This window comes from Ursus arctos, unplaced genomic scaffold (assembly GCF_023065955.2).
Source record: "Ursus arctos isolate Adak ecotype North America unplaced genomic scaffold, UrsArc2.0 scaffold_14, whole genome shotgun sequence".
Taxonomy (NCBI): domain Eukaryota; kingdom Metazoa; phylum Chordata; class Mammalia; order Carnivora; family Ursidae; genus Ursus; species Ursus arctos.
Genome location: NW_026622808.1, coordinates 65,766,905 through 66,017,876, shown reverse-complemented (window position 1 = coordinate 66,017,876; position 250,972 = coordinate 65,766,905). Strand labels below are relative to the sequence as shown.

The following is a 250,972-nucleotide window of genomic DNA, read 5'->3' as shown; positions in this document are numbered from 1 at the left end:
CCCAAAACATATTTTTAAAAACATAAATAGGATCATCTCACTCACCTCCTTTAACCCTTTCAATGGTTTCCCATTGTTTTTTTTTTAAATACTCTTTTTAAATTTTTTCAACGTTGGGATGTAACAGTCTGAAATATACAAAACACATACATGCCTCTGTGAATTTTTAACATGTGTATAAAATCATCACCAGATCAAGATGAAGAACATTATCCATACCCCAGAAAGCTCACTTATGCCCCTTCTCAGTCAATACCTCCCAAAGGTAACTGCTTGTTCTCACCTGTCACCACAAATTAGTTTCTATTGTTCTTGACCTTGATATAAATGATACCATTCAATATGTACTCTTTTGTCTGTCTTCTTTTGGCCACCATTAGGTCTATGAGATATATCCGTGTTGTTGTATATAGCTGTATGTTAATCTTTCTTTCACTTTGATGTAAAAATATTAAATCTTACAATGAATGAGCATGGTATAAACTTCCAGTTACTTAAAACTTGAAATTCTCTCAGAAATTTAGGAAGTATATTGGAAAATTAGTGTTTTCAGTATATAGGTCTTCAAAGACTTTTATCAGATTTATTCTTAGGTATCTAGATGAGTTTTTTTATGCTATTTTAAATGATTTTTTTAAAATGTCCTAATCATTTGTTGCTTGCCATATGCTAAATTTCGTATATTAATTCTAGTGTGTTCACTGTTTGGGATTTTCTACACACACAATCATGCCATCAGCAAAGAATGACAGTTTCCAAACTTTATATCTTGTATTTCTTTTTCTTGCCTTTCTTGCCAGGGCACTTTTGAGAACCTTCAGTGTAACCTTAAATAGAAGTGGTAATAGTGGAGGGCCTTGTCTTGTTCCTGAATTCTGGGAAAGTTTTTAGTATTCACCCTTTAGTAGCCCAAGGGTTTTTGAAGCCATTTTCAAATTAAGGAAGTTCTTTCTCTTTCAAGTTTTCTAAGCTTTTTTTTTTTTTTTTTAATCATGAATGTGCTTTTTTTTTAAAATCAAGTTCTTCCCCCCCATCTATTGAGAAAACCGTATTGTTTTATCCTGTCTTCTGTGTAAATTGTATTAATTTTGTAATGTTAAACCAACCTTGAATTCCTCAGACATACCCCACTTGGCATATTATTCTTTCTATAAATCATCAGATTTTATTTGTTAATATTGTGTTTAGGAGTTCTGCAACCTTTTTTTGAGAGATAAAATTGATCTGTAATGTTCCTTTCTAGTAATGTCCCTGTCAGGTTTTAGTATTTGAGATATGCATAAAATGAATTCTCTATCTCCCTCTTTTCTCATCTCTGGAAAAGTCTGTGTAATATATGTATGAATTTTCTCCTTAAATATTTGGAAGAATTTACCACTGAAGCCATCTCAGCCTGCAGTTTACTTATAAGAAGATATTTGATTAAAAATTTAATTGATGTATTACATATAGGACTCCAGATTTTCTCTTAGTGAGGTAGGTTTGGAAAACTTCTCCACACGCCCCCAGACAAATTAGTCCAGTTCATCTAAATTGTTGAATTTATTGTCATGGAGTTGTTAAAATCTTTTTTTTTAAAAAATGTCCATTAGATCTGTAAAAATGTCTCTTTTTCACGATTGATATTAATATTAATGTTTTCTCTCTTTTTAAAAAGTCAGATTAGGCGTTTATCAATTTTATTAAGCTTCTCAATAAACAACCTTTTGACCTGTTCATTTTCACTATTGTACATGCGTCTTCTATTTCACTGATTTCTGTTTATATCTTTACTATTTTCTTTTTCTGTGTTCTTTGCATTCAAATCCCTCATTTTCTACCTTCTTGAGATGAAAGTTTAGATTACAAATTTTCAGAAGTTCTTCTTTTTTATGTATTTAAAGCTATAATATTTTCTCTAAGCAACTTTTAGTTGTATTCCACCAGTTTTTATGTCATATTTTCCTTATCATTTGGTTCAAAATATTTTCTCATTCTCACTGTTATTTATTCTTTGACCCATAAGTTATTTAGAAGTGTGTTGCTTAATTTCTAAACTATTGAGGATTTTCTAGTTATCTTTTTCTTCTTGATTCATTTTCATTTCTAGTATAATCCCACTGTGGAATTGTCTATTCTTCTTTTAGTTCGGTCAACATTTGATTTATGTATTTTGAAGCTATGTGTTTAGGTTCAAACAAATGTAAGATTGCTATATTTTCTGTTTTGCCAACACATATGACTAAGAAATGTCCCCCGTTGTGCTAGTCACACATGTGAATCAGGACAGTGCTACATCAGTACATGTAAAACACATGTATAAAAGGTGTTTCTAAGAATGCTAGTAGTTTGTTGCATCAGGGTAGTGTTTTCAATGAGAATGTGTTGACCACACTGTAATGCATGCAACACACTGTGTAAAGACAATAAAAGATGTTCCTGAGAGTGCTAATTTAAAAAGGAAAAGTCTAGCAATTCTTGTCTTAAAGTGTACTTTGATATTAACATAATCATATCAACTTTCTTTCAGACAGTTTTTGTGTGTTATATCTTTTTCCATACTTTTATTTTCAACTTACTGGGTATTTTTATATCTTCACTGTATTTCTTATAAATGGCATATGGTTAATTTTCAAGTTGGATAATGTTTGTTTTTGAATTATTTAGTCCACTTACATTATATGTAATATAGTTATATTTAAATCCATCATCTTGTTATTAATTTTCCATTTATATCATCTGTTATTTGTTCTTTATTTTTCCTTTCTTGGATTGCTTTGAATTCCATTATTCTACATTTTCTTCATTGGTTACACACTTTCAAGTATACATTTTAAAAATTATTCTTTTAGGGGTGCCTGGCTGGCTCAGTTGGTAGAGCATGTGACTTTTGATCTTGGGGTGGTTTGAGCCCCATACTGGGTATGCAGTTTACTTAAATAAAAAATGAACTTAAAAAATTATTCTTTTAGTGATTACTCTGGGCATTACAATATGCATCTAAGACTTATTAGAGTCTACTTTAAATTAGCACTATTACCAGTTCCTAAACAATGCAAACAGCTTAACTGCATTTACTCTCCTCCCCACTTTCATGCTACTCTTGTCATATGTTTTACTTCTGCACATGTTTGAACCCAACAACATACTGTAATAAATGTTTTAAAATCTGGTATTCTTAAAAAATAAAATAAAATAAAATAAAATAAAATAAAATAAAATAAAATAAAATAAAATAAAATTTGGTATTCTTCATTCCTTTCAACCATTTCATGTTTCCATTTAGGATCATTTTTTTTTTTCCAGCAAGAAGAACTCTTTTAGTATTTCTTTTACTGAAGATCTCCCAAGAATTAATTTTCTTAGCTTTTATTATTTGAGAAAATATTCTCTACTCTTTAAAATATACTTTTTTTTTAAGTTTTTTTTTTTAATTTATTTATGAGATAGAGACAGCCAGCGAGAGAGGGAACACAAGCAGGGGGAGTGGGAGAGGAAGAAGCAGGCTCACATCAGAGGAGCCTGATGTGGGGCTCGATCCCATAACGCCGGGATCACGCCCTGAGCTGAAGGCAGACGCTTAACCGCTGTGCCACCCAGGTGCCCCTAAAATATACTTTTAAGATAGTTTTAGATCTACAGAAAGTTGTGAAAATAGTATAGACTTCCCATATACTTCACAACCAGTTTCTCCTTTTAATAGTATCTTAGTATATATGTCATCATGAATGAAACCATATTAATACATTATTAACTAAAGTCCACAGTTTATTCAAATGTCCTTACTTTATACCTTTTTCTATTCCAGGATCTCATCCAGGATGCTACATTGCACCTAGTAATAATGTTTCCTTAGGCTCCTCTTGGCTGTGACAATTTCTGAAGTTCTCCTAGTGTTTGATGACCATGACAGTTTTGAAGAGTTCTGGTAAGACATTTTGTAAAATATCCCTCCATTGGGATTTGTCTGATACTTTTCTCGTGATTAGACTGGAATTACAGGTTTTGGGATGAGGAAGCTGGACCTAAAATGCCATTTTCGACATATCATATAAAGGGTACGTACTGGGATGCCTGGGTGGTGCAGTCGGTTAAGCATCTGACTCTTGATTTTAGCTCGGGTCATGATCTCAGGGTCCTGGGTTGGAGCCCTGCATCAGGTTCTGTGCTCAGCATGGAGTCTGCTTGAGATTCTCTCTCTCCCTCTCTCTCTGCCTCTCCCACTCGCGCTGTCTCTCTCTCGCAAACAAATAAAATCTTAAAAAAAAAAATAAAGGGTACTACAATCAAGATAACATCACTATTGATGGTAACCTTGGTCACCTGGATGAGGTTGTGTTTGTCAGGTTTTTGCACTGTAAAATTTCCTTGTTTCCATACTGTCCTCTCTCAGAGGAAGTCACTATACACGGCCCACATTTAAGGAGTGGGGAGTTATGCTCCACCTCCCCGACAGTGGGGTATCGCCATAAGTTATGTGGAGTTTTTCTGCATGGGAGATTTGTCTGTTGCTGCCCTATTTATTTAGTAATTTATGTATATCAATATGGACTCATGAATATTATCTTCTACTTTGGCTTATAACCTAATACTAATTTATTTACTTTATTGTTCAAATTGTTCTGTCTCTGGCCACTGGGAGTTTTTTCATTTGGCTCCTGAAAATACTCCCTTAATTGAGTTTTATTCTTTTTTGAGGACTTCAGCACTATCTGGGACTATAAGATGTTCCAGGCTCATTTTGTATATCACCTACTTCAATCCTAGAATCAGCCATTGCTTCAAGGGAGCCAAGTTACTTCTTTTGGAGAGTGTTATTCAAAACCAAGATCCAGGTACTGGGTATATTCATTGCTACTGGTATGTCATTGCTTATCAGCCATCTCAGCTGACAAAGCAAACAAATATATATGTGTGTGTGTGTACTAATTCATGTATCTATTTTGTTTTTGAAGGGTATTTTTCCTGGATATATAGCTCTGGAATGATACTTTCTCCCCTAAACACTAAAATGTCATTTCCTGGGCACCTGGGTGGCTCAGCTGGTTAAGCATCTGCCTTTAGCTCGGGTCATGATCCCAGAGTCCTGGGATCGAGTCCTGCATCAGGCTCCCTGCTCCATGGGGAACTTGCTTCTCTCTCTGCCTCTGCCTCTCTTTCTCTCTCTCTCTCTCATGAATGAATGAATAAATAAATCTTTAAAAAATAATAAAATAAAATGTCATTTCCTTGTCTTCTGGCTTCCTTTTTTTCTGTTATAAGGCATTCATCGATCTTATATTTACATCCCTGAAGATAAATGTTCCTTTTCTCTGAATACTTTTCAGAGGTTTTATGAAGTTCTAGAACAGCATATAAGAACAAACAGGGAATGGAGAGAATTTGACTTTCAGAATTGTCACGTTATATTATTTAAAATGCCCAGTTGTCAACAAAAATTACAAAACATTCAAAGAAAGAAGAAAATATGGAAATCAACAGAAATTATCCCTGAAGAAGCCCAGATCTTGGATTTCCTTAACAAAGATTTAAAAGTCAGCTATTTTAAATATATTCAAGGAACTAAAAAGGAACCATGTCTAAAGAACTACAGGAAAGTATGAGAATGATTTCTCATCAAATAGAGAATATCAATAAGACGCAGCTAATGAATCATCGAGCTTTGCATCAAAAACCAGGGATGTACTGTATGGTGACTAACATAATATAATAAAAAAAAAAAAGAAAGAAAGAAAAAGAAAATATCAGTAAGAAGATAGAAAGTATAAAAAAAAAGAACCAAGTAGAAATTCTGAAGTTGAAAAGTACAACAACTGAAACAGAAATTTACTAGAGGAGCTTAATAGTAAATTTGAGCAAACAGAAAAAGAATCAGCAGTGAACCTGAAATATGAGTCAATTGAGATAATCTAGTCTGAGGAACATAATAAAGAGTAAATAAAAATGAACAGATTCAATGGGTATAAAGTTTCAGTTATACAAGATGAGTAAGTTTTAGATATCTGCAGTGCAACATAGTGCTAATAGTTAACAAAACTCTATCGTACACTTAAATTTTTTTAAGATAGTACATCTCATGGTAAGTGTTCTTGCCACAAAACAATACAACAGCCAAAAAACAAAAAGGCACAAGAAAACTTTTGGCAGTGATGGCTATAACTATTACTTTGATTGTGGTGATGGTATTATGTGTGTATACATATGTCCAAACTCATCAAATTGTATATATTAAATGTGTGCACTGTTTGTATTTCAACCATACCTCAATAAAGCTGCTAAGAAAAACAAAACAAGAAAAAACAAAACAAAACAAAACAAAAACAAAAACAGAGCCTCGAAGAGCTCTGGGACATTCAAGCATACCAACATATGGAAGTCCCAAAAAGAGGAGAGAGAGAAAGAAGCATGGAGACTATTTAAAGAAATAATGGCAAGAAAACTTTCCCCATTTGATGAAAAATATTAATCTACACATCCAAGAAGCTAAACAACCTCCAAATAGAACAAACTCAAAGAGATCCATATGTAGATACATCATAATAAAAATGATGAAAGACAAAGAATTTTGAAAGTAGCAAAAGAGAAGTAGCTTATGATGTACAGGGATTCTCAATAAGATTAACAGCTGATTTCTCATCAGAAAGCATAGAAGCCATATGGCATGGAAAGACATAGTAAAAGATCTGAAGGAGAAAGATTATCAACAAAGAATTCTATATCCAGCAAAACTATCCTTCAAAAATGAAAGAGAACATAAGAACTTCCCAGATAAACAAAATTGCAAGAATTCCTCCCTTGAAAACATGCTCTACAAGAAATATAAGAGGAGTCCTTCAGGCTGAAGTAAAAAGGCACTACACAGTAACTTGAATTCACATGAAGAAATAAAGAGAACAAGTAAAGGTAACTACATAGATAAATATAAAAGGCAACATAAATGCATTTTTTTTGTAACTTAAAAAAAAATCCTATCTGGTTTGAAAGACATCTCCATTAAGAATTATAAATCTGTATTGATGGGCACACATATATAAAGATATAACTTGTATGACAACAAAGGATAGGGAAGGGAATGGCACGATATAGAAGCAACGTTTTTGTATGCTACTGAAATTAAATTGGTATTAACCTAACCTATACTGTTATAATTTGTTAATTGTAATTTCCAGGGAAACCACTGAGATTTAATAAATTTCAAAATATTGAGTAAAAGAAATAACAAGGGAAATAAAATGGTACACTAGGAAAAAATATATATATTTCACACAAAAGATAGCAGTAATGGAGGAAAAGAGGAACAAAAAGACATAAGACATATTGAACACAAACAACAAACATAAATCTTATCTCATCAGTAACTACATTAAATGTAAATGGATTAAAGTCTTTAATTAAAAGGCAGGAGTTGGCAGAATGAAAGATAACAACTATGATCTGACTACATGCTGTTTACAAGAAACTTACTTTATAGGAATAAAAGTACACTGAAAGTGAAAGGATGGTGAAGGTATTCAATACAAACAGTTACCAAAAGAGAAATGGAGTGACTAGACTAATATCAGATAGAATAGATGTATGACAAAATTTTTACTAGAAACAAAGCTTTTAGAATGATAAAAATGTCAATCCATTAATATAACAATTATAAATATATATGCACCCAAAACAGAAGCAGTAAAACCTCACAGAACAGAGGGAAAAATAGATCAACAATATTTGAGGACTTCAATGTTCCATCTTCAATAATGGATAGAAAACCTATACAGAAGATAAATAGAATATAGGAATAATGCTATAAACCAACCAGACCTAACAAATATCTATCAAACTTCCAACCTGACAAAAACAGAATATACATTCTTTTGAAGTGCACAAGGAAAAATCTCCAGGATAGGCCATATATTAGGCTATAAAACAAGTCTCAATAAATGTGAAAGGACTGAAATCATACAAAGTATTGTCTCAGATGGACATGAAATAAAATTACAAATCATAATTATAGAAGAAAATTTGGAAAATTCACAAATACGTAGAAACTGAACAACACACTCTGAAATAACCAATGGTTCAAATAAGAAATTACATGGGGAATTTTAAAAAATTTTGGGATGAATAAAAATAAAAATGCAACACACCAAAACATAGAGCATGCATTGAAAGCAGTGCTTAGAGGGAAGTTTATAGCTGCAAATTACTACGTTAAAAAGAAAACATGAAAAGATGCTCAACATCACTTATCATCAGGGAAATGCAAATCAAAACTACAATGAGATATTACCTCACAACTGTCAGAATGGCTAAAACCAACAACACAAGGAACAACAGGTGTTAGCGAGGATGTGGAGAAAGGGGAACACTCTTGCACTGTTGGTGGGAATGCAAACTGGTGCAGCCACTCTGGAAAACAGTATGGACATTCCTCAAAAAGTTAAAAGTAGAGCTACCCTATGATCCAGCAATTGCATTACTAGGTATTTACCCAAAGAACACAAAAGTACTAATTCAATGTGATATGTGCACGATGACATTTATAGCAGCATTATCTACAATAGCCTAATTATGAAACATCCCAAGGGTCCATCAGTTGATGAATGGGTAAAGAAGATGTGGTGTATATATACAATGAAATATTACTCAGCCATAAAAAAGAATGAAATCTTGCCATGTGCAAGAAGGTGGATGGAGCTAGACAGTATTATGCTAAGCAAAATAAGTCAGAAAAAGACAAATACCGTAAGATTTCACTCCTATGTGGAATTTAAGAAACAAGACAAATGAGCAAAGGGGAGAAAGAGAGAGAAACCAAAAAGAAACTCATTTTTTAAAAAGATTTTATTTATTGAAAGAGACTCTTAACTACAGAAAACAAACTGATGGTTATTAGAAGGGAGGTGGGTGATGAGATGATTTAAATAAGTGATGGGGATTAAGGAGTGTAATTGTAATAAGCGCTGGTGGTGTATGGAAGTGTTGAATCACTATACTGTATACCTGAAACTAAGATTGCACACTATATTAACTACTTGGAATTTAACTAAAAACTTAAAAAAAAAATCTTAGGTCAGTAATGTAATCTTATACTGTAAGACACTAGAAGAGGAAACTAAACATAAAACAAGCAGAAGTAAGAGAATAATAAAGATCTGTGTGTAAAGAAATGAAATAGAGTATAAAGACACAATAGTGAAAACTAATAAAACAAAAAGTTGGTTCTTTGAAAAAAATCAACAAAATTGACAAACTAGTTAGAATGACAAAGAAAAAAATAGAGAAGACTCAAATTATTAATATCAGGCATGAAAAAGGGGATATTACTACCAACCTTACAAAAATAAGTTATAAGCTAATATTATGAGCATTTGTATATCAACAAATTAGATAACTTGGATGAAATGGACAAATTTCTAGAGAGACACAAACTAGTGAAACTGATTCAAGAAGAAATAGCAAGGAGTGCCTGGGTGGCTCAGTCAGTTAAATATCTGGCTCTTGATTTTGTCACAGGTTGTGATCTCAGAGTCATGAGGTTGAGCCCTGTATCAGGCTCTGTGCTGGGCATGGAGTCTACTTGGGATTCTCTCTCTCCCTCCTCCTTCTCCTGCTGCTCATGAGCGCTTTCTCTCTCTCTTAAATGAAATAAGATAAATGTGAAAGATGAACATTAAAAAAAAAAAGAAATGGAAAATATGAATAGACCCTTAACAAGTAAAGAGATCGAATTAGTAATCAAAAAACTTCCCACAAAGAAAAGCCCAGAACCAATAGCTTCACTGATGAATTTTACTGAACGTTTATTTTATTTATTTATTTGAGAGAGAGTGACAGTGAGAGCTGACTGAGCCACCGAGGCGCCCCTGTACTGAACATTTAAATAAGAATTAACACTAAAGTTTTACAAATTCTTGCAACAACAAAAACAAACAAACAAACAAACAAACAAACAAACAACAATAAAAACAGAAGAAATGCTTCCCAACTCATTCTTTGGGGCCAGTACTACCTTGGTACCAATCCAGACAGAGAAAACTATAGATCAATATACTTTAATAATAAAAACATAAAAATCCTCAACAAAATAATAGCAAACCAAATCCAGCAGCATATAAAAATGATTATACACCATGACCATGTGAGACTTATCCCAGGAACACAAAATTGGTTCAAGATACAAAAATCTATCAATGTAGGGGCACCTAGATGGCTCAGCAGTTAAGAGTCTGCCTTCAGCCCAGGTCATAATCCCCGGGTCCTGGGATCAAGTCCTGCATTGGGTTCCCTGCTTCTTCCTCTCCCTCTGCCTGCCACTCCTCCTGCTTGTGCTCTCTCTGTTAAATAAATAAATAAATAAATAAATAAATAAATAAATAAATAAAAATCTTTAAAAAATATATCAATGTAATTCATCAAGTAAATAGAATAAGCAAAAATTAAAATCATATGGTCATTTCAATAGATGTAGGAAGAGCATTTGAAAAAATCTAATACCTTTTCATGACAAAAACACTCAAAAAACTAGGAAAAGAAGAACTTCCTCAACGTGGTAAGATCATCTACCAGAAACTCACAGTTAACATTGGACTTAATGGTTAAAGACTGGAAGTTTTCATTCTAAGATCAGGAACAGGGTAAGCATATTCTTTCTTCTCACTTCTATACAACACTGTACTAGAGTTTCCAGCTACAGCAAGTAGTCAAGAAAAAGAAATAAAAGTTTTTCAGATTGGAAAGTAAGAAGTCAAAGTATACTTATTTGCAGATGACATGATCTTGTATATAGGAAATCTTAAGGAATCCACACACACACACAAAAAAAACATTAAAGAAAGAAATGAGTTCAGCGAGGTTGCAGGAAACAAGATCAATACACAAAAATCAATTGTATTTCTATACACTGGCAATGAATAACCTGAAGAAGAAATTAAGAAAACAGTTCCAATCTACAGTAACATTGAAAAGAATAAAATACTTAGGAATAAACTTAACAAGGGAGTGTGAGATTTGGACACTGAAAAGTAAGAAAAAAAATCATCAAAAGAAATTAAAGAATACCTGAATAAATAAACTAACTGGAAGATCTGCAGTTGTTAAGATGGTAGTACTCCCCAGTTGATGGTACAAATTCAATGCAATTCCATCAAATTTCCCACTAGCTTCTTAGCATGAATTGAGAAGTTGACCATAACATTTATATGCATTTATATGGAAATGCAAGGGACCCAAACAAGCTCTTGAAAAAGAAGAATAAATTTGGAGGACTCACACATCCCAATTTAGAAACTTACTAGAAAGCTACATTATTCAACACTGTGGTACAGGTGTAGAGATAGACAGAGAGATTAATGAAATAGATTTGAGATTCCAGAAATAAATGCTCACATTGTGGTCAATTAATTTTTGTGTTTTTCTCCCTGTTTTATTGATGTATAACTGACAAAAGTGTAAGGTATTTAAAGTGTACATGATGGTACTTTGATATACGTATACATTGTGAAAGGATTTCCATCATCTATTTAATTAACACATCTCTCACCTCACATGTTTAACTTTTCTGTCTGTGTGTGAGAACATTTTAGTTCTATTCTGTTAGGAAATATCAGGTATATAGTACATTGTTATCGACTATAATCACCATGTTTTACATTACATCCCCAGACCTTATTCATCTTTTAGCTGAAAGTTTGTACCCTTTTACCAACCTCTCCCTATCTCCCCCATCCATCCTCCTCACTGCAATCACAACCATCATCTCTACTCTTTGTTTCTATGAGTTTGACTTTCTTTCTTTCCTCTTTCTTTCTTTTTCTTTCTTTCTTTTTTTTAGATTTCACATATAAGTGATAACATGCAGTATTTGTCTTTTTCTGTCTGGTTTATTTCACTTAGCATAATGCCTTCAAGGTCCATCCATGTTGTTACAAGTGGCAAAATGTCCTTCTTTCTCTTTCTCAGGGCTGAATAATATTCCATTGTATATCTATACACCACATCTTCTGTATCCATTTCTCTGTTGATTGACACTTAAGATGTTTTAATAACTTGGCTATAGTAAATAATGCTGCAATTAATATGGCAGTGGAGATAACACTTAAAAATATTTTATTTATTTATTTGAGAGAGAGCAGAGTGAGAGAGAGAGAGAACACACCAGCCGGGTGGGGGGGGGAGGGGGCAGAGGGAGAGGCAGAAGCAGGCTCCCTGCTAAGCAGGAAGCCTGATGCAAGGCTTGATCCCAGGACCCTGGGACCATGACCCAAGCCAAAGGCAGACACTTAACTGACTGAGCCACCCAGACACCCTAGAAGATAACACTTTGGGATTCTCTCCTCTCCCTCTGCCCCACACCCCACCACGCTCTCTTCCTCTCTCTAAGAATAAATAAATAAAAATTTTTTAAAAATGTGGTCTATACATTACAATGCACTATTATAAAAAAACAGATACATGCTACAACATAGATGAACTTTGAAAACTTGATGCTAAGTGAAAGAAGTCAGATACAAAAGACCACATATTGTATGATTCCATTTATGTGAAATGTCCAGAGAGACAGATCCATAGACAGAAAGCAGACTAATGGCTGCCAGGAGCTGTGAGGAGCGGTGGATAGAGAATGACTGCAAATAGGCAGAAGCTTTCTTTTTTGGGGTGATGCAAATGTTCTAAACTTAGATTGGATACAAATCACTGAACTGTAGACTTTAAATAGGTGAGTTTTGTGATGTGTATATTTATTTATTATTATTTTAAAAAAGATTTTATTTATTTATTCGACAGAGATAGCGACAGCCAGTGAGAGAGGGAACACAAGCAGGGGGAGTGGGAGAGGAAGAAGCAGGCTCATAGCGTAGGAGCCTGATGCGGGGCTCGATCCCATAACGCCAGGATCACACCCTGAGCTGAAGGCAGACGCTTAACCGCTGTGCCACCCAGGCGCCCCTGTGATGTGTATATTTAATCTCCATTTTTAGAAGTAGTGAGAAATACCAAAGCTAGGCAAAGGGATCCAAGAAATCCTTCAAGAATTTCTTGAAGAAAGCCAGAACAAAGAAAACAGAAAAAATACTCAAAATTACAATTTATGAAAAATTTCCTGAAATAAAAATGATGTGAAACTACATATTCAAAGAACACATCACAACCCTGAGTAAATCAATGCCAAATAACCAACATCAAGATATATTGTAATAAAAATATTGATCTTAAAAAGAAAGAAAAAATTGGGGCACCTGGGTGGCTCAGTCGGTTAAGAGTCTGCCTTCAGGGGCACCTGGGTGGCTCAGTCGGTTAAGCAACTGCCTTCGGCTCAGGTCATGATCCCAGGGTCCTGGGATTGAGCCCTGCATCGGGCTGCCTGCTTGTCGGGAAGCCTGCTTCTCCCTCTCCCACTCCCCCTTCTTGTGTTCCTTCTCTCGCTCTCTGTCAAATAAATAAATAAAATCTTAAAAAAAAAAAATCTGCCTTCAGCTAGGGTCGTGATCTCAGGGTTCTGGGATGGAGCCCAGTGTCGGGCTCCCTTGCTCAGTGGGGAGTCTGCTTCTGCCTCTCCCTCTGCTGCTCCCCCAACTTGTGCCCTCTCTCTCTCTCAAAAAAAAAATAAATAAAATTGTAAAAAAGAAAAAAAAGAAAGAAAAAATCATCTGGCCATATTGGCAAAAAAGAACACATGGAGGGGTGCTTGGGTGGCTCGGTTGGTTGGGTGTCTGCTTTTGGCTCAGGTCATGGTCCTGGGGTCCTGGGATGGAGCCCCGCATCGGGGGGGGGGGGGGTCCCTGCTCAGCAGGGAGTCTACTTCTCTCTCTCTCTCTGCCCTCCCCCCTACTCATGTGCTCTCTCTCTCTCTCCTTAAAGTAAATAAAATCTTAAAAAAAAAAAGAACACATGATTTACGAGAGAAAGATTAGTTTGTCATCAGGCTTCCGGACAGCAGTGCTTTATGCCAGAAGAAATGGAATGACACATTAAAGAAAATGGCAGCCAAGGATTCTATATCCAGCAAAACTGGCCAAGTATAAAGAACAGAGAGAAATTGTTACCAACATGCAAAAACTCAGGAAATATTCTTCCTATAAGCCCTAAGGAATCTTCTAGAGGGTGAACTTCAGATAACTATAATTACTAGAGAGTGAGGAAAAGACAAGTAGTGACCATTAAATATCAGTTTGTGTGTAGAGCTAAGTCTCAGTGAGGATTGAAGGAGATTATTATTTACAATGGCAGATGCTCTGACAACGAAGATATAGAACAACCCTTTAAATAAAGAAGGTGAGGAGAGTATATGCAAAAATAATGTTTAACTCTATTTAGTAATCATAATCGGAGGTGGGGTATTGCTATTCTTATCCTGAGATTGTTGTATGTGTAAAGCGGGGTTAAGCAAATGACTAATTATGGAACATTCTAATTCCATACCCCCTGTATCCTTGAGAATGAAAATTTTCAGTGTGGAAGAAAAGAGATGCAAATGTAATATAGAAGAGGATAAGTAAAAACCCTGTAGTCCTGAATTTGAATTAGAAATAGCAGTCTGAACTCATGAAGTATTTTATCTTCATGTGTGCACTTGCTTTATCCCGCTCTGCTCACTGAAAAGGTGGAGAAATAACCAATAAACATCCTTAGTGAGAAGACTGTACTCTTGAAATACCATTTCCCACTGAAAGAAAGGAATCAGGGCTTCTTGGAGAAATGGCCGATCCCAAGTCTGGGTTTTGGAAAGGTCTGAGATGAACCTGGAACAGCTCGATGGACTAGATGGCAAGGAAATCATCAGTGACTAGTAGGTTCATGTGGAAAGGACTCAGGAGCCATTTGAAGAGGCCAAAACGGGACAATCTGAGCTTTGACAAGAATTAAAACCACATTGGGTTGAAAGCCAGCTAATATGTTCACATCTAGGAGTTCATTAAGTGATATTAGAGTAAAACAGATATGAAACCAACAGGGCACTTTCTGAGTACGTCAGAGATGTCCTCATTATCTTGAAATGTGAATAAGGATTCAGGCACCTATCCAATCCTTCCAGTCTGCCTGTGCTGCTGTGTAAGTAAGGAACAGCTGAGGGGAAGCATCTTCTCATGCTATTATTCCATCTAATGTATGAAAACAACACGATGGGCTTAGAATAGCATCACTGTACCACTGCTGGTGAATGAATGGATCTCTGAGCACTGAGAATAATGGGGACCAACATAAAAAAAGAGTGAAGACCAGATGTGATGTGATGAGAGAACACATTACCACCCACAGTCTTGACAAGAGGATCAGACTTCAGTCTCTGGAACGAGCTGGGAATTTGAAGGATCTACAGAAGCCACAGCAGTGCGTTGAACTGAACCCCCGAGTAAGCAGTCGGCAACAGACCGTGGGAGACGCTACAGGTCCAGTGATCTGGATGCTTCACAGATATATGATAACAAAAATCAAAGGAAGGAAGGAAAAGCAACCAAAACTTAAAATACAGAACACAAACGTTTAAGTGGGTAAGACTCAACCATGGTATTTACGGATGCACACTGGATGCTGAAACCAAAATGAAGCACAAGGAGTCATTACTATAAAAGTGGGGGTGGGGGTCACTTTTGGAGGAAGAGCGGGGATGGACACGGCAGGGGCCTCTGAGACGGCTGGAAAAGTTCTAGTTCTTGACCTGAGTGGTACTTACAAGGGTTCACAGTAAAATAAGTCCTTAAACTATACATTTGTTTTGTGTTTTCATCTGTATCTATGTTTTATTTTTACCAAAAGATTTTTAGAAATAGAGAAAATAAGGTAAAAAAGGATTTAAGATGCCTGTGTTTAAGAGTTTTTGAATTTATTTTAAAGTAATCCCTCCACCCAACGTGGGGCTCACACTCAACCCTGAGATCAAGGGTCACATGCTCTACTGAAGGAGCCAGCCAGGTGCCCCAAGATGCCTGTGTTTTTTGAGAAAGGGAATGCTAGTATATTAAAAACCTTTATCAAGGCATGATGCCTCAGTTCCTTTTCATAAGATTAAAAATTCCTCATGAAGATGAATATATTCTCAGTTGAAAATAGAGGCACCTGGGTGGCTCAGTTGGGGGCACCTGGGTGGCTCAGTTGGTTAAGTATCTGCCTTTGGCTCAGGTCATGATCCCAGGGTCTTGCTCGGCAAGGAGCCTGCTTCTCCCTCTCCTCCCTGCTCATGTTCTCTCTGTCTCTCTCTCTCAGATAAATAAAAAAATATTAAAAAAAATTTTAAAATTAAAAGAAAAGAAAGTAACTTGGGTCACTCAATCAATCAAAAAATAGCTGCATGGTTTATGTATTAATAATGAACCACCACAGACCTTGGTCACCCGAGCTGGGCATCTAGCTATAGCCTGTCTGCCTTCACTGTAACAAGAGAAGATGGTTGAAATGATTTCTAAGGTTTTTTCTAGTTCTGTGAGTCTGATGATTATTTTCATATTATTAATACTTAATATGCACTTTTCTGCATTTCAGCGTACTGTAATCTATTTAAACGCATGCTATGAAACACTTTTCTAAAGCAACTATACCCATCATGATACCCACAGGTCTTCCCTTTACCATTGCTTTTCTCTGGAACTATAGGCATCGACAGGGAATTGGTTAAATAACGTATGGTGCAGGGTGCCTGGCTGGCTCAGTCAGAAGAGCACGTGACTCTTGATCTCGGGGTTGTGAGTTCAAACCCCATGTTGGGTGTAGAGATTACTTAAAAAAAAAAAAAGTGTAGTGCAACCAAACTATGGATTCCTATGCAGGAAGGATGAGCTGGACCTATAGTCTTAATACTGTAGATAAATTTCCAAGATGAGAGAAATACACACATTTCAAAACAGTACTGTTATCGCAACACTAGGATTTAAACAATTATGTGGAAATACTCATTTACCTTACTATTCGTTTTCTCAGGGAACATGGTGAGTGGAAAAATGTGATGGAGGAACAGGGAACATTACTTTTTCTTCCCCTTTTTTTTGCGGTTTCTCAAAATTACTTTAAAATTGAATAATCATACAGTGCATGTAGTAAAATGTCCAGCTCGATGAATTTTTGCAAACTGAATACTTAATACAACCAACCCTTTGATAATGAATCAGAGCAGCTCCAGGCTACAGAAACTCCCTCTTGCCCTCTCCTAGCCAGTACCCGTCCCGCTCCCACTATCCTTATTTCTAACTGCTGTTAATTTTTTATGAGCAAGATTACTTCTACGATATAAAACATCAAAAGAAAACAGCCTCCAAGGATATCACATATTTATCCAACAGCATAATAACCTGTTCTAGAAACACAGAAATAAATGTGGGTCCCTAATTTCAAGAAGCTCATAGACTAATGACTGATGAAATATCAGAGCCCTAGTAGAAACACGATTCCATTTCTGCCGGTGCAAGGGAATGCTCAAGGAAGCAAAGGACGGCTTCACAGAAAAGTAGGATGGGAGTAGGAGCGGTGTGTTGACAGTTGCAAACATACGAGGCTGGAAAGAAACTTCGCAAGTGAGCGAAAATGAAAACTAGCTCTTTAAGACACCAGTTTTTGGGGCGGTCTGGTTACTGGTTAATCCCACTTGGTTTGGCTTCTGAAGCCGTCAATCAGAATGACATCACTGTGGTTCAGGTTACTGGGGAGGCGTACGCTTGCTAGCCAGGTGATGAGGAAAAGGAAGTCTTGGGAAACCTGTCCTGGTTGCCCAGGACAGGAAAGCCATGCAGCGTCCAGAGGCTGGAAAGCCTTTAATTAAATTCAACCACTGTAAGAAATACATCTACAGTTTCAGCATGCCCCAATGCTGCCCCCTCTGCGGCCAGGTCACGGGCTCAAGGAAGCTGGAGGAAGCACCCGTTAGCATCTCCGATCCATTTACCAACGGGCATCAAGAAAAATGTTCATTCCTCCTCAGACCAACTCAAGGGACATTTCTTAGGTACAGTGTTTTTTGAGTGTTATATTAAGTGATTCTGTAAACTTTTCCTTCTGTGTTGTAGTCACTAAAATTTTTTCTTTAAAGATTTGAGAGAGAGAGTGCGTGCGGGGGGGTTGGGTGGGGGGTGGAGGGGCAGAGGGATAAGAAAAGGAAGAGAGAATTTCCAGCAGACTCCCTACGGAATGCAGAGCCTGTTGCGGGGGGGCAGGTCAGGGGGACAACGCAGCCCAAGGAGATCCCGTGAGCCTGAGATCATGACCTGAGCCGAAACCAAGAGTTGAACACTTAACCAATCAAGCTATCCAGGTGCCCCGGAAACTTTCTTTTTCTAACATGTACTATACAGTGTGAGGTTTGGTGGAAAATCTTGCCAGTGTTTTGGCATTAAATCCTAAAACGTAGGCCTATTCATTTCATAAAGATAGATGGTGTATGTACTTTCCTAGAGTGATAAGTGCAAGACTATATGAAGAATAAGGGAAGGTCAAACCTGCTTATACAATCTTAAAAGAGGAAAACTCATAGCTTGAAGCTTTTTCTTTGCTCATAGATTTGGTGCTAAGGGGCTAACTGGGAAAATGACCCAGTATCTACTTTAATCAAAATAATTTCTTTACTGCGCATTAGTCTGTAATTTTTGACAAACAGGTACAACATACGAAGCCTGAAGAAAGGCCACATACAGACTATTCCGCAATAAAGATGAATTAAATTGAAGACCAGAGGTGGTCTACCGCAGTGGTGGATACCACCTGACTTTAAGAAAGATTTCAGAAATCAAAAGAAAGGACTGTGCCTGCTTAGTGTCCCTGTGGAGTTTACAAATGGAATTAGAATCAGCCCAGCAGGAGCCAGGTGTGAGAGCATGGACACAGACGTTACAGAATGAGCACCACTGCGACCTGATGCTGAGACCCCCGGCCTCCTGGAAATCTACCCTCTCGACTCCCATGTGCCCTCGAGAGCACTGGTTTGGCATAAGACAGTTGGAGTGGTGTCTTCACTTCCCTGCTTACTGACTGCCTTGATTTCCTTCCCGTCTTATGTGGGTGAAATGAACCGAAGTGTGCAGAGCGCTGCACGCCTGCCCCTTCCCGGAGGCTGCAGGGTGCAGAGAGAACAGTGTGGGCTGTGTTGCCACAAAGCCCCCAATTCCTATCCCAGTTCAGACCAGCTCCAGACCCTCCAGTCTCTGCTCCTCATCCGCGAATTGAGGGTCCTGCTGACCTGGCAGGGTGGTGAGGTTCAGTGATAAGGCAGGTCCACCTGCTCAGGCACCCGTCCCCATGTTGAGCCAACATACTCCTTTCCATCTTATTCTTTTTTTTTTTTTTAAGATTTTATTTATTTATTTGACAGAGATAGAGACAGCCAGCGAGAGAGGGAACACAAGCAGGGGGGAGTGGGAGAGGAAGAAGCAGGCTCATAGCAGAGGAGCCTGATGTGGGGCTCGATCCCACAATGCCGGGATCACGCCCTGAGCCGAAGGCAGACGCTTAACCGCTGTGCCACCCAGGCGCCCCTCCATCTTATTCTTATACTCGGTTCAGAATGTAACGGGCAGAACCTTCTTTTCCCTTACCTGAATCATGAAGCCCAAAATGTTTCATAAGATCCCCTCACTCATGCTAACTTGGGAGGATTAACTGGCTGGATCCCAAAAGCTTTTGAATAAAGTGACTAAAACTCAGAACTTGTTCGCCATAACATTGGTTCATTCAACAAATACCTTACTGAGCAGTTCTGTGTGAGAAACCCTAGGGATGTCACTGTGAAGGAGCCACAGCCCTGCTCTCTAGAACATGACAGGCTTTCAGGTTGGCCCCTAATAAGCATTTATTTATTCTATGACGTGGTAGCAATACTGATGGGCCTAGCCTTGTTTGGCATCAGCAGAAGGGAGGTGGTGATGTTGAAACAGGTTACATGCTTTGGCATCTTCCCATCCCCACAGACCAGGATCTGCAGAAACCTAAGTAGTCCCTTGCCCACCAGACCTTCTACCGCCAATTTCCAAACTGTTCCTTTCCCTCTCATCCAATTTCCAAAACCTCAGGACTGACTTCCACAACTCACCTTGAGACAATTTCACCTACTTTGTAAAAGAGAACCCACAATAACCCAAAGGAATCACTGAGTTTCTTATCAAAGTAGGTTAAGATCTCTCAGGGCTGCCACATATGGTTGTGCAGGGTGTGGACTGCACAAAGCTGCCTCGCCAAGGTGTTTTGGGTCCTGAAACTTAGTCTGCACTATACTTAACTAAGTCAAAAGCTCTGCGCAGAGCTGTATCTGCAGGAAGGAGTACCTTTTCTAAATTTATACACAGGTGTTGTATGGGAGAGGAATGGCCCTGCCACTATGACATGCTTCTGTAACATTCTATATTTCTTTCCCCCTAAGAGCACTTAACTATTAAAAACTTGTTAAACTAAAAAGTCTTCTCTGGAAGCGAGCAAACTCCAAGACGGCATAGACCTCGTCAGTCTTATTTCCTGTTGTGCCACTAGCCCTTCACTTCAAATGACAGGCCCACAGTTCCCACCCAGTAAACATCCATGCAGGACTGAGAAACCACTGAAGGATGGGGGAGGGAAGGAACAGCTGGGACTTGGGCAGGAGACAAAGTGCCATGACACGCTTGGGCAGCGATCTCAGGGTAGATGACATGGTAAGTGCAGCGCTACAGTCAGACTGGTACTGTTTTACCCAGCTTCATTCTCAGCTTTGAACCCATGGGGTCTCAAAACACTCAGAGTGGCTGCAAGAAGATGACCTGGGGGATCACTCTGAAGGTGGGGCAGCTGTTTGTGTTCTTGGTCATTTTAAAGCCTGGAACTGCTTGCTTTCCCGAGGAACCTGCGGTCTCATGAAGGAACCTTATCATTTAACAATCACCTCTGATTTATTCAACACCTGTATGTGGCAGACACTCAACAGGCATTTTATTCTTACAACCAGCTTGCTGGGAGGTTTGTGATATTCCCATTTCACAGACGAGGAAACTGAGATCAGAGAAAGTGACTTGCTCATGTCCCAGGGCTAGTGAGTGAATGGCCTGGGATTGTACACAAAGATTAAATCATATGGAGTCACAGATTTAATGAACACTCTCAGGTAGAGAGTAATTTCAGGAAACAAGGGCTGTCCAGAAGTGGGTGTGACCGTGGGCTACAAAGACCAAAAGACGCTGTCTCAGTTGTGATGGTAGAGGTCCACTGAGATGCACCCGGGATCCTTTCCCCAGTCGGCCTGATGAACAGGCCGTAGCCTCACCTATCAGGAGGAAAGAATGAGGAGCTCCTTCAACAACCGACCTCCAAGTGCGCCCCTCTGCTGGACAGCCAGGAGTTAAGCTGACTTTATGCTCCAGCAGGGCTGGCCTTCCAGCACACTACCTTCAGTAATGGGTGGTGGGCTAGAAAATCCAGGTGGGGGGCCAGGGGAGTATTTTCTACCTCGAATGTACTCTTGGCTCAACCAGTTTTGAAACAGTGCTTCCAGGGCGCCTGGGTGGCTCAGTTGTTAAGCGTCTGCCTTTGGCTCAGGTCGTGATCCCGGGGTCCTGGGATGGAGCCCCACATCGGGCACCCTGCTCGGCGGGAAGCCTGGTCCCACTCTCCCTGCTTGTGTTCCCTCTCTCGCTGCCTCTCTGTCGAATAAATAAATGAAATCTTAAAAAAAGAAAACAGTGCTCCCACTCACCTGGCCACTGATGGCAAGTTCCGGCACTAGCCAAGATCGCTCTCCTACTTTAAATACCGACTCTTCGTTTCTTTCAGGGAGTACGATGGAAGGTCCGATCTTCATGTCGGAATAACCAACACAAATGGTGAGTGCATGGTCACTGTTTTTTTTTTTTTTTAAGCTGAAAAACTCCCCACAATACCTAGTTAGGGGACAGTGGTATTTCCAGAGAAGTGATGACAACATTTAGGGAATTCCTCTTTTCCCTGGGTTCTCCTACTGCACTATGAGGTGTGTGATGCTACCCACCAAGAAGAGAAATGCTTGACTTTACAGCAGCTTAGTACTGACAACACTAAATATTTGAAAGCTCTTTGTTGTTCTGTCAGCCAAGAGTATCGCAAGCCTGTTTTGTTAGTTTTTTAAGAGAGGAAGAAACAGATGCGTGCAGAGGTTGAAGTGCCCATCATTTCTTCTTGTGTTGGAAGTGGAATCTGGGCCCAGCCCACTGCTACTGGGTCCTCACACTCCAGGATCTCCAGGGTCCAGGAAGGGGTCTCAGGGATAAATCAGGGGATAGAGCCCCTGAGCATGTGGTGGGGCCCACTGTTGTTCACTTTAAAAAAGAGGGGGGGTACATTTAAACAAAGCAGTTCCTTTGGCCAGAGTTAGTGTTGAGGGCACAGCCTGGAAGCACCGAAACCAGAACATCTGGTCTGCAGGCAAAGGGGCTGGCACCCCAGCCACAGGGAGGTCTGGGCCTGGGGATGGCGAGTGAGGCCAGGCAGGGGAGGCTGTGATCACAGGCCTCACAGGTGAAGTCTGAATGCAGCCTTTCTGTACCTGCTCCAGGCAGGAGAAACACACCCATGAACAGAAATCCAGGACTGGACTCCCGTTTACTCACATGAGCCATCAAACTTACGACCCATTGTCTCAGTGGAAATTTAGTGCTGATTTAAGGAAACCAGATAGACCCCACTTGTACATAGAAAACTTCAGCAAGATTATTTGGAGATGATTATGGCTCTACTGTTGTCTCCGTGTGCTGGGGGCAACTTCCCAGAGCCGAAGAGCGGGTGGGGCAAGAACTTGGTTTCCCTGAAAGAAATGATGTGCTGAGGGCAGGAGAGGCAGGGGCTCCGACACCCCCATCCTCCCTGCCTCTAGGGCAGGCTCTAGATCTGTTCGGTGGGTGACTGCCTCCGCAGCTTGATCCTGGAGGGGATTCTCGTGGTCTCCTGCTCTCGGACAGGCAAAAGAGAGTGCGATCTGGCTAACTTCCCGTACTGACCGCGGTGGCTGTTGCCGTTTCCTGCTGACCCCTTCTCCCAGAGGTGCTTCCCTTTGGCCTCCGCGTGACTCCAGCTTCGGTTGCAGGAATTGTGTATAATTACACCACGTGTGGCGTGCAGCGAGATGAAGCAGGGTGGGAGCAGAGTGTGAGTATCCCGTTACTGCAGCCTGGCATGTTTGGACTGATGGATCAGTGGGACAAGTACCTGGAAGACTTCTCTGCCACGGAGGCCTGGCTGCCGCAGAGGTACGGGGTGGCGGGGACCGCCCGCTGCCTGGCCCTCCTTCCCCACGCAGGCGTGGCCGCAGCTCAGAGGGCTCTTGAGCTGCGTTGAGTCCATGTTGAGCCTGTACTGAGGCAGTAGTATCTGCAACAAAGCTTCCGCAGGGATTGAATGGCTTTGGGTTTCCTGCAGAGCTGAGCCCACCTACGTTTACACAACAGAATCACCGGATCTTAAGAACCCAAAGGACCACAACTTAGTACTCCAGTTATTTGATTAGACATTTTTACATACTTAACATTTAACTTGTATAGCAAAAGCCATATTATAGTCCCTTAAAATTTTAAAAAGTTTAAAATGTAAAACTACCTAAAACTTTTTTTGGATTTATAGTGACTTTGAAATTTATTTCTCAATTTCTTGCTCCCTCAACACTTGGATATATAGCACACTTGTGGACCTAATTGTTTTGAGGCTTCCCTTAAAATAAGTGTGGACATAGAAATGGAACTCCATTTCTAAAATGTCAGTTCCCCAAGCTGGCGGTTTTGTACAACTTAAGTCAGCACTCTGAACATCTAGGTGAGTCCACTCCTGTCTTACTTAAGTTGCAAGCAGAAATAGCCCAAGCTGCTGAGCGTCCCTCAGAACTGCACTCTGGGAGCTCAGTCGTCCAGGGGGTCAGCAGACCCAGTGTGCAGGGAGCCCCATTTCAACCCTGCAGGCTCTCGGCAGCTGCACGGCCTGTGCCTGAGCCGCTTTTAAACCCCAGCCTTCCCCTCTCAACGTCCTTGTTTTGTAAGGTACGAAGAAGACCATCACAACTGCTACAGCTACACCCTCACATTCATTAACTGCGTTCTGACCGCAGAAGGCAAGGAGCAACTGGGCAAAAGGGAGTTCACGGAGAAGTATGTGGTTCCAAGGACGAGGAAGGCCTCCAAGTACATCACGCTCTACCGGGCGATAGAGGAGCGCGGCTTCTACGTGACCGACCGCCCTGATGAAGAGACAAACCCTCCTGAAGGGAGCGGTTCGTGCTGAGTGCGCTAAGAGCACACGGACGGCACCCTTAGCAGGTATGAAGGATTTCTACGTGTGTTCATCTGTGGTTAATAACAATGTGTTATGGCTTTCTTTTTAGCACACTTCTACTTACTGCAGTATAAATGTTTACGAAATTAATAAAAATTGCCCTGGGTTTTAAAAATTGTATGCATTACAACGAAATTATTCTCGTAATGGTTAGGTGTTGAAAGTGAGGTTCCATGTTATAGCATAAAGTGGCAGCATCTTTTATTTGTAGAACAATGAAACTTATTCCTATAATTAAAAGCTGAACAAATTCACTTCTCCATGTGAACCCAGAAAGGGGATTTGTAGGAAGGTGAGCAAGACACAATTTATGAAGTAAATTCTCCTGATTGTTTTTATTTAAAAAGCACATGGCAACCTTTGACAGTCAGTAATAGTCTGCAAGGAAACAAGCAAGGGTTTCTAAGTTAGGAAATAGGCTCCACTTCTCAATTAGCCTTTCTGAACCTATATGCAAAGTGGAGGGCAAATTCCTCAAGTCCTCTGTTTCCCTCTCATATTACTTGACCTGACGTGAGGAGACTGGGGTGTTGCGTTGACCAAGGCAAAGTACATCCCCTGTCTACTGTATTTATTTTTTAAACTTTATCTATTTAAAATAATCTCTACACCCAACATGGGGCTCAAACTCACAACCCTGAGATCAAGAGTTGCATGTGCTTCTGACTGAGCCAACTGGGCGCCCTTCCTGTCTACTTTAAATGCAAAATTCAGGAAAGACACAATGAAAGGTTGACTTCTTTCTTTAATACCTTCAGGGGAGGAAGGGGACAACTGGGATGAGTAATTATAAAGAAATGAGGTGATTTTTAACAATCACATCAGAATTTGTATACCCAAAAGATCACTGAGCTTTAAATAGCCAAGGAGCAAAACATTTCAGCATTCCTCTCTGGAAACTGCTTCCAGACTTCTCTGTTTTTGACCAAATGTGATATACTACCACACCTAATCTTACTCCCCAGCTAGGGCACCAAATAAATGATGCCCCATTTCCAAAAACCAAATCCATCTTCAAGGAACCAATAATTCACTCATAATAAAGATATTTAGAAAACTTGTTATAGATTCCTCCAAAAGGGCATCTGGGTAATGTTTCAGCACTTGGAAGTTTCAGTGGGAAAAAAACGCACGGCACACCATTTGCATCTATAAGTTCTGGTACTTTTAAGAAAAACAAAACTTCTCACCCAGAATATGACACCACTTTAAACAGAATCATGACTACTATTCTGTGGTGTTCAGGAAGTCATAAAGACTGCACCGGGTAAAGATGGAAGAAGTGCTGAGTGGGAAATATTCCAATTTGTCCCTATTCTCTTAACACACTATTTTAGGACTCTACTTCTCTGGTCTAATTGTTTACCAATTACTGATCATCAGAGCAGGTGCATTTAATGAGTATCATTAAGGATTCCACACCTGCATAAACTTAATCTTTCTCCCCTTTTAATCCTTAAGACCACCTTGTGAGGTAGGTCCTAACAATATGCCTGTTTTACAGATGAAAAGGGAAACTGAGGAAATGACTTGCCCAAAGTCACACAGCAGGAAAATCAGAGATCAGCCCTAGGTTTGCCTGCAAAGTCTGTGCACTTACCTCCTTGGGCCACCCGGCAACCTGAAGGCAACCTGGTACCTGGGATGTGCGGCAACTGGGTCACCGATTTGCCATCATTAGAGAAGATAAAGGAGAAAATAAAGATTTTGCTTTCATTGACATTCAAATATGGAAAGGAAATAAACATGTCCTACAACAATTCGGATAAGAATGGTTAATGCCGGGGCGCCTGGGTGGCGCAGCGGTTACGCGTCTGCCTTCGGCTCAGGGCGTGATCCCGGTGTTCTGGGATCGAGCCTCACATCAGGTTTCCCCACTAAGAGCCTGCTTCTTCCTCTCCCACTCCCTGTGCTTGTGCTCCCTCTCTCACTGGCTGTCTCTCTCTGTCAAATAAATAAATAAAATCTTAAAAATAAAAAAAAGAATGGTTAGTGCTAGAAATACCAGGTTCATGCTTTCTCTTAGTGCTTCTCCCCTTAATTTTCAAACAAGGCTTTCATGGTCCCCAGCCCGTTTAGGGGCTGCTCTGAAACCTGGGGGTGACCACAGCAGCAGGCAGCCTATTTCTTCTTTCACTTCAGGACGCCACAATTCCCTCTCCTAAAAATCACAGTACGACCCTACAAGCTTCACCCAACAGATGGCAATGTTGCTCAGTTCTGCAGAATTAATAACTGAGACTCCTTCCATTAGGTTTCTTTTATCGTACCAGCTAAACGCTAACTGAAGGACCAGGAGACTCAGCACTGGCACCAACTCTGCTTCCCAGAAGAGTTCTCCCTGGAACCCCCCACAATGCGCCTCATCTCATCCCCGAGTGCTGCCCTGCCACACAGCTAGTCCTCACCAACACCCACACAACGACCGACCGCTGGGTTCCTTCTCACAGCAAGGTCCTAAAGGTTGCCTTAGTGTTACTGATTCGAAAGTCTAAAATGATCCACCCAAAGGCATCTTCCCAAAGCCTTTAGAGCCTTCGTGAATTACCCCTATCACCAGGAAAACCCAATAAACATGCTTTAAAACGCGCGCGCGCACACACACACACACACAATGGTCGTATCTGGCTCCCTTTGCACAGGAGGTGCTTACTACAACTCTCCCCATCTCCAGAACTGTCTTCGCTACTTTACCTCAAACTATTTTTCTGTCACTTCCCTCTCCAACACTGTGTCACCTACTAGGGCATAAAAATTGGCTGTGCATTTCCTAGAGAAAGCAATTATGGCACTGCTTACACTTTTGGTTTCTCTGAAAGGGAATGTGCCAGACCCTTTCATTGGTCATTTCATTTAGTTTGCAAAACACACTCAGCAGGTAGTAATTATCCCCATGTCACAGGTGAGCAAACTAGGGTTCAGAAGCAAGAGTTCCAAGGTCACCACCATCTCCCTAGTGTAGACTAGGAATTTGGACCCAGGTTTTTCTGATGCCACTTTTTTTACTCTATCAGAATGTGCCATTTGAAAGTTAGGAAGAAGAGGGGCATCTGGGTGGTGGAGTCAGTGAAGCATCTGACTCTTGATTTGGCTCAGGTCCTGATCTCAGGGTTGTGGGATTGAGCCCCGTGTCAGGCTCTGTGCTCACCAGGGAGTCTGCTTGAGATTCTCTCTCAATCCCCACTTTCTCTAAAATAATCTTTATTATTTTTTTAAAGATTTTATTTATTTGACAGAGAGAGACAGCCAGTGAGAGAGGGAACACAGGCAGGGAATGGGAGAGGAAGAAGCAGGCTCCCAGCGGAGGAGCCTGATGTGGGGCTCGATCCCAGGACTCCAGAATCACGCCCTGAGCCGAAGGCAGACGCTTAACAGCTGAGCCACCCAGGCGCCCCTCTAAAATAATCTGAAAAAAAAAAAAAAAAAAAAAGGAAGAATATCTACCTGTGTAATATTTCTGAAAATGTAAAGATTCTAAAAAATCTTAAATGCTTGCAAACTTTCACTTAAAAAAAAATAGTGAGGGGCGCCTAGGTGGCTCAGCCGTTAAGCATCTGCCTTTGGCTCAGGTCACGATCCCAGCGTCCTGGGATGGAGCCCCACATCAGATTCCCTGCTCAGCGGGAAGCCTGCTTCTCCGTCTCACTCCCCTTGCTTGTGTTCCCTCTCTCACTGGCTGTCAAATAAATAAATAAAATCTTAAAAAAAACAGTGAATTACTTTGAAATACAAAATACTACCTCTTAGTTTAAGTTTCACAGATATGTGTTCATATTATGTATTCCTAAGGCATCCCTGCATTTCACAAAATGGCAGAAAGATGAAGTTTTTTTCAGCTTACATATAAGAAAGCAAAGATTTACGATAAATTGAGGGGCTTATTTTTATTTTTTAAAGATTTTTTTATTTTAGAGAGAGACACACACAGTGACAGCAAAAGTGAGGGGAAGGGCAGAGGCAGAGAAACTTAAGCAGACTCCCTGCTGAGCGCAGAGCCCAACATGGGGCTTGACCCACTACCCATGAGATCACAACCTGAGCTGAAATCAAGAGTTGGACAATTAACCAACTGAGCCACCCAGGTACCCCAAATTGAGGGGTTTAAATATCTCAATTTTAGAAATGGACCTCCATTAGTTTTAAGGAAGTTAACATTCATGGTTTAATTACTGGAGTTTGTAAACAGTTTTTAAAAATTCAATTCAGTTGGTACAATCATAAATGGAAGGTGGGTGGTGGGAGAAGACACCTTATTTCTTTTTAACCCATGTACTCCCTGACAAGGGGAAAACTAAGTTAAAAATCACATTCAGATAAATAGTAACTTAAAAAGCAACGAAAATGCTTTAATGATAAGGGGGAAAAAAAGACAAAATTTTATTCCACAAGTAACAGTGACTTTTCAGACTTGCACACTATGTTCAAAAAGGAAGAGAAATCTAACCAACTCCACCCTGGTAAACCTGCCTAAATCCATGCCCCATTCACATTGGTTTAATCCCTGCCAAGCATAATGTTATGAATCAATTACTTTCTGGAACGGCATCTCCTTACAGGAGAACTTAGGACAGTAGAGGCACAGATGTCGCTATTTCCCCTCAGTTCAGGAATGAGGTCAGAAAATATCAGCCTCTAAAATGGAAGCTAAGAGAATCAACAAAAAATAATCAACTACACAGATAACTGCTTTAACAAATGGTAGGTATGGTGGTTCTTACAACAGGAGTGCTTTCGCCCCCCAAAATGAATCTGAGTGGCTGGAAGGGACTGAAAGTCATGTGTGCTGTATTTCTGATTTCACATGCTTTTCTAGGTTGGTGTCACTTTAGCTGTGGAGATCTTGTAAAGGCATGAAACCCAGGACCGAGAGCTCTTGGGTCAAGTCCTCCACTTGCACTTTGTGGCGGTGGGGTGTGGTGGCCACCTCTCTGAGACTCGAACCTTCGTCCTAGGGAGGGTCCCACCATTTGAACTCAAAAATCTGTTGTGGGAGAAGAACACAAGTGTCTGCCCCACCTTAACGCCCACTACCTGAATATGTGCTATAACAATTTTGCAAAAAAATGGTATACAATATTGGCTATCAAAAAACAAAACAAAAAAATGAGCGAGTCTGCAGCAAAATCACTCAAGTTGTGTGGACCACACAGCATGTGCTGGTCTTAGCTGATTGCACAACGCTTGTGCTGTTTTGATGTGTGATGTACGGTCACAACATTTCCCCCGCTTTATTAAGTAAAAATGTCTCCTATGGAAGTGGAAAAGCCCACGAAGAAAGTAGGTGAGTTTTAAAGGTCTACGAAATTCCCTTAGGAAAAAAAAAAAAAAAAGAGATAACGTATAGAGAAAGGTGATCCTATAAAAGATAGAATCTTGGCCAAACATGTGTCCCCCCTTATTTGTATACGGTTTTTTGCATTGGGTTTTTTGCAAAAAGCGTTGGTTCCACAAAGTTTCGTGGTGTTCTTGAGTGTGGCATGCTTTCACAAAGCCAGTGAAATTCTCGTATGGAGGGTGCGCGGCCGGTCAGCGCGATGCCCCTGAGCACATGCCGCTACACTGGGCAGCTCAGAGCCTTGGGAGAGCTGGAAAGTGATGGAGCAGAGGAGGATTTGGTGAAGAATTAGTTTTAAAGCAAGCCTGGAAGGTTCGAGATTTGAGAACCACGTAAACACACTCTGAAGAGAGCAGCTGAAGCAACTTCTGTTCTCAGTGAGGCGGCAGCAACTCCCCCAGTGAAGCGCAGCCACTCCTGAATGTGGTTTTATCACAGAGCAAATTTCCAACCTTGCCGAACCTGAGCTTTTAAAAAAAACACATACCGTCTGTTACATTTATTCAGAAAGTAAGAAAAAAGTTCCACGAATCCTGCTTTTAGCCAGTAACTGTGAGGCTTTGCTGGTACATGATTCCAGAACCCCAGGGCCCTCGGGTAATGCTGAAGAGCGCACGGCCTGCTACATGACGTTCAGACTGTACGTGAAGAAGGAAAATCGCTCCTATAAGGCTTGTCTAAAGATGATGCTTTTGGACATCCTTCTAGAGCTTTCAGTTAGAAATAATACCTGTGCGGTCTTGTGGCTTTTCTACATCTTTCCCGTAGCCGTTACATGAAAGGAGTCCCCACAACCTTGAAGGCACATCAGCTGATGATAAGATGTGACGTGGAGTGCTCACAGGAGGATAGTACTTTGATGAAGGATTCACGGAAGAGTTTTTACCATAAAGGCACATGAAATATCACCACCAATGACAAATGAAACAGGGAAAAAATGGCTCCTGAAATTTCTGCTGACTTTCAGGGTTTTGAGAAAGTGATGCTTCAAAGCCAAGTCTTTTACTTTGCTAAGCAGCCTGGAGAAAGCAAAGCCAGTAATACAAATGTTGAGCTATTAGCATCACTAATGAAGAGCAAAAGGACTTACTACTAAGAAGCTATTTCAAACTGATGGTCATTACTGGTCTGAGGCAGGGGCAAAAGAGGACGAGCTTACAATGTAGACCGTGCAGATACGATGATTCTGTTGTGAGAGAGCAGGAACATGTCATGAACAGAAGCACCGTGTGCACACACACAACTACAAGCAGAATCGCGGGCTGCCCGGAGCTCCAGGACCACGTGTCAAAGGAACGCACAAAGATACCCGTCTTAGTCATCTCGCAGCTTCCGGCTCTTACCGTCCACTTGTGGGGTATGTAGTGCCAAGGAGACGACTGCCTGCCAGTGTCATGAATTTGGACACTGGATCAATCTGACGTGTTTCCCTGACTGGCTTCCCCTCTGCGCATCTACCCCTCCACCCCTGCCGCCCCGCAAACCTTCACTGGTATGTAACCAGCTTCAAAAAAGGCTCGGTTGATTGTGTTTTACCAAACGCTAATTGCATTCATTCTGTACCTCCATACATTATTTCCCAGCATTTTTAAATTTTATAACAAGTTCACTGAAGACGCAATTTTTTTTTTTCTAATAGTGTACAATACTGCTGTGTACTATACACAAACATGTCCATCAGTGAGTTCACTGAGAGTTAAAGATTAGGTTTTAAAGGCTTTATGACACGGAAATCCTTGACAAAACAGATTTTTAAGCGTTTGAGTAGTTGGTTCAAGTTCTTAGATAAGGTGAGACACATTATTTGTTCCATTTAACATAACGGAACATAGAGGTTTACAATTCCCAAATCTCCTCTCTCTCCAGCACTCTCAGAAAGCAACTGGAGGTGAGTAACAAGAGACGCGTGCATACTGTACTGGGAATATCAATGTAAACTACTGTCATTCTCGGGTAAAATCAGACAGTAACAGAATTCCCCTGTTGCTGGAAGAGTCCTCGTGGGACTTATCTAGTCTGACCTGCTTACTGAATGGGGGAGGACACAAGCCCACAGACGAGCAGCTCAGCATCAGTCAGGAGTCAGTAATTGACCCAAGGACAGAATGTGAAGGCCAGGATGGGGCTCTTTTTGCTCCCCTTTATAGTTTTATCTTGTAAAATACTAACTGCTTTTTGGTGCCGGGACTGTTATGCCCTTTAAAACTTCTCGATAATCGGGCGGTTATAATAAGAGGACTCTACCTCACACTGAACTTGGCTTACTGCAGGAGACTCACAGTATGTGTTGGTAAATCAGAATTCTGAGGCTGAATTGTTAAAGTTCGTCTTGGTCACTCCTCTCTCGTGAAGAAACCCAACGGCTTAGAATCACCTCCTGTAACCAATGAAAATAAAAAGGTGACTAAAAATTTCAAAGACGGAAATGAAAGAACATGCTAGGAGTGTGAGAGCACAGCAACATTTCACAAAGAACTGCCTATATAATGATGACACCTGTTCCCATTCCTCGTCATGAAACACCTGGGGGAAAGGTGAAGGCAGCAATGCACACCTTCCATGCAAATACTATCTACCATAATCACACCAAGACCTTAAAAGCTGAACTTGCCTTGGGAGTGGTATCCCACTAGCACATTTTGGGAATGGGGTGCCAGTGTGAAAGCTAGCACTTCACATTAGAACCAGCTCCAAGGTGGCGCTGGTATATCTGGGCCCGTGCTGAGGAGGGGAAGTGGGTCTGGGCTGGCCCTCGATGAACAGCTAACCTAGCGGGCACGAGCAGGACCAACTGCACGGATGAGGCACGGGGCCTGGGGAGGCTGCCTGGTGAGGCTGCAGGGGCCACAGCAGTGCAAACCAGGAGGAAGGGTGCAAGGTTAGAGATAAAGAAAATCAACCACGTGCTGGATGTGGGGGAGGAGTCACAGGGCACGGGGCAGAAATAGTAACTAATATTGGGAGACAGGATGGCAGCCCTGCCAGAGAAACACCTGCCAGGACTCAGAAGCCAGAACCCCAGAAGCCAGACAAGATCGAGGTGGGGGAGTGAGTTAGCAGCACCACTTTGGTTTCTGGGAATGAGATCTGGGAGAGGCCTGGCCAGGAGGTCCCAGGCCGTCTGAGAGAGCAGTGTCAGCTGAGTGGTGGGGATGGAAGCCAGATGACATGGCAGATAAAGCAGCAGCAGGAATTACAGGGGAGTGAGAGCGGGCTCAGCAGGGAGAGGGCCTGACGGGGCTTCCTGTTATAAAGGCAAGATGGTTTTCATTTCTTTTCTTGGGACCACATGTTCCAGAAGACACAATATGGTGGACAGAATCTTTGGGATGCCATGAGTTTGTCTCTGAGATGACCTACCTGAACTTTAATTTGTTTCATACATTCTGGTGACTCCATCTCTTGGTCAGTCATGGTAGAGGGTTTAATCAAATAGCACAGCATCAGTTCCTATTGAGAAATGAAGAAAACTTCCACATCCCACACAATAATAATAATATAAATTTGGGTGCAGGAAATGCAGGCAGTCTCCATTTCCTCCCACTGTGTATTCTTGGAAACTCACAAAGCACATTGGTTTCCTCCTAGGAACGTGACTGGGCCCAAGATCTAGACTAAGGACCTGCCATTTAGTCATTGTTGACATGGCAAGAAAATGCAAATAAAGCAAATATACGGATTATAAACACAACATTTAAAATATTAAGTATATGCTACAAGTTCCATAAAATGGGTATAAAAATACTAGAAACATTATGGACTCCCTATTTCTAAAAGAGCTACTTTTTATAGGCCACGCATAAGCAACTTAACCTGTACTCAAGGCAGTTGCCACCTGGCTTCTACTGGACCCTCTGGTGCCCCCCTCCCACTGTGCCTCCAGCAGCACTGATGCAGAGTCAGAGGGGGGTTCACAATCCGTGTTCAGTTAGCAAACTGTTCAGTAACAGAGAACACACAAAGCTTTCATCCTTAGTAGTCCTGGTGTAAGATGAAATTTCCCTCCTATCCTGATGGCAGCAGAATGCAGCAGAACACAAGCCAGGCAGTCAGACGACTGACTCTGGGTTTGAATCCCAATTCTGCATATAAGCTGCATGATCTTGGGTTTGTCACTCAACATCTCTGACTCTGATTCCTCACCCTTAGGGATGAGGATAACAACAGGGTGGTGAGAAAACATGAACACTGCTTAGCCATAAATATTAATATCCTTCCTCTCTCCTCAAGAGATCTGCTAGCTCTGAAAAGAAATTTATCAATGTTTTGACTCCCTTGTGAATGTGTGTGAATTTTGAGCATGTGCTGATGGCACCCTGGGAAGGAAGGCAAGGCCCACCTACATCAATCACTACAGGAAACTCTGAAGCTCAGTTCTTGGAGCTCAGCACCAGTGGGTGATAGCAGGGAATGTGAGAGGACGTCAGCTTTTAGCCCCATCTTTGAGAACCTCACTGGAAGTGTGAAGTTCCTACAGATGACTTTTATGATTCTATTACATTTAAGAAAAAAAAAACAACTAACCATTTAAGTGACACGTGAATGCCAAAGTTGATGTTACCTTGGAGACGTTAACTGAAACTCTGCTCAAGGCAGCCAGTGACCTCCAACTGAAAGGTCTGCGAAGAGAGCCCTCAAAATGGTCATCAACTAATTCGACAATGACGGAGTAACTGGAAGACACATAGAGGGCATTGTGAAAATAAAGAGCATGAAATCAACCTCCTTAAAAAGAATAATGCTTGTTCTACCAAGAACAAAGATACAGAAAATAAAACATACATCGTCTAATCCTAAATGCTCCTGAAACATTATTAGGGAAAATATTAACGAAAAACACTTACTTTACATTACAAACTTTAGGCTCATCTCAACACTGACTAGGAGAGAACGGAAATATTTCTTCCAAAAAGAAAACCATGAATTCACTCAACTGTTTAGATACTAACACTCACTGATATTAAGATGAACAATTACTGCATAGATTAACTCAATGCGTAACACTACAACACATCTATCATAACCTATTTATTATTTTACATATAGTGCAACAATGTTAGCGTATAAGGCACAGATTTAGAGCATCTATTCCTCATAGGTCAAGAGAAACATGACTGTAATAGTTTCTGTGACACTGAAAATTACACTGGAGGTCAGAAATTTCCTCCTGTCGCTTTAAGCCATTAACTTATTTAAAAATCACTCCAAACCTTGCATGGTAAAATGGAGGGCCTTTTCGATACAACACTGCAAAGAAAAAGAAAGAAAATGTATAACCACTTGAAAGCATAATCTTACTACTGACATTTTCTCTTCTCCAAAGAGACATAAATACCCAATTATCTGTATATGGGTAATCTGCAATATGCCCTGTGGTCTATTTTTAAAACCCAAATTGTTTTCTTCCCCTGGAACAAAATGCAATTAGTAAAGCAAATCTGTGGCCAGGATCCTAACAATTTTATCTCACCCTCACCCCATAAATGAAATCCAAATTCAAATACAAGTGATTTTGGTCTTGCCTCTTGTCTTACACTCTTCCAGAGGGAGAATGTGAAATTATGTCAAACATGTGAAGTACACATAATGTGGGATACTTTGTTATTAATTTCAAATCGAAGCAATTCAGTGTCTGAGCTACTCCAGCCAGGTATAAGCTGCCTTGAGTCTTGGTGCTAGAGATGAGTAAGGATCATCACTATTTTTAAGAAATTCAGTCAGGTGGGGAAAATAGTCACATAACCACACAGGCCATTTGGAGATCAGTCTGCCCTACTAATTCAATCTGTGAAGGTCAAAAGCCAGTGCCCACAAGAGCCTGGGGCAAGGGCTCTGCCCCTCGGACTCTGCAACTGCATAGGGAACCCTTCAGAGGCACAACGTCTGTGGCAGGGAGTGGCTGTTTATCAAACAGCCCTTTCTTTCCAGGCACGTGGCTAGATGATGTCTCTTAGTCTCCAAGCAGACAGGCTGGCCCAAAAAACCCTGCCATGTACAGAGTCTGCACTTATTCCTTTTTGAAGATGACCTTGAAAGCCATGTGGTGAAGACCAGAAAGCCACAAGGAAGAAGCCTGGGCTCCTGAAGCACTTTTGGGAGTTGATCTGCTCACCATTCAGAGATACCAGTTTTCAGATTTCACACGAAAAATTAACTTCTTGTTGTTAAGCCTCTGAGATTTGGGGTTTATATGTAACTACAGCTGTAAAGAATTACCTTTACTAATACACAATTACATCTGTAAGCTTGTGGCTGTCCCCAGTGCAAAATCAATGCAGAAAAGCTTTTTATCCTTTGAAGAACTGATAGAATTTTCCTTTTTGGCCATACCTGTACTGTAGCTCTAGGCTCAGCAAGCTCAGAAAAACCTGATAGCATGAGTAGTAACCCTGTAGGCCCATGGACAATATAGCACCCCCTCACCTAGACTACATTCTCTAGCGTTACGTTTCCTTTTTATTATACTTCCTATTTAAATTATATTTAAAGGATTTGGCAAGTCAGCTCAAATTCACTGCATAAGGGCACAAATTTAAATAAATACCCCAACATACAATCCTCAACTTTTTGAGATGTGGTGTAGTGGAAGGAAACCACCTACTGGAATGAACTTGAATTCAGGAGTTTTGTTTCCTGCCCGGTTTCTACCACTCACGGTTGTGTGACTTCAAGCAAGTTACTAACATCCCTGAGCCTCATTTTCCAAAATTACAAAATGAAGAACGAGGGGGAAATTGAGATCTTTTCTAGCACTCCAATACCATTATTTATGATCAGGCAAACATCTGTAATGTGCATCTGGAACACCGGAACATTACACAGCTGGAAAGCAGCTTCCAACCACAAGTCGGGTCATTTCAGATGACTGATGATGGTGGTATAGCTCAGAAGTTAAAAGCATGAACATGGAATCAGACCCAAGTTCAAGTCTTCTCAGGGTCAAGACCACATGAAGACGCCTTGTGTTTCAATCTCCTTATACTGAAATCTGGGGGTAGTAATTGAAGATACAGGTGTTGGCACAGTGGGTGGCATAAAGTGAGGGTTCAGAATGTTACCTAGGATAGTAATCCTAATGATGACAGTGTATTCAGAGTGAAAGATAAAATCGTTTTACAAAAATGCCTCTCAAGCAGAAAGATAGAAACTTCTGAAGTCTTAAGAAATCCCGGGTATTCAAAAATAAAGTCTGAAAGAACGGGGTAAAGAAGAGAAAGCTCCTTCTTATAAATGAAAGCCAGATATGGCATGTGGAAGGAATGACAGAATTAGAAAAGGATTAGGGCAATAATTAATTTGGGCAACTGTTATAATTATTGGAGACACGGATATGCCCAGTCTCATCCTACATATTACTTGTTAATTACAAAAGGAAATATGCATTTTTACAACAGACATCTGATAATGGTCACTTTAGCCAAGTAATCAAACTTAGTATCATCAACAGTGGGACAGCCTGATGTTAAGTACCTCCTGATGGGGCATAATACACACAACACCTATGCACGCAAAAGAATGTCCACGAGGGAACAATTAAACATATCTAGAACGTGGAATATCCTCTAGGACTCTTCAAAAATTCAATATCATGAAAAACAAACAAGGTAGAGAAACTGTTACAGATAAAAAAAGCTAAACAGGCTGTGGTGGGGTGAATGGAGCCCCCAAAAGATACATCCATGTCCTAATCCCTGGAATCTGTGAGGGTGGCCTTCTTTGAAAAAGGCTCTTTGCAGAGACTGGAGTGATGTAACCATAATGCAAGGGACACCCGGTGCCACTAGCAGCTGAAGAGGCAAGAGATTGATGTCCCCTACCACCCAGCAGACTTCCGGCCTCCAGGGCTGTGAAGAGCAGTGAGAGAATGAATTTCTGCTGTTTTAAGCCCTCCAGTTTGTGGTAATTTCTTATGGCAGCCCTAGCAAAATAAAAGAGAAACCTACAACACCAGATAGGATACATGGTGACTAGAGCCTGTATTAAAACAACAACAAAATCCCCATAGCTGCAGAAGACATTGTGGGGACAAGAGGGAAATTTCAATTTTCTGGTATTTTGATGATATTGAAAGTTCTGACTTCTCTCAGGTATGGCATGGTATTATAGTTACGGAGGAGAATGTCTCTATTCTTATGAGTTGCATGCAGCAATACCATGCATCGTGTATGCAGATGTGGAAAATCTTAACAAAAATATTTAAAAAGCTTGTCTAGAAAAATAAGCCAAGAGAGTGGTTTAGGAAAGAACCAAGACGTGGGAAGAAGGCACAGCTCTTTGCGATGAGTACAGAGGAGCTGTTTCGATGCCTCTCCCTGGAGGCAGAACCAGTTACCAGCCTCTGAGCTGGGCGCCGTGAATAGGGAGGGCTCCTTCAGGCTCTGGGAACCCTGTACTCCGCTGGCTTCTAATGGCTCCCATCACTCCACTTGTCTTGCGACTTCTACTTCGCAGGCTGCTGTGAAATTACATGACCAAACTCAGTCAACGCGACTCCAAAACTGGAGTGTGTGGGAAGGCGGCTAAGGAGTAACTGGATCTCAGGTCACATCGACCAGTAGCAGCACACGTCAGAAAAAAATATACACCTGGAGTTGGTTTTCAGCTTTCTGGCTGGCGACAGCAGTTTGGTGTGGTGGAAGTACACAGACCTTGGACCCAGACAGAGCGAACCTCCATACTTAGCTGCTGTGGGACCCTCGGCAACTTCCCTGACCTTTCTAAACCATAATTTCCTCAGCGTCTTATAAAAGGAGGTGAATGCCATATGTCTCACAGGAGTATTAAGACCAAATAAGATGAGGGAAGAAAAGCACCAAGGCAAGGCGCCGGCTCACAGTAAGAGCCAGAGGCTGGGGGAGCTTTTGGGTGGGGAATGTAAGGAAAGGCTCCCACTTGGTTTCTAATCTGGTTTTCACCAGTGGGTGATCAAGGTCAAGTAGCTCGGCAGCTGCACTCAATTTGAGATCCATATCATTTTTTCCGAGTACTGCTCCTGGATGAAAAGTGATTCATAAGATTTATTCAAGGGAAGAGTTTCCCTGATAAGATGTGAATTTCATAATGGCCCTTTGTCATGGGTCATTACCTCTATAAGCAGAAACAATGGTTAAGGGGATGTCCTGGGCTTAACCTGTGTTGACAGTTCTAGGGTATGTGTGATTAGATCACCGACCCTCAAAATTAAAATAATATTACTGTTAAAAAGCAGCAAGCACCAAGCAGCTGTGCCCAGAGAAGAGGAAAAGTTTAAGAAGCTGTTCCTCTTTTTTTTTTTTTTAAGATTTTATTTTTAAGTAATCTCTACACCTGATGTGGGGTTTCAACTTACAACCCTGAGATCAAGAGGTGCATGCTCCACAGACTAAGCCAGCCAGGCGCCCCAGGAAGCTGTTCCTCTTATCCCAGGCTAGCACTGCTTGTGAACCCCTGCTAAAGCAGGAAATGTGAAGACACTCCTCATGTTGCTGCTGGGTCAGAGACCTGCTCTCACATTAATTATACAAGCAGCTAGAAGTACATGATATGACCCAGCTGTGGCAAAGGCCTCCAGAGAGTTGGGAAAGAACAGTTGTTTTATTTCTTAAAAAAAAAAAAAAAACTGTCTGTTCTTTCAACCATCCCTATAAGGAGGTTTATCTTAAAAAAGACTCTTCATCCACAAATGTGGCTTAGCACTGAAAATACGTGAGATGAGGTATGCTTAGAAGGCACTCAACAAAGGCCCCTTTCCCCTGCAATTTTTAATTCCTTTTTTGTAAAGAAGACCGTGTTATCCGTGTTATATGATGAGCAAAAGGATACTCAGAGAGATGAAGTAACTTGCCTGAGGTCACACAGTAAAGAGGTAGAGCTGGCTGTGAACCCAAAGAGCTCTCTTCACTAGCTCCACGCCACCTCTGAAAGTATCCCTGCAGCCTTATCGACTGGAAAATTCTAACTCAAGTTTCACCCATACAACGAGAAAGTTGAAGACCTGCCAACCGTTTGCACCAAACGGCTATTCTTACAGGAGTATGAAAAGGAGAACAGGGTGGGAAGCCAATGAAGGAAAATGAAACAGGCACATAAGTTATTAAACACTGTGAACTGCGGCCAACACAATTATGTGGAAACCTAGCAAACTAATCTCAAGCTAATCCTGACCATTTGTGTGCTAACCCCGAGTTAGCATATCTGTACCTGAAATCCAGGCATAGAAGAAACAAAAGAAACCATTTATCTCAGAGGGATAGGAAATCCTTAACCTTTATTTTGGACTGCTGACACCCTCCCCATTTGAGAATTTAATGAAAGGTGTGGACTCCTGACCCAGAAAAACACACCAATCTACAAACACAGTATTTTATGCTGGGGTCTCCTAAAGACTCTCCTATGATTTCAGGTTAAGCACAATTTCAGAGCATTCAAAGATTTAAAAGATTGAATTGGCTTTGTGTATTAAAAAAAAGGCTCAAAACACATGAAACAAGCATATGACACAGTTCACAAGACCTCAAGGGCCATGACTTCTCAAATATCTTGACATTTTTGTTTGAGCCTCAGAATTCTGAAAACATCCAGGAAGCACTCTCACTTAGCAGATGTCTGAGGGACTTAGCAGTGACACGGAGTGCTGGGAGGGACCCCAGGATCTACGTCCACTCATCCGGGCCTGTGGCTTTGAGAGCTGCTTACATAATGACAACTCCAAATTTATATCTGAAGGCTCTCCTGTGCTCTAGAATCATCTCTCTTCATAATATCTCCACTGGACATACTTAATACGTCCGAAATACAGGAATGCAGGCATTATACCTGATTCCTCTTAATTGAAATTCCGACATCCATTCTGTCTTCAGGGCTAGTTGGGCTCAGCTTTCCTAACTAAGTCTGTCTGCTTCATTTTTGTCCCTGTCCCACCCTGCAGTCTATTACTAACAGAGCAGACAGAGGGTCCTGCTCATTTTAAGTCACTTCTTTGTTCAAAATCTCCCAAGACTTCCAATCACCAGAATAACAACCAGGCCCTACATGCTCTGCGTCAGGCTGACTTGCAGACATCAACTCATGTCACTCTCCCCCCTGGGATCTCCAAGTTCTAAACACACTATCTAAATGCTGTTCCTGAAACTTCCCTGCCTCAGGGCCTTTGTACTTGCTGTTCACTTTGTGCCTACTATGTTCTTCACTCTTCCCTGGGATCTCTAAGTTCTAGACATCCTGTCTTTATGTTGTTCCTGAGACTGACTGAGTTCATCCCTGCCTCAGGGCCTTTGCACTTGCTGTTCACTTTGTGCCTACCATGTTCTTCCCCAGATTCCCAAGTGACCTGGTTCCCTCGCTGTGGTCACATTTTTGTTTGTGGTCACATTTTTCAGAGTCTTTTCCTAACTAACTTTCTTTACTCCCTATCCCTTTTTTCTGTTTTTTCTTAGTATTTAATAGTCCCTGAAATTACATTATATATTTACTTATTTGCTGATTCATCTCCCCAGCCAGAAACACAAGCAGCTCCATCAAGGCAGCTTTGTGTTTGTCTCATTCACCTCTGTATTCCTGGCACCTAAGACGACCTGGCCCACAGGAGTCTCTCAGTAATTCTCTGTTGAATGAAGTGCCCATCTGGTCCAGAATCCTTACTTATTAAGATAAGAACAGGCAGTTTCTAAGAGCGTGGGCTCCAGAATTCAAAGTCCAGCTCTGTTAAGTTGCTGGCCCTGGAAACTATTAGGGGCAAATGACCCATTCTCTCACAACTGCAATCTCCCCATCAGAAAAAGATTAGAATAGTAAGAGTATCCATTGTATAGGACTGCTTTAGGAATTAAATGAGATAATGAATTTTAAAATGCTTGACACACAGTAAGTGCTCAACAAAGGATGGCTGGGATTATTACAATTATATGATTATTCTCATTTGCCAGATGAGACAATTGAGGCCTAGAGGGTAAGGGACTGCCTTATATCACACAATCACATGGCTAATGAGAGGAGGGGAGTGGGGGCTGTAAACTCTTTTCTCAGATTACAGAGCAGAGGAGAGGAAAATTTGAATACTTGGGGTACAGGCTTCTATTTCCAGGCTTTCCCCTTAGACTTCCTTTTCACTCCTGGACAAACCCTCCACCCCAACCCAAATAATCTAAGCCAAAATGAAGACATTATCTTAGAAAAAAATCAGCAACAGCACACATTACCAATTCAGTTTTCACCCTGGGATCTGCTGCAAATGCTGGTTGAGAACCAGCGTTCTACTGAGTCAAGAATTACTTACGTAAATCTGTCCCATACTTAAGTCCCACTTTGGGCACCCAGCCCTTGCTCCGGAAGTAATGGTATGCCATGTACGTAGTCCTGAATGTGGGCTGAACTACAGGGAAAGCTTTCCAGAGCTTCATGACTGTTAAAGGCTCCTAATGTTGGTGAAAGGAAAAAAGGGCATTATTATGTATGTATTCGCTCATCATTCAGCCAGCGAACTGACATCTATACCAGGTGTGGAGCTGAAGCAGTAAACACACACAGCGCCCGTGACAGAAGACTTAACAGAGGATCTAGGCCTGTCCTGTCCAGTGTGGCAGCACCAGACATGGGCCAGAAGGGAGATGTGCCTCAAGTGGAAAATACACACTGAATTTCAAAGACTTGGTAAGAAAACAAGACTGGTATGTTGAGTTAAAGAAACTCTGTAAATAATATGACTTTTTGTCTTTTAAACCCTTTCACGTGGCTACCAGAAAATTTAAAATGACGCACGTGGCTCCTGTCTGAGGCTTATATTCACTTCTATCAGACAGTGCTGCTCTGGGAAAGGCTGCCCTGCAACAGCAACGTCTGAGATGAGGAGGAAGTAGCCAAATGGAAGGGAACGGCGTGGGGCGGGGGGGTGGGGAACCTAAGGCTGCACAAGAACATTCTGGGCACAGGAACAAGCGTGTGCTGGGTGCTCGAGTGTGACAAGTCCACCAGAGCCGGAGGGCAGCATGTTCCAAACATTTCACAGACCCAAGCAAGTAGCTACTATGTCAGGCCACATTCAGAAAAACCAAAACATAATTTTGTGAAAGCTTAAAAAAAGGATGCCCCATTTAGTCTTTGAAACTAGAGAATTTATCTCATGGCACAAATGAATTCTCCAGCTGCTTCAAAGAGAATTTTGTTTCTAAAGGAGGATATGAAGAGATGGTGAATGGCTTGGTTCAGAGAACGTTCAATTCTCCGGTTGGTTGAGGGCTCAGTCAATGAGACTTTCTCAGTTTGTCTCAGCCTGAGATTTTAAATCCATAAATATGAGCTAGAGTTTTTTTCTTCTTTTTAAAAAATTGTTCCTAAGGTAGAAACTCCATATATGTGTGGCCTTTAAATCCCAAAGCAAGGAAACACTCAGCCCCCCTGTAATAAGCAACAGTCTTGTAGGGAAGGCTGAACTTCCAATATGGAGAGCCCATCATGTTCCAGAGGCTGAGGATTCTACATAGCAGTGGAATATTCTCGTGAATTTCAGCTAAGGCCCAGGAGAGGAGGCAAGGTGGGCTAAGAATGGCCACCATTTGGGAGAATGAGTCACCCATCAGCCAATACCTATTTTCAAACCAATGGAATACTCTTGAAAAGAATTTATATAATTAGAATTAGATGAATGATAAAATTATGTACTCCCAAGAACAGAACAAAATATGCTTTCTCTGTTCTATTTATTGTTCTGCTTACCTTTCTCTTTTTAATTCACTTGAATTATTTTAAATAGGTATTATATTCACATGGTCCAAATTCACAAAGCATAAAAACGTACAGTGAAGTCTCCCTTTCTACGTGTGTGCCCAGCCCCCCAAGGCCTCTACCAGAAGGTAAGCAACGGTATCAGCTTCTCATGGGCCTTTCTTCTAAGGGAGGCAGGCTACAGTACAGAATCACAGGCTTTGGAGAAATCTTCACATAGCTTCAAGTATTAATTCTAACCAGACTAGCCGTGTGACCTCTGGTGAGTTACCTAATTCCTCTGAACCTGTTACCTTATTTGTAGAATTCTTACCAGGCAGAGGCAAGGATTGGAAGTACCACCTGTAAGGTACCCAACATATAGCCTTTAACGAAGTAGGCACTGAACACTGGCAGTTTTAATTTTTAGTACAGTTTGGACACCTATTTCCTGATCATTATCTAAGATATTGCTCTTCTTCTAGTCTCTGGAAATGAAATTCAATCTGAAAGAGTCAAAGCTGGCTTCTGCCTTAATAATCCCAATTCAGGGGGTACCTGGGTGGCTGAGTTGGTGAAGCATGTCACTCTTGATTTTGGCTCAGGTCATGATCTCAGGGTGGTGAGATCGAACCCCACATCAGGCTCCACACTCAGCATGGAGTCTGCTTGGGATTCTCTCTCCCCTTTCCCTCTCCCCTACCACCCTCCCCCCCGGCTCGCACATGCTCTCAAATAAATAAATACATACATACATACGTACAATTTTACCTCCCCTCCAAAAAAAGAAAGAAAGAAAAAAATCCCAATTCAGGGCCCAAAGCCTAAACTTAGAGAAAAAATTCAATTCCAATTTTGTTCAGTGAAAGCAGGTGCATTTGTATTACAGCAATACGAAAATTACTACAGCCCGCTTTTAACACAAGGAAAAGTGTAAGTGGATTTTATTTAAATATAACATCTTACCTTCTTATAGTAAATACTCAGACATCCCAGAGCATAGACCAGGAAAAACGCCTAAGAACAGAGCAAGCAGGAAATGTTCATTAGAAACTGTCCCACATTCTCGAGAAATTATTTTACAAATTGATTTCTCTTTGCCTTAAGTACAAATTAATGTCCTTAAATCATCTTCAAAATGGTCACATATTTTTAATATAAATGGTTCATGTAAATTTCAAGGATTAAAAAAAATCTAAGAAAATATGAGTCATAAACTGATTAAAAATCAGTAAAAAACAGGGGCGCCTGGGTGGCACAGCGGTTAAGCGTCTGCCTTCAGCTCAGGGCGTGATCCCGGCGTTATGGGATCGAGTCCCACATCAGGCTCCTCTGCTGGGAGCCTGCTTCTTCCTCTCCCACTCCCCCTGCTTGTGTTCCCTCTCTCGCTGGCTGTCTCTATCTCTGTCAAATAAATAAATAAATAAAAATCTTAAAAAAAAAAAAAAAAAAAAAATCAGTAAAAAACAAAGCATTTGTATATTTTCCATGTATTTTTCCCTTTAAAAAAACGACATAGCTAAACTGAAAAAATGATGTAAATAACTGTAATAGAAACCTTTCCTCATCAGATTTTCCTCTGTAAAATTAAATAACCATATTAAGCTGAGAAAAAAATTTACAGAAAGAAATATATAGAAATTTGTGAAAAGTGGGCAGTGTAGATTTGGCTTGCATAACAAAACATGAGTTTCTCAGTCACCCTTGCTGTAATGTGATTTCCTATTAAGTAATCCCTATCTTCCCATGAACTTCAATTATACAGTAATATGTTTTACTTGGATGGGGAGGCAGGAGGAAAAGCAAAGAAAGTCAGCTGTAGTTGAGTAAAATCACACTTACATGGAAATAAAAATGGCCTTTAAAAAAAAAAGATTTTATTTATTTATTTGACAGAGAGAGAGAGAGGGAGAGAGAGAGAGAGAGAGAGAAGGTACAAGCAGGGGGAGCGGCAGGCAGAGGGAAGAGGCTCCTTAGCAGGGAGCCTGATGCAGGGCTCGATGCCAGGACCCTGGGGCCACAACCTGAGCCAAAGGCAGATGCTTAACTAACGGAGCCACCCAAGAGCCCCAACAGCTTTTTGTTTAAGTTTATTTATTTATTTTAATAATCTCTACACTCAACACGGGGGGTTCCATCTCTCAACGCCGAAAACAAGTGTCACATACTTTACACCAACTAAGCCAGCCAGGCGCCCCAATTGCTTTCTGATAAAAAGACAACGCCAAACGCTGATACCACCAAACAGGCCCTGCTTTTAACTCTACTTGTAGAGGGGGATAGGATCTATGTTTACACCTGAACAGACTTATATGCAAGATTGGTATGTCACAGTGACTAAATGGTCGCTATCAGTAAAACCGGGGTACTTTCTTTAGAAATAGGAGGATGGAAGATTATAACCAAACGAAAACCATTCTGCTGCTGCCGTCACATGGCACAGATGAGGGCCCTCATATGTAGGGTGGCGACAGAGATGCAGTCCCCCGCCCTGAGCCTGTACATTTCCGTTCAACAGCACCGGCGCTTACATAGCTTGCTTCCTCACTGCCCCAGCACACAGAGGAACAAACCAGAAGAGGATTTAAGAGAGCACAGGCTATGGAAGTGTAGGGGGTTTCAACCAGAGATGAGGTTTGTTGCGGAAACACCTCTGTGATCCCCAGGAATTGCCTGAATCCACCCACTGTCATTTTCTCCTGGCTAACTGATGGCAAGTCTCTTTACAGCAGTGGTTCTCAAAAGTGTGGTCTGGGGATCCTAGAGTCCTGGAGACCCCTTTCAGGAGGTCTCCAGGTCAAAACTACTTCATGATAATAACACATTATTTGCGTTGTTCCTGCTCATTCTCTCCAGAAGCTCCAAGACATGTGGTATCACAACAGACTGAATACAGCAGCAGATGTGGGCATCCAGCTGACTTCTATAAAGCCAGACCTTAAGGTGACTGCCATTCTTCTCACTGAATTTGTTCTGTTTTGAAAGAATATAGTTATTTTTCATAACATTTTATTTATGTTAACGTATAATGGATTTATCATCATTATCTTAAAATGAATGAAAGAGCAAATATTTAAATTTTTGTTTTAATTTACAATTTGGTAAACAGTGACAGATATAATCCACATAAAGATGTTCTTGGGGTCTTCGAGAATTTTTAAAATAGTAAAGTGGCTTGAGAACTACCACTTCAGTTTCACTCAGATCTAAACCCAGAGCTTCTCTGAAGATTCAGGTGACCCCGCTTCTCTGAGTCCCAGACACCTCTCCCTGCCGGGACTTCTCAAAGGCCCTTTTGCTCTGTGCATTCTCCACAGCAGCCATCTCTTTCCCATGTGAAGCTCACGCGGCTCCCATGACTAAATCCCTCCAGATGGCTTTACGGCACTTCGCTTCCCTGCCTCCAGTCCCTGTGAGAACTGACCACACTCTTTCTGGCCACGTTGGCTCCATGTCTGCCCCTGGACACACTAAGTGCTACTCCAGTATCTGGCACACTCTGCCCCAGACTCAAACGTCACTTCTTGGAGAGGTCTTCCCCTCCACCCTCGTTAAGCAACCCCCATCCTGATGATCTTCAGAACACTTTTGTCTGAAAACATCTTTCTTACATGCGTCTCTCCAACTCGAATGTAAACTCCGTGAGAGCAGAAACTCTGCCTGCTGTTCCCCTGGCCTGGGATGGAGTCTAGCACATGGTGTTTGCTCAGCGCTTATGCTGAGAATCGACCCTGAGTTTAGGACAAAGCCAGGGTCACCAAGAGCAGGTCTCTGCAGGCCTGGCTCTCCAGCTCCTTTCTCCTCACGTGGATGCTATATGCCTCACGGTCCCTTGCAGCTACTGGTGACAGACTTCCCAGGTGTCCTACAATCTTATTTTGACCTTTTGTCTTCCTGTGGCACACTACTCACTAACGCAGAGCACCAGTGTTTCTCAGATGCACACAGATGGTGGCCAGAAGGTGCCACGGAGGAGATGAACTTGGGTCCTCAAAGTGCTTCCCCTTTAGACTTCTCCCAGCTGTCACTTCTTGGTTGAGAATGGGGCGACAGGAGGATGAACTCTGGGATGGCAGAGCTGGGCTGAAATCTTCATTAACAGCTAGGCCCTTGGAAGTGTCACTTAAGCTCTCCTACCTCGTCTACAAAATGGGGATGAAGATGCCTCATTAAAGATATAATGAGATTAAGTCTCATAAAAATTTTAAAGGCTATGCAAAGTACCTAACTGCTCAATTCATTTTCGTTTCCTCTCCTTTTAAAAAACCATTTAGATACTGTAGCCTGGAAAAGTTCAATCATCTCCTTGCCAAGCAACGGACTCCTGCTTGGTGTCTTTTAGAATTTAAGTTCTTCAGAAACTTTCCATTATCAGTAAACAAATGTTTCTCTAAGAACTGATGAAACCAATGCCTCATTAATATTTCCTGGCCTAAAATAAATGGCTTTTATGAATGTACACAAACTGCTCACAGGCACTTATTACAGATGGAGTGGATCTTAATTCAACCGAGCTGGCTTTACTTAGAATTAAATCATCAGAAGACTGGGGAAGTCTGGAGAGGTAGGTGATTATGTCCCTTGAGATCTCATTATAAGTTTTTACTGTAAAAGCAAAGTGGAGGGAAGAGTTTAATGATGGTTTTAATGTCATCACTAAATCTAGTTAGGTCCCAAACCATTCTAATGGAAAAACAGTTCTCAGTAACAGATCTCTAAGAGACAGATCTTTAAGTCAGCTGTGGTATTATCATTCCCAAGCCCCAGAGAGAACGGCTCTGAGTCACCACAGAAGGGCTGCCCGTGTTCCTGACGGACATTTATGGAAACACATTAAACTGTACAAGTGGTGTACCATACACGGGTGATTCATTCAGAGGAAATCTGCCAAAACAGCCCTGAGAGGCAGAGCTAGGTTTAATTACACACTCCCTGAAAACTGCGACACCTCTCTGGAATGTCCTCAGGAACCGAAGAGCTTCCAAGAATGCAGAGCAACCTCATCTACCTCCCATTACTCTTGTCTTTCTTCAGGGAGTGTTTGGGAGAGAGAGAAGCAGACAGCGACACCTTAAACCTTTTTTTGTCGGTAAAAAGCATCTCATGGAACACAACTACTGAACAGTGAGGCTGACACCTAATGTTCTCTCTCTGCCTATGGCTGCCGCCTCCCAGAGCTGAGATACTGGCCGGCTCCTCCTGGCCTCAGCCCTCCAGCCCACCCTCCTACTGATGCCAGTTGCAGTACCTGCCCTTCCCTGACGTAGCCGCCCGCAGTGCACCAGTGCCGCCAGGTAGATACCTGTAGACGTGCCCTCCACGATCTAGCCCTCCTGTGTTGCCATGCAGGGCTGAGCTGCAGGAAAGAGCCTATGTTGTCCAGTGTCCAACTGGCAATCCCCTATTTATCTTTTAACATCCACAGATACAACCAACTCTGTGAAGTCTTTCCAGCTAGCTCACGTCCCTTTGGACCCCACCGGTTTCTGTGCAAATTCCACACATTGTATGCATCCATTTAACAAATAATTATTAAGCACCTAACAGATGTCAGACACTGGGTACAAGGATACAAGAGGAGCAACACTGGCACAATCCACAGACCACATGGAATGTAATTATTTCTGGGCTATCTTTAGGCCAGAGCCATATTCTGTTTATTTCTGTATTGTTAGTACTTAGCCCAGTGCCTGGCACAGAGTAAGTACTCAGTGAACATTTTTGGAAAATATTGATTACAAAAGAAAAGGTTCCAACTAGCTACTTAATAGCTTCTACAAGTAATTTAATAATGATGATAACAAAAAGAGCAGGCACTAACACTTACTGTTTCCTTTGTATCAGGCACTGTGCTGAGCCCATTACATGGGGTAGTTAATTCCCAGAACATCTTATGAACAAGGTGTTGTGTAACCCTCACTATACAGAGAAGAAATCAAGGCCCAGAGAGCTCAAGCACCTAGAGAAGGGGTATCTATAGTGTTGTCCAGCATCGCTTCCTATGATGATGACGGTCTACACCTGTGCTGTCCAATACGGTCACCACTATCCACCTGCGGCTGCTGAGTGTTTGAAATTTAGCTTGTACAACTGAGAAACAGAATCCCGAATTTTGCTCAATTTTAGTTAGTTTAAATTAAATAGTCACACGTGGCTAGTGGTTACTGTCTTTGACAATAGACTCAGCTATCTCATTTATAAAACGAGGAGATGTAGTAACTAATTCCAAACATCCTTTCCTGGTCTGTTCTTTGTACGTTTGGCCTCACTGCAAGGAAGGAAGTACAGACAAGGAAGTCCAGAGAACACGGAAACACAACTACTACTCTGTGGACTCGCCCATGAAGTCACCAATGTGGCTGCACTCAACAGGCACTTCCTGAGACCCACACCTACACCGGGAACCGTGCTAGACACTGCAGGGGCTATCCAAGACAAGCAGGAGCGTTCCCGGAGAGGAAGCACACGACGCTGAGGAAGGAGTGCGATTCTCCAGGGAAGAAAGGACATTTCTGTGTACAGTTGTCCACTATAAACAGAAGCAAAGAAGGAGGGACTGAAAGCATGAACACAGGTACAGGAACTCTAAATCAGAGGGAAAATTTATGATGCAGTTTTTAGAAAGTCACTTTTAGCTAACTTTTAGGAATGTAGCTATTATATTCAAAGAACATGTATTAGTAATTCTGCAGAAAGAAATACCTAGAATCCATTTATGTAATTAGCAGCCATGACATGACTTGAAGCACGCATCATAGCTTACTAAAAGCTGGTGAAACTTCACGAATATACTAAAAACCACGAACTGTATACTTTAAATGGGTGAATAGTATGGTATATAAACTGTATCTCATGATACAGGAAGGCCCCCCGAAATCTTAGGCTTGATGAAATGAAGGCCAAGGAGTGACATTTAGGCAGGCCTACTTTGGAAGCTGCCTATGGTCATTTCAACACCGACCTGTAATGTTCAGTTACTGCCTACTCAGTTACTGAATCACACACAGAACTGCACTTACAAGTGGACCGCATTACAGGCTGCCTGGGCCCTGAGACCAAGAGCTGAAAAGGTAACATGCAGGAAACATACCTCTTCTAGGCTAAGTTGCAAATACTCCAAGATCCTATATGGATTTCTCCTGCATACTAATCTCTTTTTTGATGCCAACTGAAAAGAAATAAAATACATACAGAAGAAATGGAAACACTACATATTACATAGAGCAGATTGCATTTTAAAACACTTTTCTTACAAATTTCACAAATTCACATTTATTAAATACTGTTAAAAATATATTTTTTATTATTATGTGGAAAAAGAAGTTTTAGGTTTTTACTATTAACATTTTGATTTATTTCCTATGTTCCCCATGAATTTTTCCCACAGTTGTGATCCTTTTGTTGGTTGAATTTACGTATTTCTTTCACCTCGCAAGTGTGGGCTTAGCTTCTTTATCAGGTTTCATAAACCCCATTCCAAAGGCTAGATAAGATTTCTTCAAGCAGGTGTTTCACAAACTATTTGGCCATTGGATTTGCTCATTTTTAGCTAGTACAGGTAATTCTAGGGCAACTGTCTGACGGCATCCCTCCGTGGAGCGGCTCTTGATCTTCCCAGCGCTTCTCCTGTGCGGGCTGACCTCCGTACCCGGGACTGCCTGCACTACAGCGACACCCAACACTATGTGTAATTACCACAGCACTGCTGTTTCTCCCACCCAAGGGAAAGAATATTATTACACATGCTTTAATTTACACATTTTTTTAAAGTTAGGTTATTCACGAACTTTGAGGTTTTCGTAGAAATAGCCCTCACAGCTACTAAGTCACCAGGGCTGGGACCCAGTGCCCGTTGGTTCCCCCAGAGCATCTCACCACCTCTCACGTACCCTGGGCACTTAATATGGGCCTACTACCAGTTCTCAGTAAGGGACATCCTGGTTAGCCCACATCTGCTATGGGCCAGAAACAGATGGCTCTGGAGGAAGTGAGTGATTTTCTTCTTCAGTTGATCCTTGAACAACACAGGGGTTAGGGGTGCTGACTTCTTGCCAAAGAAAATCCATGTATAACTTCTGACTCCCCCAAAACTTAACTACTAGTAGTCTACTGTTCACTGGAAGCCTTACCAACAACATGAACAGCTGATTATCGCATAGTCTATATTAGTATTAGATGCTATATTCTTACAATAAAGTAAACTAGAGAAAAAATGTTATTAAGAAAATGATATGGCAGGGGCGCCTGGGTGGCACAGCGGTTAAGCATCTGCCTTCGGCTCAGGGCGTGATCCCGGCGTTATGGGATCGAGCCCCACATCAGGCTCCTCCACTGTGAGCCTGCTTCTTCCTCTCCCACTCCCCCTGCTTGTGTTCCCTCTCTCGCTGGCTGTCTCTATCTCTGTCGAATAAATAAATAAAATCTTTAAAAAAAAAAAAAAAAAAAAAAAGAAAATGATATGGCAGAGAAAACACACGTACAGTATTGTACTGTATTTATCAAAAAAAAAAAAAAAAAAAAAAACCCAAACAAAAAAACCCCCCAAAAAACCAAAAAACCCGAACACCAATCTGTGTATAAGTGGATCCGTGCAGTCTGAATCCCTGTTGTTCAAGGGTCGGCTATACTTACCTCTTCACTTGGGGCACATTCCTTCTCACTCACATCACACGCATCTTCCTCCACCAGCACGTACTCATCACCAGGCCCCCTCTCTCTGGCACAGAGGAGACCTGCTTGCTGGCTCCTGGCCCCAGGCTGAGTGTCAGGCAGGGGGAGGAGAACATCTGCTTTGCCACAAGGAACTCGGGGCAGGGGGCGGTGCTGGAGGGTGGCAACCTCTACCACAGGTTCATCCAAGCCGTTTGGAGGGAGCGGCTCAGGCCCAGCGCCCTGCTGCAAGTGGTCTGATGGCTTGCTGGGACCCTCCGTGTCAACTGACTTTCCTGCGTCTCCATTCATCACAGAAAGTTCCTCTCTATCTGCGGCACTTTCCATTTTGGAAACCATTTCAGAGTTCAGCTCATCATGCCATTGAACTTCTTCATTCCTTCTTACACCAGGATGCTCGAGTGGTTTTGTGTAATCCCGGAGGATTCTCTGCACTGTACCCTCCTCCTGCCCCTGTCTTCGCATGAGCTCTGCGGCCCATTCTACACTATGCTGATACCTGCAAGATGGAAATCCTGTCAGTAACACTTGAATTTCAACACTCAAAACACAACAGAGCATGCAGAAAAGACGGGGAGGTAGTATGCCAAAGCGTTTATAGCAGTTTTTCTCAGCAGTGGGCTATACATCAATGTTTTCTTTATATTTTGTGTTTTCTGTTTTTCAATTAAGTATGTGTTACTTTTGTTTTTATTATTAGAGCTTCATTTAATTTTCTTATTTTGAAAAAAAACTTGAGCCCAGTTTGACAAAGCATGAATATTTATGTAATATAAAACTGGTGGACCAAATGACTGAAGTAAGTACAAAGAGAATATGGCCATCTTCTGTCAGGATTTCTTTTACATTAGTCTCAATTTTGGATATCACAACATTTTCAGAAAAATATCCCGCTCATAGTATACACAGCCTTTGCTCTGTATTGGAATGCAAAACGAGAATTTCAATAAATATTTTTCACGGCACCTACTAAGGTCTCCACTGCACATGGCTAGAAAGGATTACGTGCTGTACATATGGCCAAGCATCCTAGCAGAAGGGCCCTTTTTCTCATAATAATTTTTGAAGTACAGTTTGATGAGGAATACCTGCTTCGTTCTTCAAATGTAAAGGCAACCCCTGAACACTTCCCAAGTTACAAAAAAGTCACAGGTAAGACAACGGGGTTCTGCCCCAGTGAGATGTCATGACCTGATGACGCCGCTGGGATGCGTCCATGCAGGTCAGGATGCCATATGGAAATTTCATCAGTGGGAGAGCTAAAGGCAATGCAAAACTCAAGCACTTTTGCATCTACCTACAACTGTTGGCCTGGAAAGCACCTAAGATGGCAGTTTGTGGGAAGACAGAGGTAATTTTACTCATCACTTTGAGTATTTTGCTTTGTGTGTGGATGACTGAATACGTCATAGTTCATCAACTATGACATCTCACACGTTATCGAACAAGGAAGCCGGCCTCTGCTATATTTAAGATTTGTGGCTGCTTAACCCTGATTCCTCAGAAGACTCTTCAAGCTGTCCACATCCCGTCTATTCTATAGAGGGATGAGTACGCCTTCCTATATATTGGGAACTGTATCTTAGATTTTTAAAAAAATTGTATTTATTTATTTATTTTAAAGATTTTATTTATTTGAGGGAGGGAGAGAGAGACAGCGAGACAGAGAGCATGAACAGGGGGTAGAGGGAGAAGCAGGCTCCTCACTGAGCAGGGAGCCTGATATGGGGCTCGATCCCAGGACCCTAGGATCATGACCTGAGCTGAAGGCAGACGCTTAACAGACTGAGCCCCCCAGGTGCCCCTGTATCTTGGATTTAAAGTGCAAAACCTGGCAAGGCTACTCTCACACCTAAGAAGCAGGGTAGACACCATGATTGTACACATGAACATCAGCCTGACTCTTTGACTTGTAACTATGTGACAAAGACAGTTACTTCTTTGTGCCTGTTCTGCCACCCGTAAGTTGGGATAATGGCACTACTACTGCACAAAGGGGTTATGTATTACTTTTAATAATCAGAATAAAAAATGTAGTTGCTCATACAACAGCAGGGTGTCTTCTCTGGCCACTGTTGCATACGGTTGAAAGAACTTTTGTTTGAGAGATCTAAAAAGAATCTTTGCTCTTCACACCACCTACAGCACTGGCTTTATAGGCTTCATGGATCTACGTATCTCCTTTAGTTGAACGCAAATTTTTGTGTCAATATATCTTTCTGGGGAATGGATCCCCAACTTTCATCAAATTCTTTCACTCAAAATATGTGAAAGAACCAACCACTGAATGAAAGGTTCAACAATTGCCCCTTTGAGCAGAAGACCTGGAACTGAGAGAGAGAAAGAGCACACATAGGCCACTGCTCTGCTCTCTGCAATAGGGTGGTCAAGGCAGACAGGAATTCAAACTCTCATTCCATCGTGTTTCTTGTACTAGCTACATGACCCCCATGAGGCTCAGTTCCTCATCTGTAAACCAGGAGTAACCGTACTGACATCATGGAGCTGTTGCAAGGATACAAGGAGACAAGAGGTGGACAATGCTCGGCACACAGTAAGTACTCTATAAATATTTGTTACTATAGGATTGTGGGCTTTTTAGGGGGAGACTTAGAAATAAAATCATTTTGTCTCATACATATTATGTAACAAAATACAAATAGCATTTTTAATGAATGGAAGTGTACACCTTTATTAACTGCTCTCTGAGAGCAAGGCCAGTCATGTGGGGACAAGTGCGGCACCAGATCTGGGTTCTGGAGTTGGCTCTTTCGTGTGACTCTGAGCTAAGCCACTTAGCATCCCTACACCTTTTTGCTCTTCTGCAAAAGGCCAGAATCACACCTGCATTCCTGCCTCATAATGACCTCAAATGTTCATTTTATGGAAGCTCAAATGAGACAGTGGCCACAAAAGCATGTGGAAAAAAGCCTCTGAGCAAGACTGGTGATGAAAACAGCCAGATACACAAGTGACTAAGACATATGGCATATGAGTCACAGAGCAGGCGTCCTCTCATTGGCTAACAATGCATTAAAAAGCCAAGTCCTGCTGCGATTAACCGCAGACACTGCTGGAGAAGCAGCAGGAAGAGAAAAGTGAAAAGTAAAAGTCAGGAAACATAAGGGAGAGAGTGGCAGGGGGAAAAGGTGGCAGCTATGATTAGAAGCAGCAATGAGACTGGTGAAAAGCAGACCCATCTCAGCGCCACCAGACTACAGAACGGTGTAGCATCTGAATACGCCTCTGCTTCTTCTGTCTCTATGCCCTCGAACACACCTCTTCTGCTGCCATGGTGAACACCCCTCTCCCCCACCTACTGATTAACGCCTACCTATCATTGGAAGTTCACAGCAAAGCAGTTTTGAGTCAGTCTGCTTAGGTCCAAGTACTGCCCTTATGCAAGTTACATAACCTCCTCTGGTTGCGTTTCCTCACCTGTCAGATAATAACAGGCGCTACCTCTAGGGGTGATGTGAGGGCTTTAGGATAGTCCACAAATGTGTTATCCGCACAGGACCTTGTCCATGGAATATGCCCAAGAAACGCCAGCATGTGCAACCACGTTATTGTTCTCACTATGTGTCAGTTCCTTGGAGGCTCTGGAGCTGAACCGGTTCGTCTGATATAATGAGATGGAAATGACTATGCCTACCTCAAAGGCTTCTTGAGAAGATGAACTGAGATGGTCAGGTAAAGCATCCGGACTGGTAACTGGCACTGTTGGAGCAACCAGTACCTGTTAGCTATGACGGTGATCGCAGTAATATCTCCCTATAATATTTATTACAGAAGAGTGCAATTGTTTGTTTACTTCTCTTCCTCTCCCACTAGACTGTAAATCCCTCGAGAACAGGGACAAAATCCTGTCCCCCTCTTGTATCTGCAGCACCTACCCAATGCCTGATGCACAGGCACCTGCAGTAAATGCTGGCTGAATAAAGGACTACAAATGAGGGGAGAGCAGCCCCCCGTCACGGCTGGCCCTTCAAGGACACAACCTATAAACTTCAGTCCCCTAGGGCATCATCCAAGGGTCCGGACACTCACATCCAGAGAGAATTACATGGAAGGTTCTCCTCACCCAAGGACAACTATTGTTGGAAAACAGCCAATCAGAGTGAATTCCCTTGAGAAAGGGATCAGAGTTTCAGAGGGAATAGTAAAGAAACAATTCTAACAAGCACTTAAGCTGGAAAATTAACCTAAAAATATAAAAATGAGCCCATTTATTTTATTTTTTTATGTTAGTCACCATACAGTACATCCCTGGTTTCTGATGTAAAGTTCGATGATTCATTAGTTGTGTATAACACCCAGTGCACCACGCAATACGTGCCCTCCTTACTACCCATCACCAGCCTATCCCATTCCCCCACCTCCCTCCCCTCTGAAGCCCTCAGTTTGTTTCCCAGAGTCCATAGTCTCTCATGGTTCTTTTAATATAACAATTTAGATTGTGATTTCAATTATCATGGCCAAATAATTAATCAAATATTGATGGGGGCATAATTTTCTGACAGAACTGTCAGATATGGTTAAGTCCTAACCCCTGGCACTTGTGAATGTGAACTTCTCTGGAAACAGGGTCTTTGCAGATGTAACCAAGTTAAGAAGAAGTCATAATGACTGGTTTCCTTATAGGAAGAGGAGGGAAATTTGGATAGAGACACAGACATACACAAGGGAGACCTCCATGTGATAATGGAGGAAGAGCCTAGAGAGGTGCATCTATAAGCCAAGGAATGTCAAAGATTGCTGGCTACCACCAGAGGCCCAGACCAGGCATGCAAGATGGACGGATCCTCCTCCAGAGCCTTCTGAGGGAGCACAGCACTGCTGACACCTTGATTTTGGACTTCTGGTCTCCAGAAGTATGAGACTAAATCTCTGCTCTTTTAAGCTACAGTAGCCTGAGGGAACTAATACAAGGATCAATAAAATGCTTGCAGTGTTATTACTGTAGAACTTACAAAGAGATAACCTCAGGCAGGTGACAATCTCCCCCATCCAGAACCTCACATACTCAAACTGGCTTGACACCATGTCATACCCACTGCCAGCCCGATCAGGATGCAGTTCTGAGGGGCAGGCTTCTGCTTTGTTTCTGAGTCCTAGTGCTGACTGCAGCTTTACTGCAGCTACTCCTGCGATGGGGGCTCTGCCAGGTTCTCAGCAGGTCCCTCCCACAGACTAGAACCTACCCCCAAACCCAGCCTGTAGGTATAGCCAGAGCAGCCACTGAGATCTCCCTGGTGTCACTGCCCCCAGCCACTCCTCTGGCCATGGGGTGACCGAGCACGTAACTGAATAGCAGCTGTCAGATTCTGCCAGTATGTGCTAGAAGCAAGATGAAAAACCATCCGGGGCTTCAATATTTTTAGAATGTGTACAGAAGAGTTGCAACTTGAGCTGCCCCTCAGGGCATCCTGCTCTCCGGGAACTAACAGTCTAACTCCAGGTGTATGATGGACAGCACAGCGAGGGGCGCCAAGGCAGACCGTGTGGGAGCCCGAAGAACAACCCCAGCCAACGGAGGGTGGTGGTGATGAGAAAACCTCCAGGAAAGTGACGTGTAAGCTGGATCATGAGATGAGCAGTGACAGCCAGGCAGTGTGCGTGCTTGGGGGGTCAGGGAGGAAAGTTCCGGGAAATGGGAAAAGCATGAAGAAAAGCCAGAGGAAGGAACTGTGATAGTGTGAGGGGATGAGGAAGAGCCTCTGTGGAAGCCTTTCTTTCATCCTGCAAGTGTAAACGAGGAAAGAGACAGGGCAGGAGGCCAGTTATAGACCTAAGTGTAAGCATCTTAGCACTTAAAGACATACACATTAGAGGGTAATTGTTCATATTTTGGAAGGAATTCAAGTGGCAAAAGGTTTGACCTAGGATTATTTAAAAAAAATAAACTTAGTGCATTGCAAATACGATTTGATCCACATTAAGGTCAGACGTAATTTTCAAGGACACATCTACTACCCTTGCCCCCCGCCCAAAAAAGCATGACCTACCACATTGGAAAAGGTTATCTACAAACAGATCTGATTTAAGCCACAATTCTGGCCAAGGCCACCATGACTTACTTTTTTGACGTGATTACAGGCATGTCTGTCTTCATATCTGTAACAACAAAAAAGTTCTGTTCAGACAAATTTTCCTTAATGGAAAAAAACCACTGAAAATCCAGAAAAGACAAAGAGAATTTCAAGAATCACAAAACCACACATCTAGAAGGCTGACTAATCCTGCCCAGCCAGCAATGGTGTGCTTTACATGCCATCATTCCCTGAACCCACCCCCTGAACCCATCGGAAAGCGATGCTGACGGATCACAGTGCTCTTGCTGTGCCCAGATGTGACCCTGAAATACTCAACTCAACACTGCAGCTCGGCAGCAATGGCATGCAAGAGGAAACCCATCCGCACCCTCTGAACTTTTGGATGAGAATATTCGATGCCCTGAAGTTTTGCACTTTACCCCTATTTTCCCGTGCTCCATAAGGCGTCTTCAGTCAAAGCGCCCCACATGTACCTACAGAAAGGGTTGCTGAGATGCATTTCGTGGCAGTGTTGGTTCTGGGTGTGGACCTGGGAGTTCTGGGCTCTAGTTCTAGCTGTGGGCATCCGGCTGGTTGGGCCTTTCTACCTACAATGTTATTTGTTGATCACCTGATGCTATGGGTTTTAGTCCTCATCTGCCCTCACTCTGCCTTTGGGCAAGTTATTTTTCCTTACCCAAACTCAGCCTTCTCTCCAGAGCATCAGAGGCTTGGAACAGATGATCATCAGCTTTAAAAACCCTAGTTCACAGACTCCTACCTCCTTAGGAATTTGTCGAGTTTTACTGACAGCCATCCATGTGCCAAGCACTAGAGATGCAGAAGTAATAAAGCAAATCCCCTCCTGAGATACTCACAGTCTAGTTGGGGAGACAGACCAGAAATGATTGATTCTAACCCAAGGTGATATACGATCAAATAAAGGATTATAAAAGGACTAGCTCACTTTGCCTGAAAGGCTTAGTGAAAAACACCGAGGAGGAGGAGGAGTAACTGAGCTGGGCTCTGAAGAACGAATAAGAGTTCACCAGGCAGACCAGGGGGGAAACAGGCAGGGGAAGCCATGCAGAGGCTGAGAGAGAGAGTAAATGCACGCAGGTTCATGGAATGGCAAGCAGCCCAAGGTGGTTCTAGGCCAACAACTAGAAGACAGTGCATAGAGAGGCTGGAAGATGAGGCTGAAGCCAGAATTTGAAGAACCCCCTAAAATGGACATTTGAGATTTACTTCTTTAAAGCAGTCCACAAGCTTAATTTCTGTTTCCTTGGCATAAATTCATTTCCCTCAAATTTCTATTACTGTCTAAAATCTAGTTACCACACAGATCAGGAAAAGACTCTCAATTGTTAAGATCATTATACTATTTGAAAACTTTTCTATGTTTCTGGACAAATATCAGTAACTGCTGAAGCTGGAATGGTGGGGGTCATTATGCTATTTTCCCCCCACTTTTCTCTCTTTTTGAAACACTCATTATGAAAAAATTTTCAGACATACAAAAGTAAAGAGAATAGTATAATAAATTCCCATGTTGCCACCCCTTGGCTTTAACAATTAATTCATGGCCAATCTTCCTTCATTCGTTCTTCTGTTCACTCCCCCCCCCCCCAGATTATTTTGGAAAAGATCCCTCACATTCTATCATAGCATCTCTAAGTAGCTCATTATGTATTTCTATATAATGACTTAAAAAAAAGAAAACATAAAAAATGACTTGTATAAAAAAGGGGGGGAGCCTCGCTGGCTCAGTTGGTAGAGCACGTGATTCTTAATCTTGCGGCTGTGAGTTCTAGTCCCACATTCGGTGTAGAGCTTACTTAAAAACAAAACCATGGGGAGCCTGGGTGGCACAGCGGTTAAGCGTCTGCCTTCGGCTCAGGGAGTGATCCCAGCGTTATGGGATTGAGCCCCACATCAGGCTCCTCTGGTATGAGCCTGCTTCTTCCTCTCCCACTCCCCCTGCTTGTGTTCCCTCTCTAGCTGGCTGTCTCTATCCTGTCGAATAAATAAATAAAATCTTAAAAAAAAAAAAAAAAAACACCAAAAAACCAAAAACCAAAAAAAAAAAAAAGAACAAAAAAATTGCAATACCATTATTACTTTTAAAAATTAATGTTAATTCCTTAGCCTCATCCAAAATCTATGGGTTGCCTCAATTTTTAAAAGTTGGATTCAAAATCCACAAGGCCCATACATTACGACTGACTGAAACATCTGAAGTTGATTCTAATATATGTTACCCGCCATGATTTTCTTCCCTGTAATTCACTTACTGAGCAATGGGTCTTCTGTCCTATACAGCTTCCCCCTGGTCTGGCCTCGGATGATCACATCCCTACTGTGCTGTAAACATGGTGCGCATCAAAGGAGCATGTCAGTGCTGTCCTCGAACTGCTCGCGAACGGTCCAAGAAGGGCCTGCACCAACTTTTAAGCAACCGTCTCACTCAGCACACGGCTTAGTTCAGCTCACCTTGTTTTCACAGCCAGATTTGCACAGAAAGAGAAGCCGTAGGTAAACAGCTAACTAACACGGGATCTATTTCCATTCTGGTACAAAGGACTTATCTTGTGATACTTCAGTACTTTGAGCAGCACAGGCTTAATACATTCTTTGACCCTGTTTCCTGTAAATTGGTGGAACTAGAGGCTTGATCAGATTCAGGCTCAATATTTTGGGCAGCCTACTTCATGGGTGGTGCTGTGTGTTTCCCTTAAAAGACAAAAAATGTGTTGTCTGTTTGTCCATCATCAACACCACTGGTGATCAGTGTTTTACTAGAGGATGCAAAACGGTGATATTCTAACCCTATTATTCCTTGTTTATTAGTGGGAACCTTCTATATAGAGAAACCCCTCACTACTCAGTGACCGTGAGAACCAGTTCATGTTTACCAATTTCCAAAATGGTGAATCCTCCACAGGTGAACCATGAATTTCTTCTGCATGTATCAGTACGTACCAGCATAAATTAAAAGATTCAAGCATTTTGGGGGATATTATTACCACTGACTGAATTTTAAAACAAATTGTAGTATTAGTCCTTTTTTGTTTTTTTGAGAGAGAGAGAGAGGGAGAGAGAGATCTTAAGCAGGCTCCATGCTCAGCACGGAGCCTGATGTGGGGCTCCATCCAGGACCCTGAGATCATGACCTGAACCGAAATCAAGACCTGGACGCTTAACCGACTGAGCCACCCAGGCGCCTCTAGTATTATTCTCATTGATGCTCAAATGTTTCCCTCTTTGGCCTGGGAAGCCTCTTTTGAAACAAGCCTAGCAGTTTTTGATAAGCTTCCTTGCTTTCTGGTATAGATGTTTCATGTGAAAATCCTGGCTCTCAACCTTACCAACATAATTAATCATTTGCTTTTTCACACCCTATACATACAACAGTCAGTTGTACCAATGCTATTATCTGTAAAATAACTGCTGAAAGCAATGTGAAGATTATTTTGCCACTCTTCCTTTCTTTAGAGTATAGGGCAGGCTGATTGCACTGATGGCCCCAATTCTTCAGGTCTTCCACCTGCCAAACACCTTGACTCTAGACCAGTTGGAATAATAGCAAACATGCTGTGAGCAGAGGCCCAAAAAGCACTGACACACTGGGGCTTGCCCATGACCCTCCACCATAACCACGAGAACATATCTGGGCTAGCCCGCCAAAGGATGACACACATGGTGTCGTCCCCCGCCCCTCATCCCAATTGAGACCATCCTACAGCTGACAGCCAACCATAGACAACCAGACACTAGTGAGTCCAGCTAGATCCATTACCGGACTAGAGCCATTAGAGCAGCCAGCTGATCTCCATGAACTAACCAGATGGATGAGTACATCTGGCCACGATCAGCACACCTACCTAGCAAACCTGCAGACTTGGGAGCAATCTGGATGCTGCTGAAAGCCACTGGTTAAACAACACTGTGCCAAGAGATAACGGACACAGAATGTATCCTATTAGGACTGAACCTCAAGTTACCATGTTTTACAGTCACTAGAAGAGTTTCCCTCTGTGGCTATACCACCAACTTGATATACAGGTTCCACTTTTTTTTAAAATTACTTTTTTAAAATTTAACTTTGTTTTGTAATCATAAATACATTTACAAGGTTCTAAAGTCAAATCTATAAAGTCTCACCTCTTTCTCTATCCTGTTCCATCCCTCCCCCATAGGCATTAAAAAGACTTTATGATTTATCCTTCCTTGAATTTCAAAAATATATTTATATCCCCCCACGTTCAGATAAACCACGGCGCACTACACAGACTCCCCCTTACTGTGCTGTCTTCGCTTAGGAATACATCCCAGGGATCCCTCATTCTGAGCTCTGCAACATGGTACTTCATTATATGAAGGCAGGACAGTGTAATCGACTAGCCCCCTCCTAATGGACCTTTGGGTTGTTCCTAGTCTTTTAATCTAAGAAACAATGTTGCAATGATTAGCCTTGTGCGATTTCTTTTCCTATTTTTGTCAGTGTATCTTTCAACTAAATTCCTTGAAATGAAATTGCTGGGTTAAAAGTAAATGCTTATACTGGATATCCATGGGCAAAACACTGAAACTGGACCCCTACTTTATATCACACACAAAAATTAACTCAAAGTGGATCAGAGACCTAAATTTAAGAGGTGAAACTGTAAAACTCTTAGAAGAAAACACGGGAAAATCTGCATCAGCTTGGATTTGGCAATGGTTTCCTAAATGACACCAAAACTATAGGTAATGAAAGAAAAAAAACAGGTAAACTGGACTTCATTAATATTAAAAACTTGTACCACTTCACACTCACTAAGATGGCTATCATAAAAAACAAACAAAAAACCCCCAAACCAGAAAACAGCAAGTGGAGAAATTGGAAACTTTGCGCTCTGCTGGTAGGAATGTAATAATACAGGGCTGGTGTTGTGGAAAACAGTTTGGCATTTACTAAAAAGATTAAAACAGAATTATCATTAAGATTCAGCAAGTCCACTCCTAGGTATATACCCAAGAGAAATGAAAATTTATGTCCACACAAACACTTGCATGTGAATATTCACAGCAGCACTATTCGTAACAGCCCCAAAGTGGGAACAACCCAAATGTCCATATTTGGATGAATGGATAAACAAAACATGGTATATCCATAAAATGGGATATTATTCAGATGAAGTTTTGATACATGCTGCAATACGGATGAACCTTGAAAACACCCTAAGTGGAAGATGCAAAAGGCTTCACAATGTATGATTCCACTTAGGTGAAATATTTAGAATGGGCAACCTCACAGACACAGCAAACATATTAAGGTGACCAGGGGTTAGGGGGAGAGGAGGATTGGAGGGGAAAAAAGGCAAACGTATATATAATTTTATTAGACACTGCTAAATTCCCCTCTGTGACAGCTGTACCACCTGCATTCCCACCAGCAATGCATGAAGAGTGTTTCTCTGGGCCTCCCCAAGGAGAATATTGTCAACTTTTGGATTTTTGCTAATCTGACTGCTAAATTGGTATCTTACTGCAGGTTTAATTTGTATTTTTTCTTACAAAAAATCCTAATTATGTTTTCATCTGCTGGCATTGGTTCTGTAATCACCATGAGACTTCCTTAGACAAACCCACTCAGGTAAAAGATTTTTAAGTTAAAGAAGGCAAGTTAAGCAATAAGAACTACACACATTAATGTTTTAACAAATTCATTAATGTTATGGTTACTGTTGTAAATTCTAATCCCAGAAATAAAAAATATAAAACTCATTTTGCATACAGGTGAAGAGTACTTACCTACTAGTACCTTCCGAGTGCGTAGTACCCTGCTAGTCAGTTTAACAACAGAAAAACATGAATAACAATTTTGGTAAGTCCAGAAATTAGATAAAACATATTTTCACCAACCATCAGAATCCTTTCACCTTGATGAGAATTATTCTAGTTGCTGGTTTTAGCAGTAAAATTGCCACTGTGCATGTTATGTCTTCTCCAGAGAATTTTCCTATGTAATAGTCTGAAGTGTAAGATCAAAGATGAAAGAAAATAATTTGCCCAAAGAACTGAATGATGTACAAATTTACCTTTCCACTTAGCAACGAGCTTAGGATCTGAAATTGTGAAGTTTGGACGGCTTCTAGACAGGATACCTTTTCCAAAATAACCCTTTCGGGAAAAAAGAAAACAAAGTTAGTTCATGTTTAGTTACCAATTTTTTTAGCTGGGGGAAAACAACTATTTGAATTAATAAGAGATTCATTCTGTTTTTCTTAGCTTTACATTTTCCCTCTGATTACCTAATGATTACTAAGGAAGATCTTTTTTTTTTTTTTTTAAGATTTTATTTATTTATGTGACAGAGAGACAGCCAGCGAGAGAGGGAACACAAGCAGGGGGAGTGGGAGAGGACGAAGCAGGCTCCCAGCGGAGGAGCCCGATGTGGGACTCAATCCCAGAACGCCGGGATCACGCCCTGAGCCGAAGGCAGAGGCTTAACGACTGCGCTACCCAGGCGCCCCTACTAAGGAAGATCTTAGCACTTACATCTGATTGTTTGAGGAGTTCTAGTAAGTTTTCAGTACACCTCATGTGTCTTATACCTAATGATTTCAGTCTGGGTTTGGTAAAACTCAAGGCAACAGAATAGGCAGAGGCAGGGCCTGGCCTAGACTCCCATCTCACCAGGATCAATGGCCACCTGCTGTATCCCACTTTGAGAAGCTGGCTACAACATATTTATTTTATATGAAATGTTTGGAAAGGCCCATTTTAGAGAGGAAGTAGATCAGCGGGTGACATGGGCTGGGAGCAGGAGCAGGGATTAAGTGCAATGGCACAAGGGAACTTTTTGTGGTGATGGGAATGCTCCACAACTGGACTGTGATGGTGGTTGCACAACTCTATGAATTTACTACGATCATGAATTGCACATTTACAATGGGTGAATTTTATGAGACTAAATTATACCTCAATAAAGCTATTTAAAAAAATGCCCCCAGCTGGGGCACCTGGCTGGCTCAGTTGGTACAGCATGTGACTCTTGATCTCAGGGTTGTGAGTTCGAGCCCCACACTGGGAGCAGAGATTACTTTAAAAAAATAAAAATGCCTCCAGTAATGAACTGGCTATGGAGTAAAGTAAAACGTAAAGTAAAATAAAGTAGAGTAAAATAAAACAAAATAAAATAAAATAGCAAGCAAGCTATCAATCTCAACCTGAACCTATCATTGGTGGAAAACAGCAAAAACCAGAACTTGTCCTGATCTAAGAAGAGGTCCCCAAAGAGAAGAGACCACAGATAAGGAGCCAGAGTACATGCTGAAGCCTCATCTGTCCAGGAGCCAGAACAATATGCCACCCTGGGTTTACCTCTGGAGATGGAATGGCAGTGGGGAATTTTTACTTTTCACCCATTACATTTCTGTAAATTGCTTGACATTTTTATGAACATGCATGTCTTTTATAACTGAAAGACAAGAAAGGCCAATGCACGAACCCGACTTTATTGTTGAACCCGACTTTATTGTTGAAACGGGGGTTTCAGGGTGGGGGAGTCTTCCTCATTAACATATGGCCTCAGGGCACCTGATTCAAATTGTGCAGCTCCTCTCCTACACTGGACTGAATGGCAAGGAAAGAATATGGGTCAATTAAGGTTTGCTTTTGGGAGTGGATGGGGGGAAGCAAAAAGGATAGCTGGCTCGGGACTGTCAGAGGTAGCCATACCAAAGCCATCAGCACTTACTTACTTTCCCATAGAGCTGCTCCATATCTTCTGCGTTCCTCACAATTACATTGTTGTTTATCATCTCTGCTGTGAATACCTTGAAGTCTTGCTTAGGCCCACAGTCCTGACCAAAAGGGATGGGCAGCGGAGACTCATAACTCTCATACACTCTTCTTTTCCGCTTTGGGGCACGGAAAACTGCTTCTGCCATTTCTCGAGGGGAGCTGTTTTTTAAAAGAGTATAATACAGAGAAAGAAACAGCCAATCCGTCACTATGTTGATCAAAAATGGGGGTGCATTTATCTTTAGGCTCAGAAAATGTCATCGTCTGTGGGAAAAATAAAACATTTAGAAGCAGCGAAGTAAAAGAGGGAGTAATGAGAACATTTTGTACAAGCACTACAAATCCCAATCACCTAAAATATCTCAATTCCCACAATCATGCCCAAGAAGTCAGTGGCAATATTTCTAACTATAGTGGACAAGACTGAGGCCTAGCGGCATGTCCAAAGTCATAATGCCATGCAAAAGTCTACTGATAGCAAACACGACAGGATTCCTGTTTATTAGGATTATTCCCATTCTTTTGCTCAGACAACAGACATTTATTGAGTACCTACCAGGGCCACCTGATAATCAAAGGTGCTGGCAATATAAAGCCAAAAGAGACACTGTCCTCAAAGAATTAAATCCAGTCAGTATTTTTTTTTTTCCCTAAAGAAGGACCTTAAAATACATTCTAAATCTTAGGTCAATCATCTCCGAATTTCTCAGGTAAGTCAGTAAATAATAACAACAAACGACAGAAACAGCTCAGGGTCTGTTATGTACCACCAAACGCGAGTGGCGAAGAGCAGGAACTCCAAAGCCAGAGCACCAGGGCTGAACTGGCTTTACCATGTCCTGTGTGATCTCGGGCAAAAGCTGCTTAATCTCTCCGTGCTTTGGTTTCCTCATCCGCAAAGTAAGGATAAAAACAGACTCTATCAAGGACCTAGAAGAGTAGCTGGTCCATAACGAGCATCATGTGTGTTCTTTGCTTTATTGTTATGGGGAGAGCACTACCAACTCTGGTTTACAGCTGAGGAAAACAGGTTCAGGTCAGAGAGATTTTGTAAAATGCCCCTTTGGACGATCCCAGGTCTGTTGAATTCCAGAGCCTACACTCCTCTCACTGGGGTTCTGCTGCAAGCACAGGCAGCATCTGTCCCCCTTTGTCTGAAGGTCTACTATTTCTCAAGGTCAGGAGCTAAAGGGTTCCGTAAAATTATGGAATTACTTAGTGTGCACTCAGCACCCTGGGGAAGTAAAGGAAGCCAAAGTCAGTACCTCTCCCTTCCAGGCCTTAGACTCAATCTGAGGAGACAAAACAAGCCCATAACACACAAGAAAGCAAACTGAAGGTAACACAACAGGCTGCAATTCCATAATGGCTAAAGGAAGGAAATGAAGTTGAGTGCACTGTGTGATAAAGAAACAGAGCCACAGCAGATACATCTAACTTAGGAAAACTCAACCACATGCAAGGGGGGAAAATGTAAACAGCGCCAGAGGCTGGGCCAGGCACTGCACTCTCCCAACAGACGCCCTGGAATGAGAGGGGAGACATGAACCTGCTGCTCCCTTCGTCCTGGGCCCAGCTTGATCGAAGCGGAGAGCAGATCTGGTGCGTGAAATACAGTGGAGCCCTAGCACACGTTTCACTTACATGGATCCAGAGAAAGAAGTAAGACTGCTTATTAAAATGCCTCCCGCACTTCATACCAGCATCCACTGGGCAATGGATGCAACCAAGCCAGAAAGAGCCAGTGACAGTGGCCAAAACTATGGAAGGTAAGTGGTTTTATGGGTTCGTGACCATTAAAAAGAAACTGAACGCCTTGTCCAGTGTGTGATGATACCTTTATCCGCCCTCTCAAAGAAACTGAGGAATTAGATGAGGACAAAGGAAAACTCAGACCAAGGAAGAGTTACAGAAATTGATAAATCAATTACAAAGAGAACAATGAAAAATAAGAATCGGCAAGTTGAACCTTCATAGAACAGACCAAGTATGCTAAGCAGCAAAACACTAGAATAATTGAATTTTTAAGTAAGATACCTCAATGGAACTACATACTGAGCATGACTCATATGTGTATAAAATGTGTATATGTATAAATGTATAAAATGTGTATATGTATAAATGTATAAAATGTGTGTATAAATATATGTATACACACATATACACACATTGCTGTAAAGCATTCATAACAAAACTTTGTATGTTGCATGTTAATGGACAATTAAGAGATTTTCTTCCAAGAGCATTTTAATTAAATTTTCACTTGCCAACTTATCCCTCAATCCAAGCCAATGATTGCATTTAGTATTCAACAGAAGAAACAGTAATTTATTCTAAAACTTAAACAATGCTGTGTCGGCTTTTTTGAGACAGGATGTTGGAATCTAGTGAGAAACTTTCTAGGCATTTCCAGGAACAAGTCGGGCTTTTATGAGATTTTTCACTTTTATAACTTAACTTCTGGTTAGTATTTAACTTGTATATGGCTTCTACATTAGGAATTTTTTAAAAAAGAGAAAACATTAAATGGCTAACTTTAAGAACTCCCAATTAAATTCCCTTGAACAAGTGACAATGAAATTTTATTTTAATATGGCTGGTTTGGAATTTTCCCTCAGATTGCTGCTATACTCTTAAAAAAAAAAAAAAAAAGCAAGAATGAGCTAGGATACTTGATGGCGAGAACTCTGTATTCCAACCCACGTGTGTGTGACAGAAAGGTTCCTGCCACAAAACATTCCGTTTTCCACAAAATCTCAAAGTCTGTGATCTGGTGTTACCTCTGCCCATGCGGCAGAACAAGGTTCAAGAATCTGGCTCATAGGCCTCCTAGATATACAAACCTGCCATTATTACCACGTGACCTTGCACAACCCACTTAAGCTCTCTGAGCCGTTTCTTCATCTTCAAATTGAACAGGACTGGAAAACAGTTTGGAAGTCACTCAAATGTTAAACACAGAATAACCATATGATCCAACAATTCCACTCCTTGGTATAGATACAAGAAAACTAAAAACATGTTCACACAAAAATCTGTACCCAAATGTTTACAGCAATGATTCACAATAGCCAAAAAAAAAAAAAAAAAAAGGTGGCAACAACCCAAATGTCCATCAACAGATGAATAGATCAACAAAATGTGGTGTATCCATATATAATGGATTATCAGCAATAAAGGAACGAAGTGCTGATACATGCTACAGTGTGTATGAAGCTGGAAAGCATTACGTTAAGTGAAAGCAGTCACAAAAGACCACATATTGTATTAGACCATTAATATGAAATGTCCACAATAGCAAATCCATAGAGGCACAAAGTGGATTAGTGATCACCAGGCGCTGAGGGAAGGGAGAAATGGGAAGCGACTGCTAACAGGTACGGATTTGAGGGTGATGAAAATGTTTTAAAACTGGACTGCAGTGGTGGTGATGGCTGCCTAACTGTGAATATACTAAAAATCACTGAATTTTGCATTTTACAAGGGTGAGTTTTATGGGATCTGGTCTCTCAATAAAGCTGTTATTTAAAAAATTTAATAGGACAAACCAAATGATATCTAGTTTCATGGTTTTGGGAAGGAGTTGTTTTGTGCTGAACTTGAAAGGCGAAGCAGGGGATAAAGGACTGAATTCACTATTCTCCATATCTGCAATAGGAACTTAAGACATGTTTCTTTAGTGCCATGATAGGAGAACATTAATGTAAGATGTGGCATATGAATACAATTAGTAGAGGTAATAATCATCCGTAGGTAGGACACACTAGGCACAGACTGTGCCATATACTACACACATGGGTGCTACTATCCTCTTTCACAGACAAGGAAACCGAGGCTTAGAGAGGGCCAGTCATTTGCCCAAAGCCCCATGCATGGAAACATAGCATTGTAAGACTGGCCTAAAAGAGGACCCATGTCTGAAGCACACACATATGTATAGGAATGAATGGGCTGGTTGTCAAGGGGTTTGGAATGTGAAGGCTGGTTTAGACTTGGAGTCAATGCAGACACTTAAGCAGGGAACTGAAAAGAGATTAATTAACCTGGGGTGGTATACAATAGTGGCTCTCAAGCTTGGCTGCCCTTAGAATCACCTGGGGAAGTCTTAAAGCTCCTAATGCTCAGAACTTACCTGCAATTACATCAGAAATTCTGGAGCAGGACCCAGGTGATTTCAACATGTAGTCAAAGTTGCCAACTAGTGTTACAGGATAGCCTATTCAAACTCACTTAATCCCAACAGCCCCCCTAAGTACTATTACTATTCCCATCGTTCAGAGCAGGGAGGGGACTCAGAGGGGCTGAGTGCTATGCACCTGTAAGGGACTGTTGCTTTCCCTTTCCCAAACCAGGGCATACTGGACTCCAGACACAAGGAGTGTTAAGCATATTTACTTTACTATCAAAAGCAGGTCTTGTTCCTTATTCTTCCCTTGAGCAGACAAGCTAACACTGTTTAGGTATTCAGTAAATGTTTATTCCAAACAAAACAAAGCAAAACAAAAATGGGGGAGGTAGCTCCATTTAATTTTCCAAACCCCTGGAAACGCCTTGCCAAACAAACCTGGTTAAAACTTCCCACCCAGTAAAGCTCACCTTCTCCCAACATTAAAAAATGTTTGAAGCTCCAATAGTGTACCTCCTGGGCTAAGGGAGACAAGGATGAAAGGGACAAACAACCCAGCCCTTGGAGAGCTTTCAAGTTAGAACCTGAGACGAAGCCACATAAACAAACGATAACCCTTTGAAGGCTGTTGTGAGGATTAAGTGGGTAACTGTGTGAAGGCGAAGGAGCCTCGTACTGGCCTGTCACGTGCAAAATGCTGGCCAGACGGGGACTGCAACTGCAGTAAAGACTGCACAAAGTCAGAAAGTGTTAAGGGCCCACCAAATTCATAACTCCCTGTCTTAATTCATCCCCCTGCGAATTTCCTTGAGTGCCCGCCACCCCGCAAAAACCGCACTAACGGCTGAGGCTGCCCTCGGGCAGAGACTGTGTCCTATACACCTTGACGTCCCCAGCCCCCAGCACTGAACTGTTCTTCGGAAAAGAACGAAGGGAAGTGCAAAGGGCTCCAGGTGCTCGGAGAACGGGAGAGGCGCTAATTCCGGCGGAACCAGGAAGCCTGGCTCCCTGGCCCGGCCCACTCTGGGGTGGCTGTGCAACCCAGGGAAAGTCTCTATACCCTTTCCGTTCCCTCTCCCGAGAGCTTTCGGAGAAGGCGACGTCTCCTCTCGCACCAGAACCCCCACCAAGAGCCGCGGCCACCACGCTCAGAGCCACCACACGCCGCTAGCCGCCCGCCCCGAAGCCTTACCTTCCTCAGCCTCAAGCGCTCGTCGTTACTCCGGCAACGCCGGCCGGAGGGCGGTTACCGCCGCCGTCAAGCAGTGCGGCCGCAAAGCCGGGCGAATGCGCAGCCGCAGACCCTGAGGGAGCGCGTGCTGGGTCTTTGCGGAGAGCGCCTGCGCAGAGCCTGAAGGCGCGTTTTCGGTACCTGTTCCTCGCCTTTCGCCGGGTGTAAGCGAGGTCTCTTTCCTGCCCTCCTCGGGATTATACGGACAGCCTCCCGCACAGATGCCACTTTCGTTTAATCCTCACAACAGTCTCGTCAAATTCATTTTACATGAGATCTTAAGTTACTCGTCCGATGTCACATAGCTGGGAGGTAGTGGAAACGAGACTCTAACTTAGGCATGAAGACTTAGAGCCTGTCCTGAGGCGGGGGTTGGGGTGGGAGAGTTGAAGCGACCAGATTTTATTGTATGACCTCGCCCTGAAAAAAACGGGTCTGTAAGCTTAGCCCTGATGCTGACCTCAGCTTTCTCAGTGTAGATGTATATAAGCTGGAGCATGCCCAGAACCTGTAAGGAAGCGCCCTCTCGCAGACACCTGACTAAAAGCCACTGTGTGCACTGGCTGTCCTGTGCAGTGTGAAGGACCACAGCCAGGAGTCAGAGTTGCATTTGAATCCCTGCCGCCCCCCTCACTGGCTGGGTGGTCGGGAGTGACTTAACCTTTTCGAGCCTCAGTGTCCTCTACGGAAAAGTGGATCGTTAGAATTATGCCAGATGAGCAAAACAAAAAAGTGTGGGGAAGTGTGAAAGTTATTCCTGACCTGGTTATTTTAAAGGAGGTCTAGTAGGGAGTCCCATATATACTTTTCCAAATACGAATCCCAGGGTTCCCAGAACGCATACCACACATGCTGGGCAGGTGGGGGAAGGTGGGTGACAGGGAAGGGTGGCAAATAAAGCCAGAGAGATTCATGGGGCTAGGTGTGATGGGCTTCGAAATCCGAGCCTTTCCCAAATTTCTCTTGTCTCCAGGACTTCACACACACTTGCCTTGGCCTGGAACATCCTTCTCTTCTCTGTTTGTGGCTGTAATTCCTGGTCCCCCCTTGGGCCTCAGCTCATATATCTCTTCCTCCAGGAGACTTCCTCTTGCCTCCCTAGGCCGGCTTGGGTGACTTTCCTCTGTGCTTCTGCAATGGTCTGGTACACCCTGTGTTGTCCCTGTTTCCTGGTCCTTCTTAACCAGAGGGCTTCAGTGGATGGTCTGCCTGCACAGGCCTTAACTGCTCAGCTTTGAGTTCAGACTTTGATTTAGATAAATCAAATTTAGAACAGCTTCCTGGTTAGAGTGTTGCAAAAAAGAGAGAACTTCAGCAAGGTTCACAGAGTAGTGGTAACAGGATGAACGGGGGCAGGGAAGAGAGAGTGGGCCCAAGGCTGTAATATTATACCAGAACATGCCAATTTAGGAAATACTGGTTTCAGAATGAGAGGGTTTTAACAATGAAGGGGAACCCAGAGGTTGTCCAATTCAATTTCCTTATCTAATAGATAAGAAAAAAGGTTCAGAGGCACTGTGCATTGCCAGAGGTAGCAGAGCAAGTCTGAAGTGGGGCCGAGATGACAGCCAGAGCTCCTGAACCTCTCCGCCTGGTACTCTGCATTCAAGAGCTTGAGATTCATCCATAATGAGATCTCGGGTGGCATCACTGGGAGCCCTGTCCCCACAGAGGGTCCAGAGTGAAAGCTACCGGATAAGATATTCTTCCCCCAAGATTTCCTCAATCTGTTTTTTTTAAACCTTTTGTTATGGTCATTTTCAAACACAAAAGTAGAAAGAATATTCTAATAAATCATTACTTCCACGATCTTCAACCATTGCTATCTTGTTTCTTTTATACTCTCTCTCTCTTTCTATATATATACACCTTTATTCCACTGCTGGAATATTTTAAAGGAATCCTAGACATCGTTTAATTTCACTAACAATATTTCAGTATGTATTTCTAACAGATAAATTTTATTGCATATTATACATTTTCATGTGCATATGCATAGCTGATGTTTATATATACATGCATATGAAATGATATGTAGTTGATTCTCATTGTTCACAGTAGTCCTACAGAGTCACCATGAACACTGAATCAGTGAATACTGAACCACTGCTCATGGGGAAATACAGCGTTAGGTTCTTGCCAGACTCTGCCACAATATTTTTATCAACTGATCAGTACATAACCTTACTTTCTGTTTAAAGACACTAACAGCGCTGGAACTCATGCCTGAACGAAGCTTATCTAACAGGTATTTTCTCTGTAAGTCACATCACAGCCTGTTTGGCTTAGGAACACTAGACAACACTTCAGCACTCTGCTTGGTGTCCATTTTAAGCAGTGACATCAACAGAAAGCACAAAAATGAGAAAAATTGGTACTAAGGAAATTGCCAAAAGCAAACTTGTTTACAGTATGAGAGCGGGGACTTCAGCTGGGAACTTGCATACTGGGAGACTTGAATTTTTCTCCACTCTATGCATGTGCGTGTCCGCGAATGACTAAGTGCTGTGAATATTGATTTTGGCATGACAAATAAATGTGAGCCAGTAGGTGCATTTGCAAACACAGAATCTGCCAATGTGTGTGTGTGTGTGTGTATATCCCCAATACCATTAGCACATCTAACAAAATGAACAATAATCCTTAACATCATTTGTGAAATGTTACACAGAACCCCCAGCTAATATTTGGGATATAAATTTGCTGATCTGAAATTCGAGTTCCATTACGTGTCCTATATGTAATCGGACCAATCTCATGATGATTTATTGGGTGTTTATACGTGCTGGCCATTTTGCATCCAGTTGTATTTAATTCTCACCACAGCCCTGTGAGGTAGGTGCTCTCACCTCTATTTCACGGTTGAGGTTCCCTCTCTCTTTCAACTTCTCAGAGCTGGGAAGTATGGAGCCCAGATAAGGATCCAGATCCACGGGGCTGCAGGGCTTGCGGTCATTTAAATCAATCATGTTAGGTAAGGGAGGGCAGTGCATTGACAAAACACAGCTTTAAATATGGAAATACAAAAATAACTAACAGCGAGTGTTGGCGTCAGGTCAGGACGGGTTGAAGGGCCCGCAGGTCTTCCGGAAAGAAGTGGCCTTTGAGCTGAGCCTGGAAGGAGGTTTAGCTTCGGGAGAGTGGCCAGGAGGAGGGAGACAGTGGGCTGGGGCACAGGGCAGGCCCGTGTACCAGGCAGGTGGGGGTTTTGAGGTTCTGGCGGGGAGGAGCTGGGCGGGGCCGGGCAGGAGGTCGCCGCCAACGATAAGGTCCGATAGGCAGGGCGGGGCCCGATTGCGCCGGCGCGCGAATTCCAGGCTTGGCATTTGGACTTTACCCCGCAGACAATGGGGAGCCACCGGCGTTTCTGAGCAGGGCAGGGCGGCCCCAGCTGTCGCCCCATTGTTTTTCCCAGACAGGGCCGAACTCTGCAGTATTTCAGCGAGCCCACTAGATGGAGATATTTTAGCAAATTTAAAGCGCCCAGCCTTTCCTGGACACCAATTTCCAGGGAGAAAAACAAACATGGGGACCCCGCAAAACCTCCGTGTATTGACTCCGCAGCATCCGCAAGGTAAACCGCAAGGGCTGTGAAACAAAAATCAAACCAGGGACAGTGCAGCTCTGAAGTCCTGCCAGTCCTGCCAGTGAGACGGGACCTCAGGTCATCGCACAGCTTTGAAGGAGAAAGGGTCCTGGAGGAACAGGAGAGGGCACAGTATAACTAGGGCCCTCCACTTACTATCTAGCCTTTAAGGCTCACACCATTCCTTTGAGGCAGGCGTTATGCCATTTTACAGGCAACGAAACTGAGATGCTGAGAGGTACATTTGCCCAATTACTGAGGGAGCAGACGCCAGGCCAGGCCCAGGGATAGAGTTGACAGCATATGGTAACGTGAGTTGGGCCAGCCTCTGAGGCATTGCTTTGCTGGGCCCGGGATCCCCTGTGCAAAGGGTTGGGCATTGCCTTTTGATTCTTCTTCAGTTGCTAGAAAAATCTGTAACAAGAAGGATGAGAGCTACCAGGATCCTACCGTTTGCACTATTCCAGCTGCTTTTTAGAGATAGTTTCACTTAATTCTCTCACAACAACCCACTGAGTTAGGGATTATCACACACCCATTTTATAGGTAAGAAAACAGATTCAGAGAGGTGAAATGACTTGTCCAAGGTCATGCAGGGAAGAAGCACCCATGGGGGGAAGTGGATCCCAGGTATGGCCACGTCTGTTCTGTTCTTAGTAGTTAAGCACATTCGACATCTGGGGAAATTCCTTAGAGAATCTGGGGCACAGATGTTCAAAGAGACACATACAGAGATTTCTTTTTTAAATCGAGGTTTGTAATTTATCATGGTTGGTAATTTTTAAAAAGTGGGGGGAAATAACCTAAATGATCATCCCTAGAGGAAAAGACACATAAAATGTGGTATAAAAGGTTCCTATGGAAGAACACTATGCAGCAGCAGTTCAAAGGAGCGAGCTACCTCTTATGTACATAACAACGTGGGTAGATTTCAAAAACATGCTTGGCAATAAAAGACAAGCTGCAGAGCAATATGAATTACTTAAATTAAAACACACCCCAAACAATATCAAATACTGAATGTACATATAGGTACACTGAACTGTTTTAAAAAACAGGGAGGGGGAATCTGGGTGGCTCAGTTGGTTAAGCGTCTGACTTTGGCTCAGGTCATGATCTTGGGGTCTGGGGATTGAGTCCCATGCATCCCAGGCTCTGGGATCACCAGGAAGTCTGCTTGTCCCTCTTGACCTCCCTCTGCCCCTTGGTCCCCCCTCCCCGCTCCTGTTCTTTCTCTCTCAAATAAAGAAATAAAATCTTTAAAATAACAGAGAGGATGGGCACCAAATTCATTAGTTATCTGTGGGACTTGGGTAGTAAATAAAGGGACATTAGTTTGTTTTGTTTCTTAAAAAACAAAACAAAACTAGGAGCAAATATGGGGGTGGGGATATAGGTGATTTTTAAATTATTTGTTGTATTTCTTCATTGATTTGAATATTTGCACAGAAAGATAATTCAGGTAAACAAATAAATACGAAGATAGAAAACCACAAAACCAAAGTAATTGTCCTATTTAGCATCAATAAGTTGATGATGGCAGTTGCCAGTACTCTGGGTCTGAGAGGAACCTGGGAGAAGGGGATCAGAGGAAGTGGCAGACAGGTTCTGACCCTAGGGTGAACAGGCCCACGCTCTGTGATGAGAATGTGGCTGGTGGGGTCCAAGGCACTAGCACTTTCAGCATAAGAGCCCATCCCGGCATCCTGCACGTGGCCCCAGCATGCTGTGACTGCCGTCCCTGCCAGGGAGAAGCTAGCGCTGCATGAGGTGGTGGGGACCACACCAGGACGACCGAGAGGAGCAGGAGAGGGTGCAGGGGCCTTGGCTGGAAACGGCCACACCCTCTGGCTCCTCTCCCTCCTTCCCTTCCCTTTGGTTATTTTCTGTGACCTCAAGGTTACAGACCATTTCTTAATGTGTGTCCTTGAGGGGGTCACACCCGCTTTGCTCACCAGGTGCTCCCACCACTAATGAAGGGTGATGCTCGCTTTGCCCATCTTCTGGGGCTGAGGTGACAGGCACGTAGAGTTAGGAGGGCGAACGTTCTTTGCAAACTATCAATCACTACAAACAAATAGAATTCTTCTTTTTCCTCTTCCTTTACATTTGCATATTCCACAAAATAATATGAGATATAGAGAGAGCCTAGCACTTTCCTTGCATTGGCTCATTTATTGCTCTTAACATGCCTCTTAGTGAACACTTCTATTCTCGCCTTTTGAAGATGAAGAAAGTAAGTCAGAGGGGTTAAGTAATTTATCCAAGGTAACCCAGCTAAGAAGTGACAAAGGTAGGATTTAAATCCAGGTCTACCTGACTGCGGGGCCACTGTGCTGTATTGATACAATATGTTTAATGGTCTCATAAAAGGTCTCTTATTCTAGAAAGGAGGTACAGAGAATATTTGGTGGTTTTCTTCTTTTTCATAAAATTCTTCTTTGCTCCAAGTTGCTGTTGTCTTGAGTGTGACCCCTTACAGATACCCACCTCTGAGCTCAGGATCATAATTTCCTTGGTGGCTGGTGGCTGAAAAACTCTCTACTCTGCTCACAGGAGACAGGGCAGAAGAGGCCCGCCATGGCCCAAACCTGGCTTTCCTGCTCTCCTGGGTATGTCAGCCTCAGATGTCAAAGGCCTGAATTCCAGGCAAACCAGGAATAATGCCCCAGTCATCAAATTTGAAACCAAAATTCAGCAAAGACATCTATTTGCTGCCAGAAAGCAAATCGCTTTTTCTTTTCTTTCTCATTTTTTTTTGCCCAAACAAAACATCCTCTTATGAAATATGTCCAATTTGCAATATTTACTTTCCCTTTATTTAATAACAGGAAAGGGTTTGCAGGACTTTTGTTGATTTTTGCATTTCTTATTAAAATTCTTAAGGGGGTTTTGGGGGAACTTAATCAGCAAAAAAGGAGGAGGAAAAAAAAATCTCATCTGCATTCCACAGGCCTTATTAATGGAGGAAACTTGCTGTTTGTTTAAGAGCATTTTCTGATGGGAGAAGGCAAATCATCACGTGTTCCACAGCCTTCCTGTGAATCTTTTGCTTGACTGTGCTTCCTTCTCAGCTGTCTCCAGAGCTCTGAATCCCTTGTTTCAAGCTTTCTGCCCAAGAAGATGGAGCTGGGGTTTATGCCCCACTGCCACGCTGGGAGGGAAGCTAACACTCATTGAACATCCCCAGCTCAGTTGTCTGCACCCACAGTCTCACTTCACCTCAAATCAGCCCTCCTGGCAGCCCTTAGTTGGCAGATGAGGAAACTGAGGCTAAGAAGGATTGAGTCTCTTGTCCAATCTCCCTTTTCTTGTAGCTTACATTCCTTGGGAGTAAAAGGAAAGGACCTCCAGTATTCATGCAGTCCTACATCCAACTGAGCCCTCACAGCAACCCTCTGGGATAGCTGGACAATCGCCAACTTTCAAAGCTCAGAGAGGTGAAGTGATTTGCGAAAGGTCACACAGCTGGAGGGCTGCAGAGCTGAGATTTGAGCTGTGCTCTGCCAGACTTTCACGTGCATGTTTATTTCACTTAACCACACCACTTCTTTGGGGCCAAGGCAGCATAATGTTTCTTGTAATGAAATACAATGCTCCCCCAAAGTTAAAACTCCCTCCCCTTGAGAGGCCTTAGTCCTGCCTTCCTTGGTTCCAGAACTAGATTGCATGTGACTTTAAGGACTTTGTTTTTATATTTTCATTCTACCAGAAATATTTATATACATTATATATTATGTTACATATAATATATACATTGTATATCATACAATGTATATATTACATACATTATATAATTGTGTTTATTTCTAGAATAGTGCCTGTACAGAGGTAGTCTTAATAAAAAACTTGTAGATAGATAGTCAAGTTCTAGTGCACTCCCTTCTGCAGAGAAGGGAAGTGAGGACTAGAGAGAAGAAGGAATTTGCCCAAGGCCCCACAGGGTAGGAACCAGAGCTGGGACCTCCTGATTCGCTCCACATGGTCTACAACAGAGCACAAGTGAGTCTACAACAGAGACCTTCTCGTTCATCCAGCCCTACGATGTGGGGCACCGTGCTGGAGGGTAGGACACCCAGATAAACCAAACACAGTGTTTGATGGCGGGTCCTCATGGTCTAGCAAGGGAGGATGCTTGGAAAAGTTACACTCTCATAAATGTGGTAAGTGCCACGATTAAAGTTTCAGGAAGGACGGGGGGCTCAGGAAAGACTCTAGGGTGGAGTGGACATTTGTGCTGGGTCTTAGAAAACAAGGAGGAGTTGGCCAAGTTGGGGAGGGCATCCCAGGCAGAAGGCCCTGCCCAAGCAGAAGCCTGGAGGTGTGAACACACGTGGCATGTTCAGGAACCATCCAGCAGTCTGCTGGGGAAAAGCAGCAAGCCTGGAAGGGAAAGCTGGGGCCAGGCCGTGAAGGACTTTGAATGCCATCCTTGGGAATTGGGAGTTTATCCCACGTGTGGGATAGGGGTGAAGGAGGGGAGTAGCTCTGTCAGATTTGTTTTAGGAGGGTCACTCTGGAGGCCTGGGGTCGAGGAGGGTAAAGAGGGCTGAGGGCCACCAGGAAGGAAACCCAGGCCTTGCCCACCTAAAATCCTCTGTCTCCTTCTGCCTTCAGACAACATCTCTCCTGTCCTTCCTGCTTCAGGCACCCTCCAGACCACACACCCAGCTGAAGCTCCTCTTTCTAGTTCCTCGAGTTCTTATTCTTTGGACCATGCTGGTCACATCTTCCCTTCCACTCTTGAGTCCTCGATAGCAGTGGATCTTAACCTTAGGGAAGTCAGAGACCCCCGGGAGAGTCTAAGGAAGGGCTTGAAAAAGGCACGAGCCTGTAACTGTTCCGCATGTGGAAGGTGCAGACGCCTGAAGCTGCTTTCACCTACGAAGGGGGTCAATTCCAAGGCAAGGGGGGGCAGACACCCCAAAAGCCATCAGCTACAATGTGTAAATCCCCAGGAAATGGGAAGGTGGTCCAAGGAGGCAAAGGGATTAGGGATGAAGATTGCCTTGAGTGTTCAAGCATACGACCAAGGAGGGGTCCTGGGCCAGAGGAAGCCCTAAATGAATGTCGGGATGTCACTAAAGAAAGAAACGCCCATCTGCAGAAGAGCTGGGCAGCCAGGGAGGCCGAGGGAAGAGAAAGAGGGAGGACAGCCATGGTCAAGGATTCTGTGGACCCCAGTGGTAGGTCTAGCTTGCCCTGATGCCTTAAATCCTGGAGTCCCATAACCAACCCCTCCCTTTTTCTCATTCTGTGCTCACCAAGCATCTTCTGATTAGAATTTGGCATCCTGAGGAGTGTGCCTACAGGGAGCTGGTGTGTTGGCTGGAGGACACGTGTATCCGGTCCCCTCGGCAGTTACATTTCTCGTTGTAAATTAGTAAATTGGGAACAGACAATTCACAGAAGAAGCAATACAAATGACTAATAAGCACATGAAAAAAATGTTCATCCTCACCAGTATTCAAAGAAATGTAAATTCAAACCAAAACCGAGATTGTTTTCTACCCATTAAATTAGAAAGGATTTCTTTTTTTAAGTAAATACATATTGCTGGGAAAGAGGTGGTGCAAGGGGCGCCCTCGTGTGCTACCTGCTCGGACGGGCAAGTCTTCTTCCCATTGTGTCTGTTCTCTAAACTCCCGTGGAACAGATCCATAAAATCTCATCTGCCTGGAAGGAACGGCCGGAGGGGGTCTCTTCATGATCTGCTCACCACATGTTTACCGAGCACCTATTATGCGCCAGGCTTATGAGGCACTGTGTTGGGGAGGGGCCACATAGAAATCTTAACCCCAGTGCCAAATGATCTCAAGTCAAAAGAGAGGCTGGAGGCCAGTCCCCGGGGTGGGCTGGAAAAGGAGGAGATGGAAGGAAGGGAAGGTGAGAGGAAGAGGAATCGGCTAACCTTCACTTCTCCCCCCTCCCACCATCCAATTCTCTCTGAAGTTCCAGGTCAGCCTGAGGCTCTTGATAGAACACCAGGCATGTCCTAGAGCCAAGCGTTTCAACCTGTGTCCATTCCCAGAGATTGATTTGATTGGTCTGGGATGGGCCTAGCCACAGTCTTCTAAAAAGTATCTCAGGGATTTCGAATGTGCAGCCCTGGTTGAGAACCACTGAGAGAAGGGAAATTGGGAAACGCACCCAAGTCCTGGTTAGGAGGGCAGTTTTTAGGGCCTGCTTCAAGGGCCAGCCACTGACGGCCGGGTCATGTCCAGAAAGGCGCTTCCTCTCTGAGCCTTGGTTCTCTTCTCTGTGAAACCAAGAGCAACTGTCTGCTGCGTGTTGCCATGAGGATGAAAGGAGGCAGTGCCTGTGAAGTGCTTGCCCCGGTCACTGAGATTCATGGTCATGATCATTAGTGATCAGCCAAATACCAGCAGAGGCTGAGATCTAGCAGGAACAAGGACACAGGGCTCCCAAGTTTTCTGAAAACTGCACAGTTGGGAAACTTTCCACTGAAACAGCTCTGACCATCCACTTGGTTTTGTCCCATGATTTGGGAGACGATCCCCACAGCTTTACTTGAGCTCCAGGATTTCTCCTTCCAGCTGCCGGTGCAGTGGGGAAACGAGGCGCCATTCTAGCCCAAGAATCATACCGTAGGAAGGATGGAGCTCAGCAGTGTCAGGACTGAGCTCACTTTACAAAGCCAAGTTTGCCGGCCCCACTTCTATGAAGATAGCAATTAAGAGCCCGGGGCTGGCAGACCTAATTCTGCCACCACATACTAGCTGTGTTACCTTGGGTGAATGACTTCACCTCCCTTTGCCTCAGTTTCCTCTCTAACTTGGGGGTAATTCTGGTCTTTGCCCCAACTGGCTATGAGGGAGGATGAAATGGGTTAATGCGGGTAAAGCTCTGAGGCCAGGATCTGGTGTATGTTAAGGCCTCGATGAATGGCTGCCATATGGGCCTCTCCCCAGCCAGGAACGGCCCTTCTCACAACAGTCTGATTCCCTTGTGGCCCTTACCCCACCCCCCCCACATGGGGCTTGGGGGTATAATTGCTTATGTGTGTGTCTTATCGCGGGCCTGGCCTGATTCACCCCCTTCCTTCGGTTCCATGGTTCACCATTACATTGAGCTACTGCTCAGGGAACATGTGTGGAACTGAACTAAACTCTCTGCTTTCCCAGATAAGAAAACAGAGGCTAACGGGGGTGGGAATGGGGGGAGGCTGGGGTAGAGAGATCACGCACCGGGTGCAGGGTCCTGAGGCTCGGCTCATTGGGGAAGGATTCTCAAAGGGGCACATTTGGGCTGAGGGCTTGGGACCTTCCACAACCTTATTGGGCAGTGAACTTGAATGGGGGAGCAGTGGAGAAAAAGGTGACCGCAGACAGCCCCTGGGGACCCTCACCAAGAGGTCGTGAGGCTTTGCAGGTGGCCAGCGAGCCCGGGCCAGCAAGTGGAGGGGGAGGGGCCGAACAAGTAAAATTCACACTGTTACGGGTAGGGTGACTCATTTGTGCCAACAAGCTGGTGAGACATAGAGAAACTTCGGGTACAGGAAGATCAGATGGGATAACGAATTTGAAAGTTCTTTGAAAATGGTACATCAATCTAAGAGCAGGGGCTCTGGCTTCAAATAGACCTGAATTCAAAGCCTGCGTTCTAGAACTTACTTGTGACCTTGGGGCAAGTGGCTTGACCCCTTGGAGCTTCAGTTTGCTTATCCGAAAGGAGGGAGTAGGAGAAGCAGCTACCTCAGTGGGTTGCTCTGAGGATCCAGTGACCGAAGGAGGATAATGCCTGGCACAGAGCCTGGCATGTGGCCATCCATGGTAGCCACAGTGATCGTGAGAAAGAAGTTGGGACCTCGGCCTGGGGTGTCCTTCCTCACAATGTCTTCCTATCCAGTTCCTATGCATCTTCCGGCCTTGCTGATTCCCTGAGACAGAAAGGCCCTATCCCTTCTGTACACACTCACGACTTTTTATCGAAGCCTTCCTCACAGCACTTCTCAGAGTGGGCCCTGCATTCACTGCTATTTAATGAGCATGCCTGATGAGCCCCGGTGGCTCGGGTCTTCCTCGTCCCTGCCCACTGTGCCAGCACAGAGCCTCCACCCTGTCCAGGGAGGTGTCTCTGAGCAGTGGGATGGCCAGCAAGCCAAGAGAGCAGCTGGGAGGCAACTGTCCCAGCCCTGATACCAGAACAGAGTATGTCATTTGCACTAATGAAGTACAGAGAAGAAAGGAATTTGTAAATACAGTTTTTAACAATTCTACAGACTTCTTTTGATTGATATGATTGAATTCATATTTTTTAAAAATGTATACAGTTTCCTGTTTGTTTTGTTTTTAGGCCCTGATACAGATGAAATGAATGAAAACTTCCCATTTAACCCACCTGCATAAGTGGTTGATAAGTCCACTTGGAATATTTGTTAATGAGTCAGACAGGGAAAGTTTGGCCCAGTTGTAGAAAACCCTATCGCTGGGCATCAGCAAAGGCCGAAAGAGATAAAAAGAAAAAGTCTCTACTCTCTGAGATTGGAGAATTCAAGAGCTGGCACTTACGTGTCCCTCATGGGACACGCCCCCCCCCCCCCCCCCCCCAGCCGCAGGTTGCTCACCTGTACGATGGGGGAAGCAGAGCTTAGCTCGCAAGGACGTGGAGAGGTTTGAAGATCACGTGCACGGAGCCTGGCTCAGTACCTGGCAGGTGGTGCGTCCATACCCACGGCTGGATCCAATCTGCAGGTCTAATTACGGGACTCCTCACTCAATGATGCCGGCTACTCTTACTCTTACGACTTGGCAATGACATGAACTTATTTTTTGGGCTTCTTACCTGACAGTTAAGAAGAGTTGTACATAAGAAAATGAACTGTATCTATCACTAAGAGTGAGCCCAGCCCAATACCTCTTAACTGGACAAACCTTTCAAAATCCAGATTTTGATCTTGAGTCTTGTTACATGGGTGTAGCACGGAAGAAGCAGGGGGAGGTCAAAGAAGAATCGGGCAGGGCAGGATGGGTCTCCAGGAGCTAAATGCCTGGCTGCCAGGGTTTTCTTTGGTAAGAAAGTTCAGGGATTACTTCAACCAGGCAACTGAACCTATGCTTTGTCCATTACTGATGACCCTGAAAACCACCCAACCAAGAAATAAAACCATTTATCTTCTCAATATTCACTGAGCTGAGAAGACTTCTCTTCCTTCCTTCCTTCCTTCCTTCCTTCCTTCCTTCCTTCCTTCCTTCCTTCCTCCACTCACCCTCCCTTCCTCCCTCACATCCTCTCCATCAATGCGAAGTCGCCTATCTGCCTGGTAATTTCCCCATCTAACTCTTCAGGACAGAAACACCTGTGGTGTTTCTCTGCCCTTCGTCCTGCCGGTCACCCGGTAAATACCCTGTGCCTTTGTGTCCCTGATCTGCAGCCAGCGTGGCCGGGCCCAGTTCACGGGGCTGGATAGCCTGGCTCTGGCTGCCTGACCCTCGGGCCAGCCCCGGGTCCTCCCCCTCCCTGCCTTCTCCAGATGCAGGTGCCGTAGCAGCAGGTAACACTTCAGGCCCTTCTGGCTCAGCCACTGTAACCTCAAGGAGGCCACCTGCGGGTCTGGGGCCCGACCCACTGGGGTTCCATTCCCCGCTGCGCCACTTTACTGCTGGGTGGCCTTCAGCAAGGTGTACAATCACCGGTGGCTCCACAGGGGGCTAATGCTGGACGCCCCCTTTAGGGTAAGGATTAAAGATGTTACATACTGAAGAATTCTACTTGTGCAAGCACATAGTAAGCGCTTCATAAATGCTTTCTACTATTGCTATTGCGCAAAAGAGGGAGCAACGGCACATCAGACCCATCTCACACTGACAGTGGGGCCCTGTCCCTGGGTTCACTCTCTGCCCATTCATAAATGCACCAGCCCTATTTGCCAGCATTCTGCATCTCATGATGTAACACTAGTGAAAGGGCGAGGTACAGTGGCTTCTAGAGGAGCTCAGTCTAGGTCAGGGCCATGTCCCTCCTGCCCTGGGTATCCAAAGGTCTCCCGACCTGGTGCAGGGAGGGACACATCAAGCCAAACAGATCGTGTAACTGGTAAATTCTGTGCACCTAGCAGAGGACTGGAGGGCACAGGCCCAGCCCACAGGCAAAGAGATCCAATGAGGTTTTCAATGCCACCAGCCCAACAAGATCCCACGGCTGGATCCAATCTGCAGGTCTAATTATGGGACTCCTCACACTGCACAAGTGCTTGCTTTGGGCTTGAGCCATGGGCCTCTCGCCACGTGTATGTATGAGTGCACGGAACAGCTTTATAGAGACATAATTCTCATACCATGCAATTTGCCCTTTTAAAGCGTACGATTGTTTTTCTCCCCTACTACGTTCGCAGAGTGGTACAACCATCACCACAGTCGATTTTAGAACGTCTTCAGCATCCCAAAACCAAATGCCCTACCCATTAGTAGTTGTTCCTCTTTTCTTCCTTCGTCTAACCCCTGGCAACCACTACTCTACTGTCTGTCTCTATGGATTTGCCTATCCTGGACATGTCATGGAAATGAAATCATACACTATGTGGTCTTCTGTCACTCCCTTCTTGACTTGGCATTATGTTTTCAAGGTTGATCCACGTCATAATGTCTATCAGTATGTCATTCCTTTTTTTTACGGCCAAATAATATTCCATCATATGGACAGACCACATTTTGTTGATCCATTTATCTGCTGATGGACTATTCCGTGGTTTCCACTTTTTGGCTTATGTGAATAACGCTCCTCTGAACATTCATGTTCAGGTGTTTGAGTAGATATATGTTCTAATTTCACTTTTAAAAGTACCTAGGGGCACCTGGGTGGCTCTGTCAGTTGAGTGACCAACTCTTGATTTTGGCTTGGGTCGTGATCTCAGGGTCCTAAGATGGAGCCCTGCATTCGGCAAGGCCTGAATTGGGCTCCGTGCTCAGTGCAGAATCTGCTTGAGGTTCTCTCTCTCCCTCTCCCTCTCCCTCTGCCCCTCCCCCCACTCACACGGGCTTTCTTTCTCTTGCTCTCTCTCAATAAAGAAATAAAACCTTAAAAAAAAAAGGAAGTACCTAGGAGTGGATGACTGGCTCATAGGCTAAAGTGTATATTTAACCTTATAATAAGTGCTGTACCGCATTCTTTTGCGTGTCCATCAGAAGCACAGAGAGTTCTAGTTGCTCCACAGCCTCACCAACATTTGCTAAGGTCAGTCTTTTTAATTTCAGTCATTCTGATGGAGGAACAGGGGTGTCTCGTAGTTTTAATTTGCATCTCCCTGTCCTCGCTCTGAACCGCTGCAGTTAGCTGCCTGGCCCAGCATGTTCTCCCTTGAGGTGAACAAAGACAAGTAGGTGTTGGTAGTAGAAAATCAGGCGAAGGAAAGAAAGAGTGTTTGGGTGGGCAGGAGAGGAGCCGGACAGGGGCAGAGCAGAGAGCTGCCTTAGCAGTTTGCAGGTTGGCTGTCTTTGTTTTTCCGGCACATTGGAATCTCCTGGCTCCTGGTCTTTGATTTCCTTTAATTAGCCTTCCCTAGTGACAGCGACAGGTCAAGATTTGTAGGAAGTGCTCCAGACGACTCTGCCTGACAGACCCACATCCCTGGGCGTTCATGCCTTAGGGCTGAAATGCATCCTATTTCTCATCCTCTGAGCTGACTTAGGGGCTGGCAAAGCGGTCGTACTTCTGGTGGGTTGACTTTTCATTCCCTGCTTTACCTCCAACACAAAGGAAGTGTATTATTTACAAAATATCACCTAGAAAATATCTCCCTGGAAAGAATTAAACAGTTACACATTAAACCCTTTTAAAAAGGCAGGCACGCATTAGCTGCCATTAGGACACCAGCACTGCAGACCTGTTTGGCGTCTATTTGGTAGAAAAACAAGCTACTAAAGCTTCCAGGCAAAGTTGGCTCGCCCGAAGGACTTTGGGTTGTAAATCTGACCCTCAGAGATTCCTTAAACAGCAATAGCCATGCTGGGGAGGGAAATTTCCTAAATGTGGTGAGGAAATTTTAAGAGTTTGGGACAAAGTACTCAGAAATCAATTCCTCCTGAGCAGGAAACAGATCTATGAAAAAAATAAATGGTAGGATGGTGTGATAGCTATTATGACAGAGAGACGGACAGGGCACAGAAAGCAACTGTTTGGAAGATGGTTTAGGGCTATCTGACAGAAAAGGGGACATTGAAGTAGTTGGGCTTTGAAGGATGAATAGAAGTTCGTTAGAAGCTAACAGAAGGAACAAGCTACCGGTGAGAAGAGCATGCATAAGGCACTAAGATGTGAAACCACGCAGGTTCAGGAAACTGTGGGTCCTTAAGTGGGTCTAGAGCATAGGGTGTATAAGAGAAATGGTGGGAGGGAAGCTGCTGAGCTCAGTGGAGGCCAGATCCCAGAGAACCTCGAGGGCCAAAATAAGGAGCTTGGTCAGAGTATGTTCTTGAGAGAGCACCCTGGTTACCATGAGGGGGAATGGATGGAGAGAGCAGGGTTAGGTACGATTTCACCAGGGCCTCAGTGCCAGGTGTGGCCCAAGGATGTGTGATGGGCCAACGCCATGCTGTGTACCTGGGATTGGAAGTCAGCTGGCAGCACTCCCAGGGGAGGCTACGGTTGACCAGGGCCTGAAGGAGGGTACGAATCCTTCCCAGTGGTCACCCAACTCATTCTCCACAACCAGAGAGGGCTGTGGACCCTCCTCCCCCTCGGGGCAGATCCTGGACACCATGGGATTCTTATTCTAGGACGGGAAGATGACCAGGACTCAGCCGGGACTGGAACAACCCAAATGCTCCAGGCTCCATCTCCTTGGTACTCAAGCCCCTCATGACCTAGTGTCCTAAACCTGGCTGACAACCCAGCTCCCCTCCCAGCTATGTCGCACCCTGGGAGTCGGGCAGGTCAGGACTGGTCAGAGCCTTTGCTTTCCCAGAGTTGGAAATCGAGGTACACATGAGGCCTGGGCTTGCCAAGGCTCCCAGGATTAAGAAAGGGTCAGGTCAAGACTCGGAAGAGGGTCCTCAGGTTCCCAAGTCACTTTTCCAGGCTGCTTCTCACAGAGGGTCACGAAAATGAACACTGTGCCGTGAAGTAAACATAAATTTTCTTACTTTCATTCTCATGACCATTCCCATTTTGCGGATGAGGAACCAAGGTCCACACGAGTAACAGAACTGGCCATCTGATGTCTCAAAGACGCACCAGGCTGTCTTCTCAGATCTGAAAACAGACTTGCATCAAAAGGTCTTTCCACACTGGCAGCTGTCAAGCCTGCTTTGCTAAGCAAGGACCGATGAAGACACAGGCCTCTGGAGACCGTAGTGTTTTCTGCATTGGCATATGGCAAGTGACTTGCAAAATACCACGGCGCTAAGAGACGTTTTTTGCCACAGAGCTCTTGTGACAAGGTGAAGAGGCCATGATGCTCTGGGACTCGTGCTTCTTTTTAAACATAACCATTTTTCTCTTTCTGTCACATAATTCAGATCCCAGGCCAGCGTCAGAGCAGGCAGTTGCCCTCCGCCCCCCACGGCACCCACTTCCTCCGGGGCCCAGGAGAGAGTGGGCCTGCTATCTCCCAGGCTGCTGCTCTCCGAGCCGGCCCCAGGTACCAGGAGTTTGTTTTATGGATGGGTCTGTCGTGAGTCAGTATGATAATGTTTCCTGTGAGAACTTTATTTCCCTGCATTGTTTGCAAAGTCTGTGTGTGTGTCTGAGCACGTACTCCTAATCTCGGCGGAGTCTGCGCCTTGGTTATAAGACACCCCTGAGGGTGGGGGTAGGGGCCCAAGGAGACCAGACGTGGGTTGTCCCCGGCCCCTCTGGTGGCAGGGAGAGGTGGGGGGTGACTCACACGCTTAGGTCTCGCCTGCAGCCTGTGATGGGCCGGCTTCTCTGCTGAAAGCCACTTCAATCAGTCATCTCTCGCTGGCACTCAATGTGGGCCCAGGCCACGCTGGCGGCACCCACCCGTGGCCGTCTGGGACGCTTCTGAATTAGGGCAGCAGACGACCCTCTCACTTAGCTTTTAGCTCCTTGGTTTGCAGGTGGGGAAACCCAGGGAAGTTACGTGGTGTGTCTAAGCTGAACCGACCACTGGGGAGGACCATGGTACAGCAGTCAAGCCGGGTCTTTGGAGTTCCCTGGTCCTAGGTTCAAATCCCAACTCCGTCACTTGTCACCGGGCAGGTCACTTCCTCAATCTCCGTCGCTTCGACTGACAAATGGTGTTAATCACGCTCAGCTTGCAGACCAGCTGCAAGCATTAAATCAGAGAACAGATACAGAGCAGGTGCCACAGAAGGAGTTTGGAGAGCACTCTTTCTTTCCCCATTTCCTTAGCAATACCAGCCTGAGCTGGTGGCTGTCGCAAGGGCTACACAGCAGGTGCCTCCGCGGAAGGCAGCAAGGGGGCATCAAGCCACCTTGCTCACAACAGTTCTCTTCAGACCACTTAGTCAAAGCCACTGGACTCCCGAGCTTTCCAGAACAGACAGGATATGGCCCTGCTGCTAAGAGATGGCTATCAGTAGTAGTGAGTAGCTTAGCCAAGAGTTTTAGTAGAAGAAAAAAGAAGAAGAAACTCTAAGTTGTCCCAGCTCTCCTTCACATCTTCGCCCACTGCCCGCTGGCTTCTCTGACCCTGCCTGCCATGGCATTCAGGGGCAGCCCCACATTTGCAGTTCTGTGCTTACCTGCCTTGGTGGCATATCTATTAATTCTTTCAACTCTCACTTTCATCTTTTGCTGTTATGGAACTTTCTGGTGGATATTTTTTTCCTAAAGATTTTATTTTTAAGTAATCTCTACACCTAACATGGGGCTCAAACTCACAACCCCAAGATCAAGAGTCACGCACTCTACCTACTGAGCCAGCCACGTGTTCTGGAGATTGGTTGTTTTAATCTGCCCAGCATTTACCTCTTCTTCTTCTAGAATCAGAACCCGGGTTTGGTTTTGAGTCCCTCCCCTAAGCCTCACTAAACAGTCTTTATAGACTGTCGATACAACTATTTTTTTTTAAAGATTTTATTTGTTTATTTGACAGAGATAGAGACAGCCAGGGAGAGAGGGAACACAAGCAGGGGGCGTGGGAGAGGAAGAAGCAGGCTCCTAGCGGAGGAGCCTGATGTGGGGCTCGATCCCATAGCGCCGGGATCACGCCCTGAGCTGAAGGCAGACGCTTAACCGCTGTGCCACCCAGGCGCCCCCGATACAACTATTTTTGGCTAAAGGAGGACATGTGATCCCACCCAAGCTAATCAGATGCTCTTTTCCTGGGTTCTGACTCTCAAGGGGGGTTACACAAGGACTGAAGACAGTTCCAGTTGCTTCATCCCACAGAGGTTTCCTAAAGAGATGAGCCAGGTCTGCTGCCTGGACCCGTGGAACTACTTTTGACCCGTCCTTTCCATGGTGTGATCTGCGGGCTCTCATCCCCATACCTTCCCAGTTGGTTTTGTTTGCCCTGAAGTTATGGTTGTAACTTACAATGGACACATCCTCAGTAACACACAGTGTGCATACAGTAGCCCCCTTATCCATGGGGGATATGTTCCAAGACCCTCAGTAGATTCCTGAAACCACAGATGGTACTAAACCCTACACACGCTGTGTTTTTTTTCCTAAGCATACATACCTATGAGAAAGTTTAATTTATAAATTAGGCACAGTAAGACATTAACAACAACAATAATAAAACAGAACAATTACAACAATATACTGTAATTAAAGTTATGTGACGGTGTCTCTCAAAATGCCTTACTGTACTGTGCTCACCCTTGTTCTTGTGATGACGTGAGATGATAAAATGCCCACGTGACAAGACGAAGGGGGAATGACGTAGGCCCTGTGACCTCGGGCCAGGCCACTTCTGATCTGATGGTATGTCAGAAGAAGCATCACCTGCTTCAGGGGCACCGTGGGTAACTGAAGTCATGGAAGAAGAAACCGCAGGTAAGGGGGAGGGGACGACTGTATATATACCCTGATATCTGGCCTTCCCATTTTGTCTCACGAGCAGGGACTGAGTCGTTTACTCATTCACTCATTTATTTATTCAACAAACCACGGCCAGATTCCTACTTTGTACGAGGTCTGTGACAGGAACTGGGTGTTTGGAAAGGAAAACACAGTTCCTGCCTCCAAGCAGCCTGAAGTCTGGTCCACCCTTGTGAAAACGTACAAGTTACTCCGCAGTCTGTCATTCATGGAATGATGCTCGCTGGGCACCTCCGGCGAGCCTGGTGCTGTGCTGGGGCTGGGCTGACGGCGTAGAGGATGAAATCCCTGTCCGCACATCACCAGAGCAATCCGCACGAAGCAGGTGCTAAAAATGAACCCAGGGTTCCAGAAGGTCAGAGTCTGAGGCCATCCAGAATCCACACAGTTCTGCCGGTTTTTGAACAATCCTGTGGGGTACTGGGGACTAAGTATTGTGGTTTCATAAAATATTCTAGTTTTTTACAGCTTTATTGAGGTGTAATTTACATACCATAAAATTCACCCATTGTAAGTGTACAATTCAAGGCTTTTTAGAGAATCTATGGTGTTGTGCAACCCTCACCACAGGTCAGTTTTAGAAGGTTCCCGTCACCCTGTGGTTCTCTCGTGCCTGTCTGCAGTCGACCCCTGCTTGAAGCATTCTATTTTTTAGAAAGGCTAAAGGAAAATTTGAGAACCAGTCATCTATTCTAACCCGCTTTCTCTACCGATGGGGAAGCTGAGGCCCAGAGACGAGAAAGGGCCCTGCTGAGGACATGCGGTGAGGCAGCAGCCCTGCTGAGATTCAACTCCAGAGCCGCCTGACTTCAAAGCTGGGTTCTTCTCACTTATGGGAGGCGGTGCCAATAGTGGTTAGGGATCCCAGAACCGTGCAGTGTGAGCTCAAATCCTGGCCCCCCCATTTATCTGCTGTGTGACCACGGGCAAGTTGCTCAACCACTCTGGGCCTCAGTTTCTTCACTGGCTCGTGTGCAGAAGGACAGTACCTACCCGAGAGGGCCGGTGTGTGGATTCCACGAGATCACATATATGAAAGCGTTTAGCACAGTGCAGGACGCCGAGTAAGTTCATGGGGAAAGTTGGCTGATAATGATCATTTCACCACATCGCTGTCTCCCAGTTTCCCCTCAGAAATTTGGAAGTGAAAAACACAGTGATGAAACAAAACCAGTCCAGGCCCCAAATGGCACTGCATGTACAGAGGCAGCTTTCTAAGAACGTGGTGCAACACCCCACCCTGGGGCATCATCGCCCGGCTTGGCCGATGGAGCAACTGCCGGGGGCGTTGCTCAAGCTGCCCGGGACCCAGCCGGGAGCCGCGGCGGTTGCTGTTCCTTCCTCCCCGGTTTCAGCATTGCCCAACAGGCCCACAACAGACACATTTCATCAGCGTCCAGGGAGCCTGGCTCCCTTCCCACTCCCACCCTGAGGGGCCAGATGTGTGATTCTGGCAGCCGGTCAGGAGGGGCCAGGCTCCGCCCCCTGGCCCGCCCCCGCCGCTGCCCAGCAGTGCAGGAGGCCTCGGAGCCGCGCGCAGACGGGGCAGGGCACCCAGGAAGGAAGGGGACTCAGCGCTGCATGCTTTGTGTCTGTTATCTCTGTCAGCCTGAGAAGGAAGCTATTAATATCATACCCCGTGACAGCTGAGGAAACCGAACTTCAGAGAAGGGGGGTGGGGGTGTTCGCCCAGGTAGGGAGCTCCCAAAACACATTCCGTCCCAGGAGAGGTGGGATGCGATCCGGGTAACGCTGCTTCTATGAAGCAGGGTGGGGTTTTGTTTTGTTTTTGTTTTTAGCACACACACATTAGACATACTTGAGACACGGTGGAAAGAGCTCTGCCTTTGAGACTAAGCATGTCTGACTTCGGGCAAGTTGCTTAACTTGAGATTTCATTTGGGGGAAAACACTGCCTCGTTTGCTAGGTTGCCATGGTGATTAGAGAGCCTGTCTGTAGAAAGCACCTAGCATGGTTTACTGAGCTGCTCCTGGGGGCAGGGTGTGAAGGACACATAGCTAAAACAACATCCCCAGCCCTACGACGTTCCAGTGTATGTGACAGGAGACAACATCCTATGGTAATCTAAGTTCCATTTTGGGGGGAGGATTTTATTTATTTACTTATTTTAGAGAGAGAGCGAGCAAGAGAGTGTGCACACACAAGTGGGGGGAGGAACAGAAAGGGAGGGCGAAGGAGGGAAAGAGTCTCAAGCAGACCACACACTGAGCACTGAGCGTGGAGCCGAGGCAGGGCTCGATCCCAGGACCCTGACATCACCACCCTGGCCGAAACCAAGAGTTGGATGCTTAACTGACTGAGCCACCCAGGTGCCCATGTAAGTTCCATTTTGATGAAGATTAGAATAAAAGAGCCATGGCAGAAACTGAGGAGGGAGCCAGGAAGGGTTCTGGCTTTGAATGGTGAATGGACTGTTGACAGCTAGAGAAGGCTGGAAATCAGGATGTGGGAAAGGGAGGTGGGAGGTGAAGCTGGAAAAGCCCGCTGAAGTCAGACGGTAAGGATCTTGAACAGTGGAGCTTTTAAACTTTATCATGTAGGTCATAGGGAGCCATTCAAGGTGTTTGAGCAAGGGCATGACTGGGCCAGGGACCCTGATCCGTTGGCTGCTGCACTAAGGTTGACAGGCAAGGGCCCTTCCCTGGGCTCCCTGACTGAATGAGTGTGTGAACGCTGACGGCCTGCCATGTGGGAGGCACCTGCTGACTTCAGAAATGACTTAAATATGCGGACCACTTTAACAAGGTAGTAACTCAGCCACCAGAGAGCAGGTGAGAACTTGGTGAGCAGGGAGCACTGCTGAAACCCGACATTAACGAGAGGTGCCAGCGCCCAGCAAAGAAAGAAGTACCACAGGACAGTCAGGGAAACAGTGGAGCTCGCCAGTTGGGCCATTTGTTTAGGGGCACATAGCTCCACAGCAGCTGCTCTGTTGGCGTTCATAATGATGACACTGGCAGGGAGAGCAAGTCACCATCGGTCGGGACACCCTGTTTGCCAAAGCAGGGAATCGCTCATTTTATCACTACCATAAAAAATAAGGATGAGTATGCACATAAAATAAGGTGATAGAAACGGTTCCTCCCTCTGGGTCCTTCTTGGCTATCCGGGACAGCCTGCACCATGCTCCAGCGAAGCCAGGCCAACTGGGAGAAGCCACAGCTGGGGCTGGGGCACCGAAGACCACTCTTTTGCCGTTGGGGTCACTGGGTTAGCCATCATCCATCCGCCTATCACCCACTTTTATTTCCAGACACTCCAAGAACCCCCTCCTCTTTATGCCTGGTCTTGGGCCACCTTGCACAGATGTTTTGCCATGAACCAGGAAAGTGGCCACCAGCCTTGGGCTTCCATATGCTCCAGATGACGCTGAGGCTTCTGCTGGGTTTCCAGATTGTTCCATGGGAGCCACAAATACCAGGTTTACCCCTAAGGTTGGGCTGACACTTGCTACTCTGGCTCTACAAACCCATCCTAGGAGCCTCTATGTTGCACTGGTGGCAATAAGGTTTGGGGACAGATGTCCTCTGTCCAACTTCATAACTCTCAGTCAAGAGCCACTCCTGCTTAGCCCCCAGCCACTTCCTCCAGGGTACCCCCAAGGGCAGATGCAGACCCCAACCTTGCGGTGCTCAAAGACCAGCCACATCTGGCTACACAGCAGTGGCCCGAGTCGCCCCATCCAGGGTGATGATCCATGAACCTGAAGCCTTAGGGGTTCGAAAGAGAGTGAGGCCACTGAGGGCTGGGATGACCAGGAAAGGGAATTGAGAAGGAGAAGAAGAGCTTGAGCAGCGGAGAAAATAAGATGAAGAGAGGGAACAGAAAAGATGACAAAAACCCGCACTTGCATTTTTGTTAAGTGTAGGTGTATGCTTTGGGCAGGATAACTTGTTGGCACATGAATTTCAGACTTGCCCTTGCGAATGTAAGAGACTCAAGGAAGAAAGAGGTAAAGCATCTCCATTCCTCCGCATCAGCTTTCTCGCCAAGAATTTACCAGCCTTTTCCCCCCTAAAGCCAGTGCTCCCAGAATTGACGACATTGGATGGTTCTGGATGGAGAGGGGTTCAAGGGTCAGAGGGAACAGAAGTGGGAAGGAAAGGGCTGTGTCCACTGAGACTTGGGCGGGGGGGGTGGGGGCAGGAGGTAGCTGAGCCACTGATGGGTGTGCCAGCAGGGAGGCCATGGGGGCAGATGCTGGAGCTGTGACCCCGGGGACCCTGGCTTGATCTGCAGGGATGGAGTCGCCTGCGTCTGAGAGGCCAGGGAGGATCGCAGAAGCAGCCACAAGAGACTGAGGACTAGAGGCCCTTCCTCCACTTGCCAGTTGCCCCACCCTAAAAACATACTTATTCGATTTAGAAAGAAAATATATTTACTTTTACACTCAAATACTGTGGAAGAATTTCATACCTCGTTCTATAGGCACCGAAAAATGGATTGAGAGGAAATCACCACTGAATATCGACATTGGTGGTCATGTTCACTTTTGTCTTTGTGCCATTCACAGTTTGTCCGTGATGAACAGGAATTAGTTTTGTCATAATGCTGTTTTTAAGACAATGAAGCAGGCTTCCAAACAGCATTTTGGTAAAAAAAAAAAAAAAAAAAAAAAAAGTACGTAAATGTCCGTGCGTGTGTATTTCTACTTAGACCAGAAGCTTGGGCAACGGTAATGGCCCTTGTCCACTTGTCTCTCAGTGGTCAGGTTGCAGCTGATTCTTAGTTTCACATTTTTCATTTTGAAATGAATATTTGAAATAAGTAGGGAATTTCATTCTCTATTGACTATTTTTCCTATAATAAAATGAACTGTATAGTAAAGAGAAAGAAATGAAGTATTTTCTAAAGGGGAGGTAGGAGGCCTGCCCACCCCCTCCACCCACCTTGGGGCAAATGAGAAGGACATTGGGGTGGGGGGGCTGATGTGGAGGTGGCTGAGTTGAGGCCAGTCCCCATGGGAGCCTGTGTTGAGCAATGAGGCTGGGCTGGGCAGGGAGGGGGGGAGGGACTGGATTCCAAAGGCTGCCCATCAATCCCTTGTCCGTGCCCACAGTAGCATTTGCATCAGACTTTGGTAAAAGTGACCTTATCTACCCCTGCAAAGTATACCCCCCTCCTGCGTGGCAGGCATCTGTCAGGTCCAAGTTGTGCTGGGCCCTGCAAGACAGAGATGAATGTGATAGATTTGGTGGAAGGAGCATGAGCTCTGAGTACCAGTCTCACCTCTGAGGCTGTGCAGCCTTCAGCAAGTTCCTTACCCGCTCTGGGCTTCAGCTCATTTCTCTGTAAGGATAAGGATAATGCCACCTCCCCCGAAGGGGGCTGTCCCTGAACGGGGTTCCCAGGCCCCTGTGGAACTCAAGGTCCTGGCTCTGGGGTCTCTGATCCCCTGTCTGTCCTTTAGGACAGCAGCCCAAATTGATGAAAAACCACCCAGTGAGTTGACGACTATTTCCTGAGTGCTTCCAAGGCGCTCCAGAGGCATCGGCTCCTTGACCTGAGCAATTTGCCACGGACATTTCCACTGCGTGCTAGGTTCCGGAAAACAGAGACTCACATGGGCCAAGGGATTTGCCCCGAAGCCACAGAACATGAAGTGGCAGATCAGGACTTGGATGCAGGTCTGGTCAGGTGCCTAAAGCTCCAGCTTTAACCCCTGGGTGACCCTGCAAATGCAGACACTCGCAGCAACAGGGATCCTGCGGTGAACACACAGAAATGGCCTCGCACCCGGCCATGAGCCTTGGTGCAGAGAGCCCGGCCTTAGAACGCAGGTGGCAGACTGGGCTGGGGGTCGGAGAGTCATACGGTCCTGGGCTCAAATTCTGACACGGGCGCTTAATAACTCTGTGACTTTGGGTGCCGTTTACCCTATCTGGGCCTCAGTTTCCTGATCTGTAAGAGGGATGGAAGTGATGATGCTTCCCCCAGCCCAGGAATGCTGTGAAAATATGAAATAATGTATAGCTAGTGCCCTGGCCTGTGGCTGCCACTCAATAGATACCCAAAAAAACCTTGTTGTGTTTGTATCTATGGAGCCCAGCATTGTTTATCGGGGCTTCTGACTGGCAAACCCTTGACCCAAACCGTTGCACAACACCGGTCCTGATCATATGAGCCTTTGCACCAGAGCTCAGTCCCCTGAGTCCCCATGGCCTTATCCTAAGATGCTGAGCCCCGTGCGTGTGGCAATAACCGTCTCACATGGCGGCCACCCTTCCTGCAATGAGTGTGGAGGCAGCCAAAAGCCCCGTGGTGTCACCACTGTGTGCTCCATCCCAGAGCGGACACTCTGCTTGGGGATTGCTAAACATGGCCCTGTGTCCCTGGCACCATTCAGGGAGTTCATGCCAGGGCTGGAGGGGGCTAGAGATAGACACGGTCCCCAGTGCCCACTGTTGGTAGGGGCATAGATGTCCGACTCCACCATCTCTTCCATTTGCCCACCTTCTACCCTGCAAGACCATGGACTTAAAGGTCAGAGAGACTGGGGTTCAAATCTAGGCTCCACCGCTTCTTAGCTATGTGACTGTATATAGCACACTTTCCTTCCCTGACCCCATCTGTAAAATGGGATTTATCATTCCTACGGTTCCGGGTTGCCATAAAGATTAAAGGACGTGATGGGTGTCAAGGTCCCAGCAGAAGGCCTGGCCCCAAATGGCTGTTGAGTATGTCTACTGGTGACCTTAGATAACCCCCTTTTCTCTCTGGACTTCAGTTTCTTCACATCAGACATGAGACCTGATGGCCTCTTGGGGCCTTTCTAGCTCTCACAATCTTCAGGCTTGTCCCCGACTGGAACAAGAGTCATGGATGGTGTTCGCCATCGGGCAGGAAACAGAGGGCAGAATCAGCCCAATGTCACTTAGCCATTCAGCTAGAGGCTCAAGGCAAGCTGCAGAGAGTGGGAGCTTCCTGCCCCAAACTTCCAAGCAACAAGGAACTTCCCTTGCAGGGTCCGAATAGGGACTCAGCTGGCTCTCTGCCTGCCATTAAGGTGTCTGGACACTCCCCTGGGCCACTCTTAGCCTTCTGAGCCTATTCAGTTCATGGTTCTCTTGAGCACTAGCTTGTGCTGGCCTCTCCTTATTCAATCTCTATTTTAACTTTCTAAAAAGAATGTAAGCTCTTCAGTCAAGGGGCAGGCCTTGCACAGGGCTAAGGCAGAGTCAACACTCACCAATCACTAACCGAGTTATCTGTATATGTCAGGCTCTGTGCTAACATTGGGGTGGTTACCAGCCTCCAAGATGCCCCCCAATGATTCCAGCCTCCTAGTATCCACACCTTTGGTAGTTCCCTCCCACAGTGAATAGAGCTGAGTTGTATGACCAATAGGGTCTTGTAGAAATGACAAAATTGACTTCCAAGCCTAAGTCATAAAAGGGCAGTGTGGATTCCACATTTCACCAGCTGTCTTGTTGTGAAGACACTCAAGTGGGGGCTGGAGGGCTTACTTGGCAAGGAACTGAGGCCTCCTGCCAATATCATGTGAGTGGGCCATCTTGGAAGCAGATCCCACAGCCCCAATCAAGCCCTCAGATGATGCAGGTCCGGCCGACATCTAATGCAACCTTATGAGACACTCTGGCCCAAAACCTGCCAGCTAAGTGGCCTCCAAATTTCTGACCCACAGACACTGTGTGAGATAATCAATGATTATTATCGTTCGGGGCCATCAGGATTTTGGCACAATCTGTTATACAGCTGTAGATAACTGATACACTCAAAAGTATAAAATGATATATCAGTATAATCAACCACTCATTCCCTCTTCTGAGGGACTCTGACTTACTCACAGCCCTAGTGCCTGAAACATGGTCTGTTGTCCTGCATAGCCATTTTCCCAACCATGGTTTACTGACCATCTCTTTCAGGAACACGCAGGATGCTTGCCTATAGTGCAGATTGCTGGGCTCCACACAAGACCTATTTGGCAGATGCGTGTGCCTCTGGTGTCATACCACGTGGCAGGCCCATCTGATGTCACCCACAGCTGCGGTGATGGGTCTGTGCGTGCTCAGCTCCCCTTGAGCTGTCAAGTGTCCCACGCCCGGTATGTGCGGCACATCTTTTCACATCCTGCCCAGGACTTTCTCCAAGCTTGTGGGAGCCCACATAGAAAGAGAGTCAGGATGCCCCTGGGGGAAATCCTTCACCAGTGGGGGTGGGAACTGTCCTTCTGGCACATACTCTTGGCGTATTTATTTACTGAGAGAGCAGTGACCTCAGCAAAGCACACCTATGTTGACTTTTCCTCCTTCCCTGTCTTGTTCTCCTCATTCTCTCACTACTGCTTCCTGCAGTCACCTCCCCGAGACACCATCTGCACCCATGGTCCTGTCTTGGGCTCAGATGAACACATTTTAAGACATACTGAATCAGTCTCTGAAGTGGGTCCCAGGCAACTGCATTAATGAAAGCTCTCTGGATGATTCTCCAGCACCCTCCACGTTGAGAACGCTCTTTGAAGTAGAGTTTCCCAGTGTGGGGACCAAGTGCGCTGCTTCCGAGAGTTGCTGGGTTGTCAGATGTGCTGGACACCTTCCATCTGCCCGTCCAGTTCCATGCCCACCTTTGTCCTAGATACTTTGCCCCCGAATGTTTGGCATCAACAGGCATCCTCACTCTCTGGTTCCTGGCCAGCTTCAGTCGAGGGGACACACGCAGGAGCCCGGAGGGGAAAGAGAGAAGGTTTGGGAGTTTATTCCCCTGGTTCCCTCCCTGTGGTGTCCCCATGAGCTGGCTACCTCTTTGGACCAAGGTCACTGCTTCCTTCAAGCTATCTTCTTCCCACGGCTTGCTTTCTCTCCAGGTTCTGGTTACTGCTCTTTGTCACTGTGCCTAGCCCCATGTTCTGCACTATCCCTGTGGTTTCTTTACACTCTGCCTACTCCTTTGTAAATAATAATCCCTTTATTAAACTCTCTTCAAATTACCCAATCTGAGTGTGCCTGCTATTTCCTGTTGGGATCCTGACACAGTTCTGCTTGCACCACGCCTTGTTGTGGTGGAATAAATCACGTTTCCCTCACGGAACTATGGTGGTTGCAAGGTGTTTGCTCCTCCAGAATCCATTTCCTTTTCCCTGACCTTTGTTTGGGAATGTTCTCACCTCCCAGCTGCTTCTGGGATGGGTGGGACACAGGGATAAGCTCACTGGCTTTATGTACCCCCCTGGACACAGTGGTTGGTTAGGTGGTATGTCATGTGACTTGGGCTGGTCCAATCAGGCTGAAGTTCTGGTGGGGGCTCCCTGAAAAGATCAGCAGATCCTGATTGGGGGAGGAGGGGTTGCCTGACCACGCTGGACTTTCTGGGGGTGTCAGCTTCACCTTGGGCAGAGGTGCAGTTGAGAAATTGGCTCCTTTCTCTACCAGCTTAAAAACTGTGTGCTCTTGGGCAAATTACTTAGCGATTCTGTGCTTCAGTTGCCTCTTAAAAGGGGGTATGAGAATTTAACAAGTGCCTCAGTGGATTCTTTTAAGACCAAACCAGAGACTTCATGAAAATAAAATAGATAAAAATAGAGAGGGAGACAAACCATAATAGACTCTTCACTACAGGGAACAAACTGAGGGTTGTTGGAGGGAGGGGGGTGGAGGGATGGGGTAACTGGGTGATGGGCATTAAGGAGGGCACTGGATGTAATGAGCACTGGGTGTTCTATGCAACTGATGAATCACTAAATTCTACCCTGAAATTAATAATACGCTATATGTTAACTAATTTGAATTTAAATAAAGCCAAAAAAAAATTCATGTAAAGAACCTGGAACAGAGATTTTATTAAAGCAGCTTTTAGGCTTTACCTAGAGGCCTCTTCTTTCCTAGGACTTCTTTCCTGGGATAGTCAGTGGAGCTGGAGAGAGTTAAGTGACAACCTGCTGCTTGTGCTCAGAAGTGCCCCTTTCCCCACTGAAGACTTTGTTAGCCAATCAGCCTTCTCCACACCAATTCACAGGCTTCTCTTGCTCACAGGGACTGGCTTTCTGTGGCTCCCTTCCGCTGGCTCACTTGACGTGCCCAGGAATGTCTGAATCACCCCTTCCCTGTACCCACATAAATTATAACCCAGACCTGATTCTCCCGTATTTCCAATGGACAGAGATCTCTGAGAAGAAAGGGAGCTGGATCCTGGGAGGCATCCTGCCAGAAAGTGGCTTTAATAGCTGGCGTTTGCTGGCTGAAGAGGGGGAGCTCCATGCTGCCCGCTGCTGCCCTTCTGGTCTAATCTGTCCTCCAAAGCCTTTGTGAGTCCTTGCTGCAGAGATGGCCCCAGCACCCTTTGCAAACAACCATCTGGTCACAGCCAGGCCTGGAACATCAGGGAAGCAGGACAAGGAGAGGTGAAGGACCTTGCTTAGCACAGCTATTCCTCTGGTGTCCGAACCTCATCAGAGCTGCATTTCTTGGGATTAAACACTGCTTTGTTCAGATTTCCCTTTTAAAAATGTAAATACTGGAAAAAGGAAAGGCCTTTAGGATCTGATTCTGCCTCATTTCCCATTCTTCTTTCCTAGGAGCCATGTCCCATCCCCCGTGGACAACTTAGTGTTTCCAGAACCAGGCCAGGCTCTATTATATCTGTGTACCTTTACCTCTACCTTTCCTTTCCCTGGAACACTTCCACACTTTCTCCACCTGATGGACTCCTTTGGATTCTTAAGATTCAGCTTAGTTGTTGCCCCCTCCATCCTTCGTGCCAAGTTAGGGGCTCTGCACTGCGTTCCTGTGGTACCCTGAACCATATTCTGCCATTGCCCATATCACTCTGACAGGTCACTGTTGGTTTACTTGTCTGCCTCCCTCGCTAGACAGTTCCTCGGATGCAGGGCCCAGGGCTGGGTCACTCCCAGCATCCTCGGCACCCAAGGTCTAGTATATAGTAGGTGCTCAGGGTGTTTTCACTGGCTGTATGAACGGGTAAATGCCCCTATCCTAACTGGCTACTGTCATTACTAACCAGGTGTTTTAGTTTGGGCTTCCCCACTAGCAGACCCTAAGCAAGGATCTGAGTATAAGCTGTTTATTGGGGAGGTGAGGAGAACGCCATCAGGAACCTGGAAAAGAAGTCAACCAGATGAAGTGTGTTTATAAACTGGATCCTAACCCCACTGGGCATCTCTGGCAATATAGACTGTATCTGACCTGGGGAGTGAGGGTGCTGGGCGTTTGCCCCCCACTCCTATCAGTCCTTGACTGGGGCTGCTCTTGGAGAACATTAAGACCGTGGCAAATCCTATCAGGCATCAAGCAGCGCAGAGGCTGGCGGCTGGGGCCGACCTCTTGCACTGAAGCTGGAAGGGCGAGGGGGAGCATGGACTCCTGCCCTTGTATTCTGCAACCTCCACACTCCCCCTTCCCATCCAAGGACTACACACTCCTTGAGGGCAGTGACCGCCCATTCATCTTTATGTTCCCAGCATTCAGCAACAGTGCCTGGCTCAGAGAAGATGCTTCGTGAGTACTGAATGAATGAATGAATGAATGAGTGAGTGAATGAGTGAGTGAAAACAGTGGCTATCAGTTTAGCAGCTTTCTTCTTCCCTGGCAGGAGAAATTGGGGGTCTGGAGGTCCCTGGGAGCCCAGAGAGAATGTAGATGGGTTCAGGAGGAATGGAGGGGGTCAGTCACTGGGAAGGGGGAAGACTGCCCCACAGCTTTGAGGCTGGCCGGCCAGGTGGCCATGAAGAAAGGCTCATTTCATGTATTTTATGGGGTGGGGAGGCTCCCCAGGCTCAGGGCTTGCTGCTGTGGGAATCAGTTTCCGCCCTGGGCCTGTGGGCTTGCGTGACTCCAGGAATGCTGGGCCCAGGGCGTGGAGGCAAGCAAACGCCATTAGCCGTATCAGTGATCTCCCGGCGCAGATATGGAAGTTTGAGGAGGCCCAGCCGGCTCTGCCCAACTGTAAAGAGACCTGATTGAGGCAGGTCATAGGGAGGTGGCGGTGATTAAGGGGGGTTGAGTCTTGTGGACTTCCTGCCCAGCAGGTAGTGGTGACCGGGGGAGTGAGAGGATGGGATATTAGTCATAGTGTAAACCCTCTCTGAGCTCATAAAACCCGGGCAGAGAGCTGGTTCAGGAACCTCCAATGGCTGCAGGGAGAAAAGCCTATTCCCTCCGGTGGTATTGTAGTGCGCCGGGCTTATCTTCCTAGTCTGGGACAGAAGCGTCTGGCTTCGGTCTTGGGTGCACCTGCCCTGAGGCCTGACTCAGGGAGCCAGGTGCAGAGAACAGCTCTGTTAAGGTACCAGTAATTCAGTGGCCCCTATGAATTTCTAGTTCACAGTGTTTGCGAAGCACTTTCTCCTCTCCCTGCCTCAACTATCCTCCAAACAGCCTTGCTATGTCTGTAAAACGGTTATAACCTCCACTTCATTGGTGAGAAAACTGAGGTCCCAAGGTTCCAGGCCTGAGAAACATGGGAGTGGAAAGGAAGAATACCCAGGGAGTCAGACTGGGGGACTGAATTTCAATGAGAGCAAGTCTAGCTTTTGGCTCTGGCTGCGGCCCAGGGACGCGGGCTGGGGTGAGGCAAGGGAAGGGGGTTGTGTTTCCTAGGCTGGGAGCTGGAGGCAGGCACCTACTGGGAGAAAAGAATCTAAGAGTGAAAGGACTCTGGCCCTGGGCCCTGCCATCTGTCTGGGCCACTGCTTCCTGATAATAAAACTCTCTCTAACAGCAAAGACAGGAGCTCCGGGGAGGTTTCTGCTGAGTTATGGGACAGAATAAAGTCCTACGAAGGAGTCAGAACAAGATACACGTCTTGAATTGTATGTGTGTGTCTGTGTGTGTAGAGATGGGACTGAAACACCCACAGGGGCCCCATTTATGCAGGTCTCTAAGCCCAATTCCTGGAGGTGATAATGAAACGGAGAGAATATTCATCTCTCATGGTCACTGTGTGGAGAAATGAGATGACATATGTCCTTGCCCGTGGGAGGCTCTGAAGAACTGGGAGTTAAATGGAATCCTATTTCTCCAACAGCCCCTAGCATGTCGAAGGCACTCCTCAACATTTAGGGAGCCAATGGATAAAAAGAAAACAGGGAAAGTGAAACCTCCTTTTGACCTCACTGGGAAAACAGGGCTTAGAGAGTCAACACAAATCTTTGGAATATTCGTTGGTCTTCTCTTTGACTGTCTCTGTCCTGTGACTGTCCTCACCCTCTTGCACTGCCCCCACTGTGCCCCTCCAGCCCACCTCACCTCTCAGCTGCAGACACCTGTCTACCTAACAGCTAACCAGACCCCCACCTGAATGTCCACTGGGTTCCTACCCTTAGTATTTCTAAAACACAACCTGTTATCCTTCCCTCGGATAAGCCCCCATCTCAATGAAGAGCATGTCCCTGTCCTGCCATGTCATCCAGATCAAACCCTGAGAATCACCCTGGAGTGCTCCCCTACCCTCCCCCCCGACATCAAGCAGGTCCTGGACTATTCCTCACCACTGTCCACCTCCTCCAACCCCATTGCTCATACCAGCTTCACTTCTTGTCCACATGACAGCCAGAGCCTCCTAGAGGTCCTCCCACCTCCCCATCAAGTCTCATCTCTTTGATGGCTGACAGAGTGAATATATCTGATTTGCCACTTCCCTGCTTAAAATCTTGCATGGCTCTCTACCCCCCCTAGGATAAAATCCAAACCTCCTCATCCATTAGTATAGGCCCCAGCCTAATTTGATTCCATTCTGTTCCAGCCATTTCTCCCTCCACCCCCCAGCACCCTTCTGTTCCAGCCACAACAAAATACCCACCCTGCCTAACACGCCATGTGGCTTTGCCCACGAGCCCCTTGCCTGGACAACCCTTCCCTGTCTGTCTGGTCAATCCTTACAAATCTTCTCAGTCCATCTCAAATGTCACCTCCTCCATGAAGCCTTCCCTTACCCCCATCCAGAGTTAAATCTTCCCTGCACTTCCATGGCAACAGAAACCAGAGAGCTCACATTCTCTGGGAAATTTATGATAACCTATTTTGACATTGGATCGCTAGGGCAATTTTTGGTTGGAAGAGCATGGCTGTCCCATGTAGCCCTGACATGCACAGTCCTCTGTCCCAGTGTTTATCACAGCATGAAGATGACGATGAATTCACATTTGCTAAGTCACAGTGCTGCATGCTTTCAAACTTGATCTCTTTTTCCTTCACAGCAACTTTATGATGTAAGTATGACCTTGCCCAGTTATAAAAGAGGAATTACAAAACCTTTCTAGTTCAAGGTCATACTTGCCCAAGGTCATACCCCCAAGAAGTGGCAGAGAAGGGGCTTGGAGCCCACCTGCCTGCCTCCGAAACTTCTGCTTCCTTCCACTTGTCAGGTGGTGTTGACGTTGCCAGCTTAGATGCCTGGCTCTAGGATAAAGTGAGCTCCTAGATGACTCGAGTCACACCAGGCATATCTGAGTGTCCCCAGAGTTGGGGACAGAGAATGTCTGTGAACATTTGCTGATATTGAGCTCAAACCCCTTCCTCCTCATCCCTCCCAGGCTGACCACTAGTGACTTTTTTCCCTTTTCAGGCTCTATTTTGGCCAGATTTCCTTTCTCTCAACCATGCAGGGAGCAGGGTCATGGGACTCCAAGTCTGATTATCAGCTATAAGGTGTTGGGCAAGTACATTCTTTTCCTAAAGGATACTGGGGCCTGCTCTCCGCAGAGTAGGGTACATGGTCCATTCTTAGGGATACTTAAGGCCGTGGAAAACATATTGCACCCTTCCGTGGAGAGCCTTTTTCTCCTTTAATTTTTCAGGTAAGCAGAAATAAATTAAGTAATTTAACTTCTAAGCAATATTTTAAACATTAATTCAAAATAAAAAAACTTGGCATAAACTACAAAGTTTATGTTAACTTTTAGGATAAAACTTACATGGGGTAGCTTTAGGCTACATGCCTCACGTCTCCAGGGAATATGATGGAAAGATGTGGGAAGTACCCAGTAAAATCGTGTGGGTTCCCAGCTACCAGGGCCCACCCTCGCTAGGGGTATAAAGAGATGCTGATTGCATCAACACTCCCTTCTTCTTGCTCTGGTCCTTTCGGTCTTCTCCTACAGCTGGTTTAATACAATGGAAAGAACTATGTCTCTGGAGCTAGACAGACCCGACTTTGAATCCTAGAGTGGACAGTTACTGCTCTGGGAACTCAGACTTAAAATTCTCTGTTTCCTTTCAGTGTCATGGGCTTAATGATACCTCCTACCCATGCCGGATATACTGCTTGCCCTGCGGATTTGCCCTCCGCCCATCCCTACCCTGCTCTGTGCCCCGTGAGCCTGAATCGTATGGATGGTATCAACTGGTTCTTTTGTTCCCTGGCTTTCGGTAGGATCTGGCCAATGGGAGACTCAGGCGGAAGGATGGGAAGAGAGAGAGGAAGGGTATTTATCCCCCAGTTTGTTCTCTGCCATCTGGAGGACAGCAGCGAGAATGTTCCTCACTTCCTTGGGCCACAGCTCTTGCCACTTGGCTACAGCTCTCTTGGGTTCCAAACACCTTTCCCTCCCCTGGCCTCAGGGCCCTGGCTAGCCAGGGGGTTGGGGGGGGCAGGTCTCACCACCCTGCAATGGTTTCCTTTAACCCTCCCAAGGTTTATAAATAGTGCCCCCCCCAGCCTGCACTAAGCGCTCCCCAGGGGTCCCCTCCTGAGTATGCCATTGTTTTCTGTGGGACCCTGACCCATAAAGCACCTCACTGGGGTTGGGGAGGATTAAATAAACGGCTGCGAAGCAGTTTATAAGTAAAGCTTGTACTCGGTGTTTGAGAGGCACAATGGCTGTCACTGGGGACCGACTGGAGAGACCGGGGAGGGCAGAGGCAGCCCTGGTTAGAATCTTGCCAGAAGGAGGCAACTCCTAAAAACGTCCTCCTTCAGCAACAGCCGCTCCCTCTCCCGGAGCCCTGGGAGGCCTGGCCGGGGACAGGCTTTTTCAGGGCACGGTTCCCGCTGCTGTGGCAGCAGCGGCAGCATCGTCGGTAACACGCCGGGCTCCTGGGAGGCCCTCCTGGCTGCCTCGCATCTGGCAGGCTCCAGCGGCCAGGGAGCCCCCGCGGAGCCGCCAGCCCGCTGACTCAGCACAACGCCCCTCTCTCAGCAGCTCGGCTTGGGTGGGAACCGACCGGCCATCCGGCGGCCCCTCCCCTCCCCTTGGAGGCAGCACCCCCTCTGGCTGGAGCAGCTCCAGGCCTCTAACGAGTGCTGGCTGTTGTCTTGTCCAGCCCCGGCCGCGCTGAGGGAGAACACGCTCGGGCAGCAGAGAACACGGTTGGTCAGCCAGAGGACTCTGTCTCCCTTCCAGCCTCCCCCCTGGAGGCGTCCAAGGACTTGGGGTGTCAGAGCTGGAAGGACAGGACAGAGCCCCTGACAGTGTAGATGAGGAAACTGAGGCCCAAGAAAGCAATTTCCGAGGGGCCACCGCACACCGCCAGGCCAACACTGGACGATTTCTCACAGGCTGGAGTCTCACGGTGTCCTCTGTGGTTGAGGACGTCGCTCACCAACGCACGGCCCCAGGCCGGAACAAGTACCTAGCAGATTGTGTGAGGTTGTCTTAGAGGATTTTAATTATTGAGGGGCTCATGGGACCTCTAGTCCTCACAACAATCCTACAAGGTAGGAATTGGGATCATCACAAACTAGGTGAAGAAGCTGAGGCCCAGAGACAGGAAGCGGCTTGCCTGACGCTGCACAGCTAGTTTGCGGCAGAGCCAAAATCCAAGCTGAAGTCTTCTATGCCATAAGCAGGCAACACTGTCTTGGCATCTAGCAGGGTGCAGTAGAAAAGAACCCTCGGTAGGGTGGGCCTCAGCAAGCCAGAAGTCTAGCCTCAGCTTTGCCTCTGCCTTTTATTTGCGTAAACGTGGGCTAGCTCCTGTACCTCATTGCGGCTCACTTTCTTATCTGTGAATATTGGTGAGCTGGCCGGCCCTGCTTCCTTTCTTTGATAGTCTATAAGACATGCCAGGTAGGTGCTATTATTCCCATTTTACAGATAGAGAAACTGAGACCCATTCCTTTATTCATAATGACTATATTAGATGTAATTTGCTAAAGGACTTCTTTCTATACGCCAGGTTCTTTGTCCCCAGAGAGGGAGGTGACTTGCTTAAGGCCACACATCAAGAAGTGGCAGAGCCAAGCCTCAAGCTGACAGTGGATACTTTTAACATACACTTCATGGCCTCCAGGATTAGGCAAAAGTGGCCACAGGATCACAGTTTTCTAACTCTTGCAGAAAGCCACTTGGATCCTCCTTGAGCACAGCCCATGGCACTAAATAGATCCCAGGAATGCTATTCTCCTGGGAACTTTTGGCCTGGAACATATTTACAAAACTCTAGAGGGGATGGAAATATCCCAACCCACTCCCTACAGACTCAAATTAGCAATTTTCTTATTCTTTATAACCCCTCTGGAAATGCAAACTATGTAATATTGGTCTAAAATTAGGAGCATAAGTCACAAGAGAAAAGTCCCACTACTTTGGAGAAAATGTTTTCTTAGCCTCATCCTGGCATTTTTTCTAAATCAGAACACAGCAGTTGTCTTTCAAATAACGATTTTCTCCTAGTGTGTATGGACTGGAAGCAAAATACTTTTGAGAGAACATGTTTTTTACTGTAGTGCCAAATATTGAAATCCAACCCCTTTACCTGGCTTCCAGTCTATTCAGGTATGGCCTAGAATACTTGAACAGGAAGAAGAGCCTGTTCTATGAGCCCAGGATGCCTTCTTGAAGGAAGGGCACTTTATAGTAACAACGGCCATAATGTTATCTGTCACCAACACAATTGACAGTAAAGATGTGCCAAGGAGCTGTGTGAAGTGTTTTATAGCCACTATTACGGTTAATCCTCACGATAACCTATAAGATGGGTATTATTGTCCCATTTTACAAATGAGGATAATTAAGGTCTCGAGAGGTTAAGAGATTGGCCAAAAGTCATATGGTTATAGGACAAGTAGTGGTAGAGATAGAATTTTAACCCAAAGCTGTGTATCTCTGAAGCCCAAACTAAGATATTGTCTTCCATAACAGGATGCTATGGGCCAGACACAGTCCTGAGTGACTCACACAACCACCTTTCGATCGTCACGATAATCCCTCTAAGAACTTCGCCCCATCCTTTCTCCTTGTTCCCCAGTACAGAGACTCGCACTAGCTTCAAGTTTGTCATGCACTTCGAGATTCTCTTGTTAAACTGCTGATCCTACTAGCGGCTGTGTCAGGGCTGGTAAGAGTACGTGTGAAATATAACACCTTTGAATAAATTAATCCTAGTACACGCCTAGGGCCTTGGGCATATTACTTAACTTCTCTGATCCTCAGGCTTCTCGTCTGTTATTTGAATGGGTTAGCTCCTTTGAGCTCAAATTTTCTAGAGTTCTATGACAAACGCAGGGCTTGTCTGGAAATGAGTGTAGGGCGTGAAAGTTTTGTTACATGGGCGTAGGAGTGACTTTGCCATCAAGGCAGAGGAACGTTGTGGGTTAGGGGGAGTGAGGCCCCGGCTCCTAGGAGCAGTAGGGAATGGACAGCAAGGAGGAAGGGGGCAGGGTCCTTCAGCTGGCCAGAAGACTGAGCCAAAAGATTGTCACCTGACTGAAAAGGACACGGTGAGTCAGAACCGCTTAGGTGCAGGAACAAGCATGTGGTATGTGTGACCCTGGGAGCAGAGCTAGTCCTACCAGATGGAAATCACCAAGGGGCTTGGAAGGGAGAGAGTTCCCCATCCCTTCAGGTAGCCGTTCAGGGGTTGGACAGCCTTTGGAAGCCCTGTAGAGGGTATCTGACCTGTAGAGAGCTGACTTCCCAACATCCAAACTTGCTCATGTCCCTCTTCTGCCTGGCCCCATCCCCTGGACTCCAACTGCTTATGAATACAGTCCAAGGTAGCTCCTTACCATGGAGGATGAGGCTTGTTACCATCTGACGCTGACTTGGCCACATTCACTTCTCACTACCGCAGCTATGGTAGCCATGCCTAACTGCTTGCTGTTTTCTGAACACAAAATGTACTTTTACACTTCCGAGTCCACTCACAACCCCCGTGAATCCTCTTTCACACCTCTAGGCGATTCATCCCTTTGGCTGAACTATAATTACACACCGACTTTGTCAACAGACCATGAGCCCCTTGAGGGCAGGGCCTAGTCACGCTCCTCTTCATATGGTGGCGTGGGGACTGGAGTATGAGCCGAGTACAGACTAACAAATGAGGTGGGATTAGATGACATCTAATGGGCTCCATGCTAAGATCCTGCTATTTTAGTTCATTCCAATAAGCATTAAAACGGTGGGCTTACCATGTACAGTCACATGGTGAGGGGTGATACACAGATAATAACAGTGTGAATAATGGGAACAGAGACAACAGGAGCCAGGGCCAGGAAGCAGGATGTGGAGAGGAGAGAGAAAAATAGGGAGGCGGCTACCTAGAGAAGAACAGGCGTCTTGGTCTGTCTCTTAGCCTCAAGCTGTTCCAGTGAGTGGGTGGGAAAGAGGAAAGAGAAAGCAATGGGGATGATCCTGCTGGCAACGAATTTTGGTTCTTTCGGGATTTAGAACTGAAATTGGCTTTCTCTAGAAGCCTCCACCCCTGCTCCCCAGTGGGTATTTTTAAGGGAATAGGTATCTGGGGGCCAATTTCCACCCCCCTCTCAGCCTTGGCCCGCTGTATCAGCACCGCACCGTGAGCAGCAGACCTGCCCACAATAAGGGTTTGCCTACAGTAGCCTCCAGGGAGATGAGGAAAAGTCACTGGAATCCAGTAGCAAGTAAGTAGGCCTACCACAGAAGCCTCATCCCTTTCCCTTCAGTGGCATTGATGTGGCCGTCCCCCTGGCTTCTGCCCCCTGGGTTATCAATCCGAATTTGCAGTGCGGTACCAGCTGGTGCTTCCCAACTCTTTGAGCTCCTACTGAAGACCGCCATCCTCTTGCTCCTCGGCCAGATTTTAGAAGAGAAGTCAGAAACTCAGATCAGCCCAGTTTTTGATGGTGGTTAGAGAACAATGGGGTGTGCAGATGTGGCCTCGCCCATGGGTACCCCGCAGTTCCTGTGCTCCATGGGCAGCAGAGAGTTGGGCTGGCAGGGGCCGGGCAGTAGGGGGAGCTAGGCCAGATTCAAGGGCAGTGCTGGGGGTAGGGCTCTCCTGGGAGCCTTGAAACCCCCTCCCCTCCCTTTTTTGGACTCTTGACCAAAGTTACTTTTCTTCCTATTTTTATTAACACAAATCCCTAAGTGTGTTTATGTCCGGAGAATGTACTATGAATAACTGATGATACATTTGTTGATTAACTTGTGAATCATCCTGAGGGGAAAGGGAGACCGGAGAAAAGAGCAGGAGCTTTGGAGGCTGTAGAAGATGTGTCGTAAAATATTTAGCAAATGATAGTCCAAACCACAGGGAAGAAGTCAGAGAGATGGGAACTTGCAAGCTGCCAGGGCTTAAAAGCTATTTAATGCTAACCATCAGTGCCAAAGAGCTGAGAGCGTCTCCCTTCCTCCCCGCATTGGCAGCCACAGCTCCGGGAATGTGGAAAGGGTTTGGACCGGCTGCGCGGTGCTGGTGGGAACAGAGAGCAGGCAGCGTGCTGAAAGACTTTTTGTTTGAGAAATCTTGTAAACAAGGGATCTCCTCTGAGGTGGAATCCTCACCTCGTCTACTGCTCACACATTTTTTTTTTCTTCTTTAAGATCTGCCGGATGATAAACTCTCCACGTGGAACAGTAGTGGAGCCTCTAGTCAGTCATGGGGATGTTTCAGAATATCCTGATGTTTGGCATCAAGGGAAAAATAACCATGTGATGGACTGAGTGTGTTATTCTTCTTCCTGGTGTTTTGATAACACTTTGACAACGACTTCAGTCGCTGGTCCTAAAATGCTGAGGTTGTATCTAAAGTTTTGAGCTAGAAAGTCGTGACTCCTAAAGGGTTAAGGATCTTACATTTTTAGGGCTGTGGTCAAGACTCGGGTCTGTAACTGACTCTTTGGAGATGTTTATTTTTGGGTAAAGGATGAAAAGGTCTTTCCTGAGATTTTGGCCTGAAAGCCTCAAATGTGAAGTGAGGTTCTCCTAAGTATCAGTGCCTGGTTATAAGGAAAGATAAACTAAGGGAGAAGCAGCAGGGAAATAATTTAGGTCAGTGGACATCACCATCCTGGAGGAGAAAGAGCGCAGGAGAGTTTGTTTATAAGGTACCCTTCAAAGTCCAAGTATCGTGAGTTCATGGGTCAGCAATGCTAGTGAATTTGGTGGCTTTGATCAATGAACCTATTAATGTGCCAAGAAGGTCTCCGTTTTTAGGGAACATACAATCTTCATGCTGGGGAGCCATGATGATACAGACAATTAGCCTTTGAGGTTAGAAAAGCAAAAGATCTCTGGGCAAGGTGGTTCCAAGGACGACGATTGGAATAATTCTAGCAAAACTGGTCCATGTACATCAGCACCAGAATGTGGCTCTTCTCCCTCATTCATGTTTGGTTTTGGTTCCCCTTGCTGCTGTTCCTCCTATTTTTCTTTCCTGGAATGTCTTTTCTCTCACTCTCTACCTATCCTAAATCCAGCACATCCTCGGAGGTCCGCTTCAGTGAATTTAGAGTCAAGCTCGACTATTCCAATCTTCATCTATCCTCACTTCCTTTGAATCTTTACAGTACTTAGAGCCATGTATTGGGCACATGATTTTTTTTTTTAAGACTTTATTTGAGAGAGAGAGAGAGAGAGAGAGAGAGAGAGAAAGAGCATGAGCAAGGAGGGGAGAGAGAAGCAGGCTTCCCAGTGAGTCAGGGCCCAACGTGGGACTCCATCTCAGGACCCTGGGATCATGACCTGAGCCGAAGGTAGACACTTAACCTACTGAGTCACCCAGGCGCCCCTATTGGGCACATGATTATACTAAGTATTATACTCTGTTTTTAAGAAAGATGACTCTTTTCCCCTCAATTCAACTATAGCTTCTTTCTGGCAGGTGCCAAATCTTCCACACCTCTGTTACCCACAGCTTCTAGCAGTGCCTGCCACCGGGTACATTGCACACATGTGCGCCTTGGTACCCGGTCGGTAGGCTGTTCGTGGTGAGTGAAAATCCTAGCCGGCTGGCTGGGGTTAGGGGAAGAAGACTGGATTCTTGGCAGGCCTAGGGCTGTGCCCCAGATTTGCACATCCAGGGTGAGAAACACATGCTCTGAGAAGTTTTTTGTCGCGAGGTTTCCCTTCTTTTCTTAGTTGTGGTTGTTTAGGCAGATGGAGGGTTCAGAAACATTGTGAATGGAGTGAAAATTAATTTACTGAGAATGAAAGTTGATCAGCAGTTCCATTCACATTTTTAAAAATGTGTAAGAAAGAAAGAAGAAAATAGCATGCCTGGGTGGCTCTGTTGGTTGAGGCACAGAGTCTGCTGCTCTCCCTTGCCATCTGCCCCTCCCCCCACTCATGCTCGTGCTCTCTCTCTCTCTCTCAAATAAATAAGTCTTAAAAAAAAAGAAGGAAAGAAGAAAAGTGAAGGAAGGAAGGAAGGAGGGAAGGAAGGAAGGACGGACATAAAAGGAGATAAGCCTGGTGGTGGGGTTAGGGTAGGGGACGCATAAGACTCAGGCTTCAAATACAACCAGCAATTTCATAATGTGGTAATTTTTAATATTAAAAGTAAATTGTAAATGTATCTTTATAAACAATATGCATAAAATAGATCTATTATTCTAAAACCTTTTCTTTTTAAAATGCTTTTTCACAGTAAATTTTTTAGGTGTCAGATTTCCCGTCAAAATAATAGTGCAATTGGAAGAAGGAACACGTTGTCAGTGAATTCGGACTTCTCTGCTAATACAAGTCCTTGTATATCTCTTGTAGGAGCGGGTGAAGACTCATGTCCGTCTCTGTTTTCTTTATGACTTGCAATAGCTGCACATGTTCTGTTACAATCTGTCTGAGGTCTGTCATTTTCTGGAGCAGCTTGGCAAAGAGCTGAGAGGACTCGGGGTGGTTCAGCTTGAGCTGGAGCTCCAAGGCTTGCAGCAGGTTGTCCTGGATGTCCTCAATGGGCTTCACGTTCAGCAAACCTGGGCGGTCTGGGGGAGAAGAACGGGAAGTTCAGTGACAGAATCCTCTGGCCCCATATCTGAGGCATTTTCAGCCAAACTAAAGTACTCACCCATCTTCTTGTTGGCTTGTTTTGCTCTGGTTCTAAACTAAGGTGGAGAGTGAGGGTAAGTAGACAGTGGGCAAGAAGCGCGCGTGGGAGGGAGGGTGAACTGAGAACAAGACTATCCGGGCTCTTTCCAGAGGCATCGTTCCTGGCTGGGGCTAAATCTGCCTGATCGGTTGACATAACACAATTCTCTCCCCAGACAGAGGACTCTTGTGCCGGTATGCTTCTGCTCACTCCGGAATCTCATTTCCCACTGCTGCCCCTTCTTCATGAGTCTATGTTTTATAACCTCTACTTAATTTCTCATTACAGCTCCCGTACGCTTTTAAAACCAGCATTGTCTTCTTTTTCCCTTAACATGGCATATACGTTTTCCATGAGACAAGACATAGTTTTTAAATACTGGTACGTTTGGAAGGCTAGAGCCTTAGATTTTAACAGAGGTTTCTTCTGAGTGGTGAGGTAATTTTCAGTTTCTTCTTTATACTTTCCTTATTTGAATTTTTAAATAGTGAACTTCAATTGCCTTTAAACTTTCCTTCATGCAGATCTTGTAAGATGCATCCCTAAATACTTTATAGTGTCCTTTACTTCTTTATTTTTTTGCTTTATAATATTCTATAGTATTCATTATCTTTTCTAATCTATCCCTGATGGTGCTTACAAAGATTTTATTCATTTTAATCTATTGAATATATTCCAATTTCCTAAACTCTTGTCAATTCAAATAGTTTTTATCATGGATTTATTTTCCTATTTTGGATAGACTATTATATCTGCAAATAATGATAGTTTCATTTATTTCTTCTTTTCCAGCGTTTACACTTCTCATTTCTTTTTCTTGCCATAGTGTATTGGCCAATACCTCTAATATGGTATTAAATAATAGCAGTGGTAGGAGGTCGTCTTGTTTTCTTCCTAACCATGACAAAAATGCTTCTAATGGCTTACCACAAGTCTGATGTTTACTATAGATTATGGTGGATACATTTCACTCCTGGTTTTCCAAGAGTTACGAGGTTTTTAATTTGTTTTAGTCGGGAATGCTGTGGCATTTCATCAAATGCTTTACACTTTTTCTAAAGAGATGACCAAATGGCTTTATTTTAATCTAGTCAATTATATAAATAGATTTCCTTATATCATTGTACTCATTTGCTCCTGTTTTATTCAGGGTTTTAAAATTTGTGAGATTGGTCCAGAGTTGTCTTTTTTGTGCCATCCTTTGTCGGTTTTGGTAATAAATGTTAACTAGCCTTCTAATCTGAGTTGAGAAATTTTCCTTCTGTTTCTAGGTAGTAATGATCTGTTCCTTGATGGCTTCTTGGAATTCATTGGCAGAACCATCTGATCCTGATGGTAAATCTTTGGCTACCTTTAATTTTTCTTCTATATCTTTTCATCTCTTTAGTAAAGAGCTTAGTCAAGATTTAGTAAAGACTACTACTTATAAAAGTAAAACTTTATAATTCATATTAGAATAATATTGTATATAATATTCTCCCAGAATCCGAAATTTCATTTTTATTTATAAATGCATGCTTTTTATTTTGTATATTCTCTCATTTAAAAATCTGATTTGCTAAAGGCTTTTTTTTTCTTTTTAAAGAAACACAACTTTTGGTTTTATTCATCAACTCTTTTTAAAAATTCTATTTTGTTTTCAATTTAACTAATTTATTCTTTTACCTTCCTTTAGTTCTATTTTTCCCTCTTTTCCTAGCTTCTTGAATTGAATGCTTAATTCATTCAGTTTTAGTATTTCTTGTTTTCTGATAGATGCATTTAAAATTCTGAAATTTCCTCTGAGTGTCACTTTGGTTTCACCCTGCAGACTTAGGTAAATAGTATGTTCATAGCTCTTTCTTAAATAGTCTGTCTTACTATTTTGATTTCATTTTTAATCTAAGAGTTATATAGAAGCATGTTTTAAAATTTCCAAGTGGAAAGTTTGGGTGTTTGTTTTTGTTTACTAACTTTAAGTTTTATTTTTTAATTTCTCAGTTTGTTGCACTGTGATTAGAACATAAGGCTTCCTCATTAAAGCTCACCAGAAAGGGGCAGGGGTTTTGTACACCATTCAGGACACTCACCTGATACCTTGTGCTGATTCCAAATTTTAGCTCTTGAAGGCTGTTCACCCTTGTTTTCTAATTTTATCTCTTCTCCCCTTCCCTGTAAACTAAAGCACTGTATAAGGGCTTTTACTTACCTTTTATTTAACAAAAATTTTAAGGATTTTATTTGAGAGAGAGAGAGAGAAATAGAGAGAGAGCAAGCACACACACAAGCAGAGGAGCAGCTGGGGGAGAGGGAGAAGCAGCTCCCTGCTCAGCAGGGACTCAATGTGGGGCTTTGTCACAGGACTCTGGGATCATGACCTGAGCTAAAGGCAGACGCTTAACCGACTGAGCCACACAGGCACACCTAATTTTTTTTTTTTTTAATGATTTTAAGTAATCTCTACACCCAACGTGGGGCTTGAACTCATGACCCCAAGATCAAGAGTCATAAGCTCTACCGACCGAGATAGCCAGGTGCCTCTACTTAACTTTTAGTACCTTTCATCCTCTAGCCTCACTTTGTGAAACCATCCTTTTGTTCCAGCCATATTAAACTATTACATACTAAGTCCCTCAAACATCCTGTTCTCTGTCATGACTGTGCTTAGGCAGATTCTGTTCCTCCCTCCTGAAACAGTATTCCTTTCCCTTCACCCATCTTACAGACTTCAACCTGTTCTTCAAAATACAGTCTGTGTCACTCTGTTCTGGGAACCCTCCTTGACATTATCTCTTCCTCTCCCCTGTTCTCCCAACCCCCTTTCTCTGGACCCTGTAGCACCCTATAAACACTTCAATCTCCACCATACTAGTAAATTACATTTATTGAATGGTTATCATTTTCCAAAGAATGAGCTAAAGGCCTTATACCCAACAGATCATTTGATCTTCACAATAACTCCATGAGGTCAGTGTTCTAAGGAGGGAAAAATGAAGATTTAGAGAAAGGCATTAAATCTTGCCCAAGATCTGCCACTTCATAGTAAATGGCAGAACTGAAATTTGAATCTAAGTCTGTTTAATTTCAAATGCTGTATTACAAGTATATTGTATTTATAAATCGTATTTTAAGTACTGATTTTCTTCTTTATGTCCCCTACGAGGTCATGAGGTATCAGAGGGCACACGACATCTCTGAGGATCTGGTGGAAACACAGAAAGTACTCAGTTGGCTGAGTTAATGAGCAAAAAGTTTGTTCTGGCTAAGAGTCCTGGATTGAAAAGTACAATTCTCCTGGTTGGTGAACAAGCCTAAAGGCAGGACCACTACACAATGAAGAAGTCTCCTGTAAACAGTGTTTTCCTGTATCTAACAAACTCTAGTAACCTTTATTCATTGAGGTGAGGTACAGGAGAGAAATGCTAACAGGGTCTCACAGTGGGATTTTCAGAACTCTAAACATTCTCTTAAATTAGGTTTCTTTTCACTTTTTTTTTTCCTTTTTAATACAGAGGGAAACTTTGGTTGATTTCTTTTTTCTAACTCCTACTTATTCCATTGACTGGAATAAGTAGAGCCCCCTCTCCCGCCCCCCCCCCCCCACATTTAACTTTGGAGCCATCAGCAAAAATCTCAGATTCTAAGAATGAAACAAATGATGTAGTCCTGGCCTAGAGAATCATGCCCCTGGAGGGCCTGCGCCTTTCTCACAATTGCCATGCAATCATGAAAACCCTGATGCTTTAGCCCCTGACAGATCCTGGACTGGTGCCTTCGGCTTAATGCTTGCTGATCCTCTCCCTGACGAGTGTTCCAGAGTGCAACTGCCCGCAGCTATGCACATGCATGTGCATCTGAAGTGGCAGCATTTTGTGTGAGGGCAGGTGTTGAATGTGGCTCCTCCATGGGCTGGGACCCCACACCCTTGTGTAGAACTTCTGCTCACTCGGGCACTGGCTCCTTAGAACCCTATCTCCTTCCTTCCTCTTGGGCAGCACCAGTCAAAACTTCTGCTGAAGAGACTACATTAATCTAGTAGGTTTCATTTATCATGACAGCTCAAACAACCCAACCCTAAAATGCAGTTGATCGGGCTTGCTGGAAACACTTGGCTTCAGTGCAGTATAACGGGACTGGCTCCTCGAGGAGTGGAGAAGGATCTGGTTTGGATTTTCAAATCCCTCTTTGGCAAGTTATTTTTTTTATGATGTGACAGATGGAGTTTGGCTGAACGGCTGAAATTTTGTGGCCACTGATTTATATTTTCTCCAGTGACAAGTTAGGTCATTTACAGATCTGTCCCCGTCCCCTTTACGGGGCCTCGGTCAAGGCAAAATGGACCACAGTTGAGTGGAGTAAGTAGTGTATTTTAACCAGCTCTGTGACTGGGCCTCAATTTTCTATTCTGTAAATACATAATTCACATAATTAAACTGGGGAAATACACTCAAAATGCAATTAGAAAAGTATATTAACAGGCTTACACTTCAAATTTAAAACACTTGGCTTCCTTAAAAAACTAAAAAGCTTCCCTTGGTCTTAAAGCAATCCCTAGAATCAAAGGCAAAAGGGGTTTGTCAGGGTTGCTCCCCGCCTTCTACCCTGCTGGAAAGTCTTTCCTCTCCCCTCTCCTCTTTCTCCTTCCACACACATTCAAACCCTTGCTGAGCTAAGCTGGACACCACAAATTTGTCATAGCAATCTGTGGAAGCACCCAGAGCCATCCTGGGTCCTCACCCTTCCCTCTCAGTTCCCCAGTGCCTGCTAAGATACTGTTTTTAGAAGGCCCGTCTGAGATCTTCCTGCACCTTGCTGAGGGTCAGAGTTGAGGTCTTGAATTGGATCAGGGTCAAAGGACCCTATTTACTGGCCTAGGCTGCCTAGAAGGCCCTTTTGGGAAAGTGAGTGTTGACTCACATACTCCAGAACACAACACTCGAGGAAGCTGGAGTCAATTACTGGTTCCTTACTCCCAGGCTGCAAAGAATTGGGAAAGCAACCTTTCCGGTCCCCACTCACACAGTGCTGGAACTGATTATAGAAGGCTGCTGATTATGAGCAAACCTACAAAACTCCCATCGTATCCAGATCCGGCTCCGTTATGGGGAGAGATATCTGATGAAGATTTCGATTCTCTTGACCCTCCTGGGATCTGCCCACCTGGGCCAGGCATTTCCTGAGCACAGATTTTCTCAGGAGGCATCTGGGGGAATCAGAGGGCCCCAGTGGAGTCTCCTGGAAGAAAGGCAGAAACCCCAAAGTGGATAGTTTTGTCTCTATTCTAGTAGTTGCTCTTAAGGTTTTTCCAATCTTTGCCTATTGGCTTTATGATACAGACTAATCTGAAAAGGTTTGTATCCAGGGGATTTAGGGAAAAAAAAAAAGTCTGATAGCTGGGCAGCTGTAAATTGATCCACAGACAATGAAAGACCTTAGTTCATGTGCCTGGTGAAAACCAAGGGGAGGGAGGGCTTCCTTTTACACTTCTCTCCAATTTCCTTTATTCCATTCCTCCCAAGTTCACAGATGTGCTAAAAAGAGCAGTGGATTTGGAAACTGAAGACTTGAGTCCTGTCTCTCTTCCACTTAGTTTCTTTGTGACTTTCGACAAGTCCTCTAATCTTTCTGGGTTTTAATTTTTTAAGACAATGGTACTTCTTTCATAAGGTCGTGGTGAAAATGAGCTAGGTAAAGGAATGCTGTAAGATATTAATATTCTCTCGGTTTGTTCAAATAAAGGCAGTTTCCACCAGGACGGGGTCAGGAGTGCAGGCTGGGGTGGGCTGGCACATCACAGCAGGGAAGGGAAGATTCCTGTACTGATCCTGGTAAGAGCACAGACTCAGGAGCACAAGAAACTAATTCCTGATGCAGGCTCATGTTTGAGGGGTTGGGCACGTTCTCATTCTTGTGGTTGAATGCATAAACACAAGACAGTCTAACAGCAATAATAAAACAAGGAAGCCACGGGCCCCCAATTCACTTCTTCCTTGAAGTGATGGTGTTCAGGGTTCTGCAGCACTTTTCTGATCAAGCAGAATCACGGTGAGCATTAGGCAAAACTGTGAATTCAGCCAACTTTATCTTTGGTAAACCACGGTATGGCCTGTAGCAATTCCCTCCCACATTCCTGCCTTTGGGGAAAAAATAATATAAGAAAGTTTCACATGTGTTCTTCTTCTCATAGTTAAATTTCAATTGGAGCTGGATGGAGTGCAGTGATTCTCAACTTTGGCTACACACTGAAATCACATGGGGAGATTAAAACCCCGCAAACGAATACCTGGGTCCCCTCTCTAGAGATTGATTGATGTGGTCTGGGGTATGAACGTCAAGGTTTTTAAAAGCTCCCAGGTGATTCTAATGGACACCCAAGAGTAAGCTTTATTGGCTTAGTGAGAAGCAGTTGGAATCCCAGCCTTAAAAGTTATTTGCTGGGTAACCTTGAGCAAGTTCCTTAACCTTTCTGTGCCTAGGTTTCTTCATTTAAAAAATGGAGGCATAAAAGTAACACCACTCATAGTATTGTTGGGAGGATTAAGTGAGCTAATAGATGGGAGTGCTAGAGCGGTGTCTGACACATAGTAAGGCAGCTACTTCTATTTATAATTCTTTTTTTTTTAAGATTTTTAAAATTTATTTATTCGACAGAGACAGAGACAGCCAGTGAGAGAGGGAACACAAGCAGGGGGAGTGGGAGAGGAAGAAGCAGGCTCACAGCAGAGGAGCCTGATGTGGGGCTCGATCCCATAACGCCGGGATCACGCCCTGAGCCGAAGGCAGACGCTTAACCGCTGTGCCACCCAGGCGCCCCTCTATTTATAATTCTAATAGCACTCGCCTCTTTTTCCTTCCTATCTTTCTTCTCTCATTTCTGTGATTTTCCTGGGTTCTCTATCTTTCCTGTTCTTTCTCCCTTATTTGCTCCTTCTCAGCCATCTCTCCACTCCCCCTTCCAGATGTTTTTCCCTTTCCACTCCTGGGCCTGCACCTTGCTGGAGAGTTGGTATTAGGGATCCTAGCAGGGCAAGCCTAAATTAATCAGAAGGCTGCATGATGGATGATTTTAGGAGAACTGCGATTGATGGTGGCTATCTGGACAAGGGGACAAGAGAACCAGGTCTTGTAAACGTGTTACCAAACAGATAATGATCTTCTGTAACAAGCACATTCTGCCGTCAACCCACATGTAGTCGGCAGAGTCCTTCACTCTGGCGTGGGTTAACATTCTAACGTTTCCCTTATGAATGCTTTTTCTACGTCCAAATGACAACCGCTCCTTACAATAACACATAGGATGTGGTCAGAATAGGGAAAGGGGTGACCACCACAATGAAACCAACCCAGGTAGTATTTTCTTTTATCTGCCCATCAAGTAAACCATTCCACACCAACTTCGCTCATCTCAAACACCCACCTACCACCCCCAAAAGCCACCTCCCCAACTACAACAGTGGATACAACGATATCCAGTAATGAGGTGAGTAGCACTTTCTTCTTTTCTGTCTGCAAAGCTCTTTGCATTGCTCAGTGGTACCTCAATGGAGTGAAATGAGCTTGGGCTCGGTCTTATTTCCAGGTCTTTCAGAATGGAAATTTCACTCCAGCTCTCCATCCTGCCCTTGGGAAGTCCTTGCCTTTCCTGTCTCCTTTCATCCTGGGAGGTTAAGGTCCCCTTGTTGTTCTAAAGGTTGCTCAGCGGAGGCTCAGCCACGTGGTTTGCTGAGGGTTCTCTGTGTCAGCCAAGGAGAGCAGTGTGCTCTCTCTTGAGCTGAGGGATACAGATAAATTTCTGCTCCTTCTATGTCTAACACTGGCTCTGAGCAGGACTGGAAATGGGGGAGGTAGAGAAGGTTGGAGAGGAAAGCAAATGATTTCTTCTTTCTCAACAAGCCTGACACACTCCTCCCCTCATCCAATCACTCTTCCTTACTTCCTCAACCTCTAGGAATGCCAATAACCAAACATAAAAGGTAGCCAAGTATTTGTTCTCTGCAACTCTCCCTCAGTGTCTTCCTTTCCAATGTCTTTGAGAAGCACCTGAGATCTCAAAACATAGGTGTGATCTTTAATCTCCAAATGTGACCTCTCAACACATAATGTCCCAAAACTTTATCAGAACCTTGGGAGTGTGGAAACTCACCACACTCCTGCTATTCTCTATCTCCTTGAGGGGCCAGGGGCTGAGAGTTCTCCCCTCAGCTTGTCAGGCTTCTCCCCCTTCCTCCAGTATCTCTTTCCCTTGTCCCCCCCCCCCCCCAATCCACAACTAATCCCCTTAAAGTGATAGCTGATAAACGGATTAGTTGCTATCTCCCTAGGGGTATTTCTATTGTAATAAGGGATTTGAAGCATGACTATTGGTGGAACTGCAAGCTGTCTGACTGGCAAGATTGCGTAGAGCTGCTTCAAATTCTATCATACAGGGCAAAAGGGAAAATTAGCATTTATTGTGTGCTTAACATGTCCCAGGCATTGTGCCAGAGGCTTCATATAATGTTATTTCATTTACTTACAATACTGATAAGGAAATTAGGGCCCAGGGAGGTAAATAATTGAGTAAAATCACACATCTAGTAAATGGTGGAGGGGGGTGGGGTCTGAACTCAGGGCTGTCCCTGTAATTCCAAAGCTTTCCAATGCCGCCATCCCACCTCTTCTGGTTTTCTTCTTTGTGAATATGGCAAGACCCTTGTAAGGTGCTTTCCCTGGGAGTGCATGGCTCCTTCACAACCTGTGTTGGCCTCTCTGTGATGAGTGACTCGAACCCGTCCCGAGTTTCATTCTTCCTCACTCGCAGATGATCTGTCTGAACGTCTTGGTGGATTGTGCCAGTCTGGAAGGCTGCCTGGGGTCACCCAGAGTTTAAACACACATTGTGAGAACCCAGAATGATAAAGTGCTCCAAAAAGCGGCCCACTGACTGACTGACTGAACCTTTTCCAAGACTGCTGGTGTGCTGATAGGAATGACTCAGCAGTTTGGCTTTCAATCCCATGTCTGTCTCTGAGGTCAAACACAATCGTGCGCTCACTCTCTGAGATGATCCCGGCGTACCGGGCCCACAGTGAGGAAGAGATTTTACTTCTGAAGCAGTCACAGAGAAAGATGCTTCTATGTTCTACAAACAACAAAAGCCTGTGTGTGTGTGTGTGTATTTTAAGTTTCTCAGATGATTCTAGTATGTTTCATCTTCTCCCTATCCCCCCAACCCCCACCAGCCATCTGGTTTTTAGAATTTGCGTGCCAGTTGAGAACTCATAGACCTCATCTTTGTCTAAACCAAGTCCACAAAGTTATGAAAAGAGTGAACTAATGGGACGTTTCTAGATAACACTAATTGAGTCATCATTCAAAGCCATCCTGGCCACCTGACAAGGGTTTTCCCACTGGTCGCAGCAGCATGGTGGGGAGAGCAGAGGAGAAGAGTGTCATATGCTATGCAGACACAGTGTAGGTGCCCATTACAGATTTTTCAGTTAATAAATGAATGTATTACTCTCTGACTCCGTCGTGGCCCACATGGGGGACAGGAACCATGTAATAACACTCTTCCACTGTCCTGCTCAGAGCTTAGTCAGACAAGAAATCAGATGTCCTTGTTTATTCTCAGTATCAAGAGAAAGAAGTTAGAAAAACAACTTTTACCACTTAGGCACCAGCTTGAATCTTGTCCAAAAAATCTGTATGGATAAGAGAGCTGCATATTTCACTCGCAGAGGAGAGTAGAAGAAAGTAGGCCTACTGGTGTTCATGGTGTTTCTAATATCTACGTTTTCAGCTATTCTGGGCTGTGTCTCCCCCCAGTCAACGAGTAAGGATGATGCTACCAGAGAAGATGTGGGGGCCGCTGGGTCCTGCAGAGTCAGAGGCCTCCTTAAGCTGGGGTTTCCTCAAGAAAAGTGTAAGCGACTCGGGCACCTGCACTTGGTCTTCTGTTCTAGAGAAGTGCTACGTTGTTCATTCTAACTTGAAGACACAGTTCTGCAGACAACGGAAGGACTATGCATGAGCTGGAAATAGCCGCAAGGCTCTGGAGGGCCTTGAGGGATGGGGAAGAGAGATGGAACGCTTGAACTCAGAGTCCTCAAACTCTGTGCCCGAGAGCTGGCATGAGGTATTCGCCGCTATAGCTGAATGAGTGTTGGTTTGATTGTTTCTGACAGGCAGGAAGAAATGAAGTTGCTGGTTGATATTTTAACAATTTTAAATTTCTCTCGTAAATTTCTTCTGCAACCACTTACGTCTAACAGAACCTGGTGTATGATGGTATCTGATGCAGTACAAATGTATTCACTTCGTTACTTAGCTTACCAATTGTTGTGGCGAGTGCCACACACGAGTGCCACCGTTCCTGAGGGCCATGCTACCTGAACAGGTTTAAGAACGGAGCACCAGTCTTCGGTGTCATACTGGGCTCCGTTCCTTCTCACAGCAATTTTCAAACCTAGGGTGTCATTTTGTTCGGTTAAAACAGTGTCTCGAGAAGGCCTTTGGATGTTGGTAAGTAATATCTAGACTACCACCTGAAAATTCTTGACTGATAACATTTGGAGGCAAAATGAAATAGGTAGTTTTTGATAACTGCCAGAGACCTCCAGGACCAAGGTAATTACTGGGATGCTTCCACATTCCAACACACAGTAGGGCATCAGTTTTAAGGTCAGAGAGACCTGGGTCTGAATCTAGGCCTCACCAATTAGCGGCTCTGTGAGCTGGGACAAGTTGCTTAAATCTTAGAGCTCTAAGCTTCTATTTTCTCCATTTGTGAAACAGGGATAACAACAGACTTTGCAGAGCTGCAGGAAAGGTTAAGCGAATATTATGCACATATATAAAGTGCCCAGTATACACTCTGGCATACAGTGAAGTATTCGATAAATGGTTGCTAGTATTATTATTAATATTTGACTATTATGCGTTCAACATGCATTTATTAAGTACATATTCTGGACTGGATGCTGTGCTTTGATTCTCTTCTGTAGAATCTTTATCTGTATACACAGAGTCACGACCAGGGGTAAGAAACAGAAGCCCCAGGTTATTGACCTGATGAACTAGGACTTGCCCAATTGTCTTAAGAGCATCAACTCTTCCTGGATCTGCAAATATACAGCTATGAGAACAATTCTCCTTTCTTGTGCCCCTTGCCCACTCAACAACAGAAACACACATGATCACTCCAAGAACAGCTGTCCAAAGTCGCTTCACAGAGAAAGAACATGGCTGGGATTGCTGGAAAATGAAGGAGCTGCTGTAGAGGTGGTTTGCATAACCAAGCCAGACTCAAGAGGGTAAACGAGGAGGCTGATGACTTGCCATCTGTGGCCATTGTATCAATATTTACAGCTTCTCTGTCATTAAGATGGCGATGGCAATCTGCCTCAAAAAATATATTGTAAAACCCAGTGAATTTCCTCCCCCATATCTTGGAAGTTTGGGAAGAACTGTAATGGATTCCAAACTGTTTTGAATTAACAAAAAGAGCTTTTTCCTGTTGCAGAGTTCCAGCTGGAACCTTCCTATGCTTTTCTTCACTGAGCAGCAAATGCGCAAGGGGGCAAAGAGTCCAATGGAGTGTCCTGGGGCTTGTCAGTTTTACTGAGCTTTACACTTGGCTTTGGTTGCTGGGTAGTTTTGGGAGGTCGCTAGTGTGCCTGGCATGAAGCTGTGGCGCCAGTTGCAAACCTGCCCTTGCTGGAGGCAGTTTTATTACTCTTGACGCCACCCATCCTGGAGGGAGCAAGGGAAGCTATTACTTGTCACGACTACTGAGGAAGCTCTACCTCCGAATTACAGGCCCATACCTTAGGGGTATCGTGAAGGGAGCACAGGCTGTGGCCACCAACACAAGTGTGAGGACGGTGACCATGAACCATGAGCCAGGTGGCAGGGGACAGGGTGTGTGGCAGAGAGGGCACTCTGAAGCGACAGGACACCTGGGTTTCAGCCCCAGTTCCACTGCTCACTAGTTGTTAGATCTCAGACAAATTGCTTAAGTCTATGAAGCTCACGTTTCCTTCTATGAAATGAGAATAAAAATACAGGAGAATTGTCAGGATCTAGTACGAGAGTGTAGATGGAATGCTCTTAAAAAGGTACAGAGTGCTGTCTGTTGTCTGATTCTGGACTGTTGTTCTTTGTAGATCCATTTTTTTCTTGCCTCAAGCTCAGGGGAAAAAAGAGAGAGGAGAAAAACTCGAGAAGAACTAGGTCATCTTTCTCAGCTAGCTTGGTTTGAGAGCTGAGTAAACAGCAAGGATGCTAAGCGCCAGGCCAATCTCCATCCCAAATCTCACTGTATCAGCAGTTTCTAGGGTTGAAGCTGAATGACAGCGATCTTACTATAGCAACTCCAGTTTCCTCAGCAAATACTTAGTTGGGTCAAATCAGGTACTTTCACCCCTTCCCCCCCAAAATCCCCTTTAGGTCTTCTGGGGACGCCTTGCCCTTAATCTCCCCAATTCCTTACCACCCCACTCTTACAAGGGGCCCATCTCCCCATCCTTCCTTCAGTCTAGGGTCACGATACCTTCACCAGAACGAAGCCCTTCTGTGATTCTAAGGCTAGCTCAGAATGAGGTCAATGGGACCCCCGCCGAAAGCTCTTTTTCTGAAATCACTAAAGCTATCTATAGACTTCAACGTACACTGTGCAAAAGAAGATGATCACTCTTTGTTAAGATTGGGTAGGATCAGAAATTTGTTCACTGTATCAAAGCCTCTTGCTCACATGAATGATTTCCCTTTCTAGAAAACCCAGGATAGGAAAAAAATTAAAAGTCATTGAGAAATTATATGTCGTACTCTAATAAACCACAATCTGGGATACTGACCTCACCATGAACAGATGACTGGGATTCTGATCTTACTGGAGTCTACTCTTTGGACTGGAAAAGACTTGAGCAGTTCTTTCTCTGGCCTATACCCAACTGGCTTCTCTGAGTAAAGAAGAGAATCAAATTTCTGTGTGTTAAGCAAACATGGGGTCCAGTTTATTCATTCTTATCTACTGCCTGTAGTTGGACTTCATCTACAAAAGCAAACGTTGATCAGGGAAGGATTTGCCTTTTGTGATATGGGAACTGGTCAATGGTTAATTCTATTTTTTTAAGGAAGTCTGAAATTATTCACAGGGTTTTCTTCTCATTATAACCACAGGTATAAAACTTTGATAATCTATGGCTGGCTGCTACCCTCAGATTTCTTTCACTGTTGTGAGGATCAGTAAGATCTGGATATTGGCTACTGTTAAAGCGGTCTGTATGAGACCAAAAGGAACTCATTTCTACAGCATCTATATTTAAAATGTACCGTTTTTAATTTTTATAATTAAAAACCAAAGCCTGCAATATCTGTTAAATTGAATCAAACTATGCACTATTATTTTTTGACCAATTAATGAAAAGTTTAAAGCCTAATAAATCGTTGGTTTTTATATAATCTTGCTTGTGATTTATAGGCTGTAATGGCTTTTTTCCTAGATGAAAACACCCAGTTGTCTCACGTGCCCTCAAACAGCATTGCTCACTGGCGCCTGGGTGGCTCAGTCAGTTAAGCGGCCAACTCCTGATTTCAGCTTAGGTTATGATCTCAGGGTCCTGGGATAGAGCCCCACATAGGGCTCTGTGCTCAGTGGGGAGGCTGTTTGAGGATTCTCTCTCTCCCTCTGCCCCTCCCCCTGCTTGCACATGCTCTCTCTGTAAAATAAATAAATAAATCTTAAATACAAAACAAAACAAAACAAAAAAAACCCAAAACAAAAAACCAACATTGCTCGAGTTCAAAAAGTCCAGAGTTATCACGACTGTTTCTTGTGTTAACCTTCCCTGGCTAGCAATTAATCTTCTCTGAATAGCTTATTTCAAGTGCCTCCCTTAGTATATCTATGGTGGGAATACAAACTGGTATAAATGTTGTGGAGAACAATCTGGCAATGATGTAACAAAAGACTTAAAAATATTTATAGCCATCTACCCAGCAATTCCACTTCTGGTAATTCTGAATGAGAAAATAATTTGGAATTTGAACAGAAATTTACACTTAAATATGTTCATTAAAACACAAATTTAGAACACATTTTCAATAATTTCCTTAAAAATTTTTCTGTATTCTCCTCTAGAGGTTTTTTGTAATAAGTCAGCAACCATAAATAAGGAGATAATTCAGTATGTAACGGTCCTTTAAAAAAATGAATATTTTACAGTCATTAAAATGGTAGTGTGTATACAGAGATATGTTAGCACGTGCATAGAGACTATTCAGAAGGAGAAATAGGACTTCATTAACCTTATTTTATTCTGAGGACAGAGATCTTTAATTTTTTACCTACACTTTTCTGTACTCTTTGAATTATGAAATGACCATGTATTACTTTTATTTTCAAAAATTAATGAAAAATATTAACAACGAATATGTAATGACATGGGGAAAATGATTAAGTGAGAAAAGGAATATAAACACAGAATCTAGAGTATGCTCGGGAAAAATCTTAGAAATACATCAAATGTTAATAATTCTATTTCTATTCTTTATTCAAGAATGTGCCTCAAAATATTAGCTAAGCAATAACAACTTGTTTTCTCATCTGGTTTTTCAAAATTTAAGCCTTTTCTCCTAATGAACCTCAAATAAACTAGAACCTCATTCTTCTTTGCTGAATTAATCACGGATCCCAGAGGATCAAGGGTTGATCTGTTTAAGTAGATTCAATCAAGATATTAAAACATGCTGGACAGGTTTTGTTACATTAAACCTAACCCCCAAAACGTCATTTTTAAATGAGTTACAACATGACGCTGCCCCAGAGGCTGCAGCATTAACCCGTGTGCCCAAGCGTCAACTACTGCACCCAGGTCACCTCAAGGGCAGGACTGCTGCAGACTCTGGAGCCAGACTGCCTGAGTTCATCATCCTGGCTCCCCATCTGTGTTCGCTGGGTAGCCCCGGGCAAGTGACTGAACCTTTCAGTGCTCTGGTTTCCTCGTCTGCAAAATGGTGCTGACCTCACTGGGCTGGAGAATTAAGTGAACGTGTACTATGTGCTTAGAATACCGCCTACGACACAATAGGTACTTAAGTGTTTGCCATCATTATTATTATTACTAATACATGATACGCACCTGATTTAAGAACCATTCTGCTCTCAAGTAATTGGACAACAAAGGACAGAGTGCACCGTGTTCTTTACGATATCTTGTAGAGTTAGACACCGCTTACATCTAGAGGACCACCATCCCTCCCCACGTCCGCTTTGCCAACAGAGGATATTCTGTCGAATACACACAGAAAGCTCACCTGAAGTCCATTTTAGCAATGAAAACTCATTGCTTAAAAACAATTCTTATAAAGAGAGACGACAGTAAAACTTTCTTCTACATAAGCCAGAAAAGTGTGGAGAAGCCAATGAAAGTAGCATTTAGTTTAAACGTGGCTTTTAGAGTCGGTTAGTTAGACCATGTGCCTGCAAGGCCAAAAATACAATGAACTGCTCAATAACTCAATTGATTTCTCTGCTCTGTGCTCTTTGGTTCAGACTGTGTTCTTAATCATAGCCAACCACCTCCCAAAGGTAATTTAAGGGAAGCCCATCAAAGAAATCTACCTGAGAGAATAGGCAGAAGTCAGTAGATAAATATTCCTTGATTCCTGCTATTAGGAAAGCAATTCAAAGTAATATCTTCCTGCTGGTAGGGCAGGAACTTTCTCTATGCTTTTTCTATGGCAAGTGAACACTGACTTAAGCAAAGTTGTACATGTCATTACTTAAATGAAATGAAGATTAGATTGGCCTGAAAGGAAGGGAAAGAAAGTTAGAAGGGAAGGCAAAAGATAGGGAAAAAGAAAATTAAAAAAAAAAAAAAAAAAGGAGAAGAGGGCATTTGTTTTTCATGTTTGGATTTGGCTGGAAAAAATATTATGACGGATAAAAGAAAAAAAGCCTGGGTTGCCCACAGCCTTCCAACAGCAAATCTATGATATTCTTTCCTGGGATTTTACCTGTGTAGTGATGTTCTCCTGGCATCACGCCACTCGAATTTTCTATAGGAAAGTGCATTAAGTACAGAGAAAAGGACTAACATGAAGAAAAGTCAAAATTCTTCCAGCCATCTCACCACCATCCCACCCTCTTTCACAGAAGATCAGAAGATGGATCTTACCTCCACTGAGAATAATGACGGCTATAAATATTGCCAAGTCGCTGTCATCTAATTCCAGTGCATTGAACTTCACAGCAAACTCAAACTTGGGCTCCATAAAGTCACCAAAGGGCTTTCTCAGGCTCTTTAGAAACTCCCTTGTCATGAATCCTTGGCCCTCTGATATGAGAACCCCATCTTTATTCATCAAGGAGGCCAGCATCGTGTAAATGATCTCATGGACACCATATTTTAGGAGAGTTACTTGGTCATTCAAGTCAAGGTTTACAAAGCCAGGGATACTTTTGGCATACTCTGTGATCTCCTGCACAGCTTCCACTGAGCGGAACTGACACCCCTGAAAGATGCGAATGGCCACCTCTTTGCTCTGCTCCTGCAAGGGGGTGATGTGTTTGAACTTGATTTTATCTTCTCCCATCATTAAGGAATTCATGTCATAGATAACAAATGGCTGCAAAAAAAAAAGGGGGGGGGGAAAGAGGCTGAGTTGGAGATTTCTAATTCAGGGTGAATGAATACCATTCCAGATTACACACATTTGCTTTGCTAACTGAAATCTTGAAGGTCAAAAATATGTAATGAGAAAATACTCTGATCTCCTGATTATTCCTTCTAATTGTCTTCTGGGACCAAACATATTTTACCAAGCTTGGTCCTCTTTTCTTTCAACTTCTACTGCAGCACTTTACCTACGACTGGCTAATAGTTCCAGTTTGGGTTGTCTGGAGAGTCTTTGTTGCTGACTTGTAAAATCATACAAAATCTGTTGTTTATCTTGGCTTTTAAGAGAATGTGTTTTTAACCTTCTTTCAAAAAAAAAATCATTTTGAACACACCCACTCAAACATAAAGTAATCTTGCAGTTTTAGATTAAATCTACTCAGATCTCAAATGAAACACAGTGTGCATGTAAAATATACTTAACTATAAAAAAATCAGTTTGAAAGCAGACGAGAAATATTGAGCCAAGAAAATGTCTATTTCTTTTCTTAATGCTCTGGAAGCAATCTGTTTCAGAAAAAGCCAGATGTTGAAAGCCTGTGGGTAAGCACTGCATAAAGTGGCAAAATTAAAAAAGGGTTTTGAACTTATTTTTCAAATATCTGTCCTTAAGGGTCAAATAATCAATAGAACACATGCATCAGTTACTCAAATCTGCAATAGGTTGCCTTCAAAAGTAAGTTGTTAGTCATTAAGTGATCTCTCTCTTTCGTTTCTTTGTATAGAACTGACCAAAGGGTTGCGGTCATTGTGAAATTCTCCAGGCTACTCTGATTGAGAAGGGGCAGCATTTTTTTTTAATAATAATATTTTTTTTATTATATTATGTTACTCACCATACAGTACATCCCTGGTTTTTTTTTTTTTTAAATGATTTTTTATTATATTGTGTTAGTCACCATACAGTACATCCCCAGATTCCGACATCCCTGGTTTTTGATGTAAAGTTCGATGATTCATTAGTTGCATATAACACCCAGTGCACCATGCAATACGTGCCCTCCTTACTACCCATCACCAGCCTATCCCATTCCCCCACCCCCTCCCCTCTGAAGCCCTCAGTTTGTTTCTCAGAGTCCATAGCATTTTATATACAGTGGATATACTGAACTATAGAAGTTAACCCCCTGCTCCTATTCAAATAAGTGTATACCCCAAAGCACTGGAATAAGAGTTGAAGCCATCTGCACTCTAGCTGTGGCTCTATGGTTAAGTATGTGACTTTAGGAAAGTCATTTATGTTTCCTAGGCTCAAATTTCTCAACTGAGGGGAATGGACTACATTGGATGTTTCCATCTCTTCCCTCGAAGATATTCTAGTTGCATTTCTCAGAAGCTGTGTATGCATGTGTGTGTGGTGTACATGTGGGTATGTGTGGGCAGAGATGCTGAGAATTCCCTCCCGCTGGGCAAGAGGAAGCAGCATAATGAGTGGCAGCAGTAAGCACCTTCGAGACCCACTGGTTTGGAGATTCTAACTGTGAATCCCTATGCAAGTCTATGATTTTCACCAACCTAGTAAGTCTAGTCTACACTGAAGAAATAACACTAATACTAAGGACTCTTAGATGTTGAGTAGATTTCCAAACCTGCATGTTATTTCAACACCATTCACTGGAATTATTCCAGAAATTCTTACTTTTTCTAACCAAAAAGTTCACTTCAATTGTATTGGTTAGCCAACCCCAAAGGAGGGCAGATGTGGGGACCCAAGAGTAAGTTTGCTTGGTGGCTCTGATGAATTCTTCATGTAAATTAGGAACAAATAATGCTTACTATGTTTTTTGGACATTCTGCTTGTTTTCTTCTTTTTTTCTACTTTAGGATTGGTATTATTAACGAGAGAGGGAAAAAAAGAGCAGATAATCAGTCACATCAGTTAAAATGTGCTGAGTTTCCCCAGAATGTCAGATTCTAATCATGAGAAAGACTTGCTTTTATAGAACCTACAGAAAATGTGGTTTCTATCCTCTAGGAGTTCTACAGCATAACTTCTGTCAATGAAACACTGGCTGTCTTTACTGCCATGAGAATCTGATGGTATCGATACCATAGAGGTAGCTGTACAGACCTAAGTACAAAAGCATGACTATAAATCATCACCTCTTCACATATGGAAAGACTGCACCCAGAGCTGCCCACTTCAACTCCTGGACAAGCTCCTGCTCAACCATTTGGCTTGTTGGCACAGAACGTATGCATGAAATTCTTTCACCTCCATGTAAGCAATTTATCTGGAACTATGCCCTGATAAATCACCCTGTGACTCTTCCCCTTGACTTCCCCTGTCCCCTCATATAAAGCCCCAGGTTCCTGTTTTTGAAACTCTGTGATAGTTGAACATAGGGCACAAAATCCTGCTAATTTTCTCTCCCAATTTAACAACAATGTGACTTTAACCCCTTGGCAATCGATGTTGGTCAGGATTTCCTGGCAGTAAACACTCAAGGACAGAGAAAGGAATCAGCAGCCCCCACCATCATGCCAAACCATTCCAGTTTTTTTTTTTTTTTTTTTTTTTAAATCCCTTCAGCATTTTTGAAAAAGTGGTTAACTGGTAAAGAATTCTGGGTATTGACATGCAAATAAATACCAAGTGGATTTTTTTCTTTTTCCAAGATTATGCTGTTTTCCTTGCATTTTTAAAAGTCTGCTTAGGTACTTTTCAGCCTGGGTGTAAATCTGTCAATCTGCAAAAGTGATGACCAGACACGATCTGCCTGGAGATCTGCCTTTCTTTGCCACCAATTCACCGATTCTTAGGTTGCCAACACTCAACTCACGCATTTCGCACTGGGACCTTCTTCCCCTGAAACAGGGAAAAAGATAGTGATTTGCCTGATTTACAGAATGCTGACCTGTTAAAACCAAGTGGAATTTGGCCTGTGCGATTTACCTTCGATAATTAACTTAATGGTAAAATATTCTACAGAAAATGAACTTCACTTCCACATTGCTGTATTTTCTACAAATCAAAGGGAAGCCTTCCATGTTCTATGAGCTTGTATGGTCTCATCTGACGATCTGCCATTATGAGGGCAGCCACACCATCCTCAAATTTGGTCTTAATGATTTTACACTTCTAGTTTGGAGCTAACGATGTATTTATCTTCAGACACTGTATCAAACAAGCCTTTCTTCTTAACAGGAAAGAACATTTAAATACATCTGGCACTCTCCAGGGATAAATCCGGGTTTTGCAGGCCTGAAATGCACACAATCATTGGGTACACCTATGACGATTGCTGGGTTCAATAGTACAACTTATGAGAGCAAAACCACTCAGACCCTTCCCAGAGCACTGGAAGGGGCTCCGTGCAAGGGAGGAGCCCTGACACTTAAGCTTCATTCACTTCATGGAGAGTCTGCCTCTGGCTATTATGATACTTGTACTTCTCATATGCTGGACAGACCAGAAAAAGGTGAGACTGACATGAAGAAAATTGCACTTCAACACAATGTTTTTCTTGGGAAGCAAAAACAGTCTCTGTAAGAGGAAATTAGTTTTCTTTGGAGAGATACATCAAATGTAATTAATTTTGATATATTTTGATTTTCAAAAATGGCTCCACATATCAAAGCCAGGATGGGATTAAAGGTACCGTTTTATACAGATTATTAAGTTTAGTTACAGGCCTCTTGCATGCCTCTAATGTATAACACAATGATGGGGGGGGGAAGCTGGCTTAATAATGAAAACACAGTAGAGTAATAAAAGTTGACTTTTTTGACTGGAGAAACAGAACAACAGTGTTCCTTAGTAATCCATAACACCAGCATTTTAATATATAAGTTATGAAAGGGATTATGCACGCTTTAAGTTTGCTGCTCTTTTTGAATAATAAAATAACAAGCTAAAGGAGATAAATGGGAAAGTCAACTAATAAAGCACAGATTGTCCCGATGATTGTTTCAATTTGGGACTGGAATTAGCGTAACAGACAACTCTGCCCCCTCATGGGCCATCCCTTGGTAACCCCGTCACCGTTAAAATGGGCCTGAAAAAACTGTGTGCCTCCTCTCACAGAGCTCTCCTGATATCCTTAGTTTTCATGACAGATTAGAGCAAAGGCTCAAGGAAGAGAAACTGAATTCTCCAGGCCTATCTTCTTCATTTTGTTTCCTTCTTCCTTTTTTCTACTTCTGACTGGCTTTCATCCTTGTAGAGATACATGGTTCTCCCGGATTCACTGTAGCGGGTGACTGGTAATCAAAATGCACTGGTTAGGTTTCTTCAACTTCTGTTTTTGCCCATTTCTATTTTCTTCTTGCTGAGAACCACGGGATTTATAGAACCAAAGGGGTCTTCAAAAATCATCTACACCATCATTCTCTGATGAGGTATGAATACACTGAGCGGAGCCAAGAGACTTTCCAAAGTCAAGTAACAATTTACAGCAAACCCTGAACTGGAGGCTAGATCTCCTGGCTCATGACTAGTTCTCTTCCCTTCCCATTGCTTTCTACATGACTTCCCCACTTTGCCTTCTTTCAATAAAATGACTGTCCTGGGAGAAATTTCAGCTTTTAAACTGAAGTTCTTCCATGGTGGGGTCTTGGAGGCAGTGCCTTTTGAGCTATTATTTCCTAGAAGTGCTAGTTAAGTGCTGGATGTGAAGTGAAGCTCGAACAATCTCTCAAATGTAATTCTGTTCTCCCGCATGGTTTAGAGATTTAAGACAAATAAAAACTTAATGGGAAGAATTATTCACACTCTAATGAACTAGCACATAACCACAGCCCTAAAAAAACCATCTATTGCCAGCCAAAGTGTTACTCAGGTACTGGTCAACCAAATCTAATCATTACAACCACCGCAAAAAAATCCACATGCTTTTCTTCATTCTACCTTTTTAATTTATTGTCTGAAAGAACACTACTGGTTCAGATCTGCTATATCTTTGGCTATTCCAGATAGTCCTGGCAATAAAGGAATTTATTTTATTCACATTAATATCTGGATTAATGATCCCAGGAGCCCAGCCATCCAAACAAATCAGCATTACTAGCTTGCTCTTTCTTTATACTGGGGCTCCTAAGTCTCTCTTCTCTGACGGTTTGTCTGGTATCTTTCTTCTCAAGGGGAGCAAATTCCAAGTCACTCAGGTTTTTCCATAGATGAAGGGGAAAGAAACCACACTTTGTTCAGCTCTAAGTGTAGGACAGGAAAGAACAGATACCTTTCCAATAGCTTTGAGAGGGACTAGGTTTGACGGTCACTGTAAATTTTAGAATGGGAACATTTGAATGTGTACCGAACTGTTTTCACAAAAGTTTACGTTTCCATGTTGGTTTTATTATTTGGTAGTTTCATATTTCACATGCTATTTAGAAAAACCATTTTTACGATGGCACCAGTTTGCTCTCGTAATTATAGAAACAGCGATTCCACATGTACCCATCAGAAGCGATGTGATGCTTTGGGACCCAAAGTCCAACACAGCACAATTAACAAGTTTTACTCCTTATTTACAGGTAGAGTGCAGCCAGGGCCTCACATCGCTCAGATATGGGATGAAAAGTTGGCAGGCGCACCAAGGGTTTTTCTATTTATTGTTTTATGACAAACCGTGGCACTGAGAATGGTTTTTGAAAACCACTCTCTGTTTATTTTCATCAACAAACGTGGGATCATGTGATAGTGATACCCCCAGTGTGTTCATCACATCAGGGTAATAGTCAAACATCGGGAACTTCCAAAGTCCATTCAGTTCTCAAATTGTCATCATCAAACACAGCACCCTGGTGCCAGATTCATGGTTTTCAGAGTTCAGCAGGATCTCTTAAAGAAGGTGCTGGGCTGCTACAACCCACGGAAAGGGAAAGAGATGGTGGGGCAGAGTCAGTGCCGCTCCCCTTTGAGGGTGGCTGAAAGGCTTGCTGCTAGTGAACCCTCTTCTCCGGTTCACTCTATCCAGTGATTCCATATCCCATCTAGCCCTGAGCCTAAAACTCCCAAGCATTATTCTTTCAGGCAAGGCAGTGAAAAGTAGGAGCATCATATCCTGGAGAGATGATGTCAAAGCTAAAAAGACAGGAGGGAAGCAGAAGCATTTATCTGCTCATTTATCTGTTTTGAAAGGTGCAAGTGGCACCCGGAAATAAGATACAGGAGACGGAAGTTTAGTTGAGAAAGGAGAAGCCCTGCTTGGCCTGGAGGCAAATGATGGTACAGGTCCCGAGAGGAGAGATTAGCAGGTATCCCCAAATGAGACAGCATCAGCAATGGTTAAATGGAGCCGTAAGATAAATGTAAAGAATGGCCTCTTCAATAAAGTCGTTTCCTTTTCCAAAGATCTTGGGTAACTGGCCATCCATCCTTTATGCTGAGCAGCCTCCCCCCAGGCTTGGCCTAACCAACACGATGACATCAATCTCAAGCAGGGTCCATAATGAGACCCACGCTGTCCTACTGCACCAGCCATGGCCACTTTTCCATATCCCCCACCCTCTCGAGAGTCCATACTTCAGCACGACCTGGCCTATCAATGCAAATCTTAACTTTCATAAGTCTTGGCCAAGAGATAACATAACACCCCTGAGAGAGATGCTATCAAATAAATAACATGACCATGTCCGATAAAGAACAAATCTCTAGTCTCATTGGAAATCACATTTTGGATTTTGTTTTTTCCTTCTCCCGTATTCTCTCTGAACTATTTCTTTCCACTAGTGCTTAATTTGATTTTGCAAGATAAGGAGAAAAGAGAGAGCCAAACAATTCTATTTCGGTTTTTGTGTAATCAGGGAATGGATTATTTTAATTTGGCCCAGTCTCTCTTTCCTTTCCAGACCCTAACAAGAGGCAATTCTGCCTCTATCCAGACCATTAATGATGTCCAGGTTGGTGAGCAAATATTGGGTTAGTTAGAGGCTCTCTGTTCAAAGTCCAGAATTTCAAAGGGGCATAGGCAACAGTTTTTAATTCAATTAAACCAATACATTCTGAGTAACTATTACGGGCAAAGCACCGTCTTAGTTACTGTAGGGGAAAACATGACAAGCATTTGGCCTCTGAACTTGAGAAGCCTATAATCAAGCATTTTGCAGCCCTTTCTCTTAAAATACCTTAATACCTATTTATCCCATAAAGAGCCTACAATTATCTTATTTTTAACTCAAAGATTTTGAGCCAAATTGCCAATTGGCGTGAGGTTTTAGAGTGATTTACAGTGGACTGGGCTCTCTGCCCTTCAATGACACATAAGAGAATATACCGGTCACTGGTAGTGTACATTTAAATTCTTGACTACTGGGGAAAAAAATTTTTTTTAATGCCTTCCTCCTATCTTCCAGGTACTATTAAATTGATAGGATTTCCAGCACGGATTGCGGGTCTGGATCGGGAGATAAAGAGAAGGTGAGAAAGCAGTTCCTGGAAACTAAATGGCCCAAAGCAAAACTGTGGAGTAAACAGTTTGCATTCGGACTCTTTCCCTGTGATCGTTCCCTTCCCAGATCTGGGCCTCCCAGCCTCCAGGTCCCTATCCCACACTGGCTCTCAGCAAGCTGGGGCAATCTGCCTTCAGCTCTTAACCCCTTTTAGCCAGGCCAGTAGCGGTCCTTTTCTTTCTCTCCCTCCAAATAAACATGGTTGATTTTTCCATATTCACATCAGCTACACAGAGGTCTTTGCTTGCTTTTGTTTTGCTGTGCCGCGATTTTTTGGGGGCATTTAATGAATACACAGACTCAGCTTTACTAGGACCCAGATTAGGACCTGTAGGACTAGGACCTGTAGTCCTGCCCCTATGGAAGATAGTTGTCCTAGATGCTAAAATTTGGGAAGAAGAAAAGAGCAAAAGACAAAAATTTCCTGGCTGTGAATATATTAGGATAGCAGAACAAGGTAGAAGATTCCTGCCATTCTAAAAATCGGTAAAAATAAATCATAACGCAGCATGTTTTCCCAGGGTGACGCTTTCCTAGTGCATCTGTCCACCTGGCTCATTGCAAGCCAACGGGAAGACGAGCTTCCAGGAGGGAGTATCACGCTCAGAATACACTTGAGGTAGAAGTTAGTAGGCATGCATCACAGGTTTCTTCTGCATGCTAACTGTGTGATCTCAGGGCAAAATGTTTAACCCCCTGTACATTAGTCTCCTCATCTTTAAAAACAGGATAATAACAGCAGTTGTCAGATGGCTGTGTGTCTTGAACATAATGGAAATGTAAGATTTTTTGAAATTGTGAAGAATTGGATACGTGTAGAATGCTGTTCAGGTATCAGTGACCTCTTGGCAGTCAGAAAACTCATTGTCCTTCATGGCATTTGGCTCTTTACACAGCAATATCTCAGTTTTCTTTTTCTCTTAGTTGACACTACTCTAATGGTTTATAGCTAAAAGGAAAAAAAAATCACATCTTGAGATCATCGTCAAAATACATTAAAGGCTAATGATATTTTCCCTCAAATATATAATGGAGTGGGAACAAAGCTACACATATCTATAAAGTAATTGCATGCCTCTCCTGGAGGTGTTCATTTGAAAATAAATGATAGCACTAAAGGACTTGCAAGGGCTGGGACAGTGTCTTCTGAATGTGTTCTGTGCTTCTTTCAACCCTAGGAACATGCTACACAGAGTACCATCAAGGTCAGACCTCTGCCTGTGAAAACAGGGACACAGATGTGACCCAGGTCACACTGCAAGCAGACCGCAGAACTGAAACTCGAATTCAGGTGTAGTTGTGTCTTGTTTTAATGGGATTTCTTGTTGCTTTCTCAGCTTTCTATCCAGAAAGCGTTCTGCTTTGGAACATCTGACTTAGTAGCAATTATAATCTATTCTGGGTTTTCTAAACTGTCATCAATGAGCCTGCAGATGTTTGAGAATCTACAGGAGTAGCCCACGCAGCTTAGAGCCTCACAGAAGATAAAATTCACATACGTAATAAAAGGACAGAGCCTCCAGTTGCCCAGGAGCCATCAATAGAGCTGCAAGGAAAGAAAGGTAATGTACTGTCTAGATGTATTTTTAGGCCCCATGTGGAACTTCATAAGTAACTCCAGCAGTTCTCCTGAACTGTAAAATAATGGGACCGGATACCTTTTCCAAAGCTAGGTCAGGACCCTCTCGGAGACAAGCAGGGCTGCTGCATGTAGTTGTGGTCAATTATCCTGAGGTCAAGAAAAGAGGTGGATCCCGAAGGAAGGCAGCAGGAAGGGGGGGCCTTTAGACTATTCTCACAGAATTTATTAGGAGAACTTGAAGGACTTATGACCTTTTCAAAATAAGATTTACTTATCCTATCTGAAAACATTTCCTTTCTGTGTTTCAGTCTGCAACATGTAACAGCTGAACACAACTCTGCAGGTGTGTGTAACAGGGTGAATGATTTCCCCGCAGACAAAACAACAACAACAACAACAACAAACCCAGCCACCCCAAATGAAGACAGCAGAAGAGAACTAACTGATTTGTCCGTTGTCTTTCCTGTCAAGATCGCCCTCGCCTTTGCTTTGGTCAGCGGGAAGGACTTTATGTATGAGTCATACAAATGTTTTGCCAGGGCCCGGAGATCAGCCGACTCTGGGTTCAGCTGGTCGATATCGCTGGAGATCTCCGCCAACAGCTTCTCCTTCTCGGCCTGCGGCATCCGCCCAAACCTGATGGCTACAGAGGGAGAGAAATGACAAGGACACATCACTGAATCACTGCCACTGTCTCCCAGGCCTAGGACCCACACAGTAAAAGCCCCTCCTCCCCTCCACCAAGCTCAAGGCCTGATTTTTCTACTCCATCTTCACTCATGTTTTTTGTCACGACAATAACGCAGGCTGTCAGTAAAAATTAAATGGTTCACTTCTTTAATTGAAAAATATTAATGCATGATCTTGCCGGGAAGGTGAAAGAATCTAAGAGCTCAGCAAAGAGAGAAAAGTGTATTTACTAACAGGTAAAATAGGTGAGGGCCAGCTTCTACTCATCCCTCAAGACCCAATTCAAGTGTCACCTGATTTGGGAGGCTTTCCTTGACTTCTTCAAGCAGAATTTATTATTCATTTGCCTGTACTCCAACAGCCCTTGGTACTTTCTTCAATGACAGCAATTTCAAACTGTAATTTTTCTTTTACATGTCTATTAATCTCACTACAGAACAATATCCTGAAGGCCAGGGACAACGTCTTATTCATTTTTCCATCCCCAGCACCTGACGTAAGGTCAGGACATAAAAGGATCAACATATTTCACAAATTAAAGGAAGGAACTGTGCAGAATTCAAAGTTGTACAGATAGAGGCTTGTTCTAAGTCTGTATGATCTATTTTGTCCCTGTTATAAAGAAGTATGGATGGTGCTTTCTTTCATGTTATTAGACCAGAGAGTACTTTTACATTTAGTAGAGAGAAGCCATAGTCGTTCCCCTGACTCTCCAGGATTACCACTTAATGATGTTTGTCAAAAAGACCATTTCCTTACTTAACATTTGGCTTCCTGTGGGGTGAGGAAGTGTAAAGAAGAAGAAAACTAAAGAAAGAAAGGCAAAGTGGAACATTTAAGAGAAGGCCTAGGTTGGGGGAAAACCATCTGTTTGTACCTCTTTTGACTAAGAGGTTCTTCCCCCTCCTCATACCAATGTGACCTGCAAAATATTTTGTTTCTTTCCCTTTTAGAGATTTATTAATTTACTTAAGAAAGAGAGAGTGCGTGTGCACAAGTGTGAGTGCAGGGAGGAGGGGCAGAGAGGGAGAGAGGGAAACTAAGTAGACTCCCCCCTGAGCACGGAGCCTGATGCAGGGCTCCATCTCATGACCCTGAGATCACAACCTGAGCCGAAACCAAGAGTAGGACACTTAACCAACTATGATACCCAGGCGTACAAAATACGATTTTGAATAATGCCACTTCTGGGCCATGCTTTGGACTATCTGTATTTTCCCATAATAAGGACCACAGTCAATACTACCCTGTGTGTAGCTCGACTCTTACCCTCCCCATGTGGTAGCACAGTGGTGTGTTTTTATGTCTCCTTCACTACACCGTAGCTCCTTGAGGGCGGAGTCCATCATACTCATTTATATCTCTAGCATTTGGTGCTCCATCAATGGTTGCTGAATGCAGAATGAATAAATGGATGGTTTCTTGCTATATGTAATATATAATGCTAAAGGTAGCATTCTACCATCAGACACTAAAGCACATAAACACATTTCCATCTGAGTATTTGGTGAATTCCATTTTCATTTGGCTAGAGGAGAGACTGCTGTGCACGCCTGAGCCCCAACTTCATAAATACATTTCACATGACCCTAAATAAGCCTTATCACTAACTAATACAACTATTGCGTTTGTGGGGGCCTCCTAGAGACCTCTGAGTTAGAGGGGAAGAGAATCTCAGTTAAGATGCCTTTAAGTTAAATTAGCCTATATCCATTTGGTAAATATATCTTCTGCCCATGACCTCTTCAAATGGAAATCTTTAAACAATTACCATTTTTTGGTCAAAAATCTTGTCTCTCTACTCACTCTTCCCCATTCTCTTAGGCATAGGCAATGAATGGTTGCTCACATTCTTATCTCAGTCCCCCACCCCTCTGCCCCAGATTTGTTTAGGTCCCTCAGGATATGATCTCATTACTCATTGTATTCTCTTTCACAGCACTGATCACAGTAACTATCTACAGTGTTCTCTTGTCTCCCTTATGTAATCTGCACGAAGGCAGGAATCTCGCTCAGGATCCTATCCTCAGCACTTAGTATAACGTCCAGCACATGTTAAATCTTTTGTATAATACATGTTGAAATAAAACAGAAAACAACAACAACCACCACCACCTGAGAACCAGATAGCAGATGCCTTTCGAAATCCTTCTCTGTGAAGCTGGTCCAATCATTTGTTTCCCTGTACTGTGTTTATTTCCTGTGCTTCAGCAGTTCTCGGTTGAGAAGTAAGGAGGAGACGGGAGGCAGGGCACATTAGAATTACTTGATAACTTCTAAAATTATGTATCTTCCGTAGGAAATGTTGATATGCCATCCCTACTCCCAAGAGGAGTGTATCAAAAACCTGGGGTTTGGGACAGTTTAGGAAACCTTCCTAAACGATGGGCTCCTGTTGCATGAATATATTAGCTCGGGTAGGACTGTACTTCTATATTGTCATTTTGCTAGAATCTATGAGTACCAGGTTTTCTCCTTATGACCCTGGGTGCAACAAAATACACATGGTAGGTATACAATAAATGCTTGGTGAATTAAACTCCAAAGTATCAGGTTAATAACAGAAAATGAGACTGTATATACCCGGGGAAGTTTGGGAAAGTGATCATAAAAAAAAGTATTATGAATTTGGCATATTGAAGGGAATTATGGCATCTTGAAGGGAGAAGAAATTGTGGTGTAAAGACTGGAGACCACCAACATTCTATACCAAAACAGAGTGGCTAGAATCACCACAATCTATTGCTTTTTATTCAACAGAGTGCACAGTACCATCTCTTCACTCAGTGAGTCATTATTGAATGTCTACTGTGTGCCCAACATTGCTCTAGGCTCTGGTTACATTTTTACAGGTAATAAAGTATAAATATACACTCAAGTTTTTATGTCTAGAAAGCACTTCTTTCCTAAAAGGTAATCCAAAAAGTTAATTTAAAATAAACAGCCAAAGAGGAGTGGGAGGTACAGATTTCCAGTTATGGAATGAGTAAGCCACAGGGATGAAAGGTACCATGTAGAGAATATAGCTAATGGTATAGTAACAGCGTTGCATGGTGACAGATGGTAGCTACACTGTGGTGAGCATAGCATGACGTACAGAGACACTGAATCACCATGTTGTGCACCCGAAACTAATGTAATGCTGTGTGTCAACAATATTTCAATTAAAAGAATAATAAAATAAAATTTCTGTTAGGAAAAAACCCAGCCAAACATAGACACTTATTACGTTTGCTAGTCTTGTTTTTCCGTAACCCAATAAAAAATAGCTGAAAATGACTTCTAAAAATCATTTTAGAATTAGGACATATTAAAGTGAAAGCCTTCTGCTACAATCTAAATGTGAATTTTTATAAGTCAAAGTTCCCCCCAAAGGTTAAATCTTATGAACAAATTTTCTGTATCATTAAATGCTCCTGCTGCCTGTTAGATTCAATTAACTATCAGTGAAACTAATCATTTGGTGAGTTTAGCATTTTCAACAAAGGGATTAAAAAAATACATCCCATTTGGTGAAACTAAATTTCCATAAAACATACAGAAATCTGAAGTTGTAGAGAAAATGCCATTTTTTATTTGTATGCATTTTTTAAGGGAGAAAATGCTGATTTTATTTTGTTGCTTTTGAGTCTCGTGTCATAATACCTACCTACCGTATGTGAAATGATGAGATAAAGCACAGAAAGTGTTCAGCAGTGTCTGGCTCATAGTAATGCTTAATAAATGCAGCTTTTATTACTTGCGGATGAAGGAGTCTAGGGCAACCATGGTGGCATGGATACTGTGGACAGCAGACCAGGATGGTAGCCATGGCACACAGACCTAGATTCATTCCCACAGATAAAGAACAAATCCTGAAAACCTAATCTGTCTATCTCTGTAAATCTCTACCTCTCTGTCTTTTTTTTTTTTTTAAGATTTTATTTATTTATTCGACAGAGATAGAGACAGCCAGTGAGAGAGGGAACACAAGCAGGGCGAGTGGGAGAGGAAGAAGCAGGCTCATAGCGGAGGAGCCCGATGTGGGGCTCGATCCCAGAATGCCGGGATCACGCCCTGAGCCGAAGGCAGACGCTCAACCGCTGTGCCACCCAGGCGCCCCTCTACCTCTCTGTCTTTAACTTGTTTAAGGAATGGTGTACTAATTCTTGAACCTCAGTTTCCACCCATTGGGTGGAGAATCTAAGAACAAAGAAGAGGAGTAATTCTCCCTTTGGAAATTGCTGTTTCTGGTAAGACTGAAGTTAGAGCTTAGAAAAAGAAGACGAAAGTGCTAGATTGGGGACCAGAAATATAAAGGCTGAGTGTGCCTGTATATACACAAGAATATTTTCCCACATCTTCTACTGCTGCTTAAAACACAGAGGAACGTGCTCCATGTGTTACTATGAGTCACGGAGAGAGAACTTTTGGCCTCTCCGGATGGCAATGAAATTAACAGTGCACTTCAAGTAGTCAGGAAGTCTACTTTCTAGTTTCAGCTCAGTGAAAAACTAGATAGAAGTGGCTTGACTTCTACGGTCTTCAACTACTCTATCTATAAAACGAAGGACTTGGAAAAGAAGACTTCTAAAGTGTCTTTCGTTTAGCTCTAAATTTAGCTATGAAATTCTACAAATCTCGATGATGCATAGTTTTGCAGAACACACAATACTTCTTTTTTTTTTTTTTAAAGAAATATTTGTCTAGTCTCTGAGGCCCTGAAGAAAAAAAGACACACGTTTTCTGTTCTATAGATCTAGCAGCTGACATGCAGAGCAACTTCCAAAACACTGTCATTCGGGGTCCTATATCGGATAATTAATCACCTACAGAGAATTCGTATATCTTGGTTTAAAAAAAACTGTCAGTATCAAAATCAGTTATGTAGCCTTCAGGAAGAATAAGTTTGGTAGAGACTCAATTTCTGGTGAAAATACGTTAGCTTACCTTTATATAACACACTTTTACTGAACTGAAGGCAATTCACTATTAGCTTATGACAGATTCAATACTGTGTATTTAGTACTGATTTACTGGATACACAGACGCCAAGCACATGCAGATTTAGATGCCCTGTTCTTTGGATCTGGGTACAGTGCTAAGAAACAATATTTCTTAATGACAATAATGTGTTTTTTTAAACACCTACCTAATTGTAGGAGCATTTACAGACAAATGCTTCTTAAGTATAAAGATGAATTAAAGCAATTTTTGAAATTAGAAATTAACAGGAAACAGAAGAATGACTTGAGTCTTACTAAAAGTATTTTTGTCTTTCAACATATAGAGGATGACTTTGCAATCATACTAGACTTTTGACAACTGGTAAGGCTATGTTTCGTGGTCAATTTTAACATGTTTATTTTGCAAAAGCTTTATCATGTAAATAAGACATGTAACACTATTGGTTTTAATAAGGCTGGAGCCAATAAGTTATGTTTTTCTACCTCTCTTTCTCAAGAAAAAAACTTGTGCATTTCGAGGTTTTGCAGGATTTGAGAATCTAATAACTATCATTTTCTAGCTCTGCTACATAAAATAAGGAGTGGCCTTAGCACCAATATTATTCAGGGGTAACGTCTTCAAACTATTTGCAGAGGACATTTAAACATTTGTCTAGGTTTCTTCCAAAGCAGAGATGGGCAAAACACCTCTCCCTCACATGACTCAATCTCCGGTTCCCCAAAGTCTTGCCTGGTATCATTTAATTCATTCACAAAACACCTGTTTGATGCAAGACACTGTGCTAGATAGACCGGACTGGGGGACACAGGATGAAAAGCCATATCTAGTAGGGGAGAGCTTACATCACACGGATTATTCTCTCTCATGCACCTCTCTTCACCAGCTCCTTTCCTTCCCCTGAAGCAGAGGTAGAAGATTCTGACCCTAGTTATAACCTCCTCCTTGGGCCATCTTCCCTCCACCACTGAAGTCACTGAAAGAGGAGTCTTCCTTCTCTGCCCGTGTTTGTCACTATTTACATCCCAGCCTACTGCAATCTTGTCTACACCTCATTTAAATTTCTACAACTTTGCTCTTAAAAGTCCCTAATGTTTTTTTCTGACAGCCAGATCTAGGGGCCTCTTTGGAGTTCTCATTTCTGCTTGGGTTCTCCAGCATTCTACCAGCTTTTGCTACTGTTGACCTTCTCCACCCTCTCACTTTAAATTTGTTCTCATCGTGGTTTCTGCTTTTCTGGTTCTCCTATCTTTCTGCCTATTTTCCAGACCTTCGTAATGGCCCCTCTTCCTTCCCTTCTATTTTGTTGTTCCCACTTCAATCTTCTCTCCAACTCACAAAATGTCCTAATGACTGCTGCCCTCTCCTTCCTGAGATTTGGACCTGAGTTTTCTCTTGTTCCTATATTCCTTTATATGTGGATGCTAGATATCCCGTAAGACCCTCAAATGCAACTTTAGAAAAGAACTTTTGATTTTCCCCTCTAAACTATCTCCTCTTCCTGTTTCCCTTTCTTGGTTAATTCACCCCATCATCCAACCAGACACCCTGAACAAATTTTGACAACCTCTCTTTCCCTCAGACACTTGTATTCATTGGTCACGCTCTGATATTTTTTTCAATTTCATTTCTCCTCACTCACCCTTCCCACTGTCTTAATGCATAATATTGCATTTGTCCTCTGTTGAATTTCCCTATTTCTCTCTCCATCCTTTTTTCAGCTGTCAGTAGTTTAGTCTTTGGTAATATCGATCTGATCACTCCTTGCTTTAGAAAGCAGAGTGTGGTTTCACAGGAAAGGTATAAAACACACAGAAGAGGAAGAGGGGGAATTAGAAAGTCTTATGGAAGAAGGCGTTTCAACTGGGCCTTGAATGCCAAGTAGGATTGTGACAGGGAACAAAAAGACATAATAAACAGAGACCCAGAGTTATTCCACCATAGAGCGCTGTGCAGGAACAGCAAAGTACACAGTTTACCTGACGTGTAAGTTGAAAAGGGCAGCAGTGGGAAAAGGAGGTGGAGGCTAGCCTGTAGGCAACCACGAATGCTATGCAGGTCTGAGCACACAGCTGCCATGTGTTGGGATTTTTTTACTTGGTGAAATTTTCTGAAAATTAACATTTGGGTAATTTTCCTTTATATTACAAAGAAGACTAAAGAAAAAAATCTATCACGCTGAAGTTTAAACTTATTTGCCATTCATGCTTTTCTTTTTTACAGGGAAGGAGAGAACTGCCTTAGAAAATGCTGAGTGCCACAAATATCTGTGAAACCCTTTTTCTGGATTTTTATGAAGCTGCTGAGAAATTACTTTTAAAGTTGTCAGCTTTTTTTTTAATAACAGGAAAAAAACCCATGATTTATATAATAGAATGTCCTGATCAGTAAAACTAAGATTTCACTAATTTTTATATTTATGAAAAGTGTCATTTTCATTCAAATCTCAGTGACATAGGGAAAACCTAGCTAAGTGACTCATAAGTAACATAAGTCAATTCTTCTCTACTTCATATTTTTTAAAATGAACAGCCTGCACTTACAATTTTATTACTTAGTTCATACATGAAAAGCAGCTCCAAAAATGAAATATTCAATAGTCAGAATTCTTAATGAATAAATTATCAAAAATAAAGAAGACACATTTAAAAAATATGATTCATGTCAGGGATCTTGACAACAGGACTTTAAAACAAAAATTATACTAAGAAAAAAATATAAAAGTGTGTGTGAGGGCCCATATGACTGAAGAAATGACATTAATCTACGAGGGTATTTTTATCAGGCGTCTGTAGATACCAGCTCCACTAATTCAAAATGAACAAGTAGCAGGTGATGCCGCGACCACCTGGTAAGTCACATGCACCTCTGAGTAGCCCAGGAAGCTGGGTCTTGGTTTCTGCTTTACTTTCATTTGGAGCTTTCCTGGAAAGGTGTCTGGCAGGATATTGAACTGACGGTGCTTAGCATGACTCAGGAAGACAGGGGAGTGATCGCGGGATTGACCCGTGGTCTAGAAACGATGGTATGTCAAATGACCAAGACAACTGCAACACGTGTTTATCCTGACCACTACAGAAAAACAAAAAATACGATCCCAAAGCACATCAGTCCGACACTTGCTTGCTTTTCTACTCAATGCTGAAAACAGATCTCTGAGAAACAACTGGGTTCCCAGGTGTAAGAATTCTGCAATCTTTCTGTCCTACAATGTTTAGGCTACATGTCACGATCAAGACGAAAGTTCCATCTGAAGAGGGAACAATATGCCGTTAACCGAACATACCACTTATACTTTCTTTAGCCCAGACTGCTTCGGATTTGTACTCTGAGGCTATATCAAATGTGACTATCAAATGTACTGCCTTAAATTGCTGAGCAATTGTTCAGAACGTCCAGAAGACCTGATTCAGGCATATGAATTATATGTTATGGCACCAAAACACACAGGTGCAAACTTTGAAATTCAGGCAGTTGAGAGATGCCAGATACCTATGTGAGAAAACGGTGACAATGTCTACAAAATATGGTCCAGTTTGTTGAAAAGTGAAAAACTCAGCGAGGTAGGTTGTTTGAGTTATGTAGAATCATAGAACTTTCAAAGTTGAAAGATCTAGCAATCCTTGTTTCCGTGATTTTTCAACAATGTTCCCCAGGGCCCTGAGGGTTCCTTGAAGGTTACCTAGAAGCCTCCTTTAAGGCTGGGAGTGGGTGGCTAATGCATCTGGATGAAACAGAGATCAAAGAGCAGAAACAGCAGTAACAGAGAATGGAGTAAATTTACTTTGGGAGAATGGTCATCTCTTCTTGTGTGTATGGAAAGCATCGAGGTGCTGATTTTGGTATAACACTAGAAGGTTCTTGATAGGCTGGGTGGGTTATTACAGTGAGGTCCTTTCACATAAAACATTAATAAATTAACAAAATAGTTTTAAATAGTTACTACAACCTCCTAGGAAACTTTGTATTTGGTAATGTTTCCTTTCCCAGGATAACAGGCAAAACTACTCAAAACCTCGTTGCTGAGTTTCCCTTCGTGTGCACAGATCAAATGGATCTTTTCTGTGCAGCAAACACATTCTCATAAAAACCTCTTAGAAGGGATTTTCTCAGTCACAGTTGCAAACTTGTAAATGTTGAACTTCATAAGTCTTTGATGCCAGAACATTTAATTCCTTTTTTTTTTTTATCTTTCCAAGAGGAACTAACTGAACACTCCCTATCAAGATTGCTCTTCTCTCTAAATAGAATAAATTAATTGTCGTATGAAGTCAAATGATGACTTTATTATTAAGTTAATGGGCTTTGATTTTTCTGGGAAGAGAAAATTATACCGTCAATACTACATAGATTGTTTATTTGCCTATAAACAATAAGCAAAGCAAAAGGAGACGTGTTTTATGTGAATGTGTGCAAGCAAGAGTAAATATATGGTATGTGAAGTGACAAATTTTTAAAGGGCAAAAAATAAATACCGTTAAAAACAGAAATGGCATGCTTTTCTAGGCAGTCTTAGTAATAATGATTTCAACGTCAAGATTTCTTCATAAAGATAAAATAAGTTTATTGCAACTTGATTGCATCATCTAAAATACAACCCTTGACTCGAAAATGTGCCCTTATGTTTTATGAAGTCTGAAATAGAAAGGGAATTGATGGCATCAAACCAGTAAATTATTTTGCAATCAATGACTGTAGCTGTATACTGTTACACAGCAGATGTAATCAACCATGAGGGAAGTCAGACCCAAATCTCCATCCTGCCCAGTATAGCTGATAGATCTCTTCATAATACACTCTTGCCTTTAGAGGAAATGACCCATATTAATTATAAAATTATAATTTTCTGAACTATTTTTAAAGAGTTGGATATCAACCAATTAGCGATTCTCAAATATTTTGAAGATGTCCACTGTGAAAACCAAACATCTGCATGATGGAATAAAACTTTAATTTTCATAGATGCTTTGGAGTCCTAACATATGAAGATTGACTTCAAACATTATTTTCTTACCAGATCAGTTTTGACACAGGTGAAGGCAAAATAAAGAAAACAAATAGAATATCTAGTGAACTGAGACTTCAGATTTTATTTGATCACTTTGGCATTTTATATTTCTTGAGCTCATAATGAGTTTTCAAAGAACTAATACTTGACAAATATAATACTGTCAAGTTACTATCGAATTGTTTTTGTGACTTTGTTAACACCAGTCTGAGCTAAATGGAAATCAAGAACTATTTCTTCAAATAGGCCTGTCTTCCATGACTTTACTGAGTTAGTGCTACAGTTCATGAAAACAAGGGTCTTTTTGGGTCATCTACATTCTCTTAAGTTGACACTCCTTGATTTTACATACGGGTTTTAAAAACAAACTTCTATTCTCTTATGTTTCTACAGAAACTTAAAATTCTTTGCTTTATCCACGATGCTCCTTGATGTCAAGGATACTGTTACACCTGTAATCATCTTTGCACAGTAAAGAGGGGAAAAAAAGGATATATTCTAAATTCTGATATGCCACTTAAATTTCCATACCCAGAAACCTGCAGAATTTTCTTACATTTAAAGTAGAAAGGAACTACTGATACACAAAAGCATAATTCTTTCTAATGCTATTAAAGCAACATAAAAAACTAATCACAAGCATTACATTCACTTTAAAATACGAGTTAATTCTATCATTGCTCATATTTTCAAGTCTTTTCTCCCACCATGGCAGATGCCCAACACAGAGAGAAGGATTCTACACTAAAAACCTAGACTCTGACCAAAATGAGAAATACTTTATCAGCATATACTATTCTGAAATCTGACATTTTGTGGGAAACTGTACGCATTTTCAGCAATGGCCCTAGAGGCTCCTGACCTGGAAGCCATAATGAGAACAGTAAAGTACGCGTGCTAACTGTTCACTTACCATTGTGAGACATCCCCACAGCAAGGCATTTCTGAAACCGACAGTACTGACATTTATTTCTACTTTTTTTATGGATCCGACAGTTAAGGTCACACCTATCATAAATGAGCTTCAATCTGATTGTCCTCCGGAAGAACCCCTGCAAAAGAATATGGAAAAAAGAAGCAAATTTTAGGTCTTAATGACACATGGAAGCAGCAACATTTGGCTAAAGGTACACTGGCCTAGGTATCAGAAAAGGTAGGCTCTGTCACTGCTGACTTCAGACAAGTCACCGAACTGCCAGTTTTCTTTGCTCTAAGATAAAGAACCAGAAGAGCTCCAGTGTCCTTCTTCAGCCCTGAAACAGTGACCACAGCCAACTGATGTCATTCACCGTATCTTGGCTCTACACTTGGAGCTCAGCACGCTCTGAGAAGTGCTCTGGATTTAATGTGATGCAAATAAAACACCATGTAATCAGTTCAGTCTCTCTGCAAATCATTCCAACAGCATGCCCCAGCCTTTATTATTGTGCTAAGCCATTTGGCAAAGTTATAATCACTTCATTCTAAAACATGATCAGGGCCAATAAAAATCCACATGTGGATAATTTTTTAGAATTCTCTATGTTGCATAATTTCCTACAGAATTGGTTTCATTTACTTATGTAGTTGAAAGAGTGCTCCATAACTGTCGTAGCTTACAAAAAAAAAAAAGATAATAGGAAAGAACAGAAGAAGTAATATATAAATCCTCAGACAATGGACTGCCATCTCAAAATAGCAAATAGGTCGATGTGAGGCTAATTGAATTCTGCTGTATTTATACTTTATTGAAAGACCTGAAAGAAATTTTAATTGGAAATGTTTGCTAACTCCATTTTTTTTTTCATTGTCAGGGTGTTCTTACTCATTTCTACTGTGTTTATCTCCATGAAACTCAATTCTTAACTCTTTCAAATGCTTCTGGCCCTGTTGGGTACAGAAATCCCTGAACTAGTACTGGTTCTGCCACTGACAGGCGTTTTCATTTTCTCCAGATTTGTACTTTGAATTCTAGACAAGTATTTCTACTGCTTACTTGACACGTCACTTGGAAATCTAACCGCTACCTCAAACCCAGCACGTCCAACACTGAAACTCTGGATCTTACACTGCAAACTCACCTTACTGGCAGCTTTCACCATCTCAGGTGGTACAACCACCCTCTGAGTCTCTCAAGCCAAACTTTTTTTTTTTTTTCAAGCCAGCCTCTTTGAAGTGACTCCTGACTTCTTTCTCTCACGTGGAAAGCTCTTCTTCTAAATATACACCTGCTTATTCTCCTCACGGCCTTCACGTCTTGCCAACATCTCAACTTCTCAATGAGGCTTATACACCCTATTTAATACTGTGGCCCGTCCTTGCCTCCGCTTCTCCTCTGGAGCTCCTGGTCTCCTTCACTCTGCTCTAGTTTTCCCTTTCCTTTTCTTTCTTTTCTTTTTTCTTTTCTTTACAATAACGCTTAGGACTTTCTAATATATCATATAATTTACTTATTTTAAGTGTTTATTTTCTGCCCCTCCCCCACTGCCCAATTAAAATTGTGAGCTCTATGGGGAGCCACTGGATATGACCCAATATCAACAGTAGCCTTCTATTAAAATCTATTGAATGAAGATGTACATCACTTAACTTCCTTTCTGGGCCATCTCTGATATTTTTCTATCCTAAGTCATGACTGAGATATCACAAGGCCACTGGTATACTCTCTTCCTTTTCTGTTATCTTATTAAATGTAATATTAATTACAGACATGTAGAAAATACATGTAATTATAAAACACAGTAAGATAATTATCACACATGAGCCCACCGCCAAGATTTAAAATCATGACTGGAATACTTATGTATTCTTCCCCTATCCAGCTCCTGTCCTCTGTGTCCCCTTGACGAAGTAATCATTATTCTCAATTTTGTGTTTATTGTTTTCACGACTTTTAAGAAAATACAGTTTAATCACACCGTATGTGAAAACTGAATAATACACTGATCAGTTACGTTTGTTTGGGGGCTTTATATAGTATTTTGGGATTTTTATTTTTTTAAATTTAGTATTAGGTTTCTAAAATTTACCTACTTTCTTGTGAAAAGCTAGGATTTATTCATTTTCACAATTTCATAATATTCTATTGTATGACTATTCCACAATTTATTGATATCTTCTCACATTGATGGATGTTTAAATTATTGCCAACATTTTGCTATTATGAACAGTGCTTTGATATATATTCCTGTAAATGTTTTATGATGCCCCACGTACAAGAGTTACCCAGGAGTGGGGTTTTTTGGATTGTACAATAAGTGAATGTGAAATTTTACAAGATCAAGGCAAACGGTATTCCAGAGTGATTTTATCAATTTATATTCCCTCTAAGATTGGTATTGTCAGACTTCTTAATTTCTGTCAATGTAGTGTGTGTAAATAGAATCTAAGTGTGATCTTAATTTGTATTTTCCTGATTTTTTATTTCCTAGTTTCCAACTGGATTGTCCCTTCCTTAAAACTGAGTTTTAGCAATTCTTTATATATTCTAGGCATTAATCTGCTGTCTGTTACAGGTGTTGCAAACATCTTCTGCTCTCTGTGGTTTACTATCCTTGAAATTTACTATTTCAGTCTCTCGGGGTTTTTTTTTGAACCTGTAAACAGTTTCGTTTCTCTCTCACTGTTGAAAGATTACAGAGAACTCTGTTATCTTCCATCTCACTTCGGATCCCATGATCTCTGCGCTTCCACTGTTGCTGTGGAGAGGTCTACCGTCAGTTGACTTTGAAGTGTTTTTTTCTTTTCTCTTCGGTTGCTTTTATACACTCTCTCAGTTTTCGGTATTCTGCAGTTTTAGGGCAGTGTGTCTCGGAATGGTTTTCTTTTCATTGATTCTCTTGGGCATGTTTTCTGCATCATGGTTTCACTTGTTCATCAGTTCTGACACGAATTAGAGAAGCGTTAGACCTTATTCTAGCCTTCCATGTTTCTGAACTTCTCCTTTACATTTTCCATCTTTCTGTCATCAATTACTCACTAACACTGGTTGCAAAAGTAAACATCAGAACAACGGTCAAATAAGATCACAAAAGCTACATAATAACAGTGAGAAAAAAAGGGAAACATCTCTCACCAAAAGTTCATCAGTGAGAACAGTTCTGTACATTACTCTTGTATTGATTCGTGAAGAAAACATACTTTTCTAATATTCAAAGATCCTACGAATCCTTCAAGAACTAAGAGGCTTCAAATTCTAGCAGATTCTGGACAGGACATATTCGTAAGGCACTGTAATTCTCAATCTCAATAATTTCCTTACATTTACGTGCCAGTTCAGTAGTCCTTTCTTCTGCTATGTCCAATAGCTATTTAACCCTTTCCCTGAATTTTTATTTCAATAATTATATTTTTCACTTTTTAAGTTTCACTTCACTAAATAAATTGATTTATTTTCAAATATGCCTGGTCATTCCTGATCATCTATTGTTGCTTGTTCATTGCTGTGATTCTGCCCTCCTTCTTGAAACAGTTCATACACGGCTGTTCTATATTCTCTATCAGGCAATCCCAATTATCTGCTTTCCTTGTATGGGGTGGAGGGGCGTAAATCTGTTTTTGTTTATTTTTGGTAGATGTCATTCAAGTTGATTGACTTCTTAATGTGTTTACTGACTGATATTTTATGTTGAACTCATATATTGACCTTAAACTGTGGGAATCCTACAGGATCTAAATTGGGAATTCTTTCTTCCAAAAAGAATTTCCAAAAAGATGCTTCTGTTGGAAGCCAGAGGTGCCAGTGACTTGTGACTATTTCAAATTCCCTTGAGAAAGCAGGCTCAATTCAAAAGCCCTAAACTCAGCTCCCCCTCATTGATGGCCCTGGATACTGTTCTAGGCATTGGTCTCTGGGGCAATCCTGCACCTCAGTACTCCTATAGGCATCTACCATGAGAGAAACTTTGCCTCAGTAAGTGTGCCTGCAGCCCACAGGTCAAGACCTAGAGTTTTTTGTTTGTTTGTGTTGCTATTGTTGCTCGTTTGGGAGAAGTTTTCCTTACCCTTGTGAGGTCAGCAGTATCTCAAAGATTAGGTCGTATAAAGGATCTGTTGGAACTTGAAGCCTCCTTAATTCTCAAAGAGTTCTGAAGACCTCTGAATATTATAAAAAGTTATTTTATTTCACTTACTAATAGAAGGCTAATGTGCAGAACTATTCTCACTGATAAACGTTGGTGGGAAATTTTGTTTGGATTTTTGCCATTGTGACCATATATGTTTTATGATATTCCTTGACTACTTTTTAAAATTTTCACTTCTAAAAACTCATCTCCATGGTGGAAAATGCTGCTTGGCTAGCTGAGAATGGGGCAGGTCCCAGAGTAGTCAGTTATTTGGCATGGCTGGATAGGAAGGTTTTTTGATGAGAGAATTATGTTATTTAAGTTTAACCCTTACAATGCAAAGTTTTGTTTTGACTCATACAATATCTTTCAGTGTTCCACATTATTTTTTTATGATGATTCAGGGTCTTTCAATGTTAAAGGAAAATAATTCTGAGTATTATTTATGTACTGTATATGTACATAAAATCATAAACTGAATGTATACACACTTCAGCATACAGCTTTGAAGTTGCTTTTACTTTTCTTTTTCAAAACACTTAGTTCATAATAGCCAACTGTATTCTCATCCTTTGATTATTTCAAGAAACCTAGCGAGGAAGATATAAGGCTATTAGAGTGCTTTTCTGTACAGTTATTTATTGATTTGAAGAATGAAGCAGGCTTCCCTGAGGTTTCTTCATATTGCTGATCAAGAAAACACTCTTTGACAACACTCTTATTTATTATTTTAGAGTCTATAAAACTGTGTGCAATTTCAATAGCTTAGTCTTCTGATTACCACAAAGTCTGTGAACTGGTGTGATGGAAATGCATGAATCCCCACTGCAGAAATTTTTTTGGTATAGATTTATTCCGAGGTCTTCGTATTTGTCTGTGAGAAGGTGATGGCTGCTTTTTTGCTTTTGTCTTATAAAAATTTTTCTCCAACTTCTCCTTAATTGCTTTACTTTTAACAAAACTTTTAACTTAGGTGCAATGAGACCCAAGTTAATTTTACGGTGAGATTAAAAGCCCTGTGCTGGTCCTGTGTTTGGCTTTCCTGTGAAGTGGTATGGCCCAGAGAAGCTCAGTCAATGAGCTCCCATGGCAGGTAGAACATACTAAAAACCCTTCCTGAGTTAGGGCCCTACATAGGAGCACCAAAACAGATTACACTGTATGATATAGTAGACTGTACTTACTTTTATCTGTAGGTAAGTCTGTGGTTCTAAAATGATCTTTCACTAAAGATACAAAAATAGGATGAAACCTACTAGAAAATGAGTTAAGTGTCCAATTTGTAAGCAAGAAATGACAGCTTTGCAAGCTCTAAGGTGTATGTATTATTCAGTAGCCAAAGGTTATATTCTACCTAAGTCTGAAATATTAATAACCCAAGAATCTGTCGCTATTCCACTTTAATCCAAGCCTAATCTTTTTATTCCTGTTTGATTTTTGGCAAGGATCACTACTAGAAACCTGTTCCATGGGCACTGTAAAACTGTTTCAGAAGACCTACTAACAGCTATCATAAGCAATACTACAACTATTCTTTTCAATCCATAAATTAGTCTGCAGGTTGATGGTTAACTAGTATTTTAATTATGGGCATATCCTACATTCTACTAAATGGCAGACGTTAAACTGCCGAAGAACCCTTTAGAAAATACATGAGGCAAACACTTGTTAATTTCACTTTCCTGGCTTTTTATTGAGTACTGTCGATAAGCTAAGAAGATACCTTTGATTGCTGGTAGCCACTGGTCTAAATGGGCTGCATTCAGACTGTGGCGACAATTTTGTTTAGTTCCAAAGTAGCAAACCCTCAATCCCTTATAATAGCAGTTCTCAAACTTTCTGGTCTCAGGACCCTTTCAGTCTCTTAAAAATTATTGAGAACCCCATGAACTTTGGTTTATGTGGGCTATATCTACTGATACTTATCAGACTAGAAATTAAAACTGAGAAATTGTTATGTACAAGAACCTAACAGGCAAACAGTCCATTAACCACCAGAGCTATGTTACCATTCCATGTCATGTAGTTTCTGGAACACTCCACATACACTTCTGAGACAATGAGAGTGAAAATGGTAAATGACAACCAAATATTATTATAAAAATAGTTTCAACATCACGGGTGCCTTGGAAAGGTCTTAGGGACCCCTAGAGGCTTCTAGACCACATTTTGAGAACTGCTGACTTATACTTGGAGAAGCCAAATTATATTATTCGACTAACATTTTTCTTATTCTTATCTTTAAAATGAGTAGATGTCTATTTCCCCTTCCAAGGTTAGTATAACGTTCCTTGCATTTTAGTCTTGGAAGTCTGTAATCCAGGGTATTCTTCAGATCCGATTAAATATTTACTCTCCATGTCTGCCTCAGGACCCTTTCTGTTCCTAACTTGATGGCATTTGGACTTTGTCCTTCCTCTTTTCTCCTTCTTGCTATCTTCTTCACTCCCTTTTATTTTCTAAGTTTCTGTGCCCTCCAGAACTTAGCGTTTATTACTATACTATAATCAGCTATTGTCTTTCAGTTTTTAGCTCTTATCACTAATGTTAACTCCCCACAAATATCTGCCTCACAGAATCATGGAAGAACTATTTGCTTAAATGTTCTAGTTTTCTAAGTGCTTCACCAGCCCATAAAAAACAATAATGTATTATGGAAACTTAACCGATCACAGTTCTGCTTATCAACATAAATTACCAAGATGACCAAACGGAATGGTTTCTTCAGGTATTTCTCAGAATTTGGCAACAATTTACTCCAAAATTATATAAATCTAACACAATAAAATGGCATGTTCTCACTACTCATTGGAATCTTAAATAACTGGCTATACATAATGATTTGGAGATCACAGATATTTGAGTTTTTTTTTTATTATATCATGTTAGTCACCATACAGTATATCCCTAGTTTTTGATGTACAGTTCCATGACACAGATATTTTAGTTTGGTTTTAATCACACAGTGAATAGGTTTTAGTGTTTTAAATGAAAGCGTCTCTTGCCAATGGTATTTCAGAAACTCATTCTGGAATTTGAGACCTTATAAAGGAATTAGACCTTGGATACTGCTAATCCAACCAAGTTGTTCTATGCATGAGGTGACAGAGGGCTAAAGTGTTTATGTGATTGGCTAGTAAGTCTGGGCAAATGACTAGGTGACTACTAGCTTGTGTCTTTTCACTTTATTAGGTTGCCTTTAATAATAAACTATTTGAATTGAAGAGATTCTAGAGATCGTCTAATTCAACCCCATCATTTTATAGATGCAAAAACTAAGGCAGGATATTGTTTAAAAATGATATATGCTAAAGCATCTTGCACAATATCTGGTACATAGTAGAAATTCAATAAATATTTATTTCAGACCCTAGATGTTCTAACACCTACCTAACTGGTGTTGTATATCTTTATTCTGAATAAAAAGCCCAACTGAGGATCGATTCCGATCTTTTCTAAGCAGTGTTTATTTTATAAGGTAAATATTTATGAACAATTTATTCTTAGCCCTGGAGTATATAATAAATACTACCGATTCACTGAGTATATTAAAATTAATTATTTTAAAAGACTACCTATTAAAATCTGAGTAGATTTAAAATTTCTTAATAATTGGGCAGAATATTACTAAATGTTTGAGCTTTCCAAAATACACTTTTCACAAAGAATGGTGGAAAAATAACATCTCCCTTCCGGAATAAGAAATAAGAAAACACAGAGCACTGGCTTAGGAATCATAAGATACATGTTCTGGTCCTAGTTCTGCCACTTACTGATGGATGACCATGGTGAGTTTCACTAATTCAGAATCTCTACATCTTGATGGCCACTTGACCATCGCGAAGTTCAACCTCCCAGGGCTGTCCTGGGCATCAGATGAAGGTATCCATCTGTCTAATATGTCAAGCCTCACACATACAAAATATCATATGCAATAGTGAGGAAAAAACCCAAAACACCCAAACTAGAGGATTCAGAAAACATGAGTTCTGAGCCAGCTCATCCCTGTCTTGCCATGACACACTGAGTAAATTCCCCCCCTCCCCCTTTTTTAACCTGCAAGGTGCAAGCAATGAACGAGATCAGTAGCTCAAGGAGCAATTTGGAGAAAGGGAAGTGAGGCAATGCAGCTCTGCGTTTACCAATTCTCTTAGGTTTTCAAATAAATCATTTGAAGAACGGGTTTTACCAAATCAAACAAACAAAAAGTTTTATCTCAAATCCTTGCTTTGTGTTCACAACAAGAATTGAAAGAACAAGTGAATTTTCAGCAAATTTTTTGAAAAAAAAAACAAAAAACAACTCTCTCTCTTTTTTTTTTTTTTACCTTGCATCCTTCACAAGCATGAACGCCATAGTGGAACCCGGAAGCTTTATCTCCACAGACTCGGCATTCAATTGCCATGAGGGAGTTGGAAGGCTCTTCATGAGGCTTATTGTACAGCTGAGTCTTTTCCGAATAATAAGGTGGGGATGCAGGCTCCACTTTGATTGCACCTGTGTACAGAAAAATGTGAGCAGGTAATTATCGCACGAAAGACTACTACAAAGGCTCTGTGGCAAGTCACCATAGTCTACCTTACTGCCATATGTTTATTATTTATGTGTAGAAGCATTACCGAACATGAAAAAAAACACAGGAAAAAGTAGGCTTTATAACCACAGGCAAGTCACAACACTTCTGAGCCTCACCTGTAAAAATGAGTGAGGGAAGGGAATTAAGTCTGTGGTTCTAGGACCCTTCAATACTAAAGCTCTGACAGACACCACATAGTATCTGAGACAATTAAGGTTATTTTGGTACATAATGTGCTATATTTGGCATTCATCACAATATTAAGCTATACATTTGTATTTAAATACCACATTTTATAAGTATTTTTAAACCACTCTTGGAAAAGAAACACAGAAGGAACACCGCTGTGAAAAGGTAATGTCATGCCCAGCTTGAAGGCACATGAAAAATAAGAGACCAGGTTTGCACCAGTGTTGAGTCAGAAAAGGTGGTTTGTAAAATAATCTTCAATAGAGAGTGAGAGAACCCATGGAGAGTAAGTACTACCCTTCTTTCTGTTGGTTAGGATCAGGCCTATTAAATTTCCATTTTAGGCTGTAGCCGAAAACCACACAAATATAACCAAGTATAATATTTATCTCAAAAAAAAAAAACTAGAAATACAGGAAGTTCTTACTTATTGTCAAGTAATGGTTGCCAATTACATGGTGGTGGCTTTGGAAAACCAGCATATCAGCACAAAGATAAAAATCAAGGAAATAGCATCATAGAAATTTATTTTATCTTGAAAAGCGCCGTTTTGGTTTGTCTTGAGTCTGATGTTTTTGATGTGCATTTACTTAATGGCAGGAAGATTTATCAATAGACTACAATGGCAAAATTTAAATGTGTGCAGAAAAACAGGTTTCAGTGTAAGCTGCTCAAATGGCAGAATTAGGAAAAATGGACCACAACTTTGCAATTTGGTGATGAGAAATTATGTAAGGTAGCAAACTATTACTTAGTAACTTAAAAGCACCAAAAGAATTCAGAGTTTGGGTGACGGACTCTTACTTAGCCTGAGATGACCCTGGCAATGCAGCCATACTGGAAAATGCTCCTAAGAAGGAAAGAAACAAGAAACAGGGAAAGGAAGAGGGAAGAGAGGAGGGGAAAAAAAGGAAAGAATGACCTGGGGTATTTACACACTACCATCCTTTTTGGGATGTCATAAATACATAATGTTTCAAAGATAAATGGATGAGTAAATGAATGGTAAGTATCTTTTTTATAGAGTTCTAGTCTCTGGAGCATTTATTCCAGTGTTATTGAGAGGTTAGTCCGATTCTAGTCTTAGTTTGAAAAGTGAAAATAACTATCATACTTTGGTACTCTTGGAGCTTCAGGTCATACTTGTAATCAGCAACCATTGGGTCCGCTCTGGCAAATGGAATGTCTTCATAGTGTGGAGTGGAAATGCTGGAGAAATCCACGGTGGTGAAGGGCTTGATGTCAAAAGAATGGGAGTGGTCATCCATTACAGAGAGATCCACGGAGCTGATTCCAAAGTTGGTGGGCCAAAATGGCATCTCGGTGTCAACCATGGTAATTTCTGAAATGGAAAAAAAAAAAAGAAAAGCTGGGGAATTAGTTCTGGAAAGCAGAGCAATCTTCTAAAGATACACAGGAAGGGACCTGAAAGGGTCTTTGGTACTGTGCTCTCATCTAGATTACCACTATGAGAGAGGAAAAAACAACCACCTTCGTGCTGTCCAGGGTGCCTTACTAAAGGAAGGAAGCCACCCCTTACCTGGATATCATAGCAGAGAATCCTACAATAGCATCGATGTGGTCAGTGTACCCACGAGAAAGTCCTACAAACAGCCCTGCTCTCATGATCTCCTAAAGAAGATCATCAAATCAAGTCTGGTAACGATTTTTAAAGAACATAAAGTTCTGGGGCAATTTTACTTCCTTGGAATTAAAGATGCTAAATTTTTTTTTTAGGATAAAAATTTTGCTCCCCCATTTGTGTTTATAATGGTTTTGTGTGACAGAAAATTTGGCACATTAAATTTAGGTACAAATATATTCTTTAACTGCATTATAAGAATGATTTTATTCTTCAGGTAATACAAAAATGAATCTTTTTAAGAAGGGGAGATCCCTCTAGGAAAACTTACTCAAATATTTATCTTTTCTGTGCATACAGTTTTCCTTAAAGGGGAGAATGTGTTCTCCATATCGAGAATGGAAAGGTTAGAGATCGTGGAAACATAGCTCATTATGAACGAGAGAATGTTGAAATGACAATCTAGCACAGCATTAATTTTCAACCACCCTCAAACCAAAACCACAACAAAACAAAAATGGAAACAAGAAAACATATAAAAGACAAAGGTAAAAACACTTATATGGATTCTAAGGCCACAAAATAACTCATTTCAGGCATTGCCTGCTTAGGATGATACATGCCACGTGTATTTTGCAGAATATGATTTGCGGTCATAGTAAGTGAAATAAAACCCTGAGAGATTTTAGTTCTCACTATTTAATGTGGATGCGTGAGCCGCCAGAGGGTGGGGACCTTAAACCTTAGGAACCTACGTGGGTACTGATTGATGGAGATATTCAGACATTTGAACCCACGCAGTGCCTCACGGGTCCTTGGTTCTCCTGAAGCCAGTTCACTCTTCAAAATGGTACCAAAAGAGCAGTCACTGAGTACTTTAAGTGGTAACTCTTGGGTCAAAAACACTAGTGAAGGGCTGTGTGAATTTGGGACTGCTGACATGGGAGACAAAGAGATGAGCTGCTCATTAAACTCTAGCGGCTCCTGAGATCATAGGCTGATGTATCTTATTCCTAGTCATTTCCCCATCACCTAGCAATGGGCTTGGCTCATAGTATGTGTTCCCATGAAATACCGAATGAATTGATGCAGAGGCTCTGAAAGTTGAGAACAGGCAGGAAGGGGGGAAACAAACTAGTATTTATTGAAGTACCTCCCACACACCAGACATGTTCTCTTATTCCACGTAACCCAAGATCTTTTTTTTTTTTTAATATTTTTTAAATTATATTATGTTAGTCACCATACAGTACATCCCTGGTTTTTTGGTTTTTTTTTTTTAAAGATTTTATTTATTTATTTGACAGAGATAGAGACAGCCAGCGAGAGAGGGAACACAAGCAGGGGGAGTGGGAGAGGAAGAAGCAGGCTCATAGCGGAAGAGCCTGATGTGGGGCTCGATCCCACAACACCGGGATCACGCCCTGAGCCGAAGGCAGACGCTTAACCGCTGTGCCACCCAGGCGCCCCCATCCCTGGTTTTTGATGTGAAGTTCCATGATTCATTAGTTGTGTGTAACACCCAGTGCACCATGCAATATGTGCCCTCCTTACTATCCATCACCAGCCTATCCCATTCCCCCACCCCCCTCCCCTCTGAAGCCCTCAGTTTGTTTCTCAGAGTCCACAGTCTCTCATGCTTCATTCCCCCTTCTGATTACACCCCCTTTCTTTATCCCTTTCTTCTCCTACCGATCTTCCTAGTTCTTATGTTCCATAGATGAGAGAAACCATATGATAATTGTCTTTCTCTGCTTGACTTATTTCACTTAGCATTATCTCCTCCAGTGCTGTCCATGTTGCAGCAAATGTTGAGAAATCGTTCTTTTTGATAGTTGAATAATATTCCATTGTATATATGGACCACAACTTCTAATCCAGTCATCTGTTGAAGGGCATCTCGGTTCCTTCCACGATTTAGCTATTGTGGACAGAGCTGCTATGAACGTTGGGGTGCATATGGCCCTTCTCTTCACTACGTCTGTATCTTTGGGGTAAATACCCAGTAGTGCAATGGCTGGATCATAGGGTAGCACAATTTTTAACTTTTTAAGGGACCTCCACACTGTTTTCCAGAGTGGCTGTACCAACTTGCATTCCCACCAACAACGTAGGAGGGATCCCCTTTCTCCACATCCTCTCCAACAATTGTTGTTTCTTGTGTTGTCAATTTTTGCCATTCTAACTGGCGTAAGGTGGTATCTTAGTGTGGTTTTGATTTGAATTTCCCTGATCACGTAACCCAAGATCTTATCCCCCACTTTATAGATAAGCCAGGACCGGAGAGGTAAAGTGACTTGCCCAGTGTCCAATAGCTGGTCAATAGAGGATTCACACTCAAGATTGACCCAGGACCCTATCCATTCTGTATATATTCTCTTTATTCCCTCATTGATGAAACAGTTTTATGGAGAAAGGGCTACTCTCCTAGGGGTATCTGTCAGTGGGCCTCTTGTTTTTTCCCAGCAAGCAGAGAGCTAAGGAATTTACTCTCAAAGGCATGAGGTTAAAAATTCCAGTTGTGGTCTTCATAAGGAAAACAAAGTGCCTTGAAAACACAAATAAGGAGACTGTCCTATGAATGTGCTTCAGGGCTTCCAAGGGGACTCATTAAAGGCACCGTTTGGGTTCACATGTCTGAATATCTACACAAATAAGTACCCAAACAACCTTAAGTTATCTGAGTCACAGTATAAACACGACACACAAGAAGAAGAAGAATGTGTACTGGTGATAGCTTAAAGGTCAGGCTGGGTCTCAATGACACCCAGAAAAACATCTGTGCTCTTAACGACGGGGCACCCATCAAACTATGCCCTTCGCTTCACAATTCATCTAAACTAACTCACCCAGGTCCCTCCACATACTCTGTCCATCTCCTCAGCATGCTTATTATACATTTCTCTATCTACTTTGCTTGGTATAAATTAATTATCTGCATATCAAAATATACCTCTTATGTTTTAATTGCAACATCCACAAAAGTGGGTTTATCAACTATTTCTTATTATGCCTGTTGCAAAGTTCATCTGCAAACAAAATAAAGCTTGCTGAGTTAAAAGTAGTGGATAAGCCTCCATATGAATACTGGGAAATGAAAATAAGCATGCAAAAAATATCTGTGTTGCAAGAAAAACTGGTTGCTCATCATTTTGCTGGTTTAATTTTGTTTTGTTTCACTTTTAATATATGACTTCAGTGATTCCCTGTCAACCAAAGCCATGCTTCTTAACACAGGAATCATACCCTGAGGGATCATTTACTTTATTGCAAAGTTTTGGGGAAATTTTTAATGTTAAAATAACCATTTGTGTGTAAACGAACAGGATAAAAAAAATCATGTGATTTTAAAGATATAATATGGAACTCCCTAAAAAATGGATACCTGTGGTAAATTTTATAGCCAAAAGAATGCCATTTAAAAAAAACAGACTCTATTTTCATTTATTTTTAAAGATTTTATTTTTTTAAAGTAATCTCTGCACCCAATGTGGAGCTCAAACTTACAACCCCGAGATCAAGAGTCACATGCTCTACTGACTGAGCCAGCCAGGCATCCCTAGACTTTATTTTTATTTTTTTAAAGTAGGCTCCACACCCAGCATGGAGCCCAATGTGGAACTTGAACTCATGACACTGAGATCAAGACCAGAGATGAGATCAAGAGTCAGATTCTTTACCAACTGAGCCACCCAGGCGCCCCCTAGACTTTATTTTCAAAAGCAGTTTTAGGTTTCCTTAAAAGTTGAGCAGAAAGTACAGAGTTCCCATATATCCTTTTCCTGTCCTCCCTTTTCCTGACCCCTGAAACACACACAACTTCCCCTATTATTAACTTGAATTTCCCCTATTATTAACACTTGCATTAACATGCTATGTTTGCTATAAAACTGATGAACCAGTATTGATACATTATTATCCCCAGTTTGCATTCCAGTTCATTCTTGGTGTTGTACATTCTGTGGTTTTGACAAATGCATAATGTCCATGTATCCACCATTACAGAATCATACAGAATAGCTTTACTGCCCTAAACATCCCCTGCGCTCCACTTACACATCCCTCCCTCTTCCCCCACAGAATGCTATGTTTTTGCTGTCCTCTTCTTTTAAGGGCATATGAGTTGAAAAGCAGGAGAAACCCTGACCTTCTTATATTATATAGATATAAACAAAATGTTTTACCATGGCTTTCAAGGCCCTCCCTGACACAGTCCTAACTTACTTTCTCAGTCTTATTTTCCACTAGTGATCACAGACCCCACTCCCATTCTTGGCATACCCTGTGGTCAGGCATATCATACTATTTGCCCAGGTTAAATATGCTCTGCATTTTCTAGTCTGCTTATCTTTGTTCATGCCAAGGCTGTTCTGTCTTGTTCCCATCCCTCATCGCTGCGTGTCACAATCCCTCTGTCTTTCCCACAGCGGGACATCCCACAGTATCCAAATGCTACTTTCTCCAGGAAACCTTCCATGAAGTCTCCAGCTTAAAAACACTCCCCATTCTTTGCATCCCCACAGCTCTTTGTACCTCTCTTTTACCATTGACAGAATTATTTGGATAAATATCTCTGCTATCAGATTTCAAGTTCTAAATGGACGGTGTCTTGGTATTCTGTTTTCCCTTTAGTCCTTATGCATAGTTGTTGTTTACTAAATGTTTACCAACTGAACGATCATTCGTTTTTATGTGAAAATGTAAAAAAAAAAAAAAAAAAATAGGGGCGCCTGCTGGCTTAGTCGGTGGAGCATGTGATTCTTGATCTCAGGGTTGTGAGTTCAAGCCCCACATTGGGTGTAGAGATTACTTAAAAAGTAAATAAAAATTAAAATAGTGGTGCCTGGTGGCTCAGTTGGTTAAGTGTCCAGCTCTTTGTTTCGGCTCAGGTCGTGATCTCAGGATCGTGGGATCGAGGCCCGCGTTGGGCTCTGCGCTGGGTGTGAAGCCCGCTCAAGGTTCTCTGTCTTCTCTCTCCCTCTCTCTCTGCCCTTCCCCCCTACTCATGCTTGCTCTCTCTCTCTAAAATAAATAAATCTTTTTAAAAAATTAAAATAAAAAAGAAAACATGTAGAAAATGTTTACAAAAATAAAAGGGAAAAATAAAGATACTTTCTCAAGGTTTAGTTTTGCTAAGACTTATACTCCCCTAGAAAAGATGATAATCTTCAGTATTACAAATAAAATACAATTTAAACTGTAACTCCTCCCTTTAACTAAGTGTATTCAGTTTTTCTCTTGATAATTTGAGGAGCAAGATTAGGGTCTTATAAAGCTCCCCCCCCACATAGAAAAGACAATGTAAGAAAGAAAAACAGCTTGCCTCTTCATCTCTAAGAAAACATATTACTCAAATACACATTTTCCTTTCCCCCTCTCCCTTCTCCCTGTTCTTTTTATTCTGGGACATCTTGACCTAAACAATATGACTCCATGAGCCATAGTTACTGGGAGGCACAGTGGTTCCCTAGACATTTTACTTTATTTTGACTCAGAGATGGGTCCAGGGAGCCTGCTTCTAATTTTGTCTCTAGAAAACATAAGCTACTGTTTCTGCCAAGCTGTAAGTCGAGGTGTTTTTTGTTACTCCGTGTAATTACCCATGAAAGAACAAATGAACAAAATATTTGCATGAACAACAGTCCTTCTGAGGGATAAATAACACTGTCTTAACTTTCCAGCTGGGTGACAGGAATGGGTTGCATCGGGGTTTATCCATCAATTTCAGAACCTTAAGTGTGTTTCAAGCAAAAGTCTTTAGGCAGACACTGAACAAGGACGTGAATTGGTGCCATTTATCTTAGACCTTCAAACTTGGCTTTACACTGTATTATAGTCAATGAGTAGACTTTGCATAATACTCTGAAATATAATGTATTTCAAACAAAAATATAACCAATATCAGGCCAAAACAAAGTAACCTCTCTAACTGGAAATGCAGCATTATTTGGGAATATGGAAGTGGGCCAGGAAAGATGGTAATGTATAAAATCAAGCCCCAGAACTACATGGTTTACCTTTGGGGTCCAATATATTGGTCCAGTATAATTGCTGTCCCTTAAGAAAAGGAGGATTTCTACTACAATTTCTGGGGAAATGCTGCATCACCTTACTACATTATTAGCTAATTACACTAGCTAATATTAATAGAACCCTAAATCTTTGCTAAGTATTGTGCCAAAAACAACACTTGGGCCATCTCATTTACACCTCACAACAATGTTATGAGGTAGGTGCACTTATAATTCTCCTTAGAGAACAGGAAACTGAGGCACAGACATGGAAGTAGGTAACTTGCCTAAGAACACAGTTACTAAGGAACAGAGCTGGACTGTGAACCCAGGTGGTCAAAAACTCCATAACCTGCACACTTAGCTTTCTAAGCTTTTTTCCTTGACTTTCTAAATTGGTTAGAAAAAGCAAATGTCGGGGCACCTGGGTGGCTCAGCCGTTGGGCGTCTCCCTTCGGCTCAGGGTGTGATCCCCGCATTCTGGGATCAAGCCCCACATCAGGCTCCTCCGCTGGGAGCCTGCTTCTTCCTCTCCCACTCCCCCTGCTTGTGTTCCCTCTCTCGCTGGCTGTCTCTCTCTCTGTCAGATGAATAAATAGAATCTAAAAAAAAAAAAGAAAGAAAGAAAGAAAGAAAGAGAAAAAGCAAATGTCTTCCTGATCGTCTCGTTCTATCCTAAACAACAATTAATCTCAACAAACCTTCAGTGAACACCTAGGATATGCCAGGTACGGGGAGCTGGGAACACACTATGAAGACTGAGTAATTATCATATAAAAGCTTCACTGGAGAAAGGTATTCAGCTGTGCAGCAAGGGAGGTGCCAGAAAAAAGCCTTTCATGGATTCTCTAAAACTTAAGGAAGTGGCCTTAAAGATTTTTTCAATCTCTTCTAATTTGTCTCAGTTTAACGTCACAGTACTCATCAATACGGTCCTAGGTTATTTATCCAGCCCCTCCTACTGATTCATGCAAATCGTTTTGCAGTGTAAATTGACCTGGGAATTTTCTAATTGAAGTCCTCTCCCATGATGGTGGCTGATATCCAGAGACAAAAATCATCCTGAAATAGAAGAGTGGCAAAGGCCTTTTTGAAAAGTCCCTCATTTGACAGATGAAGGGAATGAGAGAAATGATTTGCCCATGAACACGGTCAGGGGCTGACCAAAGGAGAATCCAGGTTTTCTGTCTCCTACCCTAGCATTCTCTGCACCCCATTAGGAAGATGTTACTGTATGTAAATATGTTGAAAATGGGACTTTTAACCTATGCCAATTTTCATAGATCTAGATTTTGGGGGGTCTTGATATATAGGAATGACATCATATTTATGAAGGAAAGAAGTCTCATGCAAGTACCCATTTACTGGATGGAAAACTAGCATAAAATCACCTGTAACAGAATTTGTTTCTAACAAAAATTAATAAAATCTGAATTCACCAAAAGTTTTGGGAATAGTCTAATAAAGTGAGCACAGATCATTTTACATAATAAATACAGGCATACATAATTTATTTGTTTATTTTTTGTGGTTCTGAACATTCACAGTGAAGATTCACAGTGAGCCAGTTATTATGCCAGATGGCCTGGGTTTGAATCTTGACCTAGTGCTTGCCAGTTTTGTGATCTCTTTACACCTAATTAGCCCATTTGTAAAATAATACTGCCTACCTCAGAGAGGTGTTGTGAAGATTAAATTAGATAATATATATAAAGCACCTAACATAGGGCCACTTAGTAAGTTTGCAATAAATATAATTATTGGCAGCAGTAGTACTTCTTATACATATCAGTAACCAGAGTATTAGAATCATGTAAAAGGTGGGCTAACAGCCTCCAACGCTACCACTAGGGGACAGGAAGAGGAAGAAACACCAGCAAAGTCCTATTGTTCAAACAGGACTACGCCTTGAACAGATGTCCTGTTTTAAAGACCTCTGGAAAAGGAGTCCACAGCTTCTCCTGGTTACTCATTCCAATGCTTAATTGCTCTTTCGTAGCCAGGAAAGTCTAGGTCTTATCTGGCTTTTCTCCAACTGTGTTATACATATGTTAATGATGTTCCTTTTAAAATAATTAAAAAGAAAAAAATTTGGTGAACAAATAAATTTAGGAAATGCTAGGTCAAACAAGGTTAAATAGGCTTATGCAGAACTTCTTAAGGCTCATATGCTAATAGTTCATGAGAATGTACAAAGGAGAGGGAAGGCAAAATCTGCAACATTTGCAGAGTTTCACATTTGACAGAATAGTTGGGGAAGTGATGGTCTAACCTATGTTGGAGTTTGTTACTTTCCCCCCCATTTTCTAAACATACTTATTAGCTACCATCTTCTATTTGCCCATTACCACTTGCACTTGAAAAGTGCTATTAAGCTGTCCCTCAGGTTTTCCTTAATTTTAGAGTGGCCAAGGGCAAAGATTTACATTGGTTAAAACAACAAGACCCAAGAAAGAAAGGATTTCTTAAACCGTGCAGAAGGAATCACTATAAAGACTAACGCTCTTTTTATAGAGACCCTCCGAAAATCCTCCAGACCGGGTGGGGGGTGGGGGTGGGCAAGCCCATATAAAGGATAAGAACCAGAATGGCAGCGAACAGCTTAACAGCAACACCAGAAGCCAGAAAATCAATACAGCAAGGTCTTCAAAATTCAAAGAAAAAATTATTATTTCCAACTTGGGATTTTAGACTCAGCCAAACAAATCTTCACTCAAGAGTACGAGCAGAAAGGCATTTCAGAAATAGAGGACCTCAAAACAAAGTCACCCCACCCCAGGTACTCTTTCTGAGAGGTCCACACCAGAACAAAAGGAAAACATAGGATCGAGGACACAAAGGACCTAAAAACAGAAGGGGTAAAAGGAAGACCCAGGACAACAGATCCTGAGCAGCCTGGATAGAATAAAATGGGAAGATGAAGAAGGCCATATGAGATTACCCAACAAATCAGAGTGCCTGGTATATATGACCGCTAAGTGACAGTTTTTATTACTGTCAGAGAGTTGGAGAAAGAACAAGTGACAGTTCTGGAAAAGGAACAATAAAATTGAACAACTTCTTCTTTTTTTTTTTTTTTAAGATTAATTTATTTATTTGAGAGAGAGAAAGAGGGAGAGAGCATGAGCTGGGGGAAGGGCAGAAGGAGAGGGACACGAGGGCCTCCACTGAGCAGGGAGCCCAGTGCGGGGCTCGATCCCAGGACCCTGAGATCATGACTTGAGCCAAAGGCAGATGCTCAACCAACTGAGCCACCCAGGTGTCCTGAACAATTTCTAAGTTAAAAAAAAAAAACCCTCCAGAAAAATAAACAGCTATTAAGGATGGGAAACAGAACAGTAGTATACTGCGTGGCTCAACTGGAAGCAGTACTTTCAGAGTGAATACGGTGCAAACGCGGACAACTGAGTTCACTGAAAACTACAAATACATGTGAAGATGGCAGGAAGGACAAGTGTGTGTTTTGGGAAAATGGGTGTGGTGGTGAAGAGCTAACTTCTTATCTCGCACTGTAGGAAGTCCATGGGGAATGAATACAACTTTTAAAATAGCAGCACACCACATGTTATTTTAAAGATGTAGATGTAAATTATAGGAGAAATGTTTAAAGGAATTAAAAATGACTGTTTCTGAGGAATAGGAACTGGGGACTGAGGGTTGGTGTTCTTCATGAAAAGCTTTATCCTGACTTTTAAAACTAGGTAGAAGTCTTACTTTCGTAAAAGTAAAAATTAAGCTAAGTATCTTTTTGTTGTAGTGCTTTCCCATGATTTCACTGAACAGAGGGAATAAATATATTCCTTGCATGTTTCTCAGTCCTCTTAAAAGGAATTATCATGCAATAAAAAACCTGGAAAAGTAGAGAAAATTTTAAGGGAGTTTCAAGTAAAATAAAGGAAAATCAGAAAATATTTTTAATGCTTATCAACAGTTGGTTGTCCTTTTGGCTCAAGCATTTAAAAAAAATTCTATCAATTCATTTCTTTTCCTTCACTGGTATCACGGATTTTGATCAGGAAAGCAGGAAAAAGACTCTGGATCTCATTAGCAGAAGTACAACTTAATAATAGATAAAAATTTTGAAGTACTTACATGACAGAGATTATACCTTAAAACCATTACATGTGTAATTTATAATTTATTAATGTATATATGTATAATTTATAAATGTATACATACATGTAATTTACATCTATGAATAGTCCTATGGGTTATATACAATTATTATCACCACTCAATGGATTGAAAACATTAGACAGAAAGGGGTTAAGTGCAGGGAGCCTGGGTGGCTCATTTGGTTAAGCATCTGACTCTTGGTTTCAGCTCAGGTCATGATCTCAGGATCCTGGGATTGAGACCCACCTTAAGCCCCACATTGGGCTCCCTGCTCAGCACAGAGACTGTTTAACCCCTTTCTCTTTCCTTCTGCTCATACTCTCTTTCTCAAATAAAATAAAAATCTTAAAATAAAATCTTAAAACTTAAAGAGGTTAAGTGCCTTGCCTGATGTCATACAGGTAACAGGTATTGGGATTTGAATCCTGTTGTGATTTCTCAGAATAGAGAATCTCTTACTCTGGACACCATGAATTAAGAAAAGGATTAGAAATGGATTCTTTGCTGTGTCGTTTGTTTCTTCAATGCAAAAAAATATATTTTCATTCTGTTGTCTTCTTAGACTATATCAAAACCCAAATCCAATGCTTCTGTGGTTTGGTTCCCTGCTGATACTCCCACTGATAACTCTGGCGGAGGCTGAAGCATTCCAATATGGAACCATATATGTACTTTTCCTTATAATGAGCCAGAAGGTCTCATAACAAATTTTCAAATTCAGATCAACAAAGGGCCTATCATCAGCTTTTAGAGAAGGCCATGTGTACTTATGTTTTTCAAAAGTTCATTTTCTCTTGCGTAGGTCACATCTTGTTTGGATAGCTTGCTTAATCCAGTCCTGAGATGTCAGGAGACAGGAAAGATTACAGGATCATGCCCTCATCCACAGCCATCATTTCTGCTTCCTGAGCTGGAGATTCATGTCTTCTTTTTCACCATGGTCAAACTGACTCAAGCTTGGTTCTTTTGCTGAAACTACCTTCACGTGTTTCTAAAGGCAAACTTATTAGTAATTGAGTCAACACTAAACCTAAGTCTGTTGAACAGCTAATTACTCTGGTTTAATTGAAATTCCTACTTTACCAAGCATATACTGGCAGCAAGTGAAGAATGGTGTGGAGGTCAGAAAAAAGAAATTGGAATGTTCTCCCCAGCTAGCTCAGCACATTTTGGTTTTCGCTTTGCAGTGAGAGGGTAATGAAAATGGGAGATAGGAGACGGAGTGGAAAAGAAAAAAATAAGGGAATGATCCAGGAGTTTGTAACTATTCAGAAAGGAGGGGCCACCAAAGAGATGTCAGAGCACTCTTTCTCTTTGCTTTGTCCACCTCTCAAACACTGTCAAGGGCCCTCTTGCAACCAGGAAAAGATAAGGGTGGTAGTAGTTTTAAATAATGCTTTACTACTGAAGCACCTCGAATAGCTTGAAATTATCACAGAATGGAAAAGGACTGTCCTACTCAGAATTGTTTAGTCCGGCAAAATGATGCGGTACACTACACTCCTGTGTACTCTTGTGTTTAATTTACTGTGCCAAGCACTCCTAATGGGAAGACAATGGTCTTAAGCTAAACAAACATGAGAACAAAAGTGTCAAAACAGATGTAGCCAGATTGCCAGTGACTATGGGCTGATTTGCAGATTTTCACTAGGTATACCATATATTATCTCAAAAAATATTACAATGGGGTAATGTGGTATTAAAATATCCATAGAAAACATTTTTCATGTTTCAATACTCCTCCTGAGCTATTACAGCATTATCAAAAATATTCTATATAAAAACATTTGACACAATTCAAAATATTCATGATTTAAAAAAATATCTTAACTAGGAAGAAAAGGGAACTTCAATAATCTGGTAAAGCACATCCATAAAAAAAAAACAAACAAACAAAAACCTAAAGGAGCCATCATACTTGATGGTGAAATATTTAAAGCTTTCCTTTGAGATCAGGAATGAGATAAGCATACAAGCTATCACTGCTTCTATTCAACAGTGTACTGGAAATCCTATCCAGTGCAACAGAGATGAAAAAAACAAGGATTAGAAAAGAAAACATACAACTAACAATACTCATAAATGACATGATTGTATGTGTGTGTATATACATATATATATCCCATTTCAATTAATAAGAGAATTTAGCAAAGTTGCTGGATATAAGGTCAATCAATATTCAAAAATGAACTGTATTTTTAGAAGCCAGCAACAAACAGAAAATGACATTTTAAAATGAATTTTATAATAGCATCAAAAATATCAAATACCTAGGCGGGAAAAATCTAGCAAAATATGTGTAAGACTGCTATAATGAAAACTCAAAAATATTATTTTTAAAAAAGTATTTAAATAAATGAAGGGATACACTATGTTCATGGACTGGAATACTCAATATTGTAAAACTGTCAATTCTCTCCGTATTTATCTATAGATTCAGAAAAATTCCAATCAAAATACTAGCATTTTTGTGTGGAAAGTGACACTCTGAGTCTAAAATTTATATGGAAATTCAAAGAGCCAAGAATAGCCAAGGCAATCTTGAAGAGAAAAACAGCACTGGAGGATTCTACTACCAGATATTAAACCCAACTATAAAACTACAGTAATTAAGACAATACATCAATTAGTGCAAAGAGACAGACCAATGCAACAGGAGAGCAAGTCCAGAATCAATCCCACAAGAATACGGTTACTTGGTTTACGACCAAGTGTCACTGTAGTGTAGTGGGGAAAGGATGACCCTGTCAGTGTATGAAGTAGATCAACTATATATCCAAATGGAAAAAAGTGAATCAACCTCTACCTTAAAACATACACAAAAATCAGTTCCATGTGGACTGAAGATCTAAATGTGAAATAGGAAACAAAAGAGTTTTTAAAATAAAAATTAGGATAACGCTTCATCAACCTCAGAGTAGGCAAAGATTTCTTCATAAAACACTTCATGAAAAGCACTGATTAGATAACCTGGACAATAGTTAATATTAGAACTGATTATTAAGTAAATGAAAAAGCAATACACAGTATGGGAGAAGATACCTGCAATATATACATTTAACAAAGTATGATTTATTTTTATTTATTTATTTTTTTGACAAGTTCTGCGTTAGAACTCAGTATCTAAACTCATTATCTAAACTCATAAAAATGGGCAAAGGAACAGGCGCTTCACAAAAAAGAATAGCCAAATGGGTAATCAGTATATTTTTAAATTGCTTAAACCCTTTAGTTATCAGAGAAAGAGAAATAAAAACTATAATGTGATACCACCATAAACCCACTAGCACGGCTAAAATGAAAAAGAAAATGTCGAGTACCAGTAAAGATGTGGACCAAGTAGAACATTCAGACACTGCTGGGTGTAAATGGTACAGCTGTGCTGAAAACTGTCCGCTAGGGTCTCTTAAACCTGAACACATGCTATAGCCCATGTGTATGTCTAACAGAAATGTGTACTCTTGTTCACTGAAAGACCTATATGAGAATGTTCCTAGTTGTACTATTTGCAATAATGAAAAATACCTGAATGCCCATCAACAGTAGGATAGATATATTGTGATATATTCACAAAATGAAATGCACTAAAGGAATGAAATGCAATTATACTCAATAATGTGATTAACAAAAAAATGCTGAGCAAAAGAATCCAGACACGAAAGAGTAAACAATGTATGATTCTCTTCATATAAAATCCCAAAACAGGCAAACTAGTCCATCGGTTAGAAATTAGAAGAGTCAGAGGGCCTCCAGAGGGCTGGAACTATTTTGTTTCCTCATCTGAGTGCGAATTACACATTTGCTCGTTTGTGAAAATGATTTACATACCTTTCTCTATGTATTTTATACTTCAATAAAAAATGTAAACAGGGGTTCTGGGAGTGGAATTTGATAGAAGGAATCATGCAGACCAACCACGTAAGCCAACAAAAACACTTTTTTTTTTTTTTTAGATTTTATTTATTTATTCGACAGAGATAGAGACAGCCAGCGAGAGAGGGAACACAAGCAGGGGGAGTGGGAGAGGAAGAAGCAGGCTCATAGCGGAGGAGCCCGATGTGGGGCTCGATCCCATAACGCCGGGATCACGCCCTGAGCCGAAGGCAGACGCTTAACCGCTGTGCCACCCAGGCGCCCCCAACAAAAACTTTTTTATTTGTGTTAAAAAGATTGTTATGGAATTTCTAGTGTATTTAAGAATTTTTCTATTCAGAAGTTATAAAATGGCACTAAAATTAGTCTCAAACTATTTTTCTAACTGGCTTCATTGTATAATAAAAGCTAAACACATCTTCAATTAAGGTCCTCAAGTCAGTGTAAACAGGGAAGGAAAAAATTAAAAGGGTGCACATTTTATCCTAAAGAGTATTAAAAATTATGTTTTTGTTTTAGATATGCTTGGCTTATATGTAAGGCCTATTCTGCTTTACAAGAGCCCTGTATTTTTTTTTAAATGCAGGAAATCTTTTCCCAAATACTAATGCCTACATCTGGAGTCCTATGTTTGCGAAGTTAACACGATCAGCTGAGCTGTCTTTTGAAACATTCCATTTAAATGAAAGAAAGTCTGTGGCTTAAACCCAAGTCACCAACTTTATGGTAATTATTTAACTCTTCTTCTATCAACAATCTATTTCATCAACTTTTTGTCTTAGAAGAGTTATCATCATATTTTACTACAGTATATCCTTTCCCAAAGCACCTCCTTGTTTTACTTTTCTTTGGTATTTTCCTTTCTCAGTATCTTAATCTCAGTACATGCTCGATCAGTAATATAAAACCCAAACCATCTCAAATCAAGATAACCAACTGCCTAATACTATGTGCCAGGTATTTTTCAGGCCTCACAAGAAATACACTATAATGTAGTTCTTGACCTTGAGAAGCTTACCAAGGTGAAAGATCTTTGATAACAGAAGGTAGTATAGAGGCCAAACTAGTGATAGAAACAACAAGTGCTCTTGAAATACAGAGGAGAAAAAGGCCAACATGTTCTGAAATAATCTGGGATAACTACATCGTAGAGAAGGGTTTTGAATTTGGAGGACCTTGTGGGACGATTAGGATTTGGATTATTATTGATAAAGATATTCCAAGGAAAAGATATTTGTCTCTACTATCCAGCGTGACCCTTATATTACCTGAGTTACCTTAGGCCTTAATGAGTATGATATCAAAATGATTAAATTTTGTGTTAGGACATATGCTTGCAAACTGGATTGCTTTCTTGGTCAATTGGGTCATCTGTTTGGGTCAATTGTTTGTATCTTGTTATTGGCTAAAGATGTGGTTATATCAGTGGCAAGGAGATTTCTTTGCAAATGCAGAGATTTCTATGTAAATCTGGCCATACTTACATCAAACTGACACATTAGGTTCTTTTCAGCATCATATTTTAGTCAATTAAGCAAACTTACCTAAACGGTCTATATAATAGGTCTAAATTTTTGAAACTAAACTAAAGTCAGGGTTTTAGGTAAAGTTTAAGACAAAAGTAAAGTAATATCCAACAATCTTACATTTAAAATATTTAATTGGCAACGCCAAGTAATGAATGTTTTACTTTTTCCAAAAGAAGGGACTTAATTCAACGAAGTAAGTTGAGCCATGGTGCCCACATGTCTAGAATCTGTGAAGAATATTAGAACTGCTGTTCTGTTCCTGAGTTTTGCCATTGGCTCTTTGCCAAAACAAGAAATTGAACCTGGGTTTCTTTCTTCTGGAACTATGATTAATAATATGTATCTATCAGATAATACCTAAGTATTCTGGGGAAAAATGCTAAGGAAAAGATTGTAAGCAAATAAGAAGTAAGTCTGACTCAGGGCGCCTGGGTGGCTCAGTCGTTGAGTGTCTGCCTTTGGCTCAGGGCGTGATCCCAGAGTCCTGGGATCGAGCCCCACATCAGGCTCCTCTGCTGAGAGCCTGCTTCTTCCTCCCCCATACCTCCTGCTTGTGTTCCCTCTCTCGCTGGCTGTCTCTCTCTCTCCGTCAAATAAATAAATAAATAAAATATTAAAAAAAAAAAAAGAAGTAAGTCTGACTTAATTAATTATAGTAATAGAAAACTTTTGATAGCATGGATAAAGAAAATCTATATTGCCCCAAAGTTGTAACTTCCATTTTAGGGGTGAGAAGAAAAAACAAACATTTGTTGGGCACCTTTTACATATCAGGCCCTGTGCTAAGTGTTTCATACATTGGATATTGGTAACTTAATCAAATAAGTTGCTTTTCTTAGCACTGCAAGCAAGTAAGTCTCTTAAAAGTTCAAATGAGTACTGGAAGTATCAAAAGGTAGGCAGACTTACAAAAGAAGCCAGGCATTTGGATAATTCACAAACTGTGATATTCAAATTAATATTCAAGTAATATTCAACTAATGATAATTCAAACCAGTGGAGGGATATGATGCAAATAATTGTACAAGAAGTCATTCAAAATAGATTTGTACCTGGTTTTTAACATTTATGATTGTTGGCTTGTTTATATCAGCATGGGTTTTAGAGTAATGTTAGCATGTACACTAAACTTCTGTTTTTACTTATCGAACATATTTCTAGTGCCTGACCTCAGGAGCTGGCGAGGTATAGCAGCAGGTCAGCTTGGTATTAATACGTCAACAGTAAGAGCTTATTAGATACCCAATATATGTTAGATACTTGTGGAATAAAGAAGAGAATAAAACATGGGTCTTGGGGCACCTGGGCGGCTCAGTTGGTTAAGTGTCTGCCCTCGGCTCAGGTCGTGATCCCGGGGTCCTGAGATCGAGCCCCATGTCAGGCTCCCTGCTCAGCGGAGAGCCTGTTTCTCCCTCTCTCTGCCTGCCGCTCTGCCTACTTGTGCTCTCTATCTATCTCTCTGTCAAATAAATAAAATCTTTAAAAAAAGATAAAACATCGGTCTTATCCTCAACAACTATAATTTCGATTAGGGGAATATATGAAACAGAAAATAGTATCAGGCAGTCTCCAACTAAGGGCTAAACAGTGTGATACAGACCAACACAGAAAAGAGGATGTTATTCTTTCATTTTAACAAGTATTAGTAAACCGGCCATTTACCAAATATGTCCTAGGCATTTGGGATATACCAGTGCGTGAGCACACTAGACAAAGACCTCTGCCTTTATGGGGTTAATATGTTAGTGTGAGAAAGTGGACAATAAATACAATAGATGAGTAAATTATACATTATGTTAGAAGATGATGAATACTTTAGAAATAAAACTATGGTGCAGGAGGAGGGAAAGGGCGGTGGGGAGGACAGATAATTCAACAACAGCAGGGGTAGAGGCAGTCCTTACTAGAAGTGAGATCTGAGCCAAGATTAGAAGGAGCTGACAAGAAGATGTCAGAGGACGAGGGTTCAAGGAAGGAGCAAGAACTAGAGAAAATGCACTAAGGCAGGAGCATGTCTGGAATGTGGGAGGAACAGCAAGGAGGACGGTGTGGCTGGAGCCGACTGAGGAAAGGGCAGAGAGGTGGACCGGATGGGGTGGGAGGTCTGGGGCAGACAGGGCTTCCATCCTAAGTGAAGTGAGGAGCTGCTGTAGGGTTGTGAGCTGAGTGACAGATCTGACTTACATTTTAACGTGATCCCTCTGAATGATGGGCTGAGACAAGGCATTTGGGAGGTGAGGGCAGAGGCAGGACAACCTTTCAAAGAGTGGGACAGCAATCCAGGCAAGAGACAGTGTCTTGGATTAGGGTGCTAACAGTGGAGTGGGGAGAGGAGATATATTCTGAACATACTCTCAGTTTAGAGTTACAAGTAATAGTAATGTATTAAGAGGAGGTCTCGTGTCATGGTGCTTACTTGAACCTGACCTTGAAGGACAGGGAGGATTTGAAAAGGTGGAAGAATTAGGAAAGGCATTCCAGGACGCGGTAGGCTTAGAGGCAAGAGGGAGTCTGGCTTATTCTTGGGACAACGTGATTAGTCCAAGTAGAAAAGGCAGATCATTCTCTGGGGTGTGAAGGGAAATAAAATACACAAAGTGGAAACAGATTATACAGAGCTTTGAAAGTAGGCAGATGTGTTCAGACATCACAACGTTCACTGTGGTGCACTACTTGTATGCAGTAGGTGCTCAATCCATATCAGAAGTCTGATAGGCTTTGAGGACCACATATCTGGCAGATTGGACTGGACGGCTGAAAGTTTCTCATTTAGAAAGTCAACTAAAACGCTGTACAGGAATCCCAGCATGAGGTAATAAGGGATGATATACATGTAGGTAATTGACAGTTGACTGTTCTAAATTTACTTTATAATGCAAACCATTCACCACTTGTGGGCACTTCAATCTTGCATCGGCAAATCTCTTACCTGATAAAAATTATATGGGTCTAAAAAACCGTGTATTCAAATAACCACATGATCTTAATTCTGAGGCTATTGGAGTTGGACGGCAGTTGCTATTAGATGCATATGTAATTCCTGCGTCTCTAAATTAGTTACAGGTGCAGAACTGCATCTACAAAAAAGGTGATCTAGTAGAGGTTTATAGAAACTTAGTTCCATCTAAATGAGTCTGATTCACTATCACATACATTTCTGCAAATACTCAACACTAGGAGATGGACATAGGGCATTCGCTGGACAACTTTCTTATGCCGAATTTAAAGATGTCTTAAAGAAGCTAAAATAACAGCACCCATGTCAGTTCTGTTGATTTAATACAATGAAGACATTTACTCTGCTCAGATTTCCTCTGATACAAAGAATATGTGCTTTATAAGAGCTATGATGATTTTAGACTTTCCTAAGGGTTACCTTATTCAAGTTATTGGTGAGAATGTTGACAGAGATAGTAACCTATGACAAACTATCAGAGCTATAAAAATTGTTTTCCATTTGACAACCTATGTTTTACACTGCAATGAACAGTTTAAATGGATAATTGCTGTCAGGTAGCTTTCAAGAGAAGTTGTATTCCTTAGAGATGCCAGGGGAAAAATAAATAAAAAATTTTTTAAAATGCTGTGTTTCCTCGTAAGCATCTAATATACATGACATTTGTTTTTGGTGTTTCCTATAATTCATAATTTGGGGGGAAGTACAAGAGAAAGGACAGTTTTTGGAAACATAGTTAGGAGATTCTCAGAGTCTGGAAATCTAGCAAATCTACTAAGTCCTGGTGATCAGAAAAGAGATATGAATTGTTAAATCGGAGAAATAAATGATAAAATAGAGCCGTACTAAAAAAATTAACATGGACAATAGTAAAATTCTAGAAAAAGGCCCTGAATTATTACTGGTGTGTGATTATGAAATTCAGAGCTGTGTCAATTACCTAAATCTTCATCATAAAGAATATTATAGTCTAAGATAGTTTTTCAACTTCTCAGAGAAGAAAACTTGCAATCATTGCTCTCATTTAGGGCCAAAGAATGATTTCAGCTTTTGGAAATTCAATCTTTTCTGAAACAAACATTAACAAAAGTGGGAGATAACTGCCCCATTTAAAAAAAAAATCAGACAGAAAGATGCTTTCCCTGAGTATGATTATTTCCTTATCAAAACATTCATGGGAGGTCATGCAAAAGCCTCATCTCACTCAAAAACTGCCACTTATTTTGATGCACAAAGAATTGTACAGTTCCCCCCCCCCCAGATTCTTTAAAATGGTTCCAATTTAGGACATTATATGTCTTCTATTTCATCCATAAGTGATTAATACCAGAAGACCAAAACAATAAACTCTATATAGGACTTCAGATGTGCTTTCGCAAATATTGTGTCATTTAATCCCTGCAATAACACTGTATTTCTGTTGCTATATGTGGAAATAGAGGGAAGAGAGGATAAATGACTTACTCAATTTCACACGGAACGTACATGGCCAAGACACAACTGGTAGTTACATGCCCTGATACTACCTGGGTCCCTTAAAACCTCTAGAAAGGTGAAAACTTTGGTCAATTATTTAAATGCTTCCAAATATATAGTTGCCTAGAGTCACAGAGACACAGCTTAAGTATCCCTCAATAAAAATGGCGGGCAATCAATCACTCACTCCTATCTCAGAAGAGGCGCTCGTTTCAAAGGATTGTCTATTGCAGCATTTATCATGTCTCCAAGGCATATTTCCATTGCTCAATCAGCTCCAAAGGACAAGCGTGTCATCATCTTTCAATGCTCTGGTGCAACACTTTAAAATTATAGAATTCACACAGGACTGAGTCTGGCACTAAAAGCAGGAGGCATATTCAGCTTGAGTTTGTGGAAGCTTCCCTTTGATCTTGCCAAGTTTTACTAGTAGAAATGGTTTCAGAGCCAGCATGGGGTTACTTGGGGTTACTTGAGGAGCTCATGCTGAAAATAGGGAAATAAGATAAAGGGGGGTGGTGGTCACAGTGATAATGGAGCCCAGGAAAAAGCACAGAACTCCTCTTTGGGCATAGTGGCTACACACATTTTTGAATGTCATGAATATGATCAATATAGCTTGGACATCTGCATCATTCACACTCAACAAACCACTTTTTCTTCAAAGTAGCACTCAGCTACTTGCAACAACCCCCAATCCCACCTTGCCTATAGTAAGGAAGAAGGAGCACCTCAATTAATTACCGTATTAAAGCCAAATACCTAAACTCTACAGTGTTTCATCTCTGATGGCCTCAAATAGTTAATGATGATTATATGTCCAATTACGAGTTTGTCTGTTTGTTTTGGCAAGGGTAGAGTAAATAGTGGTCATCTACAAAATGCAACTGAAGTTAACAACCATAGGTCTTTGCCTTTAGGAATAATATTTTTAAGAGAAAAACAACACTTACGAATAAGAAGTAATCAGAGACTATACAAACAAAAGTTAAATAATTTGTACAATATATAATTTCTTAATTGCTTATAATTCTATTCTGTACCATGTTAATTAAGAAGAAGAGTACTGAGTTAGTCTTTTGGAAGGGATTTGAGACTCAAAACAATTAAACCCAGGGCAAATTCGAGGCATAAACATGTAGGGATTAGTACAGAATGAAATCTAACTTGAATCACATAACTATCTCTTACCATAAACAGTATTTTTCCTCAGTTAACCTAAAATATTTGTCGCACTACATTCTGGACACATTCTTTGCAAACAGACAAAATCACCGAATTTTGACTCAAGAACTATTTCACAGTATAGCTAGGACATTCTGCCCTGACACAGGCTAAATTGGTAACTGGAGAAAGACAGCAATAATTTTTATGGCTTTTAGAAAAATAGAATAATAGATTTTTATATCCTATAATGAAACCAAACTCCTATTTAAGAGGCTCAGATGACAGATATATATACTGTATCAAATCACCATCATAGAATGAAATAGTATTTCAGGAAATATTTTTTCTTAATTTTTAAACAGCCTGATGTTGTTTTTTTTTTTTTTTAAAGATTTTATTTATTTATTTGACAGAGATAGAGACAGCCAGCGAGAGAGGGAACACAAGCAGGGGAAGTGGGAGAGGAAGAAGCAGGCTCATAGCGGAGGAGCCTGATGTGGGGCTTGATCCCATAACACCGGGATCATGCCCTGAGCCGAAGGCAGACGCTTAACCGCTGTGCCACCCAGGCACCCCTAAACAGCCTGATGTTTCAACAAAAATAATATGTGAATAATATGTTCAAGGTTCAGGCTTCCAGAAAAATTAAAACATTAAAATGTAAAGCCATTCATTTCAACAACGAAGCGACTTAACTGTAATGCTTTAGCACTTATAAAACAAAAATCACACTAGTTAACACAATCTATTTTTATGTGGTATCTATGCGAAAAAAAATAGAAATACAGAAATAAATAAAAGAGAAGCTGTGCTAAGAAACTCCAGTAGAAGGAGCTGTAGAAATGAAGAACTTATATTTTGCAGTGGCCAAGAAAGGAATTTTGAAAAATGAGGTATCTGCTTGAATCTTATATGTCTGAGTACAAGTGACAGCTAATCAGTTCCTTAGCACGCAGTAGACATTTAGGGATGTTGTTTTCTTTATGTATAAAATGAAATGCTTGGAAAAGACATTTTCCGAGGCCCCACAATAAATTCTACAAGCATTAGGCACTATGCTAGCTATCCTAAGAAATACAGAGAAGATTGTAAGTTGGTCCTACACCCTGGAAGCATCCGATTCTTTGGGAGAGGTAAAATGTACAAATATCTAGATTTCAAAGTAGAACTAAACATGCTGAGAGAGCTTTAAGAGGAATAAAAGTGCTGTAGGAGGGATAAAAGCTGCCCGAGAGTTATCGACCATATAAGAGTGTAAAACGGGAGAAAAGGACCCCTTGGGAAGTCTAAAAGACCTTAAGTATATTTGGGAAACACATATAAACCCAGGAAGTAAAAATGAATAGGATTTTTAAAAATATAAATATACCCTTAATGCTTACAATTCAGGAAATGGGAGCCATGCACGGAGATAAGTACGGATACATTTAGGTTTCTTTTTCCAAGTTCTGATGCTTGTTAGTGAACACTAACACAGCAAACGAGGCATTCAAATCCTGGGCTAACACATCTTCTATTAGAATATAACTTGGAAAATAAACTACAAGAGCAAGTTTACCATTCCATAAATGCCCAAAGTAACCCAATAGCCATATCTGGAATTGACTTTACCTTGTGAAGTGCTTGCAGACAGTGTATCAGCAAAGGAATCGCTTTCTGGGTCAATAAGAGAATCTCCCAGAGTTTCACCCATAACAGCATGGAAGAGGGATTTGCTGTAATTCACACTGATATTTTGTCTATTTCTTGCAAAAGACCAATCCATTAAAAGAAAACGACTTGCAGTAGTAGAACTTGTGAACACAACCAATGAGTTAAGACATTAGTTTCCAAATATTTTGGAGAGGTGGGAATAAACCACAAAGGACCAGGCCTGAATTGGCTGGCACTGTCCTGTTAGAGAGCCAGCTGTGAACAAATGTTGTGTCATAATGTTGCTCACTGCTTTGGCAAGACTTGGTACATTACAAGGAAAACATTGCCACACTGTCTCGCCAGTGACCCACATGTTCTGTGTCTTGTGAGGGGCGTGAGTTGTACAGTATTTGGAGCTATCCGAGCAGAGATCGTTCAGTTTTCGATTGCTTCTTAAATGGGAAACTACATCTCTGAGTTATGAAATACCAAAAACTTACTTGGACAACGTTTTTTCTAGCTGCCCGTCCCTGGTTCAATCTCTAATCATATTATCCGAAGAAAACTATTTAATTCAAACATGTCCTTGTATTTTAAAATTTGGCATCAGCATGCTACTGAAATGTTATTTTCTGAGGCATTTGTCCCACCACTTGACAAAGGCCAAAATGATACTGACAGATTCTGTAAGATTAAATAGTTGAGAGATACAGTTTAGATTTGATCTACCAGGGTTTGCTTTTTAAAAACTAGATGATTAAGATTATCCATCACTAGCAGAGGCAGCAACGTTGCACCAAGGTCTGAACGTAGTTGATGTTTAAATGATAAATGCCATGTCATCGTAGAAGTGGAGTTCTCTCTGAGAAGAATAATGCATTAGCAGAAAAAAAAAAAAAAAAAACCCCAGACTCACACTGATAGGCAGGCGAGGAACTGTGGTCAGTTTTGTAATCAGGAAAAAGTTGGCTTCTTGCTCAAGTCCTTTGCCCTTTTTGGCAAGGAGAAACACAAGCAGTGCCAAACTTCATTGTGGAAGCAGGTCTCCACTTGTCCCATAAGTGGCCTGATAGAATTGCAGTGACTTGTGGATTTAATCAAGATGCCCCCACATAGGGCGATGTATCAGATGGCAGTTGTTCTCCTAGACTTATCCCAGTGTTCCCCCGAGTGGAATAAGTTTCATTCTGTTTCACCTACATTGAGTAACTGTTCATCCTGCAAGGGGACTAACAAAAGTTTCCCTGTTAATCATGGAGCAATAGCGTGGTGGGGAAAATGCATACTGGGTCTCAACGGCACAGAATAAAGTGGAGAGTTGGGCATTTGTATTGCTTAAAAACCTTTAAAAACAAAAAAACTTTTACCAAGGTATAGTTCAAGTTAAAGCAAGCTTCTTGACAGTCCAAATGACTGAGGTAATTATGGGTGTGTAGAACTAGTTTTGTCGATATTCAACCTGACCTCTCAATAAAGGAGTTTCTCCTTCCCTCTCAATGCTGGGAAATTTCCTTGTAGTACAGACACAATGATAATAGTTAAAAGTGTGACTAGTCTAAGATTTTTGGTTGAATATAATGATAGATCAAAATCAATTCTAGAAGTCAGCACAATTTCCTTCTTGCTAATAAAACAGAGCAAAAATTTAAGCCCCGTTCCACTTACAGATACTCCTCAATGTCCCAAGATGTGCTTGAGTCTGGCAAATTTTCGCTTTCTTCCTATGAAATGGCCGTTTCTTCCTCAATTCCCTATCCTCTCTCCATTCTTGCTCTCAGATACCAATGTCTCTCCAACTTAAAAAATGAACACGTTTGTTAAAATGTTAAGATTATGCCAGAGTATAAAGACAAAATGGGGGGGTGCCGGGGTGGCTCAGTCTGTTAAGTGGCTACCTTCAGCCCAGGGTCCTAGGATCAAGCCCCGCGTTGGGCTCCCTGCTCAGCACGGAGCCTGCTTCTCCTTCTCCTTCTGCTCCTCCTCCCCCAGTCATGCTCTCTCTCTCAAATAAATAAATAAAATTTGGGGCTCCTGGGTGGCTCAGTCGGTTGGGCGTCTGCCTTCGGCTCAGGTCATGATCCCAGGATCCTGGGATTGAGCCCCACATCGGACTCCCTGCTCAGAGGGGAGCCTGCTTCTCCCTCTCCTGCTACTTCTGCTTCTGCACTCTCATGCTCTCTCCCAAGTAAATAAGTAAAATCTTAAAAAAAAAAAAAAGGACAAAACAGGCAGAAGGATAACACTTTAGAGTGAAACTCTTTATAAAAGTCTAACACTCTGTTAATAAGATGAGAAAACAAGGCCCCCAAAAGACAAGTACACTCTCCAGGTTAAACAGATAGGTAGTGACAGATATGGAACTAGAACCTAGGTTTTTAGGTATCTAATTCCCTGGCCAGCCTACTATTGACCTTCCCCAACTTCTACTCTTATAAGTGTCTAAATTACCTCTTTTAATAAATCAGTCACCATAGGGACAGTGTATAGGGTGAGTTAAGGGGAAAGTATGTTAACTCTTTCAAGGAATATCAGTCAATAACTGTGTCATTCGTTTTTCTATACCCATGGATATGGAGTTGGTGTGGGGAGTTTCTCAATGCCTTTGTCTCTCTTATTCCTACATTTCTTCAATGATGACGTAGGTCACTCACGCCACATAATTCTATCTGTGGATCTCAGTTTAGTTTCTGGGGCCAATGGCATTAAGCTGGCCCTCCAGTTGTACAGTGATCTCTTCTGCTATTCAGACAATACAATACACAGATCCGTTCTTTCCAACTATCATCAAAGGGACTAACTGGATTCTTCACCTACTATTATTTCTATTCTCTTTCTTCCCCCCTCAGACACCATTCAACTTGTCTGTCTACTGTCGTAGCTATCCTTTCCAACCCCCTAACACCTCTCACTCACACTGTGCTTCAGCTATTCAAACATAGAATTATTACTAACAGCTAATCATTCCCTAACATCTGAATCTAACGGCATCTATTCCCCTTGGACGGTATTATTTGAGAGCAACAACCTGTCCTATTCGCTGTATTTCACTCATTTATTTATTCAACAAACGTTTATTGGCAAAAAATCAGAATATATTGGCAGGTCTTGAGTTAGGTGCTGGCTTAATGAACAAGACGGATGTGTTATCTTGTGGATTTAAAAAATAGTCAATAGGCAAAAATTACAAATTTATCAACAACTTTTATCAACGTATGGACTGTAGGCTCCATAAATGTTACCTAAACTCTTGACAGCATATCAAGCAATATAGAAAACACCCCAAGTTACTAACAAAATACCTACACAATGTGGATTTTTAATCATACTTTTTATGTTAGTAACTATTAATTTTTAAGATTTATTTATTTGAGAGAGAGAGAGTGTGTGTGTGTATGTGAGTGGGGGAAGGGGCAGAGGGAGAAGGAGAGAATCTTAAGCAGATTCCCAGCTTAGTTGGAGCCACAGAGGGCTCAATCCCAGGAACCTGAGATCATGACCTGAGCTGAAACCAAGAGTCCAATGTTCAACTGACTGAGCCACCCAGGCACCCCAGTAACAATATTTTAATATTTTGTATCACACTGTAGCACCAGGTCACTTGAGAAATAACTTGTTCACCGTGGATATGAAAATGGACAAAAATAAATGGAGCCAATCCCATTTGTATCTAATTAGGAATGTGCTTTGTCCTGAGATACTGAAAAGACTTATTTTATTTTACAGTGATCCACCCATGTATTCCTCAAATAGTCACCAAACACCTTCTGAATGCCAGATATGATTCTAGGTATAGGAGATAAATTCATTAATCATCCAAAGTTCCTATCCTCAATAAGTTTATATTTAACTATATTTACCAAAATTATCCAAATATACCTAAAAGAGTGATCTTTTAGCACATTTAACTTTGAAGGTCAATTAGTATGCACTGATATCAGAAATAATACATCTGCTTAAATAAAGTCATTCCTATCATTGGACAGTATATGATCAACAGAAAATTTATGAGAGTTTTGACATGCATGGGATCATTTCTATCTTCAAGGCCTTAAGATTTCCCAGTGTCCTACTCTTCATAATATCAAAATCTAAGGGATATTAGAATAAGATACATAAAAGAGCATGCCAGTAAATGGCACTATAATGTAAGATGTTGGAGCTGCAGACCATGTCTAGGTGTTCTGCATACCAATTGCGTTATCAGTACTTTGCATCTAAAGGGTACCTTTACAAAGAAGTCTATGGCTTTCTATCCTGAGGATCACCCCCTTTGAAGGCTAGTCCTTGCTAATTCAGCAGAGTGAGGAGGAATGGTAGAAGACCACCTTCTTTATGCACTTGCACAAAAAACTAACTCAGCTTCTTCTACTGAGGGATGTAGGGATCTGTGTGATAGGCAAGTTGAGAAGGTCATCTCCTCTTGGACTTTGGAGACATAGGGGTATGGATGCGACTGTGGGTAGGGTAGACAGGAACAGCAAGAGAAAGAATGAAGATAAGTAGGAACGGCCATATAGTGAGGAAGCTGAAAAACTTATTTAATTCTGTTCTAGTTTATGACACTTGAAAAAAATGTAGTTTGGTATTTGAGAAGGCTATGCTTCAGTATTTTGTCTTCAGTATTATTTATGATTCTTGTCTTTAGCCAAAAGAATCTGAATATTACTCAGCCAAAACCTCCCAAAATTTTAGTACACTTAGGAGAAGGCAACTGGACTAAGAACAGCTGTGCATGATTCAGTAACAAAGAGAATGTCTAAAAATCCATAGTTAATAAAATCATAGTAATATTATATATGTACAAGGTTTTTTAAAGCATTATTCAGTGTTTAAAATAATTTATATCAAATATATCCATAAAATAGAATATTAAATATTTTTTGTGTTGCGTTACTCTTGAAAGCTAATTAAAACCTTGCTTCTTTTGGCTGTAGGTTAAATTTGGATTTAATTCTCAAGAGTAAAATTGAATTTTTAAAACTGCTTTAATTGCTTTCTTTTTCTTTTATGTAAAATAAGCTATGTTAGTATTGGTATAAAATAGTGTGTACAGTATTTTTTCTTTTGTTATAACCCAATTTTAAAAGCTGCTTCATTTAATGCTTGAAGCGCTATGAATACTTATGCTGGCCCCTAAAGGTGAGGAGCTCCTTGGGAGAACAAGATCGAACACCTCTTTGTATCTCTAGAGCCTAGCTCAGTGTCTCTAGTTGGCACAGAACACATGTTTATTATTTTTGTTCATGTCGAGAATCTTGATAGAACAGCTGCTTGCACATCTGTCTCACAAGGATCATTCAAGGAAGAGTTTAGAGACCTAATGAACTGACAACATCAGTTTTCTTCTTATTCCAACAAGACATTTCTCTGTGGTACTCCAAAGGACACCAGATAATCGCGAACAAGCAGAATGACTACCTAGGCTCAGCAGTCCCTACCCGGAACTGCTGCCTTTTCCTACGGCAATTAAAGTTGGCTCGGAACACTATCTTCTAGCTGTGGTTGCATCAATTCAGGGTTTCTTCATAGTCACAGGGGACACAACATGGAAGAAATGATGTTCCAATGGGATGCATGCCTAGCAGAGGAACAAATATCCTGAGATGTAAATTCCACTGCGACCATCACAGCAAGCCCAGGACTTCCATGGAAAGAGAAAAAGGAAGGCTGCTGGTGAGAACATCTGTGTTATTTTTTTTTTAAAAGGCGAAGTCCATTCTTCTTTATTCAAAAACTATAATTTAGTTCAGATTTTCAAAAAGTAACATTTACTATACAGGATTAATATTTCAAACTAATATACCATTTTGATTTAAAGAAAAACCAACTGAAAATTTCCTTTTCTTTCTCCCCTTCAAAAGTTAACTTGCCAGTAATACCTGAAAAAGAGCCTAACCTGTCTAACTACTTTTTAGGGATCAACTAAACACTTTTCAAATTCCTGTACATTTGAACCAAAGACATCCCACCTAAACTATGTTAACTTGTCTTTGCCTATAATATCTGAAGTTCTCCACTAATGTGGTTTCTAGCATGATAAGATACCATGGGTTGTAGTATCAACAGACCCAGATTTATATTGTGTAAAATCCTAAACCTCTAAAACATATTTTCTTCATTGTTCAGATTTTAACAATTAATTTTTCAAGATCAGTTGTATGGAGATTCCCTAGGTAACATATCTTATCACTGGTGAACCATACTAGAATTCCACAAACATCCTAAAGCAAGCTCAGAACCACAGTGCTATATGCAAGTTCAGTTTATGTAAAATAAACAAATTATCAGTTCTGTAACCGCACCAAAGGAAATACATGGATTATTGAGATCACAGACTTATAAAACTTAATACCAGGGAGATTAATATAGTCAAACTCTTTTACTTTTTCACATAAGGAAAATGAGTTCCAGAAAAATGAAATGATTTGCCCAAGGTATTACCTAGATACTTAGGAGCTGAGTTTGAACTAAACATCAGGTTTCTTCATTCCCAGTCCAAAGCACCAAACTGTGCTTTGTCATGAAAATGATGCAATAAAATGTTCAAATACATTGTTCCGATCCATGACTCCTAATGCCAACAATTATGTTAGAAGTCTATCAGCATGAAAGCATTTGTACTATGATATGATTCACTTAATGTGCATGAATCACCAATGAGATTGCCATAGTTCATCACAGAGTTTAGAGACTTTGCTTTCTACAAAGTAAGTACTTAGTAACAACTTGGTAAATAAAATTCAGTAATATTTGAGCAATCAATTCAGGAATTCATTTTGCTGACAGATGTCCTTTTGCCTCATTCATGTATTCTTTAAGAGTCATCCTAGCATTCTGGAGTTCTTCTGGTAGAAACAGTTGTCTTTTCTACTGACAGTTCCTTGTTCTTACGAAAACGACAAAATTACTATGTGAAAATTTCCATAGTTTTTACTATGGAAAAACTTCGAGGTAATAATACTCTACTTTTTTTTTAAGTACGTTAGAGCTGTATGGTGTTTTTTAACCTCATTTGAAATTCAACAATGCCACTGGGAGGTTATTCAAAGCAAAACAAGAAAATAATAGCAAGTACCAAATAGGGCTTCAATATGGAACCTGGTAATGGGTTTGGGTCATAAAGTTTTATTTTATTTTCTATCAACTCTGTAAATGTTATCGTGAATAAAATGGTCTACTTCTACTAAGTGAACTTGTAAAATCCATACTTGTTTTTGAAGATTCCATACTCCACTTGTATACTATTTCTTCGTGAAACTTATTTACGTTCATGGAACATACTTAAAAGCAACAGCAGGTAATATAAAATGTTAACAATAGGAGAAACTGGGTGACGGTTATATGGGAACTTTCTGTAATACCTCTTCAACTTCTTTGTAAATCTAAAATTATCCCAAAAGAAGAACGTCATTTAAAAAAATAAAGGCAATAGCAATGTCAGTTGATGACTGCTTTTTATTACTTTATTAATCAAGTTGTCATGTGTAAGATTTAAATTTTTGAGGATAAGAATTCATAATATTATAATTTTGGGAGCCTCTTCTGTTCCAGGCACTGATTTATTTCAATTGCCTTTAGTTCTCAAAATTATTCTTTCAGATGAGAAAAGAGAGGTTTAGAGAAATAAGGTGACTTGCCAAAAGTAAAAATGCTTGTAATCGGCAGATTCTGAATTCAAAGCCAGGTCTGTTTGACTATACCACACCAACTAAAGACAAATAGGCAAAGCTTTACAGCCACAAACTATTACCAGATGTTTTTGAAAGATAAGAAAGTGTTTTCTAGTCTTTGTATCCTCTTTCCTCAAAGGAAACATATTAATTTTCCTTAAAGGACAAAGTACACTGTTGCTTTTCTGCGTGTTGTTTAATAACCTTTTATTATTACAGAACCAGTCTACGTTCGTTGTTAAAAATCTAAAAACTAAATTATTTCTAGTACTCAGAGATCATCGATGTTGAACTGTGTTTCTCTCACTGGTTCTTTTTCTGAGCATATGTATTTCCATATACTTGAGTACATACACGCAGTATTTGTACTTTTCAAATAAAAATGAGATATGGTACTTAGTAGTGGCAACCTGTTTCTTCAAGTCAATAATCTTCATCTTTCCACTTTTTAAATGTTCATTTCAAATAATATCCAGTCCATAGCCAATAATATCCAGGCCAATAATATCCAGTCCATAACCAAAATTCCCCCAGCTGACCCAAAATGTTCCTTTTCAGCTGGTTTGTTCCAAACCTGAATCTAATCCAGGATGATGAAATGCATCTGGTTATATGTCCCTTAAGTCTTTTGAAAAGACTTTCCTTAATTTTAAGGCCACTGACTGAAGAGATCAGTCCAGTTATCATGTAGAATGTTTCACCCTCTGGATTCGTCTAGTTGCTTTCTCGTGGTATCATTTAGCTTGTTTCTCTATCCCTGTGTTATTTACAAACTGGGTGTTATATTTTAAGATCTATGAATTCAAGTTAAACATTTTTTACTTGAATGTCACATAGGTAATGTTCTAGACTTCTTGTTTGATCACATCAGAGACACAGCATATGATTGACCAATGATGATGCTAAGATCGACTACTAATTTAGAAGGACGATAGTCAGATCTTTCCACTGTAAGGTTACTTTTTTCTCCTTGCAACTAGAAAGTAATCTGTGTGCTGTGACTTTGGCATACATGGCTGTTCAGTTTCATCAATCGCTCACTTAAAGATTTTAACACATTTAATAATCTTCTCCTGAATCAATACTTTGAGTTTATAAAATGAAGCTTTTCTAATTCTAATTCTATCACTCCATCCGCATTTGTTAGCTGCCCTTTTCCGATGAGGTAGGGCTTTCCTTTGGGAAGTACAACTATGTGGATACCCTGAAACAGTTCCTACTAACAAAAGAAGAATAAATATCTAATCTGTTCTCTGTCATTAAAAAGGTAGATATCTTTAACACCAAACTTTCTTGGTTGGGCATATCTGTATCTTCTGTTCATTGAATATTCCTATCATAAAATATTTATATACGTAAGTTTCTTTTTTTTTTCAATCATTTCTAAAGAATTTTATTTCAACTTCAATTTTCTCTGTTATCCTTGGTTCTGACAGTTACAACCAGGACACCCATCTGCTCTGGTTCTTTTTCTTTTTATGGTATATACAAAACCACTTATCACCCCCTAATAAGATAACTAATGCTTCAGTTTTACCAAACAATTTCCATCAACAGGGACTTTCAGTTTTTATCAAATGTTTATTCCTTAATTATAGGGGATAAGTAGAATACAAACTTGTTCTTCCAAAATCATATTGTGTGTCAGCAAAGTTTTAGGAAGAGAGTCTAAGATTCCTGACAGGTTTATGGACTAATTAAACCACATTCCAACCACCAAGTTTGTTCTTTATACCCCAAGGTTGCTTTTCTTCAAATACACTAAGCTCTAGGAAGTAAGATTCTATGTTTCTATATTTACAAACATAAACCCCACTGTAATAAACTTTTCATTTTAAACATCCAAAAACATCTTATTAAACACAAAAGGAAGGTAAAGACAGACAAGAAATAACTTTTTCAATTCTAAAATGAGCACACACATCCCAACAGAAATAAAAACAAAACTGAGTCTTAAGTCAGTCCTCCTTCTAATTATGTTTTTATTTATCTACTGCACACGGTCAGATGAATAGCTCAAAATGCCTAAAGTCATTCTGGGCAAGTTGACAAGGATCCTACACATTGAAATGAGAAGTGGGAAGAAGGCCAGATTGCTTAATTGTTACTTGGGAATCTGAGGAGGTAGACAAGCCAAAATCTTTATGGGGATCCAAAGAGTACAACTTCTTCCTTAGGCAGCAAGAGAAAACAATGGGCTAGATTCTCATTCTGTGTAATTTTATAGGATGATTCCATTGTATCGTCCATTGTCTCTTTTATGTACTGCCTGAAGGGGAAGTGTATTGTTATCGATGGAAGAGCATCCATAAGAGTTATAGAGGATGAGAACATAGCCTCTGGGAGATTAATGAATGATGTGGCATTCAATCTAGTATGTAACTGAGATAAACATCCTGGGAACTGCATACCCGAAAGACCTATGCAATAAGGTCAGGAGGTTTTAGTAACCAAGAGTTAATGAGACAAGCAATATGCCAAGCTGATTAAAGGGTCTTTGAAAAGAACATTGTGGGTGGGGCGGGGGGACGATAAACAGGAGATTGAGAGAGGGTAACAGAAATGTGAAGATGAGGTTGTCATATCTATAGGAAGTCTCAGAGAACTTATCATCTAACCCCCTCTTCATTTGCAGATGGGGAAATCAAGGCACAAGGAGGTTAAGTGACTTTTGCTGAGGCCTTTCCCAAGGTAATATAGAGTTAATGCCAAAGTCAGAGCTAGAATAGAATCCATGATCTCCTAATCACTGGATGCTCTCTCCAGTTCCACCAAAATAGAGTTTTTTCAAACAGGTCTCCTTACCACTTGGGGGGAGAAGGGGATATCTTATGGATATGTACTTCAAGGAAGTCCTACTTAAAAAAAAAAAAAAACTTTATAAAAAGCTTTATTTAACAACTTTATTGAGGTATATTTTATATATCATTAAGATTCATTTCAAGTATACGATTCAATGAAATCTGGTAAACTTACCGAGTTTTGCAACCATCATCATAAATCAGTTTTAGAACATTTTCATCACCCAGTAAGATCTTTCATGTTGATTTACAATCAATCCCAGTTCCTGCCTCCGATCCCAGGCAACCACAAATCTACTTCTCTGTCCTTATAGATTTGCTTTTACCGGACATTTCGTATAAATGCAATCATGCAATATATGGTCTTGCGTCTGGCTTTCGTTTTTGGTTTTGTTTTTGTTTTTTAAATAAGTAGGCTCCACGTCCAATGTGGGGCTTGAACTCACAACCCTGAGATCAAGAGTAAATTAAATGCTCTACTGACAAAGTCAGCCAGGCGCCCCTCTGGCTTTTTTCACCTAGGATTATTGTTTGGAGGTTCAGCCATGTTGTAGCATGTATCAGTAGTGAGCTCCTTTTTATTGATGAAGAATCTAGGTCAGGTGTGGATGGCATACCATATTTTGGCTATCCATTTAGTTGATGGACACTGAAATTGTTTCCAAGTTTTGATAAAAAGTGTTCAATTCTATATTTTCAATTTTCCTTTCATTCTAATGATAAAAAAAAACTGAAATAATTTATATTTTAAATTATCTGGCTATCTGGATTATCTGGGTGATTTTGTAACCAAATACATGCAGGTTCAGTGCCAGTGTTTGTATTTATGATTTCATAAACTCAGATATGTGCCCAGGATTACTACTTTAGTTGTCCAGGATTCATGACAGAAGGACACAGGTAGACTTTTAACATGTAAATGATTCATCTGAGCTAAGTGAAAACCAAATGAGGCCCAGTAATATTGTCAGGAGGACTGTTTCACAGAAGAGAGTAGTCAGAGAAAAGGTGATGGAGAATTTAATCAGAGGCATTGAACAGCGCGGGCTGTAGAACCTCAGAAACAGGTGTTAGGACAGTCATTTCCATTTTGAATTATTAATTCGAAGTTAAGAATTTTGTAACTTGTTATTTGATTCGTTTTGGTTGTATGTAAGAGCTACACGCATCAAAAGTTTATGGGTGGTTTTGTACATATTTAAGTTACGTTATGATAAAAATTATGTGAACGCTGAGAATCCTAAGAAGTAGTTTCCTTAAAAGAAGTCTGTGCTTTTACTCAAATACTAATAAGACATAGCTATATAAAATAACTGAACCAGACTTTGAAAGTGTTTCTAACCCTTTTATTTTATAGATAAAGAAAAAAGAAGTGGTATGATTTGTACGAAATGATACAGTCAGTCAGTGATCAAGCTAGAGAGACTCTTACCTGCCATTGCTATAAAACATTTATTCCAAGTTGTATATTGTTAACCTCATTGAGCCTTTAGTCATTTTATAAATAAGATATTCACTGAGATTGAGACGAAACAGATTCATTTTCTAAACCATTTCTACCAATGACTGAGTAATGATTATAATCCAAACCTTTAATTGAGGATCTAACATCTGGTAGTCACATAGCTGGCATGGGGAAGAAGAAAAGATGTTTTAGCTAAATTCAAGAGTCAAGAGACAGAATGGTATACATAATTGGAAAGTGGAAGACCAGGGTTCAACTGTTCAGTTCTGCCACTAACCCTGTTTACAAACTCAGGCAAGTCACAATGGCTCTGGTCGTAATTCCCAAATTTTAAAGTAGAAATAAGGAAAGGTGGGTAGAGTAAATGACTTCTAACATTTCCCTTTAGCTCTTCCATTCAATAAATTGTGAGTGTTTAGGTCTCATCTATTATAAACTCTTGTTCTTAATTAGAATCACACCTAACCTCTGCATAGGTTAATAATATTGCTATAATCCACCCACACATTCACCTACTCATCCACCTTATTGTTCACTATTTCCTAACATGTAACTTAAGTTCTATTCAAAAGGATATTATCTAGTCACTCCTATGTACCTATGGCATATGGTAGATATTCAATAAATGTGGAGTGGGTGCATTACTGTGTGAATGAATGTGTATATTCTTATTTTCTGTCATCCACCATGACTTGTTTCTGGCTTCTTGATCTTATTTATAACATTGAAGGATATTTTCTTGATTAGCACAAAGTAAATGCTCTTTGAATATCAATTTATTATTTCTAACGCCTAATAATTCAATTTACGTAGAGTCACTACCACATAATTTACAGCTAAGCTGTTTCATAGATGTTTGTTTTATTCCTCCAGGTATATTGTCAAGTCCTTTGGAAACATGAGAGGGTATGCTTTTTATTTCATTTATTCTTTTTTAGTACAGCACTAGATGTTCAAGATTTAACTGATTGTTAATTCCAAACAGATAATACACTGTCTTTTCAAAGGCCTTCAGGAAAGTATTCTACTCCAAATTTAAATGTCCACAGGAAATTCAGCCTCCCTGTTTTACTTTCAGAAGAGGTTCTAAGAAAGATGATTACTTTTCTTTGAATACTGCCCCTGTACAATCCTAAAGACCATTACTCAAAACAACATTCCTCTTCCTTACACCTTCTTTTCCCAGCTAAAGAATCAGTTTCTCAAAATTAGCTGTTTAGACCAGATTCAGTTTTTGGTACTTGAAAATTCTAGCATAATTAATTCTTTCAGTTGCATACATAAAGAGTCTTGGGCTGTGAAAGAGCACAGGGTTCTAATCAAGGCTCTACTGCTTACGAATGTCTTTGGGCAAGTCACTGAGCACTTCTGGGCTTCAATTTCCCCATATATATAAAATGGAAAGTAACATCTACCCTGCCTTATAAAGGATATTATGAGGATTAAATATTTTACTATCTGAAAAAAACTTTACATATTTTAAAGCTCTATGCAAATGTAAGCTATTATTATTTCCCTATTGTTGCTAGAACACTAAAATCATTTTCCTTATGGTTATAATTTAAGAGCTCCATTGAACACACATTAAAAAATATATACATGTAAGAAGGTTGAAAGGAGCTATGCTATTGTTAGTTATTTCTGGGTGATGGGATTATCAATGACTGTTTTTTGCTTTATAAATTTCGACATATTTTTCAATAGTAGCTACCACTCTTAGAATCTAAAAAGTTATTTTAAATAAAATAAAGACTCTATGCAACAATTGAGTATTAAAAAATAACAGCCGTCAAATCTGGAGGACTCTTTAAAAGAAAATATCAAGCAAGTCTTTTATAGTTAATAAAATTAAGTTTCTGAGTAGATTATTAAGGTAAATGGCAGAGACATTCAGCTAAGCTTTTCAAAGAAGAGGACGGTTATCAAGAATAATATGTTTCCATTTTTCTAAAGAACTATTATCTTCCATCTTTTTTTTTTTTTTTTTTTTATTCTGTGAAGTGTTTCTGCTAGATATCAGCATCACCAGTCCTCAAAGAGTATCAAGAGGTGAGAGACTCACAACATGGAAAACCTCAGACAGGAAGCTTAACGTTAGTATTGCATAAAAGATACCACAAACTCCTGACCTGGTTCTTGTCCTCCGCCTCTCCCCACTCCCCATGAGCAGCCAGCATGAATCTGAGGGATCTTATGATGCTCAGAACGCATTCACAAACCACTTTCCAGCTCAGTTCACATCTTATTTACCGAGAATTCTGATCAGTAGCCTTTTGGTTCCAGCACTGTCCCAACTCCAATATCATTTCCCATTTAATATGTTCTCATCACTCCCAGACCTGACTGGTGTCTCTGAGGGATGAAATAAGATGACCATATACTTAATTACCCAACGTGGGACACTTTCAAGAGTAAAAGAGGGCAATATTAAAAATGACACTCAAGGAACAGGCATAAACTGAGACTGTCACAGGCAACCAGGGATATAATCACTTTAAAATTCAGCAGAGTGGGGGCACCTGGCTGGGTCAGCATGCCACTCTTGATCTCGAGGTCGTGAATTCAAGCCCTATGTTGGGCATGTAGCCTACTTTTAAAAAAATTTCAGTAAAGTGAGGAGATGTAAGAGAGGAGAAGCTTCATGATGTCTTTGGTCCTGGCCCTGAAACTAGGTCAAGGCTGCCACTGTTCATTGCACATTGCCTTCCACTTCTAATGGTTGTTTGCTCTTGAATGTAGGAACCATATGAACACTTTCATTGGAAATTTATAATTAAATGTGGTGAAGCAAATTTTCTTTGTTTGCTTTTCTCTTCTTCTTTTTTTCTTAATGTGAAAGGTTCACACAGGGCAGCTGTTTTGCAAAGAAGGGTGTGAATTGCAAAGGTTTTGCCCTAGGCTGTCTCGCATTAAGAACTGTTGCATCTGGCCACTTTCCAAGCAACCAGATGTGAAGTAAGTAATGCCCATTTGGATTACAAATCTCATTTTAATATCTTTCAACATAAATAACAATAATAGTCAATATATTTATTTCAAGGCTTCTAAGAGGTGAGAGACCTTAACCACACAAGAACTATACTCTAGAAACGCTAGAGAAAACAATGACCCTATTACAAGTATTTTTAAATGACCAAAAAAGCTTATTTCAATGATGGCAGTAAAATAAACTTCGTTTGATGGCTAACCAAAGCATCACATTTGTAAAGATTTTTTAAAATTTTATTTAGTTGAGAGAAAGAATGTGAGTGCAAGCGGGGAGCAGAGGCAGAGGGAGAGGGAGAAGCAGACTCCCCACTGAGCAGAGTTGATGCAGGGCTCAGTTCCAGGACCCTGGGATCATGACCTGAGCCAAAGGCATACGCTTAACCAACTGAACCACCCAGGTGCCCCCCCCCAAAGCATAAAATTAACCAAAGCATCAAAAGTAACAAAGACCCGAATAATGCAATTCAGTAAATTCTTAACACCTGGGAAGTCTTAATCATAAGCCTTAGCTATTGAAATTATTGTATTTCATCCCATACAGATGACCTAAGGCAATACAGGCTTTGATATATACTTTGGAGAGTACAGACTAAAAAGCATTTCAACATTCCTAACAATAAACCCTTTATATCAGTCTGAAACTACAAGTGAATGGATTTAGCTACCTTGAAAGAAAATTAACAATAATTTTTAGTATTCTCAGTTTTGTAGTGTGATGGGTCCATTAATTGGATGGGCCTTGTGATCCATGAGATTAGGCTATTCTGGTAACAGTTCATACTATTCATGTCCATAAGCATAAATGAGACTAAGACTTGGGAATATGCAAAATAAAGGAAAGAACTAGAAATAAACTTAGAGCAGATAAGTTAAACTAGCTATACAGTAGGATAATGGAGATAAAAATAGGTCAAGTGAACAGGAGAAGTAAATGTTGAGACACAAAGTATCTGTTGGAAGAATTCAGGATAGGGCTACTTACACCACAAAATATAAAACGATCGGTAACACTAGCATAGTCTAAAATTTTGAAGTATACAAAGCACTTTTACATATATTATTTATTTTGTCTCAAGAGGTAGGAATTATTTCCATTTTATTGAAAACTGAGGCTCAGGGAAGCTAAGTGACGGCCAAGATCATTTGACCAGAAAGTACACTGTGAACCTAAATATTTAACACAAATTAACAAACATCTGCTGAATGAATCCAGTCACAAAACTTTGCTATTTACAAGCTAGTGTGGGAAATACAGAGAAGGGTAAGCCTACCCTTAAGAAATTTGTATCTTGACAAAACAAGTTGCAAAGAGGTGAAAAGTTAAGTAATAACGATTCATGATTTGAATAGATTCTAGCCAATGATAGAAGAGATGTCACAAGGTAGCACCTGGTTAATTGCCAAATAATTGAAAAATGACTAAGTTTCACAGGGAATCCTGAAGAGCATGTCAAAATGGGATGGATCATAGAAAAGTCTCCATGGAAGAAATGGGATTTCCACGAGGGCTTATATATGAGCAAGGTATATACCAGAAGAGAGTGACCTCCTTCGAGACAAAGACCATGTTTCTATGTCACTTCCATGTCTGTGTCACAGAACCTCAATATCACTGCATGATTAAAGATCACTGTCTGGCTGACTGATGAACTGATTAACAACTGGATGAATAAACACATGGATGGGAAGTATGGAGCATTCTAGACAGGGGTAAGGGGTGAAAGTGTGCCTGGGGGGTAGCGAATGCAAAAAAAATGACTGTGCTTAGCCAAGGTTAGAGGTGTTAGGAAGAACAGAATAGTAGCTAGAATGTAGGTCTCCTGACTTCCAGTGAGGAGCAGAGGTGTAAATGGAAAGAATACTAGTTTTAAAATTAGACAAACTTAAGCTAGAATCCCAGTGCCACCCCACGCCCAGGCTGTAACTTTGGGCAAGCTATTGAACCACTTCCAGACTCAGAAATCAGGTATGTAAAGCAGTTAGGAGTGGTTGGCACAGAGTTAAGTACAAATGCTAGTTTTCTTCTCCCCAGACCCCATTTTAAAGGGTATTTTACTTTATTAAACAATTCACTTTGGTATTGCTAGCATTGGGAATATCCCCTGGGCACCTGCCTCATGACTTAATTTACTCAAACCTAATTTAGATGTAACTTTTCAGATGGCTCTTTACTGCACACATATATGTATTTGTCATGTCAGTAGAATAACTCGAAAGGGCTGCATTATATATGAGGTAAGCGATCAAAGAATATACATTTTGATGAGATTAACTGTGCTGAGGAATATACTGATATAGCTGGTTTTACTGAGTTAGAATTATAGAAAAAGCCAGATATTAAATAAAAACAATTGCAATGTAACTTTTATTCACTATTAAATACCCTTAATGTACTGAAAGTTGTTCCTATACCTTTAGAAAAAATGGATAAATGCTAAGGGGGAAAAAAAAAAGCAGTTAAAAAGTGATTTGTTTTTTAAAGTAGCTTCCAGAGCATTTCCTGAGATAATCTTCAATATTTTCTGTATCTTCAGAAAAATGTCATTTGCTATTCAAAATGAAACTAAGACATTAAAAGTTCTCAAATCATCAATTCAGTTATCTAAATTGAATTTAAATTCTATTTCACCTCACAATATCTATCAAGATGGAAAAATGGCTTATTGTGTTTCAGAAAGATTTTATACGACCAGAAATGAAAAGGGTTTTTTAGTTGGCTGAGTTAACCAGAACTTCAATTCACCAAGAACAACGTATACATTGTACATCCCAGTTTATCAACATTTCACGTGACTAGATTTTGGCAAAAGGACTGGAAACATGTTTAATTTGACAATCAGTAGCATAAAACTGTCTCTGGATGTAAGGTAGGCAGACATTTATGGAACCAATCATTTGACTTTTCCATCAGAGAGCAGGCCCCCGGATGCGGGCCTCTCTTCCACTGCTCTGTCTCCCTCCTGGCTCCTGAGATACCAATTACCCTACCACCAGGGTTGCTCCTTCCTCAAGGCTTTGTCTTAGGCTCTTTCACTCTTCTAATTCCATATGCTCTTCCCTAAGCAATCCCACTATAGAACGTTTCCAATATCATGGATAAATTGAAACCAGATCTGTATCTCTGCTCTGGCTGCCTCTTCTGTGCCACAGCTCTGTATTTGGACAACTATTTGAGCCACCCACTGAAATAGCTCCTAGGCAACTCAACTGCAAATGGTCCAAAACTGCATTCATCATCTATTCCCCCAAACTTGTCTCCTTCAGTGAGCCCTATCTTTAATAAAAAGCTCCAACAGTCTCCCAACTGATCATGCCCCCCAAAAAGGAAGTCATAACTGACTGCTACAATACCCACATTCAATCAATCACCACACCCTTTTGATTCTACTATTAAATATATTTAGCCACTTCTCTCAGTCCTCTCTTTCAACCCTAAGTCCTCTCTTTCAACCCTATCTTTCCTGTAGATTCCTAAGTGGTCTCCCCGTATCTTTATCGGCCCTTATCTCTTCTCTAATCAATTATGTACCGCAGCTAGAGTGCCCTTTTAAAGATGCAACTCAGATTACGTCACTTCCTTACTGAAACTCTGTATTGACTCCTAACTGTCTTAAATCTATACTGGAGGCATGCCTGGGTGGCTCAGTCAGTGAAGCATCTGCCTTCGGCTCAGGTCATGATCCCAGAGTTCTGGAATCAGGCCCTGCATCAGGCTCCCTGCTCAGCAGGGACCCTGTTTCTCCCTCTCCCTCTGCTGCTCCCCCTGCTTACGTTCTCTCTCTCTCTGTCAAATAAATAAATACAATCTTAAAAAAAAAAAAGGAATTAAAAATAGAAAAAAAAAACCTATACTGGAATAATCTGGTCCCTATTTATCTTGGAAGCCTCTTTTCACTCCTTTTCCCACCTCAGACCCCCCCCCCCACAAGTTATTTCCTCTGTAACGCTGCCCTTCTCAAAGCTCGCTTCAGCTAACTCCTGCTCTCGCTTCAATTGTCAGCATAAAAATCTCTTGTCTGAACCCTCAGACTAGGTTAAACTACCCTACTATCACTTGACACAACACCTATTATCATTCTTCTCCTTTGCACACTTGTCATTTTAGTTATTACTTGTTCATCTGCTTCTCTACTACATTTTAAACTCAGTGATGACAGGATCCCGGCAGTATCCCCACCGTGGCACAAAGAACACTGAAGGAAGGCTTTGAAGACTTGGGTTTTAGTGCTGGTTGGTTTTATTAACTTGCTGTGTTATTCTGGCAAGTCATTTAACTTCTCTAGGCCTTCTTTTTAAAGGGAAGGCGTTGGTTTTGATCAGAGTTTCTTAAGCTTCACTAATGTATGGGTCCCTTTTAAAGGAAGAAAAAAATCTTAGACACCTGCCAAGGTTGTGTCCTCAGATTCCCCAGAGGTCCTGCTACCCCCAGGTGAGAAAAGCGATACAAGACACCATTAAATGTCCTTGAATTGTGAAATCTGGGCTTTATAATGACCTTTTATAAAGGTCATTATAAATCTAAAAGGACCTTTTAGATTATTATTAATATAAAAATGTAATATTTTTAAATTCTAAAACTCTCAGATCCCAAGAATATATTTGTAGATCCCCATGAATATGTGGATCCCAGTTTGAGACAGAGATGGCCTCCTCCTGGTCTAAAATTTCATCATTCTAAGAAAATGAAAATGGATGTTTATTTTCTAGAGTACTTCATAATGATTCATACCCCCCACATGGGCTTCCCCTCCACCCCTGCACATGGGCTCATTAAACTGAGATTTGGGAAAGAATAGAAGGAAATTCACAGTAATAAGGCATTCAGAAAAAAAAAATCTATCATTTGAAGAGAGATTCTTAGGTACTGATTTAGTAACAGGATGAAAAGTATTTGACCTTAAGTCAATGTATATGGCAATGAATGACTGATAGTATAATTTGAGTCCAGAGAAATGCTTTCTATCATTTGATTATATAGAGAAGTATATGAGAACATAAGAAGTGAGAAAACAATAAGAAGGCAAAAGGCAAACAGCCCAGTTTAAAAAAAAGGCAAAGGACATGAATAGACATTCGACCAAAGGACATGTGAATGTCCAATGAGCACATGCACAGATACTCAACAGCATTAGTCATTAGGGAAATGCAAATCGAAACCACAATGAGATAACAGTCTAACCTACAAGAATGGCTCTAATAAAAAATATGGAAAACAACAAGAGTTCAGGAGAATATGAAAATTGGGACCCTCGCATTGCTGGGGGGAACGTAAAACAGTGCAGTAGCTACGGAAAACAGTTTGGCAGTTCCTCAAAAAGTTAAACACAGAATTATCATATGAGCCAGCAATTCTACTCCTAGGTATCTACTTAAAAGAACTGAAAACAGGGACTCAAACAGATACTCGAACACCTGAAGGTTCATTGCAGCATTATTCATACAAGTCAAAAGGTGGAATCAACCCAAGTGTCCAGCAACAAATGAATGGATAAGCAAATTGTGGTCTATATGTACAATGGAATATTATTTTGCCAAAGAAGAAATGGGAGTTCTGATACATGCTACAACATGGATGAACTTTGAAAATGTCATGCTAAGTGAAATTAATAATACACCAAAGACAAATATTGTATGATCCCACTTACATGAAATAACTGGAATAGGCAAATTCATAGAGACAAAAAATAGGACAGAAATATCCCTGGGCTGGTGGTGGGGACTTACTGTTTAATGGGTGCAGAGTTTCTGTTTGGGATGATGATGATGAGTTTTGAATACAGACAGGGCAGATGTTTGCACAACGTTGTGAATGCCATTAATGTCACTGAACTGTACACTTAAAATGGTTGAAATGGGGCCAACAGACACATGACAAGATGCTCAACATCATAATGATCAGGGAAATGCAAATCAAAACCACAATGAGATCACCTTACACCTGTCAGAATGGCTAAAATAAAAAAAACATAAGAAATAACAGGTAGTGTTGAGGATGTGGAGAAGAAGGAACCCTTGTGCATTGTTGGTGGGAATGTAAACTGGTATAGCCACTGCGGAAAACCGTATGGAGGTTACTCAAAAATTTTTTTAAAAATACCATATGACTCAATAATCCCACTACTCAGTATTTACTCAAAGAGAATGAACACGAGTTCAAAAAGACATATGCGCCTCTATATTTATTGCAGCACTAATTATGATAGCCAAGATACGGGAGCAACTAAATGAACAGATAAAATATGCAATACATGCACACACACACACACACACACACACACACACACACACACACACTGGAATACTATGAGGCCATAAAAAAGGATTAGAGCTTGCTATTTGTGACAACATGGATGGACCTAGTAATAATTATGTTAAGTGAAGTAAGTCAGACTAAGAAAGACAAATACTGGGGCGCCTGGGTGGCTCAGTCGTTAAGTGTCTGCCTTTGGCTCAGGGAGGGATCCCAGAGTCCTGGGATCGAGCCCCACATCAGGCTCCTCCACTAGGAGCCTGCTTCTTCCTCTCCCACTCCCCCTGCCTGTGTTCCCTCTCTCGCTGGCTGTCTCTCTCTGTGTCAAATAAATAAATAAAATCTTTAAAAAAAAAAAAGACAAATACCATATGATTTCACTCATGTGAAATCTAAAAAGCAAAACAAATAATAAAAAACAAAAATAGAATGAAACCTATAAACACAGAGAACAGAGGGAAGCAGGGGTGTGGCAAACAGGGTAAAGAGGAGGAGTGGGAGATACAAGCTTCCAGTCATGGAAATAAAAGGTACAGCATAGGGAATATAGTCAATGACATCATAGTAGCATTGCATGGTGACAGATGGCAGCTACACTTGTGCGAAACGTAGCATAACATACAGAGATGTTGAATTGCTATGTTATACACCAGAAACTAATGAAACATTATATGCATCAACTATTTTCAAATAAAAAAATTTGAAAAATAAAATAAAAGGAAATATAAATGGAAAAGAAAATGGTTAAAATGGCAAGTTTTATGTTAAATATATTCTACCACAATAAAAAACAGTGAGAGAAGAGCTTGTTATTTACTGGTCGGACAACTAAACCATTAATGACCTAATAGAGATATAAAATACACAAAACATTGTTTTAGTAGAAAAACTTGTTCTACAATCAAGGATCTCAAGAATTAGCAGTACTGGGGTGTCTGGGTGGCTCAGTCGGTTGAGTGGCTGCCTTCAGCTCAGGTCATGATCCCAGGGTCCTGGGATGGAGCCCCACATCGGGCTCCCTGCTTAGTGGGGAGCCTACTTCTCCCTCTTCCTGTGCCGCTCCCCTTGCTTGTGCCCGCTCGTGTGCACTCTTTCTCAAATAAATAAATAAAATCTTAAAAAAAAAAAAAAAAGAATTAGCAGTGGTAAGTGTATGACTAATCACCTACTCGTATTTGGAATTATGGAGGTCCCCATAACTGGTTTACACCTATCAAGCAGCACAAATTCTAATTGTATGGCTCAAGTTAATTACTAACCATCCTTAGTGATGAATGTTAGAGGCCTCAAGGGTAACTGAAGAACAGCTGACCTGCAAGTCTAAATATACTGATCTCTTATTATCCTTTGTATCCCCTTCTAGTAGAGACAATAAGTGGTGAAATGAATTTCAGAATCCAGGAGAGAAAAGTTACATCACAATCGTTGTGCACAGTATGTTCCGAGAGCAGAACCTAATGCTATTTCTTCCAATTTTCACCTTATAGAACACATGCTTTGCAAGGGAAAACAGAACTCCAGTGCCATTCAGAGACTAAAGAATTAATTTTGTTCGTTCAATTTGTTTGCTTTGTTTTACAACTTGACAAGTGATTCTAATAGACGTGCTCTTCTTCGTTGAAACACCCTGGTAGTTTAGCACCGCTTTTGTGACATGCCTATGTTTCAAAGGTCTTTCCCAAATGTATCCAGCGTGCTATGAAACAAAATGCTCACCCTTGCTACCTCTTCAGATGCTGAGGTGGAGGCCTTTCTCAACATTGCCAACAAGGCCTTCATGCCAGCTGTCGTCCCTGCGTTCTCTGCTACGGTCTTCATGCTCTTTTGATTTGGACGCTTCGCTCTCTTTGAAAAATCTTGCCAAGTAAGTCAAAAGAGATAACATCCTTCATTTCACTCAAGCTGCTTGGAATTAAACCCCTGAGTGAGAAAGGTAACATCTATTTATAATAAATATTCTGTTCTTCAGGCTTCTCTTCTCTGGACTTCTTACAGAATACCCAGAGGCCAGACTCTCAAATTATCTAAATATAAACAAAATGCCTGTTTCCTGACTGAGACCTCATCTGCCAAGATTCCACTCAGACTACTGATTTATAGACGGCTCTAACTCTCGAAGTACAGGAGACTCTAACAGACGTGGTGACACTGCCCATGGTCGGGGAGACAGAACAGCTAAAATAAAATCCACAGCACTCCAAAGAGGAAGAAGCAAATTGGGGTAAAACATCCAGTTTCCTTCTTTTTTCTTTTCTTTTTTTTTTTTTTACCACTCAATATTTTTCACTCTGCCTCTTGTATTTTAAATTACAAGATAACCTTTTTGATATAACTTATATGTGTGTCATAGTAAACTGGATATTCTTAAAATAATACTGTGTATTTTGAAAAAAATAAATACTTAAAATTGAGCAAACTTTTTTAAAAAAAGATTTTATTTACTTATTTGAGATAGAGTGAGAGAGAGAGAGAGAGCAGAAATAGGGCAAAGGGGCAGAGGGAGAGGGTTCGCTCCCAGGACCCCAAGACCATGACCGGAGCCAAAGGCAAACACTTAACTGACTGAGCCACCCAGCCATCCCCTGAACAAATATGTAAGGAAGAAATTTAAAAAATCAATTATCCTTTCCCTTCAAGTTCATAGTCTCACAGATGGCTGATTCCACAAGCTATGCTACTATCTTGACCAAAAACCCAGGATAACTAACCATACAGCTTCAGCTGAGCATTCAGTTTTTGGATACTTGGTCGTCTTGCCCAACATTTCAGTTTCTATCCAAGAATCAAAAAGTCATTTATTGAAGTCTTCATTTTTATGTAACCCATGTAAACCAATACTGTAAATCTCCAACTCAGGATAAGGAAGGACCAATGACAAACTTGAAGCTCAGTAATGAAAGGGATGGAAAGACCTCTTCAGATCACCAGATCACTGAAGGTGAAGTTGACGAACAGTGAAATGTCAACTCGGGCTCTAATTCTTTATCAGAAAGATGAGAAGAATCAGTGACTCCCAAAATAGCACTAAGTAAAAATGAGAATATTCTAGAAGGTAGTATAAAGTATATAAAAAACATGTATTTGGGAACATATTCCTAGAGTCGATTTTCTCACTTAAGAACACTAGCCAGGGATGTCTCTGTTGATTTTGTTACAGCTGTAACTTTTCCACCATACCAGGCATTAAAGTTACAAATTGGCTTGCTGCTCTAGTGATCTGGAAAAAGTATACGCTGTTTCACTGAACTGCTGTAAATTTAAATCCATTTCCTCTAGTTCTTAGCTTCTTTTGGCAAAATACTTCTAACTAAAAGTGTGATCAACTACATTGTCATACTTCAGGCTTTTTACAATTCCATCTACGGTGGGGAGGTAGTAAGAACTCATAAGGAAGTAACGTATTATGGTGACATTTTATAACCTTTAGCAAGCCTTGGGACAACTGAAATCACGTGTTTCAGATGGAAAGCGTTACTAAATTTGGGATGACTTCTTGTGGCTTTTTTTTTTTCTTTCTTTCTTACACCGGCACCACTAAATTTTTCAGAAATAGATTTCTGGGTTTTTTCTAAGTTGCTTTTCCTTCATAACATAAAACACAATTCCTTCTTCAGTAAAGAAATGTTCTTGGTAAAATTTAAGTTAACAAAAGATGGGAAACTAGGATACTAATTCATTTTTAAGTTACTACACAAGATAATTTTGAAAAATCCTGAGACTTCCATTCACTGTCAGTCAATCCCCCCCAAGTATAGTTCCTTTTTAACACGAAATCAAACTCATAACCAAACAAAAAACAATTAAAATGAGACAAAAACAAGGCAGGTACATAACTGTCTTAACATAATATGTTTCTGAATTGTCATGGGGGAGACTGATAAGAACAATTAAAGCAGAGAAACAACATGGGAAGAGCAGGAAGCCTCTACTGGTGACCTTCTATTTTGTAATTCAGCTTTCATTCATTTACTAAGTATTCATTGAGTTGTTACTGTGTAGCAGGCCTCATGCTCTATGCTAAGGACACATCAGAGAGCAGGATGACAGTCCTTGCCTTCAAGAGTTTACAGTCAGCAACACCCTCAGACATTTTAATAATTTTTAATAAGGGGGGAGGAAGGATACATTCAGAAATTTTGACTTGTGGACCTTATATTCTAAAAGTTTCCTTTGTTTTATTTTAGTTATTCCTGCAAATTCCTCTGATATATGAAGCTATATGATCGCCCTATCTGTGAATAGATCAAGGCTGTCCCATTCTGTATGTATGGAAAATTAAGTATTGGAAGGGTCTTTAAAGATCAATTGGTCTAACTTAACCTAATTTGTCTAACATATGAGGCTAGAAGAGCGAAAGAGACTTGATTAAGGTCGCTTGGCTGCCATGTCTTTATTTTAAAGAGCTGTTCTTCCAAGGAAGATAAAACTTCGGAAATACCGTTATAGCTAGTGCTTTGATAAACCTATGCTTACGTGACCACCTTTCTTCTTTACCTACCAGGAGAGTGGTCACATTTAAGCTCATTCTCCTTTCTTCCAAACTTAGTGGAGACAGTCTTTTCTCACAGGGTCTGTTTCTCTTTAATGGCTATCCTGAGGCCTCACCCCTGTACTATTTCCACCTTCTCCACTGATGTGCTCTCTTCTCGACTTTACTTGACTCAGCTGCTCCAGGACTGTCCTACTTGCTGCCAAAATTCTCAGTGGTCTAAAATCACTCCCTTCATTCACACACCACCTGTTACCCTCACAGCTCACTGTAATACCCCTTCCTACTGCTGGACTTAAACCGTAATCTTCAATGACCGTCTCCTCCTTTTAACTGTTAATGGCATTATTCCTTTCTTCATTCTTCATTCTTCTTGACCTTTCACTGCCCTTTTACATTTTATTTCAGTAAAAAAGTATGTGAGCTTGGGAGTCAGAAACCTCTATTTCAATCTAGATTCCACTTTGTACTGGCAGTACGAGGCTCTCAGCAAGAACCCTGCTAAACTTCACTTTATTCACCTGTAAAATAGGGATAATCCTAATTCCTACTTTATAGGGTAATTGTGAGGACTAAATAAGATTATATATGTTAAGTTATAACCACAATACCAGGTACATAAAAGATACTAAGTGTTGTTTTCCTTTTCTTTCGTTTTCTTTTCCTAGAACTCTCTTCATTTGCCATCGATGACACCACTCCCTCCTCTTCTTCTTTCAAACTTCACCTGTGTGTCTGTTCTGCGGCCCTCAGCTTCAGTCTGTGCCCATGACGCCCAAATCAACAGGCTAGTTCCACCGTTTGAAATGAGGCTCATCCCCTCTCTTCACATCTCTCTGGAATACTTCTTAGATATCCCACCTTCACTTCAAATTCAACAAATCTAAAAGCTAGTGTATCTTTCTTCCCGCAGAGGAGTCCCTCTTCTCTATTTAATATCTCATCCCTCTGTATATCAGCCAAAAGTTCATCTTTGACCCTTTTATCTTTCATCTTCCTCATTTCTTATTTAGTCACCAAACCTTATAAGTTATCAAAATATCTCTTTTGCTTGTCTCTTCCACAGAGGGCTTCTATCTTACCTCCTCCCTATTTCCAAATCTTCAAGTCCCAATGCCTCCTAGACAAGATCCAGGTTTCTCAGTGCAACATTTGTACGCTGCCAAACCTAGCCCTTTCCCCCGTATGTGCACTTCCCGCTGGTTCTCCAATAAGCATGCCCGTCAATATCTTGGCCTTCCTACCCCATGAGGCTCCTCATATTTACAATTTCTGGCTTCTTCCTTCTCATGTGTCCATAGCCTTACTTCCAAGTACAAGCATCTTAGGAAACAACTACTCACTATTCCGCTCTGCACCTGTGTGTTCTTCCACAGATTGTTACTGCATGCTTTTCCTCCATCACACATTGCCCGGCTCTGTTATTTAATTCTTTCAGGTTGTATGTGTAAGTACTATCTTTGGAACAAGACTGTGAGCAAGGACTATCTCATCTCTGTTTCATCTAGAAGAGCACTGCATATATAAAAGTAGTTCATTAAATAACTTGCTTTAAAAATAATACATAAAGGGGCGCCTGGGTGGCTCAGTCATTAAGCGTCTGCCTTCGGCTCAGGGCGTGATCCTGGCGTTATGGGATCGAGCCCCACGTCAGGCTCTTCTGCTATGAGCCTGCTTCTTCCTCTCCCACTCCCCCTGCTTGTGTTCCCTCTTCGCTGGCTGTCTCTATCTCTGTCAAATAAATGAATAAAATCTTAAAAAAAAAAAAATAATACATATGAGGGCACCTGGGTAGCTCAGTCAGTTAAGTGTGTGTCTTCCGCTCAGGTCGTGATCCTGGGGTCCTAGGATGGAGCCCCATGTGGGGCTCCCTCCTCAGAGGGAGTCTGCTTCTCCCTCTGCTGCTGTTCCCCCACCCCCCACCTGAGTGCTCACTCACTCTCACTCATTCAAATGGATAAATAAAATCTTTTAAAAAATAAGTAATACATATAAACAGATATAAAAAAAAAAAAATCTCGAGACAAATAACTGTCCTAGCCCTTTACCTGACTTGGAAGCCCTGTTTCAGATGCAGCAGAACACTGAAAGGCCATAACTAGTTTGTGAACTGAACGTTTTTCATTCCTGAATTACACAGGTAAAAAGTAGTTCATGAGGTCCTTAGGCACTTTTATGGATTCATTTACAACATGTGCAAAAAGAAAAAGCCTATGTAAATGCTAAATATACAAAATCATAAATACATATATAGGTCATGGAAATTCTTTTAAAATAATTCAATTTTGGGGGCGCCTGGGTGGCTCAGTCATTAAGCGTCTGCCTTCGGCTCAGGTCATGATCCTGGCATTCTGGGATCGAGCCACGCATCGGGGTCCCTGCTCCGCTGGGAGCCTGCTTCTTCCTCTCCCACTCCCCCTGCTTGTGTTCCCTCTCTTGCTGCCTCTCTCTCTGTCAAATAAATAAAAATCTTTAAAAAAAAAAAATTCAAACTTGTACATGCTTTGCATCTCTAGTTGGTAAATTTTAAAATAATATTTAGGCAAGACTGCTAATAATACTATGTCTAATTAGTAGAAATAAAAGTATATCCAAATCATTTAATTTCAATTACATTACTTGCATAATATTTGTTAAGAATTGTGTTAAGCACTAGGGATAGCCAGAAGATGGTCTCTGCTCCCAAGAAGCTCACTCCTAAACCTAACTATAAAATCGGTTATAGTATGATACAATAACTGTATATTCCCGTCATGAACTGAATGCTGTGAGGGGAACACTGTGCAGTCTGGGGTGGCTGAACCATAATATTTGTGGTAGCAAATGGACGGGATAGGCTGAAGGGGTAGGCTGAGATGACCACAAGGTTTCTAATGCTCCCTGAAAGGAGGGTGAAATGTAAACAAACAACATTTTAGAAAGATAACTGTCAACTTGGGAGGATGAAATGCAAACAGTTGACTGTTGAGTCAGACAGATAACTTGCTATTACTCAGGTAAGGAATTAGGAAAAGCTGAACTAAATCAACATCAATGGAAATAAAAAGGTTGGGAAAACAAAATTATAGTAGCAGCAATCAGTAGATTCATATACAGAAAGATTCCCCCCCACCACCACATTTGGCAATGGGGAGCAGAACCGTACAAAAAATGTATTCTTCTTAGATACTTACTTGCTGTTGCTACTACTTCTTTTCCAAAGTCTGACGGATAAAAATAGTTAGTCCGTATAATGAGAACCAACCTGGCAGCATTTTTTTTACAACTTTCATGTTTCACTTAAGGTTGAAAGTCAAGTCACTCTAACACACTCCAGCCACCAACCCATCCCGGGTCAGTTGTTCTTTAAAAGGATGTGAACTTAAAGGAAGTTAATCTACTTTGTCAGACACAGAGGCACTGCATTTTTAGAAGTGTGATTGCTTCTAGTAAGCACTTTTTCTGGTAAAATGTGGTAGAGTACAGATCTGTTATGTGTTACCTTTTTCATATGGGTGCTTAAAATAAAATTTAAAAAACTAATACAATGAAGGGGCTTAATGTTTTTCTTGAACAAAGATATTTTTAAAACATACTGAATAGTTACAGAAATTCTTTAAGCCCCTTTCATACAGATAAGCATTTAGACAAATTATTTTGTTATTTCTTATTAAGTGGCAATATATTATTGTGGGGCCTGAAACTGAAATAACTAAATGCAGAAATATCTCAATAATTTCAACAAATAGCTCCTGCTACTTAATGGGCCCCAGCAGGTAGGACAACCAGGTATGTTCCTATAAATCCTTAAATTACTGAAAACACATCATCACCATTAAGGAAAGAAATAACAGCAGGTCAAAAGGCAAAAACCGCATTCTGTTCCACTTTAACTGGTAATAAGAAAGTACAGATTAAGGAATAAAGATGTGCACCAACAACACATCCTCAAAAAAAAATTAGTATGTGCTAGGAAACAGTCATCCTGGGGGCAAAATATAATTCTTGTGTAGTATCACAGTATAAGGGAGTGGCTTGCACTCAAATCTCACTCTTTAAAAAAATGACCTGGATTTTCTCAGTGAGTGGAGCACTGATTAGAGTGTCCTGGTGACTCTTAGCTTGAGTGGGATGGAATAAGTTACTTGTCCTTTATTTTGATTTCATTTGGAGAAGATAAAAATTTAAGGCAACAATTATAGTCATCCCTTAAAGACATATAATGCTGTAAGAATTTTCTAAGCCCCTTATATATTTGATCTTACTTGATCCTCACAATAAACATCTCCCACTTAACAGATAAGGAAATTGAGGTCCCAAGTCTTTAAGAAATTGTCAATTAACAGAAGAGGAAAGATTACAACCTAGGTGTCCTGACTCCCAAAACAGTGATATTCTCTGGAATGACACAGTTGGGGTTCTTCTAAAGTACAACTGGAGGTCAGTGTTGGTAAAAAGTTGAGTATTAAACATCTCTATAGTAGTAGGAAGAATCATCTTCATCGTTTGTATGTAATTATTATAATACTTACTCAATGATACACCTTATATTTCCAGTGAAAGCAACAAAGCAATGTTTCATGGTTTGGTAGTCATGCTAGATTTCTCTGGATACTCAAAATAGATTGCTAAAAAAAAAATCAGTTCTGGTCAATTATATTTATACGTCAGTGGTCACTTCTGGACACAAAAGTGCTCTCAATTTTACGACACTATCTGGAAGAAGTTCAACAACACATTGTTAATACTCTACTCCTACAAAATAATTTTAAAGCTCCATGGGAATTTAGATTTGCACAAGTTATTAGGATGTGACCTTTCCCTTAGATTTCTTATTTTAGGATTGACTTAACATTGTATTTCCCCAGTGGGAGCTGTTGTACTTCCTTCGCAGATAAGAAAAATAGCAATCACAAATTATAGTGAGTAAACTTAGGAAAACATATATTTCTGTGATGCAGATGAAACCAAAATCATAAAAGGAGCCTGTACTACGTATTCCTTAAGTTTGAGAGGAAAGCCATGTGGCTTGCTAAGAAAAGAAAACAAAAGTCATGCCATTATGGTATTTCCCTGAAATTTATACTTAATTGTTTTTTGTCCCAGCTACCAAGTCTTATGACTTTTAAAGATTATTAAAGATGTTTACGTCACTAAATTTCCTATGTCCTGTCTACCGAGAGTATAAAAGGTTAAAAATACCAAACTTTTAATAATTTAAATGATTTCAGATCACAGGACTGAATTGAAGGACAAGGAGTTCATCAGCATAAAGAAAAAAAAACTGAATAACAGAGTTGCTTCACTTTATGTTTCGTGGAATAATAGTGGCTTCCAGTTATTGACCTCGTACATGATACTGTGGTAGAATTTAGGCACAGTATTTGTAACATATGAGTTGCTGAAAGTATCCAGATAATCAAGCATGCTATAGTTAGGACTCTAGAGCTCCTTACTGTTATTTTTTTTTTTTAAGGCAAAGAGAATTGTGGAAGGGGAGATGATGAAGACATGTACATTTTTTCCTAAGTGCCAAAATCAATAATTTTACATGGTGTTAGTTGATGGAAATACTAAAATTAAATTGTGAGAAGATTAAAAATATTTTCTCTTCTAAGAACGAGAGTGCAGGATATAAATGAGAATTAAGTAACTGTCAAAAGTAATTTTTGTATTCTCTCTTATCAGACATATTCGTGCAGTAGGTTTTATTAAAATTACTTGAGAACACGGCTTCACTTATTACTCAAGAATCTCAAATAATCCAAACTTCACCATATATTCTGCAGTTTAATTGTTAATTCAGAGTCTCTACATCACAGAAGTTTTTTTTCAGGCTTAATTTTTAGGACGCTCAACATTTTACAGCTGTGACTAACATTTTTAAGTAAAGATAGTACCCACTGTGATTGATATACATTTTTTTCACAAAATATTACATAGTTCAGGCAAAGCTAGGTTTTAAAACGTTGTTTTGAAAGGAAAGAGAATTTAGAAATCATTTAATACAATCCTTTAATTGCATAGACATTGAGGGTCAAGGGATAGCAATGTATTTACTAAATACTACATAGACATAAAAATATGTGTGTATGCTTATTAAGAACTGGAAGGCAACCTGTAGAATAGTTTGAATAAGAGTATTAAGATTATAGATAATTTTTTTCTTTAAATGATCTGTATTTTTATCACCTTGTTTATTTGATATAAAAAATAGAGTAAACTGTTTTACAGTTAAAACCTATAATCTCTACTTCATGTCATTAACTATAATACTTAACCCTCAAATGAAGGTTTAGAATGAAAAGAAAAGACAATCACCCCTAATCTTTTTCCTGTTCATTTTAATATATTTTAACCACATAATTTTGTACCTTAACATTTTCCGTATATCTTCATTCTAACATGACTATTCCCCTCAAATATTCAAACCACAAATTTAGAATACTTGATTTAGATAAATTTTTTTTAAACAACTGATTTGTATCCACCTCTCTGGAAGTCCTATTTTGTTAAACCTGCATTTTCAAAAGCAGTCATTCCTTTCTAACTAGCAACACGTGGACTTGAAGGCCATCAGGGACCCTGAGCACAGTCTTTACATTTTATTTAAATTTGGCATAACCTCAGGAAATCATCTGCAACTCCTTGCAATTATGTAGGTTTTTTCCTAGCCAAGAACAGAACAGAACAAAACAAATACCAAAAACCCCATATTATTCTGATACCTAAACTTGGTGAAGCTCTTTCACTCTCCACCCTCATTCCACCATCACACACACAAAGCCACTGCTAAATGATAATACATTTAAATGAACAGAAATCACTTAAATGTATGCTTCAGAGGAAATACGTTTCTGCTCATATTGCTGGTAACGGACCTCCAGAGTAATCTGAAATGTCTCTAATACTAATAACGCAAGACTAATGCAGTTACTCCAACCCTTTAACAAAGAAACTCCTCTTCCAGCAACGCAGCTGAACAAAATTATTTTTTAAAAAGTGAAATATGCGCACAAAGATATTCCTATATGTAATGATATGAGAATAAACTAGCAATTGTTTAATAATAAAAAACTTGAAACCACCTCAAAACTGGCTTAGTAAATTATGTGGTATCAAGATGCATTATTCTGTTGCCACTACAACAAATCTGGAAGCCAGGTAGAAACAAAGGAAGATTTCTATGATCTAACAGTAAAAGAAGCAAAAATGCTACATACACCGTAACTAGTAGTAAGTACAAAATGTGAACACATTGACAAGAACTGGAAGAAACTATGCAGAAATCAGAAAAGAACAGCACGTGTGATTAAAAGCGATCTTTTCATATAAAAAATATTTTCAGCTTTTCAGCCATAAAAACATCTTAAAAGAATTTAATGCAAAGTGAAACAAACCCGATAATCAGAATTCAAAAAGCAAAAGTAATTTGTCCTTGTTCCTACTCTATTTCTAAATGTACCACTCACCTGCCTTTTAGGTTTTACAAGTCAACATTATCTAGGTTCCAATCCTGAAGCCCTGCATTCACACGCAGCAGTATAGCCCGGCGGAGAGTTTATTTACAGAGGGCAGGACTGAACTTTGCATGTGAGCACACTCAGAAAATGATAAGGATCGTTGTGTCCTATTAGTAATTTACAGAATTGTGATTTGCTCCACCCAGTACACCTATAATTGAATTCCTCAGCCATAAAATCATTGGGACCAAACAAGTTCAGATATCTTTTATCTGAGTCCTTTTTTCTCCCTTACCATCAGTTAACATATTTCTTATGGGGCTTTTCTTCTTTTTATAGATTCATTTGTCTTAGTTATAAATTAACCCCACAAGCAACTCTCGCCACGACCCAGCTCTACCGTGTCCTATGTACCAGGCTTCTTTTTACACGCACAATTGATGACAGAGGAGCCATTTAAACCGCCGGTTGGTAAATGATGCCCAGGGAATCATCTCTAGGTTAATAATAAAATAAAAAATTCCTCAGGATAAAGGCTCTCGAGCAGAGATTCTCCTCACAACTGGGCACCCTGGCAAAGAAGTGGAATGCTAACTGGTGGAAACTTCCACTATTTCTTTTTTGCTTGTCAGAAAAATTGTGGTAAAATACATACAACATAAAAAAATTTACCATGCTAACCATTTTTAAATGCACAGCTCAGTGGCACAGAGTACATTCACCCATTGTTCAACCATCACCACCATCCACCATCTCCAAAACTTTTTCATCTTCCCAAACTAAAACCCTGTCCCCGTGAAACACTAGCTCCCTATTCGTCCCTCCTCCCAGCCCCTGGCAGCCCCTATGGTGCCTGCTGTCTCTAGGAATTTGAGTGCTCTAGGTACAAACTTCTGTTTTTTTCTTGTTTCACCTGAATTGTGTAAAATACGGAGTTAACAGCAAAAAATAAAAAAAAAAAATTCAGAGAGGAATTCCTAATACTTAGCATTTCATTGTTATGCCCAAATGCTTGGATTCAGACCAAACACTCATGTTCAGATGCCAAAGTATATACCCGCCCCTTACTTTGTCTTCCAAAAGGATGGTCTTCCGATTTGAAATGGCTTTAGGCTATGGACTCTGAGAAACAAACTGAGGGCTTCAAAGGGGAAGGGGGTGGGGGACTGGGATAGGCTGATGGGTAGTAAGGAGGGCACGTATTGCATGGTGCACTGGGTGTTATACGCAACTAATGAATCATGGAACTTTACATCAGAAACCAGGGATGTACTGTATGGTGACTAACATAATAAAAAATTATTATTATTAAAAAAATAATTCCTTTAAGAAAAATAAATAAATAAATAAATAAAAATGTATGAAAAAAAAAATGAAGTGGCTTTAGGTTTTTCTAAAGTTACACTGATTTTCTAAGCAAACTTAATGCTGTTGTCGATTGTCCTTAAGAATCAAAGTTCCCTTAGTACTACTTGTATTCACCGAACTCCCAGACATTTTACCTAAAAACAGTACGATCTTCCATCATCTTTACCACTCAACTATAACACTCCTAATTCTCAGTTCAGATGGTGCTTTGGGTAATGAAGATCGGTGGGCCAAGAGATTACTAACGAGATCCAAACACTCTCACAGTTTGGGTTTGAAAATTCAAATCGGACCCTGATCATCACCAACTAAAAACTGCTAAGAGATGGTTCCCGAGGAGGCAGCGCCTCGTGGGGTTTTCCCACTCACAGGTGTTCTAGGGGCTGGAAGTAACTGGCTGAACTATTAAGTGCAGATCACACTTGTGGACGTAGGGACTGCAGTGTGGCTAGGATTAAGAGACACAGCTCAAGGGGTATCCTTGATGAAAAGAGTGCCCCTGCTTCTCTCTGTTCTAAGAGGTGCAAACAAACAGAAACTCGCCCTATCAATCATGAAAATCTAATGAGAATGATTATTTAGGGACTCCAGTGGGACTTTAAAAGAACTTTTTATTTCGAAATAATTTGACGCTTACAGAAAAGTTGCAAAGACAGAAAGCTCCCATGTACCCTTCATGGAGCTTCTCTTGCTGTTGACATATTACAACCACAGTACAGTGATCAAAACTAATAAATTAACATTGGCACAATACTATAAAGTACTTTCTTTGGACTTCATCAGTTTTTCCACTGATGTCCTTTTTCAGTTCCGGGATCCAATCCAGGATCCCACATTGCACTTAGTTGCCATGTCTTCTTATTTTTCTCCAAATCTGGAGTAGTTCCTCAGTCTTTTTTTTTTTTAACAGCTTTATTGAGGTATAATTGATATACAAAAACTGCACATATTTAACTTCACATTTATTTATTGATTCAGTAGTCGTTTTTCTGTATCAGTGTGGAATAACGTATATATATATTTTATTTTGAGAGCTATGATCCAATACTGTAGTTATTTATTTTATCGTTCAAAGTATTTCAGCTTTGGCCATTGGGAGCTGGAAAAATGTGAGCAATAAATTACATAACTGTAGTATCAGACATTAACTCCCCAAATAAAATATATATATATGAGTATCGGATATTAAAACTAATTTCTCCTTTGTGAGCAAGGATCAAGGCAAGATATTTTTATTCATTTTTAAAATTTTAAAAATTTTTTATTATGTTAATCACCATACCATACATCATTAGTTTTTGATGTAGTGTTCCATGATTCATTGTTTGCGTATAACACCCAGTGCTCTATGCAATACGTGCCCTCCTTAATACCCATCACCAGCCTATCCCAATCCCCCACCCAAGATATTTTTATTTTTATCTCAATTTAATTGTATGTATCACAGGAACCTAAAATAATGTACTTGAGACTTAATTCTAAGGATCTAAGTTATTTTTCAACTTCTAGGTCACTCTCCTATCTTTGTTTTGTCTTAGACAAATACATTAGTGTGTTCTTCAACTGGTAAATTATACAACAGAAAGTATTCTGATAGCCAAAATAAAAGCTCTCTAAGAAATTTTATGATAAAATACTATGAAGAATTTGCATGTTCTTTTTAAAAGATACTTCCAAATACCAATTCAGTAAAATAAATTCTGTATTTACCTACCGTGAAAGGGCAACTCGTGTTTGAGAAAATGTCCTTCCTGTATGCTGTGGCTTAGAGTTGGCTTCTTTCAAATCTGAACAATAAAACAAACACACAAATCATTTGATATACACATGCTCAAAATTTTTAGACAATCTAGGCTGCCAAAATGTATAGGCACAAATAAATTTATTTTCTGTTAGATTTCATTCTGAATGTTTGTTTTCCCTTATTTTTATAGTCTCTAGAAGTAACCAACAGACTACCAACTGTAAATCACGCAGGGCTGGAGAATCTTCTTAAAGAGACATGTATTAGATTTACTTCACCTACTTTCCTACTCTGTCACTGATCATGAGTTAAGGTCCTTTATCTCATCCATCTTTTATGTCAAATTAATAATGACACCTATATTACGGGACAGACGAGAAAAACTAGATCTTGAAAGGATTAATAATCCCAAAAGATGCGTATTTGCTAAAAGTTGTACATAGCAAATATGCTATTTAATAAAATACAGAACCTCATTCTAGATGGCACATGGCTATTAAGCCTACAGTAAAAGTATAGTCATGTATCACAATCATTTAGGGACAGTGGATGTAGAACATTCCATGTGGAGATTTTTAAAAGGAAGACCCAGAGAGCAAAGTATTCAAGTAAATGTGCCAAAGGTCTCAGGATTCATATCCTTGGCTCTTACGAAGGGCTCAGGGATCCTAGAATAGCTGTACATTCCATAAAGACAAAACAGCATCTAGTGCCAAAACCCTTATCATCAGGGCCTTAATAGCCCGAACTTCCAGACCCAATGATCTGCACAGTCTAACCTATACAAAATTCCCATTTTTTTTTTCTTTTCAAATTGTACACCTTTGCAAACTTGGAACTGGCAAAAACTATTCTATTACCGGATACATAACATCAAAGTTTGGATTATGAGTATAAAATGTTTTCCCATTTTGTTATTTCTAACATGAAAGAAAATAAAGTATAGCTAATGAATTTTGTTTCTCTAGCATTCTTTAGTACTTCTCTTCAGGAATCAAAAACTTCTTAACGTAGACTCAACATTAATAATAAAGTAATTATTTGTTTTCAGAATGGGACATATTCTTCTATAGAAAAAGCTGATTAGTCAGCGTTTTAGAACTGTATGTTTTGTTTTCTGATTACTAACTTGTATCAGAGCAATTTACATAAATGCTCTCTGATTCGTTAGTCAAAAATGAAAGGAGTATCCACACCAGAACTATTCATTGTATACAACATGTATAACCCATGAGAAACAACTTTATCTATAATGGATTATCACTTTGACTTTTTTTTTTTTTTTACATTTAATTAAACTAAAAAGGGCTTAAGTATATGGGGGGGAAAAGGAAAGAATATTAATAAAGAAAAATTGGAACAAAATCTCTACCTGAAAAATTAAAGAATGCTGACTCCAGATTAAGAGTAAATCATACTAGCTTTCCTTGACGCTGGTCCCAATTTCCCTTTGAAATACATATGTGTTAAGAAGTAGACAAGAAGAAAGTAAAGATAAACTGCCATGTATTCCTAGCTCGTGGCCCCAACAGTTGGATCAAACAGAAAACTGGGCTGGCTCCCCAGCTTTCAGAGACAGACAGGATTCCATAACCTTTCCCCAAACCCTTTCTATAACTAAGATCAGTAATAGCCTCTCTGTGTCCATTCAGAATTGCACTGTATCCCACACACAAGGTGTAGTTTCCAAACATTAAGTACAGTAGAGAACAAACAAGATCCATTCTGGGGGTAATGTACACCAAGGATTATAGTTCTTCCACATTCTCCATCTGGTCAGTTAGATACAGACTGGTTTATATTCATTAGATTATAAATCCTACTCATCCTGATATGCCAGAGAACTAGGGTGTGACAACAGCAGACAAACCCCTGACATTTCAACAGGACCCACATTAGACAGGGGCTGTTCATACCTATTCCTCTAAATTTTTAGGTTCTGCTAAAAGTCGTCTCTCAGATGTAAGTAGATAATAATGCAGGCCAAGGGGCAATTTACTCAAACTAATTTGTCTGAAATGGTATAAATGGCAAAAGTTGACTTAAGAAATAGAAAAATAATTAACAATGAAAGCCACTGAAAACTTACCAAAGAATTACTTTCCTAAAAAGCTCCGGGCCTAGATAATTTTCTAGATTATTTTTTTCTAACTTTCAAGGAAGAGATAATTTTCTTGTTACAAAATTGTCTATGAATAGAAAAAAACACAGCAACCAAATTAATTTTTCAAAAGTAGCATGATATTGTTATTAAAACCTAACAAAAAACAAAGAAAAAAAAATACCAGTCCGAATTAGTAATATTGATTTAAAGTTATAAATAAAATGCTAACGAACAAATTCGATCATATACTAAAAGAACAAACCACCCTAATCAGGTTGGATTTACCTCAAAGATTTACCCTCAGAATATCTGTTAAATAATGCGTCGTAGCACTAGGTCCAGTTGTAAAAGAAACCAGATGACTATCTCAAGCAATGCAAAAAAATACTCAACAAAACGCAATAGCCATTCTTGACATTGTTCCTTTAGAAAAGTAAGAAACTTTAATATCAGGAATATTTATCTCACTCAAACTTACAACCAACATCATCTTATTTGTTAAATACCACAGCAGCATTTCCCAAAATGTATTCTGTAGATAACTAGTTCCTTAAGGCTTTCCAACAGAAAGGTTTCCACCATAAAGCAAATTTGCACATGTTATTCCTTTTTTGGAGATAAAGAAGGTACACAAGCATTGTATATGCTCCATGGGCCCTATACTTAAAACAAAAATCAACAGTAACGATCTGCCTCAACTCAATAGTTCTCAAACTTACTTGAACGTGTCTCTTCACTTCCTATTATTTCACTCCTCAACCCCTTTTACAGTGGTTTTTGCCCACCTTTCTACTGACACTAAGGCAAAATTTAGATGTTGTTTCCTTCTTGCTAACTCCTTTAGACGTCTCTCAGTTTTCACTCTGTTTATCCAAAGCTGTGCTCGTAAAATGCTTAACAAGTTGTTCTCCTTACAGGGAAAAATGCCCTGATTTGCAGCGTTTGCCAATTTCTGTGGTGTAAATACCCCCGCCGGGACTGGGTTGAGGCTACGGATGTGAAGTCACTGAGCTCAGAGGTGGGCGGAGCGGGAGCACTGGCAAAGGGCACAGGCACTTCTACCCTTCGGATACAATCAACATGAACACAACAACTCGTAAAATAATTAGGAAGTGAGGCCGGTGGTGTGTTTATTACCTTTGTGTGTGTGTGTTTTTTTAACATAACTTGTTTAATTGCAAATATACACCGTTGTATCTTAAATAATGGCTGTGGATAATAATGGGCTCCCAGAAACCCTGAAAATTTAACAGCTGACTTTCACGAGCCAGCCTGAGCCGGCTCCGGCACACTGGTGTTCTGCAGTATTTGGTATTTTGTCCATCCCTTCCTACTCAAACAGTCTCCTTCTTTAGTTGCCTGGAGACCAGTTTCTCCTTGTTCTTATCCTGTCACATGACTACCCTTTCAGTGCCTCTTCTCGGTACCTCTTCTTTCCGAGCTCCCCTATCTTCACGCGTCCTGAAAGTTCCTTCCTGGTGCAGCCTTAGCCATAAGCACATCTGCTTGCTTATAGCTCCCAACTCTTTATCTGTAACCACAACTATTCTCTGAAGAATTCTAATTCTGTATTTCCAACTTTTTTTTTGGACACCCCCGAGGTTCTTCGCGAACCTCAAGCTCAACACCACCCAAGCTAACTACCCATCTTTTCCCTCTAAAGAACGGAAGAAACACAACTCAACACAAAATCGGGTCACTCCTCATTCCCAGCAAGATTAAAGGAATTGTATTCTCTACTTAGGTCTCCAAATTACGTTATAGAGGATTCAGTTCATCATCACAAGCAGCCCTTCTCATATCCCTTTTCGCTACTTCCCTTCAATTTTTTTTTCACATACCACACTCTCCAAAATGTCTCCTTCATCAAAACCCCTCCCACTAAACATTTACTCCATTCCCAGCCCAGTAAGTTTATAATCTCTCCCTCTTCCTCCCCTTCCCAGCACTTTATCATGTCCTCCAGCTTTTCACATCCAGTCCCTTTCTACTCATTCTCAAGCACTTCCTCACAAAAACTAGGAAATAACCTTGCAAGATCAACTTTTCTAGGGGTAAGGGAAGAGGGAGCTGTATTATCAAAAGAAGATTCCCTTTGGTGGACTGGGGGAAAGTGAAAGTATATGCACACACTCAAATGACTAATTTTTATCCTGTCAAACCAAATCTCTCATTATCCTCCCCCTAAATAGCTGACGGATTCCATTAGAGACCAGAATCAAGAAGGGCCAATTATAGCCTTCCCTAGATTTTTACAATATTCATACAAAATTTGCTGTTGAGTTTACCTCTCTATCCTGGGATGAAAAAAAAAGGTTTTATTTTGATTAAGAGGAATCTAAGAGGGAGAGAAAAATGGAACCGAACAATCTCTTAACAGTGGTGGTTTTAAGTGATGATGGAATTACTGGATATAAGTTAAAAATTTGGTGATACGATTTAGCTTGTCACAAGAAACAAGAATAAGTACTTCAAGTTTCTTAGCACTTACAAGACACATAAACTGATGCAGTGAACTAAAAGTTTAGATCTCACCCGTGGTTATACCTGAATATGGTTATATGTGTGTAGATCTAATTGTTAAGTGTGGAATGGTGGTAGTGGTGATGGTAGAGTATAGACATCTTCTCTGGCAAATTAAATACTGCAAAATTAGGCTTTTGTTAAAGAGTGTAAGACAGGGTGGCTTGTGTTCAAACTGCTTGTGTTCAAATCCTTGTTTTATCACCTGGCAGGTCATTTTTACCTCTCTGTGCTTATTTCTTCATCTGCAAAAGAGAGATAATAGTGTGTACTTTCTATGGTTGTTGGAAGAATAAAATGAGATAGTGTAGGTGATACTTAAAATAGAGCCTGATATAGAATAAGTACTCAACAAATATTAAATATTACTATCAAAAGCTAGATTACTTTTTTTTGGTGCTTGAGATAATTAAAGAACAGTCCTTTAGAAGGATAGTTAAATGACATTTTGGCAGAAGATTTAAGCTGTGAGTAAAGGGTAGACTGAATGGAAAGAAAGCGTTCTCTAAACATGAAATCATATGGTTATATTTACGCATCAATTATAAACTAAGTTATCCTAGTGACAATATTACTCCAAAAAGTCATGATAGCTATTTAGGATTAGGAAGCAGAATGAGACTATAGATTTGAAATAAAAAACGACAATCATTCATTGAGCATCTGATACTGGTTAGCAGTGTTCTGGGCACTGAGGATAAAGAAAGAACAAAACAGACAAATGTTCCAGCTCTTGTGTAATGGCATATATGAAGACGTAATTAAAAACAACAACAACAACAACTAGATCCTGAAGGATCATGCGATATATCTGATATATCTATCACTTGGAAAAAAGAGATAAAACTAAGGTTGTTGAGACGACTAGGAGTTCCTTCAACAAGCTACTATGCTTTACTAGATTTACAAATCAAGGTCCATTGACCCCCTTCTCCCAATGTGAAGATTAGTGATTCAAAAATCTTTTATAAAACCAAAGTCCATGTATAAGTGACAACCAATTTTATTTCATCTCAGAAAGAGCAACATAAACATTTTGTTCATGCTAAATTCAGAAAACATCTCTACTTCATTTTTTTGACTAGTAGATAAAAATATATTTAATTTCCATATTAGAGACCTAACCAAAGAGAGACATGTTAGGAATTGGGAAACACAGAGAAAAAGGAAGGCAGCCATCGACATAGAAAAAAAAAGAAGGAAAAAAAAGAGAACATAGTAAACAAGAAAAATCGGGGGGTGGGGAAAGGGGCGATGGGAAAGAGGGAATTAGAGAGCTAGAGCAAGAACTAAGGGGACAGCCAGAAGACCTGGAAATTCAAATTAGTCGCAGGTAATAACTTTTTACGTTTAAGCTCAGTTATTCACTATGGATATAAGTATCAGAAATCGTCATCATTGGTATTTTATATACTGTACAGAAATCAAGAAACCACCAAAGTTTTTACATTGGTAGTTACATAAAATTCTACCTTCAGGAGACTATCTCTGCTTTTCTCTAAACTCACATTTTCCCTACTTTGGTGCCTATGCTCATATAATTTTTCCATTTGAAGTGCTTTACCACCATCACTCCACAGTCAATGAACAATACTCAATAAATATTTTTTGAGTACCTACAATTTATCAGACACTATTCTAGGCACAATTCAAATTTTTATACATATTTTAATGAAAACGGGCTATTTTAACAAAATATCCTACTTGACTTGAAGAAAAATGATTTTTTTTCTTCTGCAGCTAACCTTTTTCTTCATCTGATACCATAACCACTAAAAACATCCTTATGAAAATAATGTCCCTTACTTAAAAGCATTCTAGAATTTTCCCCGAAATCTAGTGAGGATATCATTCCTGTGGGAATCTAAGTCCTCCCCATCCTCCAAAGTGCAATTAATCTATGATAATTCCAGCTGCTAAATGCTGATAATAACAGTTGGAAGCTTGTAATAACTAAGCCAAAAACGCTGAATAATAAGTTATTTGAACTTTCACCCACATCAAAATGGAATCCTGAAGACATGACCAAAATGGGTAGTCAGGGCTGGTCTTGTTCGACCATAGCAGTACATCACAGGAGGGAGAACAAATGATTTTAAGATCAGCAGCATGACTGATTTAGATAACTTGCTTCTGCAGATACTGCATTACTTGTGAAAAACATCACTCAGAAGAGGAACTTACCACAGAAATTAAAGGTGGAATTAAATGATGGCTGGGAAGCCATCAGAACCGTACTTTTTAAAAAAAGAACTATGGAGTCAACTGTACAGATACACTTAAAATTGAACGTGCATTCAAATTATGGGAAATGTCATTACAACTCCTGATGAAAATGTCCGGAAAACTTAGTAGACACTGGTTTTCCAATATGGTCAATAGCAAAAGAAATAAGTCTATGAAGTTAATATTATAGACTAGGGAATCATTAGGGTATCACCCTATAAGATGTCTAGTTCATTTGTTCTATGAGATGAGACTCCTTGACTGATGGCCATTCAGATTCTGCATGAAGGTCTCACCAACAAAGTATTCCCTTCCGCACAAGGCAGCCTGCCCAGTGCTGGACAACAGTAGTAACTGGAATCTCGTCCTTATGCTGAGCTGAAGCATGCCTCCCTTTAATTTCTGGCAATCCCGTGACAAAGGGCTGTCTATGACGCAGAAGCTCCACAAGGGAAGGGACCCGTCTATCTTGCTCACTGCCACGGTCCCAGTAGCTAGCACAATGTGTGACACAGAGTAAACATGCCATAAAAATGAGTCCATGGCCGATGACTGCCCCACAGGACTCAGTCACAAAGTCCGGTCCATTTGTCCTTTAGGGCTGTGGTGCTCTAACTCAGAGGTGAAGGAACTTTTCTTTTCAATCCATTGTGGATACTTCTGTAGAATGCAAAATGAGGTGCTTGAATGTTAGGACAACATAAAAATTGTAATGCGTATCCTCCGATTTGCACTTACCTTGTACCAAGTCAGAAACGGAGGGTTTATGGGCAGATCAGTCTCATTCTCCCTACCTCTTTGTTCCTACAGGCCCTTCTCATTTTATGTCCAGATGCTGCGATAGCCTCCTGCTTTCCCTGCACACTACTGCCAAATTAATCTCCTGATTAAATCATCTCACTCTTTTTCTCAAGACCTGGAATCTCACCACTCCTTATAAGATAAAACCCACACTCCTTTGCCTGCATTCCAGACCCTTTCTCATCTGACCTAAAATCTCTATCTCCAGCCATATTTCTCCTACTCACATACACATGCTACATCCACTTCAAATGCATTGATCTCGGCAGAGTTTCCCTCAATCCATGCTTACGCACTATGCCAGGCTTTGTTTTCTTACGCTGGAAATTCCTTTCCCCTCCTTTTAGTCTGCCTCAAACCCTGAACTTTTTCTTTTGTTTTGTTTTATGGGGCAAAATTCACAGAACATGAAATTAACTATTTTAAAATGCACAACTCAGTGGTATTAAGCACATTCTTCAAGCTGTGCAACCAGCACCTCTATCTAGTTCCAAAACATTTTAATCACCTCAAAAGGAAATCCTGTACCCATTAAGCAGTCACTCCCCTTTCCCCCTTCCCCCAGGCCCTGGCAACCACTAATCTGCTTTCTTTCTCTATGGATTTGCCTATTCTGGGTATTTCATATTAAAGGAATCACACTTTAGTTCCCTTCTTTGTTTCTTTTTCTGTATATTTTTTAGTCCCTCCCCCTGCCCCCATAAGGTTACCCTGTAAATCTCCCAGCTTCTCAAGTCCAGTTTAACCCCTCCCTTCTCTACATGGCTTTTTCGGGGCATACCCTCCAATCCACTCTGATCCACCATTCCCTGAATTTTTGTAGCATTTGTTTTCTGTCTTACTTACTTTAGCTCTTAATCATATATTGCTCTGAACTGTTGGCTCCATGTTTGAATTTTACCCCATTTTGATTCATGTGAATTATAAACTCCTCCTTCTAGCAGCTTTGGTGTCTCCCTTTGTGCCTAGAACACACTTGAACATGCATGCAATCCACTGTGCCCAGCCATACACGAATGAACAACAAACTAGGGAAACTGAAGTCTGGATCGCCAGTGAGAGAAAGCTTCAAATCCATTTCAGTTCTTCATCCTTCTTTTTACCAGGCTCTACCCTCCCTGCCACTTTGCTTCTCTCTCGTATTGTGTCTATCAGGCCCTTCTTTGCCCTAGTAGGAGGTGAACAGGTGTGGCTGCAGAAGGATAATGGCAGGCTGCCCAGGGTGGAGAGGGTGCAAACTCCCTGTATTGATCTTTGGCTAAGAGACTCCTACCTTCGTTCTACACCCACAGATGAAGGCCTGCGGAGAAGAGGGGGTGTGCAGAGATGTCACAAGGCCATATAAGAAAAGGTTCCTCTATTTGCTTTTCTTTTATATGTAAATCAGTTTCTTTGGTATTTTGATTTGAAGTTGCTCGTAAACCGAACCTGCCTTGTGAAAGGAGATTAACTGTTAAATAATGATGATAATACTTGTGATTCATATATGAAATAGAGTGATTAAATTATTTTGTATATTATAAACAAATTAATAGGTCAAAACTTGATAGTGTTTTTATCTAAACGAAATGTTTGAAAAGGAACCTGTTTATTTTAAGCCTGAGTAATAAGTCTAAATGACATTCTCTATTGTACATTATTACGAGCTTTTCTCCAGTTGTAGTACTAAATAGAATCTGTTACAGTTGCCATTGGAAGCCTCCAAACAAGAATGTAAAACAGTGCTCTGGCCCTTAGGCCATTTAAAACCTGTTTTTCTGACCAGAACAACTAAAAGATCCAACATAGAACATTGAAGTCTATAATTAACATTTTTTCCCCCTTTCATATCCCATTTTGCCCGCTTTAAAATAGTAAAATGGAAATCTCTTCTGGCATTAATTTCAAATCATTATGTATCATTAAAAATGTTAAATAAAATAGAAGTTAACTTTTTAGAGAGTAACTTAGGAAATTCCTTTAATATGTAGAGAATAGTAGCACTGAGAATCCCATACCAGTGATCCTGAAAAAGCACAAAATTGTCCTCAGTATCAAATCAAGTTTAAAAATATTTATAAAATACTTCTAATGCACCCAGTCCCCCTGTGGTACAGGCTGTGAATTAGGGAAATCAAATCAAGTTTAGAAGTATTTATAAAGCACTGATAATACACCCAGTTTCTACACTACAGGCCATGGATTAGGGAAGGTATGCAGTACGTATGTACGTAAGAGGAATAAGAACTACAACATCCTTTCTACCCTCTATGAATTAACCATTTTGCTTGGTACACAGAATTTGCTCAGAAAAATTATAAGACATGACAGCAAAGAATCAGCAAATAAGATGTGTCTTATAGAATATGGAACACGTTAAATTACATTTCAGGGTAGATGTGCCTTCTAATTGTTTTACTTCATCTGAGATTAAAATTAGTTTGCGTTTTCTGAATTCGAAAGCTGATGGCCAGTATAAATATTTTACACACGTGTTGTACGACAAAGGAAATCAACCTGACATTTAAAAACTTCATGCACATAATAAAGACAAATTAATTATGTGTCTGTATTGGGCTTTGCTAGGATCCAAGATTGTTCCAGCAGACACAGTGAATTACATAGAATGAATCGTGTGCGTCGCCTAAAGACACAACCAGTGTCCAGTATGCTGTGTTCAACTGCTTATTTTCCCAGCTTTTATTGAGCTGTGGTCATTTGCCTCCCTAGTGTTAGATGCTGGTGTCCCGATCCAGCACGGTGTGCTCTCAAGACGGAAAATTACCAGTCTGACCCTCTGGCCATGTTTCCAGGTGGCAGATTTTTCTTCCTATGTAAGGATATCTAGTGTTGAAAAGCAAGTAGTCATTTATTAAATGTCTGTGAAGTTTGTGGAATTGAATAAACTATAGTGAAATCTGCAAAATTGGAGAATTCTGGTTACATCTGAAGTAAACCGCACTCTACTTTACCATGTGAGTCTACATATGTGTGGATATTGTACTTAACTTCACGTAAATTCCTTCAAAAGTATTTTCCTCATCATGATTCCCCCAAAGTCTCATGTTGTTCAGAACTTATTTTAAAGTGATCAATAAAATATTTTCTGTCAATGTAACATCAGAACTAAAATAGTAGACAATTTGTATGTGAATATAGAATTTGGAAATAGCTATAACAAGTAATTTGACCAAAGGATGCGCTTTTGAAATAATAGCTGGATCTCCTTTTACTCAAATATTATATTCTAAATATGTAAGAGTTCCTTATAGGCTTTTAAAGAAAAGTAGCTAACTATTTCTCAGGGGGGAAAAGAGTGTTTTGTTTTGTTTGTTTTATTTTAACCAGAGAGTCCCCGTGAACTTTGTTTTACATTTCTCTTAAGTATAAATATTTTTTTTATAAATAAGGTTACAAATTCACTTGCATAGGTCACCCCTTACATGTATTCACTGTGAGAACATTATAAAACAAATAATCTTTCTGCGAAGTGATAATGACCTAGTCATTTGGATTTTCAATAACAGTAATACCCTATTAACAAAGGATGCATTCTATACCCTTTAATAATAAATTTGTCACTGAGAGAGACATAAAGTAATGTAATATAACATTACACATAACACACAATACATACATATAACAATATAGTAATAAGGGATCCAGGAAAAATATTCAAGGATGCAGGTTTTCCCCTATTCACAACCAGCTCAAAGATAGCCTCCTGACTCCATGTTGGTCTAGCAAAGCTGCCTTGTCACACGGGAAGGGCCAAGACTGCGGCCTCCTCTTAGATATCACCTCTCCCACAACTGTTCTTGTTATATCTAGTGAACAATAATTGTAAACTCCAGGAGAGACGGAATTTGTCTGTTCATTGCTTTATCCTTCTTCTCTAAAATAGTCTTGGCACAAAGGAGGAGCTCAATAGATATTTGTTGAATAAATAAATCTTCATTAAAAAGGAGCTTCTTCTCAATTTGTCCTTGGAGGTATCATCACATGAAGTCTGTGTTACCTGCAAATTCTAAGGCTATAAACTGAATTTTATTGGCTGAGGTCTGCCTTGGGCTATTATAGGACTAAATAATCAGAAATGGGGGACACAGAAAGAAAGGGGAATATTCCATATTCTTGATAAAAAATTTCTAAAAGCTTTTAAAACTTTGTTTTCATTCAGATAATGGTTATTCTAAAGACATCAAGCTGATATAAACTTCTCAAAAGAAGTTCCAAAGAAAGTGACAAGAAAAATGTAACCTGTAATCTGGGTCAAAAGCAAAACCACTTAATTTTCCCTTTGGGATTTCTAGAACAATGCAACAGAAAAAAGGAAGAATTAATTAATCAAACGCTATTACTGCTGTGTGTGTGTGTGTGTGTGGTGTGCTCATATGTGTATACAAAAACGTATTGCTCTGTGTATGTATATTTACATATTATATTAAATATATGTCATATTTTAAAAATATGCCTTTTACAGCGTTCACGCAGAAGTCTGACTAGATTTTTGGAAACCCCAATTCCCTTGCTATTAATAACTATCCTATCATGGGATCATTTATTTTTGTAAAAAAACATAATAGACATACATATTTTTTAGAAAAAAAAATGTTTAAAGTGTGGCTTTACAGCAAAATAACTCCAGAAACTATTTTTTAAAAGTTCTGTGTGTCAGTGTATGCTAAAGATCAAATAGGGAGCACAGGCCCAAAGAAATAAACAAAATCAGGGGCGCCTGGGTGGCACAGCGGTTAAGCGTCTGCCTTCGGCTCAGGGCGTGATCCCGGCGTTCTGGGATCGAGCCCCACATCAGGCTCCTCCGCTATGAGCCTGCTTCTTCCTCTCCCACTCCCCCTGCTTGTGTTCCCTCTCTCGCTGGCTGTCTCTCTCTCTGTCGAATGAATAAATAAAATAAAAAAAAAAATCTTTAAAAAAAAAAAAGAAATAAACAAAATCAAATCTGATGCATGGCTGAGAAAATTAAGAGACTGTAGCAGAGATGGGATATTTTTCTCCTCCCAAATAGAAGCTAGTCAAGCAAAGAGTACAGAGAAGTCCAATGTGTGAAATAAAATTAAGTATGAAATAAAACCGGGTGTAACCAAAGGAAGTCATGTGGTGCCTTACGTTACCATCAATGGCTTTCAAGGAATTAAACAGGTAGACGATTCTCAATGTTTAATTGACTCTTTGCCTTGATACTTACTAATCAGAGTTATAGACATACTGAAAAACAGAACAGCTATAAACGTGCTTTTAGTAACAAATAATTTTATATTAGTGGCTGAACTTTGGAAATGAGAGAAAAATACAAACATCTTTAAAAAGTCCTCCATAACCTATTTAATATAACTGTCCTAAGTTTTATATATTCCTTCCCTTCCAGGCTTTTTGATATACATATATTTATATAAGGTTGCAATCAATTGTGCACAGACATTTTTATGCTACATTTCTGAGTTAATATTTTTCAGATTACCATTTCTTAATTGTCACTAATGATTGTATGACATTCCACCTAGTGATTATACCATAATTTATTTAACTATTCTCCTGCTATTGGACATTTAAGTTACTCCCAAATATTGGTTCCTATAGCATTGCTTTCATGAAAGTCTGTGGGTATTTTGTTCTCCCTATATCCTCCACGTCTTTGGGACATGTTCCAGAAGTAGGTGTATGGCATCCCAGTGTGTGATATACACCCAGCTGCTTCCTAAGCACCCTGAACTCAATCACGGTGACATCAGAAATATGTAAGAGTACAAGTTTCTTCAATTCCAGAACGAAAGAATTTTAGAATTAAAAAAAAAAAAAACTATCACCAACAATCACTAGGAAGGGTACATTTTTTACTTTTACTAAACTGGAATTTAGGTTTACACTTGTATCTTGTATGTCTGTTTTATGTGGATCTTCTAGGGGTGAATCATCCTCAGTGATCTTATACAATCCAGTCCTGAAGTTGTAGTCTTTGAACTTGGAGACTCAGGATTCCTAGCAGCCATTCTAAGGTAAGAAGAACCAGTGATGCTCAGGCTACCAAGTGAGCTGGCTAGCTTCTCTTGACACAAGCTTACTGACAACACAGAACTTCTTTAAGTAATACAATGCCAAGCCAATGGGGTTAATTTTACAGGATGATCCCAAGAGAGTCTATCAATGGGGAGAATATAGAAAAGAACTTAACTATAGGCAAGGGTAAGGCCTACTAAAAATAATCCAAACTAAGTACACTGATCAATGGGTCCAGGCCATCACATGAGATGCAGGAACAAGGGGGGTCCAAAACAGTATCCATCAGAATCCCCTGGAGAGCCTGTTAAAACACATCCCCGGAGTTTCTGACTCAGTAGGTCTGGGTGTGGCCTGAGAATTTGCATTTCTACCAAGTTCCCAGATAATGCTGATGCTGCTGGTCCAAGGACCACACTTGAGAACCACCGCCTTAGATGATTTCTTCAGTCTTTTTTTTTTTTTTAAGATTTTATTTATTTATTCACGAGAGACAGAGAGGCAGAGGGAGAAGCAGGCTCCCCATGGGGCACGGAGCCCGATGAGGCACTCGATTCCAGGACCCTGGGATCACGATCCAAGCCGAAGGCAGACGCTCAAACGACTGAGCCACCCAGGCGCCCTGATTTCTTCATCCTTCATCCTTTTTAAAACATTTATTGACTGCGTACTAAAAACTGTACTAGATGCTAGAGATAGGAAGATAAATAAAACCCAATTAGTACTTGCTTCAAGAAACTAATAATCTAAATTTTTGTAGACATTGTACTGCTCTAGTCCTAAATACCAATGAATTTGGACCTCGTTAAAAAAAAGTTTAAAAGCATATTATGTTGTCTTTAAATAAGCCAGGATGTTTCTAATTAGTTGCAAATACTTCAGGAAAACATGTAGTAATCCTACATTGGCAAATGCCTGGGTATTTTCTTCACTCTTCTGGATTTTGACATATGCAAATAATTTGTTAAAGTATCTTCTTAATTTACATATACACCATTCATATGTTTGTTCTCTTTCATAAACTCTATCCAGTACATAAAACAAGAGAAAAAAATTTAAGCACTTTTCCACATGCAATAAAAAACTTGTTTACACCAGTAATTATCAACTGACAGAAAAGAACAATGTTTAGTAAGGTAGGACTTTGAGATTCTCTGCTTTAGATTCCGAATTCTGCAATACGGTGGAAAAAGTGAAGGACAAGTAAGCAATGTGCTCAGCCACAGGCATGAGGGTGGCCCAAACCTGACTGTTAAACACTACCTACCAGCTAATTCAAAGAATTAATGAACTTGCTTTTGACATAGTTACTAAGCTTCTACTTCTAACAGAGATGTGTTGGCTTGCCATAACTTTTTTTTTTTTTTTAAGATTTTATTTATTTATTTGACAGAGAGAGAGACAGCCAGCGAGAGAGGGAACACAAGCAGGGGGAGTGGGAGAGGAAGAAGCAGGCTCATAGCGGAGGAGCGTGACGTGGGGCTCGATCCCAGAATGCCAGGATCACGCCCTGAGCCGAAGGCAGACGCTTAACGATTGAGCCACCCAGGCGCCCCATGCCATAACTATGTTTTAGCAAAAAAATAAAAGAAAAAATAAAGCATGTGTTAAGTTTTATGATCTGTGGATCTGTGAAAGCATTAAGTATTATTTATATTTCAGTGTATGTTTTCCTGATGTGATTGAAAGGTCCCCCTCATTTTTATCTATTAGGAAGCTACGTTAAAAGTCTGGAAGAACTAACTCATGGAGGTGCTAGATAATTTGTCTAGCATCACAGAGAAAATAAAAAGACATAATGAGAGGTAACATTCAGATATCTGATTGCCAACTACTAACTCATAACCTTAATTTTGATAACATATCCTAGGAAAGTGGATGTTGGGGAATAACAACTTGTTTTCTTGGAGGGCAAAAAAATGGTTCAAGAAAGATCTGTATTGATCTCTAAGAGAAAAATAAAGGCATGTATGGGAGACTATATCTTTTCCTACCACTGCTAGTCCCAATGGTTATTTTCCTATTTGGTTTCACACAGGCTGGTTTATGGGGAAACTGGAACATGAATCACTTTAATTTTATTTTTCCTTCTCCAGATCACCTCTTTTTAAACTCCCACATGTGTTGTCTGTTCCCTAAAGGCCTTGTTTTCAGGTAGCAAGGAAACTAGGAACTAACTTCTCAAATTTTTGCTGACAGTGATTTAAAGAACTAACTCTGCTAGGAATATTGGTATTTTGAAAGTGGACTTCAAACTTCCAAATGACAAATACAGTTTTAGAGGCAGAATGACAGCCAGTGGGGTGAGGTCAAAGTTATGGGGTTCTTTCCAGCGCTTCATCATTGTACTCGGGCAGTCTGACAGGTATGTTTCCCCACTGCCTTCCCTATGAAGGAAAATTTATTCCTTAAACATACAGGGTAAGAATATCCTTTTTCCATTCACTTTCCCAGATTCTCTCCTGAGGCAACTTCTAGAGCCAGAGAGAGTAACAGTGCTAAGTGGCAACTTTAGAATTTAAAGCTATTTTAAAATTCTATGATGTCATTGAGGAACAGGGTAAATTCTTAGAAACCAACCTTTTATTTGAGGTCTATGTACAGTAACTGCAATCTGCTGATTGTGGGAGTTGACCATACACAGATCTCTTAGACTCCTACTCAGGGTATTTCCCTATTTTTCTACCTCCCTCATATCTCTCTTCTCCTTATCTGTGGTAAACTGTGAAGGAATTCACACCCCGGGTTTATGCTAATATGAACTCTTTCCAGAAGGTCAGAAAATTTGTCTCAGTAAGTCTTATCCACATTGTTAACTCTCCTAGATGAGTCTACAAATTAAAGTGGTTTTCTTTTTTAAATAATGAATCAGTTATACTAGCAATGAATTTATTTTCTAAAAGCGATGAAGTGGAATAAAAAATGTTTCCTGGACAGATACTGAATCAAACTGAACTAAATCATTCATGATCTAGTTTAAATCCTGACCGTAAAGTTTTTAGTCTCAATTTTAATTGATTCTTGTTGCATGAACTGATGACTTCATTTCTTCCCTTTATATCTGAGAAATCACAGTAGGGAAAGGAGACTCACTACACCCTGTCGCAAAAAAGATTTTCAAGTTGAGAATGGCCTCGTCACTGGGATAGCTGAAGGTATAGCAATGACTCTGAGAAAGCAGAAACTCTGCTCCTTGCTCCCCACCCCAAAGGGGAAGCCACAGGGAAAGGGAACACTCACCTACAGGCACTGGCCTAAACCTTTCTTTGCCCTCTGTCTCCTCACCCCTTTAGTTATGTCCCTACATGGGCTCTGTAGCTCCATATTCCAGGAACAGAATGGGGTTCAGACCTGGAACCAAGTCCCTTACTTTCCTGCAGAGGAGACACTTCACAATAAAATACATTATTTAACAATTCATAAGTAGAATTTAAAGTGTATTATTTGGATGATGCATGATTAATTACATGCTTTTCCAATTACTCCCTACTAGTAAATTGGTGGGCTGTTAGGAGGCATCCTCACTTTCAAGCCACTAAAAGCCTATTTCTGGTTATAGCTTGTTAGGAAAAGACCCAATTTTTACAACAAACACAAGTCACTATTTAGTCTTTTAGTCTGAGATACTGAACTGTCTTTTGATCTGAAGGTTCACAGACCTCATTATAAAACAAACCTGCTCCTGGGTAACATACATTAAGCACTCACAGGGCACACCATAAACATAGGTAAAGAATAGAACTTCATAAAATAAAAGCACAAGCTACACCTAGACCACGTTAGACACGCAATGGTGACACAAGATCCACATTGTGTCTATACAGGACTCACAAAGATAATAACAGTAAAACAACAAAAAAATAGTCATCTGATTTTTTATCTAAAGTCACCAGGGAATAGGAAATACAATTTTAAATTGAATAGTGATGAAATATTTCCAGAAACATTTTATAAATTGATAACCACCCAGCAAGCATTATCTTTAGTTCATTCTTTGTTGTTGTGTTTTGCTGTTGTTGTTGTTCTGAAGTATGCTCTAGGCCCAGTGTGGAGCCCAACAGAGAGCTTGAACGAACTCACAATCGTAAGATAAAGACCTGAGCTGAGATCAAGAGTCAGATGCTCAACCGACTGAACCACCCGGGTGCCCCTCTTCAGTTCATTCTTAACAATGTTCTCAAAATTTGTCCTATGGTGAACCATCAGCATTTGTACAAGCGTTAGCTGTGACATGAATACCATGAAGGTTCTTTTAAAAATATCTGCTCAGTTAATTTCAGGGCAACGTATTATCATTTGAGATACACACGTTTACTGATAAAGTCTTAAAATCATACCAAAAAAAAAAAAAAAAAAAGCAGAGAACAATTGCAATACTTTCCCCATTTCACAGATGAGAAAATGGACAGTTAGAAAGGATAAGTGATCGATGGCCATTACCACCCTAACTGCGTGGGAGCTCATCTGATCTCCGAAGCTAAGCAGGGTCGGGTCTGCTTAGCAATGGGATGGGAGCAAGCACAAGTGACTCGCCCCATTGTAATAAGTGAAACTGTGAGAAATGTAAACATTCATATTCTGGATTAAATATTCACTATTGAAATGTTGATATGTATTGATTGTAGAAGAAAACTATTTCTTAATATATAAATTTAAAAAACCAAATAATATAAGTATATACTATTATTGGTGATAGTTTCTGTCTTAACATCTACAAAAGCTATCTCCAAAATATGGTCTATTGCATTTGAATCAATTTCCTTCTAACAACCAACGTAAATATTTTAGGTAAATAAATATTAAAACATGACATTTTTATTAAATAAGCTCTAAAACATATGCCATATAACCTCTCAAAATCTACCTCTGTATTGTGATAAAATACAAATAGTAAATAAGAAACTCCAGGAAGATTTCAAATAATCTTCAATTTAAAATTTTTATCTAGAATGTTACGAAACTAACTGAAGTATGATGTGTGGGGGCTGTCTACACTTGCAAGATGTGTATGATGTGTGGGGAATGTCTACGCTTGCAAGACGGTTATTCACAGATCTTACTGTACTTTGGTGGAGTCAAATTGTATTAGTTTCAAAGGAGCTTCGTAAGCACTTTAAACCACTGCCCTTTTTATTGCTTTTAGGCCTCAACTACCCTAACGGTGGGATCTGCTAGAAAAAATAAGAAAAGCAACTCAGAAATTCAGGTGGGGAGTACACGCTTACATTTATAGACTGGTGACTTAAATCAAGTTTTCTTGACTAGTGATTTTTTAAAAATCCTCTACAACTGGCATTTATTTAGTGGAAACCTATGAGACCAAAAACATCTTCCAGTATGTTTTGCTACACTTTAGGACATATATTCCTACGTTCGAGTGAAAGTGAATTCAGCAAGACACCCACAAATTAGAAGGATGACATTTTCTGTTATCCACTAGCAGACAGATGCATACATACATCCTATGAAAGAAGTAAAAGTATGGGCCGGGATTTATAAAACATTTGTAAAGTATTATTTTAACACTTTTTCTGTGCTTCATGAAAGTCTCTTGTTATTAACAACCATTTCATAATCTGAAAACTAAGTGAAATGTATTAATACTGGTGTATATTTTCACAGCAGCGGCTGTCACACAGCTTTCACACGCATAATTATCTTCATAGTTAAGATTAGTGGCAAACATCTTATTTTCAGAGAATTACAGGAGAGAGAAAATAAGTATTTGTTTATAGTCCTATAACTTACTAAAAGCAATTAGCTGTAATCAGTAATGCATTTCTAATTCATATTCCTAAAGTCAGACTTTGTCTCTTGTAAAAATTTTAAATGTCACAAGGATTTTTTAAATTAATAGTGATTTTTTAAAATTATGGCATACTGTTTAAATGTAAGTCTGAAATATACAAAGAAATGAATGTTAAGGAAATTTGTCCCTTTAAGGAAAACTGTATATATTAAAAATAACCAATCATAAGAATATTTTCAAAGTATTTTAAGTGTAATAAAGGATATGATGCTGGCGGACATTTGAGTTTTTCTTTTTCAAAATTACATTCTTTTAAATTTAAAAGAATGAAAAAACAATGCCCCAAAATCTTAGCCCGGAATTCTTCAAATCTTTATACTTCATCAATGTCATGCTGTTATAAGTAGTTTTTGTAAAGACTAGAAACAAACTTTTCAATATGAAAACGAATTTTTATTTAAAAATGAAATAACCACTTTTCCCCCCAGTGAATTATAAAAGATTGAGATGGTCACTAGTTGATTCTAAAATGTTTTAAGATCTACTTATCAGCAAGTGAAGTATCACATATCATATAATTTAAATAAAGGAGAAAAATTATGTGAAGTACCCAGTAAGGCAAAAATAGATGGTTTTGTATCAAACTTCATTTTTTGGCTAACGCAACATTAGCTTTAAATTTTGTATATTAAAGAATACAACGGCAGCGCATTAATTGCAGGATGAATCTGTGAATCTGACTGAAAATAGACAACACAAAAATTATGTTGACACTTGAACAGGTGCTCTTGAAACATCCCTCAGAACACTAACTGGTAACATGTGTGTCTTCCATAAAACATTCATAGGAGTGTGAAGTATTTCTTTAAGAGAGAAGCCCCAGGGAATGTCTCTGTCAGTCTCTACACCAGAAGGGTTTCCTAAATCATCTAACACCATCAGTTTGGTTCTGCTTTCAGTCAGTGATTGATACCTTAGCTATAGTCAGGAGACTGCCAGAGAACACCTGAGATTTGTGGACGAAGGTGTGCCTGGGTCCTTTTAAAGAGTAAGTTATTCACTCTTCTCTCAACATCTCTGTTTCAATTCTTTAGTGAATGATAAAAAACGGTTGACATTAAAACAATGTCCTTCAAAATAAGGCGCTTCTCAAGCAATAGGGTTCCTACAACTCAGTTCATCATCTTGCCTGGTTTTGTTTTCAGATGTTAATTTAAACAAAATTAATTTCACATTTCATCCCCCAACCTTGAAAAGGAAAAACAGAAGAACTTTAGCTTCTTCCTGACAGATCACTATTTCTTGACTTTATTTCTCCTAAAATTGACACTATTTTTGGAAAGAAAAAAGTGAATTATCCTTAGACCCAAGTGAATTCTTAGGGTAAAACAAGAGCACAGCCAAATAATAACGATATAATATGACCGTCATCACCATCTCGCAAATTTTGGATACATTAACACATTTCAACAAAATGCAATCAGAGTGAGGCGACTCACCTAAGCAACGGAAGCTAACAAGAAGAATTTAGAAATGCAGCCTTCTGAACACCAGCAGAGGTAAAGGCCCCTTCTTTACCTAACAACTGACCTTATATAAAAGCAGCGACTAGGTTACTCCCAGTTTCTGCCTCCTTACCTTAGGCTCCTCCCCAAATACCAAGGCAGGCAGGACCACACCACACACCCACTTTCCTCCCCTGCACTGAGGGACCGGTGCTTTCTGTTCGAGCTACCTGCCTCTCCCTACCTCAGTGAGAGCACACAGAGCGGGCGGTGAGGCGCGCGGCACGTGTAGGAACCCCAGCCCGGTAATGCCACCTCTCCACACACGGGGGTGGGGCGGGGGACGCACGCTTTCTCCATCCCCTACAACCCCGGGAATCCGGCCCACATCCCAGCCTCTCCGTTCGGCTCTCGGCCAGCTCAGCGCTCAAGGGCACCGGGGCTAGGTGACCTCGAAGGCGCCCCTCGCTTATCTGTCACCGCGACCCCCACAGTGACCGCCGCCAGGGCTCTGGAGACCGAGCAGGCGACTCCGCGGTGGCGGGACAGACAGGCACCGGAGCCCGTGTTTCGGTCCCAAAGTTCCCCTCGAGCGCCTCCCAGACGCCTGCGCACCTCCGCGGGGGACTCGGAGGTCCCCGGTTCTCTCGGACCCCGACCCAGGCGCTCCCTCGAGGGGACCTGTCCCGGGAGCGCCAGACGCATGACCGGCGTCTGCCGGTGCGCGGCCGCCGCTCCCTGTGGCGCGTCTCGCGTGCCGCCCGTGCCCTCCACCGCCCGGCTGGCTCGCTGTGCCGGGACTTCTCTGAGCGCCCGCGACCCTCACCCGGGACCTGTCCGCGCCGGTCCCCTCCGACCTCGACGCCGTAGCCCCGGCCCTCCTCGGGCCCCGACCCCTCGGCGCTTCCCCGCCCTTCAGGCCCCCAGCGCCGCCCCGCACCCCGACACTGACCTGAGGCGGCAGCGCCCGGCTCCGGTGTCCCGGCGGCCAACCCGAGCGCCCCAGGCGGTGACTCCGGCGCGGGCGCGGGCGCGGGCTACGGCTCCGAGTGCGGTCGGCCCCGCCTGCCCGAGGCCGAGCCGGGCCGGGGGCGGGCGCGGCGCGGCGCGGGGGCGGGCGCGGCGCGGGGGCGGGGAGCGCGCGGCGCGGGGCGCCCGCCGCCTGGCGCACAGTAGGGCCCCGGGCGGCGGGGGCTGCCTTGGCGTGCGCCCACTCGGCCCGGCCTAGCTTGTTCCTCCTTGCCGCCGCTGGGAGGCGGCCCAGAAATGGTCCCATTTTACAGAGCCGGCCCCCGAACGGAGCTCAGGAAGGTGCCCACAGTCACGTCTGGGAACAGTCCGAGGTGCGGGATTCCGGAGCCCGCCTTCCGTCTCCACGCCAGTGTGTCTCACCCTTCGCCCTGCGAGATTTCTTTTTTCCAAGTTATTTTTAATGACATTCTTTAAAAAGAAATTGAATCATGTTTAAGATCACCTGGTTTTTAGCTGAGGGCCCAATGGTGCTGCGCACTTCCAGCGCCCCCCTTTTGCATTTGTACTTCACACCGGTGCTCATTAGTCCCTTAAGGTGACAGAGTTTTAGTTTTAATCATTAAAAGCATTTCTTAAACTCATTAACAGAATTTCTTGAATTCTTCAGCGGTGTTTCCTCCACTGAGGGATCGAGACACATGGGGTGGGGGGCGGTGGGACGCGGGGCGTGGGAATCCCAAGCTCTCGCGTTGGAGAAGTTTGGGGCGCGCTGCCTCGTAAATGTACTGGGGCCGCTTTTCCTACCGCTCACTTGGTGACGACCCGTCCAGAGCGGTTCACAGATGCCCAGACAGCCTCTGTCTTCTGGACTTGAGGCCCTACCTTCTTTCCCTTCTTTCCATTTCATTTACCGAGCATCCCTTTCAAGGCCTGGTCCTCCTTGAGAAGGCAAAGATGAATAACGTTCCTGCCTTCACGATTGAGAAGCTCAAGAAGCTTCTCAATTGCTTGTCCAAAATGCTCTCTAGTCCTTTCACATATTAACTTGTTGGGAACGCTTAGTTCTTTTCCCTTGAGGGTGAAGGTTCTCATTTTTGAAGTACAATTTTGTGAGGATGAGTATCGCTTCTGAAAAGGTTCCGAGCTGAAGTCAATAGATTGATGTCCTTCTACTTGTCTCCCAAAACAAGGAGAGCTACGGCTCTGCAGGGACTCGAAGGAAGAACATTTGTTGACCTTTGAAAACGCCATTTCTTTGCCTGTCGTCAAGGTAAGTCAGGTTGTCAGGGCTCAACATTCTACACTTGGGCACAGAAGTGCTGCATGCATCCTTCTCGATCATTCCAGAGTTCCAATCTGGTTTCAAATGTATAATTCGGCATTTGTCAGTTTATTGACAGAGTTGTACCACCATCATCATTTCAAAAGTTAAAATGCCTACCCATTTGCAGTCATTCCCTGTAACCCTACCTAACCACTAATCCAGTTGTCTCTATAGATTAACCGATGTTGGATATATCATATAAATAAAATCATAACAATAAGGTCTTCTGTGACATGCTTCTTTGAACTTAGCATAATGTTTTGAGGCTCATCCCTGTGGTATGGTATCGGTATTTCTTTCTTTTTTATGGTCAAATAATATTCCATTGTATGGATATATCATATTTTGTTTATTCATCCACTGTTGATGAATATTGGGAATATTGGGAATATAAGGAAATATTCTATACTAGAAATAATGCTGCTATGAACAGTCATATCAAGGTTTTGTGTAGGCATGTTTTTCATTTCTCTTGGGTATGTATCTAGGAGCAGAACTGCTGGATCAAATGGTAACTCTATGTTTAACTTTTTAAGGAACTGCCAGCCTGTTTTCCAAGGTGGCTACACCATTCTACGTTCCTGTCAGCCATGTATGGAGGTTCCAAGTTCTCCACATTCTTGGCAACACTTGTTACTGTCTTTCTTATTTTAGCCCACCTGATGTGTGTGAAATGGTACCTCATTGTGGTTTTGATTTGTATTTCCCTAATAACTCATCATACAAGCATCTTTTCAATGTGCTTATTGGCTATTTGTGTATCCTCCGTGAAGAAAAGTCTATTAAAATCCTTTTCTCATCTTTAAATTGGATTATTTGTATTTTTATTGTTAATTTATAAGATTTGTTTATATATTCTGTATACAAGTTCTTTGTCAGATATATAATTAACAAATATGTCCTTCCATCCAGTAAGTTCTTTTTACTTTCTTCTTGACATTATTTAAAGCAGAAGAATTTTTAATTTTAATGAAATCCAATTTACCTATTTTTCTCTTGGTGTCACATCAATTCCTAATCCAGAGCCATAAAAATTTACTCCTAAATTCTTTTAAGAGTTTTATAATTTTAGCTCTTATGTTTAGGTCTGTGATTTATTTTGAGTTAAATTTTGCTTATGGTGTGAGATAGGGCAAATATACTTTTGGTTGGGGAAATTCCCATAATTAACGACACTGACCAAAGAGAATCCCAACACAGTTAAGTCAGGATGGTGCAACATTTTAAAGTTGCATATTGGAATATGAATACTTTCTGAACATCCTTCTAGATTAAAAAAATATTCTGTGATTTTTGAAAGTGATCTATAGTTAGCGAAGCCTAAAAATGTAAGAAGTTAAGCAATGTAAATAGAAATAATATAAATCTGTTTTTTAAACTACTGGTCTTCATTCACTGATGGGTTATTAAATAAAATCAGTGGGTTATAACTAATATATTTTTTAAAGTCCAATAAAACAGAACAGAACAGAAACTATCAGAATGTACTTCTTAAATTTAAAAAACATTGCTTTATAACTTCTATGTTATGTATATGTGTGTTTGTGTGTACCAGGAATTGGTGTTAAACATGTTTATTACTGTTGGCCATATTTTCAAAAATTAGAAAAACGCTGTGTAAGCTATAATTGCAGAATTCTTTCATTCCACAAACATTTATTGAGTGCTTGTTTTGTGCCAGGCCTTCTGCTAAGTGCTGGGGATAAAATGATAAACAGCACATAGTCTCCACCCTACAACAACATGCATATGCTGTCCTACCCATATTGTAGTTTCTAGAGCTAAAAGATTGTACCTTGGTTCAAGTTTTTCCCAACCACAAGGACACCTTCCAACTATTGATATTTGGTCCTGTGGCACTTATTTTTTTTTGCAATTAGTGCTCAGCTGTTTACCTCATTCGAGATTTGCAAACATATTTGCTTTTCTTCCAACTAGGGGAACTTTGTTCCCAGGTTCATAATTGCATACTATGTTTATTATATTGGGAAGGAGGTGGGAGGTGACCATAACTGAATTGATTCGCATTTTCCTCCAATTAAAACTAGCTCAAGTGAGAGAACTCAGGTTTTTTTTTTTTTTTTTTTTTGAGAACTCAGGTATTTTTAAATACTGTTATATTACTTCTTAAGGGGGAAATACCAAATAATGACAAAAAAGATAATGACAACATTTTTATTTTTCAAGGGCTTGGCAAAACGGAGTGTTGGCATTAATAGTGATATTTAACTATTTTGGAGATTGGGCTTAAGAAAATTAATGTGGCCTATTTCCAATCACCCAATTGAGTCACTTATTCATGGCAGCTGTGTACAATCACGACTCTGACATTTGCTCCTTCTCTTTATCTGAGACACCATTTGTTGTATCTAAACACCAATCATTCCCAGGAGATTTAGAAGATCTTAATTTAAAATTTAAAAAATTATAACCAGTTCAACATGCCAGACAGGTTAACGGCACACACACACAGAGACACACACACACACACAGACATGCACACCACACACACACACACGCTTCCACAAATACGCCACTTTTTGAATGACTCTATTATGTTCCCATACATGATTTTTCGATCTTTTTATAAAAGTTTACCTGCAACCTCCCAATTTTACTTTGACTTTGATTAAGGTCCTTTTCTCTTCCTCTCCCTATTCTGCCACCTGTTATCTTGCCCTTACTAAATGACTTGCCCGTTTGTTACAAGATGTTACAGCCAAGCTTGTAGCCCATTTCTTCAGACCTCCGGTTGATTGATCTTTTCATTACACCTCTCTGCATAAGTCAGCTTTCTGTTTCTGAGTGGTTGCCTATGAATAAAAAAAATTTCTGGAACATTTTAACACAAGTATTAATCTTGATTATAAACAAATAATTAGGTTACAATATATGCAGCTACGTGTTGAATTAAATTAAAAACTATCAGAGAATATAGCCAAATTAGTGGGGGTTTTTTGTATCCCAACTTTGAGCTTTTTTAAAGACAACTTGGAAGAATTGAAAGAAATAATTTTAAAGCCATTTCTTCAAGAGTACTGTTTTCTTTCCTATTGAAATAACTCCCTATTTTTCTGTTACTCACCTGTTTTTGAACATACTTTATTTTTTATAATTTATAAACATCGTATGAACTTAATGATATTTAATTCCAAGGAAAGTTCCATTTGATAATTTCAATAGTTTTGAATTAGACTACTTCAATTTTAAAGTTTTAATGGTTTGAAAACATCTTTTAAAGGTTCAGAAATACTTTGATTTTCAGGGAATAAAAAAGAGAGCATTTTGCCCTGCTTTGCCAAATTTTCTCTACTTTTTCTCCAAAAAATTGACCTACGTTGCACATCAGATTGGCTTCTAAGTGTCAAGAGGTAGGAAGTAGAGGGAGTAGATGTTAGGAAAAAGAGAACTCCTGGTCACCCTGGAATAGCAGAGTTTTCAGAATGGGAAAGTTGTCCTATTTTCCATTAATCTTTTCCTTTCAAGAGTATGAAGTAGTGGTAGAATGGAAAGAGCCCTGACCTTTGTCTCTGCTTATTGCGACCTTTGGCAGGAGATTCGCTCTCTCTGAAGCTTAGTTTCCTCGTCTATAAAATGGAAATATAATATATTCCCACAATCTCACCAATGAGATGATGTGAGAAAATGCCAAGTCAGCCTCCTACTAGGAACTCAGTAAGTGTTGTTTATCAACTGGGTGAAAAGAAAGCACTGAGAATGTTCTTTCTAATAGTCACTGATTAATATATTAAAGCACAGTTTGGATGCTAAACTGTATTTTTTTTTTAAGATTTTATTTATTTAGGGGCACCTGGGTGGCTCAGTCAGTTAAGCGTCTGCCTTCAGCTCAGGTCATGATCTCAGGGTCCTGGGATGGAGTCCAGTGCTGGGCTCCCTGCTCTCAGGGAAACTGCTTCTCCCTCTCCTCCCTGTTCGTGCTCTCTCTCTCTCTTTCTATTTATTTGAGAGAGAGAGAGAGAAAGAGTGCTCTCGTGCACAGGTGGGGGGAGGGGCAGAGGCAAAGGCAGAAGCAAACTCCTCACTGAGCAGGGAGCCTCCTCACTGATCGAGTGTGGGACTCGATCCCAGGACCGGGGAATCATGACCTGAGTTGAAGGCAGCTGCTTAACAGACTGAGCCACCCTAAACTGCATTTCAGTACATTTTTGGGGAAATACTTTTTGAAGTATTTTTTTCCTATTTATCTCTTATTTAGTCATTCGTCTAATGGACACTCTGCTCTCTTCCTTTCTTGCATGAAAGAATAACTAGTATAATGAATAGATTTAAAAATAACTATGAACTCCAGATTTCTGTATGAGAATGGTTTTCTCAGGACACCTGTGTGATTTTATAGGTCCCAGGCTTTGTCATATAAAGCTAAAAAGCAAACGCTTGTTATGATGGAAAAGATTAGACATAATACAGAAGTGGTAATGAACCCCCTTGTACTCATAATCTGGTGTCAGTTTATGGCCAATCTTGTTTCTTCTGTACCCTCACTCACCTCCCTCTCTTCTAATATACTTCTGAAGCAAATCCCCTAAACACGTTTCATCATAAAACTTTCAAACTGTTTTAAAATGTCGTTCTTAAGTCTTCTACGTAAAAGTTGGTTCAAATGATTTACTCTGGGAGCTTTCTGGTTTATCAGAAAAGTTTCTCTGCTGAACTTTTTTCAGCTGTATTACTTGGTAAGTTGTAAAATATGTTTATTGCCGAGAGAACCATTGTCTGCATGCTACAGACTTCCAGAGGACCCGAGCACATAAATACATTCAGGCTGCAAAATGGGCAAGTAACTTGGGAAAGACAGTTATGGTAGTTTCAGTTGCTATGAACAACAACAACAACACAAAATCAAAAACAAAAGCAAAACAATCCTTGTGTACCTGTGCCAAGAACAGATTTCAGCAGATATTGGTTCCCTAAGCTTTGGGGTAGCTGGGTGGGGCCTGGGTTGGCAGAGTTCAGGGGGGTGGTCACTTTCAGCCACTGGCAGCCCACTTCTTTTACGTTCCTCTTCCCCTTATGTGAACCGTACAAATGAGTATTGTGTGCTAAAGGTTAGAAAGAACGGCAAGACCCTAGTCTTCCCTTCTGGAAGACCTCCCTGGGAGTAATTTTGTTGTTCTGGCTTCTGCTTATCCGTCTGCGCATACATAGTGCAGTCTAACACCTGTTGTATTTCGGTATAGGTTGTTGGTGAAGTGTCCGTCTTCTATTAAGACGCAAGTGCCTTGACACGGAAACCATGGTTTATTGATTTTTTTTTTTTTTTTTTTTAACGCCAAGGACCTCCTGCACTAAATGCCTGAAATCAAGTAAGTGGGCTATCGATGTCTGTTGAATGATTGATTGCTGGCTGTTTAATTTGCAAACCCATGCCTCCTATTAAGTAAATAATGCAAATAATGCAAATGTCACCTCATCAAGAGGTCTTCCATCACTGTTATTCTTTATTCTCTTAACAGTTTTCTTTTTCTTCGTCCCACCTGAAATTATGTTTTTTAAATTTTATTGTTTGTCTCTCCACACTAGAATGTGAACTCCTCCATGAAGGCAGGGATTTTTGTGAGACTTTACGACTTTAGAGCAGTTTCAGGTTCACAGCAAAGTTAAGAGTAAGATACAGAGATTTCCCATGTACCCCTTACGGAAGGGGTTTTGTATTCACTGTTGTAGCCCTAGTTCATAATATGCCATTACAAGAGGTAGGGGCTCAATAAATTTTTATTATTGTTACAGAAATAATGTCATAGACTCAATTACCTTTAGAAGTTGTGTTTTCATCATTTAGGTCCTATAAAATTGATTGGTAGGTAAATCCCCAGGCTCTGCTACTCATTTTAGCCTTACTTAGGTAGCCACTGGCTTTTTTGTTTTTACGAACATAATTTTGTTTTGAACTTTTGAACCCATGTGGCAACTTGGCTTTTGACACTGCTAACAGCTACTATTGATACAAAATTTCTATTTTAAGCGGGGTCTGAGGATGATGGGGAAGTTTGACGCTGGGGCTCCAGAGCTGCTTCCTATTAGAGTTATTTTAGATATTCTCTTCCCACTGTGATTTTTTTCAGTAAAATAATTTCCCTTTTCCCCTTGTACAGAACAGGTTTTCCAGCACCTCCATGCCTATTTCTCAAGTGCCTGACACCTAAAGGAGCATTTTTCATACATCTAGGACATGACATTGGGGGGTGACACCTTTCTGAGGGTGACAGTTTGGCACAGGATAGACTTTCCTTCTGTTTCGTATTTCTACTGCAATTTAAATGTTTGAGTAACTGGTCAGTTGGTCGTGAACTGCATGTACTTGACCTTTAACAATGAGACCTAGGGGTCTCCCGTGTAGTTGAAAATCTGCTTACAGCAGTGACTCCCCCAAGCCTTACTGATCACATCAATATTCAATGAACACGTATTTTGTATGTTATATATATTATACTGTATTCTTATAATAAAATAAGCTAGAGAAAGAAAATGTTACTAAGAAAATCATAAGAGAAAATATATTTACAGTTACTGTACCGTATTTATAAAAAAACTGTACAGTTCAAGGGTCAACTGTATATGTTTAGAAACTTTTGTACACTCTTGGGACGAGATGGGGGAGGGAATTAAGGGGACCGGTGTGCTTTACTGAAGAATGATACTTTGTTGCCATTAATATCTTTGTAACCTCTCTTCCTACTACCATAACATGGATACAAGGATACTTTTTCCTCCCCAAAGTATTTTTCTGTTTTAAATGTCCATTGATTCTTTCAGTAAAACTTCAGTACTTCAGTATAATCCTGTACTAACTCCAGACATTCAAAAACATATTTAAAATGTATCATATTACATGCTTAAAGCATGCAATGTCATATGAAACACGTGTAAAACAAACATTTACAAACCATTAGCTCAATAGCAATCATCACAATATATGGACAAAGTCAACCTGACCACACAATGAAAAGATATTTACAACCAAGTGGAAAAACAAAAACAAAATAGAAAAGAAAAATAAATCACCGCCTTGAAATTTTCTGTAAATAATGACTTCTTTCCTTTACTTTCTAATTATTTTAAAATTTACAGAAGTCATATAAGCTTTTTGTAAAAAGTCAAGCCACTTGAATACCAATGTTCATAACAGTGTTACTCACAGGAAGCCAAAAAAGTGGAAACCATCCAAATGTCCGGCAACTGATGAATGGGTAAACAGAAGATGATGCATATATACAGTGGAATATTATTCGGCAGTACAAATGAATGAGGTGCTGATGCCTG

At 41.2% G+C, this 250,972-nt stretch overlaps 4 protein-coding genes across 23 annotated transcripts; 2 read left to right on the top strand and 2 right to left on the bottom strand.

Moving 5' to 3' along the window:
• The first annotated feature begins 17,602 nt into the window (after window positions 1-17,602).
• Window positions 17,603-25,958, top strand: MKRN2OS (MKRN2 opposite strand). The gene is made up of 5 exons (XM_026501399.4): window positions 17,603-17,899; window positions 21,682-21,731; window positions 22,967-23,129; window positions 23,910-24,185; window positions 25,706-25,958. The coding sequence occupies exons 1-4, from the start codon at window positions 17,682-17,684 to the stop codon at window positions 24,148-24,150; spliced, it is 672 nt and encodes a 223-aa protein (XP_026357184.1). The 5' UTR covers window positions 17,603-17,681; the 3' UTR covers window positions 24,151-24,185; window positions 25,706-25,958.
• TSEN2 (tRNA splicing endonuclease subunit 2) lies at window positions 24,509-130,091 on the bottom strand. Of its 10 annotated transcripts, XR_008959133.1 has the most exons (14): window positions 71,028-71,123; window positions 65,667-65,868; window positions 64,002-64,083; window positions 57,964-58,000; window positions 51,845-52,382; window positions 50,304-50,381; window positions 44,180-44,230; window positions 41,790-41,928; window positions 34,747-34,783; window positions 34,098-34,209; window positions 32,897-32,986; window positions 31,816-31,913; window positions 30,627-30,722; window positions 24,509-25,856 (listed from the first exon to the last, which is right to left on the bottom strand). XR_008959133.1 is itself a non-coding variant. In XM_057311947.1 (13 exons), exons 2-12 carry the CDS (start codon window positions 65,853-65,855, stop codon window positions 31,854-31,856), a joined length of 1,413 nt encoding a protein of 470 aa, XP_057167930.1. In that variant the 5' UTR covers window positions 65,856-65,868; window positions 71,028-71,123; the 3' UTR covers window positions 28,525-30,919; window positions 31,816-31,853. The 10 variants fall into 10 exon arrangements, 9 of the variants coding, with proteins under 9 accessions (XP_057167930.1, XP_026357180.2, XP_057167929.1 ...); XM_057311947.1 differs by lacking the exon at window positions 24,509-25,856 and having other exon boundaries at window positions 28,525-30,919; XM_026501395.4 differs by lacking the exon at window positions 24,509-25,856 and having other exon boundaries at window positions 28,525-30,722.
• PPARG (peroxisome proliferator activated receptor gamma) lies at window positions 89,655-242,463 on the bottom strand. Of its 11 annotated transcripts, none has more exons than XM_057311943.1 (9): window positions 242,348-242,461; window positions 220,461-220,533; window positions 167,946-168,123; window positions 161,043-161,270; window positions 159,491-159,660; window positions 151,032-151,170; window positions 139,920-140,119; window positions 130,002-130,452; window positions 113,306-113,758 (listed from the first exon to the last, which is right to left on the bottom strand). In XM_057311943.1, exons 3-9 carry the CDS (start codon window positions 167,998-168,000, stop codon window positions 113,511-113,513), a joined length of 1,491 nt encoding a protein of 496 aa, XP_057167926.1. In that variant the 5' UTR covers window positions 168,001-168,123; window positions 220,461-220,533; window positions 242,348-242,461; the 3' UTR covers window positions 113,306-113,510. The 11 variants fall into 11 exon arrangements, with proteins under 11 accessions (XP_048082657.1, XP_026357175.2, XP_057167926.1 ...); XM_057311942.1 differs by lacking the exon at window positions 242,348-242,461 and adding an exon at window positions 241,390-241,656; XM_057311945.1 differs by lacking the exons at window positions 113,306-113,758; window positions 242,348-242,461 and adding exons at window positions 120,454-129,112; window positions 241,390-241,813.
• LOC130543647 (sterile alpha motif domain-containing protein 1-like) lies at window positions 241,417-242,623 on the top strand. The gene is made up of 2 exons (XM_057312006.1): window positions 241,417-241,700; window positions 241,890-242,623. Exon 2 carries the CDS (start codon window positions 242,099-242,101, stop codon window positions 242,621-242,623), a length of 525 nt encoding a protein of 174 aa, XP_057167989.1. The 5' UTR covers window positions 241,417-241,700; window positions 241,890-242,098.
• The last annotated feature ends 8,349 nt before the right edge of the window (window positions 242,624-250,972 follow it).

Excerpts from the sequence above, each read along its gene's own strand:
- MKRN2OS (XM_026501399.4), top strand. The coding sequence starts at position 17,682 with ATGCAGCGTCCAGAGGCTGGAAAGCCTTTAATTAAATTCAACCACTGT. Across the intron at positions 17,900-21,681 it reads ACTCAAGGGACATTTCTTAG|GGAGTACGATGGAAGGTCCG; the intron begins GTACAGTGTTTT and ends CGTTTCTTTCAG. Across the intron at positions 23,130-23,909 it reads GAGGCCTGGCTGCCGCAGAG|GTACGAAGAAGACCATCACA; the intron begins GTACGGGGTGGC and ends TTGTTTTGTAAG.
- TSEN2 (XM_044385078.3), bottom strand. The coding sequence starts at position 65,855 with ATGGCAGAAGCAGTTTTCCGTGCCCCAAAGCGGAAAAGAAGAGTGTAT. Across the intron at positions 50,382-51,844 it reads AATGTGCCCCAAGTGAAGAG|TTGGCATCAAAAAAGAGATT; the intron begins GTAAGTATAGCC and ends ATTTCTTTTCAG. Across the intron at positions 32,987-34,097 it reads TTTCAGTTAACGTCTCCAAG|GAACTGATGCTGTGCTATTT; the intron begins GTAACATCAACT and ends ATTTCTCAATAG.
- PPARG (XM_026501387.4), bottom strand. The coding sequence starts at position 184,403 with ATGGATTGGTCTTTTGCAAGAAATAGACAAAATATCAGTGTGAATTAC. Across the intron at positions 151,171-159,490 it reads ATGCTTGTGAAGGATGCAAG|GGGTTCTTCCGGAGGACAAT; the intron begins GTAAAAAAAAAA and ends ATTCTTTTGCAG. Across the intron at positions 140,120-151,031 it reads TGTGGGGATGTCTCACAATG|CCATCAGGTTTGGGCGGATG; the intron begins GTAAGTGAACAG and ends CTCCCTCTGTAG.
- LOC130543647 (XM_057312006.1), top strand. The coding sequence starts at position 242,099 with ATGACCGGCGTCTGCCGGTGCGCGGCCGCCGCTCCCTGTGGCGCGTCT.